The sequence below is a fragment of the Acipenser ruthenus genome, chromosome 26, assembly GCF_902713425.1.
Source record: "Acipenser ruthenus chromosome 26, fAciRut3.2 maternal haplotype, whole genome shotgun sequence".
NCBI lineage: Eukaryota > Metazoa > Chordata > Actinopteri > Acipenseriformes > Acipenseridae > Acipenser > Acipenser ruthenus.
The window spans coordinates 21,935,941-22,146,473 of record NC_081214.1 but is presented as its reverse complement, the minus strand read 5'-3'; the positions used below and the strand labels follow the sequence as shown (position 1 = coordinate 22,146,473).

The window sequence follows — 210,533 nt, the reverse complement described above, 5'->3', positions numbered from 1 at the left end:
CTCATTTATCCAGTTCCAATGATTATATCATACATGCTACATGTAAAATGTTAGAGTTTTATTTTCTATAGCTTTAAAGAGTTGTTGTTTGTAGATCAGCTATTAGGCTCTCAATTTGCCCTATATGCATGGAAAGTAGCTGCAGGCTGGTGCAAGTTCATACAGCATCGTTTATAGTTGTTTCTTTTAGGTTCTAATATTAAAAGGAACTTTGCACTACAAACAGGGCCCTGAGTGTTACAACAGGGTGACTTGTTGCCCGGTCAGACAGCTGTGTAACAGGGCCCTGGCAGGACCCCTGATTGGAGCCCATTCTCCAAGTAGACGAGGATGTGCCGATCACAAGGTCTATGTGACCAGACTCCCTGGCAGGAGAATTCCTGCCCCGACTCCCTTTTCAGTCAAATATCCTTAAAGTACCGCCTGCTTTCTTGGCAGGAAGGAAAGTTCGCTGCTTAAATATAGCGGCCGTGCATCTTGACTTCTAAGCAAAGGAAAACCCCTGCTTACCTGCCTGATAAAGCATTTCCATAAACCTGAATCGCAAAGAACAAATAACCAAAGCTGGATTTTCACTCAGAGACTTACACAAGCACCAGGTGTGTAATATATACTGTATGCATATCTTATCTGTACTGTCAAATCCACATATATGGTACACCTCAAAATAAACTAGATCAAGTATCCAGACATTTCAGCTAGTGTCTTCATTTACTTCTGCACACTTTACATACAGCACACCATCTGTGTGATTGCACAACTAAATTTAGCACCAAAACCAAAGCAATCCTCCCAGTCTGTCTGCAGCATCAATCACACAGGGTGACGCAATACTTGTTGATAGGAAGAATAACTTACATGCTTTCTTTATTTTGCATAGATGGAAGCCACTGTATATGGAGTACAAAAAAAGTGCATCAGTTCCGTGTTTTTAGGGAAGTCCAGTACAGTACATGCAGGTTTTAATTTCAGCGCTAGCAGCAAATAAAATTTGAAGATTGAGATTTGCCTTATAGAGATATGAAACAACTTGTTAAACTATGGCTTTGTATTGTTTGCCCAGTTTCTATTGATACATCAGAATGGATGTGTTTATAGACCATGTCAGCTTTATTTCTGTACACTCTGAAAATCAGCCATTTCAATATCTGCAGACTAAAAGCAGACAGGAGACAGCAGAGGGGATGCTTGCAGATTCCTGCCTATATTACACAGCACTACAAAAAACAGCCAATGGAAATATGAGAGTTGTGAAATTAAAATGTTACTGGTATTAATAACTTTACATTCGTTTTTTCCAATTATTATCTTATCCATTATGAAATTGATAATAAAAAAACCCTGTCCTGAATGAGCCGTCATAAAAATGTGAGTCAACTGCACAAGCAGGGAGTGAGGAACATGCAGGAATATGTAAAGTGCATTTCAATATCAACTGGGCAGGTCTTTACTCCAGTGCAATCCAGATTCACCCGCTTGGACACACAGTGTTTATGGAAAGGCAACCCATTACAGAGCGGGTTTATCTACTCAGACTTCACTACCGATCTTGTGGAAACTGTTCTATCTAAACTGATGTGAGCCCTCCTCCCCAGCAGGTCTGAGTTGATCCGGTCTCAAACCGGTGTTAGTGTGAACAGTCACATCACTGTGGAATCAGTCTTGGTTTGGTTTTACAGCCTGGTCTGAACACAGCTTTTGATTAGTAATGCTGATGTTCTCCAGTGCTTTGGGGATCTTGCTCATAGCCTCCACAGCTGCAGCACTAGTGCTACACGAAATCGAGAGCAGGTAAGACATCCTGGGGAGTCAGCTTCTGCCAGCTGTGGGGACAGAGTTCAACCTCCAGTGCCGAGTGAGTGGAGCAGCACAGCTGCTGTAAATGTTTAGTGCACATGGAAGCCTGCCTGTTGCTGGGGAAACTTTCCCATTCATCAGCCTGCAGCTCCGTGATCACTGAGTCCAGACAAGAAAGGCTTTGAAATGCACATTAGATAACTCTCTGGGGGATATTTCCATACCTCCAGTCACCCTTCCTTACATTATTAATAAAAGAAAGCACAGTAAAGCATGATAAAGCACAGGAGATGGAACATCTGTGTGTCACACCTTTCTACATACTGTATATCTAGAGAAATGGGAGTACATGACTACATCATCAGTTTTGTCTGATATCTGACATGGAGCTGAGAGTCATGTTCATATGTCCGTTCTTATGCCTTAAATACATACAGTGGATCTTTCTGACACTAGCTCTAATATTGGTTTTAAATGCCTACTTCATATACATTGAGAAGGACATTGATTCTATTCAGTACTGTACATACGGACCCTTTTCAGGATTGGCGTACAGTCGTTTTTCATAATCAGTGGCTGGCTTTACCTCTTCAGCGCCTGCAATCCAATCCTGGAAGCAATCATCTGTGGTGACACAGCCCTGAACTGCGGATGAGAATGGGTGCAGATTCCACAGGCTATTGAATGAAGTCTTGAAGAACGACTCCTCTGGTCCTCATCCTCCAGTACATGGCAACACCAGAACAAGACACTCTGAAAGAAACTGATTGGAGGGGGGAACACCAATAAGACATGAGCCTAATAATAAAACATTTTCACACAGGCACAATGAGAAGCACGATGTTTGTCACAGTTGGGAGACCACCCTTATCATAGTGTCCCCTGGTTTGTTTATTAATATGCTTTGCCATACCTTGCTATTCTTTACAGTGCTTACCTATGCTTCACCATATTACACTTTGCTATGGTTTAATGTTAGTGGTGTGTAAGGGCAGTCACAATGTGGCCAATGCTAATAGGGAATTATTTGTAAATCCCTGGTTATCTGTCCTTCATTGAAAGAGATATGAAAGGGGACATGTGCAGTCCTCATTGGCCCTCTTGTAGGCAAGCAGTATAGACAAAATGACCGAGTCATGCCCCAAGACCAGGCCGAGTGAGATGTGGAGACGTGTGGCAGGTATTCAATCTTGCTGCTGCTATTTTCAGCTGTGGCGGGCCCTAAATAGTTGTCCCTGGTACTAAAAATGAATGCCATACATCGTGCCAGATTAGCAGGCCTGGGGGGTTACACTACAGACCAGCTTAATAATGTATATTAGGAAAGAACAGTTTGTGACACAAGCCCATTCCTTCAGCTGTCTAAAAAAGGTTACTAGTTCAAGGTGAAGCTGCGGTAAGAATGTCAGCCAGAAAGCGGAGATACCGGTAGCCAAAGTTGTGACCCCCAAAATATACATTCATTATGAAGGAGCAATTAATATAAAGATAATAAACACCAGGGTTTTTTTTCTGGGGTGTTTTATACATGTGTAATGTGATGTAATACTGCTATGAATATGCTATAAATGAAAGTATAAAACAAGTTTAGGAAAATGTGTGAAATACTGTGCAACACAGGTTTATATGAGCGCAGACCAACAGATTATAAGCAGTTCTTCCCTGGACTTTGAAATGAAGCTGTCACCGAATGTTAACAATAAATCAGCATGAACTTTTACTGGAGTGAAAATGAAGAAACAAAGGGGGCTTGGGATCCTGCCAGAGTATGAACAAACCGCTTATTCAGAGGAGAATTAAACTCCTTCTGCTTACCAAGAGGAATATTTTATAAATCCTGTAACGTGTCTTGCAAGATCTTGAGGGCAAATGCGTCTAGAATGTGCTGAATAGCAAGCTGTGAAACAGATTTCAGAAAGAAAAAGCCAATTCATTTGCTGGTTCACATTCCCAAACCTCTGTCTGCATGTAGGTTTAAAGATTTGGGGTTTTATTTAGGAATGTGTGAATTGGAAACGTCCCTATGCGATGCTCCAGTATTGTCGTTGTAGCTCTACGTAGATAGCGAGTGTTTGAGGCACGTTAAATGTTTCAGCATTGGCTTAGCATCGACCCAACAACTAAGCACTGAAGCCAATTGCAAATTTAAAAAGAAAAATTGAATACATGCATTTTGGTTTATTTAAAATAACATATCTGGTCTCCAGAGTGCTAAAAGTTATTTTTTCACACCTTGCTTGCAGGTAATCTTTCAGATAGGTGATTTCACAGAGAGTTAAATTGCACCCCCCCCTTCTCCCAACCTTCTTACCTGTTACAAGACAACCAACTGACATGCTTTTAACCTGAAGTCACTGCTGACGTAAAATAACCAAGGTAGTAAAACAGTGACAGACTACCTGAAAAAAGGGCATACAAACTGATAACTTCCTTTAACCAATTCTGGTATCTGATTGCATGTTCGCTAGAACGTGTTTGTCTTTCAAAATTGTGAGTATGGGATCCATGGATAACACTATGTAACACAATTTTTGTTCCTGGGTAGTAAGTGTTATTTCCTAATTGCTTATGTCTCAAAAGTATAGAAAATGGCTATTATTCCCCACAAACTTTGCTTTTGTGACCAGGAGTGATATTTTGAAATTGACCTATTTCCAATGAGAAAACGGGTGAATTTGTGTCTTTTCGTTCACATAAAGTCAGAAAAAAACAACATATGAATCCAAATTAACATGTATTTATACTAAAGTAATACAAAAATGACTACAAAAGATTTAGAAGTGAGTAGTTTTTTGAGATTTACAATTATACTGTAAATCACTTTCACGAATCAGCTCCCAAATGTAGTCTCCCATCATGTTCTCGTTATACTGTCCTTCATTGACAGCTCATCCAGGAGCCTCAAAGCCGTGCTGCTCCATAATGGTAACAAGTACCCGTCTCTTCCCCTGACTCACTCGGTGCTCCTCAAAGAGGATTACAACAGCATCAAGACCTTGCTGGATGCCTTGAAGTATGATGAGTACGGCTGGGACCCCCGGAAGGTGCTGATGCCACCACTGCAAATCAAATTGGGCCTTATGAAACAATTTGTCAGAGCTCTAGATAAGGAGTTGGCAGCCTTCAAGTACCTTCAAGACTTCTTCCCTAAGCTGTCTGAGGCAAAGATCAAAGCCGGTGTCTTCGTCGGACCACAGATAAAGAAGATCCTGGAGTGCAATGAATTCCCCAAGAAGCTCACTAGTAAGGAGAAAGCGGCTTGGAACAGCTTTGTCGCAGTGGTTCGGGGCTTCCTGGGCAATCACAAGGCCGAAAACTATGTGGAGCTGGTTGAGACTCTGGTGAAGAACTACGGCACAATGGTCTGTAGGATGTCCCTCAAAGTCCATATCCTTGATGCTCATCTTGATAAATTCAAGGAGAACATGGGAGCGTACTCGGAGGAGCAAGGTGAGCGCTTCCACCAGGATATACTGGACTTTGAACGCCGCTACCAAGGACAGTATAACGAGAACATGATGGGAGACTACATTTGGGGGCTGATTCGTGAAAGTGATTTACAGTATAATCATAAATCTCGAAAAACTACTCACTTCTAAATCTTTTGTAGTCATTTTTGTATTACTTTAGTATAAATACATGTTAATTTGGATTCATATGTTGTTTTTCTCTGACCTTATGTGAAAGAAAAGACACAAATTCGCCCGTTTTCTCATTGGAAATAGGTACATTTCAAAATATCACTGTCCTGGTCACAAAAGCAAAGTTTGTGGGGAATAATAGCCATTTTCTATACTTTTGAGGCATAAGCAATTAGGAAATAACACTTACTACCCAGGAACCAAAAAAAAAAAAAATTTGTTACACGGTGTAATGGAACAGGACAGCAGGTAAGATTTCTAGAAGTGTTTCATTTGCTCTAATAACTTAACAGGTATTGGAGCAATGTCCATATGTACCAACAAGCAGAGCTCCGTGAAGCTGTCAATGAACAAGCTTGTTTTCCCACAAAGCTTCCTGCAGCCGTTTCCCCACATAATGTATCCTTACCCTTTTCATGCTCGGGAGCTCTGTGCACTTGATATAATATTCTAGTCTGCTGTGAAAAACCTCCCTCTTTTGATCACGAAGAAAGCAACAGACCAGTCGAGACGTGTCCTCCTTTTCAGCTTATCAGGAGTGACCCTTCTCCGTCTATCAGCCAATCAGAAGTCTGGAATGCTGGGGGCTCGGTCATGGGGCGGCTCACTGAAATTGGAGTCCAGGCGATAATGGCAGAGGGCAGGAAGGGGGATGTTAGAAATATTGTGATACAGGAAAAGAAAACCGTCCCCCATGTCCGAAATACATGGCAAGACATCTAAAGGGAATTCGATGTCTGCCAATAGCTCTGTCTAGCCCGATCAACACGCGGTGGGCACCACTTGCCTTTCCTGCAGTGTTAATGTTTGCACGCCCTATGAATGTTTAAATAACATTCTGAGTAACAGTTTTGTACTCCCTGTACCAGAATGTTTAAACATGTTTTTATATTTTGCAGCCAAGGCAGTTTTGGGGAGTCTTCCACTTTTACTTAAGCTGCTTACTGTAGGTTGGCACCTTGCCTGGGTAGTTGTGAATCATTTCCCCTGTAGCCAACAGACCTTAACTTGCAGAACACAGAGGCAGTATTTCAATAAATACAGATTGAAGTGAGGAAGGGGTCGGCATTACTATCTAGAAAAATATTATAAAAATATTAAGACTACAAAAGCTGTTTCTGGATTTCAGATGCTTGTGGGTTGATCTAAACAAATGTGCTGCGTAGGGTTGATTTCAAGCCAGGCCTCGCTTAGAAGGGTCGGCATCCTGTTGAACTGCAGTAACCTTTTGATCACGAAGCTGCTTCGTGGTGTGCAGCATACAGCCAATCCCAGCCTGGCATGAGGAAGAGTTTAGCCAATCAGAACTCAGCAGTGAGAGGGTTTGGCTCTGTTAGATTCCACAAATGGATATTCACATATACACTTCCTTTTTTTAAATGCAAACCCTTCAGACAAGGATATGGTAAAGGTTTGTTATTGTATGAAGCAATAAATGCATTTTAATTTTGTTTAAGTAGACTGAGTTTACTATAACATATCCTTGTGCTGACAGCTTTCTTCACTGACAAGAATTTAGAAAACAAAGGGGCAACTAGAATGAACCGTGCACTTTAGCATGGTAAAATCACAGCAAAGCTGTGCATAGCAGCACAGTAAAGCATTAAGCAGGTAAAAAACAAAAGCAGCGCATCCCCACTGACACAATGTAAGTGTACAGGCATCACCGATGGTATAGTTTGGAAACAACAAGCTGTAAATGTGTTCCAATTCCCGTTTCCTTCTGGTCACCAGCAGAAAGAAAGAATTAGGCAACAGAATTAAACAGCCACCATGTTCCAATACCTAGCCTATAGGTCTAAGATGAAAAGCCTTCACAAGCACTTACACTATAATTGTTCCCAAATATATCAATGGACCTAAGCCTACTTACCTCTCCTTAATCCAAAATCCATTTCAATATCCAGCCGTCATCATTAGTGCTGCATCTGAAGCAGGGATGGAAAGAAGACTCCCATTGCATAGCAGTGTCACCCATTCCAGGCTTTAATACAAGCTTGATTTGCCAGTCTATAGGTAACAAGCTCAGGTGTGTCTGATTAAAGTCATAGTAAAACCAGGAATGGATCAAACCGCTATGCAATGGGAGTCTTCTTTCATTCCCTGATTTGATGCAGAAGATGCCTGACACCTACACTTTTCAATACAAATATCAATGATTTTGAAGAGTACCTGAAACCGAGCAATTAATAGGTTCTCCATATGATTCATAAAAACGATATATATTCAGTCTCGCTATAGTGTCGACAGGCAGTGGCTGTGTGCTATAGCAACTAAACACTGAAATTTACCATATATCCACCCATCCACCTCCATTCAAGTGCCTTGGCCATGGTATATTTAGACTCTAGGAATTCTGCTTGAACCACTGGAATAAACTCCAAGAATGTTTAATAGTGCAGTGCAGCTCCTGAAAAACAAGTGGTCCTGGACGTAAATCTTTCGGGTATTAAATTAAAGAAAGACCTGCACTTGATCTGACAGGTGAACAGATCACAGGGTCATGGTGGTCTGGTTTACTCAAGAGAAGATCCAGCTTGAGCTGTCTGCAACCCCTTTACAGTTTCCCCCCTCGTCAGTTAGGCTTGCCCAGAGAGAAATGCAGAAGGAAGAATATCGCCTCAAGCAATTAACTGAGCGCTCATTGAATTCAACTGATCTGCTCCACATTCAACTTACCCTCCAGCTAATAAAGTCAAAGACATATGCTCCTTTCAAATGATGCATTCTCTCAGAAGTAGAACAAAAATAAAATCGTATATACAGCTGTGTTGTCACAGTTTGATAGCCACAGATCTTTACTATACTGTTTGGTTTTTAACAGTAGTTGAAAGATTCTGTAGAATATTCAAGTGCATTCTCTTAACTGCAGTGCAGAGCTCTCTCTCTTTCTCTCGACTTATAAACCAACACTGGGTTATTAGCGCCATCTTGTGGATAAACCATGTACAAAATGAAAGAATAACATTTTCAGCTTCTCCCAAAGCTGGGCACGTTACCAGCTGGTTTGACAGACCCCGATTATCACTAATCTTGGACTTTACGAGGTTACTTTAGGTAAAGTAGCACGAGATTAGAGCTACTCTGTGAAAGCAGCTGTACACACTGTGGGCTGTTAAATCAATGGGGGGGCGCCCAAACTGCAGAAGATAACATCTCAGAAGCACCTTACACGTCAACTTAAGAAATAATGAAACACATTCAAAGGTTTAAATGATTTGTTTTGTTTTTGTCCAATGCCGTTACACCTCCTTTGAATCATATGAAATCATTTTGAACTCTGTAAAAGAGCTGTTCTCTGCATGGGTAATACCTACACACAGGATGAGCTGCACTGGAACTGAGCCAGTGTATTCGAGAGTTTAATCGTTCACACACTTTAAGAAAACATCTTCAGACAAAGTAATTCTTTTCACTGCTACGCAGTTACCCCTGATAGATTACTGTTAGGTTACCCAGAAGATTAAAATGAAAAACACAGCCAAACTTAACAATCATGCTTTATTCTGTTATTTGTTTCTTTAAAAAAAAAAAAAAAAAAAAAAAAATTAAAATGTTTTCATTTTAATACCTTTTATCAGCAACACACCTGCTGTTACTTGTTAACGAGGTTTTAAAGTATTTTCGCCCTGTTCTTTTTTTCTACCCCGGACAGGCGGATAACCTATACTGGAAAACTAAATTCACAATTACTATTTTTTTTTTCTTATTATTTATTTATTTATATAACTTCAAAAAGAAAGCTTCAAGTGATTGTCAAACACAAAACATCAGTTTTCTGTTTTGTTTTTTTTAGCACCGGGTACAATAAAACTGTACTCTTGCTTGTTAAAATACTTCGGGGGAAAAAAAAAAAAAAAAAAAGTACTTCAACCGAGCAAAATCTTCCACGGTATGTTTCATAAACAGCACCCAACCATACAGAGCAATCTTGTTAAATCATCCCACACACACACACACACACACGAAAATATAATAATTATAAGATCTATTAAATAAAGCAAGGAAACAAACGCTGTATTACTTTAAATTATAAAACAAATCTCAGTGACTGTAGCATAAGCACATCATCTAGGTAGAGAGAGGGGGAGGGGGGCGGTCGTGGGCTCTGTTCAAATCAGAAGGGGCGCAAGCCCGTCTCCTAATTTTGTGCAATTTCTCAAAAGCTCCCAGTTAAACAGTTTCCAGTAATTCAATCTTGTATCTTCCTGCTTCATTGAAAAGTCTTTGGCAGACCTGGATGAAGGGCAAAAACAATGGAGAGGATTCTCAAAGCCAGTGTGGTAAACACTTAGCAGTACTTGCACCAAGACCAGGATCAAATAAAAAATACAGCACCGCTGTAGCTCCATGCTGTTTAATACAGCACCCCTTTCTCTGACCTGTATGTCAATACATGAGGCTTCCAAAGGTATAGGATTCAGCCGTTACAGTCAGATTCAGCTCTGGCCTTTCACATCTGCTGTATTTACACCCCTGCGAAGACTGCACTTTTTATTTGGAATCAGTTTTTTTTGACATCTGTACATCTTAGACTCGTCAACATCAAGTGATATGCGCGAGCTGGCCAGCAGTGGTTAAAACGTTTGAACTCAGAGTACCTGATTTCCGGGTGATAGCCTGAAATTATCTTGTGCGCTACTGGGATGTGAACTTGCAAGTAAAGCATTTTCATTTTTAATAATTCAAAACCCTGCTACACAGCTTACAATGTTAAGGGCTTTCCTGACCATGCCTGCATGCCAATTGAGGCTACATCTGTACTGTCTACTGCTGGCATGGGCTGAACCAAACAAACACAATCTACAAACTGCTAAGGAAAACAAACAGCCTAATGGGCCTTTTTGTCCCTCACTATTCTTGTGCTTGTACAGCTGGTGAATGCTGGCTTAGTCTTGCTCTTACTCCTGGGCAGTTCATTCTTGTGACAACAAGCAGGGGATTACTCCTCCTCCTCCTCCTCTTCCTCCTCTCTCTCTTTCTCTCTCTGAGAACATTCAAATCAATTTGGAAAACAAGAACACTTCAGGAAACTAACACAACAACAACAACAACAACAACTCTGCTATCATCTTCACCAAAAATATATTATTTAAAAAACAAAACCAAAACAGAATTCTATTAGAGGAGCACTGGCTTGAGGATAAAAACTTTTTTTTTTTTTTTTTTTTTTTTTTTTTTTTAAACACTGTATGTATAATGATCGATCTAATTCATACAAATCATTTTAAATACTGAATATCAGAACGTTTCTCTAGCCTGTGAATGACGGCCACCCCCTTGCAGGAAAAACGGTGGCCACACCTGATCCCTGCCCCTTACCAGATACGCAGCAAAGCAAAGGAAAGAAAAATCACAATTGATAAACCACAAGGAATTTATCGGTTGGTATTGATGGTTGTGTCCGCTTCTCCTCTTAATATTTGTATGGAGGAGCCCAGCAGCCCAAGCAAGTCCGGAACACAGCGCAACAGCTCAACGGGATCCTGCAGGTCTTTGGGTGGCTGTGTTAGCTGGCTTGCAGATGCCTGTTTATAAAACTCTGCCTCTGTGATGCTGGTGATCTCAAAGTGAGGGTATCGAGCCCGAAATATCCGTGCAGAAACTTTGAGTCGCTTCAGAACGTCCGACAGCAGCAGCCAGTTGCAGGAGCTGTAAAAATAATATAAAAATAAGATCCATAAAAAATATATTTATACAGTCAGCCATTAGGATCAGTTCTATTATCATTGGAAAGACATTGTTATATGCAGTATACTTTCCACATGAGAGGAAGAAGCAGCTCTTATGATAAAGGACCATTGTACACTGCAGTAAACCTTTATAAGAGGCAGCCTGATTGCTTTGAAGCTCACAGCCTGTTGGAATCCAAGAGATATTCTGCACTCAGAAAGCTTCTAGAGTGATGCATAACATTATTATAACTGACTAACAACTCGGGTGTCTGAAATGTTCCCAGTTACAGAACTAGCTCTTCAGTCATGTAGTTCAAATGAAGCCCACTCACCAGCCACCTACAGTAATAACCCACTTTTAGTTATCGGAGCTGGTGCAGAATGTCGGGGGATCCCAGCAGCATGCTCTGGAGACCTTTGTGGCAGTAATGAAAGTCTGCTCTTGTGCTCGCTGCTCACCTCTGAGAGATGGAGGTCTGGATGCTGTAGCAGGACAGCAGTGGCTCCTGTGAGAACTCAAACAGGAAGGAGCCCGAGTCCTCATCTTCCTCCTCCTCCTCCTCCTCGGCTGGAGGGGTCAGTAAGAAATCCCAGAACACCTCCTTGTCCGTCTCTGAAACACACAGAACACAGTATTCTTTCAGGGGGGGGGGGCGTGCCAAGCACCAAAATAAAAAAAAATAAAAAAAAACGATTGCAATGAGAATGATGCTGGTGCAAGTACTCGAACATACTGGACTTGTGCCAGCATTGCTAGATTAAAATGGAGCAGGGAATGAAACTGCTGCAGTCAAGCAATCTCACTACTGTGCTAGTTACCCCCTCTAGTGGCAGAATTACTTATTTTTTTGTATCTTCACAGGTTACAGTGCATGCCAATAGCCAGAAAACTTGCGAGCAGAGTGGCTAAAATCCCGTAATATCTTTTCACAAGGAGGAAAACAAATGTTTAAGGAAATACTTTCCCCCAGGGTAAGAATACAAAACCTTAGAAACGTATAAAAAATAACACTAAGCAGAGAAAAAGCATCTTCCATATTGTGTTTGCATTGATGTTTAATTGGCTCGTTAGTCATTACTGCCAAAATCCAGTCTGTCGGCTCAGGTTCCCTCTGCAATCCCAGCCCCTCAATGAGCACCGTGGACACACTGGGGAAGGGCAGTATTAATATGTGCTGCAGCATGTGTGGAGCACCAAGGAGCACGCGACCGCTGCAGCAATTCAGAGACACGTCGGATCCTTCATGCAGCAGGAGAGTCGTGGCCTCTGAATATTCTTCACTTACCGAACACAGAACTGCTGTAGAAATCCCAGCGGATGTTCGGATCGTCCTCACTGCGATCCAGTAAATCTGTAAAGTACTCTGCAAATGATTGAAATGATAAAAAGGGGTGTGTCAGAACACAAGAGCGTACCGGTCCTCTTCAATGCTGGCAGGATTTGTGGACTTTAGACTAAACCATTTTGATTCCCCAAATCCCCCTTCTGTCTTTAAAGCTGGTGACAAAACTCCACTCTGTTAACTTCTAGGTCTCTTGTCTCTGCTGTAGTTCGTTTTTCAGTGACAAAACCACATGCTTACCAGTCAGAAACACTTTCATGGGCTGGCTGCTGGCCAGTTTCATGGCTGACTGTCCCGAGTATGTGGCGAGCGTGGGGTCAGCCCCGTGGGACAGCAGGATTTGGACCACATTCAGGTTGTCGTTGGCAACAGCATCGTGAATAGGTCTGAAACATCCAAAATTACTTAAATTACTTACAACACAATATCTTCCCTAGAAGCTAGAACTCTGTAGTACATAAGAGCTTGAGAAATATTCAGCCCATCACACTGCCCCCTGTGTCATCTGATCAGGATTCAGTACAGCCTACAGTCGACCAATCAGTGAATAAAAGAGAATGCTGCCAGTCTGCGTGCAGCAGTGATGCAGCGGAGGCGGGTCAGTGGCTGAGCAGCAGCGATGTGCCTAAGAAAGCCGTTCAATTGAATAATTCATTTCAACCACTTAAAGCTGGAATGGAACGATACTCCAGAACCAGAGCTGCCTACACTTGGTCTTATATACTAGCTGCAATGCAACACCTAAACTGAGCAGTGAAATGACACATCTGAAATATCGCTGTCACTGTAAACATTTTCTTGAGACAGGAAGTGTGTGCGTTACCTTGTCCCATCTTGAGAGCTGCAGTTGACATCAGCGCCGTGCTCCACCAGTAACCTGACAATGCTGACCCAGCCTCGGGCGCAGGCCTCGTGCAGGGCTGTGTAGCCGGCGTTGTCACGGTGATTGACCTCACTCACCTCCTTCTCCAGGCAGTAGAGCACCACCTCCTGCGGGACAAGGAGTGGAATTAGCATGGCAGCACACATCAGAGCCAGAGCCAGCGCAGGGCCTCTGCAATAGGTCTAGGTCTGCGTGGCACTGCTCGCAGTGTTTCTGCACCCGGTCCAGGGCTTCAGATTCATCAACTTATCACAGTATAAGTAAGTCATACCTGAGTCTGTAGGTTTACAACTAGGAGCTGTTCATGCAGCTTTAATGGAGGGACTATTTCTAATAGCAAACTTCTGGTTCCTAATCATTAAAATAACATACTTAGTTGGGATACCTCTGGCTGGATTCTGTACCTGGTATCCGAGCCGTGCTGCCCTCTGCAGGAGCGTCTCTCCAGCGTTCTTGTTCACAATCAGTCGCCGTGCCTCTGGCGGGACAGGCCTGCCCGTGGGGGTCTCCGGAGCAGCCCCCTTGGCCACGCTGCTTCTCCTGCCGCGCTGGGGAGACCAAGTGCTTTTGGGGACCACAGCGGGGGAGCCGCAGTCCCGGGACTTCCTCGGAGAGGGGCGGTCCCGTTCCAGCCCGCCAGAGTGCTTGACTGGACTTCCTCTCTTAATCTTGAGCTGCAAGCACAGTTCAGAGCCCAGTATAGAAACAGCACGGAAACTGAGCAAGCCCAACGAGCTACACATGTACAGAAACATCTGATGTAATCATCACAGGGACATGCTGTTAACCACTAGGAGTAAGATTCACCAATCATTTTCAGCAACAGGAAAACAAAACTGTTCAGTGTTTCAAACAGTTAATTGACTCAAACATTTGCTATTTTTCTGTTGGTAGTTTTGTAACATCATTATTTTCCTTTCACAAAAAACAGAGCACATTGCATTCTGGCACATAAAGATGTGCATGTGTTAATTACACATTCTGCAATCATTTTGGGAGAAATCCGACCTTCCACAAGCTGATGATCCCCTCCCATTGGCCCTTATTCACTGCTATCTCAGGATGCCTACAATAAAGATACAGCCATACTCAATGTACCATTTCCCTATGATTCAGGTCTTGTGGGACACCATGGAATAGAGCTGTAATCAACTGCAGTGTAAGAAGCAGAATGCTTTGATTTACAGCCCTTTCAACATTAACCTTTAATGGAAACTTTTGACAAACAACAAATCAATCACATTATTATTATTATTATCAAATGCCCTTAGCAAGTTTCATTACATATGAAAACGCGTTTCTCTACATCTAGATGCGATTTTGCTTTTAAAATGTAGATTTCCATATTTGCCATTTATTACAAACGTTTAACATTATAAAAGGTAAAAGCAAGTTTTGAATCAAAAACAAAAAAGCTATTGAAGTTACTGTGCATTTAACTACAACATGAAGTTACAACGTGTAACTAACAAGAGTGCTGTTCTTATGTTCTCCACTAGAGGACAGTGCAGCTCTACTCTACTCATTAAAACTGTTCTTGCTTGAAACTATTTGCAAAGTTGGCTTGTTCAAAGGGGAGTGCCCCCTACCTAAATTTCAAGTATAACATCTAAGGTGTCAAACATGCATTGCAGTGACACACCCTGTGGTTAAAACAGGCACTTAAAAGCAAAAACATCAAATCATTTCTTTGTCATCCTGCTTCTGCAGCAAAACATGCTCTCCTTTACAGGGGGCCCTACCTTTTTCTCCTCTGCATCACCCAAGTGCTTTGTTTTGCACTTTCGTTTTCCCAAAGGCTTTTCCGTCTGCTCCTTTCCGGCGACGCCGCAGTGATGCTCTGGCTGCCTGCACTGGGGGCTGGAAGACTGGGAAAGTCTCCGCAGGGATGCAGAGCGAGTCTTGAAGCTGCTCCCTGGACTGGGATCCGGGCTGGAACACTTACAGGACAGAGCCGCGCTCCGCTGGGAACACGCAGGCAGCGGAGTCCTGAAATCTAGTGAGGAAGAACCAGAGATGTACATGTTTCTGATCAAAAGAACACGCTTTCAATTCAATTGTCAGAAAACACACGGGGAATACAAGACCAAATGGAGCAATCAAATGAAAACAAAAACAAAAACATCAGATCCACTACTGTTGGGCTTTCAAGAAGGATATTCCTTTCTGTAATTAACTACTCCCAGGTCCTTTGAAGTGTTGTTGTTGTGTCACCTGAAAGCCAGTTTTGTATTTTAATTCCCTGAATGATGGAAGTTTAAAGTATCATTTTGTTCAGCGCTGCTGCTTTTATTGCGACACCTGTGTCTTGCTAGGATCTCCTGGGGAACAAGACTGTTTCACTGCCACTAATAAAGATCTTATTACGAATACATCAATTAGGTTCTACAAGCGTGAGACTTCATTCTGTAACAATGTGTCCAACTACATCCGTAACAGTGGCACCAACAGAATAGAAATGTAACCCCTGCCAGAAATCTAGCCAAAAGAAAACAGAAATCATAGTAATTTACAATACAAAAATGCGTCTTGGGGGGGAGGTGGGGGGGGGGGGGGTGCTATTGTGAATAGTGCAATCTCGCTTACTAGGCTTTTTTTGTGAGCTCATTTAGTCACGCCTGATCATAATAATAAAATAACAGACAGCTCAGGTGGGCCGACATTAGGCTACAGCAACCTGGAATTGTTCAAACTGCTATTCAACGGGAGTACTACTGTCATCCCTCTTGTACTGTTCAGTCCAAAAGTTACCCAGACTCTTAGAAGTTCTCTCCCCTCTGTGGTGTTCTAGTGTACCTGCTCGCCCCGCTCGCCGGGTCGTGACGACGCTCTGCTCAGCCTCCTCCTCTCCTGTCTGATCCCGATAGGTGATGTACTCCCCGTTCTGGTATTTGCGGTTCCTGCGCCTCTTCCTCTTCTTCCTGGCAGGGCTCTCCTCTGCGCTCTCGTACCCCACCCCTGCCTGCTCCAGCCCAGCCGCGCTGGCTCGAGGTCTGCCCCTGGCTGCTCGCGGGCGCTCCGGCGGCTTGCGTGGGTGGGGGGTGAGGGGTGAGGGGCTCCTGGGGTCTTTGTGAGCCGTGGTCCGCTGGCCACGCCTCAGCTTGGGGGTGGTCTCCACGGGCACCCCTTCCTTAGCCGGCCAGTCCACGTGCACATCTTTCTGCAAAGTGCGATCATGGTCCTCGTTCCCTGGACAGCCACCTGGAGTCACACAGAAATTGAAGGATGATAATCTGATACATGGTTGATAATGGCCAAAATTAGTTATGGTAATAATTTGTAGTGGTTTGCTGATAATGCAGCTCTGGTCACTGTGGATTTGCCATTTGATTTTTTCCCCACTGCCCTCTGGGCCCTTCTAAAAATGTACCATAGTAAAAGCACAGCAATGTTTAATAACGCACAGTGAAAGCACGGTAAAGCACAGGTAAGTGCTGTAAAGCACAGAGGGGTATCCTAAAGCATATTCAAAAACATGGCAAACCATAGTAAATGCATCGTATAATCATGGGAAAAGCATGGGGGGGGGGGGGGGGGGGGACTGCAAAATTGCCATTGAAATTTACAGTGGTATAGTTGTGCAAGGGCAAACCCAGTTAAAAACATGGATTGATCCTAGACCTCAAAAGTTAATACATACATACACACGCACGCACACACACAGACACACACACACAGTAAGAGTTTCCCCAAGACAATTTACATTGTTACCCAAAGAGCACCAATCATGCTAATCAGTCCATTTCACAGCCACTGTCCAGCAGCTCTTCATAACTGGTGCATTTTTTTTCAGGAGAACCTTGCACAAATGCAAGCCCCAGGGTCTTTTTTAATTTACAGGTACTGCCAGAATGATCTGGCTGAAAGGAGAAGCTGTCTTTCATTATGTGCTGCTAAAATCCAGCACAATAGAGGCTGCTGAGGTGTAAACCACGTTCTAATACGAGAGCCAGCAAACCTGAAAGAAACTTCAGGGAAGGAAGCCAGTGGGGATGGTTCTCTGCAATAACAGCACAAATAGATACCTTGAGGTGTTATCTACTGTCATTATGTGGGCAACTATAGTAATATTAATACATGCATGCCTACATTTGTACAGCCCAATAACATGCAATTCAACTTCTCTTGGGATAATGCAATATTTAAAACACACACACACACACACAAAGCAGCAAATATATCAAACTGACAAATTGCAAATGCTCAAAACGCTACTGCGGTGAAATAGATATGATTAGAGAATATATACTAATTCAGCTGCAACATGAGAATTATGGAAACAAGTGAACTTGAATATAAACATATTTTAAAAGCAAAGGTTAAATAGTTAAGAGTGTATTATATTCATTCTCTGCCGAGAAAAGAAATCCCACATACAAAAATACATCTAGAATTGAAGCACACAGCTGGGGAACCGCAGGGGGAGACAGAAAGCATTTATCAGCATCCTTGAACAGGTTTACCAGTACACTAGACTCAGCGTTACTCCTCCTTACTGAAGCATTACCTGTAAACCCATCATTGGACAGGTAACTCAGACTCAGAAAACAAGACCAGTCAAAGCTTACGATTGTAAGTCGACCTGGATAAGGGCGTATGCCAAGAAATAAATAATAATAATAATAATAATAATAATAATAATAATAATAATAATAATACACAGAGCAAGCACAGTCCACATTGTGAAGCCAGCAGGTGTTTTATTTGTGAATCAGTAGGTTCAACCTGAATTCTACCTGCTGCTTCAGCCCTGTGCCCCACCTGTGTCCTTCAGCGATGCAGGTCCCAGCTTTGGCATTCTCCCCCGTCTCCTCCTTTTCCTCTTCACTTCTTCAGTTTGTGTTTCCCCCACACTCTCCTCCAAAGCGGACGCCCTCCTCTTCCTTCGCTGCAAGCACAAACAGCACCGGGCACAGAAACGGGTCAGCCTTCAACAGCACGGGACCCGGACTGCCCCAACACCCACGCAGTAAAGAGCAGTCTGCACTGCAACTCAGGAACACATTACTGTGGATTTCCCAGGAGAAATTCCTCTGTACTTCACACAGGCCAGCAATACACAATCCATACACATATGACTGTGTAGGGATGGAAACGAGACTCTCTTTGCATAGCAGTTTGAGCCATTCCAGGTTTTACTATGACATTAATTAGTCATGCCTGATCTTAACAATGGAAAAAGTAGACAGCTCAGGTGGGCCTACATTAGGCTACAGTAACCTGTAATTGTTCAAACTGCTATTCAAGGGGAGTACTACTATCATCCTTGTTGCACTATGTAATTTCTAAACCCACAAGGTCTATGAACAAAATCTGAAGCAATAAATGCCTTTGCATTGCATCTTCTATTATATGCATCTGAATCCTAACTTATTTAACACCACCCCAAAATCCTGATTACTGTAGTGCATATCTAAAGAGAAGTGCAAAGGGAAAAGACTTTAATGTATTGCAATAACCAATAGTAGAATGGTACCTTCTTTAGCAGAGGCTCCTGTTCCATGGTATTACTTCCCTCCTCTTTCAGTTTGTGAATGCACTTTGCTTTCTTCTTCTCCGAGGCGGGTGAATGTTCTGCCTGCTTTTTCAATGCAGGTCCTTTCTTTTTGCCGACTGTTCCCTTTACCTTCGCTGGCTTCCTAGGCTCTTTGGTTCCATTTTTCTTCTCCCCTTCGGCAGCAGCAGCGCACTGCTCCTTCAAGATGGATAAAGCAATCCCTTCCAGCTTCATGCAGGGAGAGAGACCCTTAGACTTCTGATCCTCCTCTCTCACTCCCAACTCTTCAAGCTCTTGGCGGCTTTGAGATTTGCCAACAGCAGTCTCCTTCTTGCTACAGCTGTCCAGAGTCAGGTCACTCGATCTAGAGACAGCTAAGCCCTCCTCTGCAAGTTTGGGATCACCTTTACCTTCCCCGGCCAAATGTCCTGGGGTACTATTTGAAGTATGTCCTTTATCTCGTTTGAGTTCGGTCAGTCTCTCATCACACTTAGGATCTCCTTTCTCTGCTTTGGGATGCAAATGCGCTATGCTTGCTTCTCTAGATCTGGTCTGGTTTTCAGTGCTGGAGGCTGCGTCAGTTTTTTTGGAGTCTAAAGTCATCTGCTTGCAATCATCCCCACAAGCAGCCCCTGTCATCTCCATCGATTTCCTTTTAACTATGGACTCCAGGTTGGACAAGGGGGTCCGGACTTTCTTCCCCTTCTCTTCCGCTCCTTGGTGGGAATTTAAGGGAGCAGCGAGATGAGGAGTGCTTTGCAAAAGGCTGTTTTCACTGCTGCTGGCCACCCTGTCCTTAAGACCTCCAGGGATGGGGTTTGTCTGTGCCAAGGAGATGCAAGTGCTAGGCAGGAGTGCTGGCTGCTGGAGCACAGGTCTATCTTCAGGGGGTGGCGGTGAGCCCAGAGATTTGCCGTTAGTGAGTTTGCAATGAGGGTATAAAGCAGTGGGAACCGATAAGGCTATCGGAGATGCATCGTCGGATGGACTCGGTACATTGCCTGCTGGAAAACCATTGTTTTTGGGGCTCCTGGAGACCAACCTTTGGGGGACATCCTTGGTCACATGGGGTGTCTTCTTTCCCCCACATGCCAAGGTCATCTTCTCTCCTTGGTCGACGATGGAGATGGTTTCCTGTTTTGCGATGCTATGGAGATCATCCACAAAAGCACCTTTGCCGTCTTTGCACCGCAGAGTGGAAGCCAGAACTGGGTTAGCCACCCCAACGTAAGTTCCTGGTACAGCACTGATGGAGCTCTGTAGAGGGTTCTTAGCCCAGGATCCAGAGGCTTCCAGTGACTGGGAAGTCAGACGGTCCCCAGACTTCTTTGGAAGAGCACCACCGTTTCTTAAGAAGTCCGGAAAGACCACAAAAGGAGGTGCTACACCCAAACTGGCGGTGTGGCTTTGAGGTAATCGCTTCACAAATGCGGAATCGCTCCTGCCACCCTCTGCTGGGGTCAGCACTGGCATTGGCGGGGTCTTCCGAAGGTCTTTTGGCGTCTTCGAACGCTTGGACTTGGCAGACAAGTCAAGAGGCAGGTCCCTGGATTCAGGCGGAGGGACAACTGTCTGTTCCTCAAGACGAGGTGGAGATTGCAACCGAGTATAGGCCAGGGAGGGTTTATCAACACAGTGTTGTAGGGGCCTGTGTTCTACATGGCTCGGCAGGCTGGTCAAAGTGAGGGTGCTGGTAGGGCAGTAGCAGATCGGAGAATTAGAAGACAGAGGAAGAGGAGGGGGGGCAGAAGCCAACATGGGCTGCTTCAAAGGAAGCGCTATGGATGACGCCACAGAAACAGGAGGGGAGTAGAACTCTGTGGCAGGTTTGGAATGCTTGCTGCTAGATGCAGAGCTGGAGGGAGAGTGGCTACACAGAGGCTTGTCATTACTGGAAGGGGATTTGGGATTGACAGAGAGGGTTCTGCTCACAGAGAAATGGTAAGGATAGGATCGCAGCTGCGTCGTCATGCTGGGACTCGAGTTGTGGTGCTGTCGGTCTAGCATGAACTGGGATGCTGTTGCTTCTCTTAACGCTGCTATGGGGCTCAAAGTGGCAGGCAGTGTCACCTTACACAGAGGGGGTACATAGTTTGTAGACGGAAGAAAGGCCAGGGGTTGGCCTTGGTTAAAAACCGGAGGGCATTGAAATGCTGGTGGAAGATTAACCAATGGCTGGGCCTGGGCTGCTGGTAGATTAATTCTCTTTGCAGGGTTGGCTGCGTTCAAGCTCGGGTTCAGAGGCAAAGCCGAACCGTCCACTTTCCGACGGGGCCATGGCTGCCCCAGAAAGGATGCATCTCCATCCAAGCTTGGTTTGGGAGCTTCAGCTTTCTGGTAAAGTGCTCTGTTGACGGGGGAGCGGTAAGATGAGGAGGTGCAGTTCTGTAGCTGGACAGGAAGGGCTTCAGAGAACGTTGTTAACCTGCTGTCCTTGTGAATTACATCTGGACTTCTGGAGTTCTGAGAGCTGTCCGGCTCTGGCTGCTGGCTCGATGGATCAGAGGGTGTGGCCTGCTTCTCCTGTGTGAGCTCTGAGGATGGGGTGTCTGGTGGTGGATCCCCAGTGATGCTCTCCGGAACCTCTTTAGAAGCACTGACTTCTTTGTTAACAGTGCTTCCATCGCCATTGTTCACCTGAGGGGAGTCATCCTATAAGAAACAAAGAGAGCGAGAGTGAGAAAGAGGAAATACTTGTTCAAATGCTTATATTCCTATTACACCCCAACACACCTTATCCTAAACCAGCTTTTGAACTTAATATTTTCGAAAGGAGAAAATTGAAATATGCTAAAGGGACACAGTTCATATATGAAGAGTAATGCGCTTATTTTTATCATTAGGTTGCTCTACAGATCTCAGGTTCAATACAATTTAACCTCTACTGACAACCTGCTCACTGGAATCTGAGAGTTCCGACTCATCCAGCTGCAAAGACAGACAGGTGCACCCACCTACTTAATATACAGGACACAAGCATGCTACCGGTTGCAATGGAAACCCGTCTAGTGTGAAATATACCTGCTTTTCAAAAGTAAAATACTTACACCATTTTAACTTAAGCACTGGAATGTTTTAACAAAAGGAAGTATTTTTCTCTGCCCCTTTTTGTTTCTATAAGCTGAAATGCCAGTGGACTTTGCTAGTAGGGTATCATTAGTTTTGATTGCAACCAATTGTGCCATGCTGTTTGTAAAAGCATACTAGGCAGTTTAAAAAACTCAAAAGGAGAGTCCGGTTTTCTGTTTGTTACCTGCGTAAGAGTGCTGGTAACACAACATTCCTTCACAACTGTTCGCTGTGAGGCTGTGTTAGTTGAATCCTCTTCTGTGAAGGACGCTCTCCTGCTGATTAAAGACAACACATTATACAGGGCTGCTGATTTTCCATCGGAATTAGGCATTTTGGGAATGGAATTTTTCAGTGCTGTCTTTTTCTCCTCGCAACTTTTAGTAGTCACTACACTACAACCCGTTTCATAAAGGCAGAATTAGCAAAGAAACAATTGGGAGGATTAATTATGCGTTTACATTAAAAGGGGCACTATTTAAATTACAATCGGGTGACACACAGCAGTGAACCTGTGTAGCAACGAGTCAGTCAACACGCCTTTTTATATTTGATCCTGGTTACTGTAATGCCAGTAAAACGCTACACTTCATTTGTGGAGTACTGTACACAGGATTACTCTCACATGACATTGCTGGATGGTTACTAAACTGTTTCATATTTTGTATTGTTATTGGAATGCCAGCAATAAGCTAAACAGGTCTTGTGCGATACCAAGTGTCAGTTTTAACCAGTATTACAAACTTATTATTACAAATTGTATACATCGTCTGCAGCCCTTACACTGACACCTCTTTTCAAATGTTTAAAGTGCAGATTCCTCCCCGAGATCAGCAATTAGCAGCTTGTTGAGTGTGGGTGTGGACCAGGGCAGGCTGAGGTGCCTTGTTTTGCAGGAAACTAATTGCACAGAAACTGGCTTTGCTTAGGGACCCTCGTCACACTGCACCTAGCATTGCCACTGGCTGAAACGTGAAGGAGAGGGAAGGGGAAAGGGGAAATACGCTAAATACTTAAGGGACATAGTAATACTGAAGCCCTCCCACACACCATTTTATCTTGTTTTGAGTGTATTGGGATTTCAACCTTAGACCTAACTCACTATGATCTCCCACTTAGGATATTTCTTCCTAAAACTTTGATTTTAATAAAACTATTCTTTAGCAACTTAGCTAGCAGACATGCAATTAGCTATATATAAATACAGGACACAATAATCAATTAATATAAAAAAAAAAACGACAGAATAGGCAGCAATACTGAAAGAAGCTTAAATTCATAGATAAATGTTTTGCCTACAAGTCTTTCTCAAGACAAGTTTGTCAAATAAGGTTTCTTCTAGTTCTATTACAGCACACTGTGTAGGACACAAAAATGCACCGCCATCCTGTGCACACAGTGGCTCGGTGGGACAGTCTGCAGAGAACGTTTCGGAGTGAATGTTTCAAGAGTGTTCCGATTTGCTGTATGTGCTTAAGGAGCTTCGTCCCAGACCTCTGCATCTATACTGGATGACCCCCCTCCCCCAACAGGCTCCTAACCTCACCTTTCCTCATTGATCCCACACATCCGGATGTGATCGTTGCTGACCCAGTCGTGCACACTGCTGCAGAGTGGAGGAGCCGAGACCATGGCAGACAGGCTGAGCACCGTGCAGTCTGAAACACAGAGCACATGGAGCCCTCAGCATTACATTCTGAGCACCGTGCAGTCTGAAACACAGAGCACATGGAGCCCTCAGCATTACATTGTGAGCACCGTGCAGTCTGAAACACAGAGCACATGGAGCCCTCAGCATTACATTCTGAGCACCGTGCAGTCTGAAACACAGAGCACATGGAGCCCTCAGCATTACATTCTGAGCACCGTGCAGTCTGAAACACAGAGCACATGGAGCCCTCAGCATTACATTCTGAGCACCGTGCAGTCTGAAACACAGAGCACATGGAGCCCTCAGCATTACATTCTGAGCACCGTGCAGTCTGAAACACAGAGCACATGGAGCCCTCAGCATTACATTCTGAGCACCGTGCAGTCTGAAACACAGAGCACATGGAGCCCTCAGCATTACATTCTGAGCACCGTGCAGTCTGAAACACAGAGCACATGGAGCCCTCAGCATTACATTGTGAGCACCGTGCAGTCTGAAACACAGAGCACTTGGAGCCCTCAGCATTACATTGTGAGCACCGTGCAGTCTGAAACACAGAGCACATGGAGCCCTCAGCATTACATTCTGAGCACCGTGCAGTCTGAAACACAGAGCACATGGAGCCCTCAGCATTACATTGTGAGCACCGTGCAGTCTGAAACACAGAGCACTTGGAGCCCTCAGCATTACATTGTGAGCACCGTGCAGTCTGAAACACAGAGCACATGGAGCCCTCAGCATTACATTCTGAGCACCGTGCAGTCTGAAACACAGAGCACATGGAGCCCTCAGCATTACATTCTGAGCACCGTGCAGTCTGAAACACAGAGCACATGGAGCCCTCAGCATTACATTGTGAGCACCGTGCAGTCTGAAACACAGAGCACATGGAGCCCTCAGCATTACATTCTGAGCACCGTGCAGTCTGAAACACAGAGCACATGGAGCCCTCAGCATTACATTCTGAGCACCGTGCAGTCTGAAACACAGAGCACATGGAGCCCTCAGCATTACATTGTGAGCACCGTGCAGTCTGAAACACAGAGCACATGGAGCCCTCAGCATTACATTCTGAGCACCGTGCAGTCTGAAACACAGAGCACATGGAGCCCTCAGCATTACATTGTGAGCACCGTGCAGTCTGAAACACAGAGCACATGGAGCCCTCAGCATTACATTGTGAGCACCGTGCAGTCTGAAACACAGAGCACATGGAGCCCTCAGCATTACATTGTGAGCACCGTGCAGTGTGAAACACAGAGCACATGGAGCCCTCAGCATTACATTCTGAGCACCGTGCAGTCTGAAACACAGAGCACATGGGTCTCAGCATTACATTCACACCCGAGTTTACATTTAAACACTGTCACGGGCATATATTACACAATAGTTCAATGGTTTAACATAAGATTTACACAAGATAAATTTAGTCAGAACATATTGGAGTCTATTCAATTCATCTAATACCACTGTATTTTAAAAATTGCTTGCATTTACATATGTTTACTGACAGCAGTAAACTGAAGAGGCTCTGTGTGACTCTGAAATGCCCTATAATTCTACAGGCTGAGTGTGAGGTAAGAAAAATGTTAAGAGCTTGTGAAATGAGAGGCAATGGGTTTTAGTTAATGAATATTAGATATTATTAGTAATACATATTATCCCATAACATTTCACTGAGTGGAGGGCATCATTCTCAGCTGATGTCAAAGACACTGAATGTGTGCTACAAACAAACACTGCAGACTGTGTGCCTAACAAAAACAAAGCAAGCTAACAAACAAAGTCTCCGATTTTAAAACTGCATTTTCCTCAAACAAGCCCCTACACCGGGAAACGCATTTTGAACCAGGATGTTTAAGAGCACATACATGACGTTGGAATTCAGCAGTATTCCTCAGTACAATCAACTGGATGATTAAGCCTATGAGAAGGTAATCATTTTCAACAAACAACTAACCAAGCTGCACGCCCATTTAAATACTCTCTTCATAACAGTAATATTTCATGAAGCAACAAATAACGTTCAAATGAATGTCTTCAAGCAGCGGGGTTCAGTCGCATTCGCTACAAGATGCGAACTGAGAAGTGTTACCGCAACCTCCTGTACACCAAAACCAATCCAGATGGTGTTTTTTTGTTTATTTGAATGTGCCTCTGTGATAACTGCGTTTTATTTTTAGTAAGGTTACGAGGCTACTTCCTTTTCCCAGATTACTTTAAACCAGTTTCTAATATAATGTTGTTTTTTTTTGTTTGTTTTTTTGATACAATTACGTCCACAAGTATGCTACAGCCGGAGACTGTTTTTAAACAAGGTACTGGAGTCGCTGTCAGATTCGTTTGTTGTTTATCTGAACACTTTCTATAAACACATTCACGTTAAACCAAACAAAAGCCATGAAACCATTTATACTTCAACTCTGATGCCTGTCAAATCTGTCTTTGTAACCTCACACAGCGAAACACATAACTGCACCGTCTGTATTGAAACAGCATCAAATCAAACGGCACGGGCACAAAACACATTTAAGAGCCTCAGATAAAAACAGAAGCTTGAAGCTCTGTATATCAACCAATCGCTTTGTTTCAGATAACATATAAACATAAGTTTACCTTTGAATATGTTTATTATAAATACTCCCGACCGGTGCATGCAGAAGTCCCTTTTCACAGTATTCGCAATTCAGGAATATGAACGCGGAAGAGTTCCAGTCACGATGCAAAAGTCAACTTCGTATAGCCTATTAATAAAGGCATTATTCTCTCAGATGCCTCAGCCTATTCAAAATAACACCGCACACAAGCGATTTAAATTAAACCGATCCCTGCGCAGCAAAGTCGACCAGGCTCCGACTGGACTGGCTAGTGCACCGCTTGAAAACATTTTGAAATATGTTGATTCAATATAAATACAGAAAAACAGCACAACCTGACAACTACAGCCTCGTCCTCTGGGTTTCTGTTATGATGGTAAAAAATAATATTCTGGATCGAACAGATTCACGTCGACTCGTCTAGCTAGCGCTGACTAAATTCGCAGCTTAACAATTTATTTCAAAATGTATCAACAAACACATTTTCGCCGGTCTAATATGGTTTTACACAAAATGACATTAAATGGAGAGTCAGTTCCGTACCCCTTTGATCCGGTTCGGTTTAGTTATCGAATATCGTCCGTTTTTCGGTTCCGAAAGTCCAAGGGGGTTTCGTCAAGGCACTCCGTACTCTATCTCTTCTCTGATGGGAGAGAGGGACAGATGGAAAGAGGGTCGTCTGGGACTTGTAGTGTTTCAGTCCCCACGCCCCTTTAGTGAGAAGTGGAATTAGGGAGGAGTAGGGACTACGCGCCCCAGCATGCACCGCAGGAAAACAGCCGCTCAAGGGGAAAGGGGATCGCAACGGTGCGCTAAACTGAAAAAGCTTTAGTAGCAAAGTGAAAACAGAGATAAGAGAAAAAAAATGCCAGTGTGCTTGTTTGTGGATAATAATAAATACAAAAAACTATGGATTGATTAAAAACGTTTCACCGGCAGCGCAAGCATAGCCTAGACATGAAAGTGAGTTGAAAGTGGGCACAGAACAGCAGCAACCTTTAACATTACGGCACAATATAAACACTGGTGACAGAATATCCTGACGTGTTTGTCAATGCAGAATGCGTTCCTTAATTGCAGTCCTAAATGCCGTCCAATTTAGAGAAAATAAACGCAAATACCTATATATGATACATTTATATGAAAACAAGAGGGTGTCATAGTGTTGCAATCAAAGAAGAAAAATGAAACAGGACTATAAAGACGTGTGTTCAATTTTTTTTCTCCTCGTTAACCTAAGTCGTGAGTCAAATTAAAACCTTAAAATAAACATATTAAAATGGTTATAACACATTCTTCTTCGTATATTTTCCATACAAGTTTGCCCATGCCCTCTGCTGAAGGTTACTTTGAAATAGTGTCTTAATTCTTAACCTTGGTGAATTTAAAACAGAACACGAGCGTGGAGCCTATGCTCTGAGTAGTCGCTAGTACTGGTGTATGCCATCACCCAACGACAGACAATGTGTAGCCGAATGCACGCAGGCATTGTACTCTCACAAAACATACAACTTGCAATTAGGAGACAAAATGCTGGGAGAGAAATCTGCGTTTTCTCGCAGCTGGACATCATCTCAACGTCTTTTCTTGTCCCGTATTGCCGGTTTAAGAATACAACTTAATACTTTGACGAGCTATAACTGTAGCGTCCTGTATCTGCACTACATTACCGGTATTTAATTGTCTTGCAAACAATGTGTCAATCAAATGACCAGAAATGGGTGTCTTCGAATAAAAAATAACGCGACTAATGGGAAACTTGGAACAAAATGTTTGCATTCTACTAGAAGCACAACACAAATGTTTATTTCTATATCTTTAAAATAAGCCAAAGCTAAATTCAGTAGCCGATGCATGGAATATTTAATACCATCCGCTACCGGGCAAGTCATGTGAGCTGAACTAACCCAGCGTAGCAACAGAGGCGTCTACCGTGTACTGGAGAGAGATGTGCAGAATCTTAGGGGAAAAAATGCCTCCGATTTCTGCAGTTATTTGCTCGATGCTTCTGGGCTTTTTTTAAATGATATATTTTACTCCAATCTACTGTAAATCCTGATGTACTTTATCCAAACAGAGTTTGAAGGAAACTATTTTTTAAATGAAAATTACTTTTTAGTTAATATATGACGTGTGTGTGTGTGTGTATATATATATATATATTGAAACTGGCAACACACATCTATTTAAAAAATATGCATATGTTAAAATGAATGCATTAACATTTAAAAGTGCAATGTACACAGATCCATTATATCCATTATAGTACTGTATCATATTGATATTTTGACCGCATAAACTACAGCCATTCCTTAGCGCGACGTTTTAACCTGTAAGGCGGACATGTCTGTAGAGACCCACAGAGAAAAGGGAACTGTTCCAATGGAATTCGAAATAGAGGCGTCAATGAAAAAAAAAAACAAACACGTATTTTACCCATTCGTGAAATATAGGGCAAATACATTACACAGAGCTTCGCAATTATAATACCGAGTCTGCAGAACTACAATCAAAATCCTCTGAGAAATAAAAGATACTTCATATTATTCTGTGAACGGTATACATCAGCATCTGCATACCTCTTATAGTTAAAAGAAAATATGCATCCTTATGCTTTAGTATCTGATGGGGGGGGGGGGGGGGATTATAAATAATTAACACATTACCCCATTCCCTAAACACACCCACATAAGAATGCCATTAAAAACATCTGTTTTCCTGTTCTAATTTAGATGGTCACAACAAAATGACTTCCAACAACATCCTACAAATTGACAGCATGGTTTTCAAAAGGGGCAACATGAGAATGCAGCATGACTTTAGCAATAACTGCAAGGTTAAAAACATGCATTTTGTAGCTTGAATGAGATTGCAAAACAGTGCAGCAAGTAATCCTGTTGTTATGTATGCAGTGATGCAACCAATGCTATTGTGTAAGAAGAGCACTGTTTTGTTGCAGATCTTAAGAGGCGTGGGCCACCTTCCTCCTTTGCCGGTCAGCTGTCATCACACAGGCCCTTCACATGGGTCATCCCAGAGAGCAATGCTTTGGTCTTCCTTGAGCCATGCTCTTTAATTAGCACGTTTTTGTTATCTACACCCTTCTTGCAATTGTGATTTTAAATTGCTTTATTTTAAAGTTTTATGGCATAGGATTAATGTGTGATTACAGCCAGCCTTCAAATCCCTGGGTAATACAACTTTAAATTACCGGTAAGTAATTTTCTAGCAGTTTACAGGCTATAAACTAGACTGAGACTGAACATGGAAAGAGAGAGAGAGAGAGAGAGAGAGAGAGAGAGAGAGAGAGAGAGAGAGAGAGAGAGAGAGAGAGAGAGAGAGAGAGAGAGAGAGAGAGAGAGAGAGAGAGAGAGAGAGAGAGAGAGAGAGACACACACACACAACTAGGTAGATGTTGGTGTAACCCAACATTGTCTTTCACTGACCTATATTGCTCACAAATCTGTGCAAAACCCATGTTTAACCTGAAATGCATGCTTGCTGGAGTGTTTTTTCTGTTATCAGCTTTTATGCCTAATATATGGCAGGCATAGGCCAGTCCTGGGGGTGGGGTGGGGGTGCTGCATCAGGGTTAACAGGTATAGTGAATAAGTGAACTGCTTTAGACCTGGATAGAGGGTTCATTGTTTCAATCAAACAATTAAAAACTGGGTTGGGACAAAGACCAGGTAAGGAAAGGTCAGAGTTGCCCTACACTGAGATACAGTTAAAAAAAAGCTATTTTTTAACCCCATTGTTACCATCTCTATCTTTACACAAAGCCCACTCAGTCAGTCCCTTTTAATCGAGATCTCCCTCTATTTGAACCAGCTCCAGTTAGACCATTTTACTTTATCCCTTTGCTTGTCATAATTAAGGGATTTAATGGATAAATCACATTAATGCATAACACACCCAAAACCATACCTGTTCTTTCAAAACAGTTGACTGACATATCACTGAATTTCCTTATTGGCGCTTTGCTTTGCAATCCTGAACAACACCAACAAGCATTTATCTAGAGCACACATGAAAAAAAACAGTGAAATGGTAAACCCAATGGGCCATAACAACACAGAAAGCCTGTGATGGTGCTGCTACAGAACAGTGGACCATAAGGTCAAATGCACCTCAGCTACAGTATTGCACTTGGCAGCATCATGCGCTACTAAATCTACCTGAACAACTAGTTGCTTGGCAATGCCAATGGGAGTGCCATGCAATTCAAGTCCTGTATTTACTGTGCATGAAAAATTGCATAACCCTATGGCATACCAAAATTCTAGACAGTGCACACCTAACACACAATAAAGCATACAACCTTGCCATAATTATAAGAAAGGCTTTGTTGAAAAATGTCCCTGTAAGTTACGTTTGTTCATGTGAGCCATGATTGTAGCAATTCACAATTAAAACTCTGCAGAAGACTCTGTTTGGAGTACATTAATAACAGGTGGAACCGTTTGCATGATCCAAATTAAGAGAACATGGCTGGCTCAGATTTTAAAGAGCAAGATTTGAAAAGGATGTAACAGAGAAGTCTCAAACTTGTATTCAACTCTTACGTTGAAAGTTTAGGAAATGGACAGAGAAGTTAGGGGGGTTGATTAGACCACTCTGACCTGGGTGCTTCATGTGTTGTACTGGACTTGAACCCAATGTGCTTTCCAAAATGCCACCTAACAGCCTACTAATGCAGACTCACTCCTGGTGCTTTCATTAAAACCTATTAGAACTGAAAGGATGAAGAGGCGGCCCCAGTCTGTTTGGCAGAGTAAGTTTGGTGCTCTTGCTACACTTCAGTGTGAACGACAGGGGAACTCAGTTTGTTTGCACACAGGGCACTGACCTTTGTAGCTACATGAGATGGAAGTGAAGTTTCCAGGATATTTTGGTCTAGTTTGGTGGAAAAACATCACGTAGAACAACATGGACAGTGAAAGAAGGGGATATTTATAGAAATTTGGTTGCCAAAAACCCAGGCAGAACTTAACAAAGAGAATCCAGCTCCTGTACTTTCCTCCAGTGCTCATCGTTACTTGCTTCAATAGCAATACATTTAAAAAAATAGTAATTTAAAAACAAGGTGCCCAATCACTGCCATCTTAAAAAGACACCAAGATGCATTGCAGGCAGAGCCAATCCACTCATCATAAAAAAAAAAAACAAGTTCACTTGCAAATTCCAGTGTGAACACAAATGAACTCAGTCACACCCAAACAAACTAAATACATTTGCTTCCAGGTAAGTGTGAACACCAAGCAAATCAAGCAAATTGATTCATTGCTTTAAACCAAAGGAACTGAGCTGAGACTGCACCAAATCCATTGTGAACACAACCTTAAAGGGGCACATAGACCCTTATCAGGCAAAAGTAACCCTAGAGAGAACTCACAATACAGATCACAATTTTAAATCAGAACATATGCAAATGTTCCATTCTGTGGTACCTGTATATTTTGCATTATTATTATTATTATTTTTTAAACACTTATACATTATAATATTGCAACGGTGTATCTCTTTTGCACCAATAGTCAAGGTGCTCAATAATTAAACATGTTTCTGTGGCAACAGTTACAAAGTGACCACCGACAGCCACCTCTGCTGGTGCATATGCACCTACTGCTTTTCTGCACCACTAATTTCAGACCCAAGTACAAACCTTCAGGGAGCTGGACGTATTTATAAAGGTGTGACAGGTGTGTCCCTGTTTTGGGCACACCTCAATCTCTTTAATGCAACAGTCTCATGAATAGACAGAAGAATGACAAGACAGACAGGCGGACAGAAGGGCTGCTTTGCAAGCAGCAGGAAGTGGGGATCAATGTCACTAGATGAGCACATGTGCAGCTGTATCTCCCTGGCCGTCCTTAATGACATGTACAGCAGTCAGATCCCACATGCTGCATCAGTGAATTAATTAATGCACCCATGTGGACCCTATTGACAGTTTTATGGAGGGGTTTAAAATTGTATGGTTATCTCCTGTTTTGAGTCTGCTGGATTAAGAGGCTAGTACTGTAGGGCTGTAACTGACCCCCCTACTCCCTAAAAAAAAGACAATTAGCTTCAGACTTATTGTTGTCTCGCCTTTGATTTAATAGAAAGCATTGGTAAACTGCTCATTATTAAAAACACCCACTCCAGTGCCATGAAGTCAAGAGTCAGTATCCAAAAACAATGCAACAGTAGCCTATACTTTTTAAAATAGTAATAAAGGCATTATGACAATTCAAAGAGCAATTGATTCGCTAGTCGTTTATTGCACATGCAATGAAAACGCATGCACTTCCACACAGTGGACTTACAGTAAGCTTGACTCAACTGATGGAAGACCTAGCTAAACAGTATTTTGCTTTACGTGCCCACGCAGAAAGCTAGCCCAGAATGCGCAATCCAAAACGGGAAATATGTTTTGTTAGGGTTTCCACTGGCCTGGCACATGTTTGTCCTGTCGCCTTCTGGCGTCTCCTTTGCAAGGTTGTGCCCTCTGGTATTTTCGAGTGGTGTAAAAGCCGAATTTTGCCTCGCCCCTAGATTTATAATTAACGTGCCTAATTACCATAGGCACGCAACACAGGCACAGCACAGGCATAACTCTCTTTACAGAGACAGCCACACACACACACCCACCCACACACACACGCTGCGCGACACCGTTGCGCGAATTTAGCTTAACTCGCTAAGAGGCTCTGCTGGTTAGATAGAATACGGTAAGAACCTCACTATTGAAAGGGTTCGCCAGGTAAATAAGTGGATTATAAGAGCGTCGGGGTTTGGAGGGCCCGCGGCACAGCTACTTGGCTCAGAAAAAGCTTGCTCTCCCCTGGTGCAGTGCAGCCATTACATTAGCGTTACAATTCCTCACACCTAGCTTAAGCACCAAATCCATTATAAAAACATTTCTTAAGCAGACTGTGACAGAAAAAGATCGTTTTTTTTTGTTCGAGTTGATTTAGATCATAATGTGATAGCGTACTAAAAAAAAAAAAAACACGATGACGTCTTAAATGTTTAATGAAAATGAAAGGAAGTTTACTACAGTGTGAGTCGGTGTGTGTTCTTATCTCCCGATGACAGAAATGTCTGTGGTTTATCTTTCACTTAAAAAGTGCTCCTACATTTTTTGATCGGTAAAACTAGCATACCCGATGTCTCAAGGCCTCGGTTTGCCCACCTTTTAGAAGCAAGCAAGCAGACTGAAAAATAAACATTGTGAAAACGATGACCTATTTCTGCATTAGGCTTATAAGTATAGCCTGCTAGTATAGAACAGTGACGCAAAATCCAGCCTGTGGAAACAACCTTAAATCCATAGACAGAGGTTTTACAGGGAACGGCAAAGGCTTCGTGGAGTACCTGGGTTGTTTCCACTGTCAATACAGGTGTGTGTAAAGAGTTTGTTTTTTTATATATACAATAGCCCAACATTTGTAGTTGAAAAGGAGGCTGTCTATTTAAAAAGCAAAACAGAACACGATAAATAATATTAACAACCTAATTATAATAATTAAGCATTTAGCCTAATTATTTTTTAAAGGCTCTTTCTTATATATAAAAAATACTATCTGAATAGCACCGCGCGTCTGTTTGCTGCCACAAAATAATGCATCGTTTTCTGCTTGTTTCATAGTCTAAATAAAGATCGTGGCGCAGCGGGTTATCCTCGAGATCGCTGGCCGACAAAGAGCGCTCATTACCCGGTTGGCGATCCCGACAGCTCCCGGCTGCCTGGAGCTCAAACTCGCCCAGCGGGGGTTACTGCTCGTCCCGAGACTCGTCTTGCCCTGGGGTATAGATCAAATTCAGACGTACAAAGCGAGGCGCATAGGGTTTTAAACAGTCCTTGAAACAGTGTAACACAAATCAAGAAAAAAAACATGATAAATACAGATAAAAACACGTTTGTGTTTTTTCGGTCATCCTATCCCGGAAAGGTTTATTTAAATCTGCGTCTTGGGGTTTCCATTTGCAAACATGGCAACAACCCGTTAAAGCCGCTTCCCTAAACGCAAGACACAAGTTCTTAAAGAAATGTTACTATATGCATATTCGCCTGTTTAACAATATTTACAATAAGATTAACGAGCAGACCTTTCACTGTCAGACATCCTGTATGGATGATGTGAGAGCGAATGTCCAGCCGTGCAACCAGCCATTTTTACAGACGATAATTCAATTGCAGTAGTTCTCATTACAAAATGAATATAAATGCACAGTTTTTAAAATGTATAAATATGAGTCAGGTATACAAATGAATATAGGATGAACCACTGCAGCAACTGTAGCAATAATTCTACGATGCCCCGTTTGAAAACAGTCGACCATACATTATTATTTATGAAGATATCTCATTGTGGAACTTGGAGAGCTGTGTAGAATAATAGCTTCAAAATATTTCAGGGTGGTGGGTGGTGGTACAGATTTCAACCCACCCACACCCGTCAGAGAGACTGCAAGTGCAACTCAAAAGAAGAGACACACTGAGCTTCTGAGAAGCTTCTCTGTAACTTCTCGCTCCTCAAATGCGCCACATACGTTGCATTAAAATAAGCCTTTTAAAGTGACACATTTAAAAACACAATAACACAACATGCGTGCGATTTATTTGTTTTCAAAACCTCGTACAAATGTAGGTAGTAAAAAAAAATATCGCAGCTCTTTAATGTTTAAATACACAACACGACTGGGTTTTTTTATTTTTTTTATAACAATCTATTATCTAGTCACCGAGTTGAAAATTTAAGAAAAAAAGTTTTAAGACTCTGGTTGTTCCCCGCTCTCTCTCTCTCTCTCTCTCTCTCTCTCTCTCTCTCTCTCTCTCTTCTGCAATGCCCCTTTAAATGCCCCCAGCCAGCAGCGCCTCTCTTTTGTTATTAGCAATGGCACTCGCAGAGCACCGTCTTACCTTCCCCACGAGCGAGATCAGAAAAGGTCTCCAGCTGGTCCGGATTCGGAACTGACACGGGGACAGAGGGCTGGATCTACGAGCTGCGCAAACTTCCGGTTCGGGGTTCCGATGTGCTTTTAAAGTAGAATGAATCCGGGGTGAGATTTGGGTTTCTCCCCGCGATGTTCCCACATTGCCAGTTTCAGACTGCAGCAGCTGGAGAGAAATCGCGCACGTCGGGTCCTAAAGCCTGCGCGTTTCTGTCTGCAGGTGAATAACATACAGGTTGTGTTTGCCAGACCATACATTTAAAATACCGTAGCTTAGCACATAAACAGTCAAACTCGTGCATTACTTGCATCGATGTCAATTACTTCATACATAGCACGCAACTTAGTTTAAATCCACTGTTTTTTTCTTTTGTTTTTTTCTTCTAGTGCTAACAAACAATGCGGCCTCTCTTTCTTTCTCAACTCTTTGCCCAGCGTTTAAATACAATACAGGTCTTTTTTTTTATCAACAGTTCAAAATTCATGAAACTTTACATGCGACCCAGCTCCGTTTTTTTTAAGTTATAGAATTGCCAAAGCATGTACCAATATAGAGCCCTATTTATATATATATATATATATATATACATATATCTTTTTTAAAACTCAAATTATTACAGTAGGCTATGCCCATCCATGTCTAATAAGCGAAAAATACATTTAAACTATATGCTCAGTAAAATCATGGGAGGGTGCCGGAAAGCAGTATTTCTGATTTCAAAATACAACATAAGCCTTTGGGTCGGGCCAAATCTCTTTATTTTCGTACATCTGAAATAACTTTGGATGCATATGATGTTAATTGAGGGTGTATAAGAAACTGTATCACGTTACAAGACTTCAATAGAGAATCACGTGTTACACATTATAGGGGCAGCAGTGTGGAGTAGTGGTTAGGGCTCTGGACTCTTGACCAGAGGGTCGTGGGTTCAATCCCAGGTGGGGGACACTGCTGCTGTACCCTTGAGCAAGGTACTTTACCTAGATTGCTCCAGTAAAAACCCAACTGTATAAATGGGGAATTGTATGTAAAATAATGTGATGTCTGTATAATGTGAAATAATGTATAATGTGATATCTTGTAACAATTGTAAGTCGCCCTGGATAAGGGCGTCTGCTAAGAAATAAATAATAATAATAATAATAATAATTATATACGATTTGAAATATACAGTACTTAACAAATCTACCGTTTGTTTGTTTTTTACTCATACAGTTTTAACATCGGTGAGAAAACAATAGGCTACCCACCCCATCTACACTGTAATTTGAAGAAAAAGGAACGTATGTTTCTAAGAGATCAGTTGGTGGATAACCCTTGCCAGAAACAGCGCGTCCATTCACAATATAGGTGGGGTTGTGCGATTGCGAACTGTGCCTGTCTCTCATTCAGCCCATGCGTCCTGCATTCCCTGACAGTTTACAAATGACGTCAAGAGATGCTGTAATGCGATAACACAATGGTGCATTATTATAGCAGGGCCGAGCTGAGACAATCACAGATTAGAAATCCTCTTGATAAGCGAAAGACTGACTCGTGCACGCGTTACATTCCTCTGCTGTCTTTTGCAAAACGTAAGACTGCAGCTCTTGTGAGTGAGTGTAGTGCCAGTTATGGTTACTGCAAACACAGAAGCAGTCAGATGCAAATGGGGGGGGGGGGGGGTGAGGGGGGGGGGCACTGTTTGAAGTCGTTCTTAATGCAAAAGCCGTACCAGTAAAAAATGGAGAAGGTTATTATTGATCTTAAGTTTCTTCATAGGTCAGCTTGCTTTGCATGCATTGTTTGTGTTTGTGATCTACAGAACATAGCAGAGAAGCTGCCACTGTTTTAAGCGCATGCAGGGAAGTGCGTCTTAATCCTTACCACGCGTGGTGGATTGAGTGAAATTAACCGTATCCCCTTAGCCGCATATACCGGAACAGCTTGTTAAAATGTTTTGCAATGTCCTTCCAAAACTACATTTGCGAGTACAGTAGCAATTTATAAATAACAATAAAGAAATAAAAAGTCGATGTATTATATTATGCCCATTCATGGCCAATAAGCGGATAATACATTTTAAACTCCGCTCATTAAAAGGAGGGGAGGGTTCTGAATTCGAGACACTCTGAGACAGGAAGACACGTGCCAGAAAGCGGCTCGAGCATGGTGCTGTATCCCTTTTTAGGTCTAAGGGTCCCTGTATGGTCGGACCGACACCGGCAGCTTGTCATCTGTATTTATTGCAGATCGTTTGGTATGTTCGACACAGCCAGCCAATCGTTTGAATTACAAACATGCCAACAGGAACGAGACCAACAATACAAGGAAATGAGGTCTGTGCAAATACGATTAAAAGTTAAAAGAAAAAAAAAATCGAGCACTTTGTGTTTTCTTACTTCAATCTTTCTAGCTCTCATTTCTTTCTTTTGTTTAATGATAAACTCGATGATAAGATAATAGATTGTTATACAACCCCCAGTCGTGTTGGGGCCTTGTATTATAATTAGATAGTCTATATTGTAAAAGGTGCGTTACTCCTTTAAAAAACAGGAGTGTATTCAAGTCTGGGGTAGACTGTATGCCCTCGTTTCTGACTCTGAATGGTCCCAGACTAATCACCAGGACTGGATGAAGCAGTGACCACTACCACCGCACACAATTAACAAAACGACAAAGGAAAGATTCATGTGTGGTAAAATGAAGCCATGTCATAAATTCATAGTGCTGATGTGATTGAAAGGGGTCTGTCTGTTTATGGTACAAACCGTATATAGCAGAACTAAATAGCACTATTCTTTACCACTGTATTTATGCTTCAGTGGAGCCCAGGGAACACAAGTTTATATTTCCTTTGAACCGCATTGATGTTTTAGGAACATGGCCCATAAGCACTCATTTTGCCTGGCATGAACTTTGACATGCTTGTCAAATTGACATGTTTGTTTGTTTTATTTTTTGGGGTTTGTTTTTTTTTTTTGGGGGGGGGGGGGGGCACAATCAAACTTTTGACATGACAATCAAACTTTTGACCTGTTGCTACAGTATGAACGCAGTGCACAGAACCGTGGAAGTGTGGTGTGGGGATGTTTTGATGCCAGTAAAAGGCGTGTATGTCAGGGCTCTTTCATCATCAAGCTGTAATCTGTATTTTCCATGTTCTGTATGATAGGGGTTCACCCCTTTCTTAGCTCAAAGCCCCCTATGACAGTAAGCATTCTGCCTGTGGACCCCCATGTGACATGCTGCTCTCTTTAGCGAGAGAGGTTGTACCGGTAGACATGCTGCTGCTTTCATGATGTTATTTCTTGGATGTTAGAGAAACCGCTCCATAATAACTGTATTCAGTTGCATACTGTGTGGCTGCCAACTGAAATCTAAAGGTAAGCAGGATAGGTCTGGTTTATTTTATTATATAATGTTAGAAACTGAATTTTGTTGTCCATACAATCACTGATCATGTTCTCCCCTTTGTTGTATAACTGGACATGGTTTTGTCAGGGTTATGTGAGAGACAGCATTTTTGTATGTGCTTCAAACCCCAAGTGGTCCCTGGCCCCTGCTCTATGAAATCAGCAACAATGATATTTTCACCATAGTGCACACACAACAGGTCAAACTGAATGCCTATTTTAAGAGACATACTTCCAAAAGCCTGCTAACTGCATAACATTTAGCATGTTATTGTGGAACCATATTTGCTTTATTGAGAAAGAGCTGTTTAATACAAAACCTATGCACAGTGGTCCCAGACAAACCCTGGACTCGTGCAGTACGTTCTACACAGCATTCTGGAACACACGTTTTTTTTACCTTCACTTGTATTCTAGAACTCAGAAACCAAAGAAAAAAAAAGCTCTCGTGTATTTCTATTGAAACTCGTAACCAGTCAGATTGGATAAGCACAGAGGACTGACATGTCAAAACACTCTGGGTGTTTCTGCGTGCTAACAACGGCGATGGTTGGAAATACAGTTGGCTGAACTAACCCTACAGACCAGCCCACAATAGCAGAGATCACCGAGCACTTCAACTGGGGTGCGGTTGCCGCTGCCGGACACTATTTTAAGTAAACCAGGAATAAGAATCCATAACAGATGTTTTTATGTCACGTCAAAATGAGAAAGAATGACAATATCGCCACATAGTGCACAAACACCGTTAGTGTTTTTGAAATGTGAGGTTTTATTTATTAATGCATTTATTGTAATAATAAACACATACGAGACGTCTGACGCAGCTCTGTCCACTGGGGTAAGATTCAGTCTCATCTAAATGGAAAATCGCAGTAGCACACTTAGGTCCCTGTTGCACAGTGTTGTTCATATGTGACGCATCCAGTCACGATCGCATTGTTTATTCTAGTTGTTTGTAGAGTAGTTGGCGTATACATGAGTGCTTTCCGTCAGCGGTGTTGCCTCACTTTGCCAGTGTCACTACAAACACGTGCTGAGTGGGTTGCATTTAGCTTATGTAAATTCGGTTAGACTTTCAAAAGCATTGCCCAAGATAACGGGGGCAGTCCATCTTATAACCAGCTGGTCTTGGAACCAAGACGCGTCCATAAGGTAGTCTAGCGTGCGTGTGTGTCTAGGACAGGAGATATATTCAAAACATCCAGTAGCTAAAAGAAAAGGCTGTCCCAATAAAGACAATGTCACGCTTGCATAACTACAACGGCGCGCATCTCCCATTAACACGAGAGCCTAGCGGAGCGATTTCTTCTGAACCGGGCAACGAGCGACTGGGACTTGATGGGAGGCCGTGGCCGTGGCCGTGGACTCTGCACTGGTGAACACGGGCAAAAAAAATAAAAAAAATGCTGTTTTTCCCCATGTTTGTTACTTTTCAAAATAACAAGAAATGCATTCTGAAGAAACAGGTATTATTAACCCCAGTCGTTACGATATGAAATCATTATGTATAATCATTTAGAAATGTAGTCGATCCGTGCAGATAGGGTGCTTACCTTTTTAATCCAGCCCCCTTTAGTTTCTCCGGCAGCGGATCAAATTCCTCAAGTTGTGAGGCAACGACTGCTTTTTCGGTCTGAATTACACAGAAGCTGTAGACTGCAATTTGTAGTGAAGAACTTAAAGAAATTGTGAAGGCTGCACTTAATTGTTTGTGTTCCTGATCCTTAGCCGTCCCCATCCCCTTTTGATTGTGGGGTGCTGTTTAGCTAATCCACGCGTGCTATGAAACCTACATCAAATCGTACTACAACGATTTTCTTTCGGAGGTGCATTGGCTGCCGTCCTCAGCTAAATAATGAGGACACAAATGACAAGCAAATGTTGGATTGGCCGAGTGCGTTCACATTTACACGTTCACAATACGCAATGTAAATTGCATTATCATGATTCGTTAACTGTTCTGCGTGCAGCTGGTTCCATAGTGTAGCGGTTATCACGTCTGCTTTACACGCAGAAGGTCCTGGGTTCGAGCCCCAGTGGAACCAATTCTCACTTTTATTTTACAACGTCACCCGTACTTTTATAAAACAATCACTTCATTTAAAAATATAATATTTTCTTTATTTTTTATATCTGGAACAAAAAGACAACAAACTACAGCCTGTGTAAATGGACGACTAAAGAAGTTCAAATATCGTGGCTAATGCACTAATTGTTTAAAACCTATATATTCATTATTATTTTGAATGCAATATCGAATGCAAAGCATTTAAACATTAACGTATATAGATATTGAACATTAAACATGTTTTGATATAAAAGTAGGCATCAACGCGCCCTCCCGTGGTTGTTTTAATTAACTATGTTAAAGTCAGTACTTTTTAAAACTACAGTAAAGTGGAAATGACGAATAAGTCACAAGCAAGTTTTTTTTTTTAGAAACAGTGGGTTTTAACAAAAACAATTATTAAATGTAATGCGACATTTTTTTGAAATCCGAGAAACTGTTTCATTTTATTTTTTAAATCTCACATGCGTCACTTTTAAATAAATTGCTAAAAATCGCTGCGCATATCTGTACATGGATTATTAACACATTAGAAAAATAAAATGAGGTTTTGTTTTGGTCATTTGTATTTATCAACTTTTTTTTTGTAGTACTTGATAACCTCAGTATAGAAATCTAATATATTTAACTATAAAAGAGTAAAGGATTTATAAAATAAAGGTATGTTTAGAAAGTCATACACAACGCAACAACATTTAAGGTCTACTCATGGCAATACCAATGCACACCTTCCCTCTACACACAAACACGCACACACACACACACACTCCCGGAGATGCTACATCAGCTTGAGCAGCACTGTTGACACCAGCAGTTATAGATGGAATATGCGCGCTCTACCCCTTGCCTGCCCGATAAAATGACGCTTCTGAACACCATCGCCGCGGACAGGCAAGTGGTCTATGTATACCGAGAGCATCGTCTTTGGAAAGGTATGGAATGCATGCAACACCAGCAGTGAATCCAGATTGATTGGCATTTCAACCGGCTGAATAGATCAGGTGGTTGTGAGAGATCCTAAAGGATCGCTATCAGAAGAGCTTGGAAGTATTCCACCCTCTCTATTGACTGTAGCGAATGCCAATACATGCTTGTGTCCTAGTAACAACAGCGTTCTTAATTATCCAGGACTCCCGAATTCCAGTAATGAAATATTCCTGCTGCGCATGCGCAAACCTGACGCTATACTATGATGCGTTACTATACATGTGTTGGTTACGATAGAACATTTAGTAAAATACCTAAAATATTTAGCCTGGAACAAAGAATAACGGCGGGGACATGACTGAATTCTTTAAAATGTTAAAATGAGCTGACATAGTTAACTAAAACCATTTCTCTAAGCGCAGTACAAAAACCACGACCAGAGGTTGGAAATGGAGACAGGTTTAGGACACAGGAGATACTTGGATCCTTTAAGACCCAGCTTGACAAAGTTATGAGACCAATTCAGCTACTAGCAACTGGATGAGCTTACATAGGCTGAATGACCTCCTCTCGTTTGTAAAATGTCCTATATTCTTAGGATTAGCTATGGGTTTATTCTTAATTTAACTATACAGGGTGCTGTACTATACCATCTGATAAATATTTAAAAAAAAGTAAATTCCTTGACATGTACCATGCGGACTTGGTCTGCAGCACTTACCTGTGGTATTACTTTTGTGATAGTCCCAGGACTTTACCCTCTTAGACACAAACCTGAGGACAGGGCTTTATAGTTGGTAAAACATGCATACACAAAGACTGATATACTGTACCAGCTCCTAATCTTAGTATAGCTCAATAGCTCATTCAGCATCCATCCTAACTTTCAGGAGTATAATAACCACACATGACAGTACTGGCATTCCATATTCATTTATTTCAGCTGTTTTTTTGTTGTTGTTTCTATCACATTACAAAAACATGCCAATATTTGTATACAATATTATAACAATATATGCGAGCAAGGTGTTGAGGCCTCATCTGATATCAAGGTTGCTCTACCCACATCCTGGTTACCAGGCAAAGGGGTTGCTATGGCGACTGGTAAATCAGTCTACTGCTTCATGCAATCCAGTTACCCAGACATGTAATGAAAATGCTTCCTCCACCATTAAGATGTGAAGGGACTGGATTGGCGTGGTGGCTTAACTCTCGGTCAGTCCTGCCAGGACAGGACTGAGGGGCACATTGGTATCTGAGTTGGAGAGAAGATCTCACACTGAGAACCATGGGGTTATCACAACAACAACTAGAGATTTCATGGGCAAGAACTACCAAAATAATATGCGTGTTAACCGTCACAACATAACAAGGGCTGAAAGTTCACTGTCGACCAGTAAAGGCATCCAGACTGCATTTAAACACCCATCGACTACACACACAAAAAAGAGACAAGGCTGAAGATCACAGTTCAGATCCAAGCATCTTTCTCTTCTCATTCTCAATGAACCATGCCTCTGCCATGCGGGACCTTCTTCAGTCCTTTCACTGTCCGTGCCGTGATCAGGCAGCCTTCTTGGATTTCTGCTGCTGGTTCTTGTCTATGTGTTTCTGGGGTCTCCTCTTGTTCTGGGGTCTCCTCTTGCTCTCGGGTCTCCTGTCTTTGCGCTCTGTGTTTTTCTTCCCCTCCTTCTCCTGTGTCAGCAGGATGTCCGCAATCCGCAGTTTGACTGGTGGTTTCTTGTCAATGGCAAGGTCCTCCTCGTCGATGGGGTCAATGACGGTGCCCATCTTGGTGATGACCCTGGGCGCGGTCAGCTTCTGCACAGTACGCTGGGTGTTCCAGTTGTGGCCGATGGGCGCCCGGATATTGCGCTCGAACTGAGTCGGGTTACTGAAGGGGAAGGGCAGGTCATTCACCTGCGGGAGGAAGACAAAGAGAAGGAAGTTGTTTCTTTTTACCCTCGTATCTCGAGTGAGTTAACAAACGACATGCATTGATCTCCCCTGATCCTATCTGAACCTGCATTTCCTTCTGAATCGCCAAATTCAGGTTATTCATTTCCACTGCGTTAGTTTCTAGTAGTAATTTAAACCATCTGGTATTCAGTTATGGCTGAACAACTATTAATTAAGGTTTAAAGGGAGGGAGAGAGATGGAAAATAAAAACCAAAAACTAGAAGCCCTACTTCTATTCCCAGTTTAGGGATCTCAATGTAACTCCTGTGTACAGCCGTTTGTGCCATTCCAGTTCATAAATATGACTAGAGTTAAGTATGTTTTCTTCCATCCACTGGAATTTAAGAGCGACACAAACCTGAAAATTGTAATTCCTTTAAAACAATGCATATCATGGAATTGCATTTAAATTTAAACCTTCCGGTGTTTTATTTGTGAAGGGTTTGATAGGACAGAACAAGATTTCGCCCAATTCTGTATGTATGTAGCCTGTTTTTTAAATTCAAAGCTTAACGGGGCAAAAACCCAAAAATCAGAGCCTACTTAAAACAGTGGCATCATGGCTCCTCAGCGTGTCTCTCTCGCTGTCTCAGAGGAATGTTGCGTGGGGTCTCTTACCTGGTGAGCTGCGATGGACGCATCCCTCTTCTCACTGATGATCACATTAGGCAGGTTGCGATCCCGTCTGGGAGGGCCGGGGGCTGCTTTTATACAGAACCTGCAATTGGGGTTTAGTGAGCAGGTTTACAGAAATAAAGAGAACTCATCAAGTTGAGTTCTTTATTTTCAAAACTTTTGTAGCTAACAAAATAGTTCTATCAAACTTCTCCACCATGTACATCTCTTTGCAGGTCTCCAAATGTGCAGTTTTGAAAGAAACACATATTCTAGCAAACGTCTATTTTAATTTCAAAACATGATATCGGTTACTACACTAGGTTAAAGAAAACAGTTTGAAAGCCATGCTTTTTGATCGTCTTGTACTTCCTAGGTCATTTCACTTGGAGGGTGAATTTGTCCTGACCCCTTCACTGGCTTCTTTCCTGTCAATAACCAATCACCTTCTTCCTCTATTGACTGACATGCTTTCAGCCAGTAACATGCTTTGACCCAGAAGACACTGCTGGGGTGAAATGACCCAGGAAGTGTGAGTGCAAACAGATACTCTGAGAATAAAGCACAGAAACTGAGAGTTTCCTGTAACCCCCAGTAGTACCAGATGCCATGTTTTATTAAAATGTGAGCTATAATGGATTTCTTTTAAAGCAGAACATTTGAGTTGTGTTGCGAATGGACGTACAAAATGGCTAAGAATCATGGAATCATTAGCTACAATTACTTTAAAAACTGCTTCCCAGCCTTGTTTCTTTGCTGTTGTTCAGTTTACACAAAACATTAGTGGATACATCATTTGAAATGCCCGTTTTACCTCCTTCGCTTCCTCTTGGAGGGTTTGAGCCCCACGCCGCCCCACTCCCCCCAGCCCGGCAGGGTCAGGTCCACATCTTTGGGTTTGGACATCTCTGTCTGCTTCTGCTTGTCCTTCAGGAAGTCAGCGATCACGTCATCGGAGGCAAAGGCTTCCTTGATGATCATCTTCTGCTCCTCATCACCCTTCAGAGCGATGGCAAAAAAAACAACACAGCAAATAAAACTACACAATGTAATCATTCAGCTTGAACACACACATACACACAACTGAAAATAACTTCAACTAATATTTAACACAGAGTTTCCAAACCAGAAATAACCAACTCAGAGCTTACAAGCAGTCTTCATGTGTTTCCTATCATATCGAAATGTTGGGCAGCTGGTTCTTTGAGCTATATATATATATATATATATATATATATATATATATATATATATATATATATGACCGCTTCAGACTATGATGAAACCTGCTTAGCACAAGTTATAGAGTATCACAATCTGGGGATGTGTCAAAGCATCTTTCAGTCTTTTGTTTGTCACAAAACAATTTGTTTTGAGATTTTGTTTCATGCTATTAATGATTTGGAGTAAAAAATAAAATAAAAAATCTATTAGAATCTGGTCCAAAGTGTGCCAGGTACAATCTGATTTCACCTCAGACTCCAGTTTGTATTATTATTATTATTATTATTATTATTATTATTACTTATTTCTTAGCAGACGCCCTTATCCAGGGCGACTTACAATTGTTACAAGATATCACATTATTTTTACATACAATTACCCATTTATACAGTTGGGTTTTTACTGGAGCAATCTAGGTAAAGTACCTTGCTCAAGGGTACAGCAGCAGTGTCCCCCACTGGGGATTGAACCCACGACCCTCCGGTCAAGAGTCCAGAGCCCTAACCACTACTCCACACTGCTGCCCATTGTAATACATTCGCTTACACTACATAAAGAGTCTCCCTTTGAAACGGCCCGGTCCGCAGGTGTGCACTGTGTTCCTTACCTCCTCATCCTCAATGGCGGTGGGGGCTGAGGGCACCTTGATCACTTTGGCCTGTCTGGTCAGCACCTCCTCAGGGTCGATCACCTTCTTCCTTTTCCTCTTCCCTGCCTTGCTGGCCGGTTTCTCCTCCTCTGTCTCTGTGCCCGGCCCTGTCACGGTGCTCTCTGGTTCAGGCACCTCAGCTTCTAACGTTTCCTCTCGCTCCAGGTGCTCCAGATCCTCCATGGTTTGAACCCGAGTGAGCGTCTCATCCAGCAGGGGGGGCTCTTCCCTTTCCTCGCTGTCCTCCTTCCCCTGCTCCTGGCTCTCTCCTTCCCCCTGAGGCGCAGGCGGCCTGGCTGCCCTCTTTGCTGCTTGGGTCTTGGGCTTGTTTCCTACCAGTCTCTGGAAGAGGCTGTTAAACTCGGACACGTCCTCTTCCTCTACATCGACACACTTCTCTTCTCCAGCGTCTAACATTCCGAGGGAAATAAAAACTCAGCATTAATCTTAATATCAACTGAAGAGGCTGCTAAATTAAAAAGCTAGCAAATGTGGAGTTGCACCTCAATTGCAAACACATGCTGTTACACACTAGTACATATGGAAAGCAGACAAATAGAAAAAATATATACTGTATATTAGGGGCCTACTCATAGCCCAAAAGTCCAAAGGTGGAAATAAAGCCCCTACTGCATAGCAGTTTGATCCACTGCTAGTTTTACTATGAGTTTAATAAGACACACCTGAGCTTGTTAACTATACTGGGGCTACTCAAGCTCATAGTAAAACCTGGAATGGGTGAAACTGCTATGCAATAGGAGTCATTTCTATTCCTGAAGTACACCACTTTTTCCTAAAATGATCACTGTTCATACTAGAAATGTGTCAATAAATTTGAAATTCCAAGTGATTTTATTTCAAGTTTGGGGTGCATATTCTGTGACAGTTTGGATTTGGCGCAGACAGAGAAGTAGACGGGCATGTCCCTGGTGTGTCCTCACCTTCCTTGTCCACCTCCGCAGGGACAATGTCCTCCTCCTGCTCTTTCCGGAGGCGCCGCCTCTCCTCGAACTCCCTGAGCAGAGCCTCGTCTTCCTCCTCCTCCTCTTCCTCTTCCTCTCCCTCGCTCTCCTCCACAGCACCCCCTAGTGCTGGGGCTTCTGCCTCCCCACCAGTGGGGAGCTCAGCCGGGTCAGAGCTCAGCTTCCCCTGCATCCAGGGGTTGGCGTAGTCGGTCCCGGGCTGGGCCTCGTTAACAAAGCCGGGCAAGACCTCCTCCTCCTCCTCTTCCTCCGGCTCTTCGTCCTCGCTCTCTGAGGGCACCACCAGCTTCTGAGTCAACTCCTTGTTCACCTCCAGCTGCTGCTGCATGGCTTTGCGGGCCTGGCACACAAACACGTTCATATTTATAACTGCAAACATACATGGGGACCAGAGCACGTGAAGCATTCATCACCATTCATGCCCAGCCACATGCGGATAACCCAATGCTTTCGTGATAAGCAGTTCCCTTATATAGCAGTTGTGTGCCTGTAAAATAGAAGTGTAATAATGGGCGCACTTCACTTGCTCTGCCCACAGGTCTCTCATCTGTCTCCTGTACTTGATTTGCTTGGCAGAGCTCAAGAGCTATTTCTTCTATTCAGCAAGGTGAGATTTCATAATTATACTGAAGTAGCAAGCTAGTGCAAAATGTACCACTTTTTATACAGTTTATCTAAATTCTAACCCACAGACTTAAAAAAAAAAACAGATGTCGTCCATAACTTTAAACACTCCAGATAGACAGTAGTACCAAAACAACCTTAGTAATACATTTATCATTGTTTTATAAGAGCACTAATAAAAAATAAGTTGACTACCACATTAATGGCTGGTTTCACAGACACCAATCAGCATTAATCTTGGACTAACTAACTTTACTTTAAGTACAATAGCACGAGATTAGCGGTAATTGGGGACCGTCAAACCAGTTTCTAATGTTTCACTTTAACCCTGCACCTGCTCAGCTGTAACTACAGGCTTACCTCGTCATCGTATTTGGCCATGATGGCTTTGGACTTGGCCCACTTGCCGCTGTTCTGATGCTTCAGGGACATGCGCTCCTGCAGGACAGAACACACAGCACCTTCAATGCATTGTTTCCATAAAGAACACATATTAAGCTTCTCCAGGGAAAGCCGGAATACTGTGTATTCACGATGGCACTCAAGACCCAGCAGTACACAGGAGAACACAACAGTAATGTAGATTGGGGATAAACAATTAGTGGTGAATGAGTAAAAAGAATCCACAAATAAAACTGACCTGTTTAGTTTATTTAAAACATAATTGAACTGATATTTACCGATATTCTGCTGAATACACAGCTTTCAGTTTAATTGAAAAATGAATCAATTTAAACATCAAAGAATGAAGTCTTAGACAGGTTTTAATCTTTTGATAATCAGAGTTTTTGGCGGATCTACTGTATCTGTGTTTAAAATCTGTGTCACCCTGCTGAGGGCTCACCTCTATCCTGGACAGATCCATGATAAAATACAACCCTGTGTGTGTCACCCTGCTGAGCACTCACCTCTATCCTAGACAGATCCATGATAAAATACAACCCTGTGTGTCACCCTGCTGAGCACTCACCTCTACCCTGGACAGATCCATCTTCTTGAGCTCCTCGAGAGCAGCGTCTGGGTTTGTCTTCCGCAGTTCCTCAAACTCCTTCAGCACCTCCTTCCGCTTCGCCTTCTTCAGGACCCTGTGGTATCTGAGCCAAGCAAGCAGCAACACTTGAGGTTATCTCCAGTCTTCACTTTCCTAAACTGTCATTTCATGTCAGAAACAGTTAGGGTGCAACGTCCTCCCTGCTGTAGCCCCATTCCCACCCCAGTCTTACTTCTTGCTCTTTATTCTTCTCTCTCTCTTGGCTCTCGCCTCATAGTAGGACTGGAGCGCACGGGCCTTCTGCAGCTCTGCACGCCGCATCTTCGCCTGCGTTGGAGGAGAAAACCTTTTGCTTTTTTTTTTTTTTTTTACCAAACTAGACTTTGGCACAGTCTAAGGGGAAATGGTGTCTCTTATGTAGTTAAAACAGTGTGGCAGCAAAATATAGTGGAGCTTAAGAAAGAATATCACAGAACACAGTGGTTTGCCAAGGGAATACGAATAAAGTATCTCAAAGCATACAGTCTCTCATACAGAAACCTAACAAATCACAAGACCATTTAATAAAATGGCTCCCAAATTCTATTTTTTCACAGGTACATCAAAATGAGATAGAAGCTGTACATATAAAAACCATGCAAAAGCTCAGCTTCTGGGAATGCTTAATAACAGGGATGGAAATAATACTGCACAGCAGTTTCACCCATTCCAGGTTTTACTATGAGCTTGATTAACCACAGTGTACAGGTAATAAGCTCAGCTGTGTCTCGCGTCAGTGAAACCAGGAATGAATCAAACTGCCATGCAATGGGAGTCTTATTTCCATCCCTGAAAGAAAAGAAAGCAGATTCTTTGTGTCTACAGCGGTGGCTGTCAGTATGAAAGCTTTCTATGTGTTACGTATAGTCTCACCTCCTCAAGGCTCATGGCTCGGAGCGAGGCCTCCTCTACAGGGGTCAGGATGGGGTCGGTGACGGGCTGCTTGTTCTTGTGCAGGAGGTTGAAGATCTCCAGCTCCAGGGGGGTCCTGACCTGCAACAGCCAAGGGAGGCAGGAGCTTCAAATAGCACTCGGGATTCCACAGACAAGCTCAGGCAAAGGCAGCCTTAGAAAAGAATTCTAATACAGGAACAGAACCCAGAATCCCGTTATCACCTTCCAGCTGGCCACAACCTGCTCCACAGGTTTGATCCCCCCTGGCTCCTGGTTCAAGGGGAACACCAGCTGCTCCGCCTTACGGTTCTGGCGCACCACATGGTCCCAGCGAGTCACCTTCTTCGAAGTCTTCTCATAGGCCACCACCCTTTGGATCTGTGGGACAGAGAGACCTGAGTGAGTGGGGAACTCCTGCACTAACACATCCACACTGCCCTCCCCCCACAGATATTAACACATGCTGTGGCAAGCAGGGCCCGCTACCCCACCGCACTTTCAAAAATGGCATTAAAAGGATAAAATGCCTGGGTTCATTTTTAAATATACCACTGCCCAGTATGTTTCCTTCATAACAGACAAGCAGACTACTGTTAAACATAGTAAATGCAGGAATAAGTCTCCCATTGCTTAGCAGTTTCACCCATTCCAGGTTTTACTACAGTCTTAATTAGCCACAGTGTTATAAGTACCAAGCTCAGGTGAGCCTTATTAAACCAGGACTGGAATGGAAGTCTTATTGCCATCCCTGTCTTACCTTCTCTGTCTCCTGCCTGCTCAGGGGCAGCTCCAGGGTCTTATTTTTGTACTGCAGTTTATTCAGCTGCTTCTTGATGGAGGACATTGACGAGGCAGCGGGGCCGATCATCCCAAGCAAGTCTTTCAGATCAATCTTCTCCCCAGCACCTACAAACAACAGAGAGTCGTATGGAATTTAACTCCTTGGGGCGCTCTCGTTTTCTTACTCCTAGGCTTGAGGCATTCCGTGCTCTTCCACAAGTCAGCATTCTCAACTTTGCTTTGCACCTATTTAACTAAATTCTGCAATTTACTGATCAAGTGAATACATGCGCATACCTTATTATTGTTGCCCTTGTTAGGATACCTTGTATTACATTAACTTTCTCAGTGCATTAATGAGGTATTCCTAAGCTGTAATATTTCAGTGTACAGCAAGCGGTTCCTGATGAGAGTCCTTTCTCGCAGTCCTTGGGATGGTGTGCTGAATTACATGTGTTGACTTCTCTGGGTGTCAGAAAGCACTATTTGTGGCATTTCCTGGGCTTTGTGTTTTAAAGCATTACCCGTTCCTCTTTCCTTACCTTCAGCACTGACGGTGAACTCTGACACCTGCGTGCTGGCCTCTGACCTCTCAGCCAGCTTCCTCCTGCCAGAAGAAAGAAAGACGCCCTGATTAAACTTCTTGAACCATCCATGTTACCTTTACGATTCAACACTGAGGTTCAGAAGATCCCACAATGCATTCCTGCTGTTCATATATTTGGTGCAGTTGTAAGTAATGCCTTAATCCGACAGTATTTACCATGAAGGGGACACTGCAAGTTAACTGCTTTATTTAATAATGTAATTTAACAACAAAAATAATAGCTTTTCCCTGGGGTGATCTTCCACCCCTTTACCCGGCTTTAGCTGAAAATCGACCCCAAGGACACACAACAAGTCAGGGGTGCCTGAACTGGTAGTGAAACCCAGATCACCCAGCTCCCTTTGAAATACAGCACCACCCTCCAGCTGCTTCCAACGCACCTTTTCTTCCCATCCAGGGAGCTGATGGCCTCCAGCAGTTTGCAATGCTTCCTCTCATCATCGCTCTGGGCCTGAAATGCATGAGCCAGAAGTTAATTCTGCAGGGCCACCAGTCAGTCAAGGTGTAAAGTTATAGCAAACGGCATGAAGTACTGTACAGTTAGCAGCATATTAACAGCAAAACTCACTCACCTCGTCCTCACTTGCGCTGATGGCATACTCTGTGTGAAACAGTTCCTCCTCCTCCTCCATAGTCTCCTCTACAGCCTTGCGATTGGACTCCACGCTCTCACTGCTATTTAAACAAACACGTTATTACTCAACATCTGGGATCGTTTCAGGTTCTCTGGCCTCCACTGCTTGCTAGTAAATATCTGCTGAGACGGTGGACCCGGTTCTGAACTGCAGTACAGTGCCAATAGTGGAGCGCACAATTACCAGTGATTTGTAAAGATCGTTTCATGCACTAAACAGTGACCAATAACTAGAAATAAGAGTTTTTGTAAACAAAAACACAGCATACCACGTGGCAATGGCTCGTCAACTCAAATGGAGACATGAAGTAAAATTAATATTGAAAAACGATCACTCCCTAATCAATGGGTCATGCATGCATATTTAATTGACTATCTTAATACTCAAAATGAATCTATGATGTTTCATGTGCCAAACTCAAAATGCGTGTATCATGAGGGGATGTTAAACCTGTTTGAGGTAGTTTACATCGCATTTGCACTATCCATGCCGTAACAGGTACATTTTCCATAACAACTCAACGCAGATCATATTCATAACACAGGCGCGCTAGTCTCATATCACTTTACATGTCTCTTAACTAGCTAACACATCCCTGATCATTTCCATTACCAGTAGGGTCGCCGAATCCTGTAAACACACAGATACTAACCTTAACAGATTTACAGCAGCTCCACTTTTGGTTTTGTTAAGTTTCCTCGTCTTGGCCATCTTGATGACTGATCACCCACGTGTGTCCACGCTGCCGTAATCCGATTTCTGGAAACCATAGAGATCCTGGTTCCACTGTCGTAAAACTCTTGTTTGTGTCAAGACGAAAAGCATGCACAGAAAGCGAATAAATAATTAGATGACTTATTTCTCACATGGTTTAATTTATTTCTCATTTAATCAAATCGTCGGCGCGTCAAGGCAAACTGAAAAACTATTCCCAAAGTAACCAGCCGCCCTGCCAACTCCAAACTGGAACTAGAGAGGACGCCGTTGCTCTGGGTTGTGAGGTCGTCTTTCCAGGCCGGAAACAATCGCTTTGGTCCTCCGTTGAAACAGTTCCGTAAGAGTCGGTCACCAGGTTGAAGATGGCGAGTCTAGCCGCTGCTGTTGCTGCTGCTGCTGCGGCGGCGAACAGGGATCCCGCCGTGGACCGGTCCCTGCGATCTGTGTTCGGCAAGTATTACGGCGGAGAAGCGGAGGATCATTTCAAGTTGAGAAGAGCGTGCTCCATAATAATGCTAAGCAGCGTCTTTTGTTGTGCATTGACTAGAAAGTCCACGCTGTGCATGTATCATGGATGTGTGGTTGTTTTTTACAAGCTACATACATACACACACTATATAGAATGGTCTGCAATGTATATGCATCGGTGACTGTTGCGTGAATTCATTATCTGTTATTGTTATAATTAATATGTCTCCGTACTCTATGAAAAACTAAAAATGACCCTGTTTCATAAATATGGCTGAAGCATATTCCTTTGCGTGGTAAAGTACATCGGACAAATAGAAAAATGATGCCTGTGCCATGAGTATAGATACATAGGAGGCTGTGTGGTCCAGTGGTTAAAGAAACGGGCTTGTAACCAGGAGGTCCCTGGTTCAAATCCCAGCTTAGCCACTGACTCATTGTGTGACCCTGAGTAAATCACTTAACCTCCTTGTGCTCCGTCTTTCGGGTGAGAGGTTGTTGTAAGTGATAAAGGCGTCTGCTAAATAAACCATCTGTTACCAGCTGCCCTAGAAATGTGTGTTGTTGAGAAGTTACTTACCTGTTTATTTTGTCCTGTTTTGCAGTGGGTAATATTCCATATGAAGCTACAGAGGAGCAGTTGAAGGATATTTTCTCAGAAGTTGGGCTGGTGGTCAGTTTCAGGTAGGATATTAATAGATTCACGTTTTAATGTAAACATCCTCAATATGTATTTCTTGTAACTGTTTTATGTAGATATTTCAAGCATAAATGTAATGCTTAAGAACTTGGTACAGACATTCCTGAGCACGTATTCTTAATTATGGGTTACAGAACGTTCTGTCATGTTTCCTTTTGCTGTGTGCTTGACCACTAGGTTAGTGTATGACAGGGAAACTGGCAAGCCCAAGGGGTATGGCTTCTGCGAGTACCAGGATCAGGAGACTGCCCTGAGTGCCATGCGCAACCTGAACGGGAGAGAATTCAGCGGGCGAGCCCTGCGTGTGGACAACGCTGCCAGTGAAAAGAACAAGGAGGAGCTCAAGAGTGAGTCCCTGCTAATATAAATGCATTTGCCGTGGAAAGCAATGATCACAACAAGCAATAGAACACTCTCAAAGTGATCAAAATACTAGCCAGGGTACAGGGTCAGTTCCTGTATTTCAATTCCAATTCCTTTTTAAAACAAATTCCTAATTCTAATTCCGATTCCTTTGAAGGAATTGGAATTTATATTTTAGAGATGTAATAATTGTTTGATTGTTCAACTGCTTTTATTTGGAGCCAGTGTATCTGACTAACAGTGACTTCAGTTGAAGTAATTCAAAAGGGAATTGGAATTGGAATTAGGAATTTGATTTGAAAAAGGAATTGGAATTGCAATTGAAAAACAGTAACTGACCCCAACCCTGATACTCGCCTCCGTTTTATATCCTTGGTATATTTTGTCAGGTCATTTTTTTGTATAATTTGTTTCAGTTTCAGGCTGAAGTCTACTGCAGATTGTAATGAATTGTTTTCTCGGCCAGTTGAATTGAATTGCTGAAATGCCAATTCATTCCAAGATGTTTTCATCCGTCCTTGTTCTCTCCAGTCTCAAGAGGGAGCTGGCAGGTCGTTGTGAAGCAGCTGAAGTGTAACCCTTGCTTTGCTGTCTGTCTCAGGTCTGGGCACTGGTGCCCCGGTAATTGAATCACCGTACGGAGAGCCCTGTAACTCTGAAGAAGCCCCCGAGTCAATCAGCCGCGCTGTCGCCAGCCTCCCCCCAGAGCAGATGTTTGAGCTGATGAAACAGATGAAAGTAGGTATCGCCACCAACCGATAACCAGATTCACCAGGGATGATGATCAAACTGGAAAGCGTTTCTTTTAAGTTTATGGGGTTTTTTTTCTTCCTAGTTTAATTGTAATCTGTCATGATGTTAAAGAATGGTTGATCTTCTAGTAAATCCACAGAACGCAGGGGTGCTTGAGTGACTCTCAAGCAGCTTTTTATTTCTCTCCCCAGCTGTGTGTTCAGAACAGTCCCCAGGAAGCCCGGAACATGCTTCTCCAGAACCCCCAGCTGGCGTACGCCTTGCTGCAGGCACAGGTGGTCATGAGGATTGTGGACCCCGAAATCGCACTGGTAAGGCATGCCCATGGCAGAGTGTTCATGCTTCTCTCTGTAAAAAAAAAAAAAAAAAAAAAAAACTACCAGTGGATCAACACACACACATAAAATAACAATAATATATATATATATTATTGTTGTTTTTTTTAGAAAATGCTTCATCGGCCCACGAACATCCAGCCCCTGATTCCCAGCAGCCAGCCTGGTCCTGGATCTGTTCCGAACCTGCCCCTCAACCAGCCCAACCCTCCAGCTTCTCAGCCTCAGCAAATGGTGAGAACAAGTGGCACCTGACTCTGGATAGAAAAGAGAATACTACCTATTTTAATATAACACATAAGAAAGTATGTTAAGTAGATAATGTTTAGGCTCGTTAAAATGTCTTTTAATTAATTTATTTGTGTGTTTTGAAGTGATGGATGCATTACCTATTTTAAAAACCCAGAATTTGTTATAGCCATGAAGTACACCAAATAGATATGTCTGCACTTGGATGCTGTTTATTGTTGCACCCAGCAGCAATATTTAGATTCTTGGCTTTCTGCATACAAATAAGTTACACTTTCTATTTTCACAGTTTATATCATAGTCACTTTAATGCTGTACATGCTCCAAGAAGCTTATCTGTTTGTCCGAATATTTGTGGGAGAGTTTTTCTGAAGGCAGAAGCTAGGTGTAGTCCAGGAAACATGCTTCCTTGTTTCTGGGACCAGTATCTCCACCATGCGCCGGGAAACTTCTTGAAAGCTGTTGCTGGAAGTATGCTGGCATGCTGGTTAGTTTCTAAGTGATCTGTGTATTTTTTGCTGCAATCTTTTCTGCTTGTTCTTCCTTCTCAGGTGGGCATGCATGTGAACGGAGCCCCTCAGATGATGCAGCCTGCTCAAATCTTGGGAGGGGTGGCGGTGCCAGGCCCTCTGGGTCCAGCAGGTAAGAGAGAAGGGGGAGCCGTCTGAGATTCAAACACCAAGCTAAAGCTAGATGAAAGAAATGGTTGATTAAAAACACATCTAGTCACTGCAGTGTTGCTGCATTCATTTTCTTAAAGTAAGCTTTGCCAATTAATCTCAATGTCCAAACTGACTGGCCAAGCTGGCATGTGGTAGGACTGTTCTCTCAGCTTTCAATGTGCACCCACCCCAGTGTGCCACCAAAGGAAAGTTTAAGTAGCATTTCAAAATGTATTCATCTGTGTGGCCACCAGAGGGAACTAGTGTGTTTGTTCTGATATGCAGAGCTACCTGAATATACGTGGGAAGATTTGTCTTGGTAGTCTGCTGATTTGCATTTGCCTGTTACAAACACTAAGCAGGGTATATAGTATATTCTAACTGGACTGAATGGATGCTTTGTGGTTGTGCCCTTGTTGATGCTTGTGTTTTACCTGGATAGGTGGCATGCAGCAGCAAATTGGCATTCCTCAAGGAGGTCCTGTACCAATGGACAGAGGGCAAGGTAAGGAGGCTCTTTACTGTAAAGTATATATGCTTGGTCCACCTTCATTTTAATAGTGTCATAATGAATAGACAGGGGAGGGGCAATAACAAGTGGAAGTGCCTGAAAGCTAGTTTTACTAACCCAGAAAGCACTCTGTTCTGTATGTGTTAGCAAGGTGCCACAAAAGATAGACAATATTTAGGAAACCCATAATGCTGGCAGCAGACACAATTATTACCGTTTGTATAACTATGAGGCAATTCTAAATTCAGTCTTGATGGCTGTTGCATTATAATATGTGGCCTAAGTTGTAGGTATGATCACTATTAAATGGGGACAGTTTTTGCATCTATAATTAGTGCAACAGTATATGTCTTTACATTTTAAGTTGAAGGCATAAAACTTAATTAAGTAATTAAAAAAAATTATATATATCTTTTTTTTTTTATACAATATATATGTAATTATGATGTCCTGGAGTCTTAATTAGTTTAATCCTGCAGCCATTCACCACTGCGAGGTGCTATAAGCTCAGAAAAATGCAGTGAGTCTTTATTTTTCAAGTCACTCAGTAAGCTCAGGTTCTGGCTGGATTGATCTGCTGAGCTGTGGATATACTTTCTATTGAGTGCAAGAAGTTGAGCATGTGTCTTGTTTCCTGTGTTTTATTTCCTGCTGACCCAGGAAGCCTTCAGCACTCGCCTGTAGGACCCGCAGGGCAGGCGCAGATCGAGCGGCCTCAAGGTATCCATAGCAACTCCTACCTCTGACCTCGCAGGGTTAGGCTGTTGTATTATGGGGTGTCTGTATAGCAGGTTAAGAACAAAGGCAGGCACGCAGGCAGGCTGTGAAAAGGTTATTCTCTTATTTGAGACTGGCACAGAGAAAGCTTGAATATTCCAGTGGGAAGTTGTGATTTTAGTACCGAACGCTGGGATCGATGGAGACAGTCTGCGTTTTTAGTTTTTTTTCTGTTTGTTCTTTTGGTGTTGCCAGTTTTTTTTTTCTTTTTTTTTTTTTTTTTAAATTTAGTCGTTGCCAATTAGTTTTTATTATTATTTTCTCCCCAATTTGAAATGCCCAATTATTTTTAGGCTCAGCTCACCGCTACCACCCCTGCACTGACTCGGGAGGGGCGAAGATGAACACACGCTGTCCTCCGAAGCGTGTGCCGTCAGCCGCCCGCTTCTTTACACTCTGCAGACTCACCGTGCAGCCGCCTCAGAGCTACAGCGTCGGAGGACAACGCAGCTCTAGGCAGCTTACAGGCAAGCCCGCACGCGCCCGGCCAGACTACAGGGGTTGCTGGTGCGCGGTGAGCCGAGGACACCCTGGCCGACCTAACCCTCCCTCCCCCCGGACGACGCTCAGCCAATTGAGCGCCGCCCCCTGGGAGCTCCCGTCCACGGTCGGCTGTGGAATAGCCTAGACTCGAACCGGCGACGTCCAGACTATAGAGCGCAGCCTGCACTCTAGCGAGTGCTTTTTACTGGATGCGCCACCCGGGAGCCCCCGTGTGTTGCCAGTTTCTTCACACTCAGTAATAAGTAAAACCCAGACTAAGTACACTTTTCTGAGCTGTGCTGAAGATTTCAAATCAGCAGGAAGTAGTTTTTACCAAAGTCATGCCTTAACAGTGAAATCTATGTGTTTTTATTTATTTTTTTAAACAGTTGTTTCCTTGTTAATCGGTGTGCAGTGGTTTCATAAAAAGCAGGATGCTTGGCATAATCAAATTACCAGATTTCTTTTGAATAAAATCCCCTCCTCCTCAGAGTGGTTGTATATTCATGTATTCCTCAGTAACGGATACAGAGGAGCCCCCAGTATCGCAAGCATGTGAATAACTGGTTATACTGGGTGGGTGGACGTTACCTCAAGTTATTTAGAGCAGGGTTTCCCAATCCTGGTCCTGGGGGACCCCTGTGTCTGCTTAATTCTCAATTACTTAATCAGACTCTTAATTGAACTAGTAATGTGCTTATGTTGTATAGTTAACTTGAAATCTCCAACTGTTTAAAAGCTGAAAAAGGTCTAATGAAGCTAATGAATAGTTCATTTAAGGGTTCAAGGGTTACTTCTGTTGGAAGTAAAACCAGCAGACACGGGTCCCAGGACCAGGATTGAGAAACCTGGATTCAGAGGATCAGAAACTTGGACTAGAAGAGGTTCTGATGTGTCTCTCTGTACGTACTGTACTATAAGAGGTTCTGGTCTGTCTCTCTGTACGTACTGGACTATAAGAGGTTCTGGTCTGTCTCTCTGTACGTACTGGACTATAAGAGGTTCTGATCTGTCTCTCTGTACGTACTGGACTATAAGAGGTTCTGGTTTGTCTCTCTGTACGTACTTGTATATTACTAACGCTTGTTTTTGTATTGGTTTTGCAAAGTATCCGGTGTTCTGTACCAGCACTTTGCACAATTCCACAGCACATTACCGCTCTTTCAAGAAGCCATGTTAATAGTGACTTTTGTGAGCATGCAGGGAAGAAAAAGTCACAATATTCTAGATGACTATTGCATATTATTACAGTGTAATATCAGTGTTACAGACTCGGACATATCCTGTTGTATGCGTACAGATACTTGTGTTTGCACATAAAGGTATTCATTAATGTGTAGTGAGATCTAGTGTGTGTGTGCTTTATTGCTTCTTCCCATTGTCTCCTGTTTTCATGCCTAGCGTGGGGCAGTTGCTGTCCTGTTATCTTTCTCCGGACAGTGCTAACGTTGTTCTTGTTGTTTATTTTGCCCCCCACAGTGCCCATGCCAGACCCCCGGGCCCCCATGAGAGGGGGTCCCCCAGTGGCAGCTGTGCCTCCCCGAGGCTTGCTGGGAGACGGGCCGAACGACCCCCGAGGGGGCACCCTGCTCTCCGTTACAGGGGAGGTGGTGGAGCCCAGGTAGGCTGAGTGTGTGCGCACTGATGCTTGGGGTATTTCACAAACCAAGAATCGTAGGCTATAAACACAGACCACATGGACTGGCAGAGCCTTTGTCTTTGTGATGTCCACCACTCTTTTGTAAGCATTTGGCATGGGAAGTACATTTTGAACAGAACCGAGTTATTTCAGGAACATAGTATTTGGTCTTCTCGACCTGTTTAGTACCCTGTAGAGAGCAGCAGGATTTGCTAATCTTCACTTGGCGAGTTTTAACTCTGCACACGTCTCTCTCTCGCTGTGTTTCAGCCGGGGGGGGTTCATGGGTGCACCACCTCACCAGGGGCCGCCAATGCACCTCCCCCACGATGGACGAGGCCCCCCACCAGACAACCGCATGGCACACGACATGAGAGGCGGCCCCATGGGAGAACCCAGGGGCATGATGGGAGAGCCCAGAGGACCAATGATGGATCAGCGAGGGCCGCCAATGGAGGCCAGGGGTAGGTTACAGTGAAGCAGTAATCAAGAAGTATTATCAGGTTTCTATTAGTGTTTCCCTTTAACTATGAATGTAACGGAAGAATGCCATTGTGTTGCTATTAACCCAGTGTTATAAAGTATACCCATGATGTGTTTCAGGTGGCCGGGATCCCAGAGGGGTCGAGCCCCGGGGTCTTGATCCTAGGGGCCCTGTCCCTGCACCCAGGGTCCCCATGCCCGGTGGAATGCAGGGTCCAGGGCCACACAACATGGGAGCCAATGTGCCTCAGCCTGCCAGACAGGTAGAGATTTCTTTACCTTTCGTCTAACCTGCGTTTCCAGTTTACTACTTGAAGTGGCTAGTCTTGGTGATTTAATGATCGATTTAGAGAAGATATCATTTGACAAGGATCAGGGTGAGTCAAGGTTAGAAACCCACATTAGTCCTGCACCCAGGCTCAGAATTATCAGGAGCAAAGTGTTAAATAAAATGTGCTTCCCTTGTACAACTCCTATTCGTAAACCTAGTCTCCAGTGAGGCTTACAGTGTGCGTGCTGTGGTAAGACTCCAGTGAGGTTAGTGTGCATGCTGTGGTAAGACTCCAGTGAGGTTACAGTATGCGTGCTGTGGTAAGGCTCCAGTGAGGTTACAGTGTACGTGCTGTGGTAAGACTCCAGTGAGGTTACAGTGTGTGTGCTGTGGTAAGACTCCAGTGAGGTTACAGTGTGCGTGCTGTGGTAAGACTCCAGTGAGGTTACAGTGTGCATGCTGTGGTAAGACTCCAGTGAGGTTACAGTGTGCATGCTGTGGTAAGACTCCAGTGAGGCTTACAGTGTGATAAGTGCATAGATTTTCGGGGTCTGATTGTTCAAGGTCAGGTATATAATGTACCTAAAACTTCTGATAATCAGGGCTGGGTACAGTGAGTCCCCCCCCCCCCCGTCAGGTTCAAGAATGAAGAAAAGGCATAACAGGAATACCGTTTGAAAATTACAAATGGACTTTCCTCTGCCAAGAAAAGTCTAAATTGACACAGTTGGGTATTTGAGTTATCTACTTCTAATTTCTGTTCAGGCAGCAATGTGATCACAAATAAAACAATGGCAACAAGAATCCAGCACAGAGACCAAGAGTGATCCCCACACAGTACATGAAGCTGTTGGAGATGACAGGACTACTGATTACACATTACACAGGCCCTCAGCAACGTTACAATCGCCAGTATTATTTATTATTTGTTTATTTAGCAGACGCCTTTATCCAAGGCGACTTACAGAGACTAGGGTGTGTGAACTATGCATCAGCTGCAGAGTCACTTACAACTACATCTCACCCGAAAGACGGAGCACAAGGAGGTTAAGTGACTTGCTCAGGGTCACACAATGAGTCAGTGGCTGAGGTGGGATTTGAACCGGGGACGTCCTGGTTACAAGCCCTTTTCTTTAACCACTGGACCACATGCCATTAGAAGTGTTCTGGTTTCGGAGTCACCTCTGATGTGTTTGTTGTATTGCAGCCAGCGCCCGGTCTCTCTGTGGGGGCGCAGCCGGGAGGTTTCAGCCCTGCCCAGAGTCAGGTGACCCCGCAGGACCATGAGAAGGTGAGCCCTTCAGTTCACTTTACACTCTAGAAAGTTCCCCGTAGTGGTACAGTGACAGGAGAGCTTGTGAAAGTGGTTTGTCAGGTATTGTCAATAGCAGTGTGTGTAACTAACCGTCCTGTCCCCTGTGCGTGTGTCCAGGCTGCCCTGATCATGCAGGTCCTCCAGCTGACCCCCGAGCAGATCGCCATGCTGCCTCCGGAGCAGAGACAGAGCATCCTCATCCTGAAGGAGCAGATTCAGAAATCAGCGGGAGCCCCCTGAGAGGGGAGGGAGGGGAGGTGCGGTGAGGAACAGGCAGGAATTCGATTTTAAACAACTAAATACTGAAGGACGAGCAAATCGCTCAAAAGACTGGTGACAGTTCATTGCAGAGCACCCAGTATGTCTTGAAAAAGGAGAAGTGTTTATACTAGCACTGTGAGACTCTTGCTGTGCATTTACCTGCTGCAATGTACTCTGAATGCATTTGTTTTATTATTAATAATGTAGATTTGTTTTACAGTTTTATTTTTAAATCTGTATGATTAAGACTATAGTAAGACTTCTCGCCGATTTTAAAGTTTGTCTTTGTTAACACACAGAGAGACACTTATTTCCAGTACAGAAAACCAGATCAACCAAGTTTATCTCCTTTTAACTGAAAGTTTCTCACACAGGCCCCATATTTAATGAGTTATGTAACATCCATCAGCATTGCTGGAATTTCAAATATACTTCTTTATCTTCTCAGGGACAGTTTGCTTACAAGTCAATGTAAATACAGGAAATGTTTGCACAAAAGCCAGTTACTCAGAACCGACAGTGTTTTTTTCTTTCGGTCAAAGCCAGTATTGTCAAGGGATAGTCTCCCTGTTTAGCACTATCAGAGATGTGTTTTTCAAATGCTTCTGGTTCGCTTTCTGCCTCAATGTTATTGGTCAACTTTTTTTCTCTTTTTTTATATTCCAGCACCCCTGTATCTGTATGGGACAACTATTTCCATGGAAACATGTCACCTTCCCAACTTGTGGCCCTGTGGGTGCTGTCCTCGTGTTCAACTCCACTATAAAACTTTTTATAGTTGTTGTTTTTTTTGTTTGTATTGCTTGGAGATGGAATCGAATGTTAGCGGAAACAAATGAATTGTTCTTTACAGCTGTAAAGGCTTCAGCAGAAACGATCTGAGGTTGGGCAGTAAGTGGGGTACAGTAAAGATACAGAATGGCTCGGTAGACATTTCATGCTGGTACTGCTTCCTGGGTTAGATTGTTCTAAACACTGTAGCTTGTGCACAACTTTTCCCTTTCATGGTCTTGAGACTGAAGTTGAAATCTGCCTTGCTTGTCTATCTGACCCCTGCTCAAACCCACTGATCCTGGATTCCACCTCTGTGATCTCAGAAGAGCGTCTGTTGAAGTTTCAGTATTCTGAGAATCTTGTTGCTTGTAAACCAACAGTTACACAATAAATCTTTTTTTCTTCTTCTAGATTTGCCTTTGTGTCTTTAAGAAAATAAACTTGTAGTAAGCCGCAAAAAAAAAATAGCTGTGTGAACAGATTCTTTGTATTGAGGATAAGATATAATCTGTAGTGACATTTACTGCACTTTTGGTTTCCCGTTTGGCAGGAATTTTTATATGTGTGTACAGCTCCGTTGAGACATCTTTAATCAGTGTAACTTACTGAAGTCTATCTTACTATATTCAAATGAATAGATACATTTATTTTTTTTAGTGATGCGTAACGTCACTCACCTAACAAGGAAATGCCACCTGGTGTGCAGTTTGAAATAGTGTGGAAAATAACATTCAACAAAGAGGTTAGTGAACAGAAGAAGGAAATGCACTGCCTGGGGATGACTAAGGCGATAGAACCAGGAAACTGCAAGAAAAAAAGAAGACTGTTTTTAGTAATTTGTGGAAAGGTGAAATGACTCATTGGTTTATTGTTTTATCACAAGAATTCAACAGGTAAAAATGTGCAGTTTTGCATATATCTGGGTGGGGTACGTTGTGGTTGTTTGTACATCCAGCTGGCTTTATGTAATGTTAAGAGCTGTCCAATTGTAATGAAACTGGCTAAAATATATATTTCTCACCAGTTCTGTCTGTCAGTAAAGTAGATAGTTTTTTTTTATTAAAAAAACTATTTCAGGAAAGAAATGATTAGAAAGAAAAGGTGCACATATTTCATCTTATACATTTACATTTTACAAAAATTATTATACACATTGTACTGTACATTAAAACAATCAAAGTAATTTTGTTTCTAGTAGTACGATAATTACTCAAATGGAAATCCTGTAGTTCGTTTGTTAAAATTGAACCCTGGTCTCAAGAGACAAAAGGCTAAGAAAGACCTTTTCACATATTAAAAAAAAAAAAAAAAGTCCTTTCTATTTTTAGCACTACCCTTATATTTCTAAGAGGGTGTGTGACAGTATTCATGCATTGTCACAATCCAAAGTCTTGGTTTTGCTTCCATAATTATCTTGTCATCCCACTGCAAGAAGGGTAATTCTGGGCTTGTAATGCAGGTGGAACCAGAGCCCAGGGCTAAAAAGAGGGCAAGGCATTTCCTCAAATGGGATATCTGAGTTCAAGATATTCCTGTAATCCCATCCTACTCTTGACTAACGCTTATAAAACAATAAAAATGAAGTTTAGAGAGGCAAAGGGGCACTCTCTCCACATAACATGCAATTGTTTCTGTTAAATAAATCTGTTTCTGACCTGGGAGGTGAACAGTTCTTTAGTGCGCTACAGGGATGAACTTTTAAAGCCCACAAAGACTTAATCACACACTAGCACCTACATAATTACATTAAACAGTAACGATTATTATATGGGCGTGCGTACATTTACACCTTATTGTGCCATTCAACCAGCATTTTCTGACCAAGCCAATTGAGTCAGGTAAGATTATCTCTGAATGTTTGCAGGAGACCCGTTTTTCTCTTTAATTGACACTGTTGTCCTAGTATGAGTGTTCAGATGAATCCTCCTGATCTGTTGCTGGATCTCGGAGTCAGTTTGACCAGATCAGAAGTTCTCCTTGTTGAAGTAAAACCGGGCTTTGCGAGGATCCACGTCTGAGTATCTGGCACAGCAGCTTTCCAGTGTCTTTCCCAGGGCCTGCGGGCCACACAAGAACACTCCAACCGTCGACCTGCAAATATTGAGAACATGAAACACATTCCATTTACTTTGTCTGTTTCACTTTGACATTTCCAGCAATCAAGTGGAATGTCCTTCACCGGTTACCTCATGTACGTCAACGGAATTACTTTTTACAAATAAAAAAAAAATACATATGCAACCAGTTTACAGCTTTGTGACGAAAGCATTGAAAACAGCGTTTCAGGATGAGCTTTATCTTTGTCCAGTTTCACTGCGGACCACACCAGACACCATAAGCAGCATTTTACTTGTGCTTCAAACCGATGAGTCTCACTTTCATAACCAAACAAATGGAAGTAATGGATACAAACTTACGTGGGGTGGGCGTTGCGTATATCCTCAAATTCCTTCTCCCAGTTTGGCCTCCCGTAATGTGTTTTCTGTTTGAGTCCAGTAACGACATCTGTGTCTTTATCAAAGTGTACCATCACATGAGCAGCCTGGAAGCAGGGAGGGGCAGGGAAGCGTTTAACAAGACTCAAAGTACATTTGGTTGCAGTACTAAGAAATACTAAAAGAAACTTAATAAACCGAATGACAACGTTTTCACTAGAAGTCTTAGTTTGAATGGTTTGAGATTCACTACACTGGAGTATGGACTCCACCCATAATTGAAGTGTAAGTGGTCTATTAATAATCACATTACGACCAGTGGATGGGCGTTCATTATCCACAAATGGGACACTAAGCTTGCAGAGGTGTGACAGTTATTCACTTGCTGAATCTGCAAGCTTAATGTCCCATTCTTGGAAAAGAGAAAAAAAGTTAAAATGACATTAAATAAAGATGTGAGAATTAGAAGAGAGGGAAATAAAAAGAAAAAATGAAGCTGAGAAGATGGTGTGTGGACTTCAGTGGGAAGTATTGTCTGGTATAATGTTATTGTTAATACCGAACAGGTATTCATGGTGCTGCGGCGTGTTGCTCTGATCTGGTGTGCTGGCTGCATATAAAACGGACATGCATGCGTGCAGTTTGATATCGTGGTAGTCTAGTCGAAACGCTTGTCATTGAGTGTCTCGTCATTATTGAGTGTTCAGTAGTTATGGATGATAACACTGCAGTACATACGTGGCTGTGGTCCCAGCCGGTGAGGAAGAGCTTGTAGCTGAGGAAGTTGAGCATCCCCCTCTCCTCCATCTCTCCCTCCAGTGAATGCAACAAGTCCGCAAACCACTCAAAGGCATGGGTCTCCCGACACAGCCAGTAGAAATAGATCTGAAAGTCAATGCACGTAAGGAAGTTGATTCATTCAACACTTAATCATAAAATATGAAGGGAAAAACAAATTGTCAGCTGGACTAAGGAGTTTATTCATGTTTTTACAAGGGTTTCTTTTCTTATTAGTTTCCTGCAGTCTGTTAATCTGTTACCTAGTACTTCTATTAACATTGCCCTTGCAAATGGGAGCATTGTTTTGAGTAAAGCTTTGTTCTGCAAGACACATGCATTTTAAAATGCTGTATGGCTGCTTTCCAGAGTTTTGTGCTTTCAGGAGTGACAACTGTCTTCCCCACATCAAGATGAAGTCAATAATGAGATCCTTGAAAATTACAGGAGATGTGAAGGGGTTTAAAGGGAAGATGCTAAGCTATCTTGACTGGAATTCCTGACCCACCGAACATGTGGGGGGCTGGGTACCGCAGAGTCTGAGAAAAAAGCCTCAAACATTGATGTTAAAAATGGGACCAACTTGAGATCAGAAGATCAGACCAGAACGAATGAATGAGAGAGAAAGAGAAAGACAGAGAGAGAGAGAGAGAGAGAGAGGTTACCTTTTTTGTTCGCAGTTTTTGGTTGGACTCCTTGAATTTGTACCAGATGGACTTGAGAATGGAGGCAAAGGGCGTGACCCCAATTCCACAGCCAACCAGCATGCTGACCTCGTAATCGAAGACATCCTCGCTGGCCGTGCCAAAGGGCCCGTCTACTGCAATCCTGCGTGAGGAGAAACCATCTGTTTTACAAAATGTATGAAAACTAACTGCTACTGTTTCTAGCTGGTTCTAGAACTGTAATAAAAACTGCTTCATTGTTATTAAGCATAGTAAAAGCATAGCACAGTGAAAGCATTGTAAAGCATATGTAAGCATTGTAAAGACCAGCAAGGTATGGTAAAGCATATTAATAAACATGGCAAACCAGGGTAAACTATGGTAAATGCATAGTATAACCATGGGAAAAGCATGACAAAACTGCAAAAATACCATACAAAAACACCATGCTAAATATCTATAAGGGTAGACAAGTTACAAAATCCAAATTTAGTTGCTTCTTCTCCTAATCCACCTGCAGTGCAGCTGGGCCCTGCGGACGGCTGTACTCACTTGGGCAGGAACCCCCCCTTCTCCGCCTCGTTGACCTTGCTGATGAGATCCCTGGTCCAGTCCCCCATGGAGCGGATGTGCACGCTGAAGAAGTCCTCCTCCGGGGCCGAGGTCATGGTGAAGGGGTGCCATTCCAGCTGGGAGATGGAGGGGCAGTTCAAAAACACGTACTGACCCACCTCCATGCTGAAGTTCTTCTTCTGCATCTGCAGCTCCAGCACATTGGAGGGGTGGATCACCGTCTGAGAAAGAGCGAGACACACCAAACACAGCCATCAACTCTCCAGGCCAGATAAGACACATGGCCAGACGTAACAGTGATCCCTGCAGTCGGGAATGCAAAGGAGTGGTCGATGGAGTTGATCTTGGGCTGTTGTGACATACCATGGGCACACGAATGAAACTCACATGCACCCTTTTACCCTTTTAAAATCCACTTATAAAATGACTTGGATGTTTCTTGCATCCTCCTGCTTGGCTGCTGACATTACAATCCCATGTGGTTAGAAGAGTTCAATCAATGGTCCTCATCTCATTTCTTTCCAATCAGGAATATCAAAGTTCCATGTCCATAACGGACCACTTTATAAGCGCAGTAGCACACACAAAGGTGTGGGTGATACAGCTTCACTTCCCAGGTGTTTGAAGGCGAGGTATTGCTTACTGCTTACAAGATGATTGATGTATAACTATGTGCCTTGCTCAATACTTTTCTATTATTAGTGACGATGAGTATGTGTCACTATCCCTCATTTCAGCCCCACTCTGTATTTATCTGTAATTAAGTGAAGAGGCTCTTTACCTTTCTGAGGATGACTTTCTGCAGTGATCGGTAGAGGCGGAGGATTCTTTCAAACACATAGAGAACCATGGGCCCCAGAACCCACATCCAGGTCTGAAACAGAGGCAGGAAAACAGAGGCTACAATCACTTGATAAAGAGGACCAGTTTCTGTTACAGCAACTTTTAATGAGCAACACAGAGGTTTATCAGGATGCCCTGCGATGCAGTATTACTGAACAGGAAGGGAATATAGGGCAACAATAGCAGTTTATTACATTAGCCATAAGCTAAGAAGGCATTACTGTAAAACCTGCATAATCAACTTCAAGTTCCTGCACACCTCTCTTATGCAAATAGCTCGCTGGCCCTCTGCCATGATGTTTGCTCGGCTCTTCTGCTCGGTCGGGGAATAGAAAGCGCACAAACTAGCCTTTCTATCCTTGGTGCAGACAGCACAGTAAAGTGTGTTATTTATTTAACTGTATTTTATAATAATTCGTTTGGATAACAGGTACTTAAAACAATCAATCATAAAATATATTAAGATTCACAAAAACATTTAATCAAACAATTGTAATTGTATTCAGCTATGCAGTTCTTATCCATGTAATTGTATTGAGCTATGCAGTTCTTATGCATGTAATTGTATTGAGCTATGCAGTTCTTATGCATGTAATTGTATTGAGCTATGCAGTTCTTATGAATGTAATTGTATTGAGCTATGCAGTTCTTATCCATGTAATTGTATTCAGCTATGCAGTTCTTATGCATGTAATTGTATTCAGCTATGCAGTTCTTATGCATGTAATTGTATTGAGCTATGCAGTTCTTATGCATGTAGTTAAACTTTAGTTTTTTTAAGTTTGCCTTTGTCTTGCTTCAAAATAAGGCCCTTATTTGATTGTGTTTAGTATTGTCTGCTCTCCCCGAAGCCTAGGCATTAACTATTAACTGCTTCACCTTTTCTTAACAGTACTGTATTTTTCTAAGTGACCAAATAACATAGCAATAAGAAATATTTTCACACCAATTTGATTAAGGAAAATGAACGGCTAACAACAAGCCCTGTAATATAAAATCAAAAAGCCCACATCACAACATGTTTGATTTCTCAGGGAGTTTATTTATTTTTTTTTGAGTGTTTCATAAAGTCTTACCCCTGGCGCCCCTCCTGCAAACTGAGGCATAGGGCACTCTGGGATCTTTCCCCAGTCCAGAGGTCGATCCTTACAGTAGGTGACGTTGTGTTCATACATGCTGTCTTTCGTCTGAGAGCGAACAATACGCCTAGAAAACAAATGAAATAACATGAGCTATTATAGAGCTGAGATTGGTCATTTACTGTGCTGTTGACAACTCACAGCGCAGATCCCTGCCCATTCAGAGCTTTAAATATATCTAAAGAACTGCTTATCCTATTGTGATGAAACTTGGCAAATCATTGAGTGCGTCATCTACATGTCTGTGTCTGTCCTGACTGTCTGCATGCCACACCCACAATACCGTATGAACATGTGCATTGCTGACAGCGCTTGAAGGTACAGGAGCGACAGGGGGGGAATGTCTTGTTAAGATAGTAATAAGCGTCTCACCCAGCCCCGTGGAAGACGAGCCCTGCGAAGAAGATGATGAAGAGATGGTGGGTGTACCAGAAGACCTCGTAGTAGCTGCGGCGGATGACCTCCATGGACGAGGTGATGATGAGGATGAGGGACAGCGTGATGATGACCCCGGTGATCCCAGCGATGGTGGTGAAGGCCACGTACGAGGGTGTCTGTGAGGAGGGGTGGAGGGCAGGGGGGTGGATTATTACACGAGGTCAGACCCCTTCATAAACACAGCCGTCCCGGGCTGCAGAGCCATCATTTAACACTACACGGTGTACTGAACGGTTAAAGGTGTGATCGGAAATAGAAAAGCAAAAAAGAAATGTCAGGGAAAAAGAAGAGGCTTTTTAGCAACAGTAACTTAATCGCTGAAGATAAGGGTGGACACATGGAAGCCTCCATGGGAATGTCAGACTCACCGTGGAAGGGGAGCGGATGGGGTTCAGGAAGGTTTCGTTACTGTGGTCTCCGATCTCCGATAGCTCTGTGCTGAGGTTGTCGTAATCGCCCTGCCTGCTGTTGTTCAACCACTCCAGGTTCAGCAAGTGAGCAATGGTGTGGACAGCTGAAGGTAGGCGAGGGAAGAAAGGGGTACTCTAAATAAATCCAGCACATGCACTTAAAGGTGTGGGAACTAAGGTTTTAAACCCACTGTCCTCTTAATTGGCCAGTGGCCCATTTACCTGCCCTAGGATGGTACAGCGGAATTAAAACTGGAACAGAGAGCATGGGGGCTCTAATAGACACACTAACAAGCTAGAGAGAATGCTCAGTGGTATAAAAACATGACCCTTTTTATGCATGAAATATTGAAATTAGGTGGAAAAAAAGTAGCTTTGGACACATAATAATTTTTTTTCCTTTGCTTTATATGGAGAAAAATGGCATTCTCATATGTCCCCATGTAAAGAATAGAAGATCTTTTTTTTAAAATGTGTCCTGACATAAGGTCATTGTGCATGAAAGGGTTAGTTGAGGTGAGAAAAGCAGTTGATTTTAGGGCTGGCTTCTCCTCCTTCTGTATGCACACATTATTTTTTATTTTTTTTTATTTCTTAGCAGACGCTCTTATCCAGGGCGACTTACAATTGTTACAAGATATCACATTATTTTTACATACAATTACCCATTTAAACAGGTTGGTTTTTACTGGAGCAATCAAGATAAAGTACCTTACTCAAGGGTACAGCAGCAGTGTACTCCACCTGGGATTGAACCCACAACCCTCCGGTCAAGAGTCCAGAGCCCTAACCACTACTCCACACTGCTGCCCAATAGGTGAGAGGGGGTTGCTTACCTGTCATCAGACCAATCATATAAGCCACCAGCTTGTGAAAAGACAGGTTCTTATCCAGCTGCTTCCTCATGGACCTGCGGAAACACTGCAATGCAATGAAGGGGTAGAATGTATTAGAAGCTGATCTGACATCATTATTAATGAGTTGCACACTCTGTATTAACCCTGTTGCTGTTTTCCCCAGGGGTGAGTTACTGACCCACTTATTAACATAACTTAAAAGGTATGGGGGGATTATGTACACTACAGAGTAGAGCTAGTCTTGTAGAGGTGTTGAGATCTGGTACTGTACAGACCATAAGTATGCACTGCAGTGTCTTCTTATGTAAATTAACAAGTTTTATTTTAAAACCAAAACTGACAAATGACTAACAGATCAAGGGAAATAAGTAATGACACATATAGGCAGGTTAGTCACGTTTTTGTCACATTTTGTTCGGCAGTAAGATATGATTTTTTTTTTTTTAAATATCCCACCCAATGCTGTGGGTGGCAGCATCATAATTTAAAAGCACCCCTATGTATTCACATATGTCACATTTACACTTGTATCTGTGTCTTAACGACTGCCCATCCAACTGAAATGAAACCTGGTGTGGTGATTCCTTAACTCACGTTAAACACAGGTCTGCCATTCCCTGACAGCAGCTATACACAACAAGCGTGCTGAGCTTTACAGCATTGTATACCATTAAAAATCGAAAGCGATTAACCAAAAACCAAATGCGATGCTATCCCACTTTCATTTTTCCATGAAGCGCAGGGCACCTTTCTTTTAATACGTGGCTCTCCTTGCTGTAAGCTCCTGTCAGTAACATGTGTGCAGGTGCAATGCTGAGCAACGTGGTGCTAACTGCTTGAAAATGTCACTGTACAGCGCAGCTTGCTGCCAGACGAAATCTCACAACATGTGCTTTGTAATTCATGGCCGTTGTGCCCCATTGCATCTCTGTAATGTATAGTGTGAAGGGGGCAGGCCTCGCTCCCCTTTACCAGCAGCGGTAACTGATGAGAACAGATAGGAATCGTACCGCACAGGATCCTCTGATGAAGGACAGCAGGTTTCGGCAGACTGGGAGCAGGATCAGCAGGCAGTTGAAATTCAAGACGGCCGCCGGCGCCCTTGCCCATGCCAGCGCAGGCTGAAGCAAAAAGATTCATCGGCAGAGATTAACACATGTAGCGATTTTTTTAAGCGTTTTTCCCTGCAAGCAGTAGATGCTGACTACTGTACAAGATCACAAAATAACTTTAAAGATTGCCCTGTTAAAAGAGAGATTCGATTTTTATGACATTAGGAAGCAGACTCCCGCATTGTCCTGCAGATTGCCAAACTCAAATAGGCACAGCGACCTTTGTTACTATCTCTCCAAGAATGAGGAATTAATTCTGAGGTTTGCAAATAATATGGATCATTATTATTTAAAAACAAAACAAACAAACCAAAAAAAAAAAAAAAAAAAACTCCCTGCATTGCATTTAGAGCCAGACGACAAACAAACGTGACGCAAGATTACTGGAGTGAGGCCATGGACTGGCTGAGCTGGGAGACTGTACTACTCTCACCCTAGCAGAAACACGTCACAATCGGGTGCACAGTAACACGATATTTCAATGTTTATAAATGCACCGTCACATCATAAAAGAATATACTTACTCCGAGGAGGTGCCGTGTGTAAAAGAACTGTGGTCCCAGGTCATAGAAAAGGTAAAAGTACACAAAGATGAATATATTGATTCCCATCCAGACCACCTGAATAAGAACAGAACAATCAGCATACGTGTATATACTTAGATATGAACATAAGGAACGTTTGAAGGCACAGTTCCGGTAATTGACCACACATTATTGTTTCTGTTTTTTCCATTACTGTTACCGTAGCAGTGTGTTGTAATAATATTAAAGTGACAGCGTGTAGTATTCAGAACCCCTAATAAAGGGCACAGCTACGATAAAAACAACAACATGCCTATTAGAATAACACGTCATACCATCAGGCTAGCTACTAACCAAATGTACTGCAATTGAGAATTCAGCATTTGAAATTTATTAAGAGATCTAATACATATATTTTGTAGCATTATAATACAAAAGCTACAAAATTGTATTGCTTTTAATGGAAGTTATGATAGTTCATCGTTGTCCAGTGATTATATCGACAACACAGAATTACATTTCTATAATAAAATAATATTATTGCTATCATGACGAGTCAAAGGGAAATGTCGGATACCTTTGCCACAGCGGGTGTAATAAAGAACGAAATTAAACACAGCGAGAAACTATTCATATTGCTTGTGCCCCACCTGCAATTATTTATACCTGCTCTAAAGAAACGGTACCATAGATTTGAAACGAGAGTTAGGCTCATGGCTGTGCTGTGATTTTAGATTCTTGTCATTTCTTTAAATTCCAGTTTTCTTCTATATATATATATCGGGATAGATTAAATGATCAATACTATTCGGTACTGCAGTTCTCGCAGAATATAATTTAAACACCGAAAGAAGCTCTATCAACTCATCGCTGTCTTTTTCACAATGGATCGGTAGAGAATGATATTTAAGGTGGTATGTATCAGATACATTATGTTTGACATTTACTGTTATAATTACTGTTATAAATGTTATATCGCTTAAATATGCACTTATATGGAAATAAATGATTCGACAATGTTATACATGAAAAACAATGGATTTAGTTCGACAAATGAAAGGTTATTTTCCTGCGCGAAATGGGTCAAAACATACCTGCGTACACTACTGCTGGGGACGAGAGATTGAGCGACCTTCTGGTTATTGCGAGCTAGCCGGACAAGCAAAAACATGAGACTTACAGGCTGGTGATGACAAATTTGCCAAGATGAAAGCGAGACGCTGTCCCCTTTTATTTTAGTTTATTCGTGATGTGTAAACATGTTATTTAAAACTTTGCTACATATTTTTTCTTTCGACATTCACAGGAATGCGGTGCTTATTTAGCAGTTGATGTTAATTGGTTTATATTTGATACAAAGTGTCATTCTTTGTGGAAAGCAGGTGAAATATATCAAAACTTTACCGCGAGGTTGTAAGCATGTATCAAATCTGGTGAGGTGTATTCGGATGGACGCTCTAAAATAAAGCATTAAACTGCATTCTAACCCCTGGCTCTTTTGGTAAAGCCCATGCAATGATCTGAAATGAGTAGCCTAATGTCCATAAAACGATTAAAACACACATGCTGCGCCGCTATGTGTTCAATGTACCAGAAGTTAGAGTATGTAAATGTGAAATGCGTACTTAACTGGGATATCGAAACCCATCAGCAGCGCATTTCGGTTAGCGTTAAAGCCTTTACCCACTTTTAAAACACAAACGTTTCCGTGAAAACGACGACCGCAACGTTACACACTTTATTACTATAAAATGAGACTAAGTTGAACGACATTTTCGAGTGTGTTATAAATCAGCGCCGTGCTATAAAAACACTTGCACTGCGGATTGTGTATCATTTATTTTAACAATAAGAATGATGTGGCAATTACTGCCTTTTTTTCCCCTCTGTTCTCGTTCATGATGCTATTTGGGACAGAGAATGTTTTGATATTAAGTTTCAAAACTATTGCGCATGAAGTCATCGTGTTATGTAATTTTTATGGTGGTATTATAATGTTCAATAAAAAAAGGTAATGTAAATAAACTCTGTAGATATTGATGTTTAAGCTCTTCAATAATTACACTATTATTCAATTCTTTGACTGTTCTCTTAAAACTATAATTTCACTGGACTCAGTGCTGTCGTCTCCTGGTTTTATTATGAACGTATCTTTTTTTTAATTACACGCATTTTACAGCTGCATCAGGTTATAGCTTGCAGACTCATTTTAACATGCTGTAATGTTTTGGTGTTATGAATATTAATAATCTTTCGATAGCATAATAAAAAATAAAGTGTAAAAATGTAAAAAAAATAGAAAAAAATTAAAAGTCATTGTATAATTTAAAATACAGCAGGATACAATGCAATAATAACGACAATACAATGTCTTACCAGGATAAGAGCCGACAGTCCATGGTTAACAACCCAGTTGCCCATGTCGTTGTGTTTTTTGGAGACGTGTTTGCAGTTTTCTGTATGAAGTGAGAAGCGGCTCGGTATTTGTCTGTTTAAATGCCCGAAGCTGTCTGAGACCACGCCTCAACACAGGTATGTGTCTTTTGTTGGTGGATAATAAATGAAGCGATTTTTCTGATTGCGCAATCGAGGAAATACGAGTCAATTTACACTCTGTACATGGCACTAAACAAATGGATTCCTGGCGAGGGTAATGCGGTCGACGAGGCTGTCAATAAACGATGGCTGCGGTGTTCATTTTGGTTCAAAAGGTCCAAAGCGCATCGCCTCGGTTGCTGACCACCCTCCCTCACATAGTTGTGTGTTACTGTGTTTTTGCTGGACTTGTCGCTTAACTGCCCAGGATTAAAGTAGTCCAGACCCAAGCCCGCCCAGGTCTCATTCTGCAGTAACAGGTGCCCATTGGGCCAGTTTCTTTGGCGTTGCTATGGGTTACGTCTTCTGACGGTTAAGTACAAGCAACCTAACTCATTTGACCTGTGACCTCGTTCCAGCCCAAGTGGACCAGACTCTGGAGTTTTCATTTTGCTGATATGTATTTATTTAAATAAACGTATAGCTATAATTATTTAGTAAGGCAAAAAAACAAACAAACAAAAAAAACACACAGGTGCCACAGAGAAAGAAGAGTCCAAAGGCATTTACTCTTTATCAAGCTTTACATTGTTTTAATGTAATCTTCATGTACCGAAGCAGTAGCACACAGGCACATTAGTTGTAAACAAACATCACTTCAGCAGTACAGCATGGTGTTACTTATCAGATCTACAAGTACATGAGGTATTTCACAGCTAGACTGATCCAAGGCCACCTGATTGGCTGAGAAATGTACTTCATTAACAATAAAGAAATAAAAAAAAAAAAACAGATCAGATTCCTTTAATGAGATCCATACATACAGAGCGCCCTCTGCTGGCGTAGTGCGCCATAGCATGCACCATGACACACCTGCAATAACAGGAGGGTTAACCAAATGGACCCGTGCTGTTTAATAGATATGGCGTGTATATTTCTATATATTTTCAAGCAAGTCCTCTAGATAGTCCCGTATCAATGCAGGGCTTTGTTCTCAATGTGTGTGTTTTTTGCCAAGCTCCACTGTGGTCCTGTGGTACAATATAAATCCACTCTCTCTCCTTGCATTGTTCTGCCTCTCTGCAGGACAGCAACTTGTACTGCTGCTGCTGCCAGTGCCTTATGCAGACCCAGTCTCTACAGCACGTGGTTATTTCGATAGCCTGCATTCTTATCATATGTAACTATTTAGTTTGAGTTTAATTTAAGTATTTCTAAATTCAGCAGTATTGAGTTCTCGTTACAGATGATACAAACGTAGTCTACCTTCTTAGAGCTCTAATCTTTTCACAAGGATGGAAAAATGAAATGTCAAATACAGGTGAAGTACATTGAATTTGGTAGTATATATATTTTTAACAGATCCTGAGCAAACTGAATTGATAAAATATGTATATTTAAAACGGCTCTTATAAAAAAAAACAACAAAAAAAAACCCCAAAACAAAACAAACAAACAAATAAAATGAAAACCCACACTATGTTCAACTGCCAGGCTTGTCACCACCGGGCCTGTCCAAACAGCAATTCTACATCTTGATTGCTCTGGCCTGATGAGCTTTGATTACTTCGGTCTACGGGAAGCCCAAAGCAATCAGACCTGAATGGCTCCTTGGCTCCACATCTGCGCCTGAATCCTGTTCCCAAATCAGCATGACCTGCTCAAGCTGCGTCCATCAGGATGTCATCGGTCAGGTCCGTTTCCCGGATTTCACTCGTGAGGTCGGGGAGGGGCGGCACCTGGGTGTGCCTGGGAGGACCTCTACGCCTGAGACAGACGCAGTGCAGGCAGTCGCTGACGTTGTGGGTGAAAAGCCGACGGCAGGGGTGCAAGTACTGGTAGAAGACCAGCATGAAGAAGATGGCCAGGCTGTAGGTGATCATGAGCTGCACCACCAGCAGCGGCGAGCAGTAATACTCAAAGAAGTCCGTCTTATTGAAGTACCAGAGGATGATGAGGATGGAGTTCTCCAGGAAGCGCACAGTGTAGTAGAGGGCCAGGCGGCCCCAGCTCTGAGACTTCTCGATAAGGTCCCGGTCAGCCAGGTTCAGCTGCACGGACGACCAGCAGAACATGTTGATGCCGGCGTACAGGAAGGTGACCATGGAGAGCACCACTGTGGTGCCCACCTTGCTGAAGTTCTTCTCCACGTTCTCCGGCAGTGGGGCCTTCTTCCTCCAGAACTCCACCCAGGGCAGGAAGAAGAGGAAGAGCATGTTGACCAGAGCCACGAGGAAGATCCAGTAGCGCAGCGCGGTACAGAACAGCACGAGCACGGTCATCCGCGTAGCGATCTCCAGGCTGCGCCACAGCACGAGGCACAGGTAGGCCAGCGGCCGCAGCTGCACTTTGTAGTTGTCGTATTTGATCTGGATGGCCAGCACGCTGCAGACCAGGGCTCCGTAGGTGATGGAGACGAGCGTGATCCCCATCAGAGCGACTGGAAGAAAAAACCACGGGGTTAGTTAGAAGAGCTAGGGATCTGTATGCTGCATGGGCTCCTCCTTCTGGAAAATGAGTTCACCGTAACATTTCTAAATAAATTCCACAGCTTCAATGTACATCAGTGCAGCACTGAAGAATAAATACAAAATACAAAACAAAAAACACTAGTGTGAACGGTGTGCAAAAAAGTACACTCTGTCATAATGCATTGCTAATGAATTTACTCTGAAGATAAGATAAACCCACACCTCTTTAAAACACCCAATCAAAAACGACAAAGTAAAACTTCTACGATCTAGACAAACGTTCCAATAACATTTTGCCTAGTTCACAATAAGGTTTGCCTCACTTTTCAAACTCAACCCCCTTTCCCTTTCTGTTCTGCCCCCTGTTCCCCTGACAGTGCAGCACCTCACCTCTGGTTGTAAAGAGGTATTTCTGATGGATGGTGGCGTAGAGCTGCAGGGTAAGCTGGGGGGTGGAGCCCAGGAAGGCCTGAATGACGGCGGTGCGTTTGAAGGCGTTGCGATGTTCGGCTAGCTTGCGAGCAGAGTGCCCGACCTCGCTCTCCAGCTCCGTCTCGATCCCGTGCTTCAGACGGGTCTTCCTGGAGATGCTGACGTAAGGCTCCTCCCTTTTCCCGGAGCGGAAGTACACAACCAGAGCCTCGATGCACCTGCGACAGACAGACACTGTTAGGAACCGAACTGCCGCAAACACAGAGGACTCATCATGACTGTGCATGCACTCTGAAAGCAGTTCACCTTTCTTAGATTCATGATTCATTCAAGCCATACAAATTCTGAGCAATGGAATTCTACTTGAAACCTTTGGGTTAGTGATTTGCAATTACGCTGCCAAATTGGAAATGAGCAACTGAAATGATGGGTTAAAGCTCCCTCTGGTGTTTGTTTTAATACCTACAATACGAAACCGACCCAGGAATCCCTGTGATAAGACTTGTCACCCTGACTGCTGTCTGCACAGAATTACTTTGCACCCAGACGCAGACCTGGGCTCAATTACAGTTGGAATTGTGTCATTTGTAATTCACTGCAATTACAATGTAATTGACGTTGAACCTTGGCGCAGCAAAGTAAAAATATAAGTTATATGTTTCTGTATTTGAACCTGGGATCCCCCCAGTGATATAAATACATTAGTTTCCATGAACCAGCATATTGTCATGACATGTTGATCCCTATAAAAATGCCCTGGTGAGACAAATCATTTCAAGTACCTTTCAGAACTTAGACATCAGGTGCCAGCATTGGGAAAACATGGAAAATAAGTTATTCTTTACAAAAGCCAATGTAAAATTTCTTTTGGAAAGGAGTCCCGGTATGCACGCTCAAAAAAAATACTGCCGCGTGAAACAAACCTCAAGATCCTAAATAACTTTTTTTTTTTCAATTTAGATTCCTCTCATCACCACAAGAGGGCACAAGAGACAATTAATGGAAATCTCCACGCCACTTCAAATGTTTAGCCTGGACAGTAAATAACAATATAATGCAACATTTTACCAGCCAGTAAATAATTAAAAATGCTTCATCATATATTGAGAGAATTGGCTGGAGAAGTTCCCATTTTCACCACACACGCAAAATGTGAGTATAGACACAGAATAGCAAGCAAGCATGCAAAGCAGGTACTTTGGACCACAAGGGGGTACACTTGTACATCTTTTGTGAGTTTGAGGTCAATAACACACTGCCGCGGCCAGTAAAAGGAATCATACAGTAGGGTTCCATGTTGAAAATGTTATGCTGAAAAAAGCTCATTTAAAAAGACACGCCCTTGCTTCTACGATCCAAAAAAGTTTCTGAAACACTCGGATCTTATTTCACATTACTCTCTTGTTGATAAAGATGGACTCTTTGATTTCTAAATGCCTTTACTACAATACATGGGGACCTTTGCACTACTGTAGAATGGTGCACACTGCACACACACCCCACATAACCAGAGACGCAACTGTCCTGGAGGGCGTTCATCACATAGCAAATCACTGTCTTCCAATACATCTTGATATTATTTTCTTTCAGCCTTTAAAAAAAAAAAAAATTACAAATTTGCATCCCCCACCCACCGGCTCCACACAAAACAGCCAGGAGCCTGCACTTTTGTCTCATAGCTACATACCAAGTTCCCCTGCTGTTATACTGAAGCAAGTGAACCAAACTCAGTTTGTTTACCAAACTGTACCCCACCAACAGTGCTGTTCAAAGATTGACATGTTTTATATTACTGGAATTCTGTTTTTAACCTGCAATAAAACTCGTTATCACCAGTAATACAAAGTTAGGTTAAACATTCTGTCTGGTGGGCTTTTTACAACCTTCAAATGAGGGAACCATATAAATGAGTCTGCAAAGTCACTGGCAGCAGTGTACCAGGTTACATCACTGACCTCTCCACTCCAGCTCCGCAACCCTAACACACAGTATACAGAACGTCAAGAACTACACACTTTTAACACCAGTCCCTCGGCAGAAGAGGTGCTGCAAGACCAAAAGCATGCAATTGGATACTTCTCCTCGAGACTTTTTGCACAAACATGAAAAGACCCAGATGTTCATAAGAGATGAGAGATATTCAAATTATCTTTGGGAACAGGATGCTGTTGTTGACCCACTTCCTGTAAAACCTTCTCATTACCAAACACTTTCTATAATATACGTTTTTGCTTAAAGTGACAATGGAGCTTGTTGACGAAATTCTTCTCTTTGTATAAAAACCCCTCAATATCAGCTGGCCCATATGTGAAACATCAATTAAACTAGCTTGTAGTAGCCTTTGTTTCCTCTCCACAGAGATGCGGTTTAATGAGGCTGTGCAGGAAGCTGATTATAAATGCCATGGGGAGGACCTACCAGATAATAACACTGTGAGCGCAACTAAAAGCTCAGGGAGGATGGTCTAAACAGAGAGGAGACAGAGACTCACAGACATGCTCATGTGATCGTCCCACAGCAAACTAAAACCACCAGCAAGCACAGGGAAAATAAACAGAGCCTGGAAACATGATTCCCTCCCTCAGGAGCTGGCTGCTGGGCCACCATCACAAGCACTTAATAAAGACGGCTTTGCTTTTTTCATTTTGCTTGTTTTACTGCACACTGGGAGGACAAACCCAGCTCAAATTGATCTCCAAAAGGCTAGGGAATAGTTGTTCTTTCTTTCTTTCTTTTTTAACCTTTGATCTATGCTTTCAAGCTCTGGCACCGAGCATTGACACAAACACACACACACAAAGTGCTGACTGTGGAAGAGTTCACGCTGTGTTTTGAAAAGCCATTTAGACGGAGCTGCATCAGCACACAGCCCTTCTCTTTGAGAGCAGTGAATGAGCACGACGGTAGAACTCACCCTGGTGGAGTGAAGATGCTGTAAGAAAGAACGGCTTCTGTTCAACAGGAAGGCATCGCAATTCACTGTAAAAAGGTCTCGTTTCCAGATCAGTACGACTGGTCACACAGCAACTGGTCAACTGAGAAACGTTAATAGCAGCTAGTGTATAGTATAAAAATAGATTTATATTTGCCAGGTCAGGCAGAACTCCCAACATGATTCAGTTGCACACTAGCAGCTGCACGTAACAATAGATTTGATATTTAAGAGCATTTCCTTGTACTACACACAAATATATTTTGCCCTGTACTGACAGTACTATACATGGACTGATGGAAGTCCTAGGGTTTTTTGGACAGGCAAGAGTGTAGGGTTTGGAAATGTAACGTGTCTCAGCCTCGCGACTAACAGGGTATATGATTCAGAAAACAATGGATATAATATTCCCTGCAGTCTGAAGATAAACACGACTTACTGTCAACTCTGAGAGGCAAAGAGTTTTTATACAAATACACTGCCTGTTAGGAACAACAAATCAAATAAAACAGAATGAAAAACACACAGGGAGGATTTGTATAATTTTGTATATCATATAGCTTGTCTGTTACGGCCTACAATAGACAGTAAATAGCAACCGAAGACTTACATTGGTTGCTAGGAAAACAAAATAAAAAAGCGAGTGACCGTGGTGTGCACTGTGGCATAACCTTGGTATTACTGTTCTCAGTAATCATCCGATATCGTCACTGAACAAACCTGAGTCTGTGAAATGCCAAGTCAGGGCTGACTGGTGGGGGCTGAGAAAACCATTGTCCTGCAAGCCAGAACGGTAATCCACTGAAAGGGGTGTAAACATTCAGATCAGTTTTAAAAGAAGTATATATATTCACACACACACACACACACACACCATATTCCTGATTAACTACTGAATCATGAATCAGGTTTTCCAATCAGAGTTAGATAATGTAGTTTCGACAGCAGATCCACAGTTCCTGCTTCCCTCACACTCTGTACCCCTTCAAGCCTGCAGCAGTAGCAGGTTATAACTGGCTTGTACTGTACACAGTACACGCTCTCCTGCATCACAGGGAGGATAAACAGGTTTTTCAAGCACCATTACTGGTTGTACAGCTCATTTTCAGCACGGTGTTACAACGCCACAAAGATCTTAAATATGTATTTTTAAAACATATACTCATTTTACCAACACACCCCAATCAGCAAATTGGAGTAATTTAGGATACAGTGGTTTCACTTCTGAGTCCAAGCTCTTTAAGATGATAAACTTTTATCAGAGAACCAAGGTAAAGAGGTGACTCTGTGCCAGGCAGTTAAGGGCATGCAATATAATGCAGGGTGTTGGCTGCAGCAGGCTACTCCCCCAAAGCGAACAATTAATCCAGCTATTGTAAAGTTCCACGGGCCACGAAATTCGGATAGCTGTAGCAGAATGTTATTGTTGTGTTTTTTTTTTTTTACTTTAAAAGGTTCAGGATGCGTTGGAGCAACCTGACGCTAACAGATTTAGTACTTCCAACTGTGAAGAGGCAATTCCTGTACTGACAGGTAGCTGCTGGAACACACCTGCTGCGCAGTTTACCTGTGTGCGTCACGCTGGCTCTTTGCTGGAGCCACAAGGGCAACAGCAATGCTGTCCTTCCTCTCATTTATAACCCTAGGCCTGCTTGTTTACTAGCCGTGCAGTTTCCATGTGACAATAACAACAAGGCCTTGTGCCACATGTGTACAAGCTCCCACTCCAACGTGAACCCTTTCTTTTGTGAAAGGGAAAAAAAAACGAGCACCAAAACTCAAGTGGTGAAGAGACTGCCTGATTCCATGCCTGCTTAACACTGACATGGAATGCACTGAGCAGTAAACTAAATAGTGCGGATGCATCATTTTTCTGTGTTTCCAACAGACCTGCAGAACTGCAAACATAACAAACAATTATTATTATTATTATTATTATTATTATTTTATTTATTTTTTGCACTTTAAAACAATAAACAAAAAAGGACAAGAACAGATTCAACTCCAGTCATAAAATAACCTAAAATCTTTTGCACAGCCTGGCTGAGTCAGACTCTAACTACAGAAACCCAACTGCGGGTATTGTTCATTTCAATTTCAGTTTTGAGTCTTGGTGGTTTGGAAAGGTTAAATGAAGGTCAAAAGACACAGAATTAAATGTTCCTCCAACCCTACTGTGAGAAGAGGCTTTAAAAGGAAGGGGTGCAGTACTGCAGCAATGGCAAGTCTCAACTCACACTACTGTAGTAAAACACAGCACTACAACTAGAAACACTTGCTACAGGAAGGCAGGCTCGAGCAACACATTCTGCTGGTGTTCATTCACTGGCTAACTCAGAACTATTTTCAGACTGCTGAGCTTTCCTGTTTGACAACATTTTCTGGTTATTAAAATGACTACAAAGACCCAAACCTGAGCTATTGTGATGTGCTGTATTATAACAAATGATGCGAATTACCATTCGTGTATAAATGGTCCTGATCCAGTCCTTCATTATTAGGAGCTTCTGATGCAGCACAGTATACACAACTACAATTAATCTTAATTTACATTTTCAAAATCACATCAGCATTACAGAAGCCAGGTCAAGTGGGAATACTGGAGCCAGTTCTTTGTTATCACTTTGCTAGGATATGTTTCGGAAGTGAAATGATCATCAGATAAAACTGCATTTAATGATGTAGCTCAAGTTTAATTACAGGGGCAGGGTGTAGCCATAGGAACTGAATTCATCAGTAGACAAGTAGTTATGTAGGTCTTTGTCATGCATCAATGCACTGCACACTGCATCAAGTTATAGCAAGAAGCCTGCTCCTTAGTATATACACCTACACATACAGACCACCACATTTCCTTTATTCAGGTCATAACAGCACTTTTCTTTGGCTCACAAAACAATGCCCATTTCAAATAATAATGCACATGACGTATCACAGTATGTTTTACTGCTGCTGTGTTTTGAATAAGGAATCTCACCTAAAATTCGAGTGTCTCATATTCGATCTTTTCCGTTTAGAATTCAGCACGGCATTTATTTACCAGCGAGAAGCACAGTGATCGAAAGGTCATGGGCTCAACATGGACAGATGCATGTATGTAACTGAGCACTTTCTTCCTCCAGAGCTGGGAGGAGCAGGGGGGGTCTGGCCTCACAGGGAGCTCTGTGTTTGGAGGTCTGGAGAGCTACAGGGTGACTGGCAAAACAGCACCATAAACCATAGCACTCATTCTACTGATTGCAACAGGTAAATTAACAGAAAAAAAGGAACAATTAAGAAATAAGCCAAAAGGAACGGAAGTGAGAAGGATATTACATTACTGTAGAAGGAACCTTTTCTGCAGATTATTTATGGACATGTTAAATTCCATTTGGTCAATATCGTATATTTTCAGTATACAGTATCTTGGCTACAACTCAATGCATTTCAATACATAAAGAAAAGCTACATCTTTACAATGATCTACACATACTTGCATGCATAACTGCTTCCATATACAAACCAGAAACACGTCCAATACGTAGCACACACTGGGCTGTTCTTCATACTGTGTAACTGGTTCATTTGTTAAGTGACGTCTAATCTGTACAAGTAAGGGCAATACAGCTGCATGTAGGAATAGGAATGCTGCACCTTGACCAGACTGAAAACAGCTGTATTTCCTAAATAATTCAAACCTCCTGAAGGTATAGGAGGCAGTGATTATTGAAGAATGGTTACCATCTTGCAGCCTCGTCTCATGACTGACTGACTGTCCGTGGTGACCACGCCCTTCGTACAGTAAAGCTACCACAGTAGGTGTTAGTATTTTCTTCTGTGCTACACACGAAATGCTTCGTTATTTTCATTGTAACTCACCTGATCAGGGGACCCATTTGAAGCAAGTGCATCAGCAGGACCAGAGGTCGATCCCGCCCCAGGTCCCTGTGGATGAACGTCAGTGCCAGCTGGATCAGAACAGACGGAACCAGCATGAAGGTGATGGTCAGGCCCAACCAGAAGGGGTCTTCAGACCGGCTGTAGTGATAGCACAGCACCGCCGCGGTCACGAACTCGGCAAAGTACAGCGTGGTGGCGATCAGGATGCTGAATGGTGGCCTGACATCCGAGCCGGAGTGGATCACATACCCGTTCTGGGTCGGGGGCTGCTGGTCCACGACTACTTCTTCGGCACTCTCGCACATTTTTTCCATTTCACCAAAATAAATATGTCCACTTCTTTTAACCGAAATAAACAGTTATACGAGTCCTGATGGTTTTTGTTTATTTGATGGTTTCCTTTTCTCATCAACACGTTCACGATCAGGCTCTCACGCCGAATTCGATTTCATATAAATAGCAACATCTGACATCTCGCGTCTGTTTTTGTTTAGGTTCCAAACGCTTTTTTTTTTTTTTTATAGTAACAAATAGTGTTTTTTTGTTTCAGAATTGTGATACTTTTAAGTTTCTGAATTTTCAGAAATAAAAACTTGCTTGGCAAAATAATCCACTTGCCAAATTACAAAAACAGCTCAAGGAAGACACCACGACTTGCATGTATGCTACGTGGGAGAAAAAAATACGAATCTGCAATAACTACAGTTCAGTCGATATTTCCAACAGACACGGTTCCACCCAACATAGTAAAGAAAACAGTTTCTTCAGCGCATAAATAGAACTGAATACCGTTTCGATCCTTTTACAGCAGCCCCTTTCCCGCACGTGTCGCCGGTCCTTGGAAAAAACACGAACACATCACGAATCCTGCTGGCAATCCAAAGCAGATTGAAGGGCTAGGAGCCCCCATTCATACATGTTAAATCCAACAGCCAACTGCCAGTTCGTTTGTTGTTACAGTGTACCACTGAGTTTTCATGCAAATCTTCGAAGCAGAGACCAGCCTAGATCTGTTGTTGTGAGCAAGAGTGTCTGATCAACAAGTTTAGGATGTTTCCCGGGTCCTAGTGCACATATTTAGCTCTCTTATTACATTCCATCATTCAGTGAATGTGTACCGTCATAATTAGGGGTCTACTTAAATCGCGGAGAATGTACATATTTTTCCAGGGTAGGTTATGGAATAAAAAATAGGATTTGGTTTACATTTCGTGGACCTGTTTAAACTTTCAATAAACCTAAGTAGATAATGTCTCAGAGCACTATAAAATGATCTGGCAGCACTGGGAGTGGGGGAGTGTTATGCCTAGGATTAATAACAATACTGACGGCGTTTTAATCATGTGTGTATTAGTGTGTGAAACTGGTTGTGAAAATATGTATCTTTAATATAAATAGCTGTAATTGGTTGGACGTGTAAGGCAAAGCTCTGCCGAGTTATACAGATGTGGAAATCGATTAGAAACAGTCCCAAAACATATTACAGTATTGCACATGATAGACTAGCTTGCATTAGGACCACGAGCGAGCACAGATGACGTGTCTCCCAAAGTTACATGCAGCAACGTGTTTTACTTATTTGGTATTCACACGAGCAGATGTCATTCTTTATATAAATATACAAACACAGTTGCAAAACGATTATCAAAAAGATTCGCTATATATAGGTAATGACGTACTGTACTGAACGGTACTTTATTTTGCTTTGCTATTTTACACTATGGCAGGAATACAAAAAAAAACTAAAGTAGTAAGTTGATTGAACGTCAAAAAGCAAATCCCATTTTTAACAGCTATGTAATTGGGGGAGGGGGGAAAGCCATTTTAACCTCTTCCTACTGCTGCAGCTGAACGTTAGGTAGACTAGTGAGCGAGCTTCAGGGCCAGGGAATGTCCGCACGCTCTGGCACAGCAGTTGTCATTTGGCAGGACTAAAATAAGGTACTGGCTGTAATGCAGCTGCTACAAATGTGTATACTGTCGTGTTTGCTGCAAACCCCAAAGCAGTAATGTACTGCTAATAACGCTGCTGCAGCACGGAGCCATATTGCATGTTTACCTATATTGTGGGCTAAAGCTAAAGTGCCTAATGAACACAGTTACAGGCTCGTTAGGAAAGCACTGGTCGCAGTGGCACTTACCATCCTCCACGGGGGATATCGATGGATATGTTTTAGAAACCGGTCACGCTAGGGATACAAGGCATGCTAAGTCTGCCTATGTGATGAGTGACTTTATGTTTTCTTTCATGTATATCTTCAGTAACAATGGCCCATTGAATTGATTGGGACCGGTAGTTCTGAATTTGATCACCCTTTTGTTTCACAAAGTCATTGGACACCACAGGAGAAAAGGTGTCCAATGACTTTGTGTTTTGTTTTATTCATAGGAGAAGTGTCTGCTTCTCGCTTTCTGTTTCCTGTGAATGTGAAGCAAATCACTCAGCTATCCTAGACATACCCAATTTCACACCAGGTATCAATTTACAACTGCTGTTACTGGAGGGCAGGTATCTGGTAGGGACCAGTCCTGTGGCTGGAACCCAGAACCGTCTGAACCGCTGTTAAGGGCATGAGGATGAAAGAAAGAATCCCCAGAGCTGGCACTGGCTGGCATGCAGTGCGGTATTCATAAAGCTGTTCAGTGACATACAGATACCTGTATTCAAGGAGTCCTCCGGCAGGATTCGAACCCTTCACCCATCTTTCATCTTTCGTATCAGTTAATGTACAGGCTGCTGCACATTCCCAGCTGCTGCAGATTCATAGCCTACTAAGTTTTTGGCAGCAAGTCTGCCTGCCCTTGGGATGACCCCTCGGGAGAAACACCCTCTTTTCAAATTCAAATGGGTCTACAACGTGTGTGTGAGTTATCAGGCATCTGGCTAAAGTAGGGATTGTTTTTATAGAGCAAACACAGGGTGGCACAATCACATTCCTCCCAACTTTGCCATGTTAGCTGAACCACTACTCAATTACTGTACTGTAGGGAAGGGCAGAAAACAAATGGCCAAAAGAGAGTTAAAGTAGCCTTCTGTAATGTTGAGTGTCAGGACTGGCACTAACCATTTTGATACGGCTATTGATATTATAACACCTATCAGTGGAGACATACCGGAATTCATAGGTTCAAGTTTAAAATATCTTTAGCACAGACTAATCTACCTTTGTGGTCGTATGTTTTTTTTAATTATTTTATCTGACAGCTGGTGAAAAGATCAAATAAATGTATAAAACTTCTGCCCTTGAAAGAGCTCTTAAAAGGACTTCATTTCGGAAGCGTCAGTATGTTACAACAGACAGGAAGACTTAGGAAACAGCAGTTCCGCAGCTAGCAGGTAATATAAAACTTCTCAGGCAGTAGCTGTTTACCTATTACAGCAGTGCAGAGTATTTGAAACAAAACAGCCTCTGAAATCCTCTGACTCACTGTGTGCACAAGCTGCGGGCCCAGTGTTCAGTCAAGGCTCTCAGATAGACGGCCGATCCAACAAACATTCTTGCTGCTTAGAGGAGTGTTTTACGTTGGAAGCTCACTGTGTTTCTGGCACTGTTTTGAACATATTTGCATATTAGGCTTGTTTGTTACTTCTCTGTATAGCGTCAGAGAGCTTAGCTTTCCCTTCGTGTCAATTAGAATGCCCCTCTTCAAAGACGTTCAAAGTAGAGTAGCCCTGCCTGCATTGCAAGGATTTCCTGGGTTATCAGTTCATGCATTTAATGTAACAATACAGCAGATTTTGTGTGTGTTACATTGCTAGCCCTGTGTTTGTCAGAAGAGTAAGGCTAAGAAGTGTAATCAATCCCATCACTGTGTCCCTTTCTTTAATCGCCCCACCCTTGATGTAATCAAACAATACCTTCATGACTCACACTTTACTAAGATAGTACTCTTACAAGGAAAGATTAGGATCTTGTACAAATATTATATATTATAAAAAAAATGTCTTTATCAAAAGCGATAGGTTAATGACTAAGGCTGTTACGTTATTGAGAGGCCTAGTTTAAATTGAAAACAGGCTGATATGTTTTAGTGCATAAGAGTATTTACTAGAACTCCTGGAGAAATATCAGCAGTAGTTTTTTGTAATTCATCGTACCAAAAGAAATGCAACCCAGTTTCATATAGTTTCAACAACAACAACAAAAGTAATACAGTAATAAACACACAATTGAAATGTACTTAAGAAAGACAAGAGCAACCTTGTGGCCACAGACAATGCTACTGGTTTAATTATTATTGTACTGTATATAAAAAGAAAATAATCAAGACATGTGTTTTCTCTTTAAATAGATAATTAGGTCAGTTATTTTGGTGTGACTTTATTTCAGGTTAAAAAAAAACAAAAAACAAAAAAACACCAGCTTTGAAATGAAGAATTCTGATGAATTTCTATGTTTTCTTAGGGAAAAAAAAAACTACTACTAATAACCAGTGTTTCTTATTACTACAACCTGATAAATACCTCTCTCAGTCAAGGCAGATAAATAAAGGAATTGGGTCAGAGCCAATGGGCTTCTGGGAAATGTAGTTCTCCTAGGGCATCTTTGTAACTAGTCAGTAGCCTAGTGACTACAACTCCCAGAGAACACATGTAAATTCAGACCAGGCTGGGATTAGTGAATTATTTAAAGGCAGATTAGATTTAGCTGGACAGTGCAATGACTAGAGCAGACTGGCAGGGGACAGCTGCATGGCAGCCGATATTCAACTGTAAGTTAACTGAGCTGTTTTTTATTTCACACTTGTTAGTTAGTATTGGTAGCACATTATAAAGAATAGTCTGTAAGGCTGAGTAACATGGTTCTTAAGGTGTAATATGAATTGAATACTTTGTTCAATTGAACAGCAAATAATATCTGAATGTAAAGTGCAATGACCATTTGAGCGCTTGTTGCTTATTGTAAAGTATTACCACCTGGGGCACACGTATAAAAAGCAATCCTTTGGCTCAAAACATGACGTGCAGGGAATTCAATTCAAACTACCTCAACCAAGCTAAACTTTTGAACATTGTTTCAGGAAGAAAAGAAGAAACTAATATTAAAAAAGGCAGCATGCTAATCTCAGGGCTTGATGTGTGTGTGTCCTAAGTGGTTTCTGAGTGCTTTGTTAAGAGCTTATGGCGGGTGTCAGATGCCTGCTGAAATCCTGTTTATCCCCTCGAGCAGGTACGCCACAGGGAGCTGTTCTGTGAGCTTCCCCTAACAAACTGTCCCTCCCCCTGCCCTCAAACTGTACTGCATCACTACCTGGGAAGCCCCTTGTAGAAGTCCACTATGGTAAATCTGCACCATTGTTCTGTAGTGTCCCATGCTATTTGCATGACTATACTATTCTCATGGGCTTCACCATGCTTTTCCATACTCACCTGTGTTTTACCATGCTTCAATATCCCTATACTGTACCTCGACAGTTTTACCACAGTATAGCACTGTAAACTTTGATTAGCGTAAGGACACAGGGTGAGATGCTGGGTAGATTTTATTCAGTACCGTATTCAAAGCACCTTGTGCACCAACAACTTTAATATAGATCTAGAATATTGAGTTTGTTAATACTTTGCGTATTTGTTTTTTCATATGGCAAGCTAACAACCTCCTTTAACTTTAGATGTATCTAGTTTAAACACTGTTTATTTTTTTATTTTAGATATAGATTAAAAAGGAGATGTTGGCCCTTTTGCTGGCATCCTCCCACCATGTTCAACCTGATGAGCAACTGCTGCAGCTGGATCTCCAAGCTGCAGGAACCAGTCAGGTACCGTCTTTAATTGAGGTTACATGCAATAGATAAGAACTGGGATGGAACAAGGTGCGAAACAGTCACCACTGCTCCACAGCACATGAGCAGAACACACTCCAGGCATTTGCAATGACGTGGTCTCTGCCACAGAGTTTCCTCTAGAAATGATGTATGGGCTTCTATAGCATTCTACAGGGTTTGTGTCAAGGTAGGCCTGTACTATAACCTTTGCTTTTGGAAAGGCTGAACTGTTTAATGTATATTTCTGCCATACAGGCAAGTCACGCTGCTTGTGGTGGGTCTTGACAGTGCAGGCAAAACATCCACAGTGAATGGGATCCTGAAAGGTATTTATAATAATTATATAAAAACAACTGGGACTGGATTTTTCTTTGAGTCTGCATTCTTTAACTGTATTGTCACAATGTAATAAAAGTTGGGTACAGTAACACTTTTACCATGGAGTGGAATATCACAGGAGTAGTAGAGTATCTGAATATCTTCATTTTAGTGGTAAAGTAAAATCTCAATATCGGAACTGCAGGCCCACTTCCACTGATCAGAAACATCATAAAACCCATTACAATTTGTATACCCTTTATCTCATTGTAAGAAACAATTCATTAAAGTGACTAGCAGCATTGTGTAGCTTGTATTTACTGCCACCTAGTGGTTATTGTAGCTGGTCACAGTTGCACTCAGTGTTGGAAGGTGTCTGACAGTTCCCTGTATTTCCCCACTCCCAGAATCCCCGGGGGACAATGCACCCACTGTGGGCATGGTCAGGACTGCGCTGAAGGTGGACCAGTTCGAGGTGCTGCTGGTGGAGCTGGGAGGAGGGGTTCAGGCGCGGGGGCTCTGGAAGCAGCACTGCGGAGAGGCCCATGGGATTGTCTTTGTGGTGGATTCGAGTGACACCCAGAGGATCAAAGAGGCTAGGGACCTGCTGACAGACATGCTGAGGCACCCAAAGGTGTCAAGGAAGCCCCTACTGGTGTAAGAGCCAACGCAGAAAGACAACACCCGTAAAACTGTAAACACTCGGATAACTCTGAGACGGTTTTCTAGATTTGTGTTAAACTACATTCTAGTGTCAACTTGTATTTAATGAATCAAAACAGACTTCAAAAGCTTTCTGTAACTCATTCTATAACTTCATCTTTCTATAACTCAAGAGTACAGACTAATATAGATGCAATTAAATATACAATATTTAAATAAACCTTCTAGAGGATACATCACGTGCAGCCCTGTATTTATTGCTACAGAAACAAAGAGAGAAAAATTCAACGTGGGTGTTGATGGCCCAGTAGCCTGTGTTGATGGATGGACTGCTTTTTGTTTCAGGCTGGCTAACAAGCAGGACAAAGCCAGTGCCCTGCTGGAGAGCGAACTCATCGAGGTGCTGTCCCTGGAGAGGCTGGTGAACGAGAGTCGGACGCTCTGCCACATTGTGAGTGTGCCGGAGAGCCTGGCGCTGTCATTGTTACCTGCTTATCGTGTCATTATGTATTTCTGCGGTGATTATTTGCTTCTAGAGCTGGGCACTGAAGGCTGTGCCCCACAGTCAGCCTAAGGGAGTCTGATAGCCTAAGGGAGTCTGATCAGAAACTGGAATAGTTAGTAAGCATGGCAAATAATGATCTAAGCAAAAACAACAGAGAACCATGCAGAGAAGAATACAGAGAACCACACAGACAACCACGCAGAGAACCACACAGAGAACCACACAGAGAACCATGCAGAGAACCATGCAAAGAACCATGCAGAGAACAATACAGAGAACCATGCATAGAACAATACAGAGAACAATACAGAGAACAATACAGAGAACAATATAGAGAACAATACAGAGAACCACGCAGAGAACCAAGCAGAGAACAATACAGAGAACCATGCAGAGAACCACACAGAGAACAATGTAGAGAACCATGCAGAACATGAATAAACAGGAAATAAATGAAATATTAAGAAAATGCAGATGATATCAAGTTATACTGTTTTGAAGAATTACAGGTTTGATTGTCATCAACCTTGTTAAACGTGGTTGTTAAAGAAGTCTTTAAATGAAGTTTTGAGCCTAGGTCCCGATGGCAATATTTAATGCTGATGGGTTTGTCCTTGCAGGAGCCGTGCTCTGCCATTGCAGATGTGTGGCGTTGGTCGGACAGGAATAGACTGAAGGGACTGCGCTGGCTGCTGCGTGCGGTCACCCTGGACTACAGCGAGCTGTGTGTGCGCGTGACGAGAGACACTGCCCAGCCGGTGGGCTGGGAGGAGAAAGCGTGCAGCAGGAAGGGCCAGCGAGGGCGCAGCAAGCCCAAGGATGATGGGTGAACACACTATGACCACAGCAAACATCCAATAGGGGCTCCTTAGGGGCTAGATGGCACAGTAGGCCTTTTCATTTATCCACTGACAGCCAGGGTTTGAACCATAACTATTTATACTAGGTTCTGTGAAATGAATGCTGCCTGGTCATTTAATGTTCATTTTGCTGTTGACATCAAGACAGCAACACTACATCTAGGTCCACATTCACTCTGGACCATTTTAGTAGGTACTGAGTTACTTCCTGTGTCAAGTCATAAAGGAAATGATGGAGTGGGATTACAGGGGCTTCATTACAGTACATTAACATGTGCTGACAAACAGAAAAAAAATATACGTTTAAAAAATAAAACATAAAAGTAAGTTTATATCTTTATACTCGTTAGTTTGTGTTCTTTGTTCAGCAACATTCTTGTGTTTTTGTGCAGCGTTCAAGGCAGCCAAACTGAACTTCCCAAGACAGACAATTCCCAGCAGTGGGGGTACAAGCCCTTGCCCAACGGGAAGCTGCAGCCCATTGACAACATCATTAAAAAGGTATGCAGGGTCCCACACTGCCCCTTATAAAAACAACTGCAGGGGAATATGGCAAGGGAAAGAGAGCACTGGAAGAGCAATAATAATAATAATAATAATAATAATAATAATAATAATAATAATAATAATAATTTTACAGAAGGAAAATAAGCTAAAAAAGCGACTGAAAAAGAAAAAGAAAGTGAAGATTGAGGACGCGGAGGAGAATGAGAACGAGCAACACGAAAACCTTGAGGGGAAAGAGCCCGTGCAAAAAGAAGCGAAAGCCAGCGGGGCTAGCGGCGCTGTGTTGCCTAGCAACAGGGTGGGTGAAGTGCTCAGTAAAAACCCGAAAAAGAGCGAAGAGTTCCACGAGCAATCAGACCGACTGAGTACAAAAGAATCGCCAAAGAAAGGTATTCTGAATTTTAAGCACTGTTAAGCTGTTAGTTTCTCATTTTACAAATGTAAGTGGAATATTCCTCCTTAAAAAAAACAGGAGTTCATTAAATAAGCGAGTAAACGCTTTGTTGTGGTCCGCCCGCCCCCCTTCCCCCCCATTAAGACATTCAGGCACGCTCTATTTGAGATGTAACCCCAGCTGTTGCAGTCTGCTTAGGCTGGAGCAGCTGCAATATAATAAGAATGCGTGTTTTCATTTCAAATTTAGAAAAACTACAAAAGAAGAAGAAGAAGAAAAAGACAACAAAAAAGAAAAATAAAATAAATACTGAGGAGACCCCAACACACCCACAGCCTGTGGACCTTTCCGCGACATTTGGTACGTTTACGCAAACATTAAGAGATAGAAACCGAACAATTCACAAAGTGAAGCATGAATGAGCCAACCGTTTTATTATTTTTAACTGTTAAGTGCATCTGATTTGTTCCCTAATAGTGTTGTGCTACCCCGTGAATATCCCTCCACACTCACACAACAATATTGTAGACAGCTGGGGATACTGTTCAAACACAGTGTGCAGTGTAAAACATTCAAACATTGTGTTGTGTTTTCTTTTCATAGATCTCTACCGAAAAGCTATATTGGCCCTCAAAGCCAGACAAGAACAGAATCAATGAGAAGGGAGCATCACTTAAGACGCACCCTGTCTCTCTGCTTGCTTATCTCACTGCTTCCAGACTGCACACTGAAGATCAACAATGCATCTCTCTAATGCCTTGTTTTCATGGACAAAGGAAATCCAATTGTGTTTTCCTTTCTGGTACAATGTGTGTGTGTGTGTGTGTGTGAGAGAGAGAGAGAGAGAGAGAGAGAGAGAGAGAGAGAGAGAGAGAGAGAGAGAGAGAGAGAGAGAGACTAATGGTAACTATAACATCATTATTTTCAAAATAAAGTTTGACGCCACGGTAAACAAACACAGTTTATATTTTATATGAAGCAAACAAACAAACATACAAACACAAAACAATAGTAATACGATTCCTCTGTGGTTGGTGTAGATGGCACTTGGTACTTTCTGATATTAATATGGAGTGTTTTAACCGAATTATACAGCACATACCTGTACAATTGTATAGTAGCCTACATTTTTATATCATGTAACTGACACGTGTAGAATTTAACCATAGCTAATTATACGGAAACTAGTACATTTAAACTGTAAATAACTCTGATGTAAAGATTAAACACATTGTTGCAATTAAACTACAATAAATTAAACTGTTTATTTATGACAAATGTTGAGACTTAATTGAGGCTTTTTCTTTTTGAAGAAATGAGAAAGAGTTTCGAATCGCACCACTCACGCAGAGTTTATCCGCAGCAGTAAATCAACACAGACGTTTATATATATATATATATATATATATATATATATATATATATATATATATATATATATATATATATATATATATATATTATAATTTGGCTGTAAAAAACTCGTCTTAAAGTTCCCAAGTGCCCGGATCTGGTGGATGATCCCTTGTGAGTTTGGACCCAGAGGTGCTTGGCTGCTGTCACACATCCCACTGCCAATCCCTTCCGATCTCAGCTCTGTTCTTTTATAGCATCGAGTTGAACAGGAGTCTGTAGCCCCGTGTGAGAGAGAGGCAGGCTCGCTGTACAGACACAGGAGAAATGGCTTTGCCGAAGACAGTTACCATTGTAGCCCTTTCCATTGCTCTGGGGCTCTTCTTTGTGTTCATGGGAACCATCAAACTCACCCCAAGACTAAGCAAAGATGCGCACAGTGAAATGGTAAGTGAAAATACAAAATAACGCGTTCTATATCTGCCAGTATTATATAACCCGCATTTGGAACACGACGATAATGCAGTATACATCTCCAGTCTCGAATTACTAGAAGGGCATTTGTGTATTTTAATTTAAAATGAAAAAACGTTAATGTAGCACATGTTTGAAAAGGCTATATATACATCATATGTTTTTTTTAAATGTGATATTTGTGTAGCATTTTATTTATATTATTTCACATTCATTTTATACATCAATGTATTTATTCTTTTTTTTATGGCGACACATTTTGGTCTTTCTTTAACACACTTTCATTGATTTAAAGAATATAAAAAACCCTGAAAAAACAAAAACACATAATATCAATTTCTTGGTGATTATCATTTTGCAAGGACAATGGCGTCGTTTTCCAGCAAATTATATATTCATAGTCTATAGATACCGTACAATGAAACCATAATAACAATAATAACACAAATACTTTATGTATTATATATTATAGCATATATATAAGAACTCGGAGTGGCACTGTCAACTTCATTAATGTTGCTAAAATGATTTTGAGCAATCTCACAATCATATTCCGCACATTGCACAGATACACAGGAGAGCATCCGCTGCGTGCCTTATCACAGGGTCAGACATTTCACTCATATAGCAGTACCAGAACATTCGGAAGACTATTGAAAATGATTGTATTAAAAAGACAAATGTTAACACATTTTTAAACGTATTGACCTGAACCCAGACTTTGAGACCATTCATTTTGAAAGTGATTTAAACAAAAATATCCCAGATTAAGAAGTATTTACTACGATTTACACCAGATACTAACTGCCAAAAAGCAAACAATACATTCAGGTATTATATATTACCGTATTGGAGTAAAGACTGAATTACGTGCAGATGGGGGTGGGGGGGTGGGAGCTCGGGGCGGGGCTGATTAACCAGAGTGGCAATGGGGTTTAAACTAAAGCTCGACAGTTTGGAAGCATTTGACTTTGAGAATAGATTACGAGGACTACTGTCCTTAATTCCTCTGTGTCTGAGGGCTTTGTGCGTGCGTCTCCAGTAGGCCTACTGCAAACAGATTATCCGCACACATTATGGTAGTAGGTGCTTCATTTGCATAGCTGTTATTACCAATATTTCAAACGTGATTTTGGAATGTTGCTACTTACAGTAGGCAGGGTTTATTTTTAATTCAAGATAAAACTATTCCTGCTTAGCACCAAGAAAAGATAACATGAGCCTAAATATAACACTGTGGTAGCTTTGAACATCCAACCAAAGCAAGTGCAGGATAATATTACTTAAATTACACTATCATTATACAACAGTACCGTTTCTGGAAACTGAGACAAATGACATAGACAAGCTGGTTTGCAATACCTCGTTTTTGCTAATTGGTGCATCACTGGGAGTCTTTCTTTTTGCTTATTACAGATTCTGATCAATTCTAATGTGTCTAGATTGGGTTTATGAATGAAGACTCAAGTGTCACATTACTTTGTACAGCAGCGATAGACATTTATCAACAGGTCACTCCTATTACATAACAAGCATCACTGTTTTAATGGGATTCTAAGTTACAGTTATGGTAGCACTAGCTAATGTTGTTTAGTCATTAAACCTGCTCTAAAACAAGAGTGATTGAAGAACACGCATAACAGGATATTAAACAGGTAAGAAATGAAACATCAGGAAAATGTAATTGATAGAAAGTGTCCCTACGGAAATCCCTCATTCCTGACCTTGTTTTCCTTGTGCCCCTTACAGAAACGAGCCTATAAAAGTTACGCCAAGGCTCTCCCGGCGTTGAAGAAGATGGGCATCAGCTCCGTTCTGCTGCGGAAGATCATTGGCTCGGTGGAGTTGGCATGTGGCATTGTGTTGACCCTGGTTCCAGGGAGGCCAAAGGACGTGGCCAATTTCCTCCTCCTCCTGGTCATGCTGGCCGTTCTCTTCTTCCACCAGCTAGTGGGGGACCCCCTCAAGCGCTATGCCCACGCCTTGGTCTTCGGGATCCTGCTAACCTGCCGGCTACTGATCGCCCGCCAGACCGAGGAGCGGGCAGACAGCAGCGAAAGCAGGAACGGACAGGTGGACTCACAGGAACAGAATAAAGTGAAGGTGTCCTAGTCTCCAGAGCCCCGGCCTGAGCCCTGCTGAGACGAGGCACGGCAGTCATTGAGAGACCATCAAAGTGAAGCTGCAGCTTTCCCATCCGGCAGACTGCTGTCAATTTCTCCAGATATGTAATTCTCTCCTGAACAGTTAAAACAGCTTAACTCTCCTATTGTAAGAACATCTTACCACCTTCCTATAAAAAAAGACTTTTAAAGCTGCAGTGTCTCCTTTTCTTTACTGAACTATATGCACACAACAATTTATATAACAAAATGCCTCTTATTCACATGCTACTTTGTAGCTTACATCTTGAGTTTTGGTCTTTAAAATACTGGTAAGTATCAAGGGGATATTTTTTGTTCAGCTGTACAGTCATTTCTAATCAATGTCTTTTAACCGTAGCGAACACATCTGAAAAAACTGAATTTTCTTTATAGTCTCAAAAATGAACACTGCGACTTTAAACACAACCTAGATACAGAGGTTTTCAAAAAGAGACAGTTGTAAGAACATGCTTTTGAGGGCGTGCTGTATGTTCCTGCTTGTGATCTTCTCCCTTCACTCTCCCCTCTTGGTACTGCATCCCAGTAAGTCTGCACACAGCAGTAAAGGGATGCTCTCCTCAATCTAGTCTAGTTTGTATGTATGGGAGTGAAATTGACAGTATGTCGAGTCTGCAGCGTTGTATCTAATAAATTGCTTTAGTGTCAGAAATGCATTTCCAGCTTTACAGTTCAGTTCCTGCATTGATTGAAAAGTTAAGTGAAAAAAGCAATTTGGCCGTTGCTGCTGCTGAAGGACTTTAATGTAAAACTTTAAATGCAATTTTATGCCAAGACAACAAAAAATAATATATTTTTTTTAATGTACATATTGTTTTATGATTGCTGACCTGAAACTGTAATTTATCAGCTTGATACAGGAAGTTGCTGGCAAAGAAATACTGTGAACAAACATCCAGACAGGAAGTGGTGGTTCTCTGATAGACAGGTGGTGTGATAGCAGACTAAAATAGGGGACTTGTAATTTCATTTAAATGATACCTGAGCACAGATCAATTCCAATAAAGTACCATATTTCAGTTTGAACTAAACAATGTTGTCAGTAGAAGAAATCCAAACTGTGTTTGTTTATGTTTAATTCAGAAGCTTATTCTATACGAAAAACAATATTCAAAGAAATATAATTCTGTACGTAGCTCTCCACTCATGGGAAATCACTGGTCCTGTTCATAATTGGGAATTGGTACAGTATGTGGTTATTTTGTAATATTTCCAGTAGGTGCTGTATCGCCTGCAAAAAATATCAACTTGATAAAAAAACAATGTGATCACCTTTACCTTAAGGTCTGTTTTGGTTTTCATTCATGTGATGATAATTTACTGCACCCACCACCATCTATTCAGGCATTGAAATACAGTAAATACCAAATGCTGATAAACACACAGTGCCATTACATTTGTACATTGTGTCATACGACATACAAGCAGCAGATGGTGCTGTTTGAATGTAGATTCACCAGTCTTCTGCAAACCCTTATCATGGACTCCTAGCTTCCAATTGACCTCTCAGATTGCAGTTATTGATTGTTATATATATTTATACATTTAATGTGGATTCCCCAGAGTAGTGGGCTGTAGTGATGAGTAAAATTAATCATTGTAGCAACATAACTCAGAATGACCGAAAACATAAAAAGATCATAGAAATGAGAACCCCTCATTAAAATGACATTTGAAGGTAATTACCCTTTAACGACTGACCGTACACGGTACAAATTTTCTTAAAATCGGATGTCCGGTCCAAAACCGGACAGTTGGCAAGCCTAAGGCAGGGTATCTCTCAAGCTTGTTAAGTAGGTAGGCTGAATAAACGTTTTACCTACCTCTGTCACGGTTTGTCTCTTCATTGAACCTAGGATATTAAGGAGCTTGAAATATGAAATGTGTTCTAAATTATTATTATTATTATTATTATTATTATTATTATTATTATTATTATTATTATTATTTATTTCTTAGCAGACGCCCTTATCCAGGGCGACTTACAATCGTAAGCAAATACATTTCAAGTGTTACAATACAAGTAATGATTACTGAGGGGTGTTATGGGAAATACGCACAAGTGATTGTTTTAACAGCTTGATTGCTTTATCATCTTACATTACTTATTAATGTACATTTGAAGTAACTGTATCGATAGTCTTTTTGAAAATGTAGGTTCATGTCTATAGAAACACTGAACTGTGCTTCTTTGTTTTCATTCCTAGCAGAGCAGATCATATACCCACTTTGAAAGAACATCTAATAAATGCACCATACAGCATCTCTTCTTCCCTGTCACAGAAGATGCAACAAGCAAGTATATTTGGGTTATATTATATTATAGTTAGTTGGCTTACAGGATGGCGGAAGAAGAAGAACTAATTTTTTACCAGCTGTATTCCAGGTCATGCCAATAAATGTCATGAATAATGATATAATAATATGGTGTTGGAGTCTAAAACATGTTTTAAATCTGAGCAACTGTTATTTATGTTGTTATTAAAAAAAAAACTCAATGGCAAAGGTTCTGAAAATATTGACGCTCTTATCATGTCCCTGCCGCTGTGCCGTTCAGGTTTAGTGAACCCCAGTGGCGTCACATTGCTTTCCTTTACACTGAAGGAAATAATACTGCGCATCTAATACTGCGCATGTTCCACTCCACTCAAGTCTTTCCCACCGGAACAATGACATCACGGTAGACGCCCAATCACTGCGCCTGCGTAAACGGTCGCGCGCAAGTTTGAATTTTTTTTTGGATTGTTTACCTCCAGTCCGAAAACTCAGTTCTTGAAAGCCAAACTAAAACACTGCAAAAACAAACAACGGATACAAAATATATACAGTTTTGAACACGGTTTCGTTCTGCGTCAGCGATCACCGAGTTTGGGAGTGGCTGCTTCTCGGAGATATTGTTTTTTTTGTTGTTTGGCCTTTTTTTTTCCTTCCCCGTAGTGGTTGAAGAGCTAATGAATGGACTAGCATTGTGTTTGGACATCGCTTTTACTGCGTATAAAAAAGGAAGACGAAAAAAAAAAACGGGGTTTTCTTCAGAGGCTGTAATTTATACGTGAATACGAGTTTCAGCTGGAATTAACAATTTACAAATACAAACAAAATAAATACTCTAAAAGTAACACGAGCTGAGTGTCGCTGGTGCGCAGTTAGGGTAAATCCCGGTTACTCTACTTTATTCTAGCGGTATTTATTAATTTCAATAGCATTGTTATAACGGTGAATGTATATACGAACTGCTGTCTCCATATAAGAATCGTGTGGTCTAACGGATGCAATGTAAGCTTCCACTTTTGGTTTTATTTATTTTATATTTTAATTGTGTTGGACTTAAATGCCAGTGAACGGCTGAGACGATCACATCATTGAGCTATGCTGAGAAAGTCTGGTCGGGAATCCTCCGGTTCCGGAACACACAATGACAGCACATCGTCATTGGACCACAGCCAACGATCGAAGTCGAGTACCAGGCGGAAAAAGGAGGCAGAGGATCCGTTACAGTCGGCCCTACTGTACTTTAAAGAAGGTAAGCTTTTAAAAATCATAGCAATTTTAACTGCATGTTTCAGTTACTATCACTGATTCTTTTGCAATGAAGCTGTCTTCGTTGCAACTAAAATATTCGTATAAAAGTAAATACAATGTGTATTGGTAATAATAGTTATGAAATCAAAAGAGTTTGAATTGTGTAAGTCGGTGACAATGAATTCAAGATACAGACATCCCATCTCAGCCCGTCACTCGCTGCTTCAGTGTTGGCTACTGTTACCCCTTTCAAAGATTTCTACTCTACATGTATTAATTATCAAAACACGTCCTGGTAGTTGTTACAGTTCATTCTACAATGTAAGCCTACTCGACTGGTACATTGTGCGTGGGATCAATCTTATAATTAGACTTTTAATTAGTTTGTTCACCCTGTAAACCTCTGTGTAAACCAATGGCGCCCACAGAACACCATCATGGGCAAATGCGTGCATGTAAACATAATAAGATGGTATCTATAATATATATGCTGTTTCTCTGGCACTGTAAACAGGGAGCATGCACAGAAATTGGTTGGTTTGTGTTAACCGTTCAATCCTTGTTTCTTAAAGTTGAAGCTGGTACCCCATGGCGTGGCAATTATGTCCTGGAGAAACACCTTGACACCATTGAGCGGACAGCATTCAATAAGGGATTACCCCCAGAAGGCATTGATATAATGATAGACTTTGCACTTGGCCTCCGAATGGGTAAGGTGGAACTTCTCAGTTGTATTCACAGATTTTCATGGTCTTTTTCTTATAGCATGTTTTAATTTGCAGTGATGGTGATATATAAAATATAAAGTTATGCAGATAATAAAACACTTCCTTCTCTTAGAATTGTTTTTGTGTGGCACTGTTTTTCAGGCAGTGTTTTGGGTGTGCGGGTCATGAAGACTCTGATTCCAGCGACAGTGGTACCTCAGAGCGCATTGATAAAAGGAGTGTCCTGGTTCTGTGTGGGAAAGCTGCCCTCAAACTTGCAGGTAAATATTACTAGACTCTGCAGAGGTACTGTCCCATTCTCAAATGGTTCAGGACAGCATGCTCAGCCAATTCTAGGACTATGCAGAAGACATGAACTGCTCCAGAATTCTTTGTCCCATTTATTATTGGATTCAATACAGATTTATATTTAACTAAACTGCAAAGAATACTTTGTGGAATCATTTGCTGGTTATTAAAGGTCTTTTCTCCCATGTTTAGGTCATGTTTTTCCGCTGGTTTATTACCGTGTTTGACCTGGTTGATTCAAAGGAGCAGCTACACTTGCTGTATGGCTTTTTATTCTGTTTTCTGACAGATGAGCACCTGGTAAGAAAACACGATCATCTTTCATATAAATGGGATAAATTGCTTGCAGTACTAACCTATGCACATTCGCAATTCCATATATATTTTTTAACAGTACCTAAATGCAACTTGATTTAACTAAACTGTCTACGGGTGCCCCAACAAACATGCAACCATGTGTATGTGTTTCTTATTTTCTCTTATACTCTTCTGCCTCCTTTAGTGTCCCTACATCTGCCACTTGCTGTACCTTTTGACCACAAAGGAGAGTGGTAAGTTGGACATGCATGTACAATAACATTTTTATTCAAGGATTCTTCTTAATGCATTGAGCTGTGAACATTTACAGCACATTTTTTAAACAAATGATTTTAGTGATTTGTTTAACAAAACCCTCTCTCTTTGTTTCCAGTTAAACATTACAGAATAAGAAGATTACTAGATCTTCAGGCCAAAATAGTAAGTATTATTAGTACACAATACACTGTGGTAGTTATGAAACCAAAAGCCTCCATGCTAAGTGTATCATTTCTTTTCTTTTGGTTACTCTTGAAATAATGTAACATTGTTTTTCTTCCTTTTGCAAGGGAAAACAGCCATACCTGCAGGCCTTACTCTCTTTGTATAAAGTTTTCTGTCCTGAGCTGGTCACCTTTTCAATGCCAACAAAAATAAAGGTATGTACAGTTCTTGTAATCAGTGTTCTTATTTAAACAATACAAAATCAGTATAAATATGTTGGCTCCAATTGACTTGTGCCAGAGCTGCTGGAATTCAAATGGATCTTGCACAGTATTTGAATCCTTTTTTATTTATTTTTTTGTTCTGTATTTGACCTAATGGAATGCCTGCTTGGCCATGCTGTTAAGACACTTTCTCTCCTCCCCCTTTACTATCCAGAGTGCCTTCAAAAATTATGATTCCAACTGGAAAACGGCAATCGCTGCAGTTCAGAAAAAGAGCAAAGTGGAAATATTAATGCAACTGCCGAACAACATTGCACAGAAAACAACATCCAGGAAACGGGTACGGACATATTTTCCTTATTCTCTTCCTTAGGGATGACCAGAGACTCTGGCAATAACATTTATAAAAAATAAACAGCAATGCCTATGAGGAATGAGTGTATAAACTACTGTAGCTTTATTGTCTGGTAAATAGAGTCCAGGAATTTAGGTAATTTGAACAAGTGTGCCTCTGTATTCCCCAATATTTTGATACATACAATAGCATACATTTTTAACTAAATAAGCAAGTTTTTATTATTACATCTTTGCAAAACTATAGTGTTCGAATAATAAGTGTAAGTTAACCATGTTAAGATTTATTTCTTGGTTTACCAATAAGGATGGATTGCAGATAGAATTTACCAGTGAATGCGACACCCCTTTTCAGGAATGTGTGTTGATTACTCTTCTGTTCTCTCTAGAAATGGAACAGCAATTTGAATGTGCCTTTTGTGAGCAGCAGTGTGTCTGAGATCAATAACAAGACATCGATCAGCTTGTCCAGGAATGCAATGCTTCCTTTAGAGCAGCTCCGCACTTTCTCTCAGCTCTTGCAGAACGTGCACCGCATTGAGGTAAGCTTGTTTACTATTACTATCTTACAGGACACTAGGAGCTTCAAATCTACTATACCAGCACTTTAGTGTACGAAACAGTATGAAGGGCTTCCAACTGCAGTAACTAAACTGAATGATTTACACTTGATTGTACCAAATTCACAAATAAGCACAATCTCTGGACCAACTTTTGCAATGAAACAGTCTTCATTACTAAAAAAGCGATCTCTGTTAAGCAAGAAATATAACATGCATTTAAATAAACTGTTAAAGTAACACCAAATCAAATTAAAGATTTTTGGATATATATAGCTCATTGTGTAGTAAGTTAAACTTAGCCTAGTTCATGTTTAAACTGTAAGCCTCTACCAGAGTTTACCATATACTGTGTGATGTACTATCCATGGTTGGTGCTCTAAATATAGCCATGAGATGGGGCTGTTTTATCAATACAAGGCTGTATTGGCTGTACCCACTTTCATTAATATGGTATTGTGGGTAGGTGTTAAGATGAGTGGTTTTGTGGCTGACTGGCAAATAAGGCAACATTTTAATTGTTCAAAGTTTGTGGTTCTTGTGAGTTATGTTTTAAAAAATTACTTGGATAAAAGTCATTCCAGCTCAACACACCAAAGGGTGTTGACTTGCATCAATTAATATTTTTCTGTTGGAAAGTCCTCACGTTTCAATGCATCATGAACAAATGGAGGAAAATACATCCCCAGAATGTGGCCCACTTAAGCTAAAATGTCCCATATAAGCATACAAATATTTATCAGAATAGCTTACAAGTTAAAGGAGTAAAAGAAAACTCTTATTGTCCTGGCACTCACAAGCGATACCTACTCGTTTGTAAGTTGTGATTTATTTATTTATTTTCCATTTAGTTTCCAGCACAGATGGGCTCTGTCTTGAACTCTCCACTGCTTCTTCATTACATTAACTGTGTAACTGATGACTCTGTGTTTCTGAGACTGGATTATTGGTTGGGTCATGCATTGCAGGAAGGTGAGACCTTTTTTTTTTTCTTACTATATAAAAGTTTGTCTCAAAGTATTTTAGTTTTGATCAGTGTTTTTTTTCTTAATTTCCAATTTGTGCTTGAATGTTAATATATCATAAACCTTAGAGTGTTTTCTTTGGCAGAGTTCCTGTTTTGCAAGGATGCTAATAAACAGAACACTTCGGAAGCGGCGGAGTTTTTCAATAAACTGATCACAGCACAGCAGTTCCTACAGGTGAGCATGTGCACAGAAAGGACACTCTCTGTTTTGAAAGCAGTTTTTAAAGAAGATAAGAAGGACCCATCAATTTGCACCCTGCAGCATCCTAAACAAACTGTGACGTGGCTTGTGTTTTTCAGGAAGGATTCTCCAGTTGTGAGACATTTATCTACAAGTTCCTGCATGTTTGGAATGGTTCGGAGTACCGCTCGCAGATCCTGAGCCTGCTGAGCTGGATACCTATGGCACCAGTTACAGGTACTGTATCATTCATGCCTGTGCAATTCAGCAGATTTTGTGATTCTTATCCTAGTGAGCCACCTTTTGATCCAAAACTCATTTTAAATGATTAAACTGGTAGGTTAAGCAATGTTCCTGATCTAGGACAACATCTTGTATGTACCTATTGACAAAAGACATTCTACTTCTTGGTGTATCTATTGGATGAACTCATTTAAAAAAAAAAATGTGATCTACATTAATGGAGTTGAAAGTGATGTTGCAATCAAAATATCACTCCACTTTGTCATTACTGTACTGAGTTTGTAGTGTAATTGTTCTTTTGTTTATACAGATATGAAGCAGCTGCTGTGTGAACCCCTAATGCTGCTGTTCTTTAGCTCCTCTGTATTTTTCAAGGTATGTGTAGTTTCATTTTTTTATCATTAGATTCCATCGAAAAGGCACAACAGTAAACCTTTAATGCAACAACACATTTCTGAATGAGAAGTATATCTCTCTTTCCAAGCCAGAAAATATTTTAATGGGTTTTTACGTGGAGTTGCAATTCTGAACTTGGCATAAAATGTGAGTTTTGTGGTGTCTAGTTACTGTGAAAGTGCAACTTGAAATGCCTACAAATAAAGCTGACAATCCAAAATTAAAATGACATTAATTGAATAAAACTGTTAAGTACTTAAAACCGCTGGCCTGGCTGTGTCTAAGCTACTGTAAAGGGTTTTCATTGTTTTGATTGACCTTCTTTCCTCCACAGTGCAGTGTGATTGAGTGCCTAAACAACATGCTGGTGAATTGGTTGACCTGGCATTCTGTGTATGCCACAGAGGATATTGACATGAATCTCCCTGGCCACTCACCCATGTGAGTACTAGCCCCACCTTACATAGAGATGTATGTTTTACTTTGTAATAAGCATTGCTGGAACCATTTGTATCTCGTCCTGAGCTCCACCGTTAAAATAAGCAGTAATGTATATTGACAATAAATTATTCAATGGTGCAGGGATCCACTGCAGAGATATAACTGGATAATTGGGGAAAGTTGGGAACCATATAATAATCTTGAGTTCTAGAAAATTGCAGTTATTGCCCAACATAGCTGATATCTTTGCCAAAAAGAAAAAAATCCAATACATTTTATTAGTACAAATTTCATTCAAAGTTGATAAAGAGTTTAGTTTAAATGTGAAGTCCTTTCTATTCAGTTTGATTTGCTCAGTGAGCGGTCTACAGTAATATATACACACATAGATTTTTTTTCTTTTTTTTTTTTCTACTGTGGCCTTTATTCTTTAGATTTATACCAAACTTTCAATTCCATTATGTAACTACTTCTGCTCGTTTCATATTTAAGCCCTGATGTCATGTTTTGAAAAATCTGTTTTCTTGCAGGAATATGACCCTTTCTGAATTGGTGAACTCAGTTATTGAGTTGGTTCAGTTCACAGGTCGAATCTCAACCATAGGGCTGCACTTGGAGGGGTACAACACACTGTTGCTGCATTTCGTTCTCAGTTTCTATGAAACAGTAAGTAGACTCCCATATCATTGTAGTTTCAATTTTTTTTTATTTAATTAATAGTTCTCTCAATAACTTAATATGGTAGTGTTTAAATAAAACACACAATACATCGTCTGCATTTGAGACAGCATGTTGACTCTGATTGAATCTAATTGCTTTTGCATTATTTTGATGAACTGGGAATTGAAGTCCAACTTCAACATATCATTTTATCTAAACTACTGTATCAGTAGAACTTGCTCAAATAAACAATAGGCTACTGTACATGTAATGTACTTCTCTCTGCAATCACTAGAGGGCAGCATCATATCTTCCTCTAGTGAACTTAGTGTTTGTTTCTGGCCCTTACTATCTGTCAAATAAGCCAACAAACAGAAAATACAGTATATGTGAAAATGATGAAACAAACAATTCCAACTAACAAAACATTTTATTTACTGATTTATTTGTTAAAGTAAACTGAGGACATACCCAAAGGTATTACTCTGGAGCCCTTGTTCATGTAAACTATGCCACTATTGTATACACAAGATTATTTGGGGCATGCCATAAGAAACGTCTGTGATTCTCTGCCCCTCTCTTGCAGGTGTCTGACATGTATTTGAAGTATGACATGCCTTTGGTTATCATGCCCCCTGGTGGTGTGTTTTATCCTGCTCTGATAAGCTTAGACCCCATCAGTGTGAACCAGCTTTGCCACATCATGTACAGGTAAGATCTGAAAGGGTTGCGGATAGCCTAGCAAAAATAAAAATGTGTTTGTGATATATATTGTTTTGTGGTTCAACTGTGCTTGAATATAACCATCAAAAAGCAGGCTATTCAATGTCTATTCTAAAGTAGATTTCTGCTCACTGGTTTATCAATGATCAATCTTTATATTGGCGATTGGATTGTCGCTGACCCTCCATGCATATATTTACTTTAACTTATTTTTAAGTTTTATTAGTTCCAGCACGATTCCTGAAATGATTGGTCTTCAATTTATTTCCAGTTTTCCATCGGTGTATGTAATTATCAGGATCATTGTTATAATTTAATACAATATTGTTGTTTTCAGATACCGAACAAACTTGGTTTCTGCAAAGGATCCAGAGCTGCAAAGGAAGGTATTTAAAGCTATTTTCAATACAAAGCGGTTTCTATAATATGCATTGATGTTTTTACATGAACATGTTTCCTTTTAATTAAAAAAAAAAGAGTTATAATGACTTTATATTTGGGTAACAACAAAGCATCATTGCTTTTAGTAAATATGTTGCTACTAGCCTATTGTGATATTTGCAGTAATTATTAACTTTACCAATTTAACATGCTGGTTATAATCTCATTGTTTTTTTCATTTGGATTTCAGAAGCGTTTTCACATCAGCAGTAAAACATACAGCGAGTACAATCAGTATGTAGTTTCTATGGTGAACTGTTTGTGGAAGTCCAAGGCATTCATAAGGGATAACCATCCCATGGGGATTGAGATAAACCCAAAACTACTGAATGAGACCAAAGTGGCAGAATACAGGAACAGCTTTAACATCGTCCACCACCCGGCGCTTATGGGATACGCAATTGACTTCTTCCAGAAGGTAGGGGGACTGGTTCATTTTGCTCTTGGATTAGAGTTTGTCTCACCTTTCTAGTTAAAAATGGAGGAGCACAGTACAGGGCTTTTTTTATTTTCTTTCATCTGTATAGTTGTGTGTTTTACTGTGCCATATATAAAATGTGTCATTCATGTTATCTACAAGTTCTGATATAGTTTTAACAGGATGCCCCCCCCACACACACACATTTCCACCTTTAATGATGTGTTTAATAGAAAAACAAAAAATCTCTAAAGTTCTTATTGAAATGACTTATTTTCTTTTTCACTTTAAATCCTCTGTTTCACTCAACCCTAAATTGATTTGGCTTTTCTGCTTTTTAGTGTTGGCCAGGTGACAAACATTTGAACATAAGTTCCATAAAGGTATGTAGGATTTGTTTTATTTGATTTTAGTCACGGGCAATGTAAGCAAACTCTTAATGAGCACCATAGAAAATATAGCATGTAATATTAAGGAAACCTTGTTTGAGTTAGATGGACCCACTGAGATACTGGAATTAAATATCAATAACATTGTTCATTGAATTGTGCAGCAGATAGTAAATGGGTTGTGTCTTGACAGTTTCTGTCCTCTCTTTTCTCGTGCAGGGCAGGCACTGGGATTGGTACTTGGAATATCTGTATGGCCAGGGCTTCCATGGCCTCCGACAGTTTATTGAAAGCAGCATCACCAGAGTAGACCATTCAGTTAGCAGGATTGGAAAGCGCTGAGATCAAGCATAATTTCATCTGGACATCACCACTGCAGTGCCAAGCCTGTTATGGACTGTGAGCTTTCATCACTTCATTACAGAGCAAGACATCTTCTTCTTTTGGCTTCTAATTAACTTTCTCTTTTTGAGACAGATGGGTGCAGATTTTCTGTTGTTCTTCTCTCAGTCTGCATTAACTGCATCGTAAATTTCCTTTGGGCTTGCTAACATGAGAACTGTTCTCTAGACTGGATTTTACAAACTGTCAGGTCCCGGTGTTTGTGAAATATCAAGGCTGCAAGGCGTGGATCTGTGGTACAGCAGCCCCATATCTGACCGCCTACTAAACCATAGGAATGTGTGGCAGTCAGTGTTGTTTTCACTAAGAGTGGAGAAACTAGACTTGCAAAGTTTTTGTACTGTCTGGACAGTACAAACTTCCTAATTTTAACTGACCATTCAGTGTTTATTTTTGTTTGATTTTATGGACTTTTTTTTTTTTAATTTTATTTACTGCTGCGGTGCCGGATACAGAAAATAAAGATGTGAAGTCAGACTTTTCAGACTCCAAGGACTCCTGTTCAGTAGCGAGCCCAAGCCCCTGAGTCAGTCTCATCTTCACCTGGATGTAAAATAAGTGTCCTTGTAATTACTTGTTTCTTAATAATTTACATTGTATTGTTGGATGAAAAAGTCTTGGAGGATGAAGACTATTTATCCCAAATACAGAAACAATACAGAGCAATCATTCATCTTCCTTGCTAGAACTGGTACTGTAGTTTACTGGAATTTACAATTAAATGTACATATGCTAATCTGGACGACTCAATTGTTTAATTGTTTACCTAGAACAATATTCTAGCTGTAAATCAATTACCTTTTTTAAGGATCCTCATTCCATGATAAGTATTACCAATGGTTGTCTAACAAGTTTCATGATATGGTAACTTTTCTGGAAGTAATTGTTTGTACATAATTATAGCATTCCATTTAAAAACAATGTAATCCACTTTAACCACAAAGTCGTTTTACCTTTTAGTCACTTAACCAGCAGTCCCACTTATCACCCTGTGGCATTGCAGTCAATCTGCACAGCACACCAAGGTCACGAAGGGGCTAGCAGGCAAAAAGCTTTCATGGACTTTTCTAAAAACAACACACACTTCTTAGAAAGCCATTATTTCATATTCTGATGAGTGGATATGTGTGCCTAAAAAGACAAAGATAGCCTTTATTATCATTGCTGTCAGAAAATTGAAATCCTGTATTATTATTTTTTTTTTCTTTTTTCGCCAGTTAAAATGTTCTCTGCCAAGGGGGTTTGAAGTGCTCATAGTTGCTAAGTACCATTTCTTTTCTGCAGTACTAATTATCTGACCTTGCCATAAGTTAAATCTCACGCTTAGGAGTATTGATTTATTTATTTTTTACCTGATGGCAAGCAGGTTGTGGCTACAGCTCTAGCTAATTGTAGTGTGTTGACAGTCTGTACCAGTAGGCTGCCATGCTGTTGTACCCGGCTCTTTTCGTAGACTTAAAGGAAAAAATAATTCATGATAGGAAGTGTCTGCCATTCAAGTCATTCTGATCAGAAAGAAGAAGCAAGTGTTTTTTTCATAGGCTGGTAACTTTCCATTTCACAGTGTGTTTAAGGATGCCTTAAATGAAACCAGAGCTTTACAAAGTAGAAAGCTTACCATAGAGGACAGTGTCCAGCTAGATGACTTTGACAGCATTGCTGTATATAAAAAAAGAAGATATTTTTAGAGTATTTAGGATTGGCATAAGGTTAACTGAAGCCTGGGACTGGAGAATACAAGATTCTCATCCATTTTGGTTTTTAAACGTAAGTCTAAAAAGAAACTTTTTTTTTAAATTGGTTACCTTTTGTGAATTAAGATAAAGCCTTGTTTTAACTAAATGTGGGCTGCATCATTCACTTAAGAGGTTAATCTGTAAAGACATTATTTTGAATTTATTTATTAATGTAGTGATTTACATATTTCAAAAAAAATGTTTGGATCAAATGCACATTTTGATTTTTTTTTTAATCTTGTAAATACAAACCAATTCTAGGGAGGCCACCTAATATCTTCACTTTGCACTGGCTATAGTTCAGTAGAGCAGTCATGCTAGTTAAGATAAATGCTAATCACTGTTTGTGCACTCACTGTAAAACATGGCTTCACATTCCTTAACCCTTGTTTGCTTGTAAAATTGTGTTTTTGTTTTGCTTTTGTGCACCTTTAATATATATATATATATATATATATATATATATATATATATATATATATATATATATGAAAATAAATAAATTGTCAGGTTTCTGTCTGAGCTAAAATAAACCTTTTACCGTGAAATCCTGAAATACAATATGCTTTGCATATCTTTTTCTCCTTTATAGTTATTTCTGTATCACAAATTCTGCATGATTCAGTGTGATCATTTTACAGAATGGCCCAATAACAGAAACGTGCCACTCAAGTTAATGTCATCATCCCCGTGTGATTAAAGTTAATACACAGTGAACTTTACTGCAAGTCTTTGAGGAGCAGTGATTTAATCAATGCTGCTTGGTCTGCATCAGTAATGGAAATGATCCTGACCATTGGTGCACTTGTTTATGTTGAAAACATGCCATTGGTGAGGTTTGTGTTGATGAACTGAGCCAAGTGATATTTAGGTTGATTTATTTTTGTTATTGGACTCACTCTTGTACCTTTAATAATTATTAGAAATGATGTGTTTGCCCTCAAATAATGGCAGGTACAAAGTTAATAATACAATCATTGAACAAAATACACAATAGAATGCTCCTTCTGTTTCTTGTTCAAATTCTTTATATGCACGGGAAGTCATTGTACTAAATCTTAGCTCTTTAGTACAGCTGCTAGCAGAACCATGTGGAAAATTATATTTTGCTCTTAATTGAATGTCCCATCTGGGCAATTATTGGGACCTCTGATTTGACTAGCCAAGGGCAATGTATACTGAGCTACATTCTGTGAAGCCAGTCACGTCGGATGAAATTAAATTGAACTGAAAATGTTGATTCCTGCCTGTAAATACTGTACAATTGATCTGAAGTGTTACAGAGCACTGTAGAACAGCATGGTGCCTCCACAAAATATTGGCAGAAGTGCACAGGGATTCCTCTAAAAGGCCATTTTGCATCACTTTCTCTTAATATGCTTAAGGTGAAACTAACAAGAGTCTTTGTTGCAGTAAGAAGTAATTAAATCAATGTCATGGTTATTTTCTTGCTAGTATTATACCATTCATAAACAATTTCAAACTAGAACATGTTAGGTCATTATGAGATTAAAAGCCTTTTTATTGCAATGTTATCTTTGCACTAGAGAGAAAGAAATGTAGCGAGTAGAAAGCATTTTTCATGCTGACTTTCAATGGACAGGTGCTCTCAGTATAAACAAAGTGAATGGATAACTGCAAGTTAGAACTTACCAAGATGTAAAATATATCTCACAAGAAACTACTGCAGGTCAAGTAGGCAAACGTTTAGACTTCTGTACTAAAACATTGGTATTGGGGTTCATTTGATCAACCTATACCCCCCTGCCTGGATAACAAGTGTTTGTCTGGGGGGATTCTCTGGTTCTGTAAAATGCTCAAAATAATCTGCGTTGGATAATACCAGTAATAGGCTGCTGGATTTAGTTTTTTCTGAAGTGATGAATGAAAAAAAGAATAAAGTATTTAACACATGGACATGTGTTTAACCCCCTGCAGGGCAGTTATTTTAATAGGAGCAAACCAGATTAGCAGAATGAAGAGGAAGAATACTCAAGTGAAAATGTAATTATGGCTAAACAATGAACAATGTCTATATTCCCAACTAACTTGTGTAGACAGATATCTTTTTTCCATTGTAGGATAGCTGACAGAACATTGGCACAAGCTGTGGAAGGTACAGTACATTATGAAGGTCACTCTAGCCTTTTAGCTATATATTTGTAAAATATAAATAGGCCACTGACCGTTTAAAGTTAATACTGTATACAACTCAAATATTTATTTACAATGACTGCTAAACCATTGTGTAATTGCATTAGTTCAATAACTTGTTTATGCAATAAGGTTTTGCAGAGGATTCTTGGGATAGGAAAGAAACAAACCACACATGTATTACAGTAGGTACAGGAACACGTGCTAAAATCATTTAATCGGGTGTTGTTTGTTTTGGCCTTGATCTCTTTCTAAACTCCACCGAAGCCCCAGGTGTGCAATCTGAGCAGACAGCTGTTTTGTTTAGTGTCATTTTGCATTTCATGTTAATATTATTAGAGATTAATTTGACAAGTTGTCGTTACGTTAGTAATATTAGATGCTGCAACTTCATAGACTGCCCTACTTAAAAATTAAAAATAAATTCATTAAAACGAATTACACCAAAGCAATGCTCATGAGACAAGTCTTTTGCGTATTGTACAGACATGCATAACAACATAGACATCAGCCCCCAGATTTCAGCACAAGAGCTCTGTACATGTTGGGTCATTTATTTATTCATTCATGAAAGTGTATTTATTTTTGCCAATTTACTATCTACCTACCTATCTATATAAATATACCAGCCTGATATGGGGTGGGTGGGTGTGTGTATAATTATATCCACATATATATATATATTGGAGGCGCAGGAACTGGCTTTGTATTGTTTTAAACGATATGAATATCTGTCTAGTTTTCTCATCATACCACCTATTGCTCTCTGATGTCAGCGCTGGCAACATTAGCTTGCCTTTGCCTCCCTCCCCTGCCGAAGCTCTGTGCATCTTTATTTGAGCCCGTCTGTTTGCACTTTCATTCATTTGCTGTGCACATTCAATGGATTTTAGGGAGGCAAGATCGTCGAAGGCTGTGTAAGGAAGCAGGCGCCACTGCTGATCGGATAACAAGGTAAGCGGCGAGAAATTGCTTCTTTATTCTCCATAGGAGTCTGCTGCAATGCAATTTGATAAAAGAACTACAAAAAAGAGAGAAAAACGCTTGGGATCTCAACCTTGTTTTTTGTTAACAAGTATATATTTATATAAAATAAAATCACAAAAACATAAACATACGTTGGAACGCATCTGCATGCGAATTACGCAGTTAAATGCAATTGTTTTATTGATTTGAAATTCCAGTAATCTTGGCTTGCATGCCTTGTTTGTATTGAGGTTAGCTTGGGGGAACTAAAAAACCCCTGTGTTTGCCAGGATATCCATACAACACAGGACTTATGGAATTGTTGGGCTTGCTTTAGTTCTCATTGTTCGTTCTTAGGTGATTTAGGAGCACTAACAGAAAATCCCCTTTCCTGCACATGAATGTTACGCTAATGCGAATGGGCACAAAAAGATTTGATGTGATTCTGCAGATTAGGACTGGAGGCACTGGAGAGAGCATAACCTGTAATGCATGTAACATCTCGGAGCCCTTTAAAATACAAACCGCAATGGAAGTGGGACGCAGTTTTGTAGAGTGAAAAAACAAAAACGCGAAAGTGTGTTTGATTGGACCATTAACCAGACCGTATAATTGGAAGAATAGAAAGGAAGCTTTGATTTTGGGTGACAGCACACGTTTACCATGGATGTAGTACATGTGGAAAACGAGACCCTATCGAAATAAAAGCAGTGGAAGCAACATGCGACCTAAGACCCAGACTTTGATCCAGAGGCTAAGGCACGAATAACAGATATACCCTACCGCTGCGTTAACTACACAGTGTGTGCAATCTGTAATAGGGTATTCACAACATCAACTGTGTCTACATTTTGTCTACAGATTTCTCGTCAGTTTATAGTAAAGCATGTCCTCACCAAGTTTTATAACAAGTGCATCAGCTGTTCCATGTAACAATGTAAATATGTCCAGATAAAAGCAAGTAAGGTGAGTCACGATTGGGTAAGTGTTTCTTTGGCTGGTTGCACGGACGCTGATCAGCAGTAATCTTGGTCTGCCTCACTTTTGCAGCCCTGCGGGGTAGGTGGGGGTGGAGAATTATTCTCAGTTATGTATTTTTCTCTGTCATGTCATTTTATAGCTTTTATTCTCGTGGGTTTTTCATTTTTCCACCCAGCTGCCAATGCTTTAATAGGAGTGCGAAGATTCCATTATGGAACGTGCTTTGATCTTCTTTGAAGCTCCGACAGCACTTTCAATACTGAAGACAGTTCAGTTCTGTGAGTCTAGAGTAAAAAAAAAAATCATTAGCTAGGTAGGGTTAGGACTTAATGAAGGGTCAAATGTGCAGGGCAGGGGCCCCAGCTACCCCCTGATCTTTGCTGCATATTAGCGAAGGAGGGCATTTCAGACCACAGGAACTCTAATATGGACTGTGACATCATTTTAGGCCATGTGAGCCCATTTTTGTGATTGTATTGTAGTTCTTAGGCAAGGCTTTGGAGAACCATTAGATTTGACCTCCAGTTCAGTTAATCAAGTAATGCAACTAGGTACCTCAATGTTATTGACAGCTAACCAACTGAATCATCCACTTTTACGAATGACTCTTTCACAAATAAAATGTTTATTCTAGTATTGTATTTTTGGCACAGAATGCTTGAGTGTATTTATGTAATAATCTGTGCTGGATGTGTGGTGCAGTGTTTTAGCCTGTAAGGGTTACTAAGTTACATTACAATACAAGGGTGGGTGATACTGTTAGTAAAAAATTATATATACACACACACATGACTTTTGAAGAGAAAAAATAACTCCCACAAATCTGAGAAGAAAAATGTTTATTGATTGAGAATGTGATGTTTATTTGACTTTCAGCTTTACACAGAGCAGCATGAAGAAACCAAGCCATGAAACAAACCTCTCACAAGCTCTGTGGCCCTAGAGCAAGGCTGTCAATTTATTTTGGTATAAAAATATTATTTCTTGAGAAATATTGTTGCCTTGAAATGTTGTAAACTAGATCTGTTGAATGGATCATGTGCATGCAAACTGTTGACATGTTCAAATGATCAGAAACAAGTCCTTGCATTCAAGCAGAAATGTACTTGTCATGTGACTTAAATATTGAATATAATACATTTCCATCTGATATACCAGACATTCCCAAAAATAACAGACATAACACAGAGGCTGCAGCTGCCATAGGCAATAGAACTGACTTCAGTACTGTCCTTGATGTATAGCAACCATGCCCCTCACCCTCTTTCTAAATCTCCGTGCTGTATTGCGGTCTTTGATCTATGGAGATTGTGTGCTCCAACCTCACCCAACCCTTTTATGAGACCATCTCTGATTTACTGTCTTCCACCCCTTGGCTCCCAGTGACATTAAGTCATATTAAAATCCCAGTCCTAATAAAGCACACCTTTTATTTAATAGATGGTGAAATCCATGGCTACCCTGGGGCAGAGTAATTATGTCAAGTTGGGAGTGTAGAGGTCATTATAATTTGATTCTAGCAACTCGTATGGGACCCTTTATTATTAATTGGACAGTCGATACCATTCGACTTATTATTTACGATACGTTGATCTCGAGCGTTAGTTCAAAGCTGAAATCTGCACAATCACGTTCAAGAAATATTCTTGGGTCCTGGTTTTTCATAGTTTAACCCTTCTTTATTAGAAACTAAACTGTGTTGATTGTCCAGTTTGTTTACATTCTTACTGGTAGTTTTAGCTTTAGACACACATGTCTTCTCCCTTGTCAAAGCTTTTAGAACCTCTCTGAGCTGAACAGGCATGCTCTTGCTTCCAGCTGCAGCAGCATGAGGTTAGACCTTTAGAGATGTTACTTTCAGCGTGGGAGGGATGATTTTAATGATATTAACACCTGCATATCTGAATATAGTCATCCTTTAATGAGTAAGTAGCTTTAAATACTTTAGTTGGCGATGGCTCTTACTTCTATAAAGACACACTGTACTGATCTAGTCAATGTTACATCTATCCATGACAGGTAATTAGATCTCAAGGGCAGCTTCCGAACTCAGGTGAAAGCACATTAACGTAGAAAAACGTAATGTAGTATTTCAATAATTGCAACAAGAACCACTGATTGCAAACCTCATTAAAAAAGTAAGGGGGTGGTAAAAGAAAGTCTTAATCCGCCAACGTGTTATTTATCATTTATTGTTACAAACAGACATGTCAAAAACTTTTCAAAAGGCTGGGTAGAGTCTTCGTAAAGCTCTAGAAAACTTGAGGCACTTCTTGTTTTCTAGTTGAAGTGCAGACAGGTTTACTGATATGGGGGGGTGGGGTGTGTTTCAACAGTAGAACTGGTCCAGGTCTGTCGGGGGCGGATCTGAGTATTTTTACCAGGCCAGGAGCACCCTTGGCACGACACTTGATATATAAGAACCTTTTGCAGTGATGTAAAAGTTAAGAAATGTTTTAGGCCTTAATGTCTTCATTCCAACATAACTTGTTCATTGGTTCTGGTATAGCATATAGACAGGGAATTTCAGGTGGTTATGAAAACAATCTCCCTTACCTTCAATGCCTTCAATGGTATGAAACTGAAATAAAACATTCTGCAGATCAATTTGACATTAATTACTATGAACATATGTTATATAGCAGTACAAAGGGCAGCAAGATCAATACTAAATGTAACAAAACGAAAAATAAAATGATGGAGATTGTACCGTTGCTGTGGCAACTACTGTACATTGGTCTATTTTACACTGACAATGCAGTTTTGTGTCATAAACCTATTTTAGTTTCAAATTTGTTGGGGTTCTATGCATGGGTAATTGGTTTGTAAGTAACTGTCAATGGTTGAGAGTGTAGGAATGGAATTGCCTCACTGTTGGTTCTGAGAGACCTCAGTGGGAATGGAAATGCACTCTTTGTAAGGGCCTGGAATTAAAAACATGTTGAATGGCAATGGAGCTTAACTCCCTGATTCATCTTCTTGTATTGAAGAAAATGGGGGGGGGGTGGGGGGTGCAACAGGAACGAACAAAAGAAATAAAATAGCTGATTGTCCACTGCCCTGCTCCGGCATGCTGAATTGCATTAAAGAAAAAAAGCATCAGGGAGGTGGGAGAAAAAAACTAAAAATCTTTTTGCTTACTCTATAAATCTGAATGCCTTGGACGCCTGTGGTGTCGAGTGGACCAGCAGCTATTATTTGAAATGTGGTAACATATGCTTTCTTATTAACATGGATGGTGTTTATGGCTGGCGGTGGGCTTGCGAGACACATTTATGTTGGTTATTTACTGTCTTGCACTGTTGGCCTTGCGCTAGGACTGTGCATCCAGCTCTCCACCCCGAAAGCACAGCTCACCACAAACGTGGCACTCATTCATCCGCTTTGACTACACCGCAGCCTTTCACAGGCAATACAAAAGAGACTTTAATTAGATTTCTTTGGGGGGGTATGCCTTTGGTCACTGAGAGAAGCTTTTTGCTAAATAACATTTCTTGTAGGTGTCACAAGTGTGGTTCAGTGGTTAGGGGTCCAAGTACAGTCCTGGGTTTGAGCCCCAGATCACAGCCCAGTATTCTCTCCAGGTTAAAATAGAAGGAAACCTATCATGCTTTTTCTACCTCTTAGAATCCCTGGAGGTGTATTTATATACTGTCAACTAAACCTATCCTCCAGTAAATTGGATGCACACAGTATTCAACCTGTAGGAAATGAATCTGCAGTTTGTACATTTGCTGCAGAACATATGTATGTGAATAAAATAATCCATGTTCTGCGAAGTTTTGAAAGTTTCCTCCTATTCCCTTCTTCAATACCAGAGAGAACACTACAGCTCACTATAGTCCTTTTCTTCTTGCCAGAGACATGCCCACTATCAGCCCTCGGAGGCAGTCTGACCTGCTGTCTTGACCATACTATCCATGTGACTGAAACAAGTTGCTAATATATATTACAGAATATACAAAATGTCAGCAGTTTCTTATAAGAATATTACTAAATCCAGTCTGTTTTTGTTGGGGTTAAACATGGTTTAAGACGCCTAATAAATATTTTACTGGTGACAGTATGCACTCATTTGACTCAGACATGGATAAGGTTTACATATGAAGTCGTGCACATGGCAGTGAATAAATGAATCAGTCTGCTGTATCTCAGGAATCTATTGGAGATGAAAGGTTACTTGTAGTGCAGCTGACGATTGGCTGTGTGCTGCCTTCTTAATTCACCAACATCTTGCCCTCAGTAAGTGATTGCATTGTGAATAACAAAGCACTTCCATTTACATAGGCATTTATATGTAAGGGATTATACCCATCTGCTGAATAACATAGTAGTGTTATCTCTGATATAAATGTTTGATTCCACATAATAACTGTGTTTGCTTGTGTCAAAACCAAAGTCATTTCAGAGCTATATATATAAAATTAGCCTTGCCCTATAAAATGTTACAAACACAGCAAAGTGTAATCAAGCACAGTGAAAGCATTGTAAAGCATAGGTAAGCATTGCAAAGAATTGCAAGGTATAGTGAAGCATATTAATAAACATGGCAAACCAGGTAAACTGCACAAGTACTGTGGTACTCCTTTGTAAGGGTTATTATTGCATAACTGATAGCAACCCCTCCATATTGAAATGTATGACCCGAAGGAGATGTTGATCAGCACGGATTCAGAAAAGCACTTTGTCATAAACTGCCATGCAACAACAATGGAGAAGAGTTTTGAAACTGTGCTTGAAAAGTAAAATCACTTGAAAATGCTCTCTAAATCAAACGAGCGGTGCTTTTGAAACCGCTTACTATTATTCCCCTTCATTCACTTCTAAAGACCGATGTGTGTCACTGTGTTCTTTGGGGCCTATTTGTTTAATAGTCTCGGTTCTTCTTTTCCTCATGCCTCATTAATCCGCAAATACAGATTAATATATAAACAGTGCTATTATTAGATCGGACTCATTTCACTTGTATCATTTTCATCTGCAGTTAATCTGCTCAGGATATTTAACAGTTCTCCTCTTATTAGGAAGGTGCTCTTTATTTGGCCTTGTAACTAGAACTGCTGAGAGTGGAAAGAGGCTAAATTCAACAGTGAGAGATATGCCACTCTGTCTTCTTGTACACAGACTCAAGGGCATCTCTATCCACTGCCAAGCCAGTGTGGGACAATGCTATTCTTCTCTGCCCCTGCTAGCACTGGAGGTACTTGAATGAGACAAAGCCATATAGAATACCTCGATCTCTATGCCAACGCTATAGACACTGTGTAGATATTCTTTAACTTATGTGGCCCCTTGAAATATTTCACATGATTATTTCTTCTCATATTTAAGGAACTTAGTATTTTAGAAGGTTACGGAACTAAGCATTTCAGTACTGGTTTTAGTTTTGTTTACAGAAGTGTTGGGTGTTAACTCTCTGTTGTGTTTTTAGCTGCAATTATTGCCCCTATCCCTGTAGTGTATTGCACTGAACATACGTGCCAGCTGTCCTTTATACAGTATGAAAACAAAACCTCTCTGACAGTACCTGTAGGCCAGCCTTGGAGAAACATGTCGCATACCTCTTTAGCTGCTTGGTTAGACAGCTAAAGCAAGCAGATAGTACCTCTTAATGTCATCGCTGGCCTGTCAGGTTACTGCTCGCTGTGTACAGTAAACTGAAAGTTGTATTTTCACAGACTCGCTGATTTGACGCAGCCTCTGTGTAGAGAGAATCTCTGCTGGCTAGAGATAATGGAGCTTATCATTCAGCTCAGCGTTTTTTTTTAATGATTTAGAACCAGGTTTTGATATTAATGTAACCCTTTAATTACCATGTATTTGGCTTGTGGGTAGGTTCACTGCTGTTAAAGACGTGGTGCCTCACACAGTTTAAAACACACAGTTTATTCCTCAGTGTAACAGAGAGGCTCCAGAACAGGCTTGCAGCTGAAACTACCTTTATGGAATGGTATTACACTTGAAAGTCAACAAGTCATGCTTACAAATGAAGCAGAATGCACATAAGGCTAAACTGTGGAAGTATGGAGTAAATAACCAATAAATCTTTTTTTGTGTGTATTTTAACACCGAACAGGAATTTAATGTACTGCAGCTTTAATTGAACACGCAATTACAAAGTAAGTTGTTGACATTGTTTTAGTAGCACATATAGGTATTGATTTTTTTCAGTGTTAGTTATTTGTGCTTTAGGCTTTTATTAAGGCTTAGAAACCAGGCTGTCCAGGGACCACTTCATTCATTGCCTGCGGAGGATGCTGGCATCTTGGATAATTTGCTGTGTGCGAGGCAGAGACGTCCTCAAAGCTGAGATTTCAGAGAGGTGGAGGTGGTGGCAGCAAATCCTGTCTGCAGCAACGTGCCCAGCCACTGGGTCGATATCCCCCATCCCAGTAAAGGCTTGTTTATCAAGGCTCTGTGCCACATCATCCTGCCTGACGAGAACAGTCTCCTGGCTCTTTTATGTATTGAGCACTAAGGTCACTCTGCAGAGCTGTAATTAATTCAGGTTGGTTTTATTCTGCACTTTAGGTGTGCAGTTTCCATTAGAGCTCTGCTGCTATCGCATCATTGTTATAAACTCCAGTATCTCTCATGCATCAATCCTTCACCTGACCTGCAGGTTACAGAAATGTAGGCCAAAGAGACATTAGACAGAGTGTCAGCTCCCTGTAACACGAGTGCAACTCTCTACAGCTCAGGCCCCCTTGGCTCCTCCATATCTATTCTATTGCAGGACTTTATTCAATTGAGCCCTTTGTTTCAAATAGGCTTTTAAATATCTGTTTGCTCTTCAGCAGCAGGATCAATGAAATCATTAAGGACATGTTTGAAAGAATGGGGTCAATGGATCTAAATACCACCATTGTGGAAATCATTGAAAGTAGGGGACTGTAAAATGCAACCTCTACGACAGTGGCGGTATTTAGATCAATTGAATAGACCCCAAAGTTTTGTAATGCAATGGAATGGAATAGAAGAGCCAAAGTCACCCCAAACCGACTTACAATTGTTTTTACATACAATTACATTATTTTTTTACACATTATTTTTACATTCAATTACCCATTTATACAGTTGGGTTTTTACTGGAGCAATCTAGGTAAAGTACCTTGCTCAAGGGTACAGCAGCAGTGTCCCCCACCTGGGATTGGACCCACGACCCTCCGGTCAAGAGTCCAGAGCCCTAACCACTAGAAAAATGCCTCAGTACATGTACATTCAACACAGTACATTTGGCGATAACATCATTTGAAATTTACAAAAACATGGATTTAATATTCTTCTGTATGTTGGCAATGAGAATAAATGTATATGTTGCTGATAGATATACTGTATATATCGAAGTTCATGTGGAATTCATAAAGAAACCACAAAGAATTTGAAAAAAAAAGAATTAAGCTTATAGCTTTTACCCAAAAATGGTTAAGACTGGCATCACATTGAATTTGAAATCGCCTACATATTTTTTTTTTAACAACTGTACTTGTGGGATGTGTTGCACTAGCCACAATTGTAGAAAAAAAAGATTCTTCTAGCCCTGCAAACCAGCCTGGTTTTTACATTTATGTTTGGGATGCTGGAGAATATCTATTAAACTCTATGTAGAAATGTACCTATATGCTGCCGATATATTAGCGTAGAATTCTTTAAAAAAAAAAAAAATCCATCAAGGCCTAATGACAAAGAATTCCTCCTTGCTAACCTTGTTCAGTTTGCTCCACACCCACCCCTCAATATGTTTTCCTTCATCTTTGGAAAGAAAGGAGCTGTTTTTGATGCAGAAAAATGGATTTGAGGCAGTCAGCATTGACAGGGCTGTGTAGCTGACAGCCTGGTGTGTTGGCTGGATGTGAGTTGTGTTTACATGGGACGGGAGGGGAAATTCAGAACTGAAATTCAATTAAAAACGAAAACGAGAAAGAAAAAAAATCAAAGGGAACTAAATGTTATAATTAAAGCTTCTTGTGTTAAATACTACAGAGGAAAATTAATTAGTGCAGACAAGGGTGCCTTTATTCCTCCACCTTTAATGAATTACTCAGAATAAAATGACATCATTTCACCAGATGCTAATTTCACTCCAAAGGGAAATCTCTCTCAATACTGTTAATTCTGCTGCATTTCTCTCCTTTAAATTGTCTTAATTAAAGTAGCGTGTTAATGTTGAGAGGGACAGCTTTTAATAAGGCTGTGAAAAACAAATCTACTGTGTATACCACATCCAGATAATAATATTTTAAATGATGCACACATTGGTGTCATTGGGTTTCACAACGTTAACCCATAGAGTTCATATAAACAGTTTAAAAACTGAAGGAATAGGAGCCAAGACTGCTTTGGCATGCATTAGTCTTCTGTACTACTCAATTAGTACATACCAATGGGATGTTGTTTATAAAGCCCTTGGGTGATTATACTTCAGGGTGTGAATACCACTGGTTACATCAGCTGTACCTGGAGGACAGATTATGTGAGGTTCTGTCTGCTCTTTGTAGTTTAAAGACCCCATTGCATTTGTTTGAAGTCACCTTTCCCACTGATGTGGGCACAAGTGAAAATACTGCATAGCAGATCTACCGAGCATAAATATTTTCCATTAAAGAAAATGAATGGTTTATATTGGAACCTGGAAGGTGATTGCTGTATGGGGGGGGGTGTTGTAGTCATCAGTCATCACTGGACCACACAGCCTCCAGCTTCTTGTGCAGCTCTGTGCCCTGTCCTGAAATCCATTTATATTAGATATCCTTATTTTTGCAATTCAGACATTTCATTTTTTTTTTACTGTTCAGACCTCAGATTCTAAATCCGCTTGACTGTCAGGAATATTTAATGGCACCCAGAGAGAGGTGATGCATTGTTTGCTCTGCCAAGACACTTCCTCTTTTGACCTCTTCACTTGCAGCCCTATCATGGAATTTATCAAGTTGGTCTCCGCACTGAGGTAAAGACAGCAAAGCCTTCCAGAGACTGTTGGCTGGCTAATGGCCTGTCTTCTTTTCGGTCAAAGAGTAAATCATTCAGCAAACCACACAGCGGTGAAGCGCAAGACTTATTCAGGGAATGCCTGCAGTGGATCTTTGTAAGCAATATTATTTTTGTATGGCTTTTTGTTACCTCATAGTTGTAGAGCATTGATACTAATAGGTTAAAATGGTTAAATAAGTTATTGTGATTGGTATCCCTTAAATGTTGTTTTAATGTACTAAGTATTTCAAAGACTATTTATTTATTTATTTATTTATTTATTTATTTATTTATTTATTTATTTATTATGTTCTGTTGTTGAATATTGTGCAAGTCTAGTTTTGCTATCTCATTTGAATTCTATTTTATTAAGCTTTTTATGTTACACATATAACTGAGAGATTCCCTCATTCTTATTTCTTTGAAGCCGGTCCAGGTGGTCACTGGTTCGCAATACTGATACAGAGCACAGCGACAAAAGACTTATCACATCCTCTGAACACGAATAAAGACAAGTTAATGGAATGACACACGCACAGTACATATTAACAGGAGAACAACAGCACTGTTCCCAGTAACGACTCGGCTAAAGGCTCCCAGGCGCTCGTAAAACAGATCAGCTTCCCTGTGTTCTCCTGCAGCAGTTCCATGGTAAGAATGCATTATGTTGTTCTGAGGGGTTCCAACATTCAGGCAGTGTCACAGCAGGTCTATCAATTGATTAAAATATTAATACTGCCATAGTCTAAAACCTTAAAACAGGATCCTTTATACAGACAGAAAACCCACTTACCGTAGATGTTTTGATTTTCATAACCTTGCTAGACAAATACAGTTTTGGGATCTGCAGCTGTTTAGATAGACCGAATAGATCCTATTGGAAGTTGCCCACTGTTTATAACCAATCTTGCACCACTGGAGTCAATACATTTCCATGTATATTTCTATATTTAGAGATGCAGCTTGGCTCTTGGGGTGTAATAAGTAATATTATCTCAAGTGGGAGGCACATATGCTGGTTCCATATGGGGTGTCTCATCTTCTCCAGTAGACTCAAATGTTTCTAGTTAATTTGGTACAAATGAAAGTCACCACCATCTGGGCTTTGTCAGGCCTGTTAATAAAATCACAAAAAAAAATAAAGCTTTGAGTTTATTGGGAAAAGCAGCGATTTTCAAGTAGAAGAGAACTCCCCAGCCACCAAAATTAAGACTAAATTGTTTCTGTAATTGTAATTGTTTAAGTGATTAATACCGGCTGGCTGACTATGACTGTGGCTGTGTTTTTCTTTTTCTTTTGCTTGGAATGAGCTCCAAGCAAGTTCTTTATGACAGCTGCTGTCATGCTGCAACTGAAACTGCGTGCCTGAGTAGCTGAGAGAAGATGTACAATATGTGCACAAGGGACACACTCTGTTCTTATTATACCAGTAGAATTACTGGAGTGCAGTTGGGAGACAGAGGGGGCAAGTTAATTTCCTATCATTTTAAAAATAATTTTAAAATGTTGTAAACTAAGCAGTTTTGGCATGTGTGGGTTATAAGAACGCTAGAAAGGAATCATCTTTTTTGTTCATATATATATATATATATATATATTTTTTTGGTTATCAGTTAATATTTCCAGTTGGTTGTCTGCTGTGTTGTTTGTGTTTTTGTTCACTAGCTCACTCTTTGTGTTTTTGTTCACTAGCTCACTCTTTGTGTTTTTGTTCACTAGCTCACTCTTTGTGTTTTTGTTCACTAGCTCCCTCTTTGTGTTTTTGTTCACTAGCTCCCTCTTTGTGTTTTTGTTCACTAGCTCACTCTTTGTGTTTTTGTTCACTAGCTCCCTCTTTGTGTTTTTGTTCACTAGCTCACTCTTTGTGTTTTTGTTCACTAGCTCACTCTTTGTGTTTTGGTGAGCTGAGTTTAATCCCAGGTTGACAAGTCAACCAACGTTTTGGCTAGTGAAAAAGAGACCTTGTAGTTTGCATACTACTGTGTCAGGTGTAGTGTTCAGCCGTCTCTTTTTTAAACTGCTTGTGTTATTACTCCCCAGAAACAAAAGATGTGTTTCCCAGTTTGCAACCCGGGCAGCAGCCTCCACTCCCAGCAATGAAAAGGTCAATGATTATACAAGAGAAAATCTGAAATAAGAATCTTCATTAGAGGACGCACTCCTCTGGAGATCAATAAAACCAGTGGGTCCATGATGATTTATGAAAGCTCTGCTCTATAATCCATCTCATTTTCTATCACATTAAACTTTAAAAGCAGCCAATGCTGTAAAGTCTTTTTTATTTTAATTCGCCAATAAAAATACCAAAAGCACAATGCAAATGAACAAGGTCTAAGACCACTCTAGCACTCTCAGGTTTCACTGGGATGTCTCTGCTAGGCTTTGCTGTGACTTCACCACTTATTTATACTGTGTGCCAGTGGAGAATGGACATTTCTTGGCCTTGTCTCACACTACACATTGCAACTTATGCCACATTTCCATCAGGACCATGAAACCAGTGTGTAAAACTCAATCTCTTTTTGTGCCAACATCAAATTGGGGCTGCAGCCAGTTCTGTCTGCAATCTACAATCCAATTTGCAACTGGATATTACACAAAAGTAAAAAATCACTTGCATGTATCTATTTTTTTTTTTTTTTTTTTTATAAATTCTGTATTGATGAAGGAATTCACCAATCTCCAATACTCCAAACCTGCCTCTCGCCTCTCATGAGATTGAGTTCTGCCAGCCCGCATTCCTCACTGAGGCTGACAGAGTACCAGCTGAAATCGATTGGTTCTCGATCTGCTTCTGACGGAAATGAACAGGTCTGATTTGAAATCACTGTCAAGTCCGTTCTAGATCGGGAATGTAGCTAACCACTGCCAGTGTTAGTGTGAGCTGTACAATGTCTGGAAAGGGCAGGGAATGGTAACACACAGATCAGGAACATGTCATTGTCAACAGTGAGAGGCCTGGGATTGAAAATGTGGAGAAAGCACTGTTTGTCACAGTTTTTTGAAGTCACTCTGTCCTTACCCTGTCACTAGCCTTTTTCATCAGAAAGGCACATTTAAAAAATGTAAGGATGTGATTGCTGCCTCTATTATAGGAGAGTGGCATAAGGCTACTTTTCAGTGGCCAAATATTGGATGGTCATTGTGCCCCCTAAAATAGGTTAAGGTTAGGGAGAGTTGGTTAATTCCTTACAATGTTGCAGTGATAGTCATTGGAGACAATAGGAAAGGCATTTGCTGTACTCCTGACCATGCAAGCAGCTTATTCATTATTCCTACATTGCTTCAAACACTCAATCATGAATTCAAGTAGACAATGGCTGTCTAGTCCCTTCATCACTGGGTTAGCAGTGCCATCATCACTGGAAATCTGCATGACTTTGGTGTCTTGTAAGTATAACATTATTATATTATTACAGCACACAAATGATTGGCTTTCTGTTGGAGTGAAGTAAAAAGGAATTGTGTCACCTCTGGGGATGAGGCATAGAAGATGGAAATGATGTTCTGCCGTTGAACATGCACAAGAGCTGCTCTTCAGCTGGGTTGCTTATTTAACATGACAAGCGCTGTGTCTCTCATCATTTAGGACCAAACGTCAGGGGATTGGAACAGCGTGCGCTCTGCATGCGAGAGGCTCCTGAGTGTGCATCGCTGTGCTGGCAGTGAAATAGCTCGCCTGAGATTTGCTGTGACTTCAAGACTAGGAATGGGAAAGCAAGGCTGGCACTTGCTAATTTAGTCAGGTAGAGGGGGAAAGGCAGAGGGCTGCTAATGAATGCTTTTCCTTGCAGCTTCCTCAGAGCTGGAGACGGAGAGGTGGGGGTTCCCCTCTGAGTCCCGAAGTCAAAAGCTATTTCTTTTTGATAATGGTGTGAAATTAGTTCAGGTGGTGTTTGCACCTGTTTGCTTGGAACCATGCCGAGAACGCATTTAGCCATTCTTGGCAATTTTTTTTTAACAGTTTTACACAGAATCCATGGAGCAGCTGTGCTGTCCTATCCTGTTAGACTAAAGAGCTTTTTATTTGGAAATGCTGCAAAGTGGTGGGTCTCACCACTGTTTTACCCAGCCAGCATCAATAAAGGTGTTCTTGTATAGCTACTGTAGTGTTAGGCAATATTTATTCAAATTGGATTTTTACGTATCCCACTTCGTGGCTGCATATAATTGTTCTTTATTGTGGGGAATGTCAGCACTTCTCTTGAAGGGAATGTGAAATCTGAGTTTTCTGTCTACCCGGAGTGACGGTGTCTTTAACAAACACTTGCGCTGCCCAATATCAATATGTTTACTTTCCCACTCACAGCAAGGGAACAAGACCTCTTTGTACAGAAGCTTACATGCTCAGAGGAGTATCCAGTATAAATCCCCTTTATCCTCTCTCTCTCTCTCTCTCTCTCTCTCTCTCTCTCTCTCTCTCTCTCTCTCTCTCTCTCTCTCTCTCTCCTCACTCTCTCCACCCCCAGTGAACTTTGGAATGTGTGCCTACAAGGCTATAAATATTTTCAACTACAATGATAACTGTACTGAACGACGTTCATACATACTGCAGAGACAGGTCCTGATTTTCTTCTGTAAAGCCAATCGAGGGGGAGCCTGCAAGGGCCCGGATTTATTTTTTATTTTTTAAGCCACAGCTAGAATTTGAATTATGAATGACAGTTATAGCTCTGAAAATAGCTGGCTTTTTCTCTTTCTGCTCGCTGCCAGCCATGCAATAAAGTTTCATGGCACCGTTTCCAACTGTCGTTTGGAGGTGTATTAAAATTGCACAGCTCTGCACTTTTGCTCAGGGATTTATGTGGGATGCTACAGGTCTTCTGTTTTTTTATTTATCTTTAAGCTCAGTCAGTTACCAACTTGCTCCCTAGTTGGTGTTTTTGCATTAACATCTGACCCGGATGTGCTCTGTTTGCCAGTGCTTGTCTGTGGACTGCGTAAGGTACCTTCACTATATGTATGTATGTATACTATTTTCATTAGAGCATCCAATCAGAGCCATGCCTTCACCAACCTCACATCCTACTGTTTTTCAAGTTTTGGATGAACTTCCTATAGCATCACAAGATTTACTCCATATCACAACAAACAGATAATGGTACCCATCTCTCATACATGGCACAGGGTTGTGATTTGAAGTTTCATTTTAGTACTGCTATATTGCACCATGATAACCACTGAACATCAAAAGCCTTTCATTGCATGTATTAGGACTCTGATCCCACAGTGATAAGACAAGCCAGCGACGGTTTCTGTGTCTGTATCCAATCCACATTCTCTTCTCAGTAGATCTTGGAAGCTGAGTAGGAGCAGACCTGGTCAATAATTGGACAAAAAAATCCCAGCCAGGCTTCAGAAAGTGACCCCAGTGGCTTTGCTATGGGGTACTCCCTTCTATCTTGGCCATAACTCAACACACTCGGGGCTAAACGTTGTAGAATAGCACAGCACCAGTAGCTATTCTGCTCAAAATGTACATTTTTCTACTGCTCATAACAGGGACAGCAGTACAGAAATTGAGATCTCCTCTACATTTTAAATTATGTAGCGGGGTTCTGAAAAATATAGCATTATAAAATGGCCGCTCTAGTGCACTGGGGTTTGAGATCTGTCCTCTAAATCACAAAAACATAACAACAAGTGCTCTGGCTTTTCTGTTCCATACCACATCATGAATCGTTATTGCTGTGTTACCTGTTTGACAATGTGGACCAATAATCCACACACTATCAGTGCACTAGAGCAGCCATTTTGAAACAGACTTAAAGTTATAAGTGTAAACAGTTGCTGTTAACAATGAAAATACAATACAGGTACATTATTTAAACAATTGTAGCAACACGTGGGGATGTATAACGCTATATTTTTTGGAACCCCGCTACTTACTCTTTAAGACCCTGTTATCTCAGGATGAGTCATACAGCTTGGACGGTGCCAGTTCATGTCCAGGCTGTGTAAAGAGGCCGAACATTGCTGGGGACTCTGAAGGGGGCGTCACATTGGCTCTGACGCTCCCGGGGTGGAGGATGGGAAATCGGCAGGGATTGCTTCTCCTCATCGTGCAACAGCAAACCCTACTGGCCAGACACCGAGCACATTCAGAGTGGATAAAAAGCAGGGCTGGTCTCTGTTCTCCGGGATCGGTAGCCCGTCCACCTCTGCTCTGGATTGCTCGGCGGAAAAGCGATTCTGGCTTTAGGCTTGTGAGATCGGAGGATGCTCACACGCCCTCAGAACATCTGTGCTGTGTGCGGTGAGGAGAAAAAACATAATTGGACATTCCAAAATAAATAAAAATAATAATTGGTCACTCTAAATTTATATTAAAAAAAGACCCTATTATCTTCCAAATCTTTGCCTCAGGAAGCATCTCTTGCCTAGTCTGGACAGGGGTCTCCAAGGAAACAGGAAATACACGATCAAAGGCATATCCGATATAAAAACATCAACTAAATAAATTCAGCAGGTTGCAAACTTCTCTCAGGAGGCCCTCTGCCTGTTTCTTATACATTTCAAGCAGTGCTAGCTTATTGGTTAATGCCACTTGTAATACAGCATTCTGGTGTTGTGTGATTTGTGTTTGCTTTGTGAGATTACAAAGTGTGGCAGTCTGTGGGGAACAGGATTTCAGATCTCTTGAAGTGCTAGCAGTGTTGAGGATGATATACTCACTGATTACACAGACTGGGTGAGCCTGTCCTGCTGAGAGACTCTTCTGAGTTGACTGCTGTCAGAGTCTTGCAGGCTCGATAGAGCAACGAACACCCAGAAAAGGAAATCTAGAATCTGAGAAACTGAGAAAACAGCGTACAATTTACACAGCCAAAACCACAGACTTAAAATGATTTGATTGCTATATTGAGATGGGAATCTTTTGTCTGTTATGTTTTTATATGTCGTTGTTAATGTATGAGTTTAAGACCTCTTCATTTCTAGTGTGTTTCTGGACTGTTGCTTTATACAGAAGATTGGTCAGTATGACAGATGCTTTATTTCTTTTTCAGTTTTTTTTTTGGAGTGGGAGCAAGTATTTTATGTTTCACACAGGAGGTGAAGTATTGTGTCTTTTAAAATTTGAGGCTAGAGTTCCGGCAGAAAGCGTCGTGATGTTCTTGACATGCAGACTCGGAATCTCAAGTTCAGAGCATGCTGCACTAACATTTAAGGCAACAGTAACTTATTTTCCTCTGAAATCTGAAGATTCTGCTTCTGGAGTAGCTGTCCCCAGGAATCTTTCAGAGATGAATGTCAGAAAACAGAATTGAACTTTTAACAGACCTGCCTATTTATCTATATATTCCTAATACAGTAGTATCCTGTTGCCGATATAGTGCTGGTGGTAGGGTTGACAGCACAGCTGACTTATACATTGGTTATATGGAGCCTTTTGACCCCTGGGGCACCATTTTGAATCTAGACTATGTTAAATGGTTGCCAATATATTGTGTAATATCTGTTTGAAGTCTAATGTGTAATACGTTCTGTGGGCCTCTGTGGAACACGTAGCAGTTTGGGGTCTATTCAATCAATCAACTTTTAGGGAATGTAAATAAACTGGATATTCAACAAAGTCTGCTTAATGGGGTCAACGGAACGCTAAACTGTGGCAGCAACATACCAAATCAGCAGCAAGGAATTACATACCAATCAATCAATCTTTATTTTATATAGTGCCTTTCATAGTGGACCACCATCACAAAGCGCTTTGAATTACATACGTTTAGTGTGAAATTAAACATCACTTCGGAACAAAGCAAGCGAGTTCTATTACAAACCGATTTTTAGCTGTTTTTAATTGTTATGGTATTGGCAAATAATGGACCCAAAGCTTTTCAGCTTGAGCCTGGAGTGTTCCTCAACAGCCAGTGAAGTGCGTAGGACTTAAGCGCTAATCTTTTAGTGGAGCTAAGGTAGGGAGCTCCTAGACCAGTGACTGAGACGGTTCTGCATTTTCTGCAGTTCCAATTCCCATTTACCGAGGAATATAAAGCCCCTTCATCCCCTTGCTGCTCCAGGCCCCCCTCCCTCACACGGTGTCCCCTGGCTCCGCAGGAAGCCCAGTGGAGCTGGAGGCTGAGGCTGAGCTGACGTGGCAGTCCCCTTGCCGGTGGCCTGGTCCTCTGGGGCTGCCTTTAATTTCCCTTTCAATTCCTGTCCTCCTCGCCACGCTCTATAATGTGATGGGAGCGGGGTGGCAGGTAGCAGACTGTAGACATTGTTCTTCAAGAAGCTGGATCTGTGTTTGAGTGTGTGCTGGATTTTTATTCCAAGTCATGAAGCAGACATTCAGATGAGATTAACAGAACATTACATTTTTCTAGGTAGGAGACAGATGCTAACACAAGTGCTGTATTTATTTTATCATCACATATATCCGTGGTTTTCAATAGTATAGATGTATTTAAAAAAAAAAAAAAACGTAGATATGTTTTGCCCATTGCAAAGCATAGCAGATATAAAACTGAAACAAAAATTAGCTGAAAACAAAAACCCAGTGTCAATAAATGAAACTGGCTTGTCCAGAGTTCCAGCGGTCATTCCTATCAAAGTTGTCACTGACATCGAAATTGGCACACAAAAGAATACCCCAGAATTTACCTTATTGTATATAATATTTCTCTTAGGTTTTTCTATAATTCTAATATAGCGATAGACTTGAAGGCAGGAGGAAGGGTGAGGAGGAAGGGGGAGGGGGGCTTATTGTTAAGACTATTGAACCTTATTAGTAATCTTCAAGGGGATGGATGGAGAGGGTGATATTATCATGCCTGTGAAACCTTCAAGATAGTCTGAGTTATGACATAGTAATGACATAGGGATGTCTAATCCGGAGGAAGTCATGTTTTGTGTTCTTCAGGAACTCTGCTAAGACACCGTGGAGAGCACATACAGCAGCATGTCATTCAGTATTCATCACACAACCCCATAGCGCTTAACTCCTGAGTCCTAATCCCTCCATTAAATAAAGTGCAGGGATGGTAGCTCAGTCCATTTGCTTACACTGTCTCTTCCAGGGCTTTGTTTTAAGCAGTTATTGCAAATGTATCCTAATTATGTGATGCTCTCAATCCCCAGGTAATGATCTGGGACTTCAGAACTCATCATCACACTGGTCACAGAAGACTGATTCTATTAGGGACTAGTCAGGGGATGGGTATGTATGTGTCATGTGTATATCAAACCATATTACGGAGGCATTCAGAGACATAAACTGAGTGAGTGGCCTGGATTGAGTTTGTTGGGGGAGGTGTTTCTTTTAAGGGTACTTCAATATTTACATATTTTGTATTCGCAATCTAAAATATGTAGCTGCAGTTTATCAGGGTAGGGTACAGGACTACAGGTTGATGAAACCAACCTCTAAACTCTCGACAGATAACCCCTCGAAACCTGTCAATAAACCACAATTACAAAATCCAACTGTGAAAAATCACCACCTCACTTTTTGGCCTTGACTGGAGCAGAGTGATGCTCAAATTGCCTTCCTGTATACCGATGAGCACCTAAATACCAGGCTAAATGAAGACTGGGCTAAATGACAAAACGTGTCAGCCCAACATGTTGTAATGGGCTTCTGCGCCATAGTTGACTCAACAATAAAGAATGATTTATAACAAGAGCTGTCCTGACTGAATGCAGCTACTGGAGTCATACATCAGTCTTTACTATACAGTGGACTATATTTCACTTTGCATGTGCTGTGTAGTTGCTCTTAGCCTTCCTGCTAGCAGGTTGTATCCTATCTCAACATCAGCAGTACCACCTGTTACAGATCGTGCAGAATGTAAAGGTGGAGAGTATTAAATTGACAATGTCTGTGACCCAACTAAGGATAGCAGTGGAGGAGTTATGGGGGAGATTTGAAATTGAACAAATAAGGCGAATTCATCAGGGGGTGATGCTTTCAGCAAAGTTTTCTGATCATGTCACAGTGCAGTGTCTGCCGGGTTTCTTTTATTTGCGTTTCGGCTGCATCGATCGAGACTGAGACCAACGTAAGCTGGATTTCAGAGCAGTTCTTTAGCAGTGAAAGGATTTAGGACACAGCGCTGGTTTAAATTGCTTTTCTAGCCTGTGATTTTCAATCTCTGTCACGACTTTAACCCAGGGTCTGCGTTGAACAAGCGGTGAGAGCAGTATATAACACTTCAGCAGCTTTCTGATCATGTTCCTCACCCTGCTGATTAAGGGTATTTTTGCAGGAGAGTCCAGCGTGTCCTGTCTCCTTGCTGGAGGGAATAAAGACGCTTTTCCACGATGGCCTTTTGTTCAGGCATTCAGTTTCCAAAGTGTTTCCCTAGACTGAGCAATTTCAAATGCAGAGAACATGGGAGGGGGTCATAGGGCCCTATCTTGTAGCAAGTGTAAAGACCAAGGCACATTTTCATAATATTGTTGTAATGGTAAAAAACAGGTATGAAACAACTTTAAGAAAGATGCAGTAATGTTATTCTTCTGAGTAGCTGCTTGCTGTTATTTGTACCTTTTGTTGCATTACTTCCAGTATATCGGACAGTCAATTAAGTGGGTCCAGACTGGGTCCAGACTGTATTTTTTATTCTATTTCGAAAAAAACCAAACAGGACAGAATAGCAAAAAACATCAACTCTCTCCCTAGTCTCCCTCACAGACCCCGCCCCCAAGCCCCCAAGCCCCCAAGCACCCAGTACAACACATTAGGAACGCAGGATGCACGCTCAATGGTTTATTGTATGTCTGCTGTGTTAATAAAGGGCTGCATCTTTAACATGAGGAGAAATGTGTTGAACTGGCACCAGGATTCCTGTTTCCAGTTTTAAAGTGGTGTGTTTGGTTGGTCACTTTGTAAGTGTGGGGTTTGTAACTGTGAGGATCTATTCTTTATTTGACTTCTTCCCTTTTTTAAATTAGCATTGCCTTAGTCTGTAATAATGAAGCTTTCCCAGTTGTTCATTTCAACAATTACCAGACAGCTAGTTAGATGAATTCAGGGGGCATTTGCCTGTTTTCATAATTCTGAGCCCTGGTGCAGTACAGTATATAAAGAGAAAGAGGCACGTCAGTGTGACTTTATGAAGCTGTTTGTATTCTCTCCACCTTCCATTTGTAAGCCTGTCTGCGGCGCTTGTGTGTTAGAAATAATTATGTGTAAGTGTGGCTGACATCTCGCCGCTCCTTCCCGGTTGGGGACAGGCAGTGCTGTGAAGAGAGGAGTCCTGCCTTCGCCCGCACTGCTGATGGAGAGCTGATTTCGAGCTGTTCCTGACTTCTCTGATCTTCAAAGCCAGCAGACTCTCTCTCCAAAGTCGGAAAAAAATGAAACGAATTGGCTCCCTTCAGGCAGAAACGCCATCAGTGGCCTGGTCTGGAGGATTTGTTATTTAAATTACTTTTCTTTTTTTTTATAAATTTGATTTTGCTTTAGCTGGAGAGGTTATGAAATCTCATTTCCAGTAGCATTTTGGCTGAGACAGCAACGGCACCACGCTGAGACACATTGGAAAAGGTTACTCAGCCAGCTAAAATCAAACACACTGCACAAATCCGTCAGATTTCAATCTGTCTCGCATTCTGAAAACTAGCACAAGCAGCAATTTTTATATAGGACATGACATTTTTTTTGTAATGACTGCACAAGGTATGTATGGAAACCAGGACTGAGTTCTGAATGAGGCCTGTGTGGCTTGTCACTGTGTTTAAGTCTGAGCCCCTCAAATATAGGCCTGGACTTCATACATTGGGAATTCCTATTGAACCCTGAAGTTTCAACAGTTTTATTGCAACACAGAAACAAACCTTTTTACCCCCTAAATAAAGCAGAAATGTTAATTGTATTGCATGATATTAGTTTGATGCGTTTTTCTAGTTATTGAGAGCATTTTGCATAATATTCTGTGGTATATTCATTAATTTATTTTTCTTTGGTCTACTGTTCTTTGTCAAAGCTATATTTGTGAATATTATAGAGTATGTTGCTGCCTTTCTTAATAATGATTGTGGAGACACTTCTGTCTTTTAAAGTGTGAAGAACCAGAGATGTGTAAACAATGTGTTATTCCAGCTTCAAGAGCTGACGATTCAATTTCAGGTTCAGGTCTAGATCGCTTTTTTTGTTTTGTTTTTACTGACCACTTTAAACGCCAGGAAGGAATTGAATTGAGCTTCAAAAGTCAAGTTATTTCTCGACTAGGACAACAGAAAGCATTGGCCTCTGCTGAACTGCGTTCATAACACACAGACCTTGACCAGCAGAGTAGTATGGAGGCAAGGGATGGAGTAGCCTTTAGGGTCAGGCTCAGCGAGGCAGAAGCCAGGCTCAGACTGGTATATTTTGAGGATGGTATCCATATAAAGTAGGTAATAGACATCCACTACAGGGCTCTTTATGTCCCCTGATGTTAGCTTTTACTTGCCATCTGTTTTTCAGCAGCATTGAAAAATGGCCTCCTGGCTTTATAATCGCCTTTTATGTATGCATCAAGGGGGATCAAGATGTATACATTTTGATATTTTCCGTAGCTAAATATAATTACAAATTACACTCATTACCTCAAAAGCTGTGTCAGCGGCTATGTAGAGACTTTTCAATTAATCCAACAAATATACCTGGTCTGATTTCAAGAGCCGAAGGTGCATTTATCTTTACTTATAAAAGGTTAAGTCAACAATAAGCTCTGAAAATGCAGTTCTAAACGACCCCCCTCCTTCTCGCCCACTAACAGCATGCCTGAGTCGCTGTCATACCGAGAATGTGAGTAGGAGGATTGCATTGTGGGAAATATGTCAAGAAGCATGGAAGGAAGGTCTTGCCAAGGGAATCTTTGTTCAGAAATACAGTTTTAGAACATGTTCACCATAGAGAGCAACACATGTTGTTTACAAATAATTGAAAGAGAATGTCTCCCATTACTGAGGACCTTCAGTCCTGTGCTGAGGTTATTAATCATCACTGCTCCCCCCTGTGCTGCACCCAGGAACTAAATGGAACATGGAGCCTGCAATTGTAGCCTTGTGTCCCATGTATCTATATAAAAAGAACAGGAGCTTACACAGCACCGTCAGATCCAAACAGCCTCTAGCTACTGTCTAGTACCATGAAATAAAATGAATGAATGAAAATAATTTGTTCATCTTGAGTTTAGATTACCACTAGTTATATCCTTTGTCTCTTTGTCACTGCCGCTCTACTCGGCTCACCAACCATCTGGAATAATGCTAGACCATCTGGAATGATGGTTTCAGGGCTTAAATTCACCATCACGGATAGACAGGAGAGAACTAGCCCAGTCTCCACACTGTTGAGCCCAATTTATCCCGCTGTCTGGGTCAGTGACCCACTAAGGTGAATCCCTGTGATCTTATCATATAGAGTCGGCTGGTCCTGCTCTGAGAGTTGCTGTGCCAGGAGCCCTCTGTGGATAATAGAACATTAATAAATGACAAGCAGCCTCATGGGAAGCACTTGTAAAGGGTGGCAGCTGCAGCTGGAGAGAGAAGAGCCTGGTCTTCTTAAGGAAACACTACCTTGTGGCTGCTGCACTACAAGGAGTTCTCATGTCTCTCTGCTCTTCTGATTAATCTGTATTGATTTTAACTTTACTTTAATCGACACTTTACTTGTTTATTGAGTGTTAACAGCTAGCTTACTAACATGTTGACAAACGTCACTGTTCATTTTTTGTCAATGGTTAGTGTACATATACTGTTGTATTTCTAAACTATTAAAAAGCAGGGAACATGACTTTAAGCAACTTTCAACCCCATTTTATCACTACATGCTAAACATTAACAAATAAGGAAATGGATCTGTCAATATGCTTGTAAGCCAGTTATTAATAAACAATACCAGTATTGGAAGTTCAGCTGCAAAGTTGCAAGGGAAGCAATGAACACGGCTTAGAAAAGAGATATTTCACCCTTGGTGACTACATTGTTTATATGAGCTGAGTTTTCTATTTGTATCTGGTCTCTAAATGTAGTATTTTGTATTTAATCATATCCTGATGTAACTATCACTATTATCTGCTGTATTATTGAATTGTGGTTTGTCACACTTGTACTTTGCTTGAACAAAAGTTATTGTATTTCTTGCTCTTATTGTATTACTTGTATTGTAACACTTGAAATGTATTTGCTTACGATTGTAAGTCGCCCTGGATAAGGGCGTCTGCTAAGAAATAAATAATAATAATAATAATATTGGATCTTTGCGCTACTAAAGGCTCGAAAGACCGGTGGGATGCCCCTGTTGATTTAGTCTAACCTGGAACGATCATGTCATTTCTGTCTTTTATTTGTTTGGGGACTAAGTGAGATGAGTTCTCATGCAGGCTGCTTGGCGATGACATTGCTAACTCTCCTTCAGTTAGCCCTGTCGGTACTCCCTATCAGCACATGCACAGAGCTGCACAAATGCATTCATGCATATATATATACACGTCATATACATCCTCTCACATCCTCTGGACATACAGCAGAGATAACATCTCCCAACCATCTTTAGCCACATGGTGTTTTGAAAAATCCATTTTTCATACCAAAGGTAAACAGTAACACTTTAAAGGGTTAGTGATCTGTAATACTGTTAGACAAACGTTTTGACAAGAAGTGTATTGTCACCCCGAGGGGCTGTTTTTTCACAGCTTTTAGCATTTTAAAAATACAAATTTCAACTGTACAATGATAAGGAAGTGGAAATGATACTGAAGCTGAACCCCTCCATCATCACGTTACACACACACACACACACACTCATACACATACACACACACAAAGTAAATTATGTCTTTATAAGCAAGTAAAATGGCATGTATTTAGAGCTGCCATTCTTTAGATGAATTGTATAGACCCCTACATGGACACTGATGAAGACTTTGATGCTTGTCCAGATATAATTCAGACGTGTGCCGTATGTTATAAACGACATGCTTGACAAAGGGAGAGTGACAGACTGTCTTTCACTGGCAACTCAAACCCGTAGCAGGGAGGTATCTGGGTCAGAGTGGTCTCCAAACAGAGAACCTCAAGGATGTTTTGTTTTGCTTGTCGTCCCCTATTTAGTCTGAAAGCTCTGCCTTGCCCTGCCTTGAGCTCCTGTCCCTCTTTCAGTGGGGTCAAGGCACTGTCCTGGGAGATTCGGCCTCGCACAGAGAGTCGCAGTAACCCATCCCGAGTGCTCCCTGCTATGTGCAGCCGGGAGTCAGATAGCCGGGCGGGACTCTTGTAAATTTGAGAAACCCCTTGCCTGCTCTGATCTGACACCGCTTACGGCGAAATTGAAGCGCTGCATTGAAGAGCTAATTCTGTCTGTCAGCTGTGTTGCTCACTGGGCTCAGCTTACTTGGCAGGCTCAATGGGCTGAAGCTACAGGCATCCTCAGCCTCCCGCACTGTTACTCCCCCAGGTTCTTATCTTTAAAGGGGAGCAGGATTTCCTTAACGTATTGGCAGCCTTGCTTTACAGAACTGTACTTTAACCCTTAAGTGCCTAGTGTGTGTAATGGTGTACATTGTTTTGTTATTCTTATCTGTCACTAAACCTGTGGTGTATGTCAAATGTGCTTCCATTAGATGGCGCTGTCGAGCATGGCTCATGCAAGACGTGTATCTCAGTATCTGTCAACGATTGTTCTTTTCACAATCGATAATGGGGCATGATGCTAAATCCTACATTACTTTTTTTTTTTTTTTTTTTTGCTTGGCCACTTTCTTAGGGGCCCCGAACCAGTACCATGTCTTGCCAATCATTATTAGCATAAATTCATTTTTAGTTTAATTTTGCAATGTTTTATGGCCAGTTCTGTCTTCATACAGTATAAACCATTTTTGGTGCTGTTTTGAAATGTTTACCTGACAAAGAATTACAAAAACACTATAATAATAATAATAATAATAATAATAATAATAATAATAATAATAATAATAATAATAATAATTTAAAATTAAGTCAATAATAATTATAGAAAACTTGAGAAACATAAAATAAAAAAGAAACCTATAGCAAAAATATATAAATGTTTATAAATGGCCTGTAATAATCAGAAAACATTTAGGTATTCTATACTTCCTATTGGTATCCTCTCTTGGACGTCAGTGAGCCCAGTCCACACAATCTAACTCAGTGTTTAAAGGAAACCTTTTCAGTGCCTTGCGAATGCTTGCCTGCCTGCCTCCCTGCCTGTCTGCCTGTTCATTGCAGAAGCAGGTTGGAGTGACTTGGAATGTTGCAGACAATGGTTGAATTCAGGAGCGACCTCTGGGTCCTACCGCCCCCTAGATTCCTTTCCCAGAAAAACAAAAATTAAACAACGTTCCACCCCTGCTAAGCTGGTCAACAAATGTTCTGGAAAGTCTGGGAGGAAATCACCCTGCTGGTAACAGCAATCCATTACAGCAGACCTTAGATGGCTTTTGGACTTGAGTTGAGAGCTTTATTGGTTTTGACATAGAGGTAAGTTATTACATTCATCGAGTCTGCGTCTATGAATTCCATTTGTAGTAGATTCTGAAACAAGGGAACTCTGGGATTCCTGGGTTCAAGGTGGGGTCAGCAGTAGCTGATAGCTGCCTTTCTTGGCTGGCTCAGTACTTCATTTGAACACAGCCAGAGATGAATTCTCTGAAATGGTATGGAGTCAGTGGGTTATTAAGGTTAATACCCTGCAGCATCAGTTTGTATCTGCCATTTAAGGTAATTGTGTTTTGTGCCACCAAGGGCAATATGTATGTACTGCTTTCTTAAAGAAAAACAGCAACTCAAAGGTAAACAGTGACATTTTAAAGGGAAAGTGGTTTTTGCCAGTTTTTCCTATCGTTCATTCACAAATGATGAACATGTATTAACTTGGAGATGTTGCTCATTCATAAAGGAAGTGTGATAATTATACTATCGAGTGCTCTACTTGCACGCTTGAAGAATTGCAGTCTACAGCAGACTGGGGCTTGGAAGGGAAACTGTTTAATGAAAAGAATGAATTTGTTTCAAGAGGAATGTACTGTGCTACAGCCGATTACTTGTAATGAGCAATGATGCGCGAGTGTCTCAATACAAGACGGACCGGAGCCTACAGACAGACGGGAATGCTACATACTGTACATAGTGAATACATGCATTGTAAATTGCGAGTCCTGGATTTTATTCTTCTGAACATTGCTGTAGTAAAAGAAACGTCAGTGACATTAGGAAAGACTTCTAGTCAAAACCTTTGTCATTGAATTTTCTTTTAGTATTTCAGAATGAACCTCAATTGAGTGTTTAATAGTTACTGATGGAAATTTGCAGGGGGTGTTTTGGTGAGGCTCATGTATGGCTCAAGTTCTTTTTTTTTTTCTTTTTACTTTTGTGAGTGGTGGAATTTGAGCCATTTAAGAGAATTACATCATTTCATTTTATAACATACCTTGTATTATAGTACAGTGACTCCATGGTTTACTAATCAGACAGTATACAATCAATCTGGGAAAGGTTTGTATCGTGTTTTAGGTTTCTTAAATTGGAAATAACCAGTTAAATAACCAGTAGAAAGTATATCATGAAAGCTCACCCAGTCCCTCTTGTCTGTGCAGCTGGGAGGCTGTTGTTTCCGGGATGACAGCTGCCGCTGTGGGAGTGGAGCGAGGTCCCTGAAGGACAGGAACCGAGCAGAGAGAAAACGGAGAGCCCCGGCGGGACCCACTCGCCAAGATGAACCTCTGCTGGAGCGAAATCAAGCGCAAATCCCACAGCATCAGGTAAAACCACCCAGGGTCCGTGATTCAAGAGTGGAGGGGAGTGAGTGAGTGGTGGTGTGAGGGACTTTGTGATTACAATACCATTCTTTAAAGGCTCAATCATTAAATCCGGCTGTGGCTGATTGGTTAGCAGGGTTTTGTATTAAAAACTGCACACATCACTGGAAAACAACGAGACGTACCAGGGACCTTACTGTATCCCTAAGAGACTTGTCAGGCGGCCCTACACACTCTTCACAGTGTGGTACACATTTTCTTTGTTGGGTGTGTGTTTGTTTATATGAAAGATTGCTGGAGTGATCTGAAAATGTGTGGCTTCATAATGGTGTTATAACAAAAGTGTTCCCCAAAAAGCCTGAACACCTACACACTGACTATTAGCAGGTCTATGAGCATAATGATTTGCTGGTGCACATTAGTGTGAGCTGTTGAGCTAGGCCAACACCCTTACTGTTTAAAATGCTGTCAGCCATGAGATTTACAAATGAACAATTACATTAAATAATCATTTGCATAAAACTGTTTATTTTGAGGTCACTGCCTCGGAGCAGAGCTGTAAATGACACGCACATTCTTTCAGTCCAGCGAGAGACATTTTTGAAATGTTTGCAGAGCCTCATGTCCAGTCCAACTGTGTGTGGGTGCTCTGTCAACGGAGAATTCCCTTCATTGTTACAGGAGGTTTGATTCGCTTCGCAGCCAAAGGGAGGTGAGGCCGAGGTCAGCAACAAGAAAAGCACTGAACTGCCCATACTGCAATTGTGTTTCCAACCTTGAGAAAAACTATTCACAGTTTTGATGGTACTGTAAAAGCCAGTTATCTTAGTGTGTGACATTTCCATTTTTAATGAGTGCTGCTTGCGAATGCTTTTCATTTTGTTAGCATTGTCGTCCTTGTGGGTGAGGATATCTTTTTGCTCTTCACTGTATTTTTTTTTTACTGGAATTGGAGGTAGGTCATCACATTCCAGAATTCCAAAGAAAAAATAAAGTAAACATGACAGGAGATGTAATAAGAGTGAAGAGGATCTTGCTATGACTAGATACCATGAATATTTCTTAAAGGGGCATTTTCACTTTGACACATACAAACTTCAGTCCTATACAGCACTGACCAAAGCCACCAAACTTGCAAAACTTGAAATAGCTTATAAGTTGTGTCCGTTTTTACCCTAGTGTCTTGTTTAAGCAAGTCATAATTGTAATTCACTATTACGTTTCCCGGTTGTCTTTCCTTGGGCTATGCTACCTGTATCATCTACAGCATATTGCATTAGCTGTGTTTTGTTGTGGGTTTGTTTCCCAGCATTTGAATTAAAGGAAGAAATCACTAGACCCAACATGAACCCTCAAGGGCGCCACAGGCCATAGTTCGTAGTGATGAAAAAACACACAGCTTGTTTCTTAGTCCTTAATTACACACTGCCCCTTGATAAGACCTCTTTATAAACTCCCATGGTGCAGTGTTTGTTGCAAGATTAGACGGGTGCAAGTTTTTCAGAGTAATAACCTGGTAACACTTTGAAGCTTCCAGCTAGGAATAAGGAGATACAACCATTATTCTGCTTATATATACCGCCTCTTGAACTTGCAATAACCGCATGGTCGGTAATGCAAAGAAAGAGCTCTGCAAGGCATTCATTATGTGTGTGTGTGTGTGTGTGTGTGTGTGTGTGTGTGTGTGTGTGTGTGTGTGTGTGTGTGTATGTATATATATATATATACATAGTGAATTTGTGATGTGGGTCTATTTTGTAGAACTGGGGAGAATACTAGAGAAGTAATTTTATATACAATGATATACAGTATTCATAAAGCTGTAGAATCTATGCACTTTATGGTATTTATATCATGGCATGATGTTGCTCTGAAGGCTGTCTTCATAAAATATTAGCATGCCAGTCAGTGCATTGCAATACTTTGCATTTATGTTTTATTAAAAGGATCCTGAATCGGAAATCCGTGCAGAATGAAAACTCTTAAAACGACCATACATAATTCATAATAGCCCTGCGTTTACACAGGCAGAAAGCTTTACCTGTTGTGGGTCAGTAGGCTCCATGTCCTGGACAGCAGTTCCCCAGGGAGTTCCTGGCATATGCGATTCCTCATGGTCCTGTTTTGCTGTCCCTCTCCCTGCTGTTGTTAGCTCCTGGCAACAACAATGAGCATTTATGGACAATGCATACCATTATGTAAGCATTGCATACATAGGGTTTAAAAACAAACACATCATATTAGTTTAGTAGCACACACGCACACACACATGCACACATGCACACACACACACACACACAAACACACAAAAACATCCATCTGATACTATTTAGATACTGCTATGATAGCAGTGTCTATTTAATATCTATTCGGATAAGAAATGCAAACTTTTACCATCAGAGGATTATTTATACATGTATAAGATATGCTTCTTTGTGGTACATTGTGATAATAATACTAATAATGTCTTAAATAGCCATTGTAAAGTTTTACAGTGTATTTTGTAGTGCTGCTGCAGAGTTAACCAAGATAATGTGGATACAACCCTGTAATGATTAGCCAGTTAATTTTAAGGTGTGCTGAGGTCAGTTCGCTCCAACTCCAATTAGACTAAGACTGTGATAGCAAAAGCTTTTGACTGATTTTCCAACACAATACAAGGTAAAGAAAGACATGTTGAAAAACGTTGTACCACCAGGCAAAGAGAGAATATAACCATTCCACCTTTTTTAACTTGCGTCTGGTTGCGAAGCATGTATTGATAAGACTATTAGCTTTTTCAAAACATCTCTTTTAGAAGCTGAAGGTATGGGCACACACAACACTTCAAACAGCCTCTGAGACAGCATGTGAGCCATTAATACAGCTTTTTTATTTCAGAAAATATCAGGCACTGCACCTCTTTAGTGTGTGAATGCATGCATGCATTATAAGCCTACAAGGGTTTGAGTGTGCGCTAACACTTTAGTTTACTTAACCATGAACTTACATGTAACTACCAATATTTCCAACGACACTACTGGTGGAATAAGTGTGTAATTACATGGAAAGGACCTGTGCCGTTGTCTCATTAGATGCCATTTCCATGTAAATGTATGGTAGTTGCCATGTAAGAACACACACCACTGGTAATTACATAGTTGTTACATTGTAATTCCATGACTGTTCTTGCCCTTTAGTATAGAGTGCTTCAGAGTGCTTCAGTGGGTGTTATTGTATTATTATTATTATTATTATTATTATTATTATTATTATTATTATTATTATTATTATTATTATTATTTATTTCTTAGCAGACGCCCTTATCCAGGGCGACTTACAATTGTTACAAGATATCACATTATTATTATTATAAGTACATGTGGATTGGCTGGTTTTTATTTTTGTGTAGACAATATAAGTAATTGTATCAGCTCTGTGTACAAAGGCGTAAAGCACTTATTCCAGAGCTACTGCTCTCATATCTTGTATTATTAGTCCCTTCCTCATTGTACTCAATTAGTGTGCACAGCCCTAGTATTTCTGCCTCAAGCCCTGAATATTAAAGCATGTGTTGATGCTAATGACCGTCTACATTCAAGCACGTTTCTGGCAGGTGCCATTATAGTTTCCCATTTGCATTATAAAACACAGTATGAATCATTAGCTCTGCGTTTTTTGCGTCGGACCAGCCTGGCTGTGTCTTTGCAGGCCTGTCTTAGCCAGAAGGCAAGTGATGACATGTGTGCATATGGAAATAAATATTAAATATGTCTAAAAACTGTTACACTGTGGTCCTGCTGTAGAAGCACCACAATACTGATGAAAGCACTAGCTGGAACATTTGCCTACATGACAAGCCCGAAAAGGCTAACATTTCTATTTGAAATGCATACTGGTTAAATGGCTAACGTTTGAAGGGTTCTTTACCATGGCGACACTGTGTATGTTAATAGAAGCGGTGTTACTACATGTAGAGTCTGCTGTTTACCGGTATCTCTCTTTCCAGGGCTCGTCTGGAAGCTTTCTCTGATAGCAGTGGGAAGCTCCAGCTGTCCCTCCAGGAGATCATTGACTGGCTCACTCTGAAGGATGAGGAGCTGTCTGAGCAGCTGCCTATAGGGGGCGATGTTGGGGCTGTGCAGCACCAGAGAGATTTTCACATGGTAAGCTGAGCTCCTCTGTGACCGGGACTGGGAATATGTTTTATAAGGGATGCGCTGGATACTCTAAAGTCTATAGTGTTAAACTGAACAGTGCCAAAATGAAATATAATAGACTAGTAAAATGGTTCTAGGACACCCAATGATATTACATAACTTTTCAAAACTACGTTATCATTCAGCAATGGGAAAAAGCAGTAACAATCCAAGTACCAAATCATCAATTCTAATAACATTCCTATCCCAGACAGAACATAGTAAAAATATATATTATTGTATTGAGCGTGTTATCATTTAAAAAATTATGATTGCTTTATAATTTAAAAAAAAAAACTGCTAGTTTAGATGGTATTCACTGAGAATAATATAGAATTAAAATAACAATAAACCTTTAATTGCAAACTGTTCTCTACAGAGCCAACCGCTTTCAGCATGTGCTAACTAATTATACAGCTCCATTCAAGCATGAAATCCTCTGTCTGTTCATTTAAGTACATGCTCGGGCATCTCCCTGTGTGTCTGACATGAGGGGACACACTCGCTAAGCATTTGCTTCAGTGCAAAGTGTTGAAGAAAAATTAGGTGAGGACAGACTTTGGATAGAGGGAGTCACTTTTTTTTTAGGGTATGGAATAGCCTAGGTTACCTAGCCATGTTAAGAAATGTAATAATAATAATAATAATAATGTTGTTGATGCTGGAACATCAGGATCCTTGAGATCTGACTTGACAAAGTTTTCAGATCAACCACCAACTAGAAACCAGATGAGCATTAATGGGATGAATGGCCTCCTCTCGTCTGTGAATGTTCTTATGTTCTTCTGTTCATATGTCTGGATGCCACCCCCAGTTGCTGGTAGTCTGTGTTAATCTGCTGTGTGGCTCTCTCTTCCCCTGCAGGCATTCATGGAAGATGTAAAGTCCAGAGGCCCCTTCATATACTCTGTCCTTGAGTCAGCCCAGGATTTCCTTTCCCAGCATCCCTTCATAGAGCCAGAGGAGACACTTCCTGACAGCAAAGGTCAAGCACATACAGCATTCTGCTGTTTCCTCTTGTCTTTCAAGAATCCTAGATACACAGGATACACAGTGTACTTGTAATACATTCATTATTTATTAATACGCTTCTTTTTAGTCCCACTATCATTACCAATATCTTATGATTGAGTTTATGGATGAGCCATTTAATAAACCTATAAATGGACATCGTAAAAGTACCTAAAATTAGCAGGCAAATAAAAGTAGCTAGTTGTAACCTATGAACAGCAGTACACAGTCCTCAGGAGTAGGGAGAGAGGTGTAAGAGCCCCAGTTCCTTCTCCAACGCCTTGCCCCCCACCTTCCAGATGTGTCGCCCCGACGGCGGATCCAGAACGCCAGCCGCTCGGTGTGGAAGCAGGCGAACGTGGCGAGCGACCTGTGGGAGAAGCTGACGGTGCGCTGCCTCGACCGCCACCGGCACATGGAGCTCACGCTGGAGAGGCTGCTGGAGCTGCAGGCTGCCATGGAGGAGCTGGCCGGGGCGCTGGACCAGGGGGAGGGGGTGCGGGGGTCCTGGGAGCCTGTCGGTGACCTCTTCATCGACTCCCTGCAGGACCACATCGACGCCACCAAGGTGCACGCAGCAATCAGCCAGGCTACAGTTACACCAGAGATAACCATCATAGTCTAACCTCCGTACAGTTGACATGTTTTTTGTGTGGCTGGTAAATTGTAGATAGCTAGATTTGTTTTGAACAGAAACTATTCAAACTAGAGTTTGATTCGAATCTTTCCTTAAATACAATATGGCAACACAAAGCGAGATGGTTTCTTCAAACTGCCTTTACATTATCCCTTACAAATAAGTACTGCTTAACCCTAAATTGGTGGTACAGAATACTTCCAATACCGTTCTAGTCCAAAACTGCAGTGCACTGACGCACTTGTTTCTTAAGGGATTAAACGGCACTGGAAGTTGCTGATCCTTTCCTCTGTGATTTCCCCCTGTCCTCATTCCCCAGCTGTTTAAGGAGGAGCTGACCCAGGTGAAGGAAGGCATGAAGCACATCAATGACCTCGCTCACCAGCTGGCCATCGCCGACGTGCACCTGTCAGTGGACAACGCCCGCGCCCTGGAGCAGCTCAACACCGGGTGGAAACAGCTGCAGGTGAGGGGCTCAGCACAGCCATGGATACACACAGGTTAAGCACTGTCTTCACTGGGATCCAGGGATCATTCAGTGAACGAGCCCAAGGGGATCATAACCTCCCCAGATGTGAAATGCTAAAAACGGAATCCTGTGTTAGCTAGATATTTTGAACAAAGAGTCCTGTGTGTAATGCTATTTCGTTAATGGACTGTTATAAATTCAGGATGTTTCAAAATCGGAAGATGTTCCAGTGTGTTGTAAATTGGAATTTTATTATGAATCAGATGACAGTTCTGTTTTTAATTTTTTTATTACACCAGGTAATATTCTAATAACAAGGCATTTACTTTAATCCTGTGCCTAGTGCCTTGTCTCCACACAATAACGTGTTTCTATGTACCCAAACCCACGTGTATGTAAAGGGCAAACGTGGTTGAAGCCACAGGGTTCTTAGATATCAATAGAGAGATCCATGTTTAGAAATGCATTTCAAATTCTATAGAACAAGGTAGCATTTATTGTTTGCCTGCTGCATGTCTCCTTTTGCAGGGCTCCATTGATGAGAGGCTGAAACAGCTTCAAGATGCCCACAGAGATTTTGGACCAGGATCTCAGCACTTTCTCTCCAGTACGTATCCTATTACTGCTCGGCTGGGTTAGTGTGGCTTGTACCAGTTACCTCTGCAGTACAATTCTCCTTCAAGGTCAGTTACTGAATCAATGAGTGATTCAATACGCTCCCAGTTTGAAATACAGGCCTCTGGAATAGCAATCTGAGGCCCTGTGTGTTGCAGTTGCAAGAATGAATTTTATTATCATTCATTTCTCCAGGGTGGGTAGTAACCCTTGTGTGTGTGTGAAAGGGCTAGAAATGCCAGGATGCATTTCTATTATCACATGTGTTATTATCTCTGTTTCTGCTCATTCTCCTGACTTGATGATGCACATCTGATTATATTATATTACATTGTCTGTTTCGTTCAGGTTCAGTGCAGATTCCCTGGGAACGATCCATTTCCCACAACAAAGTGCCCTACTACATCAAGTAAGTTATCCCACAGACACCAACACCACTTCTGGATGCAACGGCTTTTCCCTGATCCCTGACCAGATCCAACCTTTCCGCTAACACTCCACAATTCAATACACCGCTTGCTTGACTACGGCATACAGGGCATTAGGATCACAGCAGCCCTGCGTATAAAGTTATAAACTGACATGGTTAAAAACTGTAATGTAATGCCTTGTGTAATGCATTATTAATAAATAAAAAATTAAGTATCAAAGATTTAGCTTTAGCCGTCAGAGAAAGTACATGCCCTGATATTAACTTTTTATCAAGCAAGGGAAAATGTTATTATATATATATATTCAGTATATATATCAAATTTAATTGGGAGAGATGTTCTTCGATGCCCGTCTGCCTTCAATAAGCCCCCTATGGCTTGCAGATAAATACCTTATTGGCTGCAGCTTTGAGCTGCCAAGGAACCGCAGTGGAAATCAATGGTCGTTTTCAAAGAGGTTTGAAGAACGAGGCTGTGACATCTTACATTTTATCCAACAGTTAATGCAAGCGGTTGATCACTTAAGTTATTAAACTTTATGCATACTGGCCTATCAAAGAATGTGACACATTCGATTACAGCTCTGGGGTGTATTTAATTGATCTATGTATATATGGGCAAATCTAAATACAGCTGTCCTTATAAATCACATATTATTACAGTCAGAAATGCACCCAGTGGAGGTATTTAGATGCCATGTTGTTGAGATCAATTGAATACACCCAAACACATAGCACCTCATCAGTTGTTTAAATATACTGAAGAAACCCCCAAAAGACTGTAACCACATGTTTCTGTACCAGATCTATTTGGTCTGTCAGATCACCCGTAACAAAAAAGGCTCTAATTGAGGAGTCTTCATGAACACACACCTGCTTGCACCCCAGCCATTAAGAGTGTTCCTTTTTAGCCACCAGACTCAGACTACCTGCTGGGACCACCCTAAAATGACAGAGCTGTACCAGGCCCTTGGTAAGAGTCCACCTTTATGTGCAAAATACCAATTATATTAGAATTAATATTAAATGTATTACTCTGAAGAAACCTAAGCAGAAGGATTAGCAGACCGCAGAATTCCCAGAACCTGCAACACAATGGATTTTGAATAAATATTGACATGGTTCTGATGTTGTAGCTACTGGTATTGTATTACAATGTATTACCAGTTTAATGGTATTGATTCTACTGTTTGGTTTGTCAAAATATGAAACTATCATAGTACCATTTTACCAGTGGCTCTATCCATTGTAGCTACCATTGTGCTTCTGTAATACAGAACCATTACATTGCCATTGAAGATCATCTGTCCAGAGACTGGTGGGGAATGAGACTAGGGTGAGGTTGGGAAATGTTTTCTAAAACTGGGAGGCAAGGAAAGTGGGAGAGCTGGAGACGAGGAGTGGGGGGAAAGCACGGAGAAAGCTGGAGAGGGGCAGGTGCGTTGGGATTTGGAGGGTTTGGAGAACAGATGCTGGTGGAAGTCTACGAAATTGTGATAAAAAAAGCCATTTTTAATTGAACTGCGTTTCTGCGTTTATTAACGTCCTCTCTTGTCTCTTATTTCCCAGCGGATCTGAATAACATCAAATTCTCCGCGTACAGGACTGCCATGAAACTGCGGAGGGTGCAGAAAACACTCCGCTGTACGTACAGTCCTGGAGTCAGCACTGAGGTTTAGTCTCCTTCTTACTGTCGCTTTGAGCCATTCTGCAGGGGGAGCACCGGTGCTACAGTCCTCCACTCACACACTCAATGACTTACATGAGATGATTACATGGCAAGCAAGAGAAAAGCATGCATTCCTGTATCTGGGGATACTGCCCTCCTATAGCAGGCTCGTTACAGTATTTATAACACATTCTCTTCCTGATTTGTCGTTTGTAACACCAGACTCCCCAGCAATGTATACAGACACTAAGGGAGATGAATCAGCTTGTCTATCTACCTGTATGTGTGGCTGTCTAAATATCAATTGACACCGCAGGACATCCATGTCTGGCAACCAGACGACAGAAGTAAATACAAATATTTTTTAAAGGACTTATGATAGAAGATTCTGATTTATTCGCACAACCTTTGTATTTTCTACACACAAACAAATCAACAAAAGCTGAGGAAGGCACTTACACACTTACACAACATATACAACCCCCTCCCAGCTGCAGAATCTAACAAGCAAACAATCTATAACAAAGGTGATTGAAAAAACTAAATATAATTCTTGCAGTGACCCTATCAAGAGATGCGTGTTCAGTCATTAAATTAAGCCAGTGTGTGAATGAAACATTTGTCCTGTTTTTCCAGTTTTGTCATATAACTTTTTTTTTACTATTGCAAGAGAGAGAAGTAGAAATTTGGACTGATGGAAGGTGTGTCAAAGCCATCCCTTGTATGAACACATTAAATGATCATAATTCTATGAATCGTACAATTATTACTTTGACATGTGAATATCTCCCATATACTGTCCACATTGTGGCCCGTATATATGGGGACATTGCAAGGAAAGAAAACAGTACAGGGTCAGTAGATTAATGCATTTCTCCTGGTTTGTTGAACGACCAGCATTTGGCGTATTTGGTGGTGTGTTTACTGCAGAATGGCCCCTTCATTTCTTCCATTCATTGCTGTTTCCTTGTTTATCTTCTTTTAACCTCCACCTCGCTGCTTTTTGTGGCATTAATTACAGCAGTCACGCCACAATTACACATTTTTAATTGAAAAATGAAAGTGTGACATTGTAACACAATAAGATTACACTGTAATTACAGAGGTACAAGATACAACGTACAACATGTCATTTCAGTACAATTAATGCCCTTTCTCTCGAATGTATTATCGTTTCCCATGTTACCAACTAGGACAAAACTGTTGCAGCTAGAACTGCCAAAAAAAAAATAAAAAAATAAAAACCTTAAAGGTCCTTAAATTATAATTAAACTGCTTCTTTTTAAAGAACACCAGCAGTTAAACCGGCAGTTTAACCTCTGGTGTCTGTTTTGTTCCAGTTAAAAGTGCAGTTGAAATGCAGTAATATTTCAATTCTGTTTTTATTTTTTTTCCCCAGACTGTGTACTTATTACTTCCAGTATTCTATTAGTTAATTCACAGATTAGATGACAAGTGTAATCTCTTTGCCATTTACTTTCATTGGTGTTACATTTCTGTTACCCAGCGATAACACAGCATGTCAGTTTGGATAAACAAACATCACAGAGGCCTGTTGACAGCAGAGCAACAGCAGCCTGTCACCGAGACGAAGGACTGATTTGGTTGAAGTCGGACTCGGAGCAGAGCAGAACTGACATTTAAAAATATTTAAATGCAGGACTTTGAAAAAGGAAAGATCAAAACACTGCTGTAACCAGAGGACACACATTGAGTGTACAGTACTGTCTCCCTCGCTAATATAAAAACCTCCTTAACTTCGGAATTCTAAACTAAAATGATAAAACTAAACAGACCAATCTTTTGGGTCGTGCCTTCTTCAGTGTACTACCTAGAAACTCTTTTTGTTGCTTTCTATTATCACATATGAAGGGGCACCGGTCGAAATGTTTGTCTCCTCTTATAGTTTTTCCTCGGCATTGTATGTTTTTTTTTTTTTTTAATCTCCTCAGACACTCAATGCACCCTGTTGTTATTGCTTCTATTGTAGTGTGCCACTTTTTATAATGAGCTGATTGGAGCGGTCCGTCTCTCTCTCTCTCTCTATGTCTGCAGTGGACCTGATGACCTTGAGCAGCACCTCGGAGGTGTTCCGGGAGCACGACCTGCAGCAGAGCGATCGCCTGCTGGACGTGGTGGAGGTCATTCACTGCCTGACCAGCCTGTACGAGCGGCTGGAGGAGGAGCGGGGGATCCTGGTCAACATCCCGCTCAGCGTGGACATGTGTCTCAACTGGGTGCTCAACGTCTACGACAGGTCGCTCACTCACCTACTAATTGTTTGCTTACTTGAAGACCCAAAGGGAGCTTCCAGGTTGCAGATCTTGGCTGGGGGTGGGGCCCACAGGGAGAGCTGCGTTGGGTTGGTGGAAGGGAAATTGTTCAGAGATAGCTTTCTTCAGACTTCGCTGGCCTGTGCTTCCAAGTATTTTGTAACTTGGTTTACTGTCCCTTATACAAGTTTACCACAGTAAAAGCACAACGAAGTGTAATAAACCACAGTAAAGAAGAGGAGTGGTAAAACTTTAAAAATGCAGTGCAAAGATACTGTGGTAAACTTTTATAAGGGGCAGTTTCAGCATGTGAAATGAGGCAACTGGCTTGGCAGCAGGAACGGAGGTCTCCTCAGTTCATCTTCAGTGCTGCTAGAAAGGGTTGCAGCAGTGAGGTGACATTCACATTGGAGATTTCAAATTGAATTTAAAAGGTGGGGGGAAAAAAAGATGAAAAAACGTGTAACTTAATAAATACTTGGCCTAATGGCTTTTATTGATTTTGAGAAAGGGTATCCAGAACTAGGCTGTACGTCTGATCAAAACGCTGGTATTATTCTGTAAATCAGGAGCTAGAGCAACATCAATAAACCGATCTGAACGCGTGTTTCACTGCAGTCTCTGTTGCAGTAATGTCAGCTTCTCCAATTTACTTCTCATACATTTTATACCTAAAGAAGGATAGCAGAACCAGTCTGATGGATGATTGAGTGCTCTGTTCCTAACCAACTGCACTGATCTCTTCTGAAGGAGGCACTGCGTTAGAATACTAAACGCACAAGTGTATTAGTATGATGGGCGTCTCAGGGTTTTACTAACACGGAATTATCAGTTAGAATTATGATAATACATTGAAACTGCTGTGGTTACATGACAAGTGGAAAAGCAACCTCCAGGCACATTGTGTGAGCCACTTTAAAAAAGAATATGCTGTACTTTCCTATTATCGTGCACTTGCAGGTGCCAATCATACTGCCAGTCATGCTAGGGATAAATTGAATTGGTTTTATTTTCAGTTGACTGAGGCACATGTTTTGTTTTGTTATTTTTTTTCCATTTATAACTTATAAATATAAGATTATAACATTTATAACCCAATTGTTGTTACAAAAATTCCCAAATGTTTTGTCTGCTTGAACTGAAAGATTTTATCCCCCCCTCTCCCTCTAGTGGTCGCAATGGGAAGGTGCGAGTTTTGTCTTTCAAGACAGGACTTGTCTGTCTTTGTAACTCCAATGTGCAGGAGAAATATAAATGTGAGTACATGAGTGTGCTGCTTATATATTGAGACAAATAAAGACGGACTGAACGGCGGTCTGTGGTTATATAATGAATAACATATCATTTTCTGAATGAAATTAGAAGAAGGATTCAATTATACTAAGAAAGCCAAGCAATAATATATGCATCACTGAGCAAGATGTTGCAGATAAACCTGAAATTGAGCAAATATTGCTGGATTTTTGTCAGCACCAATACCAATCTGCAGCAGTCTAACAGAATGCTATGCTTTAAACATGAATGCAGTTATATCCACTGCTAGTGGTGCCTGGTATCTCTTGGCTTTTTCAATGACAAACGTGTTTGTTTGCGTTAAAGGGGAGTGAGTGAATATGAATTTTCTGAAAATGATTTATTCATGACAGAATGCCGATGGCAGCCTGTTTTTAAAGAGATAACCCATACTAGAAATGTAATCCACTGGTGTTGTTTTATTTAAAGAGAAAAATTATGTGTATTTTATGAAGTTTACTAGTGCGGGAGTCCAAATATCTGACACAGTGGGAGTGAATGACTGCATGGCACAAATCTTTATTGTGCTGTTTCTGAAGCAACACTCATTTAGTGGCTGTGTGCTATTCATTTAGTAGCTGTGTGCGATAGGGTCAGATTGCCCGATATTGCTAAAACAGAGCCATCTGTTTTATAGGACTAATCCTATACTGAACTTGATATCCCTTTTATTAAATAGGTATCTTAAAATGACACTAATCATTATACATATATTTTCATACCCGTTAGTTACAGTTGGTTACGTTACATATACCCCTGATGTAATTCTTATTCTAAAAGGTACATCTTTGTTAAAAGCTTTTTTGTTCAGTACATCCCTTTCTTTTGCAGAGTGTGTGAAAGCGCATTGATGCGTCTGATAGGTTAGGTCTCAATGGACGTGAAGGGCAGATTGGCTGGAAAGCCAGACGCCTACATTTTAAAGCATTAAACTAGATTATGCAGAAGTTTCCCAAATATCATTTGATGCGTACATTTAACCCTAAAAGAACATTCATCCAGTTCAATTATAATAATAATAAAAATAAACTAGCATTCTGTTAACTATTCAAATAGTCATTGTAGTTTGATATTGGACAAACATTTGTGCAATATAAATCTGGCTGTTTTTTTTAATAATTAGTTTTAAATGATTTACATTTACTTGGTATTTTTGTATAGTACGCAGCACACCTAGTGGTCAAAGATTAGAACTGTGGCAAGGAGCATGAAGAGGAATTGAAAATGGACATTTTCATGACTTAAAAGCTAGCCTCCCAGCTCAGCGATCCCGCTTGTGAAGCTATATCTGCGGTCCTGTTCCCCTGCAGATCTCTTCAAGCAGGTGGCTGGTCCTGGGGGTGGGTGTGACCAGCGGCAGCTCAGCCTCCTCCTCCACGAGGCCATCCAGATCCCCCGGCAGCTGGGCGAGGTGGCGGCCTTCGGGGGCAGCAACGTGGAGCCCAGCATTCGCAGCTGCTTCCGCGTGGTGAGTACCACTGCGCCACCCCTCTACTCTCCCACCGTTTTAAAACAAGCTAGCCCATGTACACCAAACTCACGATTTTGGTGGATTGATGTCTCCCCCGTCACATGCAAATATGAGTAAATAGCCATCCTCCAACAGGCAGGCTAACCAGCTGAGGGAGAATAAGGCTGAACTGACTGGAGGGGAATTGAGCAACCCTGTAATAATGTGGCCAGGCCAAATTGGATGATATTGATTGTCGATTTAGCCTGACCACATGTATAAAGAAGGAGTTTTTCAACTGGGACTCGAAGGATAGTAGTTGCATATGCTCGCTGGTCTCACTGAAAAGTGCAGTTTGTTAGAATGGTGCAAAGGCACAGAAAAGAGTGGAGAGCTGAATTGGTGAATAAACTAATTTTTCCAACGCTAGGCTAAAGCTTCCTCTGCAGTATATCCTAGTATAATCATTTGGTCTCTTTATGGTGCTGCTAGGGTTAAGATAAGCATGTTTGCTTCCATTGTTTGGTTATTTCAAAGAGGAGCCTGGCATCTAAACAGTCAGCACTGTGATTTAGTAGAGCATCTGTTAAATGTTTAACTTGCATTCAACAAATGAGATTTCACCTCGTTGGGGGGGGGAATGCCATGGGAAATCAATTTGAAATACAATTTTGAATCTGCATTTAATTAGGATTTCTCCCGTTAAATATCCTGTGTCTCTCTAGAGGCTCCTTACTCGTGTCCTTTTCTCCTCATTGTCAATCCCCACCTCAGGCAGCTGGAAAGCCTGCTCTGGAGGTCTCACACTTCCTTGAGTGGATGAGTCTGGAGCCGCAGTCCATGGTGTGGCTCCCAGTGCTGCACCGCGTGGCCGTCGCTGAGTCTGCCAAGCACCAGGCCAAGTGCTCCGTCTGCAAGCAGTGTCCAATCAGGGGCTTCAGGTACAGCAACGCGGGTGGGGGGGGGGGGGGGGGGTGCAAACATCTCTCTAAGTATCCACGTCCACAAGTCACATGCTTTCCCTAGTTCTTTATTTAATTCAAGTTCTTATTAAATGAAGCAGAACAGAGCTGAAGGAAGCTGAATGCTTGGCAACGCTAAAATAATAGCTACACATTCATATTAATTCCACTGCATTAGCTGCTGTTCCTGTGGTGTTCCACTTGAATTGCTTATGAATTTGTGGCTATTTTTTATTTTCTTCAGGAAAAATAGTTCGAAAATAGAAATAAAACACTTATTATTCAGATGTTGCTCCAGATGTTTGAGATCAATTTCAATAGAGATCAATAAGACTGTTAATTAATAGAAAGATGTTTGTAAAATATGTGATATTTTTCTAAATGTAAAGCTGATACCCTGGTTATTTTGTATTGCCCACTTTCCTTCTTTCTCCTCCTATCTCTCCTAATTGCTCTCTCTCTCTGTGTCCTTGTCTCTCTGTCTTTCTCTCACCTGTCGTTCAGAAGAGCTTTACTGGCATGGCTCCCTTTCTCACTGCAATTTACATAAGCTTCATTGGCATGGCAGGTCGTTATGCATTGCCATGGCACTTATAACAAACGTAAATCATGTAATCCGGTTTCTGTGTAAAGGAAAAACAGCAGTTTGGCGCAGTCTCTCTCCCCCACTCTCCCTATATCCGTCACACACAAACTTCTGTCTCTTTACTGTTACCTTAGCTGTCGTTTCGGCTCCGTCTCCCTCCCAGGTACCGCAGTCTGAAGCAGTTTAACGTGGACATCTGTCAGACCTGCTTCCTCACAGGAAGAACCTCCAAAGGCAAAAAACTGCACTACCCCATTATGGAGTACTACACCCCAGTAAGGAACCCTGCCTTACCTACTAGCTTCCACGAACGACATCACAAACGCTTAATGTTCAATTGGATTATTTACAAAGGCCTGGGCTAATATTTGTTGCAATAACACAACACATTATACAGCTACATTTTATGTCATATGCATTACATTATTATTATTTTTTATTCAGATTATTAATAGTAAGGCATTGTATTTCCGCTACTTGCGGGAGACCAGGAGCACTAAACCTTTGTATCCATTCTTGGCAGACAACCTCTGGAGAGAACATGCGTGACTTCGCCAAGACTCTGAAGAACAAGTTCCGGTCCAAGCAGTACTTCAGCAAGCACCCTCAGAGAGGTTACCTCCCGGTGCAGTCTGTGCTGGAGGCTGAGAGCAGTGAAATGTGAGTCCCTCCACACCCTAACACTGGGGTCAACGAGACAATGTCTTTCAGTGTTGACCATTATTTACAGTTCAATTAGGATAGTGTGGGTACATGTCAAGAACACCTGCTTATAATTAAATGAACATTAGAAATCTAAATGCATTCTGGGTTTTCAGCTCTCCGTATTCATTTAATGGGTTAATCATAGCTAGTGAGCGATTGAATAATGGATTTATCGCATGTCTTTTAAATCCCATATTATATGGAATTGTACAGACTACCACCCCCCCCCCCCCCCCCCCCAATTTAATAAAATAAGAAATATCATATAAAAAGGTTCTAAAAGTGCTTTTTTTCCCTGTAGTTTAGAAACTAAGGTTTGTGAGGAGGGAGAACCCCAACACACAGCACTTATCTAATTGGTCAGACGGTCAAAGAGCCAACAACCTCCTTGTTTTGTGTCTGGTTTTGTTTGGGATGTGCAAAGAAAGGATATTCATTCATAACATGAGCAAAATCTCATCAATTAACATCATTTCAATTCATTGTGTCTTCTTGACCTCCTGAATTACATTTAGAGTTATTGCATTTAATAAAAGGAAGATTCCAATATGTGATTGAAGAGAACTCATCTTTTATCATTTACATTGTGGCGGCTTCCTTTTATCACGTCTGCTGATTAAAAAGGACGCAATAAATGTGCTTGGTGGCGAAACAATTTAAATTGAATGATGAATCCTGCAAACAATGTTCACATTCAATAATGTGAGAAATTCAGCCTGTACTCAACCCCCCCTGTGTTCATGTGACTGGGATTGAAACAGACATGCACAGCTTAACGTGGGAATAGCGTGGGTGTTTAGGTGTAATGTCAGGTTAAAACAAGCCTTACCTTGAATCCTCTCGTTTAAAGCTGGCCCATGAAGGTAGACTGTGTTTCTGTAACACAGGAAATGCATTGTAAATGTCTGGGCCCTAGAGTGAATGGTAATAACTGATTAATAAGCCCTGTGCTTAGTTCTTGAGGGGATCAGAAGTGATTTCACACAGCTGTGGGTGTAGCTCCTTGGGGATCTGCTGTACACTTATCATCCTGACTCCGGGGATGTGTTTGAATGGAGGTGCTGATTAATAACTCCTCTTGTGCATCTCCCCTCCAGCCCCAGCTCCTCGCCAAGGCTGCCCCATGCAGACACCCACTCCAGGATCGAACACTTTGCCAGCAGGTACTTTAGGCCAAGAAGCATGAATCTGAGGAATTGGAGGTTTTTAGCCGTTATTACCACTGCTCAAAGTAACAGCATATGAGAAATCACATGAGACGGTCTTCATCTCAAGAGAAAACAGCACTAGTCCATTAAATGCATTTGAAGGTCTTGTTGAGCACTGTTCTGTTGTTAGTTTACCTGAAATTGCTTTATCTGAACAATGGACTCACATACATACAGTATTACTGCCATTTTAAGAGGGGTCTTTTCTTTCAGCATTGAAGTCTGTTAAGAGCATTCCTCTTAAATTATTTATTATTATTATTATTATTATTATTTATTTCTTAGCAGACGCCCTTATCCAGGGCGACTTACAATTGTTACAAGATATCACATTATTTTTACATACAATTCCCCATTTATACAGTTGGGTTTTTACTGGAGCAATCTAGGTAAAGTACCTTGCTCAAGGGTACAGCAGCAGTGTCCCCCACCTGGGATTGAACCCACGACCCTCCGGTCAAGAGTCCAGAGCCCTAACCACTACTCCACACTGCTGCCCTATTTATGATCCTCAGAGTACTTAAAATAAAAACACATCTTTTATTTAATTATATGGTCTGAAATGTTTGTCACGTGGGCTTTAAAAGGATTGCTTGTAAATAATTCTGTTCCTACACAGTACTATAATGACCACTAATAAGCATTAGCAAAAATGGCACACAAGAAGCATTTATTTTTAATGAATGTAGCTTGTTGTGCACAAAATAATTACCATGGAAGATGCAAAGTCTCAACAGTAATTCATTTTAAGTGCACAGTGTGTTGCTCCCTCTATTGAGTTTGGATTCAGACATGATCTCTATTCTTGCACCTCACTAAGAATTAGCACTTAGCTTTTAGTGGTCAATCCTTGCTCCCCAGTTTGCTCTGAATTCAGGTTTGAATCACACCTCCTTTCTCTCCCCCCCATAGGCTTGCAGAGATGGAAAATCAGAACTGCTCCTTCTTTACAGACAGTCTGTCTCCTGATGAGAGCCTGTGAGTACAACATGAGAAAGGGGAGGGTGACGAGCGACGGGGAGAGCCTGGGCTTGGTGGTTTGCTGAATGCAGAGCTGCACTGGAGGAGGGTACTCACTGGAGCAGGAGTCCTGCTCACTCCCAGTAAATGCAGTGACGCTAATCCGATGATCAGTGTAGCAGCAGGATGCTGAATCGTGTATCCCCAGTGACAATGCACTCTGTTAAATAGATCACATTGCCGCCCACATGCCTCCTGTGTCCCAGTCTCGCTGACACTCACATGCATGCACATACTCATATTAACACATACACTCTGTAATTGTTTGTAAAAAATGTCTGTGGGAGTAAAGGATGGTGCACATCAAAGGAGTGTTAGCCAGGGCTTTAAATTCCATTCTCTCGTCTCCGATCACAAGCAACGTTATCCCTGGGCATGGCTTTTATATCTAGAAGTTGTGCTTCACTGTATTTGATTGTATTGTAAACCTGTAGCAGTGCTGAGAACAGGGTATGCTGCAGGCTTGCATTGTTACTGTTCTGATGCGTGCAGTATGATTTATGATCGACAGTATTGATTCACTGAAAGCCTTACCCTCATAGCAGTGGCAGAGATTCCAGTTATCTTATGACAATCCTCGTGGCATTGAAATAGTCTTCAACAAGTCCTTGCAGTCTTTGAATTGAATACCTGTAATTGTCTCTCTGCAATAGCTGACAGAGTCAAGTAGTTTATCTGACGGAGCAAGACTCTTTTAACCCTTTACTTTATGCTCCCATACCTATTTAATACCTATTTTTCAATGTCTAATATATTGGACACTGGCCAGCAAAGGGTTAAAGCAGCACATAAAGGTCAAGCCTCTGAAATGGATCCAATCCTCAGTCACTACAACCTACTTTGTGTTTATGAGGCTGAAGTACCTTCCTATTAGTTCTTCACACACTTCACTCAAGCTAATCTTTCTTTAAGCCAAAATGTCCTTTAGGTACATATTAGATATTAGGAACCTCATTTATTTATGTGTAGTCTTTATAGAGAAATCTTGTATGTGTCTCGGTAAGAGAACATTACATTACACCAACCGTGTATCCTTCTCGGTGCATCACACTCCCTGTCTGACCCCCTTTCTCCATGGGATGCTGTCCACAGCGACGAGGACCAGTACCTGCTGCGGCACTCGAGCCCCACCCTGGAGCAGGACTCACTCACAGGGCAGCAGTTCGGAGCCGGGCACCTCCTGGGCAACTTCAACTGTGAGGACAAGGATGAGCTGGAGAGGATCCTGGCCCGTCTGGAGAACGAGAACAGGTGAGACACCCGAACATGTAAACCCGAACCGATCACAGAGGCTGCTTAAGAAATCACAGTAAAGATTTACTGGCTTGTCAGAGTAGGTGGGGTCTATTTGGGTCGCTCGTTTACACATATAAGGCTGACCGGGCCTGATTTAGAAGTAAATGGTAGACAATCTGACAGTCCCGTTGGTGACTGGTTCATTTTTTTTTTCTTATGGTGAGATGCCCAGATAATTCTGAGCTAATTGCATTTCAGACCACTAATGAATTACTTCATAATTTAATTGTCTAATTAATTAAATGTTTAAATACATTAATTTGATAAAATGACGTATATTTAAAAGTGTTAATAGTCATTTACAAAACTTAGTTTGTTATGTCTTTGTTATTGTAAAACAATAACTGTTTTTTATATTTTAAAGATAACTGAGAATTATTTATTGTAAAAATAAAATAATTATATTAAAAATGTTTTTTAATATTTAGTAAAGCATATTACCATGTAATGTTAGTTTTAACCCGACGTTGCATGCCTTAAAATCGTAACTCTTGGTGTGAGCTGTGTTTTGTAGATAAAGATAATAATCGAAATTGGTCAAAGGCAAAATAAATTATTATTTTTATTTTCCAACTATGTCCAAAAATAAATAATGTTATAAAAAGTGAAACATACAACATGAAGATTACTATGACAAGTATTCAAGCACATCTTACTATCAACACTTGCCAAAGGGTATGTGTGTGTGTGTGTGTGCTGCTGTGGCAGGATCCTGCAGGGGGAGTACCGACGGTTGAAGTGGCAGCATGAGGAGGCGGCTGCCTCTCCTCAGCTGGCTGAGGGGGCTCCTGGCTCCCCGATGGGTCTCTGTGACGACGAGCTGCTGGCTGAGGCCCGTATCCTGAGGCAGCACAAGAGCCGCCTGGAGACGCGCATGCAGATCCTGGAGGACCACAACAAACAGCTGGAATCCCAGCTGAATCGGCTCCGAGAGCTGCTGCTGCAGGTACGAGGGGCCACAGGGGCCCGGAACGACAAACAAGAAATAAAGGACTGAAAGCTGTTATCAGTAACTGCAGTGCAGCGCTGCTAGGCATGCTTTTTATCAAATACCCCCAAGCGATACAAAACCCAAATACATTGAAAATAGCACTTGTTAGTCTACAAGACTAATATAGTACGTTTATTAGTTTGACTCAGATTTCAGGACGCATCTTTTTTTTATTTTTCTGGTAAACGTGTTTTAGAAATGCATAACAATATTTATTTTGATTTGATTAACAAACCATTGATGATAATTCAGTTTAAACGCTGTAGCAGCCTTGTTCCAGAAATACCCCCAAATGGTCCAGGTTTTGTTTCAACGAGTTCCAGTCTTGGAGGCTGTATTATGTGCACTGGAAAACAAGGATGTACACATTCAGTTCACAGATGAAAGCCATTGCTGCACAGCACTGCTCCACATTCTCTCCATTTATCGCATTGAACATGATCTCCCTTGAAAAAAAAGGTTAATTGAATTGTGCTAAAGGGCCCAAATCCATTAAATGTTAGAAGAAAGGAAACAGTGAGTGAAGCTGACAATTAAATTGCAATTAACAGAGCTACTCTAGAGCACTCTGTATTTGGATTATATTAATACATCATTGAGGCAGTTGCAGTCAAGTACTGAATTTCAAAAATGTTTTGTTCTGCGATACTGCAGCCTAAAGAGGAATCCGAAGCGAATGAATCAGCAGCGTCCTCAGTCTCCTCTTCACAGCAGTCCAGGGACAGCCAGAGGGAGGATCAGTCCAGGGAGACCCCAGATACAGAGGTCGCAGGTAAGGGTGGGTGCTGTAGCCATTGAATAACACAAGAAAACATTATTATAATGTTATATTCTGCTGCTTGGGTGTCTCCACCCTGCAGATCTCCTGCCATCCCATATCAGTGATACCAGAGAGCAGAACATCTGCTCAGAGCGTCTGTGTAGTGTCTCCAAATAACTCTATTGTTGTCACAGGATGCAGCAAGTTGATTGGGTAACCACAGTACCACTGCTCGGGAGAGCAGGCTTCTCAATCACTCAGTCGTCAAGAGTACAATCAGATTCATACATTAAATCACAGTTCTGTCAAACAGGCAAAAAGTATTTAATTCTGTCAAGGAAAACTCTGAACGCAGAATATCAAGCTGTGTTATGCCAAACTGAAGCATGCTGCTTGCAACTTTACATCTCACTGAGCAATGTTGTCTGTTTCTTGACCGTTATTTTCGACCGGCCGTGTTCTAGTTCAACAGGAAAGTGATATTAGCCAGAAATGTTACTGTTGTCTGTTAGAGGTTTTTACAGTAAGTGCACTCTGCAGTGTTCTGAGCCAGGTTGTTGGGTATTAGCGGAGTGCTTTACATTAGCTTTTATCTCACAGTGCTTCAAAAGAGTGCTTTGCTGAAATGCATTCTTTCTGGGTCACCAATAACAGATGGGTTGGCTTTTGTGGTAAAGTAGTAGACAGATTTCATGGCTTGTCTCAGGATAAACTTGAAGAATCAGACAGCTATAAAGGGGCAATAAGCAGTTCTTTTGATCTTGCCAAAGTGCTCTTAAAGATGAGAATATATCATGCATAAAGGTTACGGAACTTCAGTTGCAGAAGATGTGAGAATGCTGGCTTGTTTTGCAAGGCTGAAATAAAGTTAAACTTAACTTAATGAAATCACAAGATTGCATAGCAATGAGTTTGAACAGGGGTGTAGTGCTGGGGGGTCGCAGGGGAGCACCCCCCCCCCCCCCCTTCTCTTGGGCAGGGAGAGCACCGTTTCCATACTTCACGTGCAGAATATTGAACTGTTTTGCTCCTATTAATATATGGAGATATACATGCGTATAACCCATACAAACAAGCAAAGAATACAATAACCGTAAGAAACCCTTGAGAGATAAATAATGAAAAAGTTTGAATATAGCATGCCTGGTCTGGAACAACAGGTGTGAATAATGTAGAGAGGTGAAGGGAACCTGTATTAATGCTGTGCTAAGGTGTCAGCGTTTTACAATTACCGGTAGATGTAATAATTGGAAGAGTTAATAATAGTGACCCCTCGCTTCTAAATATAGCACTACACCACTGAGTTTGACATTATATTAAAAACTAGGCTTTGTTCTTGTCCGTTGAGTTTCCATTTGAAAGGTTTTTTGATGTATCAGCTTGGTTTCAGGTACATTAAAATTTGTACCAGTCACCCACTCTTAAACTAGACACCGCATCTATTAAGCACAGAAAGTGAGTGATTAAGTTATTGTTTTCAAAGACAAGGAATGAAAAGGTCAGAAAGTCAGTCTGATATATATACAGACGTGCTCAAATTTGTTGGTACCCTTACAGATCATTGAAATAATGCTTAATTCCTCCTCAAAAGTGATGAAATTAAAAACTATTTTATCATGTATACTTGCATGCCTTTGGTATGTCATAGAATAAAGCAAAGAAGCTGTGAAAAGAGATTAATTATTGCTTATTCTACAAAGATATTCTAAAATGGCCTGGACACATTTGTTGGTACCCCTTAGAAAAGATAATACATAATTGGATTATAGTGATATTTCAAACTAATTAGTTTCTTTAATTAGTATCACACATGTCTCCAATCTTGTAATCAGTCATTCAGCCTATTTAAATGGAGAAAAGTAGTCACTGTGCTGTTTGGTATCATTGTGTGCACCACACTGAACATGGACCAGAGAAAGCAAAGGAGAGAGTTGTCTGAGGAGATCAGAAAGAAAATAATAGACAAGCATGGTAAAGGTAAAGGCTATAAGACCATCTCCAAGCAGCTTGATGTTCCTGTGACAACAGTTGCAAATATTATTAAGAAGTTTAACGTCCATGGAACTGTAACCAACCTCCCTGGGCGCGGCCGCAAGAGGAAAATCGACCCCAGATTGTACAGAAGGATAGTGTGAATGGTAGAAAAAGAACCAAGGATAACTGCCAAAGAGATACAAGCTGAACTCCAAGGTGAAGGTACGTCAGTTTGTGATCGCACCATCCGTCGCTTTTTGAGTGAAAGTGGGCTCCATGGAAGAAGACCCAGGAGGACTCCACTTTTGACAGAAAAACATAAAAAAGCCAGACTGGAATTTGCTAAAATGCATATTGACAAGTAACAAACCTTCTGGAAGAATGTCCTTTGGACAGATGAGTCAAAACTGGAGCTTTTTGGCAAGTCACATCAGCTCTATGTTCACAGACGAAAAAATGAAGCTTTCAAAGAAAAGAACACCATACCTACAGTGAAACATGGAGGAGGCTCGGTTATGTTTTGGGGCTGCTTTGCTGCACCTGGCAAAGGGTGCCTTGAATCTGTGCAGGGCACAATGAAATCTCAAGACTATCAAGGCATTCTGGATCGAAACGTACTGCCCAGTGTCAGAAAGCTCTGTCTCAGTCGCAGGTCATGGGTCCTCCAACAGGATAATGACCCAAAACACACAGCTAAAAGCACCCAAGAATGGATAAGAACAAAACATTGGACTATTCTGAAGTGGCCTTCTATGAGTCCTGATCTGAATCCTATCGAACATCTATGGAAAGAGCTGAAACTTGCAGTCTGGAGAAGGCACCCATCAAACCTGAGACAGCTGGAGCAGTTTGCTCAGGAAGAGTGGGCCAAACTACCTGTTAACAGGTGCAGAAGTCTCATTGAGAGCTACAGAAAACGTTTGATTGCAGTGATTGCCTCTAAAGGTTGTGCAACAAAATATTAGGTTAGCGGTCCCATCATTTTTGTCCATGCCATTTTCATTTGTTTTATTATTTACAATATTATGTTGAATAAAAAATAAAAAAGCAAAGTCTGATTTCTATTAAATATGGAATAAACAATGGTGGATGCCAATTACTTTTGTCAGTTTCAAGTTATTTCAGAGTAAATTGTAGATTCTTCATTTTTTGTGGAGGGGTACCAACAAATTTGAGCACGTCTGTATATATATATATTTTTTATGTGACTGCAGATGACGGCCAGGACCCCCAGGACTCAGTCATGCGACTGGAGGAGGTGATTGAACAGCTGAGGAACGTATTCCCTCCAGACAGTGGTGAGTATTACACTCATTAAAAGAAACCAAACGGAAAATTCACTAGGAGAAAACGCACTGAGAGGAACTCATTTACATAACCATTTACTTAATGTATGTTTTGATTGATTACAAATGGTCTAAAATGTATATAAACTGTTGTAGACAGAAACGCTCTGCCCCTAGTGGATGTAATAAATATACACAGGGGCAGCAGGTTAATGGATACACTAAAACAAAACGTCACTGGGATGTGGTGACTGAAGCAGAAAATGATACAAAGCCTAAACAACAAGAAACAATTATACAGTGTCTAAAAAAACAAGAATAATTCGTTAGTGTCTTTAAATCCTTCACTTGAGAAAGCTTTGTGATTTGGTCCTATTGTCTTTTTTTTTTTTTTTTGGTTTAGGTACAACATCGCTTATCTAAAGAGCAGCTGTGTCCTGCCTGCTCAGCTTCTATTTAACTGGGATCCAGTTCAGAGTCATCCTTATCTACAAAACACAGCTCCCACCAAGAGTCATCCTTATCTACAAAACACAACTCCCACCAAGAGTCATCCTTATCTACAAAACACAGCTCCCACCAAGAGTCATCCTTATCTACAAAACACAGCTCCCACCAAGAGTCATCCTTATCTACAAAACACAGCTCCCACCAAGAGTCATCCTTATCTACAAAACACAGCTCCCACCAAGAATCATCCTTATCTACAAACCGCAGCTCCCACCAAGAGTCATCCTTATCTACAAAACACAGCTCCCACCAAGAATCATCCTTATCTACAAAACACAGCTCCCACCAAGAGTCATCCTTATCTACAAAACACAGCTCCCACCAAGAGTCATCCTTATCTACAAAACACAGCTCCCACCAAGAGTCATCCTTATCTACAAAACGCAGCTCCCACCAAGAATCATCCTTATCTACAAAACACAGCTCCCACCAAGAGTCATCCTTATCTACAAAACGCAGCTCCCACCAAGAGTCATCCTTATCTACAAAACACAGCTCCCACCGAGTCATCCTTATCTACAAACCGCAGCTCCCACCAGCACGCACACGCAATGACCTCCATCCCTAAACCTCCTGGCTAGTGAGCAAAGGCACGCAGGCCTAAACGACAGGGCTAAAAGATGCAAAGGATGTATACTGGTTCTTAAAACCAATGACTCCCAAGTGCATCCCCCCCCCCCCGGTGTTTGGGAGAGGGGTTTTTCTATTGGAGTTCTGAAGTGTTTGAGCCTGATTCTAGCGTTCCTAGTTGGCTTTTATGTCAAGCCCATTTTAGAAACACACACGCACAGACTCAAACTCACTGACCATGACAAACAGCATAATACATAGCTGCAAGCGAGATAACTGAGGCTGTTTACTCAGTGGGATTGTGCTGACATCAGTGAACCAAATCATTTGTAAACATGAGCTGAACGCCCACGAGCCAAATCCTTTATGTGTGTAGTCCCGAAGTATTTGTGTTATTTTATACAATACAGTATCACCTCGCAGAGGTCACGTTATTAAATAGTACTTACTGATGTCTTAAAAACATGGCTCTGAAGAAAACCAAGTTATTGAACTCCTGATGTGTTGACATCTTCTTTGGTTGTCATGGTTTCCAACAAAGCTTTATCATTCCAGCTCAAATCATTTTGTATGACATGCTCATTTGGGCTGGCATTTCAAGGCTTTTTTTACAACTCTTTTGAAGGGGATAATTTGTTTATACACAGTATTAATTCAAACTCCATTAACAGTTATATTGTGGCAGAACATTCAGCTGCCGACAGATAAAAGTGCTGCTACTGAAACTTAAGTGGGGTATTCAATTATTAAAATAAAGGCTATATTCGGACAGTCATAGGGCTGTATTTTTTTACTGTACAAAAATGGCTTATTTCACGGTCTTAAAATAGGTATTTCAAGATGTTTCACGATTAAACATAATATTTATTAAAGCAGAAAAAAATAGCATTATTATACAACAAATGTTTCTAAATAATTAAATGCTTACTTGAAAATAAATAAATGTAAAAATCGCAACAGAGGTGGGAAATGTCCCGTTCTTGAACCAGACAGAGCGATCCTTAACAGAATTATTTCCGATCTTTGATGCAGTTGGTGTCTATTTCGTTGAAGACATTTTACAGAAATGGTGCTGCTTGATGCAGTATGTTCAATCATTTACCGGATGCAAACTAAACAGACAGCCAGGTTCCTAAATACAGTGTAACGAGTAGTGCGTCCATAAGGCAAACGTTTGCTGTATTTATTTAAGTGATAAAAAATATGTACGTTTTACACATTTCAGAAATTTGAATTTTCACGCGGGAACTACATATTGTGAAATCCTTAATAACCGTGAAAATACAGCCTTAGTCATGAGAAATCAGAGAAAGCAATAATTACAGGGAGTCACACAGTGGGACTGACAATCTGAAGCTGCCAGATTAAAAACAAAACTAGTTGATGTCCAGGACCACCTTAAAACAAGATGGTTAAAAAAATGAAAGAAAAAAGCTAGGTAAGCTGGAGTGGCTGTGTTCATCAATTAGAAGTTGCATATTTGTAATAAAAAGGGTAGAGACAGGCGATAGCAAAACTTTGAGAAAACTAATTGTATAATAATCAAATGTATGTAGGGCAGCAGTGTGGAGTAGTGGTTAGGGCTCTGGACTCTTGACCGGAGGGTTGTGGGTTCAATCCCTGGTAGGGGACACTGCTGCTGTACCCTTGAGCAAGGTACTTTACCTAAATTGCGCCAGTAAAAACCCAACTGTATAAATGGGTAATTGTATATAAACATAATGTGATATCTTGTAACAATTGTAAGTCGCCCTAGATAAGGGCGTCTGCTGAGAAATAAATAATAATAATAATAATAATAATAATGTTATGATAATCTATACTAATATGCTGCAAACATCAACTGTGAACTATACAGCTAAGGGGTATGTTGAAGTCTCAATAATATGAATAAGTTCATTAAACTTTTTGCAGGTATTCATTATCATATAATGCAGTATTTTTACTGAGAGGTTCCAATAACTATACAATAAATGGCTATATTTTAAATCAGACCAAGCTGGGTCAGGTGCATTAGTTGTGAGCTTGGTAAGTAGTACTGTACTGGGTTAGAGAAAGGTTTCTTGAGTGGTTTATAAATATTTGTTGGTGGATGGTTCAGTCATGAAATGAAAGTAGAGGGGGCTGGAAGGTGGGTGGAATGTGCAGTAGAACTGTTGAGATTTTCGAGAGCCGTGGGTTTAAGGTGCCAGTCTTGTTTTGCGTGAGGTGATGCTAGACTGAGGGGTTGTGGAGTAGGAATATAGGAGCCCAAACACCTTCCCTAACCCGCCAAATGTAAAACTGTCATGAACACATGGGCAAATGAACCAAATTTTAGTATGCGTTTATTGAGTGTTGGAAATGATCACAAACAGTACCCATAAAAGGACAGATTTACTAGTTTGTACATTTCCAGATTATGACTGTGCAGTATTCAATACTGGGACGAGCCTTGTGCTGCCTTTTAAAAAAATAACCAGGATGAGACGTAGTTAGATTTTACTAGAACATTTTACAGCACTGGGGAGCTCTTATTGTTAGTGGTAATCACAGGATAACCACGGATAGTTGGTGGATACAATATAGGGTGATTTCTCCAGTGCTGTAAAATGCTTAAAAAAACCCCAATGGTGGCTTATCACGGTAGAGTACAGATTGATCAAATAGACCCGTTAACAGAAAGTGGTGTCGCTATAGGGACAGCAACAGTGTTTACATGGGAACTTCATTTTAGACCCACACTAAAAATGTTCTTCTCTTAATCTGAACTGAACTTAAAGGAAGCACAGTGAAACAAAATGACAAGTATTTGACACACTTTTACCCTTTTCATGCTTATTTATTTAATTTAATTTCATTAAATATATAATTTGTTTATGTATTATTGTGACCATTTTAATGCCAAGCAGTGGATACAATGAATTCAAGATTTCCCTGCTCTGTGGTTCCATATATATGTGTGTGTTTTCTGGTTACACTCCTGAGATACATGGGTGATCACAGGAAGGGATTTAAGGAGGTATCGTTAAACGAGTGAGAGGATGTTTGTCTGGCAGCGTAACAGGATGCTAATAACTGTACCCAATTGAAAACCATATCTTGCAGTGCCGCCTTTAAAAAAAACAAAAAAACATACTGTATGTGCCAGCCTTTAATGATAAATGCAGTTATATTTGACTTTTTTTTTTTCAATGGGCTGTCAAATTATTTTCCAACCAGCAACAAACTAGATTATTTTTCCAACTAGATCCTAACCTAGACATCGCTCACAGTCACTGCTGGTGGAACTCCATCGCCTCCCCCTAACACAACCCCTTTATCTCACAGCCACAAACCATTTTACTTGACATCTAAAGAGAAAACATACAGTACGTATGGGCTTCTGTAATAGTTTTTGTTGAAATTTGTATAAAACGACGACAGTGAAAAGCTAACCTTTTAATTAATGGGGTACCGGCTTGCTTTCTACTTATATTGTGTACAGAAATAAATTTGTATTTGTTATAATTACCTGCTTGTGTGTCTTTTTTTATTGGCAAGTTTCGGTTCTGTTTGCAGTTTATCAGCAACGTACAACACTGCACATCATCAACACTGGTACAGACCACCTTTACATTAAATCAATTGATGTGGGCCTTACACCTGCACTGTACTCTGATTGGCTAGCATTCTATTTGGCTCCCTTAATAGCAACATCAATATGTTCTGCAGAAATGCCCTGTCCGATATTCTCATTGGTCACTGCTTCTTTATTCTGATTGGTTCCATTTGACTGCTCTGTTGCTGCTGCTATGTTCTCATCTGCAAACTCACCTGTATCTTCGGACTCATCTATACCTGCCCTGGCATTCTCACTGGTCCACTCCTTACCTGTGACTGCTGCATTATTCTCACTGGCTTCCTTTTCTTTCTTTATACCTGTATATGTGTTTGTATCAGCAACCTCCATGCCTGCCCTTGTAATCTTATTGGTCCACTCTTTACTTGTATTGTCATTGGTCTCTTTAGATTCAGCTATACCTGTCCCTGTGATCTCATTCGTCTCAACTATACCTGCCTCTACATTTTTATTGGTTGCGTCTTTACTTGTGACTGTTGTAGTCTCATTGTTCTCTTCTTTTACTGCTCCTGTGTTGTCATGGCTTCTCACAGTTTCTGCAGCTCTGTTCCCATTGTTCTCTACTGATGTACTCTCACCAGTCTTCTTTGTACCTATCCCTCTATTCATACCATTCTCCTCTTTCATATTTTTTCCTTTCTCTTTGACGCCCCCCTCCCCTTCTATATCCCTCTGTCTCTCTGCTCCCATGGTCTCTCCTCTTTGCTCGTGTCTCTCCTTGATGCCACCCCAGTAGCTTTTCATCTGGTTGCTGAGCTTGGCTCTCATCGCTTCCCCCATGATTTTCAAATCTTTCCGCACGGTGGGGCCAAACATGGGGTCCAGCTTACAGACCATCAGGAAATCCTTCCGCGCCTCTTTATCATTGAACAATGCGGCGTGAGCTTTTCCACGCTTGTAATAGGCCTTCACGTTGTCTGAGGGAGAGAGAGGGAAAGCAAATTAAAAATAACAATAATAATATACTGGTTCCCGTCCAAAATATTACAGGCCATTTAACTCTACAGAAGTATACTGGATGAGGAAGAGACACAGAAATAAAGAGAAGGGTAAATTAGAGAGAAAGCCTGAAACCAAATCCACAGAAGCTCTCTGAGCAATTGAGATAAGAGGAAAAGACTTGCTGTGAATTCCATTCAGGTTATAATTAAACTCAATGCTTGCCATCATACTAGGAATGGTATTTTAGAGCAGTAGGATTCTCAACCACCAATTCATTCCAGGTTTCCAGAAGCAGTAAGCTGTGTACCTTTGTGTTTGCTGATCAGCTCAGTGGTGTGTTCCAGGACTTCATTGTACTCTTTCAGCTTCAGCATGCACTGGCAGTAATTCAGCACTATGGGGCAGAGGAGATTCTCCAGCGACACCAAGTCCTCCTCATCATGCCTCTCCTGCACAAAACACAAAGCCAGTGTTACTTCCCCCTTTATGGGTATATTTTATTGACTGCTACCCTCTAACTTGTTTCAAAATCTATGTTCTGACCTCAAGTCAAGATTTCTAGGCTTACCCTAGCCTGGACGGTCTTCAGATAGACGATGGCCTCTTGGTACTTTTCTGAAGCCTCCCTGTAACGTTGCTCTGTCAGCAGATAGTTCCCCTCGTTGTTCAGAAAGGGAACCAGCCTGAGCATCTGCTCCTTGCCCTTCCCTTCTTTACTTGAGGTCTGATTGGTCCTTGGCGCCGGCTCTTCGTCCGCCTCTGTTTTCTCATTGGTGTCCCTTTTTGAATCTGCCGCACTGCTGTCCTCCATGTTCCTCTGGCTCTCTCTCTCTCTGGTCTCCCCTCCTTTATCCTCCAAGATGCCCCAGTAGGTCATCTTCTCCTCGCTGTACTTGGTCCTCATTCTCTCCTCCAGCAATCTCAGCTCCTTGCGCACAGCAGGGGCCAGTGATGGGTCCAGGTTGGCAGCAGTGAGGAAGTCCTGCCGTGCCTCGACCTCATTCCACACCGCCGTGTGAGCCTTTGCACGCTTGTAATAGGCCTTCACATTGTCTGGAGAGGGAAAGCAGAAGTGAGAACGAAAATTGACTAAAAAATGTATGTATATATTTGCGTTTTGGGAATTATGGTAGGGATGATTTCTTTTGTTATATGGTATACACATATTTTAAGTTTAATTCTGCTTTTAATTCTGTTTATTTGAATACGTTGTCGGAAGTCAGGGTTTATCTTATCCTACTTATAACACAGTTTGTCATAATACATTTAGAAATACTAACCTGAAACATTTTTACTAGACATCTTCAACAAAGAAAACCAATGGCAGCTTAACTACAGTATCAATGCAACAAATTGGTTCAAATGACAGTAGTGTAGTTAGACTCTATCTACACAGTACCTTGTAATCTAAGATCGCTATAAGACCATTCAAATGCAGTTAACCTGCCGCGAAAATGCAATGCTGTTTGCACTGTGAATGTGTACCTTTGTGCTTGCTGATCAGCTCATTGGTGTGCTCCAGGACCTCGTAGTACTCCTCCAGCTCCAGCATGCACTGGCAGTAATTCAAAACCAGGGGGGTGATTAGATTTTCCAGCTTCACCCAGTCTTCGTGCCCAGGATTCTCCTGCAAGCAACCCACATTAATCAGATGAGCACTCCCGGCATTTAACATTCAAGGCCACCCATGGGGTGGTTTTGACAGCAAAGGCCTGACTCGAGCTGTAGAGACTTCAGGCTGAAAAGCTCCATCTAGAATGTAATTGTACTGTGTATGTCAAGAGGCATTAACCTTTGTTAGGTTGGACTGCTACTGTTACCAGGACCACAATAGCAAGCAATCAAACTCTATACAGATGTGCTCATAAAGCCTTTACTCCCTGATCTCATCAGACTCCTATTTTTAAACTGGGTGTACTGAGTTGTGGCACTGAGCCGTTGCTAAAGGACAAGCGCAGCACAACCTCGTAAAAAAATAAATTATTTAGCTGCAAAAAAACAGCTGCGATGACTGAAGACACCAACGCAAGGTGCCGCCCACTCACCTTGGCCTGGACGTTCCTCAGACAGATGACGGCCTCCTGGTACCGCTCTGAAGCTGCCCGGTAGCAGCCCTGCTTCACCAGACTGTTTCCCTCCCCGTGCAGGACAGGAACCACCTTCAGCTTCTCATCCTTACTCATCGCCCAGGAATCTCGCTTGTATGAGAAAGGATCATCCACCTAGGGGAGAGGCAGTCAGAGTGGTGTGCAGCTTGGTACATCAACACCAGGGTCCGACTGTAACATGATACCGTAAACCCCTTTATATCTTTCGGATGAGACGTAAAACTGAGGTCCTATTGTAAGTGACTCTGCAGCAACACTTGTTGATGCATAGTTCACCCTCTGGTCTCTGTAAGTCGCTTTGGATAATAATATTAATACCCCCTGGCTCTTTGAAGAGTACAGTAAGAAGCTTAAAATGTCATTCACATTTTTTTTTACCATGCCCCTATGTTTGCAATCATTCTGCATGGCTCTGGGTTCTGTTGCTCCATCGTTGAGATCATTTCTCTCTCTATCTGCCTTACCTGGCCTTGAGCTTGAGTAAGGAAGCAAACTGACAGATTTCCAATTAGCAGCTATTTAAGTTATCGATTTAAATGGACAATTAGCTAAATCGAATGCCATAGTGGGCTCACACTTTAATCTTGACACATCTGTTAATTGGTACCAGGCAGTCAGTCGCTTGACCGGACCAGTTTCAGGGATATACTGGGAAAAAAAGTAAGTGCGGCAGGGAAATTAAACTTTGCAGGTAGACCATTTATGAGAGCGGATTAATTTGACTACATGGCAAGATATTTTTGACAAGGTTTTGCGAATGTCTTGACAAATCTTAGCTCACAGTATAATCGGTATGGTTTCTTTCTTACCTGGACCAGCTCCATGATGAAGATCAGTGCCTGCGGCTCTTTCATCAGCTCGTCCAGGTCCTCATAACCCATGGAGTGATAGTCAAACATGTTCCCCATCCCACACATGTGCTTCTGCCCTTCCAGGGGGTCAATCCCCATCGCGACCTTACGAATACCCTTCGAGACCATTGGGTAGAGCCCTGTGTGCTGGGAGGGAGACAGCCATTATTATACATTTTCCATCATGTAGCGCCAATACATATGGCAATTTCAGGGTGTAACTGAAGGGAATATTACCGGACCAGGATATTAACTTTTCCAAAATGCCTGCGTCATGGCAGTTACCAGCTTACATGCAGGGGAGTTTGATATAGCTCTGCTGTAAAGGCGTGCTTGTTATTGTTGTTGTTGTCATAGCACATTTAAGGGAAGACAACTGTAGGAGCTGTAACTCACCACGCTGTCACACCAGAACTCAGCCACTTCTCCGATTCTCATGGAAGTGAGGAGGGGCTCCCAGATCTCCATCTTAAACATCTTCCCCACAATGATCTCCATGGGGACCCCGCCCTTGCGGCTGTCATCGATCACTGTCCGCTCAAAACCACATTTCAGGGTCTGGAAGTGGAATTTCACCTGTAGAGATAGACCAAGGGTTTATATACTGTATATATATATATATGGAAGAGACCAAATAGAGCATTACCATATTACCTTATTTAATGCTTTAATCCTGATATATCATTTTCTATTGCTGCATTAGCTATTGCTTTATTAATTTTTAGAAATGCCTGCAGTACCAGCTGGCTTATCTTGCCTAGTTTAGGCCTGATATAGGTACTGTGTGACAAACTTGAAAAAAGCAGAAGGCAGAAGATTTTTCTCCTGCTGCTCTGGGTCCTTGATGCTCACTAATGCCCATAACATTGATTTTTGTTCAGTAGCCGTCCTCTCTGATGTCATTTTATGATTAAGCTCGTTCAACACATGCAATGAAAAAAAAAAAAGTTATAAAAGACAGTACTGTAGTTTTAATTGAGCAAAAAGTGAACCCACGCATTCACAAGGAATTAAAAATGTCACAATACAAGATACAGATTTGTAAATTTTATAAAGTGTCTTTTAAAATAGTATTCCCAAGGCTATTTACAGATATTAAATAACAACAACAACAAAAATTCTATAAAAGTTATCTCGATGATAAATAGATTGCCTTCTGTGGGCAGTTAATCAAGAGGTTGTGCTGGAGGGAGCCATAAAAACTCATAAGCATTAATTAACTAGACAATTATTAATAGCCACACTATTTCTCAGCATACCAAATCATTAAGAAAAGCTTTCCCTGCAAAATGGGTCAACTATTGTTTTTTTTTTTTCTCTGCAAAAGAAATAATGTAATAAGCACTGGAAGTACGAAACAGCTTAAAGCCTGGAACTAATGCATCCACATCCTCTTACCCGTGTCCCATTTGGAAATTTTGGGAGATCCCCCTGTCCTCCATGAAGAATCTTCTTTTTGACCCCCTCGGTTTTCAGAAGGTAGATTTCCTCCATCCTGCCCTTCTGGGCAATTTAAAAAAAGTAGCCCGAAATATTCCACAATATTAGGGTTTTGTGGTTCTAACAGGCTTATTTATTGTTAAACAAATTAGCTGACTTGTTGTGTTGATAGCAAAACAAGAAAAGCAATGCGGTCAACTGGTCCTATCTGCTTCCTGACAGACAGACGGCTGGGATTAGGGGGCTTTGCCACTCTAATTTGATTCAGGTAATTCCTGTTAAGATTCAGTGTAATCCTTTGTAATACTAAAGAAGGGGGAGATTCACACTGTGTGTGCGATCATTGGGGGGATATGAAATTATTTTGTAATGCGTTTCATACCAGGTATATAGCCTATTCTGGAACTTGGTATGGGATACAACAAGATATTCATAAAAAAAAATATTGTAAACAATTTACATTAGGATTGCCTAATGCATCCATTTAAATGCAGTGCCTTCTGGAAACCTGAATCTTTTACATAATCGAGTCATATAATTCCAAAGGCTAATCTAATTGTGTTACTAACTGAAACGGTCTGAACTTTTGTACGGATGCACAGAACCTGACTGTGCTGTTAAATAGTAATACAGTTTATGAAACCATCACATTTTAAAACAAAGTCACAATTTATAACTAATTCATAATAAAATGGTATCAGCTGTTATTTATTTAGCTTCATCCTGTAATAGTGGAGAAAATTCACCTCACATACCTTATTGAAAGAATCACACTCACGTTCCAAATGGTGTTTTATGATTACAATTTTATTTATTTTTGTTGTGTTAAATTGTTGAAGAAAAAATGCAATAAAGAAATTATTTTATTTTAAACATGCAACAAACAGCCCACAAAATAAGAGAATACAAGTACTGTACTCAGTAAAAATGATGTGCACATTCTGTGTCACTTAGCGGTAGACCAGGTCATGTAAGGAATGTCCATAAATCGAAGGGATTAGGGCTGGAAGTTTCTAGTCGTCTGTGGTGGCCTGGTCACTAGCAGCTCTGTGGTTGCACTGCCCCCTGCTATTAAACCTCAGCTAAGGAGATCACTTTTCAATCAGGGAATCCAACTGTTCTTGCAGCGAAGCCAGCTGTTCATAGGGGAACACAGAAGGTACACACATCATATACATTCTCTAGCACAAGAATGAAAAGATGCATAGAATATATTTTTCCCCTCAGAAACCAGTAGTTTCATAGGAACAAATATTAGTATTCCATCTGAACAATACTCATCCAGTACATACATGTTTTAACATTATATTTTTATGTCCCAATGTCATTTTATTCCAATCTTATGATGAAGTAGTTCACCAATTAGTTGTGCAGAAAATGCACTCATAAACCATGGATTATGGGGCGGCACATATCATCTTCTGCCCTCCCACTTATACCTCCAGATGGAGAGGCTTGACTGATGTGCTGCTAATCTGACATATTCTTTTGCACCTATTAATCTAGCACCTCCCTAAAACGCCATCTTTCCTGAGAACTGATCCCGGGCTTCTGTCTCCAGTGTCGTCATCATCCTTCCAAAACACTGGTTTGTTACTCACCTGCTCCATGAGTCTTTCTTCTTCTTGTATTATTTCATCCAGCAAGGTTTGGAAGCGATTCTTTGAAAACAAGACAGGCAAGATACATTTTAACACTACTATTTGAATAGCCTTGTAAAAACGTAACATTAACTGCCATTCATACCACCCATTGACAGGACTCATGAAGAATGAGGCAATAAATCCCAATAGCTGAACTGCCATCGCCACTGCATTGACCATAAAACGTTACACAGGTCGAGACTAGGAATAAACCATGAAGCCCACAGCAGCATTCAGTCTTACCTTGAGAGCCAGGTTCTCCACCTTCATGATCAGATCTTCTTGCTGCTTCTTTCTATCTTGTGTTTCCTGAAGCTTGTTTTTTACATTGTTGATCTGCACCTGAAACTCTAAAACTACAACAAGAACAGTGCATGTTTTAAATCACTTGATACAATCGGGGTACTAATACACACATGCACACAACACTTTCTAACATTTCTAAAATCTGGTGGTTTTGTCTTCTACTGTTTGTTAGTCGCTGGTTCCCCCTGCTGTCTGCAAAATCTTTTTGTTACTCGGTTGCCCTCTTGTGGAACAACATGTTTCTTGATCCACAAAATCAAAATGATTCTACTACATGTTTTAACCCTGCTCTAAGCTCCGTGCTGTGAGGAAGAGGAGCCTTCTAATCTAATTTATTTTAAACATTGAAGACTTTGAGAAAGACTTCTAGTCAAAAAGCTGGTCTTTAATATTTTTGGTTCTTTTTAGTTATCTTACCATTGAGTGTTTCACAGTCATGGAAACATCTTTAAAGTAACTTTAAGAGTTTCAGGCCCATGCAAATCATCTAAAAATGATGTAGGGTCTTGCCCGAGACCTTTAAAGAATGCCCTTGGTGAAAGCGAGTGATGTTACCTATCTGGTTGTTGCCCTCGCTCTCGTCCCGCGCCCCGTCTGACTCGTTCAGCTTCTCCTGCAGCTGCCGCTCCAGATCCTCCTCGGTGTCCATGATATTGAGATCTTCATCCTCGTGCCGGTCTCCTTCATCCTCCTCATCCTCGCTGCTGCTGCTGATGTCGTTGAAGATTTCCCGCAGCTCGTCCCTCTCCACTGAGAACAGAGAACACATTCACTCCTAAAACTGTGCAGCAAACCTTGGACCATGTACAAGAACTAAAAGTTGCAGCTTTCAAAGAAATCACATGGGGGCACACCCAAGACTGTCTTGAAATAGAAGATCATTGTAGCCTATATTCACGGTAAGATCCATGCAAAGTTTCAGAAAACCTGAGCTATCAATTGAGTGGAATAGTCCAACTAATCTGATAAATAATAGGCTTCTGGAGTGCCGTGTGTGGCCAGCTGCTATGTCCTCAATAATTTGGACTCTGTGGTTTATTTTCCACCCTACCTGAGGAGCCGTGGCCCAGCTTGTGCCCTGATGTCCCGGGAGAGGAGTCCAGGTTAGCCAGTGAACCGTGGTTATCTGCCTCCTTCGTCTCATCCTCAGCTATCACCTCCCATCCTGAACACCCAGCGGGGTCAAGGAAAGCACAACCAGAACCCACAGGGCTCAACAGACACACAGTGAAGGGGTTGAGCAGTGGGATGAATGTTACCACCCACACGAAAATAAACCTACTTGTTAAGATTGCTAATGCAAAGAATTTGAAAAATACACATGCCTTCTTTTTTTTTTAAAGGAATTTCAGATTCATGGGTGAATTTAAACCCCAAGTTTGTTAAACTATGACATAACAGTGCTGTATTTGCTTTATTTAACCTTTTGTATGTGCCTGACAAATAAAGCCTGTTTTGGTTAAGACTGTATCTGGATCACTCAGCCAGTGGTTACCAACATGTTAATGGCTCATGGCATACATCAATCAATGGATTAAGTAGCATTTCCCATATAAGCTATGGAGGACTGCCTGTCAGGTTAGGAGGTTCATGGCTTGATTTTATTGTGTTTTATAAGAGCTTGTTAAAGCCACTGTAAATTGCATCCCTACTGAAATATTTACATTTATCAAACGTGATTTACATAGAACCGTGGGAAGAGTACAATCACAAGGATACGAACACTGACAGCTTCAGAATCTGTACTCAGCAACCTCTTCACCTCCTTCTCCACGTCTGGGGACTCAATATACTGGAAATAATGAGAGAATTATTGGTAGGCTTTAGTAAGTAAAGAACTGTCATGTTATAGGTGTGGTTTTAAAAAAACAAAACAAAATCAAACACCATTAGAAATGCTCAGCAGTGAATGAACAACTAAGAGCACCTGGCATCATGCCATCAAATGCATTAGAGATGAAATGAAAGATTAAAAAAATGTATATAGAATAGAATTTTACAAACAAATTTATCCTAGGCAGAGAGTAGGCGTTTTACCCATCCTTGTCAGTCAACTGATGTTAAATCTCTATCTTGAATACATCAGTGACAGCGCATTACAAACACACACAATCCAGGCCATTCTCTTAGAAGATCAAGAGCACAAACACATTAGCAGGAAATACATCTGCTTTAGCATTCAAATTCATTTTTAAAGAGAGTTTACCTTCTTTTTCGCCGTTTTCCTGAACCTTCTCTTCCTGGTGTTCTTAAGCGGGCATGTGACTAAAAATCAGGTAAAAAGTACTATCAGAAATAAACCATGACAAAGTGTGAATGCATGTGCAATACCCCAACACACCACAGATGAAGAGACACATGAGGGCTTATCTTTCAGCTGCATATTGTTGTGTATTGCACAAGTACATATAATTATAACTCAGTGGTAATCCTGGTTATTGTACACACCTGGTTAAATGCAGAATTAATGCAAGCAGATATTTATAATAAATGCATACAAATGAGAGTCCAATGAAACCCTTAATAGGACGGTGGGTTTAGGATTGCTGTGCTTTCCTAAAAAGCTGAGTGTTATGATACTTACTGCCATGATTCCAGACAAACTTCTTCTCTTTGTCTTTGTCTTTCTTCTTGTTCTTGGGGTCTGTAATACCTGTTGGCTCCTCCAGAGGGGGATAGAGATCTCCATCCACAGTACACACCAGCATCTGCTCACAAAGAACACAAGAAGCCCAGTCATTTTTTAAAAGGTTAAACATGACTAGAACCATTAAGAACAAGGGAAGTCTATTTTTTTCATCACTGGTTCTCATTGTAGCTGTTCCATCACTTTGAAATGGGGTCCTAAAAAGCATTTGCCAGAAACCATAATCAAGGTAACAATTTGATACCTACGGGATACTTCATGCAGATAGCCAAGTGGAAGAAATATAATTTTTAGGAACATCTGAGTACAACAGCCTGAGCGACAGAAACAAAAACTATTTCATTACCAAAGCAAGTGAAAAACCACTCCTAAAAACCATACCTGACAAACATCAGCAGTTTTATAAAATGTTTTCTTATCCACAGTTTTGAGAGACTCAAGAATACAGGGAAGGTCAACCAACTTGCAAGCAAGAGGCACCCGGTCCACTCTCACTATCCCATGACGCCCGTCGGCTGTGAAAAGACAAACAAAGAGTTTGACATAATAGAAAAGAAATGCTGCGTGATTTTAAAAAAGACCCCTAAAGGAAATATTAACAGAAGGACTCAGCTACCAAACAAACTTCAATAAGAATCTATATATACACAGTATAAACAAACAATTAGTTATTCCTGAAGGACATTTTTGCAGATCTTTCCAGGATCACCATCAAGACTTAAAAAAAAAAATTGGTTAACACCAATAACATCTGAAGTATACTAACCATGCAGCTCTATGGTCAGCCTGTCTTTAAGATTTACACTTCCAGACTGCACAGCTCTCCGCACGGTTGAGGCATATTCCTGTCAATACAGAGACCGTTTTCAATCAGTGTTTGTTTTAGTTTGACAAAATTACTGCTCCGCAAAAAATCGTCGATAATGAGGATTTAATTGCCCATGTCTTACCGGAGGAAGACGCAGAACAAACTGGCTCTCAAGTTCGTGAGGAGCATCATCTTTGTTCTTGGAGACAGCTTTCCCCACTGAAGTACAAGGAAAATGAACAAACTGGTTAAATGGAAATCTTGTTAACACACACTTTACAGTGGTGTGCTGATTGTTAGCAGACTACTACACATGTTTAAGAGTTATCTATCTCTAACCTGAACCCCATGCATACACTGTATACACACATACCGGTATATGCCAACAGAATATAATGTATAATAATAATAATAATAATAATAATAATAACAACAACAATGTATTGCCATAATTAAATGCATTTACTAACCTTTAATTTTGGAGGTCACCTTGGTCTTTTTGTTCTGCATGTGAAAGCTTCAAGTAAACCTAACTTAAAAAAAAAATAATAATAAAAAGTTAACAATATTCACAGGAACGGAAACAAGACTCCCACTGCATAGCAGTTCGATCCATTCCTTGTTTTTCTACGAGTTTAATAAGACACACCTGAGCTTGTTACCTACACACTGTGGCTAAGGAAGCTCACCTTCTTTCTTCACCCACATAGCTGTCTTGGTGACTGGTTTTAATTACAATGTCTGTACACACGTCTTGCTTTCTAAAATAATGTTCCTTAACAGTAAGTCTATATTACGGTTTAAATAGCTTTCAGTTATGAATTTAAATGTTAGTCTACAGTTTTGAATACTCATTATTGGTGTAAATCTAATAGCAAATATTTAGTAAGTTTTTAACAAATACCTCTTGAAATCGTTGTTTCTCAAACCGACAAACTCCCAAAACAAAAACATCGAAGCAGATACACACAAGCAGCTAAGCGGATTTTGTTCTGTCTGGTTTGACCGATGAAAACAAAACCTGCTGCTGAAAGGTTCCGACCCGTGTCCCGTGATCTATCGCCGGCGATATAATAGATTGGATCATATGAAAGTATATATCAGATATGAAGTGAAATGAAGAAAACCATGCTGGTGTTCTGCCACCAAATCACATTTGCATACATCTCATAGAAAACCAGTTTTGGCTAACGTAGGCTGTTCCTGGGACGATGGATGCGAGACCTTGCACTGGAACCAGGAAGTGGAGCCGCTGATGTGAGTGTTGGTTGTTGATGTTGGTGCCAGGAGCCAAGAGCACTGCTAAAGCAAGGTAAGGGATGTATCTGTGAGAATGTGTGTTGTTATTGTTAAAATAAATAAATAAAATATATCACATTTATTTTTCAGTGTTTTAATACATTTGTATTTAGTAAATGCGAGTAGTTACAAACTGAAGGCTACAGTTTTAATATTAGCTAGTTTGTTACTTAAATACTGTTCCCTGTCTTTTAATTAATTATATGTCATTAGCAAATAAATAAAACAATAATAATAATAAAAACTTATGGTTCAAACTTGTGAACATGTGGTAAGTTATTTTACGTTAGCTGCCTTCACACTACTAGGGTTTACTTCGAAACGTAACAATCCGTATATATTACTAGTAAAGTGTTTGAAAACTTTATTTTTTTATTTTTTAACAAGCATCATTGCTTTTCATTTTTAAAATAACCCAATGAGTATAAATCAAAGAAATCTACATATCTTGAAGATTACGAAAGGTAATCCGGATTTCGAAATGTCGTCATACTTACAACAGTATAACTACTGTGTAGGTTAGGAGAAGTGTACAGTTGTATGTGATTTAGTTGAAGCTTGTTTTTCAAATGGCCCGTACCTATAATATCCAAGCATTTCACTTTAATTGTACCTCGTAGTTTCATTGCGCTGTTGCTATTTGTAGGCCGCTACTGTCAAACTTGAAGTTTGCTCATGTACTCCTATACTTTCTTGTGACTTTTCACATAGATGACTGCTCTTAGTCCAGCCAACCGCTATGATTTCTACATCGGCCTAGGACTTGCAATCAGTTCAAGTGTATTTATTGGAGGAAGCTTCATTCTAAAGAAGAAAGGTCTTTTGCGACTAGCCAGCAAGGGTTCAATGCGAGCAGGTATGTATGCGATTAATAACATTATTCTTTTTATATATAACAACCAACTTCCTAAAAACATCAAGATGACCTTTTTTCATTTTTTGTACACAATTGTGACCCCTGCTGGCAAAGTTTGATTTACTACTCTATTCACACAATTCCTGTATTTCAGTGCTCTTTCCCAGTACAGGAAAGGTGAATGAGAGGCAGCCACGCCCATCTCATTTAGCAACATCAAGGGGATCCTGCTGCTAACATTGAAAATGTTGCAGATACTGCAATATTCTTATCTGTTCTACATGCATTTGAAAGCTTTTTTATTTATTAAACCTTTTATTAGTACTCTGCTAGTAACAAGATATACTCTTAAATGTAGTTATATTTTAGTCACCCATAACTATCTCTTGGTGGTGTATTTAGTAATACTAAAATAAGCTATGTCTGTAAGTGTTGAAGACATTGGGGAAAGTAAACGCTTGTTCTTCAGATGACACTGTTTCTCAAGGCTTAACACGTTTCTTCTCGATTGTTTAGGTCAAGGTGGACATGCATACCTCAAAGAGTGGCTGTGGTGGGCTGGGCTGCTTTCAAGTAAGTCCCCAAAAAAGCAGGAGGACTGTCTACATTTCCGTGTTGATTTATCACTTCAGCATAAAGGGTTTGGAAGGGGGGAAAAAAAAAGAATTAGAATCAAACGACAGTGGGCAGTCAGGTCAGCCCTGATTCATGTGACGAGCGGGTAATGCGTTTAATTGCACAAGCCTCATATTGAGTTGTTACTTTGGAGACTGTGCCTTGTGAAATGAGTTTTTGTGCAGGCTTGGTTATTTAAGTGTCTGCCAGCTGAGCCCTTTAACAAAGCCTGTCTCATCTGCAGCCTTGCTTTAAACATTAACTCTGAACCCTATTGTATTTGCTGAATCACTTCCCTTAGTGTCTTTTTTCATAAGTGTTTGTTGTTTCAGATCCCTCTGTGGGTTTGGGATCTTTAAATTCTGAGGGTTTGGCCAAAGATTGACACCCACAGACATTTCTAAATGGGAATCAATGAGCCCTATTCATATTAAATTAACCGATGAGTTATTTGAAGAATGTTTAAGCCTTAGGTGGATTAAAAAAAAGTTTGACATTCATGAAACTGTTCTGGTCTTGTGTTGGTTTATTTAACAGCAGTCAAGGAAAGGCAACCTTGTATGTAATGATCAAATGCACTTCAATCTAGTTTTATATCTTGATATTTTACAGTGGGGATGGGAGAAGCTGCCAATTTTGCTGCATATGCCTTTGCACCGGCAACGCTGGTAACACCATTGGGAGCCCTGAGTGTACTGGTGAGGTGAGAACTGTTATGCAAGGTCCTAATGTATATCCTATTGCCAGGCACCTATCCCGTTGGTGAATATTACTATTATATAATACTATTATATAATATTAATATTGTATAAATGTACTGCAGTGAAGGGGTTTATTGGTAGATTTCTCTTTTCCCAAGCCAGCTAGCTGCTTATACTTTTTGGGCTTCAGCATGCTTGTGCAAGAACTTCTGGCAGTACCTTGTTATGACCACGCTGCAAAAAAAGGCTTGGCTACACACCATTGAATCTTGATCATACTTTGTATATAGGTACACACATCACACATGCATACTTCTGCAAAAGGTTTTAGAATAGTTATAAAACCCCATCAAATAAAAAGCTACAGGGGAAAGAACAACACTTTTCAAAGACCCTCAAGACACCATGGTTATAGTAAAGAGCAGTGTTGTGGTATCCCAACGCATTTCTGTTTCCTCAGTGCTGTGCTATCCTCCTACTTCCTGAACGAGCGTCTCAATGTCCACGGGAAGATGGGCTGTGTGCTGTGCATCCTGGGCTCCAGCGTGATGGTAATCCACGCACCCCAGGAGGAGGAGGTCGACTCGCTGAACGCCATGGCGGAGAAACTCAAGGATCCTGGTACGAGACTCATTTACCTTGCTGCACTCAAAGAAAAATGCTGTCAAACCCACTTATAAAGACAGTTTAAGTGACCATTTTAAAATATTCTTTTTTTTTTAATACAGTTTTGACGGTATTTGAAATCCAGAACATAAACTAATTTTAACTTTTAAATCAGAATATACAACTCAATATTCTGATCTTAATGCTGTGCTATAGAAAGTGGAATAATCCTTTTTTTTCATTTATCCCAATTAACACATTATGCAGATGTTACTTTTAAGTTTGAACTAAGTTAAGATTGAAGTTTTAAGCTACAAGATACCAGTATTGCTATGTGCATGCTAGATGAAGAAGCTTTTTTAGTTCAAGTACTGTAAAGGAAATGCCTGGAGTCTTAAGAAACTATCCTTTGAAATACACATTTCCCGTGGAGAACTTGTCAATAGATGCAACAAAGCTTTGATTTGTACAATATACAAATATCCCCACTTCCACTCCTCTTAATCAGTGGGACAGTACCTCCTCCCCTGTGCACAGGGCTACCCTCTGTGTGGACCCTTCATAAATCTTTCATTACATCTCCCCCTGCAGGCTTTATTGTCTTTGCTGCGAGTGTGGTGGTCAGCAGCCTGATTCTGATCTTCGTGGCGGGGCCTCGCTATGGCCAGAAGAACGTGCTGGTCTATGTGCTGATCTGCTCTGTGATTGGCTCTCTCTCTGTGTCCTGCGTCAAGGGCCTGGGTATTGGCATCAAGGAGCTGGTCATGGGACAAAGCGTGCTGAAGAACCCCCTTTTCTGGGTCCTGCTGATCTGCCTGGTGGCCTGCATCAGCACGCAGATCAATTACCTGAACAAGGCCCTGGACATCTTCAACACGTCCATCGTGACGCCCATCTACTACGTCTTCTTCACCACCGCCGTCATGTCTTGCTCCGCCATCCTCTTCAAGGAGTGGAACAGAATGGGGGCCGATAACATCGTGGGCACCTTCAGTGGCTTTCTCACCATCATTCTGGGCATCTTTCTCCTCCACGCCTTCAAGGACATCAGCTTCACCTGGGACACCCTGCCCCTCTTCCTCAGGGGACAGAGAGGAGGGCCTTGGGGGAAGCCCTATGTGGTGCTGCCCAGCCAGGAGGCAGAGACAGAGGGACGGCAGGCGGGGCGGGGGAGCCAGCAAAGTATATTCTCCTGAGAATGTAATCCGGAGGAATGGGACTGTCTTAATAACCCAAGGGGGCCGAATCTGATGATAGCCTGCCTTTCACGATTCAGTTTGGTCCATCCCAGGGCACGAGATGGGGTGTCTCGAGAGGTTTCCTGGGAGATTATGAACGCCCTCTTCCACACTCCCATCAACAGTGTCAGCTAGCCTTAACCCATAACAATCACCCGCTCAGAGCACTGCAGCCTTCAAAAAACTGTCTATAATGCTGGTTTCTGATCGGCCTCATTGCTGTGTTGCGACTGTACACAGCTTATGTATGAACCTGTTTATTGTATTTCAAATACATACAGTAAAAGTTTTTAAACACAAAGCCTGAAATTGTCAAACAGGAGATTTATAACAATAAGATCAGTGACTCTTGATACAATTCAGTCTTGCAGTATCACTGAAGAAATTAAAAAACATGAATGAAACATTTATTGTTAAAGAATACTTTCTTTAGCTATCAACTTAACATTGTAGTTCAAATGTGATCACATTGACGAGGATGGTGCTCATCAAAGACTCAAATAGAACTTCTTCATAATTTGATGAGAGAATCGGTGGTACATCTGACTGTCATCTTTACCGGATGCACTTTATTACGCTTTCTTTGGTAATATTTCAGCAGAAATATAAAGAACTGACCATTTTGTAATTGATTGTAACAGTATGCCTTCAAGTGACTTGGTTAACTAATGTTCAGGAACCAAACACTAACATGCAAAAAAAATTCTACTAAATAAATGTGAAGTACTTTTTTTTTTTAATCCTGGGCTACAATCTACTAGAAATGTAGCTTATGATAAAATTAAATAATTAAGATAGAACAATGACTGTATCCTAATGCTCTATTTTGCCAAGTTTAAAAGTACAGCTTTTTAAAAATACTGTTTGCCTTGTCAAATGAGCTTTCATTACCTGTATTGCACTGGAAACCTGCAGTGACCTTTAAAGGAACATTTACACTTTTAATAAATTCAACTTGACCTTATGCAAATTTGTATTGAATGCTGCTTTTCTTTTACGCATAGTTATGTGTTTTGCCTGCTAATTTAATAGGATGTTCGTTGTCCATGTACTTGTTTCAGATTGTATTGATAAATATACCTAACAGTTAATGTTTATCATGAATCCAGTCATTTTTACTATTAAATAAAAATAAATAAACAAGAAACAGAATTACTTCAGTTTTCTGTATTTTCAATTTGAACAGGGCAGGGTTCAGTTACTTTGGATATATACCATAGCAGTTCCCAATGTTATGAAAACAGAAATAAAACAAACGTTGTCCATTCACTCTGGGGGAAGGCCATGATCAAATCTGCAAACATGTCTTTGTCAATAACCAGGCATTGGAATCAGTTTGTGGAAGTACAACACTGGTAACCCAACATAGCTTTAAAATCAATGATTACACATCACTAAGTTATTCAGGAAGCTAGTTTCTTCATCCAGGAAGATAGTGTTGTTACACTGTGTTATTTTTGGTGTTATAAGCAAATGACCTTTCCAAAGGTTAATACTAATTCTGCCCAAGGAATAAATACATGAACAAATTATACATGATGAAAGTAAACCAAAGCTCTAACATACAGGCAAGCTTGGACTAATATAGATTTCTCATTAAAAGGGTGCAACCTGAATGTGACCCCCAAAGACTCCGAAAATGACAACTCTGACAGTTTCAACAGACACTGAAATCTTGCATATTGACATCCCTTAAAATCGGCTTGGGTGGGGATAGGGCCAAGATAAAATCACCCCTGTGGCATAATGGTAACGTTATGCTGAGGCACAAGGTGGCAAAACTTTCTTCCTTAACCATCAAATGCCCACTTGCTAAAAGTCTGTGCCTCCCACATGCACACTGCAGCCTGGCTGAAGTGTTAGGGAATGTCTGTGCCCATGTTGCAGGGCAGGTATCTTAATCAGACATGCTCTCCGATAAAGACCCCCTGCCCCTCTGCGTCTGCTCCAATCGGTTCAGAATGAACTGGCTTGTGTCAATGAAGCGCTCCACACAGTTTACGAAGCACGTCTCTGTCCGGGAGTCCAGCTTGGGTCCAGGTTTGTCCATACACTTCTCCTGTTACAGACAAAGAAACACTGCTGTCAAACATATACCTTTCTGGAAATCAGGACATTGGTAGCATGTCTGAGTTATTTATTTTATTATTATTTTTAATGGCCTGTAAGAATATATATATATATATATATATATATATATATATATATATATATATATATATATATATATATATATATATATATATAATGCATCTGTCCAGTTTTAAAGTTTCAACACTAATGAATGCAGACCATACAGCCTTGGGCTCTTCCCAGTCATTATACTATTTTGTTATATACATCACCATAAGTGTTAACAAAATAACCCCAAACACACCTCAGCCATTAACGTGTCTCTGGGCATTACTTAGTTCTACTTCTGTGTAACTACAGCTAAAAACTAAATAAGCAATCGCCATCGGTGTGATGCCAGTGGTTTACATATTAACACAATGGTACTGTATAAACCTCCTTCTCAAACGAATCGTGTTATTTCAAAGAAATACCACTACACAGACATATGCAACTCGGTGCATATAAACACACAGCCAGGTACTAAACATGCACAAGCTTTTTTAAGGGTTAAGTTTCAGCAAGACGTATTTAGACTAATGAGAAACGTATGCTTTCTTTAGTAGATGCCCTGATTGTTGTTCTTTCTTATGCAGCTAGATGCAATTAAAATTTGCGTTGTCCACCAACAAAACAATTTTACGTATTTTCGGTTATCGCCTAACCTTACCCAACAGACGTCTGTCATTTGGTGCACGAGCTGCTGAAACCTCTGTTTCTGGGACTCCACTTCGATAAACTGCTGGAGTTGAGGATCTGCAGTCACTCCTTGCGTGTCCATCCGTGCATGTGGTGTCTTTCTTTCTGTTCTTTCTTTCTTTCTTTTTTTAAGAAAAAGCGATCAAGAAGAAAAGTGAAGCCGGTTCCTAAAAGAAATGTGCCGATTACTAATCTGCAGTTCCTACTGACCTTCACGTGTCTCGGCTCCCAGCTGAGTTAACAGGAAACGGAAAGAACGTGAGGGTAACAATTTCGGCAGAACACGCTATAGCTACATGGTGGGCGCAGGCCAGTGCAGCGAGATTTTTCAGCTGATGTAATACAATTAGGGCTTCTGTTTTTCTTTTTTTCTTCACCTTTTTTTATTAATTTCATTTTTCGGTGCTTATGTATTTGTTTATTTATTTATTTTAGCTATTTGTCTTTGACTTGTTTTATCGTTTTTCTTTTTTATCAGAAAAAGAAAATAAGCCATATAATATGATATAATATTCTGCTTCTTGAAATATCGATTACAAGTATGTTCCAATTAACCATCTGTAACACACTTAAATTATTTATTATTATTATGTTTTGTGTTTACCAAGATACATATCTAGACCACAGAGGTCCCCGGGAGCAAACTGCAGAGCTGGATTTTATGACAGCATTTGGCAGCACTGTGGAATCCCCCTTCATTGTATCATCAACTACCTTTCTGTGGTTATTCTGATATTACCCCTAGATGGGTGCATTTTAACATGCTGTAAACATCGTGATACACGTGCAGTAACTGTATAATGTGCTGTTATTGTCTAATTAGTCTGTTTCAGTGTTGTTTTCTATGAAACACACTTAATAATGCCAAAACAATCGTCATGGACACTGATTTACAGCAGAAATATTCTCACGTCATGCGCCAGATATTAAACACCAAATTCTTGTAATAGACTGGTCCATAGTCCATGGTAATAGCATCTCTGTAGGGTATAGCTTAACTACAGTACCAGTAAATATATGTTCGAACTTTAATCTGATAAAAAAAAAAACATTTTGACCACCCAGCTTTATAAGCCATATGTTCTAGTGAAAAGAAAACACTAGCAATGGTTTACTAATTGTAAAATGAGGAAGACTACAGAGTTTAAAAAAAAAAAAGATCCAACGTGGTCTATGTTGTTGATAGTAAAAGCAAACAAAGAAAAAGGTTAACTGTTCACTGGTAAGAATATCCTTGTAGCCACACTGAATGCGGTCAGTATTATATGAATGAACAGCAGTGTTCAAAATGGCCCGAGAACACCCAAGCAAACACATTTCCCATCAGTTCCTTTTAGAAAACGAAATAAAGAGCTTTCATCACTATGGCTTTACAGCACATATGTAGTAACAGGAAGGTTGTCATAAGATGCACCAGGTTGCTTTCTGTGTAAAGTCCTCCCTGAGGCTAAAGCATTCTTTACAGCTCCTGGCTATAAAAACATTTCCTCTACCTACTGTTGCTGCCCCCTGATATATTCATCCCCTTACTCATATACAGCAGTGTGTTTGAGGTGGAATTGCACGAGTCTAGTGAAGCTGCAGTATTGTTATTTATATGTAGCTGTGTGCCTTTCACCTATGGAGGGCTGTAATCCAGTTTGAGTCACAAGTAAAATGAGTTAGTTGGTATCTCCCTAGTCCCTAGTGGCCATTTCCAAACTACGACACAATCTGGTACTATTAGGCACATAGGCAGTCTCTTATGCGGGTCTCTTGAGCTAGTGTATGAGGGGAAGCTCTCATGGTGCTTGATGGACAATGGTCTTTAACCGTTTCTTGTATGAAATATTAAAAGTAGCTGAAAACAAAATGTACATTTTTTTCCATTGCTTTATTGCTCATATGAGGTCATCATGCATTTGCATCTTCCATATGTCCCCTTATAAAGACTGGAAGAGAGTTTTTTTTATCTGTCCCTGTATGAATCCTGAAGTGAACCCCTGTCCTCTCTACAGAGAGAAAGCAAGTCAGTGCTGTCAGCGTGTTGCTTTTCAGCTCAGTTTAGCACAGTCTCTGAATGCCTTGAGAGTATTTTATACCATCTTTATTTACAGAATATTTAACATCAATTTAAACATTTTATGAGGTTTACAAATTACAAACATTTAACATACTGTACACATATGAAACTCACAATACATCCGAGGAACATTGTGTAGATAGTATATATAAAAAAACACATTTGTTGCAGAATTCAATATAGTCCTCTCTCTCTCTCTCTCTCTCTCTCTCTCTCTCTCTCTCTCTCTCTCTCTCTCTCTCTCTCTCTGTATCAAATGGTGCAAAATTAATTTTTTTTAAAGCAAATTATTCACATTTTCTGTATACCTACATTACCTTTCTTGTTTTGATTGTATATGTATATATATGTGTGTGTGTGTGTGTGTGTGTGTGTGTGTGTGTGTGTGTGTGTGTGTGTGTGTTAAATGTATCATTCAATTTCTGTTTATGTTTCGATCATTATTCACAAGGGGCAGCTTCTGAAAAATCGTTTTAAAGCTGTGGTGCTTTTATACATGCGCACAAGGGCTGTGCAACAAAACAAGGACATTATTTAGTGATTGAAAGGATCATAGTAATACAGTATTATACAAAACACACATAATAAGATATTAAACAGGTAAGAAATGTCACATAACATAACCAGGCAGCAAACAAATTAGACAATTGTAATATTCTGGCATAGAGATGGCATAAAGTAAAATAAATAACAAACAAAGTAAAGGTAAAAAGACAAAACTTTTTTTTAAGTGAACAGAATTTTTTGGTATTCTTTTTGTCTTTTGTAATAAACTTATTACATGTTATTCCTCACGTAGAGTATATTTGCATATGTAAATTTTACACCTATTAAAAAAAAAAAACAGTACTGAAGCTGAATGAATTCAGGGTTGCCAGGAAGCAGAACCAAACGTTCTAGAAATCAGCTTGGATCACGTAAAAAAAAAAAAAAACACCTTTCTATAGTGCTGGGTATCCACAGCTACAGTATTATAAAACAGACTATCTTCTACAAAGATGTACAGCAACATTGTAAAGCAACTTGTTTGGGGTTTTGAAATATTAAGTTCAACTGATACACCAGTATAACCACTAATCTGCCCTTAGTGGATGAATGAAACAGGCCTATATCATTTAGAAATAACACTTTGAACAAACACAGTGTTTCTGACATCAGCTGAGACTAATGGTGTAGCAGCTGGACCAGAGATTCTTGACATTTTTGAGGTTCTTATTTTAAATAAATATGTAGTATTCTGTAACACTTAAAAAATATCGCAATTAAAAATATTTTATTCACATGTATCCATCTGTGCCTCTCTATGTTGTGGACAATTCATTACTGTGGAAGTGTGTTAAAGTGTCTCAGGAAAACACCAACTGGTCTGGATCCCAGAATTCACTCCTCCTGGAGCTCATACAGGAGATCCTGGATGTAGGAGACAAGCACCTCAAAGGTAGGCCTATCCTCAGCTTTCTGGAAATAATGAGGAAAAACCAAATCAATCATTTTAACTGGAACAAATAGAAGGATTGTACATGCTTCCTTACAACTGGTATATGAGAATATGGAGGAAATCGGACCACTATTGAGGGATAATTTAAAATCTTATGGAGGGAATCTTTTCTGTATTATTGCTCAAAATTGATGGTAATTTTACCCGAATCAAAATTAAAAAAACCCTGCTCTGAGCTTTCAAGACCTTCCTATAAAATACTGTGCAGTCCACTCTGGATGCAATATAAAGAATACCTACATTTGTCTTCAAAGCAGCTAACATACACATTTCATTAAAAAATGTGGTTACCAGACAGCACTGTGTGTTAAGTTAAAGATCATAGAATCTATGAACACCCTGATGGGATGGTCCTTAAACACGAGCTGGTCAGCAGTAGAAAGTTTACTTCAACATCCAATTGCATGCATTTCTCATATCTTTGAATATAACAATGTAAAGACCTCATGCCAGCAGTCTTGCATGATTCTGTAGACCTTCTCGCTGGCCTGCTGGGGGCGGTACAGGCGATAGCCAGCCAAGAGTTTATCAATGATTTCTGTGTTATTGAAGCGCTCGAAGGGCATCTTCCCCAGGGTGTAGATCTCCCACATCAGGACCCCTATGGACAACACCACCTCATTACAACGAAAAGCACAATCCCAAACTCACCCATCTAGGCTTAATATGATGTAACTGAGTATGTTACCTGTAAAGTATGTCAAACTAATTAAGCTCATTCTAGAACAGAATAAAACAGTCACATGTTTTTGGGAATAGAACCCCACGAAAAATCTTCACTGGCCTTTCCAGTATTAGGGGCGGAACTAGGCCGGCATGCTGACTGGTTGCTTCTTACCACTGTGCACCTCTTTAAAAAGGTTATGGCTGCATAAAATAAGGACCTGTGACATGTAATACCTACTGATTAACTGTTAACTTTTGAGTTCGATCAGTATTATTGCACTGCTATCATTACTGGTGAAATAAGAAACAGCTTTTTGATTTTGAAGGTGAGCACTGACCAAAAGCCCAGATGTCCGATTTGCTGCTGAACTTGCAGTAGAGAAGGACCTCGGGAGGTGACCAGCGGACAGGGAACTTTGTCCCAGCTGAGCTGGTGTACTCATCATCCAGGACGTACCTGATTAAGAGGAGAGAGAAAGGAGGGGAGCAGCTTTACAGGACTGTCGGATGCACTGCATAATCCACTCCAGAGGGAGTTCTGGGTATACAAAACAAATAATACTCCACAGTTAAAAGTGGGATACACAATATCATTCATTCTGTACTATAGCAGTCTGTGTGATCATCACGTAACAATATACTGACAGTGTGCACATAAAAAAAATAAAAATGAATGTACCTGGACAGACCAAAGTCGGTCACTTTGATAGTCCCATAGTCATCCACCAAGCAGTTTCTGGCAGCCTACAAATGGACCATAACAAAGAGAACAGAGATAAAACTGGATACAAAGGAAATGCATGTAAAGAACAAACCGACAAGGAAATCGCTACCACTGTGGCTGTTTTTCTTTCATAGAGGTAAAGCACGCATAAGGCATTTTCTTTATTGTTTTTCTTTAAGTTTTATTGTACTTGCCAAAAGCAGAGAACTTTGTTAAATTCAACAATGTTCATCCTGCTTCAGCACGCAAAACAAAAGTCTGAAGTTGCATTGCTTTTTTTATTTGTTTGTTTGTTTGGCTATGTTCTCCTTCTTAACCAGATTCCATTTGATTTTTTATGAGCCTATGGTTACATGTATTTGTTACTGCCGATTTCTTTAAAACAACACAATACAATTCCCCCAGTGACCTTTGACACACTGCAATAATTTCTGAGTTTGGCCAAGTTTGGAAAAAAGCACTGAAACGCCGGCTAGCCGTGGGTGCCAAAGCCTGTAGCTCCAGGCAGTGCAAACGAGGCACAAATCTACTCCCAATGGAAACACTCGGTATTCCATGAGCACAAAAGCTTCTCACCAGGTCCCTGTGTATGTACTGCTGGGACTCGAGGTAGGCCATCCCCTCGCTGACGTCCTTGCACATCTCCAGCAGCTGTATGGGTTGGGGCCTCTTCAGGGTCTCCCGCAGGTAGGAGAGCAGGCAGCCGTTTGACAGGAACTCAGTCACAATGTAGATGGGCCTCTGCTTCGTGGAAACACCGTACAGCTGGACCAGATGGCGGTGACGAAGCTTCCTGATGGCCAATTCAAATGGAAATCTATTTATTTAACCAGGATGGGGCCCTTGATACACTTTTCATTGGGTCCTGGCAAGAAGTAACATTATAAAATCAATGGTCCAAGTCAGTATTTACTGGATCTGCAACCCTGGTCAGATTGAAAATAAATATTTCTGAGTGATTTAAAAAGACATTGTGAAGAGGCTGTTTCAATGCTTGAATGTAATGAATTCCAAAGTGACACTTTGGCCTAGATCGGATCTCAGTTTGGGGATTGTAAGTAGTCAAGAAAAGGGAACAGGCCTGTTTATAACAGGAATCCTCCAACCTCATCCTAGTTCAAAGATAAGATTTATTATTTCGTCTACAGGGAAGCTCCAATTGCCCCTTCGTTGTTTGGATTTGATAGGATTTCAGGTAGTTCCCGGGTTTGGAAGGATCGCCTATGAAGTCCCACACATACTATTACAGTCCCTGCCCGGGACAAACCTGGCAAAAGGAGAAACGTTATTCTTGGGTGTCTGTCTGTACATCTCTAGGTTACTGAGACCACCCCTTCATTGGGTCCTCAGTGGAAGGTGTAACTTACATCATGACCTTAGCTTCCTCAATGAAATCATCCTCTGACATGGAGCCTTCTTTGATCATCTTGATGGCCACGTCATGCTTGCCTTGCCACTTCCCATGCTTCACCACTCCAAACTGCCCATTGCCGAGCTCCCTTAGGAAGGTGAGGTGACGTGGGTCAATCTCCCATACCCCTACAGACACAAAAACAAGCACAATTCAAAACGCTGGGATCTGCTCTGCAGTCTTAATATAATGTCTCAATTTTTCAAGTTTTTTTTTTTACAGTGAAAAAGGAATGGGATATGAAGCTTTTCACATCCATAATTTGGGACCAGTTCAGTAGTGATTCAGTAGTTAAGACTGTAACTGAGAGTTAGTCATTTAGTTTGAAAATGTATCACTTAGTTCCAGCTGAGGATAAGCTATTCCTTGCTAACAGATAGTTACCCGCTCAGTCCTGGTCTGGCCTCCTTGTTTAGGACACTGATCTTCTGGGACATTGCTTAAATCTCCAAGAACAGGAGGGTGCACTTACCATATCCTAATCCAGCTGTAGAGGGTGCATGGCGCTGTCCAACTGCTGCAACATGCCTCAGTCTGCTTACCATCCCTGGAAACAAAACAACAAGTTTTTCCCCCGTTTCTGTTCGAGATCTCTTAAAACACCACTTCTTAGACAGACAGTGTGACTGTCTCCCTCTTGTGGCTGGAAACAATAACCACAATGGCTCATCACGAGTACTGTATCTGAATCAAATTCCAGTCTCTGTCACGTAAATACACCTGTTTGAATCATTCTGCTGCAATAGGCTTTCTGCTTTCCTTGAAGTCGCAATTGATTAAAATAATTCCAGTAAGTCTTAGCTACTGTGAATTAAAATAACATGGTAAGTTTCAGTATATAAAAGTTGCATTAGATTTTTTTTAAAAAAGCAACGTTATTTGAATCAGTAAATCAATACAAAAAAGCTGTCCGAATGTAGTCTGGGGTCTCTTAAACACGGTGCTGTACCTGCGGAGTTGTGTTGATGGTAGTGGATCAGTTCGGGGATGGTGCCAAAGCAGTGCTTCTCTGCCAGGTAAAACTGTCCGTCCTGCGTGGTGCAAATGTTATAATGTCTGCAATTCCCCCCAGCCTCCCTAGAAAACCAGAGTCTCTTGTTATTAAAGCAATAACCAGAACTCTACTTATCCCTGAGGAGCTTGATGTATTGAATGTGCTAAGCTTTACTGCAGTGTAATTGCATTCATTAATCAGAATTACTTAAATCCTAGTAGGTCTTACTGCATATTCAATAGCCATTGTTGGTACTGTGGTATCCCCTTCTAAAGGTTTACCACAGTACATTTGCACTGTAATCTAGCAGTCTTCCCATGGTTACACGATGCATTTCACTTTATTTTTTTACAATGGTTTGCCAAGTTTTTTTAAATATATTTTCCCATGCTGCTCTAGGCTTTACGATGTTTACTTATGCTTTATTACTCTATTCAAAACCAGTACTGTATATTCCTGAATCCCTCTCTCTCTTTGTGTCCTGTTGCTAAAGCTGATTTTAGTACATATAGTTTTTGCGGTTTGCTATCTATATATTTATTTACGTCTGTCTGTCTCTCTCTACTTCTGGTTATCTTTATCTGTTTGCTTGTCTCTTAAAAGAAATAAAGTAAGGAATATCATACATTGACTTACCCAGAAGCTTTACTGAACACAGAAACAGTGTATTTCCCAGCTTTACTGGAATCTCTGACTAAATATGCTCCTTCTTTGTTCTAATAAGAAAAAGAAAGGTGAAGATAAACACACATACAGAAAACTGTATCAGTGTCCAGTCTGCAGTGCAGACTAAACCACGTCTCACAGGTGCTTTGACTTGACAGCAACAGCTCAAAGCAAACCCCTCACTGAACAACACTCACAGCAATGCAAATGAACTTAAAATAAATGCCGCTCGCCGTTTCTAATACCTACCTCTTGTTTCAGAAGGTTTTCAGCCTGACTCCTGTTCATGCTTTTGCAATACCATCTAGCAAGTGAGAATACCAAAATCAAGAGGTTATGTAGAGTAGGACACATTATTCAGAGCTGAGCCTGGCATCTACAGCAAGTAAAGACTGTGTAGAACCATGATATTTAGGGTGCTGATAGGTATTAATAACTGACTTGAGTCATTCATTAAATATTGTTAGTATTTAAAGCATAGTGAAAAACAGTCATCAAGCACGTTTACAGATTCATATTAATTTAAGTGTTGTTTATAGATAGCTTATGTCTAGTCTATATTTGACTTGTGCGTTATCCGTTTATAGCTGACTGCTTTAGCAGGGCAATGTGTCACCAGAGCTCTGTGGTACCTGGGACTGGGCAAACCCAAGACAGAGCTAATATGACCTTGAGAAAAGAATTACAGCGGGGAAAGATTTCTCTCATTTGGCCTTGTATATATTTTTTGTCATCATGGCAGTGATATATTAAATATAAAGAATGTAATTCATATTCATCCACCACAGTAACTGAGAAAAAGAGACATTACAGATGTGTAGTACAGAAAGAAATGACCTACCAGCTGCTTTGAAATTGATACCCAAGGGACTAAAGGACAGGGTCAGTAAGAGGGGACTTTTGCATACAAGCGGTGTCCAAATATGAACTATTGAATATGAAAGTTGTTTCACTTTTAATGGAACTACCCTACACTATATTTGCAGACATATCTATTTACTTTTTTTACATCGGTACCCTATGTAGGCCCATTATGTATGTGAGCTCCATCTTTAAACAGGATCACCTTTTAATATTGATCACATCTAAACAGCACACTGAAGGCTGAAGTTGTTTAAAACTCACACTAAAAATGGCTGCAAACTAGAAGTAAGAAAAAACAAACAGTGGGCCTACACGCTGTAGGATTCAATACACACGTGTTATTAGCACATTGCTTTTCTAGAAGAAGATACAATTCAGGCTTCATACCAGCCTCTAAGTTAAATGCCAGGGGTGTTTATTGGTACCAGTAACTTTATATGGTGTGTTTTTTCTAATAAAAAAATAAATATATATATAAAAAAAACACGTGCAAATGACAATGTAGGATAAAAGCTAGCTTGTTTTTTTTTACTAGTGCAGTCAGCATTTTTCAAGTGCTGTGGCTTGTTTCTTAAAATAACTCTACTCTCTTACTCGGTAGACCTTATCATACAGTACTAAACCAAAACCGACTTCATACTTACTCATACTTTTCAAGCTCATTCCTAGCTTCTTCCACATAGTTACTAGGTATGTAACCTTCTTGCCTGCAAAATAATAATAATAAAGCAGGTGTAAATTGTGAAAGTGTCATTTGTATGCTATAGGGTAGACATACAGTTTGTCGGTTATTGTTAGCATACCATATGCAAACCTCAGCGTGTGATCATGCAAATTCAAACCGTTATTTATAGATACTGTTTGCATATACTATGACAATCATTTTTAACCCTTAAACAGTATTGAATTGTGAAACCTTGTTATGCAGAATGAAGTAGCCTACAAAACAGCAAGAGAATTCAGTAAACAGACAGCGGGAACCCCCTTGTTCCAGTTATTGTAATAATTCTGTTAAATGATCAATATGAAGGCGTGCAGCATTAACAACTACATTTTTACACCCCTACATAGATTTACTAAGCATTTAAATCTGTGTTATATATATATTTTGTTAGATTATTTAAAAATGTGCTGAGAACCAAATGGTTAATATAGCTGACCAGTAGTTTGCTGACTATCCCTTTACATGACTCTGTCTTTCCCTTTAACCTTCCTTCCTCGTTTCTGTAACTCTTTCTGTTCTTTTTTTCCCCCTGTCCTCTTCAGGTTATTTCCTTCTCGTTCCCTGTGCTGCTGGTAGCAGCATGTTTGCACAGTTCTGTAGAGCTGTCCAGCCTTTGTGGTTAAAGACCTGTACCTGGGAGTCTTTAAAGAATCGTACACATTTTTTAAATCTTTTTAAAAAGAATACAAAAGATGAAACATGTATTACTCATACTACATTGGAAATTGAAAATATGTTTTCATTCTGCATGGGATAAATGGAAAGCTAAATGCCTTTAGAGAGGGCATCTAAACGGTTTGTCTCACCCGTGTCTGTCTCTGGCTTTCCACCAGTTAGCGTCGGACATATCCAGTACGGTGTACTCCTCCCCTTTGGTCAGCGGCAAGTCCTGTGGGTTTGTGGGAGTATAGTCGTACATCGCCGTCACCGTCTTTTCTGAAGAGGGGGGCGGTGCAGGAGAGGGGGTGGGCTGGGGAGGGAGGGGCCTTGATGCCTTCTCCTGGGCAGAGGGTTGAAGACATAAGAGGCTCTGCAGTGAAGCTTGCTCCACAATTACAAAACGCCAAACTGCTCCCTTTTAACCCAAGGTTGCATTGCATGAGCTAAAGCAGCATAAATGGTCAAAATTGCATGTCCGAACTGAGGCTTATTTCCATTTGTCCTGTTGGAGTGTCCAGCATACTGAACCAGAAACTAGTATGGTCTCTGGACCTCCTAATGACATGAGCGGTGTGAAGGCGCAGTTCAGCATACACTAAACCTACAGTTCATGCTGTTCAGTACCTGTCTGACACATGCCTCTCCTTCCTTTGGAGTTGGGGGTAGAGGCTTCCTTGATTTCCGACGAGATCCTGAGAATTCTATGAAAAACGATTGACATTAGGGAATGGGCATTAGTGACTCGTATTGTAGTATGACATACTTATTTATTAGAAGTGTAGAAGGAGCAAATACATTATGTACATATGTAATAATAATTGATTCACATAAACTACCCTTAAAATACATGAAAAGTACTTTCATATTATATAATATTTTGTTTATTTAGCAGACACCTTTATCCAAGACGACTTACAGAGTCTAGGGTGTGTGAACTATGCATCAGCTGCAGAGTCACTTACAATTACGTCTCACCCGAAAGACGGAGCACAAGGAGGTTAAGTGACTTGCTCAGGGTCACACAGTGAGTCAGTGGCTGAGCTGGGATTTGAACCAGGGACCTCCTGGTTACAAGCCCTTTTCTTTAACCACTGGACCACACAGCCTCCTATAATATCCAGCTGTTAATAATGCAGGGTATCCACAAAACCACCTCAATACTGTAATCTGCTTTACTTCCCCAGTGGTGAAAACATAACAGCTGAAGCAGCAGGCAACTCCACACATAAGGAATTTCCTGACTTTGAGAGCTCTTAAGAACGCCGCTATTTTAAAATCACTGCTATTGCACGAGGAAGTGGCTGCAATGCAGGGGTTGCTTAGTGCTTTAGTTAATAGTGGTCAGTGGGGATGCAATTTGTTTTTAATTCAGGCATTGAAGCGGAAGAAAGGCTGTGCAGGATGTCAGTTCTATTCCTTATGAGACATACAGGCCCCCTCAGCAGTGTGTACTGTCTAAAGCACCTGCTGGGACTGTCCTGCACTCACCGGTTTTGGTCTCAATCACTCTGCACCCCAAGGCTTGCTTTACTTCTTGATGACAGCACAGCCACTGGCCATCTACCCAGAAGCATGGATGATATTTCTGAGCCAGGTCTTTATTGTGTGTCACAACTGCAAACAAATACATGCAGTAAGCAAATAAATACACAAATACATGCAAATCTGTAATTTACAGATATGTTAGGCTAAAACTGCTGATGTCATAACATGTTTTATTCTTGTGTGTGTGTGTGTGTGTGTGTGTGTGTGTGTGTGTGTGTAAAATGGCAGTACTTGGACAGATAGTTAACAGTTGCCTAATTACCTTGTGGTTCTATTGCATAATTGCAGCTCCTGTTAGGAGATTATGAAACTGATGACATTATGGCTCAAACAGAGAGTCATCTTATGATAAACTAAAGGGCAGCTTGAGCCAAAATGGCAGACACCAGGGTGCAGTTTCTTCACTTTCTGTACGATACCAGACTTTTCTGTTATTGCCTGGTGTTTATGGGTGAGGGTTGTGAGTGTAAAGGAAGGAGGTGTCTGTTGTACTGGAATACCTTACAGTACCCAGTTTAGAGCTAACATTGTTATAATCCACTAACATTGCACCAAACGACACAAGGAAGAAACATCTCACGTTGTTTCAGCTTATGGATCCATTGCTTTCGAATATCAGCCGTTTTGGCAAAAATGTAGAGTGGACCTTCGTCATAGACAACCTGCAAGAGGGAAAGGATGGCTGGCAATTGTGAGCTTTGCAGAAGGTATTGTGAGTCCATGCTTTAAGTAATTGCTCCCCGAGCATCACACTTCAGCTAGCACAGGTGTACAAAATATCTTATTCTGGCTCTGCCAGAAGTGCATAAGTGCGTGTGCTTGTTTCTTGTGTGTGCATGGGGGAAGGTTGTGATAACTCTAATTTCCTTTCTGTTTACACGGCTCACTAATTCCTCCCTCCTCTTCTTTTTTTTTCATATCTGATACGACACCAAATGCTATTTTAATTATTATTTGTTGTTGTTCAAGCTTTGTAAATTAGCAGTAAAACTACTCACAGCCTTAAGAACCAACACCCAAGCACCCAAGTTATCTTGTACTGTAGTCGTTTAGCAATAAGGACTTGACTTCCTTTTATAATAAATTGGTGCAAACCCTGCACTGGAGCAAAGTAAATCTGTCCTCCGTCTAAGAGGCAGAAACTGAAAGCTTGTTTTTGTTTTCTCTCCAGGCACCCATGCTTTGATTAGAGGGCTGCTCTATTTCAGTTCAAACACCTGCTGAACAGTCACAACAGCCTCAGCCCAGAAACTAAAATGAATGGGGGCTGATTCTCACTTCTCTTATTTCCTACTTCAGCCATGAGCTGTTAAATCTGTATTTCTGAAGAAACAGAGAGTTTGAAATGTTAAACTCTGCACTCCTTGCCAGACCAGACCTGGGGTAACTGACCAAATTCACGAGGAAAACATTTAAATTAACCAGGATGCTGGCTTACCTAAAGCATGACAAGTGGGATTACAGAGTCATACCCTGACGTGTTTAATGGTTACAAGAACACTACAAGAGCCAGCATGGTATAAAAAAGTGTGGTACAGTTAAGCTAACATTATGAACCGCAGATACGGACCGCCTCTGTCTGATTACACATCCTTAAACTGTGGAAACATGTTTTTCTGTGAACTTCCTAATTCTTGTTAATTCATTTTCTGAGAATGTGCTCCAGTTTCACAGCTAATATAAAACAGCATTATTTTCATGTATATCAAATGATAATAGTAATACTAATAATACTAGTGTATTTCCCAATTCAGCATATATAAAGTTGCTACATGACAGATCTAGCACAGACTGAGCAAATCTTAAAGAAATAACACAATAACACATTATAAATATGCAATGAAAAGGAAATTGACTTGGAAGGATAGAGCTATAAAAGTTATTGCACAAAGACGTCACACTGTCCATTCAGGGGCACAGATTAAATAAGCAGATACGAGGTAAGTCAAATATATCAAGGGGAATGAAACCAGAAGAAACCAGACCAATAGTAAAGGGACATAAACAGCAGAGACAGACACAATTGCAATTGCATAAAATCTGGTTTAAATAAGACATTTAAGCACAAATGAACACAGTTTAAATGAGCAAGACTACCTGTTTCCGGCACAATTACCTGGAAAGGAAACATTTTGTCAGAATTGGCGTTCTCCTCTGGCACCACGGTTTCTACATATTTGATTTTGTCAATATCCACTGACCCCTTCAGACCTTTCTTTTTCTAAACAAAACATATACATAAATATTATTAGTAATACAAAAATAGATTACAGAAACCAAGTTACCAGTTGTACTCACTAATTTCAAGTGTTAAACATAGCTAAAATGCGATACTGTGTATTTTTGATTGGTTACATATTTGTGTTATTTATTTTTTTTGTTATTTTTGTTATTAACATTTCCCTTTAAAAAAGAAAGTGACACAAACCTTACACTGGGGCAAAGTCTGTGTGTCACCAGTCTGGCTTCTAAGCTATTGTTAACGCTTCTGAATCAGATGTGTCATAATCGACCAGTCATAATCTTCCTTGAGGTTTAAATAAGTCAGGGAGGAGGGATTGAAAGGAGAAGCAGGGCTTCATGACCCTTGCCTTGAATCTCAGTCTAGGCTGGAAACCATAATCCCTTGGTCAGGAGGAACACTATACAAAGTCACCAAAGAACTGACCCATCAGCAAAGCTGGTAGAAAACTTTAAAACACATTGGCGTCTATCTAACTGCTGGGAACAATTGTGGATCCAAACATTGTAATTGAATATTAAAATATTACCCTCCCTGGCATGTTTCATATTGTTACAGATAGATATACACTGCTCCCAGGCACTGATAACATTGATACATAGATGGTCGTATAGTACTGATCTAAACTGTGGTATTTAGATCTGCTACTGGTTAGATCATTTGAATGGACCCCATTGAATTATATCCAACAGCGAGCCACTGTGACACCAGAAGAAAGTAGGGCATTTTGAAATGCAGACATACCCCTTTCTCATTATCATAGTCATAATAGGAGATCTTGTCAGTTGTCAGAACAAACAGCCTTTCCTTATAGTTCAGCGGCGATGTTTTCTTCTTTTGCTGGGATCGTTTGAGGAAAATGTCTTCCAATATGGAGGTACTCATTGTCCAATCCTACAGCTCTTGGGTCCACCTGACATGACAGCATACAAGCCCATTAGTCAACACAGAAGGAAGGGAAGCATGTGATCAGATTACTGTTTAACAGGGTAAAAATAAAACAGGTTATTGGGTGTAAAACAGAAAGCTGGATCAGTCGTGGGATCGGAGGACGCCCACTGAACATTTTTTCTGAGCTGTGTGGGGAATTGCTGTGGTGGGGGGGGGGGGGGGGAATGATTGGACATTCCAAACTGGGGATAAAATCAGGGGCACACTAAATAAAAAATAAAATCTAAAAATTCACAGGAGCCCGGCTCTGTTGCTTAACCACAATGCAAAAGTGTGCAAGGTTGTTGGTTCATGCCTAGCCCTGTTACAACAGCAATCAATTTAGTAATACAGTATGCCACACAACTGTGATAAAAAAAAAACACATTTGTGTCCCTCTGATTTTATCTTAATATATGAGCTGCATCTGTTCATCATATAAGTGCATCAGCATAAACCCACAGAACCCTGGCGCAGAGGCAGTGCTTCAGATTACATACACATTTGTATTACTAATTGAACCCAAGGCTTTACAAAGTAAAGAAGGACACAGAAGTGCATATAGATTTAGTTGTGCTTGTATTTTGCTGTCTCCCATATTCAACTGCACACTGTAGCAATGCTGTTTCTTAACAGGAGTTATCAGCTACACTGGTTCATTTTCACACAACACAAGGTCTCGTGTTACAGAACTATCGGAATCTCTTTGCAACAACATTCATCAACATTCACAAAGCATTTGATTCATTATTCCATTCATTCATAAACTCAGTTGCGCAAATATACTTTCCTTTGTTATTTAACTAACTTAACCCATTAACTGAGTCTTCAACAGACTTCTCAACTGGCAGCATATCTGAGCAATGCTATGATTAAAAATGAAAGTACAGATACGGGCTACTGATTTGCATGCCACTGCTGTATTAATAAAAAAAACAACTGTTGAATAAGCTTTCCTAATTTGTATCCACCTGTCCCATTTTACCATGGCAACCTGATTTCAAAGCTATATAATGTGCATTAATACGCTTTTACAACAGTATGCTTGACTACACTTTGTGATAAGAGTCACATTTTGCCCACTGAGTGATTAATACCCCCTGTTAAAAATGAAGTCATGTGATTTATTTATCTGCACTCCCAACTCCCATGTTTTTTTCTTATCTATTATCGCCTGCTGTGGCACTTTTGCAGGTTGTGGGTTTGATTTTCTCCATTATGACGCAAATACAGACTGTGTGGGAGAATCTGGTTTCCAAACTAGTTGATCAGGAAACCTGGTCTCCCTTACCGCAGTGGAACATTGGACTCAATTACCACAGGTGAACCCCTTCATAATATCTTCCACTTTCACGAAATCATGAATAAGTAGTTTTTGATGGTTCAAATTTAGTTTTTTATGCATATTAATACTATCCTGTGTTGTACTGTAGTCATATTCTAGAGTATATATTCTACTATATAGCATACACTCCAACATTTGACAGTTGAAAATAGGTACACTATATTATTATTATTATTATTATTATCAGAAGGTTAGAGCAAATTTAAGGTAGAAGAGCACAAAGTCTGTTTTAAAATAGGTATGTTTTATGACGGGTTATATCACAATAAAGCACAGTCACTTTCAACCTAGTACTCAGGACAGTGGATTTCAAAATGGTGCACACCACTATCAAGTTGTGAGGATCTGGTAGCAAAATAACACAGCCAGTATTATACCAGCCAAATCGGTACAGTTGGAGGGTATGATATATTTATAGTTAGAATCTGCTGAAACACAACTGTGAAAAAGCACACTAGATACATAATGTCATAAGAATCTGAACAGCACATAGAAAACAGAAAGTTGCTGATATCCCTTATTAAACAGCAGTCATGTTGACCTTATATCTGAACATTAGGGGATATTCCCCAGGTATTGTAGTTGAAAACCCTCTACTGCTTGATCTCAACAGAACTGCATTTTATCTTTGCAAGTAATAGCTAATATAATGATAAAAAGAGAGCTGTCCGTACCTGTTGTCAGAGTCCATTATCAATGCTGCAAAAAGAAAACTATTTTAAACCCCTAACCATTTCCTGCCTTCTTTACAAACCATTTATCACCCAGTTTCACACTATTAAAGCACTCACACACTCAAGTGTTACCCCTAGCACATTTGCAAATACTCCCTGCACGCTATATTCTACAAAACTGCCTGCTGGATGTGTTTCAACACATGTTAGTCAGAAAGACTGATGGCTGAAGTGCTGCTAAAATTGGGTATATTAGGGTAATGTTTTGCTATTTTAAAAAAGTTACGTCCCTTGTAGAAAAAAGGTTAATTTTTTCCACAGAAATTTAAAATGCAGTCTTCCAATGTAGTTGCATGAGAACTGGATTGCGGTTTCAGTCTGAAAAAAAGGCACAGCTTAAATTTCTTAATGTGCTCTTCCTGTGATGAATTGATAGCTTGGGTCATACTACTATTTAGTTTTTGAGTCTGATATGTTGGATTAAGGTTCGACCTGAAGTGCCAGTATGACCCATTGGCTTGCGGTTAAGTCATAGGGTTAGGCCATTTTAATTATCCACTATGAATCCCAAAACCATATTTCTGTTTGTGATCCTAACAAATATATAGAAACAATAGTCAATTTGTCACACTGTAGCTATTTAAGTATAGTTAAAGCGGGCAAAGACATGTGTTTAATCTATCAACCCAAAGACAGCAGCAGCGTACAACTGAGCAAAGTACACACAATGATACATTGAAGCAGGGAACAGTCATCTTGGTTTCCTCCTGTTGCATTGTGGGAGCTGTAGTTTATCTGCAGTGTACCAAGACACAATTAACTCTATCAAGCAGTCCCATGTTGGCCCTATATTGACACAGAGCTGTGTGACACACTGTTTTTTCTATTACTTAAATACATATTTCTGTTTTTATATTTTAAGACTTTGGGAAACGTTTATAAACTTGTCTTCCAGCTACTGCAGGCTATTGTTTATATGCTATTGGATCTAGTTGCATGAAAATGTAAAAGGGCTGATTTAATTCGTAGTCCTTGTGTACAAGGCAAATACTAGACTACACTCACACAACTTTACTGTAAAAAATGAATACAGAGCTCTGTACCAAAGGAAACAAGCACAATTTTATTTGCATACACACACAGAAATGCTCTGTGTTGCAGATCTGTATATTCTTATCTCCTGACAGTCCCTTGGGTGTTTCAGGTTTGTGTTACCCAATATTAAGGCATAGTAATTACAGTAAGATTTTAACATCAACTGCAAAAGTGAAGCAGTGTCTGTTCTATCAATTCTGTGTTAATTCCAAGATGCATCCCTAATATAGTGCATATAAAGAGTTTCCTGATGAAAATGAGATGAGCAGGGTTTTTTTGCATGTCACTGTGGTAAGTGCATGCAAGAGGAGGCTAACCACGGATGTAGCAACTGTGTCCTTATGCCTTCAACAATGAAAGATCTTATTACTTACTGTGCTGCATCAGCTCCAAGCACACACAGAACTCCTGACAGGATCTTATCCCAGCTTCTATCAAATTATATCATTCCTATTTGCATGGAGCCACTGGTACTGAACAATTTGTAACAGAGTTGCTAGGGTCAGATCACCCAAAATTAAGAAATTATATACTATATTTTCAATGTTTTCTAGAGCTCTGCCAGGTGAGTCTCTGAGAGCCAGCTGGACGGACGCAGTCGAATGTCATGAGATAAATTCAGCTCTATTTATTCAAAATCTCCACAGTGTTAGCCAAACGACCCAGAGATTTACCAGATTGTCTGTATGGCTATAAAAATAGAAATCAACTCACAAATGGATTTTTTTATGTTTGTAATATACTGTTTTATCCTTTTCTTTTTACAGAAGTGGCTGGATTTATTTTTGAATGCCACCAGAAGCTGTTGTTCTGCATTTTGCAGAGTCAAGGGGAGGAGTTTCTGAGGGGAATACTGAGGCAACAACAAAACCCCTTCAATAGCACTTAATAGTGACCACAAATAAATAAATAAATAAATAACAATACTTCTAATAATACAAAATTATTAAAAGCGCATGCTACTTGATGCAAATTGTAAAAATTCTTGCATCATGATAACTCTTCCAAACAGAGGACCTGCTTTCTTGCTGCAGTGCACTAATGAGGGCTCCGAACACCACACTGGATAGACTGCCTACTCTACATTAGGTACCCTGAGACTCCCTAGTGCCAGGATTGAAAAGGAGCTGCACTTACCTCCACGCTCCTCGAATCCAGCCCACAAGACACCTTTCCGCAAACAAATAAGCGCTGCTCCGTTTTATGGATATAACTAATTTAGCTGCTCGAAGCTGGCTGTGTCATGCCTTCACTGTGTCTGTTAGCAAAGTGATAACGCACCCCTCCCCCACCCTTTAAATAGGAACTTTTTTTTCTTCTTTACACAGTTCCCTTTTAGCTTCCTGGATAAGGCTGTTATTTGTTGCTACAGTTTTGCATAAAGGATGTTATTGCCTCAGTAGACTCACTAGGTTTACAGTGTTGCTCTTGTTCCAGATTGTGGCAGACCAAAAACAAACAAAAACAATAATTCTGGCATTTACTTAAAGATAAGCAGAGTAAGGATTCATGCTTAAATTCAGAAAGGATATGGTTTTATTCCGTGTAGAGGACATTTATAGCATTTTAAATACTTCCATAAATATTATCACAGGGGGTGAAACTGCCTCCACCCCAACCACACCTACTTTTCTGTCATTAACCAACCAGCCAGGAGAAAGAGCTAGAAGTGCAAGCCAGGTATACTGAGTGTGTTCTTTAACCTCTTATGGGAGCAAATACGTAATAAAAACATGATTGTGTTCTAACGTGTATCTCTATACACGCAACATATGAGAACTGCAGAGTGAATGAAAGGGCACAACAGGTAAGACTTGTGGAATTATTCATTTAGCTATGCCCAGGGGTTCATTCGTAAACATACAGGTACCAGATCTTATCATTACGGAACAGGGACAGCATTTTTGTTTCAAGACTTAATGCACTGCCCTTGATTTGCAGTAGCTTCCATATTTGCTTCCAGTTCTCAAGGGCTTGTTGGTTTCATGCCTTATTATTGGTTGTCAGTCGCTGCATGCCAGCCTTTGCCCAGTCGTGTTTTAATATAATCTTCTTGTTTGAACTATACCCATGGCAGGACGAGTAATCTGGTGAACAGGAGAGACAAGCTCTATTTGTTTGGTGTTTCGCTGTTTGGGTTGTGAAGAAAACTAGTAATTATCTTACTCATTGATGCTGCATCCTAAAATATATCATTACAGGACACATTTTCCTATACAGTTCATTATTCGGAAACTGCATCATTCTCGCCTGTCAGACAAAAAGAAAAAAGAAAAGTGTGCGATCCGGCACAAATGAACCCCTGGCTATACCCCTTTAAATGAGCTCTAACCAACATTTTCTTACCTCAGATTAGATTAGCAGCATTACCACTGGCCCACCACATCTCACATGCTAAAAAACTTTAATTTGATACACATACTTTTCAAAACCACAAAGATCAAAAATGAATTAAGCTGTTCCTTGATGGTATCCAATCACTTCCTGTGCAATAGGTCACATGACTGCAGACACAAGCTACCACACAGGAAGTGATTTC

At 40.8% G+C, this 210,533-nt stretch overlaps 14 protein-coding genes and 1 non-coding gene across 29 annotated transcripts; 7 read left to right on the top strand and 8 right to left on the bottom strand.

Moving 5' to 3' along the window:
• Positions 1 to 8,964: 8,964 nt before the first annotated feature.
• On the bottom strand, positions 8,965 to 35,266 carry LOC117430194 (BCL-6 corepressor-like protein 1). Of its 3 annotated transcripts, none has more exons than XM_059001001.1 (13): positions 35,065 to 35,266; positions 23,452 to 23,563; positions 22,090 to 22,183; positions 18,816 to 21,488; positions 18,101 to 18,227; positions 16,136 to 16,540; positions 15,082 to 15,335; positions 13,744 to 14,013; positions 13,280 to 13,446; positions 12,697 to 12,842; positions 12,400 to 12,477; positions 11,573 to 11,726; positions 8,965 to 11,090 (listed from the first exon to the last, which is right to left on the bottom strand). In XM_059001001.1, the coding sequence occupies exons 2-13, from the start codon at positions 23,535 to 23,537 to the stop codon at positions 10,817 to 10,819; spliced, it is 4,728 nt and encodes a 1,575-aa protein (XP_058856984.1). In that variant the 5' UTR covers positions 23,538 to 23,563; positions 35,065 to 35,266; the 3' UTR covers positions 8,965 to 10,816. The 3 variants fall into 3 exon arrangements, with proteins under 3 accessions (XP_058856984.1, XP_058856983.1, XP_058856985.1); XM_059001000.1 differs by lacking the exon at positions 35,065 to 35,266 and adding an exon at positions 26,697 to 26,827; XM_059001002.1 differs by lacking the exon at positions 35,065 to 35,266 and adding an exon at positions 26,697 to 26,827 and having other exon boundaries at positions 22,090 to 22,180.
• Positions 35,267 to 40,467: 5,201 nt separating this feature from the next.
• On the top strand, positions 40,468 to 40,540 carry trnav-uac (transfer RNA valine (anticodon UAC)). Its single transcript has one exon. It is a non-coding gene; the product is annotated as a tRNA-Val (tRNA).
• A 1,867-nt stretch (positions 40,541 to 42,407) lies between these two features.
• Positions 42,408 to 52,272, bottom strand: LOC117963339 (U3 small nucleolar RNA-associated protein 14 homolog A-like). Of its 4 annotated transcripts, none has more exons than XM_059000579.1 (15): positions 52,144 to 52,272; positions 51,429 to 51,531; positions 51,237 to 51,307; positions 50,792 to 50,856; positions 50,227 to 50,375; positions 49,692 to 49,847; positions 49,449 to 49,568; positions 48,769 to 48,863; positions 48,516 to 48,639; positions 47,906 to 47,983; positions 46,880 to 47,261; positions 45,897 to 46,348; positions 44,880 to 45,064; positions 44,069 to 44,168; positions 42,408 to 43,410 (listed from the first exon to the last, which is right to left on the bottom strand). In XM_059000579.1, exons 1-15 carry the CDS (start codon positions 52,200 to 52,202, stop codon positions 43,054 to 43,056), a joined length of 2,496 nt encoding a protein of 831 aa, XP_058856562.1. In that variant the 5' UTR covers positions 52,203 to 52,272; the 3' UTR covers positions 42,408 to 43,053. The 4 variants fall into 4 exon arrangements, with proteins under 4 accessions (XP_058856562.1, XP_058856563.1, XP_058856564.1 ...); XM_059000580.1 differs by having other exon boundaries at positions 51,429 to 51,528; positions 52,144 to 52,242; XM_059000581.1 differs by having other exon boundaries at positions 52,104 to 52,149.
• Positions 52,273 to 52,518: 246 nt separating this feature from the next.
• Positions 52,519 to 62,662, top strand: LOC117430685 (cleavage stimulation factor subunit 2-like). Of its 4 annotated transcripts, none has more exons than XM_059000584.1 (15): positions 52,519 to 52,658; positions 53,282 to 53,360; positions 53,554 to 53,723; positions 54,341 to 54,477; positions 54,684 to 54,803; positions 54,939 to 55,061; positions 55,628 to 55,718; positions 56,181 to 56,243; positions 56,910 to 56,969; positions 58,989 to 59,130; positions 59,419 to 59,612; positions 59,752 to 59,894; positions 61,110 to 61,193; positions 61,335 to 61,474; positions 62,145 to 62,662. In XM_059000584.1, the coding sequence occupies exons 1-14, from the start codon at positions 52,571 to 52,573 to the stop codon at positions 61,455 to 61,457; spliced, it is 1,617 nt and encodes a 538-aa protein (XP_058856567.1). In that variant the 5' UTR covers positions 52,519 to 52,570; the 3' UTR covers positions 61,458 to 61,474; positions 62,145 to 62,662. The 4 variants fall into 4 exon arrangements, with proteins under 4 accessions (XP_058856567.1, XP_058856568.1, XP_058856569.1 ...); XM_059000585.1 differs by having other exon boundaries at positions 61,335 to 61,479; XM_059000586.1 differs by having other exon boundaries at positions 61,335 to 61,490.
• Positions 62,663 to 62,797: 135 nt separating this feature from the next.
• Positions 62,798 to 74,897, bottom strand: LOC117430449 (cytochrome b-245 heavy chain-like). Its single transcript, XM_059000583.1, has 13 exons — positions 74,402 to 74,897; positions 72,026 to 72,121; positions 71,400 to 71,510; positions 70,369 to 70,453; positions 69,491 to 69,636; positions 69,057 to 69,238; positions 68,622 to 68,751; positions 67,484 to 67,576; positions 66,682 to 66,923; positions 66,130 to 66,292; positions 65,426 to 65,572; positions 64,670 to 64,794; positions 62,798 to 64,343 (listed from the first exon to the last, which is right to left on the bottom strand). Exons 1-13 carry the CDS (start codon positions 74,444 to 74,446, stop codon positions 64,217 to 64,219), a joined length of 1,692 nt encoding a protein of 563 aa, XP_058856566.1. The 5' UTR covers positions 74,447 to 74,897; the 3' UTR covers positions 62,798 to 64,216.
• A 212-nt stretch (positions 74,898 to 75,109) lies between these two features.
• LOC117430337 (endoplasmic reticulum membrane adapter protein XK-like) lies at positions 75,110 to 85,328 on the bottom strand. The gene is made up of 3 exons (XM_034050285.3): positions 84,254 to 85,328; positions 77,422 to 77,681; positions 75,110 to 77,000 (listed from the first exon to the last, which is right to left on the bottom strand). Exons 1-3 carry the CDS (start codon positions 84,586 to 84,588, stop codon positions 76,222 to 76,224), a joined length of 1,374 nt encoding a protein of 457 aa, XP_033906176.1. The 5' UTR covers positions 84,589 to 85,328; the 3' UTR covers positions 75,110 to 76,221.
• Positions 85,329 to 88,922: 3,594 nt separating this feature from the next.
• Positions 88,923 to 94,187, top strand: LOC117430238 (ADP-ribosylation factor-like protein 13B). 2 transcript variants are annotated; one of them, XM_034050084.3, is made up of 11 exons: positions 88,928 to 88,987; positions 89,446 to 89,556; positions 89,927 to 90,034; positions 90,296 to 90,366; positions 90,766 to 91,015; positions 91,367 to 91,472; positions 92,147 to 92,352; positions 92,779 to 92,887; positions 93,027 to 93,282; positions 93,537 to 93,647; positions 93,891 to 94,187. In XM_034050084.3, exons 3-11 carry the CDS (start codon positions 89,976 to 89,978, stop codon positions 93,944 to 93,946), a joined length of 1,224 nt encoding a protein of 407 aa, XP_033905975.2. In that variant the 5' UTR covers positions 88,928 to 88,987; positions 89,446 to 89,556; positions 89,927 to 89,975; the 3' UTR covers positions 93,947 to 94,187. The 2 variants fall into 2 exon arrangements, with proteins under 2 accessions (XP_058856840.1, XP_033905975.2); XM_059000857.1 differs by lacking the exon at positions 89,446 to 89,556 and having other exon boundaries at positions 88,923 to 88,987.
• Positions 94,072 to 98,553, top strand: LOC117412153 (novel acetylcholine receptor chaperone). Its single transcript, XM_059000858.1, has 3 exons — positions 94,072 to 94,089; positions 94,898 to 95,087; positions 96,864 to 98,553. Exons 2-3 carry the CDS (start codon positions 94,968 to 94,970, stop codon positions 97,224 to 97,226), a joined length of 483 nt encoding a protein of 160 aa, XP_058856841.1. The 5' UTR covers positions 94,072 to 94,089; positions 94,898 to 94,967; the 3' UTR covers positions 97,227 to 98,553.
• A 1,059-nt stretch (positions 98,554 to 99,612) lies between these two features.
• LOC117412127 (centromere protein I) lies at positions 99,613 to 109,750 on the top strand. The gene is made up of 20 exons (XM_034020132.3): positions 99,613 to 100,799; positions 101,371 to 101,508; positions 101,668 to 101,786; positions 102,007 to 102,114; positions 102,317 to 102,365; positions 102,506 to 102,552; positions 102,681 to 102,770; positions 102,994 to 103,119; positions 103,523 to 103,675; positions 104,545 to 104,665; positions 104,804 to 104,895; positions 105,021 to 105,138; positions 105,455 to 105,519; positions 105,875 to 105,981; positions 106,512 to 106,647; positions 107,228 to 107,352; positions 107,702 to 107,750; positions 107,996 to 108,223; positions 108,565 to 108,606; positions 108,832 to 109,750. Exons 1-20 carry the CDS (start codon positions 100,646 to 100,648, stop codon positions 108,952 to 108,954), a joined length of 2,190 nt encoding a protein of 729 aa, XP_033876023.3. The 5' UTR covers positions 99,613 to 100,645; the 3' UTR covers positions 108,955 to 109,750.
• Positions 109,751 to 113,709: 3,959 nt separating this feature from the next.
• LOC117430802 (dystrophin-related protein 2-like) lies at positions 113,710 to 170,911 on the top strand. 5 transcript variants are annotated; one of them, XM_059001716.1, is made up of 25 exons: positions 113,710 to 113,858; positions 115,728 to 115,817; positions 132,900 to 132,978; positions 141,368 to 141,532; positions 145,518 to 145,674; positions 146,572 to 146,692; positions 147,018 to 147,286; positions 147,675 to 147,821; positions 148,353 to 148,431; positions 148,788 to 148,848; positions 149,781 to 149,842; positions 150,439 to 150,513; positions 152,594 to 152,795; positions 153,982 to 154,067; positions 155,415 to 155,572; positions 156,329 to 156,495; positions 157,266 to 157,377; positions 157,626 to 157,762; positions 158,905 to 158,970; positions 159,928 to 159,993; positions 161,128 to 161,286; positions 162,040 to 162,277; positions 162,977 to 163,094; positions 166,271 to 166,354; positions 166,746 to 170,911. In XM_059001716.1, the coding sequence occupies exons 4-25, from the start codon at positions 141,486 to 141,488 to the stop codon at positions 166,763 to 166,765; spliced, it is 2,631 nt and encodes an 876-aa protein (XP_058857699.1). In that variant the 5' UTR covers positions 113,710 to 113,858; positions 115,728 to 115,817; positions 132,900 to 132,978; positions 141,368 to 141,485; the 3' UTR covers positions 166,766 to 170,911. The 5 variants fall into 5 exon arrangements, with proteins under 5 accessions (XP_058857699.1, XP_058857701.1, XP_058857702.1 ...); XM_059001718.1 differs by lacking the exon at positions 115,728 to 115,817; XM_059001719.1 differs by lacking the exon at positions 132,900 to 132,978.
• A 137-nt stretch (positions 170,912 to 171,048) lies between these two features.
• Positions 171,049 to 176,665, bottom strand: LOC131701791 (uncharacterized). The gene is made up of 8 exons (XM_059001722.1): positions 176,323 to 176,665; positions 175,321 to 175,500; positions 174,883 to 175,071; positions 174,011 to 174,187; positions 173,451 to 173,592; positions 172,534 to 173,018; positions 172,273 to 172,414; positions 171,049 to 171,940 (listed from the first exon to the last, which is right to left on the bottom strand). The coding sequence occupies exons 1-8, from the start codon at positions 176,416 to 176,418 to the stop codon at positions 171,075 to 171,077; spliced, it is 2,277 nt and encodes a 758-aa protein (XP_058857705.1). The 5' UTR covers positions 176,419 to 176,665; the 3' UTR covers positions 171,049 to 171,074.
• Positions 176,666 to 177,150: 485 nt separating this feature from the next.
• On the bottom strand, positions 177,151 to 182,810 carry LOC131701792 (transcription initiation factor TFIID subunit 7-like). 2 transcript variants are annotated; one of them, XM_059001723.1, is made up of 13 exons: positions 182,673 to 182,810; positions 182,239 to 182,301; positions 181,911 to 181,987; positions 181,727 to 181,805; positions 181,342 to 181,475; positions 180,898 to 181,021; positions 180,520 to 180,578; positions 180,033 to 180,105; positions 179,365 to 179,478; positions 178,869 to 179,063; positions 178,251 to 178,363; positions 177,966 to 178,025; positions 177,151 to 177,500 (listed from the first exon to the last, which is right to left on the bottom strand). In XM_059001723.1, the coding sequence occupies exons 2-13, from the start codon at positions 182,276 to 182,278 to the stop codon at positions 177,456 to 177,458; spliced, it is 1,113 nt and encodes a 370-aa protein (XP_058857706.1). In that variant the 5' UTR covers positions 182,279 to 182,301; positions 182,673 to 182,810; the 3' UTR covers positions 177,151 to 177,455. The 2 variants fall into 2 exon arrangements, with proteins under 2 accessions (XP_058857706.1, XP_058857707.1); XM_059001724.1 differs by having other exon boundaries at positions 182,239 to 182,297; positions 182,673 to 182,806.
• Positions 182,811 to 182,945: 135 nt separating this feature from the next.
• LOC131701793 (magnesium transporter NIPA2-like) lies at positions 182,946 to 188,053 on the top strand. The gene is made up of 6 exons (XM_059001725.1): positions 182,946 to 183,080; positions 183,779 to 183,923; positions 184,440 to 184,496; positions 185,151 to 185,241; positions 185,700 to 185,860; positions 186,437 to 188,053. Exons 2-6 carry the CDS (start codon positions 183,779 to 183,781, stop codon positions 187,039 to 187,041), a joined length of 1,059 nt encoding a protein of 352 aa, XP_058857708.1. The 5' UTR covers positions 182,946 to 183,080; the 3' UTR covers positions 187,042 to 188,053.
• A 182-nt stretch (positions 188,054 to 188,235) lies between these two features.
• Positions 188,236 to 190,199, bottom strand: LOC131701794 (mitochondrial import inner membrane translocase subunit Tim8 A). The gene is made up of 2 exons (XM_059001726.1): positions 189,866 to 190,199; positions 188,236 to 189,142 (listed from the first exon to the last, which is right to left on the bottom strand). Exons 1-2 carry the CDS (start codon positions 189,974 to 189,976, stop codon positions 188,981 to 188,983), a joined length of 273 nt encoding a protein of 90 aa, XP_058857709.1. The 5' UTR covers positions 189,977 to 190,199; the 3' UTR covers positions 188,236 to 188,980.
• A 1,764-nt stretch (positions 190,200 to 191,963) lies between these two features.
• Positions 191,964 to 209,255, bottom strand: LOC131701729 (tyrosine-protein kinase BTK-like). The gene is made up of 18 exons (XM_059001428.1): positions 209,132 to 209,255; positions 204,695 to 204,863; positions 203,825 to 203,929; positions 202,289 to 202,370; positions 201,652 to 201,777; positions 200,788 to 200,864; positions 200,310 to 200,503; positions 199,424 to 199,486; positions 198,165 to 198,219; positions 197,886 to 197,965; positions 197,205 to 197,332; positions 196,728 to 196,802; positions 196,212 to 196,383; positions 195,421 to 195,637; positions 194,800 to 194,864; positions 194,459 to 194,577; positions 193,898 to 194,055; positions 191,964 to 193,414 (listed from the first exon to the last, which is right to left on the bottom strand). Exons 2-18 carry the CDS (start codon positions 204,833 to 204,835, stop codon positions 193,337 to 193,339), a joined length of 1,935 nt encoding a protein of 644 aa, XP_058857411.1. The 5' UTR covers positions 204,836 to 204,863; positions 209,132 to 209,255; the 3' UTR covers positions 191,964 to 193,336.
• Positions 209,256 to 210,533: the final 1,278 nt, after the last annotated feature.

Excerpts from the sequence above, each read along its gene's own strand:
- LOC117430238 (XM_059000857.1), top strand. The coding sequence starts at position 88,968 with ATGGCAGCCGATATTCAACT. Across the intron at positions 88,988-89,926 it reads ATGGCAGCCGATATTCAACT|ATATAGATTAAAAAGGAGAT; the intron begins GTAAGTTAACTG and ends TTTTTATTTTAG. Across the intron at positions 90,367-90,765 it reads AGTGAATGGGATCCTGAAAG|AATCCCCGGGGGACAATGCA; the intron begins GTATTTATAATA and ends CCCCACTCCCAG.
- LOC131701792 (XM_059001723.1), bottom strand. The coding sequence starts at position 182,278 with ATGCAGAACAAAAAGACCAAGGTGACCTCCAAAATTAAAG. Across the intron at positions 181,988-182,238 it reads GGTGACCTCCAAAATTAAAG|TGGGGAAAGCTGTCTCCAAG; the intron begins GTTAGTAAATGC and ends CTTGTACTTCAG. Across the intron at positions 181,022-181,341 it reads AAACTGCTGATGTTTGTCAG|ATGCTGGTGTGTACTGTGGA; the intron begins GTATGGTTTTTA and ends CTTTGTGAGCAG.
- LOC117430194 (XM_059001001.1), bottom strand. The coding sequence starts at position 23,537 with ATGGTCTCGGCTCCTCCACTCTGCAGCAGTGTGCACGACTGGGTCAGC. Across the intron at positions 16,541-18,100 it reads TGCATCGCTGAAGGACACAG|GTGGCTGTCCAGGGAACGAG; the intron begins GTGGGGCACAGG and ends GTGTGACTCCAG. Across the intron at positions 11,091-11,572 it reads CAGACCTCCATCTCTCAGAG|CTCCTGCAACTGGCTGCTGC; the intron begins GTGAGCAGCGAG and ends TTATTTTTACAG.
- LOC117412153 (XM_059000858.1), top strand. The coding sequence starts at position 94,968 with ATGGCTTTGCCGAAGACAGTTACCATTGTAGCCCTTTCCATTGCTCTG. Across the intron at positions 95,088-96,863 it reads AAGATGCGCACAGTGAAATG|AAACGAGCCTATAAAAGTTA; the intron begins GTAAGTGAAAAT and ends TGCCCCTTACAG.
- LOC131701794 (XM_059001726.1), bottom strand. The coding sequence starts at position 189,976 with ATGGACACGCAAGGAGTGACTGCAGATCCTCAACTCCAGCAGTTTATC. Across the intron at positions 189,143-189,865 it reads AAATGACAGACGTCTGTTGG|GAGAAGTGTATGGACAAACC; the intron begins GTAAGGTTAGGC and ends TGTCTGTAACAG.
- LOC131701729 (XM_059001428.1), bottom strand. The coding sequence starts at position 204,835 with ATGAGTACCTCCATATTGGAAGACATTTTCCTCAAACGATCCCAGCAA. Across the intron at positions 198,220-199,423 it reads AATGAGCTTGAAAAGTATGA|ATGGTATTGCAAAAGCATGA; the intron begins GTAAGTATGAAG and ends CTCACTTGCTAG. Across the intron at positions 197,333-197,885 it reads GTGTTCAGTAAAGCTTCTGG|GGAGGCTGGGGGGAATTGCA; the intron begins GTAAGTCAATGT and ends CTGGTTTTCTAG.
- LOC117963339 (XM_059000579.1), bottom strand. The coding sequence starts at position 52,202 with ATGGCCAAGACGAGGAAACTTAACAAAACCAAAAGTGGAGCTGCTGTA. Across the intron at positions 50,376-50,791 it reads GTTCACCGTCAGTGCTGAAG|GTGCTGGGGAGAAGATTGAT; the intron begins GTAAGGAAAGAG and ends TGTTGTTTGTAG. Across the intron at positions 49,569-49,691 it reads AGGTTGTGGCCAGCTGGAAG|GTCAGGACCCCCCTGGAGCT; the intron begins GTGATAACGGGA and ends TGGCTGTTGCAG.
- LOC117430449 (XM_059000583.1), bottom strand. The coding sequence starts at position 74,446 with ATGGGCAACTGGGTTGTTAACCATGGACTGTCGGCTCTTATCCTG. Across the intron at positions 72,122-74,401 it reads GACTGTCGGCTCTTATCCTG|GTGGTCTGGATGGGAATCAA; the intron begins GTAAGACATTGT and ends GTTCTTATTCAG. Across the intron at positions 66,293-66,681 it reads AAGGGGGGGTTCCTGCCCAA|GATTGCAGTAGACGGGCCCT; the intron begins GTGAGTACAGCC and ends CTCCTCACGCAG.
- LOC131701791 (XM_059001722.1), bottom strand. The coding sequence starts at position 176,418 with ATGGAGGAAATCTACCTTCTGAAAACCGAGGGGGTCAAAAAGAAGATT. Across the intron at positions 175,072-175,320 it reads AGTTCTGGTGTGACAGCGTG|CACACAGGGCTCTACCCAAT; the intron begins GTGAGTTACAGC and ends TCTCCCTCCCAG. Across the intron at positions 173,019-173,450 it reads GCTGATCAGCAAGCACAAAG|ACAATGTGAAGGCCTATTAC; the intron begins GTACACATTCAC and ends TTCCCTCTCCAG.
- LOC117430337 (XM_034050285.3), bottom strand. The coding sequence starts at position 84,588 with ATGGAAAAAATGTGCGAGAGTGCCGAAGAAGTAGTCGTGGACCAGCAG. Across the intron at positions 77,682-84,253 it reads CAAATGGGTCCCCTGATCAG|GTGCATCGAGGCTCTGGTTG; the intron begins GTGAGTTACAAT and ends TGTCTGTCGCAG. Across the intron at positions 77,001-77,421 it reads ATACCTCTTTACAACCAGAG|TCGCTCTGATGGGGATCACG; the intron begins GTGAGGTGCTGC and ends TTTTTCTTCCAG.
- LOC117430802 (XM_059001717.1), top strand. The coding sequence starts at position 141,486 with ATGAACCTCTGCTGGAGCGAAATCAAGCGCAAATCCCACAGCATCAG. Across the intron at positions 156,496-157,265 it reads TGTCCAATCAGGGGCTTCAG|GTACCGCAGTCTGAAGCAGT; the intron begins GTACAGCAACGC and ends TCTCCCTCCCAG. Across the intron at positions 162,278-162,976 it reads TCCGAGAGCTGCTGCTGCAG|CCTAAAGAGGAATCCGAAGC; the intron begins GTACGAGGGGCC and ends GCGATACTGCAG.
- LOC117430685 (XM_059000584.1), top strand. The coding sequence starts at position 52,571 with ATGGCGAGTCTAGCCGCTGCTGTTGCTGCTGCTGCTGCGGCGGCGAAC. Across the intron at positions 55,062-55,627 it reads CTTCTCAGCCTCAGCAAATG|GTGGGCATGCATGTGAACGG; the intron begins GTGAGAACAAGT and ends CTTCCTTCTCAG. Across the intron at positions 55,719-56,180 it reads AGGCCCTCTGGGTCCAGCAG|GTGGCATGCAGCAGCAAATT; the intron begins GTAAGAGAGAAG and ends TTACCTGGATAG.
- LOC131701793 (XM_059001725.1), top strand. The coding sequence starts at position 183,779 with ATGACTGCTCTTAGTCCAGCCAACCGCTATGATTTCTACATCGGCCTA. Across the intron at positions 183,924-184,439 it reads CAAGGGTTCAATGCGAGCAG|GTCAAGGTGGACATGCATAC; the intron begins GTATGTATGCGA and ends TCGATTGTTTAG. Across the intron at positions 184,497-185,150 it reads GTGGGCTGGGCTGCTTTCAA|TGGGGATGGGAGAAGCTGCC; the intron begins GTAAGTCCCCAA and ends GATATTTTACAG.
- LOC117412127 (XM_034020132.3), top strand. The coding sequence starts at position 100,646 with ATGCTGAGAAAGTCTGGTCGGGAATCCTCCGGTTCCGGAACACACAAT. Across the intron at positions 102,771-102,993 it reads CAATGCCAACAAAAATAAAG|AGTGCCTTCAAAAATTATGA; the intron begins GTATGTACAGTT and ends TTTACTATCCAG. Across the intron at positions 108,224-108,564 it reads CAATTGACTTCTTCCAGAAG|TGTTGGCCAGGTGACAAACA; the intron begins GTAGGGGGACTG and ends TCTGCTTTTTAG.